Here is a 288,358-nt window from a genome sequence, read left to right as displayed (position 1 = left end):
CTTGCACCTCTTCTCCTTCTTCAATGCCCATGATTCTCAGGTTTGGTCTTTTGATGGAGTCACTGAGTTCTTGCACATTCCTTTCATAGCTCTTGTGTTGTTTAACTAAGAGTTCTTCTGGTTTTTTCTTTACTTTCTATTTTATCTTTGAGCTCTGAGATTCTGTCTTCTTCCACTTGTTTGATTAAAGGGACATTTTATTTCCAGGATTTCTGTTTGATTCTTTTTTCTGAGGTTTTCCATATCTTTGTTAAACTCCTCTTTTATATTTTGTGCTGTCTTCTTTAGTTCATATATCTTTTTTATAGTGTCCTTGATTTCACTTTGGTGTTTGTTGAAGTCCTCTCTGAGTTCATTTAGCTGTTTCTGTGTCTTCTCAAGTTCTTTTTTTGTGGTGTTTTGAAATTTCTTGAGTGCTTCTTGTCCTTTTCTGGTTAACCGTGCCTATTATCTTCTTCATGAGTTTCTCTGTGACCTCTTCCATAATGTCCTCTTTGAGTGCTGGTTTTTGTGGGTGTCACTGGGCTCCTTATAGACATTTATCATTGTTTTATTGTGGTCAGGGACTGGGTACCCATCTTTTAAATTTTCCCACTAAATCCTCCATTGAATTGTTTTAGTGAGGAGTATAGATTCCTTCCCTTCTTCTTTTCATCACTCCATTGGTGCTGTGCAACTATGTTCTTGACTGACTAGTTGGTGGTTTTATTGTCTGTTTTATTTCTCTTGATTTATTTTTTGTGTTGTGACTTAGTTGTTAGCTATGTCAATGTGCTATTTCTGTCCCTGGCCTCTAGGCATAAATTAGCAATACCAAATTCACAGGTTCAATGCCAGACCAGTTGTTTACCTATCATATATAAAACCCCTTGATGAAAATATCTGTATATAGTTGCGGGGGGGGGTGGTAATAGTTGTTTGGCTAGAGATAGAAACTTGGGTAATTGGTAAAGGTGGCACTAGAAGGGAGGGCAGAACAGGGGTTGGGGAAGAGTATGGAATGTAGCCCATTCTTTAAGGGAAATTCCCTGATTCTTTTTTTTTCTTAGTGGGAATAATCAAAATTTCTTTTGACAAATTTTTCCAAATTCCAAACATAAAACATGTGGAGTTCATCTTCATTTATCTCTGTTGTTAAATAGTTGGGATATTTGAGAGACATCCTTATAGCCTCTGGTTTATCTTCCTGAGTTATCTCCTGCTATAGGAACAGCTGTCAAGGGTGGGCATTCTGCTGGTGACTCCACTAATGTGCTCTGTAGAAAAATGACCAATGCCTCACAGGACTCCACAATCCTACAGAGGAACTGGGGAGATGGGAGGTTTGGGTAGCATCCACCCAAAGTGTGAATGGGTCACATAGCTTTATATAGTTTGCAAGGCAGCTTTTAGCATTTAAGTAATGTGTGTGTGTGTGTGTGTGTGTGTGTGTGAGAGAGAGAGAGAGAGAGAGAGAGAGAGAGAGAAAGAGAGAGAGAGAGAGAGAGAGAGAGAGAGAGAGAGAGAGAGAGAGACTTAAGTAAGCTATGGTGAAGGCAGCCTAAAGGTCAAAATTGTAATATTAAATAAATCTTACAAGATTTTATAAACCCTAATTTATTGTCTATGTGCAACTGACATTTTAGCTCTTGGTTTAATACCAGGCATTTCAAAGTATTCTTGTAGAAGAATGGTTGATAACCCTCTTACACAGTATAATTGGAATTCTGCATGTTAGAACATTTGGTTTCTGAAAGATTTTTGTAAATGTTAATAGCTGTCTTTTAAAATGGTGTAAGTGTGAAATGCTATGAAAAGCAAAGGTTTAAATGTCACTCTGTCTATAATTTTCATATTGTAAAAACTAAGTAAGTTTTTTAAAATGGAAAACCTAAAAGCCTGCTGCAAGTTTGAAGATACCAATTCATCCATTCTTCCTTTTTGAAATGGATATGACATTTAACTAAATGAGCCAAATTTAGAATTAAAGGTAATCTGTTTTTTCTAAACTTTACTATTGAACATTTAGCTTAAACTGAAAATCATTTATATTTACAGAGTTCCCATTTAGCTTAAACTGAAAAGCATTTATATTTACAGAGTTCCCTCTTTCTCCCCACATGGCATGAAATTGTGATTAAACTTCTAATTTTTGTTCTTTTCTCATTTTTGGTTATTTTGAAATAGGGTCTTGCTATGTAGTCCATGTGGGCTTCTTGTGCAAATATCTGTCTTTAAAACATAGACCTGATAAGCATGAGACCCTATCTGAAAAATAGCTAAAGTAAAAAGGTCTGAGGGCATGGTAGAGCACCCACCTATCAAATCCAAGGCTCTGAGTTCAAACCCTAGCACCTCAACAACAGCAACAACAACAAAGCACCTGTCAAGCCAGCAAGTTACCCATAATCATTGCTACCTGAGTTCTCATTCTTGGCTCTGTGCACTCGGGCAAGGCAGTGTTCAGGCTCTCAGTGTAGTGGTGGATCCAGTTCATTCCTTCCCAGAGTGGCTGAATGATTTGGCCATAATGAAAAGCAAAAATAGTTTTTTTTCTTCTTTTCCTTTCTCTCTCTCTTTTCTTCTCTTTGGTTATCTTTCTTTACTTTTTAAGTAATTACTCTATGAGGGATAAGTATGCAGTTTCTTCCCTTACTTTGACTTGGGCAGCTGAATTCTGTATCACCCTCTATACTTAGTGGCCAGGGTATGGAGGCCAAGAATGAATATCTTACAAAAATAAGTAAATAAATGGGCCTCACCCAGAGTAGGATCTTAATGTTACTACTCAAATCCCATTTCTGCCTTAATATATTTAATGGCCGAGGATAGCTCCAAACAGTGGTGTTGGCTATGGGGATGCTGCTAGATGTTTGTTTTTTATCAAGTACCAAAGGTTGCTGAGGAGCCCACTAATAAACATGCAAATAAGACAGTATTCAAGAGTTTTTCTATGATATTTACACTCATTAAACACACCAACATTTCAATGTTTTGCTTATTAAAAGAGAAAAGAGCCCAGTAACAGCTCAGACATCAGGAAGTACACACAACCATGGCATATCTTACCTCTGCTCCCATGAGCACGTGCTCAGCATGCTTTGCTCTGTGCAGCAGAAAAAAGAAAGTTAGATGAGCACTTGACTTAAGAGACTAAGGCTGTTTTCACAGAATCATTTGTAGCTTTCATTGATCTTCCTTTAGTCTTTAACTCCATGAATAAAAGCCAGTGTTAGGCTAAACTGGTATTAGAGGCAGAGTGGGGAGGTACAGAATTGGCCAAATCCAGTATTTTCCATTGGGATAAATTAAGGATGCATGTAACTTGATTCTCTTTCATTTCATGTTTTACCTTAATAATACAACCCAGTAGACTGGATACTCTTGCCTCCTCCTTCTCCAAAAAGAAGGAAAAATAAGCATCTTTCTTAACATAGGGTTCTGTTATTTCCTGCTGTGTACTTGTGTCACATGAGCAGTGGTTCTCAGACCTGAGCAAGCATCAGAATTGAGGCAGGGCTTGGTTGAATAGAGCTAGAGTGGGGATGAGTTTTTGCACTTCTGGCAAGTTCCCTGATGGTACCGATGCTGCTTTTTCTGTACTTAGGCAACTATTGAAAAAGTATGTTTTTCCAGCACCAAGGCCAACAATTAACAGGGATACAGCTAATAACCCAAAATAGCAAACTCACTAATTCACCAAGGGTATATTCCACACCCTCCTTTTTCCAGCTTACTAGGAAGACAAATTACACATACACAAATAATTACACAAAACTAAGATTCACCAGGTGATTTGCAAAGGTCATGGACTAGAGAAACTGTTTTAAAATTTTCCCAACTAAATTATTAAGGATGTACTCTATTTGGTGCTTTGATTAAATGTTCATTTCTTGGTTTTTTTTGTTCGTAAAAAACAAAAAGAAGAACTTCTGTTTGCTCATCTCTTCTTGCATTACTAGTTCCATACTGTGTGGTTCCCAACCATTTTCCTCATACCGTGAGATGAAGCTTTGTCATTCCTATCTGACAGATCTGAAGATGTGGTTAAGGGAGATTAAAAACACATTTGAAATACTGTTTTAGACACTGTACAAGTTAGCCAGGAATAAACCAGACTATCAGAGAGCCCATTGTCACTGGCTCACAGATTTCTTTCATTCCTCTATGCTTTGTCATAAAGCAATTAGCAACATTGACGCAAACTTGCTACTTATTTTCTGCTTTCCTGTAAGGATATAGTCAGGGACATTATTTACTTTGTTATAAAATGTCTTCTCAATGTTGGAGAAACTGCTGTCAGGTCTCAATGCCAAGAAGAGTAGTGTTTGTCCTGGACACTGGGTTTGAGTTTACAGAGAGGACAAATCATACACTTAGGCATGTCCTTTAGCAAGTAGACAGAATCTGGCTCCACTTTGTCTTCCAACATCTCCATAATAATATTTACTTTTTTGAATGTTCTCAACACTGAATATAGCTAAGATAATTTAAGGAAACCAATTATAAACTTCTTGTCATTTTAATTAAAAATGCTTCCTGCTTGAAGATACCACTGTTCCCACTGAAATGGAAAATAATAGAAGGAAGTAGAAATAACAGTGAGAGAAGAAATAATGATTTAGAAGGGGCAAACCCAAACTGATACGCACTTAATTTATTTGAAAAGACTATTCATTGTAATTACTATGCTTAGTATTTGTATGTTTTCTTCATTCTTATTTCATTCCTACCCCCTTTAATATTTACTTACATGATTGTCAAAGAATTATTTCTTGATTAATTTTTCAAAAAAACAATACATTTTTATTTTGTGGCCAATAAGTACATGAAGAAATGTTTAAAATTCTTAGTCATAAAAGAAATTCAAATCAAAATGGCATTGAGACTCCATCTGACCCCAGTCACAATGGCAAACATCAAGAAATCAAAGAACAACAAATGCTGGCAAGGATGCAGGGAAATGGACTTTATACCCTGCTAGTGGGAATGTAAATTGGTGCAACCACTATGGAAATCAGTATAGAGATGCCTCAAAAAACTAAAAATCAAACTACCACATGATCGTCCTCTACCACTTCTGGACACATGTCATACAGCATACATCAGAGATGCCTGCACACCCGTGTTTACTGCAGCACTAATGTAAACATGTTTACTACACATGTAAACAAGCGTAGCTGCCCATCAGCTGACAGATGGATAAAGAAAATGTGTATATACACGATGGAGTTTTACTCACAATGAAGAAAGATATTAACGTCATTTGTAGGAAAGTGGATGGAGCTGGAGATCATCATGCGAAGCAAGATCAGCCAGACCCAGAAATAAATACCACACGCTCTCTCTCCTATGCAGAATTTAGACCTAAAGAAAAAAAAAACATGAATGTAAAAGGGGAACTGCTTTTTTTTTTTTTTTTTTTTTGCAGGGTGGGGGAGAATGGTGGGAGGAAGGGAGAAAGGAGAGGGTGACGGGGAGATGAATATAATTAAGTGCTTTATGTGAATGTATGAAAATGGAATAATGAAACCCATTACAAATTTATAAGGGAGAGGGTTAAAAAGAAAGAATGATACAGTGAGTGAATTTGATAAAAGTACATTATGTGTGTGGAAATGTCACAATGTAACCCTCTGTACAAGTAATATATGGTCATAAAAAATAAAATAAGCTTAGATTTTGGATAGGATGACAGAAGGTCAAGGCTCTGCTTGATTTTGCACAGGTCTACAACATAGAATGTGGAAAAAGTAAAACTCTAATGTTGTTAGTCAAGATGTTTTCTCAACTATTTAAGAAATCTTGGGCTGGGATGTGGCTTAGTAGTAGAGCACGCTTCTAGCACACGCGAGGCTCTGGGTTCCATCCCCAGCACTTGGAAGGGACACAGGGAGGGAGGGAGGAAGAAGATAAATCTTATTTAGCCTCCCAGAACATGCTTATGTGCTTCTGGACAGCTTGCGGTTCAGCACACTGATCTCAGACCACAACAATTATAAAGAAGAGCACTGCCACCCCAACTTACTTATTAAATCTAAAGGAGAAAACAGCAGTTAACAGTGGAAAACTCTTGTGTATACCACCTTCCCCAACTTAACACACCAACAGTGGGAGGGCCAGGCACCACGTGCCTCCTAGTGTGATACAGTGACAAGGACACAGGCGCTACTTACTTTGTGTTTCTGAGGAGAAAAGAATAGTCTGACTCCAATTAGAATGAGACATGCTAGACTGAAGAATAGTTTATAGAATAAATCACCTATACTGTTGAAAGGGATATACCAACAAAGGATAAGGTTAGCCCCTGGTCTCTGTAAGGAAATACAAAAAGTCATAAAAATTAAACATAATGCAAAATCCTTGTTTGGATTCTGAGCCAGGGAAAAATGATCACAAAGGACACTATTGGGATCATTGCAAAATTTGAATAAAGGTTTGTCATGTAAATGCTGATTTGTATTAATTTCTACTTCCTCCTTTCTGCACTGTACCATTGTTGTTAGGACACAGACACTAAACTAATTAGGAACTGGAAAGGAATTGTTGCCTACATTTTACTCTCAAATGGTTCCACAAAAACACAATCATAATCACATTACATAGATGGATAGGAATATACATATAGATGTATGTTTATTCCATGTTCACTGAGCAGCAGAGTAAATACTGACAGGATAGATGGACAGATTACAGATAGAGAATAGAATATTAAAGCAAATGAGTCAAAATGTTAAAAACTGGTGAATCTGGGTGAAAGTTATATAGTAATTCTTCGGACAATCATTGCAAAATTTTCTGTATGTCTGAAATTATCATAACATTTTGTTTTTTTTGAATGGAAATAGACACAGAGTGTTCCTTTCCTAAGCAACAGTAGATGAAATGCTATTTGTGATGTGGTAAAACACAGAGCTACAAAATAAGGTCATTCACATACCAGGCACAGTCATCTTTTAAGCATGATGCCTCGTGAAAACCACTTCCTTTCATGCACAGACTTGGCTAAATCTTTTTTAAAAAAATAAAACTTAAGCACCAGCATTTATTATTCACACCACAGAATTTGCACATGGTAGCAATGTCATACATGCCACGTTTAAACCTCTTCCCTCTGTCTTCTAGAAATACATCAGAACATACCAGAGCATAGAAGTTACCAGGTGGAGGCATAGATTCTGTTTTCTCTGACAAGGGGTAGCACCATTATAATCTAGTAGGCCCATGTGAATGTGTGGCAGACATTAGCACTGATTTTTATTGTGGAGCATGGCAGAAAAGAGCATTTGTTCCTTTTCATTCTTGAGTCTTTTCATGGTAATATTTCTCAATCTGAGTGTGTGTGTGTGTGTGTGTGTGTGTGTGTGTGTGTGTGTGTTACTGCTTTATTTTCCCTCAAAGAGATCATCCAATGACCTTGAAATCTGCACTGGCATTTTGTTGGCAGGAAGGGAAGCTCTCTCTTCTCATTTGCAAAATGAATAACAGTTTGATCATCCTTAAACTTCTAAAAGGTTAATTATGCTCTCTCCATGAGTACCGAATGAAAACCTGTTTTATCTCTGCCCAAATGAAGCCCATAGGGCTCACCCTCCCTCTGACTCTGCCAGGAGACCAGGTTCTTCCGGCTGTCAATTAACCACTATCAACTCTAGATCTCTGTGAGCTACCGTATATTTTCTCATCCCCAAACTATGACAGCCCTCATTTGCTAGAGCTGTGTGGTGATTTTAAAATGTTCTCAGCAGGAAAGTGTTATCTATCTGGCTTTGGGTGTGAGGGAAAGAAAAGAGAAGTAAGTGGAGTGAGCTAGAGAGAAAGAAAAGAAAAGATTAAATGGTGTTGGATTACTGAAACTTCATTTCACTTCAAAGATTTCTACCCAGAAACAAGAATAACACACAAAACAAAAATGCAAGGGTAAAGATACTAAAATCATCACCATAAAAATTAAAAGAAAATTTAAAGTATTTAAGCCCTCCTATATTCGGAAGCATTAGATCTTTGCTGATCTGCCAGTTTTCAAAGAAGTTACATGTCTGTACACTCAAAGATAATAGTTCCTGTGGCTTGGCACTTATGAAGGAGGTGTCAAACCTTGTAGGAAACATCTACCCTTCCTCCCTTTAAAATATCTAAGTTTCTACTATTTTGTGGCCATAAACAGCCTCTTTAGTCATAAGCCAGAAATCCTATCTCAAAAAGCAAGTCTAAGAGAGTTACATTTCATTTTTATTACAAGAAAATCTCATTTTTCAAAGGAAAGCAATGGCAAAGAAAGCAGCTAGGGTGTGTGTGGGGGGGATTCTTTTTTCTCCCTCATATTCATGGCTCCTTGTTTTAATAACTTGTACAATTTCACAAAAGCCAACAAAACTTTATTATATGTGAAACAGAAGCAGGAGAAAAATTGGAATGAGCAATATATTTTTCTCTAAAGGTAACACATTACTATATACAACAGTTCGGCTATTTTAACAGTGACATAGTTATTAAGGCACTGTGCAAAGGTCTGATCTTTGGACTGAACTGAAACATGGGACTGTGTGTGCATGAAAGGCCTCTGTGCAACTTAACCTCTTGACTCTGTGCGGCAGGGTAAACGCCGCTGGGGATGGAACAGCAGGTCTCTTATTTCCACAGCAGCACCTCTGTAAGAAGAGCCAGTGGTTTCATGAAAACTGAAATAATTTCCACCTAGAAGCACTATTGCAAAGTCTAGTTTTTGTTGTTCTTCCTGAATTTGAGTGTGCATGTGTGTGTGCGTGTGTGTGTGTGTGAGGTTGTTAAAATCTGTACAACGAAAGTGTACCACTTTAACCATTTTCAAGTGTAGCCTTTAGTGATATTAAGTACATTCATGATGTAAGAATGCTCAACCATCACCACTTGTCCATCGTTCTTGTATCCATTAAACAATAATTCCCATGAGCCCTTCCCCATAGTGCCTGGTCTTCTCTAGTCTCCTCTGTCTCTACAAATCTGCTCTCCTAATGCCTCATATAAATAAAATCATACAATGTTTGACTTTTTGCATCTGCCTTATTTAACTTAACATAATGTTTTCAAGTGTCAGTCATGTGACAGCATGTATCAGAACTGCAATAAATTTTTAAGGCTGAGTATTATCTCATTGGATGTACATGCCACATTTTGTTTATTCATTCATCCATTGACGGATATTTGAGTTATTTCCACCTTTTGGCTATGATGAAGAATGCTGCTGTGGCCATTGTCATTCAAGTATCTATGTGAGCCTCTACTTCCATTTCTTTGGTACATAAAACCAGAAGTGGAATTATCAAGAATATAGTTTGTATATGCAATAATTGTGCTAGACTGGTCAACATCCATGTGTTATTATATGCAAGGTAAAAAAACACAAAAGACATTTTATTTAGCAAATATTGGATATTAGTATGCTTGGATTCAATTCTAGGAATTTTTTTTGTTGTTATTGTTATTGAATGCTTATAGGAAGATTTTGAAATTTTAGAAAATTGGGAAAGAAACTGAATCTATCCTCTTTAAAATTTTCCTCTAGTGAAAACACAGAGTTTGTATCCAAACTAAAGAACTAACTGAGTAATTACTACCTTCCTCTGAATGACTGAGCAAGAATTTTATATATCTTAAGAATTATCACTTGGAGGTCCAGCTGTAAGGGTTCCACCTCCAGCTCCTGTATGTCCCTTTTCTCCCTGTTCTGGACATGTTTTCACTACCTATCCACAGTGTCACTTAACAAACTTGCAGACCAGGAGGGTCTATCTATTGCCTGGCTAGTTAACCTGTGGCCCAATTCAGGTTTTGGATTTAAAACATGAGCAGAACTGACTGGGAAATGAGAATCATGGAAGCAGAATGAATAACATCCTCACTGAAGCAAAGCACAAAGATTGTACTAAGAATGTCACGAGGCACAGTCAGTTTCAGAGGGAATATCATAAGCCGAAGTCACACATAAGCAAGTCAGAAGCTTGATGGAATGGATTAGGTACATAGACAAGGATAGGTCATACAAGATCATACAGCCCACTGTGCACTGTTGCAAGAGATACCTTGGTTCTTAAGCCATTTCAAAGTCTCTCTGTGAGTTTCTTTACCCATAAACCTCTTGGTCGAGTTTCCTGAAGTAGATCTGTTTCCTTGGGTTATCTGAAGTAGGTCTGTTTCCTGAAGTTCATCACATTTGATTGGAACGCTCTTTTCTGAAGGCTTTTCTCCTGTATCTACCTCTATTCAATAGCTCTTACTAGCTTTCTGAGTTCCTTTCTCTCCTTTATCCTCTTTTCCCATAAGCCTTAGGCATTCTATTAGAGCCCATCCCTATTAAAGACCCTAAAAAGTCAAAGAGAAATAATATAGCATTGGCTCTTTCAATAGTAGTTTTATTAAGATAAAATTAACATACCATAACATTTAGTATTTTAAAGTGCACGCCAATAGTTTAGTCACAGAATGACACTATGTTTAGAAGACTTTCATTATTGCAAAAAGAAATCTCATACCCATTAACAGTCATTCCCTAGTTCCTTCTCTCACACACTGGCAACCCATGCCTCTATTTTCTGTCTCTACAGAGCTGCCTTTTCTGGATATTTCATATGTATGTAAATATACTTATTTGTATATATTACAAAATACAATAAAAACAGTATGGACTGGCTTCTTTCACTTGGCGTGATGTTTTCTGGATCCACACCTGTAATTGATGCATGACTACTTCACTCCATCTTATCCTTGAATAACATTGTATGGGCAGACCACATTTTGTCAATCATTTATCAGTTGTTGAGTGTTTGGGATGTGTTCAGGTTTTGGTTATTATGAATAATGCTGCCGTGAACACCTGTAAGCTGGTTCTTGTGTGGATGTTCCCAGCTCCCTTTGTGTACACCATGTGGTATACGGTCATGCATGGAGTTGGATTCGTTTTGTTCCCTTTCTTTTCTGACTTATATCAACACCTCTGCAGGCTTTGCTGGTATCACCCTAGTTTTCTTCATATTTTCTTAGTGTGTAACTGCTTTCAGTACAACTTTTCATTTTTCTCTTCTCCTCACGTTTGCTTTTATCTTACTGAAATCATTTTTTAAGTCACCCATAAATCGCTTTCCCCTGTGGGTTTTATTATACTCCCTTTCTTTTATCTTCCTTCCCTCTCCTTATCTCTGATAATGCCAAGTAAGATCTGCTTCCTGTACAGGAAAGTGAGGCTCATGTGGAGTACAATCACACGAAGTAGTTCTACAGAGCAAGAACTTCAGGTACAGAAGAACATGTTCAAGTGTGCATAGAGGTAAGATTATTATAGCTGAGATTTAAATGACTAGTGTGGCTAAAGTCTAAGCAAACAACCTACTGTTGATCTGCACACTCTTCTGTCCATCCGTCCAAACAAACTGCAAATATAACGTGACTCTCAGGTAATTGCTGCAGCTGCAGCTGTAGGCTATATGACCGTCAGCAGCATGAACCCTTTGCCTCGGGCACCATATGGGCAGTGACAGGCACATTGGCCTGATGAGATGAAGAACTGTAAGTGGATTGAGGAGGCCTTTGACTTGTTCCAGCCCCACTGCTTCTCAGTCATGTGGCCTCTGTCTCATTCCTTCTATATACTCAAGTCTGAAACTGAGAATCACCAATTTTGCTCAGGGAGATGATTCAGAATTTCCCAAGTTTTGACAGCTGACCAATTAAAACTCAGATGACACCATTAACAAGCTCTAAATAAGCCAGGATTTAGAGCCACAGAAAGCACCAAGGCACCTACTATCCCACCATGCGCAGTGTGAGTTGGAGAGAAATTCAAAGGTAATTACAGTGATGAGGGTGATGCTGATGACCTCAGGGACACTGGGCAGGATTCAAGTCATTAACTGGGAGGCAGCAAATTCTGTTCCTTAAACATATTCCAGTGAGCCTCCTATGTACTCTCCTTCAATATTTCTTTGTCTTTAAACTCTGAGATTTTATCCAATTCCAGTTAATGATATGAATCTTACCCAATGTCCCTAAAGTCATCATCATCAACTTTATCATCGTAATTACCAATGAGTGTTTCTCACAGTCACACAGAGCACTGCCCTGTTAGGGAAGGTAATGGGGCAGATTTCACATGTAATGTGAAAAGCATAGTTTTATCAGTTTTAAGTCAAATCATTGAAAAGCTAGCATTACTAAGACATTTGTCACCAAGACTTTGTTAAGCTTTTCTGTCTGTGAATGGCCATGCTGGGATATGTTTCAAAGGAGAGAGCCACACAAACACATGTCTTCAAATTCATTATAGTTACCATTTTGAAAAAGCCATTGGAGATGTCTCAGGATGAAGAGTGACATAAAGATGCCTTATTGTCTTTGCCTGATACCAAATTGGTTGTCATTGCTCTTGACTTACAATTCTGATCAATATTCAGCGTGTCAAGCGACTGGGCTTTTGTGGGTACCATGGTTGTCAACAGTAAGGGGGGTTGTTTTTACTTGTATTTTGTGCTCTTTATTAGCCAGTATACCAAATCCCTTCCCAAAGAAAGAGCAGGGGCCGTGATCAATCAGGGACTTTTGAACTGTGAGTGTGTCTTTTCTGCACATGAGACATCTCTAAGTCGATCTGTGCTGGAGGCTGCTGGACTTTAGAATGGAGTTGCTGTGAAAAGTGTGCAGCAGAGAAGTTTTGGATAGCACAGCCTGATGCAAATTGCTTCCACACGCATCACTTACGGAACCATGTCGATCTCAGCAGAGGTGGCAGGAATGACATCACCAACACTGTGACTTGAGCTACCCTCAGGAAAACATAGCCTATGGATCAGCAATGCTGGTTGATACACACAGAGACCCAGCACTACACACCATGAGACCAATCAAGAAGCAGTTGCAGAGGTTCTCAGTTTCATTTCTCAGATTTTTATAGCTAGCCCACATAAAAAATTTACAAGAGAAACTTGGGACGTTTTGAGGCAATGAAGGGAAGTGACATTGTGAGCAACATTTTATTTTGTTCTTATCAGGTAAGAAATCATCAGAAATGAAAGCTTTCAAGTATCTGTGTTAATAGCAAAGTGACCCATACAATAACAGTTCAAGGGCTGTTCAATCAATTTCTTTGGCATAGCCAAAGAACCTTTCATTAACACTCCTGCTCTCTTCCCTGGGAGCCTGTAGTGTTGAAATTAGGGAAGGCCCCCAGGGTTGCACCCTGCCAGAATGCTGGAACAGACCCTGTCTAAATGATGCCAGACACTGGGAATTTCCATCACAAACTGGCATTTTTACAACCTGTGGAAAATTATAAAAACTTCTTCTGATTTATTTCAAACTGTCATTTGAATTTGGGGCCGTGTGTAAGTATAACATTCACCAGGAGCCAGTCACTACAGTTGGGGTCCTCAGTGGATGCAGCGGGGTCTCACCCTCTCCTTTTTCTAAATCCAGTGGTTTACTGACACCTACTCCCTTCATATGTAGAATCAACTCCCGTGTGACACCAGTTTGACTCTGTTTCCTGTCATTCCCAAATATTTATTAAATGCTTCCCATGTACCAGGTACTGGCTAGATGATGGGGATAAAGTGATTACCAATGTAAACATGATCCTTGCCCTCATGTTATTAATGTTTACTTGTAGAGAAAGAGTAAGAAACATGTCACTTAAAAATGTAAGGTAAAAAATAAGTAAACTTCATCATTTATATCCTCATCTCCCCCCACCTCCCACCATTAGTTTATCTCTACACAGTACCAGAGGGAGCTTCTTAAAACACAGAGCAGGAATTCCCCTCCCCAGCTCCAAACTTTTTAGTAAAAGGCCAAAGGCTTTTCATGTCTTCTGAGGCCCTAGAAGTCCTGTCCCCATCCTCTGTCGGCCCTCATCACTTCTAGTATGTTCCAGCCACACCCGCCTCCTGACTGTTCATCAAAAGATCAAAGCCAACCCTCCCTTAGGGCTTCGCAATTTTTGTTCTTCCTCCTGGAAAGTTCTTCCCCCAGATGCCTGTCCCCTCTTTTGATGCAGTCTTTACTCAAGTGCCACTTTATCTCTTCCACCCTTCCTGCCAATCTTTATAAACCTGCAAGTTCCTCATATATGGAAATTAGATCAAAAAGATGAATGCATACATAGTTACATATGTGCTCAGTTGTAATAGTGGGGACTAGGGAGAGATGGGAGAGGAAAAGAGAATGATAGAAAGTAAATAATATCAAAATACACTGTGTCTGTGAATGATATGCTAGTGAAATGCTCTGGAAGCTGAATAACAGGGGAGCAGGGTAATAGAGAAAGAGTGAGTAATAGAGGAGATTTATATAATTAGCAATATATACATGTGTGAAATATCACAGCCAAACCACCTTCAACAATCAATACACACTTAAAAGGTTAAAGGACAGGAAAGCAAAACAGGTCCTGTCTAGGATGTGGGTACCATTTACCCACAGGGGTAGGGTAAATGGAGAAGGTGAGGGAGTGTGAATATGGTCTGTGTACTTTGTGTATACATGTATGAAAACAGAACAATGAAATCTGTTGGAAAAACAAAAACAAAAACAAACCAGGGAATTAGTTTGGCTGACACCCTAAGGAAAAGCCAAGAGGAGGGAATCACAGTTGAGAAGTCCCGAGACAGGACAGACCCTGGTGTGCTGAGCAGTAGACATTAAGACTTGGGAACTATTACTGATATCCCTAGGTAAATATCACCTAAAATGGAAGCAGAATCAAACCTAAAAAATTTTTATTGCTTCCAAGGCTTGAGGAAGCATCAAAAAAGTGGAAAATAGAGGGAAATCTCTTTCAGGTGGAAGAAGCAGGAAGCAAAGCCCTGGAGACACCAGAGAGCAAAAGTCCCAGTGGAAGCTGAAGTAGAAAAGTCCTTCATTCAATGAGGTACATCAATGGCAAGCCCTTGAAAAGTTGTAATGCTAAAAACCAAAATAAGAAATCATCCCCAAAATGTACTTACCTACACTCATCTGCATTTTTTTTTTTTTAGGTAGCTAAGACTGTTCTTTTCTGGGCTGTGGCAGAGATTGAACCCAGGACCTCACACATGCTGGGCAAGTGCTCTGCAAATGAGCAACACCCCGTACCTGGCACACTGGTTTTCTTACATAAACCACACCCAAAATACACCACCATTTTTTTTCTGTAGGAGAAATTTAAGCACATTTCTGAAGCCATCTGAAAGCAAAGTGCTTTGAGATTTCCCTTTTAGTGGTGATATTGTGTCCATGTGTCCCTCATCAATATTTGCTCTATAGCAACTCCCTAGTGTCAGGCATTCTGAAACTTGACTGAGTTTTCATTGAAATAACTTGATATTTTACTGGTGCCCATAAATTTTAATGAAATTGTATAATTATAATAGTAATTACAATTTGCATAAACAAGTCCAGGAGAAATAAAGGAACCAGCTGTGTGAAGCATACAACTTAACCAGTGGAAGAGGGAAGGTACTGGCCACATAGGAACTAGAAATCAGCTCTACATTAACCTTGCACTCTGTGGCACCTCTTCTGGACAGTTAGCATCTAAGAGTCAGGAACATGGTGGCACTCGTGTGACAAGAATGTAAGCAAGGCCACATCCTTTCTTCCATCCCAGTCAGTCCATCACCTGTATTTAATATCTATCATATGCAAGTTTCACAACAGATATAGAGGACAAATTAAATAAATGAAAGGGGAAAAAGACATTACTGATCTTAAAAGATCTCTACTGCTATCATACAAATAATTACCAACCTCACTGCTATTAGGGGACACACACTGACTACCTCCTTTGCTCACAGCATTATGCAAAACACTTTGCAATCATTATCTCAATTTAGCATCACATTTTTTTTGTGGTAGACACAAACATCAACCCTATCTTACAGATAAATCAACTGAGGCTGAGCAAGCAGCTGGCAATGCTGCAGTATAACTGGATGAAAGCTGTTGCCACTTTGCTTGCTTGGTCAACAATCATATCAGTCTTTCAGCTGTTGCACTCTGATGTTTTCTTAAGTCACTGTGTCTACCTGAAATTATCACCAGAACACATAAGACTGAAAACTTATGATGCCTGTGAGGGATGCACTGAGAATGTAGCATTTTGCTCCAACTTCAAACAGCGAATGAGGATCAGACACCACAATTTCAGTGGTCTTGACTGACCAACTGTTCCATGGTACAATGAAAGAACATTTTGTCCTGAAGCCACAGTGGTTGTAACTCTTTCCCCATTTGAAAACGGAACCCAATTTTTATTACATGCATTATGCTTATTTTAATAGGGATTTTTTTCTCATTTTTTAAAGAAAATTTAGTAGAATAAAGAGAAAAAAATGGACAAGGCAAAAAAGCATTAAGAAGTGGTCATGAGCAACTTGTAAGACATCACTGATTTAATGCCTGGTTTTATAATAGATAAACAATACACATCCATTGTAACAATTTCAATACAGAAAAGCATAAGAGATTAAATAAAAGCACTGAAATCCCCTTACTCACTGACAATTACTATTTGGTTGTATATAATATTCTGCATTCATAAAGTTTTGATATCATACTAACTTACCTCTCTGTTAACAACTATCTCCTCAGATTTTCACATCAGTGAAGAAGTATGACGTACCAATATCAGCCATCAGACTTTCTCCCTGAGGGTAGTTCAGGGACTCCTTGCCACAAATCCAATTATAAGTAAAGCAAATGCTATGATGCAGATGTCCTAGAACAAACATCTCACTATTTAGAATAGCCTATATCAGATTTTTCTCTCCTATGCATTCATATGTGGTCCCTAAATAAAAAATTTCCTTCTTTTATGCCTCCTCCATAGAGTTGATCAGTGTTTAATTGAATTGAATTCCTTTGATTCATTGCAGTAAAGTGAATTGAATTGAATTAAAGAGAGATGTTGAGCAGCTGTTAAAGCACCTCTCCATTATTCTGGCAGTGTGGTGCCTTTAGTCTCATGGACTTAACAATAAAATAGAAAGACTTATAATCCTTTGAGATAGCAAAATCTCCAAAAGTCTCAGTGAACAATGTACTGTTTGATCTAAATGTCCAAAAGAAATAAATTACACCACCATGGCTCGCTCAGTAGTTGAACGAATTAGAGAAAAAGAATTCCTTTTTGATATTCTTGGTAGGACTTTATATATATATATATATATATATATAATATATATAATATATAATCTTTATTTTGAGAATTACCACTTTCTCGTAACTTAATCTATGCCTGAAGTCCTATCCCTTCTGAGAAAACAACTAGTACTAACAATATTTTAAAAACCAAAACCTACTGTTAGGAGAACTCAGGAAATTTGGAATAAAATTCTGTAACAGTTAAGCCAACTATGACTTCTCATTGAAGGGTCACTGGGGACCAGTGGACAGGAAAATGCCTTAGGATTCTTGCTCTTTGGGAGAGAATCAAAAGGATGGTACGAATCTCTTTGAAACAAGAAGGTCTCCTGTGCCTCGTAAATGCAACTAAGAACCCTAAGGAGGCATTCTTTATAAAAAACAGGAGATTTTAAAACATTTTTTTATGACTTTTCTTGGTATGGGATTTTTTTTATTCCATTTGCAAATAGAAACCAGAGCTCTTTAATACATAGCATGATAAGGTGACTGAAATGTGTCCTACAATAGGATTCACACTTGATACTCTTTAGAAATAAGCAGGTATCCAATATAGCAAGAGGAGAGGTATATCCTACCTGAAATGCAATTCCACTAAATAGAATGAAGCCTGGAAGCAAAGAAAGATAAATCAGAGTCCTTTCATTTATAGAATCAGACAAATAAAAGTAGTGGAGAAAATGTAAAACCCTATAGCTACCATCTGGCTTCCATAAAACCCTGAGAAGTGGAGAAAGCACTTCAGGTGTTAAATGAGACAAAGATTATAGCCCATATGTTGAAACCAGTGCATTCACAAATAGCCACACCCTCAATTACACATTATTTGCAAATGGCAACATGTAATTTCTTCCAGGTCCTCACTTTTCCCTTACCTGGTAGCAGAATACTGACTTTATTCATTTGGAGATATCCATGAACCCAATAATAGAATTATATTTTTCAGCTCCCCTTGACCACCTAAAAAAGCTCTGGCTAATGACATAAACCAAAGTGTTTTATAGTGTTTACTGGAAGTTGCCTTAAAAGGCAGGAAGTATGCCCTCTTTTTGATCTTATCTTGAATATGAAAATATAGACCTTCCTAGGAAAGGCAGATCAGAAAACTAGAAAGAGCTATATAAAGAGTATTTAATGTACCCTCTGAATTTAGTTTACTTAAAAGAGAACTAAATTTTGTTATTTTTAAACCATGGTTATTTGAGGATTCGCTGCTGTTTGCAACTGAAGCTAATCCCAACTACTAGAGATCAGAAAGAAATTCAGGTTTATATAATGTCCGTGGTAGATGGGCAGTGCAGAGGAGTCAGCCAAGGTTTACACAGACAAATGGAAATGGATACCTATCATAAGTGGCCAAGTCAGCAAAAGAATAAGACAAGGAAGAAGGTGGTTGGACAAGGAATGCCAAGTCTGAAGGCTAGGCAGATAATCACTATACTCGATGCCCACTGGGTCATAAAATTTCTCAATTCAGTGATAATTCAGGTCACCACTACCAATTCTTTGGACCAGGCATAAGCTGAGTCTTAGGAAGTTTCTAGGGAAATGTTTTACAAGTCTTACTGCACACTACTTTGGGTAAATGCAAAAAGCTCCAAGCCCTCACCCTGAGATAATGATATATATCCCTGAAGGGCTGGTACCCAGCCTCCCCGCCTATGTGCACTGAGAATAAGCAGTTCAGAGCTGCTTGGGTGCTGCTCAAGGTACTCATTAACGGGTTTTGTTCTTTGTGTATAAAGCAGTCATCAACTTTTTTTCCTGCTTCAAGAAACAGAACAGATGATATTCACAATGTGAAACACCCATGGGCATGCCAACAATGAGAAGAAATTCCCAGCCTGCTAACCGTAACGCCATCGTTTTCTGTCCCACTCAAGAAATCACATAGGAATTAGAGTGAGAATGACATTATTATAAATGCTATAATGATGTGACAACTCTGAATCTACTTTATTATATAAAGATATTAAAGGATATCAAACATTCATAAATAAATAGACTTACTTAAAGATTATTTGTCACAACCCTCGTGAAAATAGCTTCAACATGCTGCAACAGCTCAGAGAAAGCCACTCATTTACAAAGACTTTCCTCTGTGATTTCCAAGCCAAGAGAGGCTCCCAGTACAGAAAGCCATTCACCAGGTAAATAGCCGAGAAAGCTTCCTCATGCAAATGAGTTCTGAATAAAAATCTCTTTAATGATAATAATGAGGATGCTGATCAGAGCCAATTATTTCAAGCTTCATAATTTGTATATTAACTAAACATCCTCATAATTAAGCAGGTTAGCCTAGGGAAATACCATTCATTAAAGGCTCTAGGGTTTTTTTGCTTCTGAATTTTCTACTCTAAAATATTCCTGTGATTAGGAAGTGAACTTGTCTGTCAGTAACAGGAAGTTGAAAAGGAGAAACATAAACAATTTGGAGGTATTATTAATCGTCTGGAGGTAACCTGTTTAGAGGTAATAATACGGGTTCAAGAAATGAGTAGGGAATCCAGCCATTTTGTATTTCTGCTCAGGATGTCCTCAGGGTGAGCTCATCTAGTTAGGATTCCCAGATGGCTGTCCCACTCCATGATCCCATGTGGTGGGTGGAATATGAGATGTCCCCCACAGGCTCCTGTGTTGAATGCTTGATCCCCAGTGGGTGGTGCTATTTTGGGAAGTAGTAGAAACTTTGAGAGGTAAGGTCCAGCTGGAGTAGGTCACTCCAGTGGGTCTCTGGAGGCATGCCTTTGAAGGTTTTGTCTAATCCCCAATCCCTTCTTCTGTCTCTGCTTCCTGCTCACCATGAAATGAACAACTTCTTCCCGTGTACTAGCCCACCACCTTGACATTTTTGCGGGCCCAGGAACAATGGAGCCAGCATGATGTCCTGAGACATCAGTGAAACTAAAAGTAAAAGTAAATGAAATAATTTGGCAGGGGAAATTTCAAGGCAGCATAGCATTCAGGCTGTGGCACAGTCATTGCTAACTACTTTTAGCTAGATTTACAGTGAAAAATCAGGAGGAAAAAAAAAACACAATGGAAACACATTTCAAAAAAATGTGCAGTTTGGCTAGGAAAAGAATAAAGTTCCACACAGGAAAGTGCAGTTGTTAAAGAGACTGGCATCATTAAGAAGAAATCAAATATTTTGTACTGCGATAAAAGGAAAGACGCACTGGGGGTCTCTCAGGAATGGGCCAGAACCCACCCATCATAGGACCAATGGTGTAAAGTTTTAGCTCATGTGGAAGAGTCTGCTTTGAGAAGCAAGCTTTAGGTGCTGTACCCCATTCATACAGGCTGTCTAGGAAGTGTTCTTCCCAGGTTCAGCCACCTAGGCACTCAGAGACTACTACAGCCATAGTCCAAGGGTGCTGTACTCAAGCTAGTGCTGACCTTGGCTTTGTCCACATGATGCTGGTTTTGCAAGCATGCAGAATGCAAGAATTACTGAGTCACGAAGGCTTCCACCCATGTTTCAAAGAAAGGCCTGGGATACAAAGCAATTGTGGCCCAGGGTCAGGATTCTTGTAGTCAGCACATGAAAGGGCGATGAGTGAAAGTGTGAGGGTGAAGCTTAAGCTTCTGTAGAGACCCCAGGAAGCTGGAGATGCCAGGAATACTGAATAACTATTGAGGAAAGCTGCAGTGAGCAGAAGCAGCCCAAGAGAGAGACCATGTGGACTGCAAAATGCAAGACCACAAGGGTGGGTCTGGCTGACACATCTGGCATCTGGATACCATGCCTGGAGCGACAGGATTTAATGCTTGCCTTGCTGGGTTTTGGTTTTACTTTGGTCCTCCTGCTCCTTTCTGTGCTCAAATTCCTCCCTTTTGCAACAAGTACTCTGTGGAATCATACCTTAGAAATATGTAATATTCTTTTTGTTGTTGTTTTTTACAGTATGGGGTTTGAACTCAGGGCTTCACACTTGTGGGATAGGCACTCTACCATTTGAGCCGTGCTTCCAGCCCTTTCACATCCTTTTAGACTTTATAGGGGCTCACGGCTCAGGATTTGTCTTGCGTCTCAGAAGAGACTTAGACTTTTGAGTGATGTTGGAACTATTCAGACTTGGGAACTCTTAGAGATGGACTAAATGCAGTTTACGTTATGACCAAGCTAAGGCCATGAGCTTTCAGGGGCCAGGAGTGGAATGTTATTGTTTGACTAGGAACATATATTAAATTCCTGGTCACCTGGTCACCAGCTGGTAGTACTATTTGGGGAAGGTGTAGGAACTTTAGGAGGTGGGGCCTAGCTAGAGGAAACAGGTCCTTGGTGTGTGGGGGGGGGAGGCGGGTGCCTTGAAGGTTATACCTGATCCACAGTCCCTTCAGCTCTTTCTACTTTCTGTCCTCCATGAAGTAAAAAACTCCACCACACACTCTTACCGCCCTGGAGCCAAGCAACCATGGATTGAACTCTGAGAAACCATGAATCAAAATAAATAATTTCCCTCTTTGAGTTAATTTTCTCAGGCATTTGGTCACAGTGATGATAAAACTGACTAACATACCCCATTTCAAGAAGGAAGAAAGGGAAAGCAAAGGGCAGAGGGACCCAGAAGTTGAATTTGTTTCCTTTCCAAGGAGTCTGCCTAAAAGCTCTACCTTGGAAACTTACACATCAGTGACCCCAAGGGTCCTATGGCCACTTCTAGCTGCTGAGTGTGTTGGGGAGTGATGAGTACTGAGAGCTATGAGAGCATGGGAGGATGGAAAGGAAAAGGGTGACCACAAACAGATTTTTGGCAGGGCATATTTCTTTCCTAAGTAAAATCACGGTATATGGGGAGGAAGGTAGAGAAAATTGATATTGGGTTAGCAACCAGCATTGTTTCTTTTATCTCCTCATACTTGGAGGGGTAAAGGAAGGTTTAAATCAAGGAATTCTAGGAGCCTCTTTAAAGAAATATCTATGTTCAAGTTCTCAAAACCATGTTTGTCCCACTGTGGACCCAAGGCAGAGTGAGAATCCACATCTGTATGGAAGCATCCCCACCTGGCACAGATGGACCTGATAGTCAAGTTCCCTTTAGCAGTCTACTAAGTAGGGGATAGTGTTTTTCTTTCCATAAAACATGAAAGAAGGCTGAAATGTAATTCTTCCTATATTAAACCTTTCTTTATTTTTTGTTTATCCCTAAGGCATCCTTATTGTTTTTATTTAAACTTCTGTTTTCTCCAATTCTTCTTTGTCATTAAAAAAAATTGGAAAAGCATACCCTAATCATATTTTTCCTACATTTTTTCTTGACCTATAGAATTCTGGCTAGTTGGGGCCTTTTTTCTAAGTCAAATTGTGCAGATTTTTATGTCAGTGATGAAAACCCGGGTTGACATCTGACAATCAAACTCAGTTCCTCCTACTTTCCACATGAACAACTGGAACAATTCTGGAATTAGCACTTTGCTGTCAGTTTTGTTAATGATGTTTGAGACAAAGAGTAACACAACCTACTCTTCTGGGATTATGATAAATTGACTCTACAGAACTGATAATAGCAAAATGTTGGTTTAATGCCAACTTTGCCTTTCAGCTATGTCATATGTTCTAAACATTTAAGAAAAGAATTAATAGAACTTAAATTTATATTACCACATTGTGAAGAGCTGGATTTAAACATTGACTTAATAAGAGGTCTAAAAAATAATTATTAATCATTAGAAAATTTCCATTTTAGGTGGCAGTCAGAAACAAACACCAGAAAAACTTATTCCTACATAGTATTTTGTCATCCAAAATAAAAATTATAGTTCACTAATACTTACAGTGACAGAGATGAGCCAATTTTATTAATAAATTGACATAGAATAGTTGAAAATGGCCAATGAACGTCATATACTTTTGGGCAGTTGGAATGACTCAAGTTGTAGAGTACCTGGCTGTCAAGTGCAAGGCTCTGAGTTCAAACTCCAGCACCACCAATAAGGAGAAGGAAGAGAAGAAGAACTTAAGACTATAGCTTTCTTGTTAGAATTTCTAACTGCTGATTTTTCTGTGGAACCACTCAGGATACACCATGTTTTTTCTTGAGTCTTTGTTCACAAGCATGCTGAATATGTTTGTCCAACATGCACAAATGCACTTAGAGAAAAAAATCCAGCTCTAAAAAGAGCTTATGTTCTTAAACGTTTATGCCATCTGTCCATTGAAATAATATACTCCTGACCTTTTTCCTTTTATCAAAGAGTTGATAAATCTAAAATGCAAGCTACTTAGAGGATCAAGTAGTCAAACTTTGCTTGCACATAAGTTTCATACACCAAAAACATCATTTTTATGAAAATATATTAGAAAGAATAATTAGCAAAGTTGTTTTAAAGACAACTCTAAAAACAAGGGTACAATCATAAGGAATTAGACACCTTCCACCTGGACAAAGATAGCTTTCTCACATGCATTTTTTTTAAAATACAAAATTGTGGTAAAGTACACGTAACACGAAGCTTACCATCATAACCATTTTTTTTTAATTTGTTATAAGGTGGGTGCAGTTTTATTTCTGTCTCTTTTTTTTTTCATTTTTCTTTTATTATTCATATGTGCATACAAGGCTTGGTTCATTTCTCCCCCCTGCCCCCACCCCCTCCCTTACCACCCACTCCGCCCCCTCCCTCTCCCCCCCCAATACCCAGCAGAAACTATTTTGCCCTTATCTCTAATTTTGTTGTAGAGAGAGTATAAGCAATAATAGGAAGGAACAAGGGTTTTTGCTGGTTGAGATAAGGATAGCTATACAGGGCATTGACTCACATTGATTTCCTCTGCGTGGGTGTTACCTTCTAGGTTAATTCTTTTTGATCTACCCTTTTCTCTAGTTCCTGGTCCCCTTTTCCTATTGGCCTCAGTTGCATCATAACCATTTTTAAGTGTACAGCTACATGGCATTTAAAACACTTTCATTACTGTGCAACCATCACCACCATCTGTCTACAGAATCCCAGAACTTTTTATCTTCCCCAACTGAAGTCTTCCCTGCAAGCAATGACTTCATTGTCTCCTTTTTCTCTGGCCCTGGCAACCACCATTATACCTCCTCCCTCTGAATTATGACTGTGGAATCATATGGCTACTATTTATCTGTTTGTGATTGTTTTACTGTACTTAACATGATACCCTCAAGGTTCATCTATTGTAGTGTTAGGATTTCCTTCCTTCTTAAGGCTGAATGACATGCCATTGAATGAATGTACTACAGTTTAAACAAAGTGCATATACACTTAGAGACACTTGAGTTGCTTCCACCCTTTGATTGCTGACAATTATGTTGCAAATATCTCTGAGTGTGCAAATACCTCTGAAGTCTTTGTTTCCAATTCTTTTGTTTCCTGTGTATTTTAAGTAGTAAGACTAGTACTTGTGTTCATTTCATATGTGAGGAAAAAAAGAAAACACTTCAGAAATAGTTGGGAAATTTTTCAATACTGCTAGGTAGCTGAGCAAGAGCACAAGACAGTAAAGAATAGATCCATCTCAGCGACTTCACAGCTTTGTAAGAGTCAATTTTGCTCTAATTTCCTCATCGTAAAATAAGTTCTAATTATGTGATTATTAAGTCTCCATTCCAGTTCTCAAATTCCACAGCTTAATGACTCTAATCAGCTCAGGACCTCAACTTGCAAAGATTGTATGAGTTTCTTGATGCTCCTGAGTCAGATCCAGGGTAGGAGGGATTCTTTTTAAGTTAACTCTTCTACTCCTAAACTTCCTTTATTTGGTTGTAAGGAAGGAGAAATTAACAAGATTCACCTGAAAAGAAACTGCGTTTTTCAAAAGACATGGTTAATAGGAAAATGAGTGCACTGAACTATATTCCTTGATAGCTACATTCTTTCTAAAAAGAGAAGCATATTCCCCTGTAATTGCACTGTAAGTTGAGTGTTGGCAATGTGTTACAAAGTGCTATTCCTCAAAATTGTTCATTGTCTTGTTCTTCGTAAAATACGGTGTAATTAAAAGAATCTCAATTATGTTATTAAAGTGAAGTTTTTCAAATTGTATTTTACTCAAGTAAGATTTTCTGTGTGTGTGAGTGTGTGAGAGAGAGGTAGGGGAAAGACAAGACAGAGGGACAAAAGGAGAGGTAAACACTTCTAAATTGTGCAGCACACATCTTCAGCTCTTCCTCACTGTTATTGGTTCATGTCTGAGCTTTGAATTACCCAGTTTGATGACTACTTGGTTCAAATAAACTACATAATTGCAAACTTTCCACTTCGTTTTCTGTCGAGTAAACAAAGTTTGTGGAAGTCTGTGGTTTTGTAATACCACCAAGCCCACCCTCCAGTCTCGGCAGAGGCCAAGATCCCCTGCCTCCATGGTCTGGCAGAGCAGCAGGGCAGCAGAGTCAGCCTGGAGTGGTAAAACCACATTCCTCCAGCTGCTTTTCTCAGGGTTGGGGGATGTAGCCAATTTTTCTACTGCAAAGCCTTACCGCATTCTGTGATTGGGTAGCATCCTCACAGAAACATGGAAGAAGCATTCTGATTGGACCACACAGTTACCTATATGCTGGGCACTTTATTTCCGATCTAAATGCATAATTGTACCTCACCTTATCACTTCCCTTCCTGCACAATGCCTATAGCTAACCTGCAGGCTGAGCCACTGCCTGGTGGTGGGAACCTCTTCGTACTTCAGTTTTTTTGTTCTGTAGAAGAGGGATTATGATGGTACTGCCCCAAAGCATTTTGTAAGATTGAGTGAATTAATATAGCCAGGGCACTGGCTCTGAACCCAGCACTTTGGGAGCTCGTGGGATGATGGTTATTTCCTTACCGTACCCTCCTGGCCCCAACTGTCTTCCGAGCTTGTCCTAGTGCCTTTGATGTTAGCTGGAACTCACACGTGTGCTCTGATGCTGGCCCTCATCTCTGCCTTCAGGCCCTTGAAGCTTGCCTAACGCTGGGGCCATTGATTCCAGTCTGACCACCTTCCACCTACGTTTCTTATCACACTCTTCCAGGCCTCCACCCTGCTTCCATGACCAGCTGCCCTGCGCTGTTCCAACACTAACAGTATTCAAGGGTTGGTCTTGAAAAACTCTCATTTGACAGCCTGACCTGAGGGGAGACTGGCAGTAGTGCATGTGGTTTGGATGCTGTCTGCTGGATAACCTTCCTAATCTTATGAAAAAATGCTGGAACCCTGAACCAATCCTCTCCCCTTCCTCCTCCCCCCACCACAGGCCCAGTGTTTTAACCAGTACAGGGCTGAAGCCATGTCTCTTGCTCAGAATCATACAGGATGTCAGTCACAGAGCCAGAAACTGGGGCCAGCTCTCAACTTTCCCATGGTTATGTTCTGCCCACTTAACTATAATGCCAAAAAAAGAAAAAAAAAAAAAAAAAAAAAGACACCACAGACATTTCATCAACCTGTCTCTTCCATCAAATTGCATTATTCTAAAATTGTGTAAGCCTTATGTAAACAATATCTCTTAGCACATAGGAGGTTCCATAAGTGCATTTGCTGTGTGTTTCTCACACAGCAGGTTTTCTATGGATGGGTATATAAAAAGTGCCAAGATTTCAGACTTAAGAAAACATTTCAAGGGCAGCCACCAGCAGCATTATGGTCGGTTTAAGCCCCGGGGCACGGGAGGTGAGTTCTTCGCAGCTGGACTGTCTAGGTGATGCCAAGTAACATCCCTTACCTGCCCAGCTGATTCACAGAGTATCAATGGCTGACAGATTGGAACAACTTCTGAGGCATATTTAGACTTTCTTGCTGCATTTTCCTGCTTCTTTCTTTTAGTATTCTGTTCTCTCACTCTGTCATTCACTCTTCAGAGTAAGCCTTGTCTGTTCTCTCTGTCCCTTCTCTTCACCACCTCCCTTCTCATAATCCCTCCTACCTCAAGTTCTTACATGTTTACTTGAAATTATTTTATCTGCAGAAGACAATTTTTTTAGTGTCCTAAAAACATCCAAACTCATTACATAAAACTAGTCCTCTTATCTATCCGATGTGTATTATAAGGTTGCTGGATATTTGTTGTATTTTCTGCGAAAGATGGAGTTTGTGCCTATTAGTTACTACCTAAGAGTCATTAAATTAGCTTTCGCTATAATAAAATGAAAGCATTAAACTTGATTGTTAAATAATTTAAAGCAGGCTCACTAAGGTATATTGCCACAATTTAATATGTTGTATCATAAAATGAAGATGCTAAGACCCTGGTAGGGAACAGCTTTGGAGTTCAGCAGCAGGTATAATAATTTCTACATGCTATGCCGATTAAGACATTATGTTAAAAAAATACTTTCCTGCCTCCAGTCTCTTCCCTATGCAATCTAACTAACCCACGGTCGCCGCCTTAATCTTCTGGAAACATCACTTTACATTCCTTTCGGAAATCTGTGGCTTACTCTAATTGAGAGCATTGGTTCTCCAGCGAGCATCACCTTCATCCAGAGGGCTTATTAAGAAAGACTGCTGGGCCACCCCAGGTCTCAGATCCCAGGGCAGGGATGGGTCCTGATAATTTATATATCTAACAGATTACCAGGTGAGGCTGATGTGACTGGCTAGAGACCACACTTTGAGAAACAATGACATTGAAACCTAGAGTTTCAGTTTGATTCTCAAGGCTTTTCTTTTAGTAATATGGTCTTCATCCACTTCTCCAAATAGAAATTCTCTTCCTAAAAAAACCTAATATCATTGTAAATTCTTCCATTCTGTCTTCCCAGAATGGATGCTGCCACCTGTCTTGAAACGGTTTCTGCATATTAAAATTGCTCTTCCTATAAAACTCAGTGTCACTACTTCCATGAAATCTTCTCCAGTCCTCACAGGAGTTCAGGATTTCTTCCATTCCTGATCATAGCATTGCTTGTTCTCTATTGTTGCTTGTCCATGGTGTCAGCTACCTTATATTAACACTTATCTACCCATAGATGTGAACAAAGTGGTTTGCAAAGTAATACAACTAATAAATTTGAGGATATTCACATAGGTTTATTTAACAAAAAATTAACTGCTTTAAATTTTTTTTGATTTATTCTATTTTATTGTTTTTTGTGGTACTGGGGATTTAATTCAGCACCTCACCCTTGTTAGGCAAGCACTCTACCATTTGGTCTGCATCCCTACCTAGTCTTACTGCTTTTAGTTTGTTTGTCATAGGATTCCTTGCTAACTTTTGCCCAAGCTGGCCTTGAACTGCTTTCCGCTTGTCTCCACCTTCCAAGTAGCTGGGATTACAGGGATGAGCCACTATGCCTGGCCCAATATTGTTTTTTTAATACCCATGACCATGGTTGATCACCTTTGTAGTCTACAGATTGTATCAGTCATCCTCCAGATAGAGTCAAAGTGGCCATGGATGACTCCACAACATACTCTTCCATGAGATTAGCCAAGTTCTTTCATTGATACAGCAATATGAATATGATTTTTCCCCAGGGTTTTTTTTCTCCCTAATATGACTTATTTCCATAGGCCATATACATATCAATCACATTGTGTTTTGAAGGGTAAATACTACAACTTCATTTTCCAGTTTTTCGATGTATATAAATTCAGCGGAGGATTTATTAAAAAGGTAAATCATGAAAATTAATCTGCAATTTCATCACTTATATCGTGGAATAGGTTCTTTCTATGGCCCAATGGAGAGCCCAGATACTGAGTTCACATGATCATCTATTTTTGTAAATTTTTTTAAAATAAAATATTTTTAAAACATTTTTCTTAAAATTGCATTAGCATCAAACCCTATGTGACTTGGATGTGGCTTTAGATGGTCCACGTTTTGAGGTCTAAACTGAGTTAGGTGACCACACTGAAGCAGAAAAACAGTCTCAGAAGTAAATGATCACCCTTCCATGGTTCTCTGCTTTTCTTTCATCCATAAATGTAATTCTAGAACTACCTAATCAAAGGAAGACACATGCCTTGCTATTCGAAAGTTGGCAACCATCTTATTTGTGAAAATGGACAATATTAATTTGTATCCTCATTGATTTTACATACTTATATTATAAATAATGTTACTTGAAACTCAGACAATTACAGTTTTAACAGCAGCTACCTTTGTAAATCAATGTAGATCTTGTTTGAGAAAAAGGTCTTCATTTATTTTAAGAATCATAGTAAAACTCTACAGATGACCTACAAAAAATATTTGGACAATTCTGCATCTTTGACAGGAGGAATCAAGGGAAGAAAACCTCATTTTTATGACCAATTTGAAGCATAAAGTACTCCACAAAGCACTGCATATTTGCATAGGAAGGAGAGGTGAAGGAGTGATGGTTTCATCAAATGATAACACTGTACCCAGCTCTTTGTTATCACAAACATAAAATGTTCAGAAAGACCTAAAAGGCACAAACTAAGACAACTTAGTCTCTCCTCTTGAGTTTATAGTAAGAGAATATGATTTACACATACCAGAATATGTCTAGTACTTACACAAATTTGTTTCAAAAACAAAAAGTAGCATTTTCTTTCAAAGCAATTCATTGTGAGCAACTTGTCATCACAAAGAGCTCTGGCAGGTGACCAATTCATTCACAAACTGGCTTTAAAACAATGACCATTAAAACCTTACAATGTCACCATAGAAAATTCTTACTATGATTCATTCTTAATACACAATTTGCTTAAATTACTGTATTTATGGAGAGAGATGGCCAAACGTCATTTCATACACAGTTATTCTGGTGGGCAGTAAATCTCAATTTAAATTTCTTTTCCTTTCATCGGGTGTATTTTTGTTTTCCCATGTGTAAATTCCTAATTTTTTTTTCGAGTAGTAAGTAACTTTTAAGAACCAAGATTTTCATTTTTAATCTTCATTCCTTAAAGAAAGGGTGGGAATGAAGTGAAATTTACATTATTTGGTCCATTTAAAATAGGCTTCCATTTTTAAAGACAAGAAACACAAAACGTTAAAGGTAGACCTCATGAAAAGTATTTAGTGAAGTTCACTGAAGTTTAAACTAAGGGCACACTATTGAATAGTGTGCTTGATCCTTAGCAGAGATAAATCACTCTATAGATGCTATATGAATGAACGACAAATGGATATGCAAATTACTAAAGACAAAATAAGAAATTTTTCAGATGTTGGCCATATTAATACAACTGAAAAGACTCTAATATTAATAATAATTAGAAGATGGCCATTCACAATTCACAATGCATTTAAATTTTTCTAATGATACCATTTGTAGAAAATATATCTCTCATATTCATATGTACGTGTGCTAGACATAAATATAAAACTGAACAGATACAGATATAGAATAAAGGCCAGAGATACTGGTGATATAGCTTAGTGGCCAATTGCTTACCTAGCATCCACAGGACCCTGAGTTTAATCCTTAGCACTGAAAAACAAACAAACAAATAAAACCTGGAAAACAAAAGCCAAAATGTGTTAAGTGATTTTTAAATGAAACAAAATATTAACAAAACTCTTTGTAATTTAATCATCAATGTCAAATAATCCCCAGTTGTACAGACCAAGTGTGGGTGATCACATCTAAGTTTAAGATGTTAGATGTGTTAAATGTAAGAGGAAATTTTTGGAAAGTTTCCTGTATATGATCATGGTTCTTTTCAAAGTGTTAGCTGCATGCATGTAAGGGCTGATGTGTTATTACACCCAGGACAGCTATTCTCTGAAAGGGTTTAAAGGTTCAAAAAAGAGAAATCTCTGAATTAAGGTAGGAATGGCCAAAGGCAATCCCCATCCAGAGATGGAGCCAAGAAATGGCCACAAAGAGAATTCCCATGGCTGAATTGCAGAAAATACAGCATGGGGACTGTGTATGTGGGAATCTGCAGTATATTCTGATTTAGAATGTTTTGTCCTATTTTTCCCTTTAAGGGTATAAACACTAAACACGCTCTTTTCTTTCCAAAGGAGTCTACGTAGTACTTGGCTCTGTTGAGATTAGTGTTTGCTTGAATTTAAAATGGGCTTGGGCAGGCAAAGATCCCATTTGTCTAAGGTTCTGTAGAAATGAAAGAGATAACACAGGCAAGGCTGCATGGACCGTGAAAGTAAATACCAGCAAAAGAGAACCACGGCATGGACAGCATTCTGAGTCCACTTGTTGAGCCGTGGCTCTTAACCCGTGCTAGGAAACAAGGTCTAATACATGACACCTGGGACCTGCAGTCAACTCAGCTGCATTCATGTTCAGATGCTGTAGGGTAAGGCTCAAAAGCTTCCCGGATGTGGTATCACCTGGGAGCTTGCTAGAAATCCACAATGTCAGGCCCCCTGTCCAGACCTGCTGAACCGAACCTTGCATTTTAGTAGCACCCCTAGGTGGTCTGTGTGCATGATGAAGAGTGAGAAACATTGCTGAGGGTGATCAAATGCTACCCCCAAATGCTGCGTTAGCAGAAGGGTTATTTTTAGCTGATAGCAATTGAGAAACAGTAGAAAGAGGAAGTGCTCTCTGGCCTCCCTCTCTCTGCCTAAAAGCAGAGCATAAATTTACCTTTGTAAAGGTGTTTCCCTCTCCTTATCAGGAAGAGAAGGACTCTGGAGACTGCCGTTATCACCAGAGACAACTTGACTGCTCAAACAACTCTACTGAACAACCCTTATCTACCACATATTTCCTCGTCACTTTACCACAATTTACTGCCTCTAGGAGCCCAAAGCACCATTTCTTTTGTCTTGTCATTTCTCCACAATATATCAGCCTTTTTTAGGGTGATATATAAGTCCCCAAGTCTAACCACCTCTCTGAGTTTTCACTTCTCTTTTGTGAAACCTCCGTGCATGTAAAAATGTCAATAAAATTTGTGTCCTTGTTCTTGTGAAGTTGTCTTTTATCAGTTAATTTGCAGATCTCAGACAAATAACCTAAGAGAATACAGTTTTGCCTCTCCTACACAGCTTTTGAAATGAGCTTGTGGCTTACAAAACAGCTAATGACAGTGAACACCTTTAGGTACTATTTATTTAATACGTCAAATCCATGTCAATTAGGAGACCCAAAAATGTTTGCTTCTGATCCACTATAAAATTATTTGCTATTTACTGTGAAATTTCCCCCACACTGGAGTAATTGAGGACTTGAGCTGAATGTTTGTTCTCAGCATTTCAATAGGGTTGATTCAGGTCCAGGAACCAGCAAAAAATGATTGGTCCTTCATATCTGCAGTTTGACATCCACAGATTCAACCGAGCACAGACAGAAAAACAGAAAAATCTGCATCTGTATTGAACAAGTTCAGAGTTTTTTCTTGTCATTGCTTCCTAAACAATGCAGTGGATAACTATTTACAAAGCATTTACATTGTATTAGGTATGGTAAGTAATCTAAAGATGATTTAAAGTGTACAGGAGGATAGATGTGCACAGATTATATGCAAATACTATGCCATATATAAGGGACTTGCCATCAACAGATTTTGGTCTGGAGGAGGTTCCTGGAACCCATCTCCGAGGATACTGAAGAACGACTGTAGTTGAATAGAGATCATCTCTGAATTTATAACAGAGGCTGCTGTCTTCCTACTCTTCTAGACTTCCTGCTGGCTAAGAGCATCCCTTTGCCTGGAAGTATTGATTATAGCCAGAAATAAATCAGAAACTTCTGTGCCTGCTTGAGTTAAGAGAAATCAGACTTCACACTCTTGACAGCTCTGCCTGGGCTGAGCGCTGCACCCAGCCAACACGAATCACTTATAAACAGAAATGAGAGGGCACTCTCCCAGCACAGCCACCATCACTGACAGCATTAAGTGAAAGCAGAGGCTCAGTCCCCAAATTAGTGACACCAGCATCACTTCTCCACATCCAGACTTATTTAATCAGAAACACAGGTGCAGTGGGGCTCAGTAATCAGCGTTTTAACCATCCTTCCAGGTGATTCTAATGGAGTTGACCAATGAGGTAACAAAGATCTTCCAATGTTTATTTAGCTGTTTCCATGTACCAGGCACATTCCTCTCCCTGTGAACCCATTTAGTCTTCACACTGATCCTACAGGGTAGTAGATGCTATTTTTACCCCACTTTGCAGATAAAGAAAGTGAGGATCAAAGTCTGATGTGGTGGCACATGCCAATAAGACCAGCACTTGAGAGGCTGAGGAAGGAGCATCAAGAGTTCCAGGCCAGCCTAGGCTACATAGCAAGACCCTGTCTCAAAAAAACAGAATAACGTGCTGGGAATATGGCTCAAATTGCAATGTACTTGTCTAGCGAGTACAAGACTCTGAGTTCAAACCCCAGCATAATAATAATGATGATGATGATAATAATAATAAAATAGAAAAAAGTGAGCATCTGAGCACATCATTTAATACAGCTGAAATGAGTTAAGTGCTTGGCGCCGTGCTGGACTAGGCTCTTGAACGCCATGGTGGGCAACACTCACATGACGTCTACTCTGGTGGTGCCTAGATGGAGCAAAGAAGTATGATGCAAATTTTGTGATGTCACAAGAGATCTGTACCACAAAGTGGTGCCAGGGTAGCTCTCTCAGGTGGACAGCTGGCTGGTAGAAGGCCTCTGTTCCTCTTCACATGAGTCTACCCACAAGGCAAGTGCTCTGAGAGAATGTGGAAGCCAAAATGCCCTTAGTAGGTTTGCCAGATTTATTAAGTAAAAATACAAGCATGTCTACTAAAATCTGAATTGCTAATGAGCAATAAATAGATTTTCAGTATAAGTATGGCATATGCAATGTTTGAGACATACTTAAAATGTTTTCTTTGATTAGCTAAATTCAAATTAACTGGGTCTGCTGTATTGTGTTTGGCAAATCAACTTTCATGATCTCAGTTCAGAAGTCACATCATACGCCTGGTTTTTTTGGTGGGGGGAGAAGGGTTGTTAGCCCCAAACTGGCCTTGAACTCATAATCCTCCTGCCTCAGCCTCCCAAGTGCTGGGATTACAGGCCTGTTCCGCCATTCCCAGCCTTAATATTACTTCTTTATTAGCACTCTGAGAGACCGTGATTCCCTATGAACGGAGACCACGCTCGGGTGAATATCAAGTGGTAAAGATGGCTGGAGGCTGACACTCCAGATCTTGTCACCAAAGTTTTTCTCCAATCAGTTTTCTCACATTTTCCCAAGAGGAGGAGTGATCTTTCACAATATTATATTATCAATTATCAGAATAGCATAGCATCAGAAATAAAATAAGAATCAGAAGAGTCATTCCCCTGAAGGGAGGGGAAGATGAGCGTGGTAAGCCTTTCTGAAACCACTTCTGCATCAGGGAGATGGATGTTGTGTTTGCGTCTGACTTTGTATCGCTTCAGCATTATGTCTTCATCTACAATGCGAAAGGCTTTCGAATAACAGCGGAGTTCTTATTCCCTTTGTGGTTTATTGATGATTGATATGAACTTTGTCCTCGTCTACAACATTCTGTTGCTTCCCATTTCAAGATCTGGGTCTTGATGAACTAATGACACTGTCAGGTGGAAGACTCTATTATTTTCATAGCCTGAATATGATGCCCAATGTACAGTATTTTATCAACCATGGAGACTTTGGGAAGAACTGAAGAGAAGTAAAATATGAATTAGGACTTCTTCAGTGCTAATTAATGTTTGGAAACTTTTAAGTCTCACTGAAAACTCACAATGCAGGTATTTTAATTTGTTTTCTGTTTTCCCATTAAACTTTAAAAAATTTATTAGCATCTGTTAAATGTGCAAAGGGGTTTGGTTGTGATAGTTCCACACGTGTGTATAGTGTATTCTGATCAAATTCACTCCCTCTGTTATTCTTTCTTATTGCTCTTTTTAAAAAATTTTAATGAGTTTCACTATTCTGTTTTCATATATACACATAAAGTACTTTAATATACTCACCCTCATCATCCTCTCCTTTCTCCCTCCCCCTTCCTCCTGGTGCCCCAAAAAGCAGTCTATCCTTTACATTTATGTCACTTTTTGTCCTTTAAGTGTAGATTCCACATAAGACAGAAAATATGCAATATTTGTTTTTCTCAGTCTGAATTACTTTGCTTAACTTGATGATCTTCAGCTCCATCTATTTTCTGCTATGTGCACAATTTTCATTCTTTATAGCTAAATAATACTCCAGTATGTGTATGTGTGTGTGTGTGTGTGTGTGTGTGTGTGTGTTATTTTCTTTATACAGTCTTCAGTTGATGGGTACCTAGGCTTGGCTACTGTGAATAGTACTGCAACAAAGACGGGTGTGCAGCTATTTCTATTATATCCTGACTCACTTTCCCTTAGCTATATACCCTGGAGTGGTATAACAGGATAATATGGCACTTCTATTTTTAGTCTTTAAGGATCCTCCATACTGATTTCCACGTGGTTACACTAATTTTCATTTCCACCAGCAGCATATACAGGTTCCTCCTCCCCATTTCCTCATCAGTATTTGCTGTTGTTTGCCATTGTGACTGGGGTGAGATGGAATCTCAGTGTTGTTTTGATTTGCATTTCTTTACAGCTAGGGATATTGAGCATTTCTTCATGTAGTTATCTATTCATTTGTACTTCTTTTGAGAACTGTCTGCTCAATTCATTTGCCCATTTATTAGTTGGGTTATTTGTTCTTTTGATGATAAATTTTTGAGTTCTTTACATATTCTGGATATTAATCCTTTGTCTGATGAATAGCTGGCAAAGATTTTCTCTCATTCTGTAGGTTTTCTTTTCATTCTGGTAATTGAATTTTATCTCACTTTATACAACTTGAACACATCATGTTATTGAATGTTCCCAGAGAATAGGATTTAAATACTTGTTTCAGTCTACCCAGGTATAGGCATTTAAAAAGATCAGGCCTTGAGCCAATCTGAGCAGAGGTGGAAAATGGTCACTTGGTTTTCCTAGGAGTTTGACAGTGGGGTAAGCATAATACGTATCTTGATAGGTCAAAATCAAAGGCTGCCTCTTCCATCAAATCACTTAAAACTTCTTAGTAGAATTTGGGAATTGGCATCCCAACTTTGACAATTTTATTCTGTATTTATAATGGATTTCATCTGACATAATAATAATAAAATCTTATTAGTTGTATATAATCCTAACATTCACTACAACACTAACAAATCGGCTTCCTTTTTCTCATTTCACATATGGGAAAATTAGAGTGCAGAGATGCAAACTACCCTGTTTCTAAAGCCATTAACCTTCACAATTATAGCACAGCCCCTGGCAGAGGGGATCCAAAGACAGGACTTTTGGTCACCCAACCTAGGTGGGTTCTGATGCCACACCATCTGAATCCAAAGCACAAGTTCTTTCAATTGCTCAGGATTTCTTTGTTGGGTTCACGTAGTCTATTTACCTCCGTCACAGCAATGCTTATCACTGGGTTTGTGTGCAACAGTAAGTGAATATGTATTGAATAAATGAAGGTGTGTTTGTTTTTTCATCTCTGTGACAAATATCTGAGAAAAACAACTTAAGGGAAGAAGAATTTTCTTTGGCTCATGGTTTCAGCCCACAGTCAGCTGGCTGCACGGTTTCCAGGCCAGTGGTGAGGCAGAACATCATGGCGGAAGGGCATGGTAGAACAGAACTAGTCACATCACTGCAGCCAGGAAGCAGACAGCGTAGTGAGAGAGATAAAGGGATAGGGCGGGGACAAGGTATATTCTTTAAAGGCATGCCCCCAGTAACCTACCTTCTCTAACCAGGCCATACCTTCTTACATTTTCACCATGTCCCAATAAGGCCATCAAATTATGAATCTGTCAATGGGTTAATCTACTGATAAAACCAGTCACTTACAAAAGCCCAAACTCTGATACTGCTTTCATTGAGGACCAAGTCTTTAAGACATGAATTCTGGAGAAGGGGAGGGAGACTTCCAAACCAAACTGTAACAGAAGGATTGGATGGGTAATTTCAATATTTTGGGATTTAATTTTCTTCAATTAGAAAGGTGTTAAATATGCTGGGAAATGCTTGTCTTTGGGGACAGTGAATGATGGGTGATTAGGGGATTGTTGCTGATGCTCTATGACAGCAAATTCCAAGCTACCAAGGCAATGTCACTGACATGGAGTTGGGAAGAGATGAAATAACATGCCATTTTATTAAATTTTCTATCATTAAATAGATGTAAATAATCTCAAGAGTATAGGGAATATGGAACAATTAGAAAACTTTAAGCTTTGATATATTGTCTTTGTTTTAAGAAGATTTACTTAATTATAAATTTCCATAATTTAATTTTGAGGAAAATAACAGTCTAACTCCCAGCTCACCAAAATTCTAAAAAATGTAACAATTAGCTCTTCAGAACAAGTCATTGACTGGTTGGAATTTTCCTGGCCTGGCCCTGGCCCGGCCTGTGTGGTAGCCCTTTAGACTTCTTCCTCTAGAGAAATTATCAGTGACTGAGCTGGTTCAGGCCAACCTCATCACTATACCTGGATATGAGAGAGAGATACCAGAACAGATACGTCTCTGCTACAGAAAAAAGATCATAAGTACCAAAATCGTCAAAGAGTTTGGAAATTTGGTGGGCAGTTACTGTTTATGAAAACATTTCTAAGGTTGACTAAATTTCACGGAAGACAGCAGTATTCTCTCATACTCGTACATAGTTTAATTGTCTGATAAAAACAGACTTCAGCCAATTCCCTGGAGAAATGTGATGATGTAGCTTAGCCTACCTATGGTTGTGGTATAAGGATTTAGTTATACTGTTAAAATTACATATTGCAATATAAAGAACTGAAGAAATCCATTGTGTCTGTGATATTCTGTTAGTTCTGCACAACTATTTCTTTAAGTAAATTTCACATGATAAAATAAATTCATAATTAATACTAGAAGTAATTAGGAAAGAGACATTGTAAATACTTCTATAGTTCAAAGGAGATTTTTATTTGTAGTCAGTTCTCAGTATCTAAGAGTTCCACATCTGTGGTGTCAATGAACTGCAGATAGAAAATATTAAAAAACAAAAACCTGCATCTGTACTAAACATGTGCAGATTTGATCCCCTGTCCAATACAAGATATTTACACAGCATTGACATCGGATTTTGTTTTATTAGCACCCTAGAGATGACTTGAAGTACACAGGAGGCTGTGAGTAGGTTGTACGCGAATACTAGGCCATTTTAGATAAGGGTCTTGAGCACCTGTCAAATTCTGTATCCTTGGGTTGGGGGAGGGGAGTCCTGGAACCTATCTCTATGGTCATTGAGGGAGCACCATACCACTTTGTCAAGCAGTGGTTTCAAGTATGCCAAGATTATTCTTTTAATTGTTTTTGAGTCTGCTTATTTTGCAAAATAATTAACCCTAAAATTATCTATTCAAGTAAAACAAAAATGAATCTCCAAAGTGATTATCCATCTCTAAACCAAAGGAATAAGAATGAAACAAATACACTTTTCCAAGTGCAGCAACTTTACTCCTCACTTTTTGCAGGTAGAAATGTTCTTGTGTGGCTTGGGCATGGTAGAACATGTCTATAATCCTAGCTAATCAGGAGGTGGAAACAGGAGGATCAGGTTTTGAGGCCAGTCCTGGCAAAATTAGCACAAAACCTTATCTGAAAAACTAGAAACAGAAGGAGTCCTGCTGTGGCTCGGACGGGCACCAGGATTTTACATTAAGTAAGCCAGACGTAGTTCTTTCACTCGTTACAGTCCAGGGAGCCAATCAGACCTGCCCTGGCCTTAAATCACACATCAGCTTCCAGCAACATCTTCAAATAAGGTTATATCATCACAAGAATACATTGACAAGATGGCAATCTTTTTTTTAAAAGTCAGGTTTACTGAGATGTGACTTGTATCAAAAACTTCATCCTTTTTTAGTGTAAAATGGGATGAATTCTGACAAATGCATACAGTTGTAGGGATCCTATCATCACAGTACCTTAAGCTTGCTTCAAATTTATGGACCATATCAGTTGTCCTGCACTAAGAATGAATGTTTTAATTCTTGTAAGTAGAACTGGAGGAGTGGCTCAAGCGATAGCACTCCTGCTTAGCAAGCATGAAGCTCTGAGTTCAAATCCCACTACCAAAAAAAAAAGACTGTGGTAAAAGCACTAATCATTGTAATTAGGAGAGAGAGGTTACATTTAATATCTTCCATGTAAAAGCATTAATTTTATTCAATGTAAAACTCTAAAAATATTTAAATATTTCCATGCCTGTCTTAGCCATTCTTTATTTTCAAAATCATACCAGGCCTATCAGAAGTGCCAGAGAGTCTTACTCTTCCATGCTGAGTTTACCATAATTAATTATGTGGTAGTTTTTCTTGATTGTTAAAACAAACAAAAGAACAAAAAACTGTCAAAAATGAAGAGTGTGGGTGCCAGGAGTGGTGGCTCAAGCCTGTAATACTAGCTACTTTGGAGGAGAGATCAGGAGGATTGCAATTCAACATTAGCCCAGGCAAAAAAAAAGTTCACCAGACCCCATCTTAATCAATGGCTGGATGTGGTGGTCATTGCAGCTATGCAGGGAGATACTCAGGGAGGATCACAGTCCAGACTGGCCCAAGGATAAAATAAGACCCTATCTCAAAAATAACCAACACAAAAAAAGGCTGATGGTGTAGCTCAAGTTGTAGCAAGTGGAATGCTCTGAGTTCAAGATCCATTATGTCAGTAAATAAACACTATGGAACAGGAGCTGTAGGGCAGTGGTAGAACATTTGCCTAGCATGTGCAAGGCTTTGGGTTTAATCCTCATCATTGCAGAAAGAAAAAAGAAAGAGAGGGAAGGGAGGGAGGGAGGGAGGGAGGGAGGAAGAATGAAAACGCAGTCGACAACTCTTTTATGGAACATTGTATTGGATTTCTCTTGCAGTACCCCAGCCACACTCAATTTCTTTATCACCATCCCCAAGTAGAACTGTGGCAAGGAGTTAAGGTATAGAAAGTAATATTTGAAAGCTAGTATGTCCGTCCATACATTCTAAACATATAAGACACTGCTGATGGCTCATCAGTTCCTCCTCCCTGCCCTATTCCCTGTTACCCTCCTGAAAACAGAGAGGCTGAATTTACTGCACATTCTTGAGGTTTTAAAGCCCAGCAGATATTCATATTATAGAATATTCTGCCTCAAAGGAATTGAGGTCCCAGCACGGAAGAGGGAAAGAATTCATCACTTGACCAAAGAGCCAGACAAGAGTTGTGCGAAAGTATTTGATAAAGAGTTAAGAGCATGGATAGGAGTGGGAAGACCTACCTGTGAAAGTTCCCCAATAGGATACTCAGTAACATCTCTAAATGAACGGGAAGACATACCTTGCAGATGTGCTCATCTGTAAGACGTACGTAGCTCATGGGGATTGCTGGGAGAACTCAAGGAGGATAACCTGTTTACCAAGCAGAGTCCCTAGTCCCTAGAAAATGCTCGGTCATTTTCTTTCTTTCCTCTCTTTTTAAAAAATAGTTTCAAATTCCATTTGAAATATTCGACACTATTTGTAGACATCAAAATCCACCTTTAAGTTAAATGAGTTAGGTAAGAGGATGGTCAACAATGTTGACCCTCAGAGAAAGTATCAGACTCTTGTGAAAGTACAAAACCCCTTTCAGTGGGTGTTATGTCTCATCGCTTCTTATTTCAAGTAAACAAGAGCCTTTTGCAGTAATCTCTCCCACATGAGCAATGGGAATAGATTGTCTTCAATCTAAAGCAAACCAGAAATTGCTTAAGTAAAGGTAGTGACTGCATGAATCATAAACCACTTTCTCAGATAACAGCCGTTATGTAAGTCTGTGTACACATTTGACAATTTTTATTTCATTACCTTTGACAGCCATTTAGAAAGGCTTAAGAGAACAAGATCTGACTACAGCTTTCAAAAATTCATCGCTGAGTATTTGTTAACCTTGCTCCCTGTGATAGCTGAAGTACTAAGATAATGCCCCTCAAATGGAGATAAATTACAATCTTTCAAAAGATTATCATGGTCTTAATCGAGTTTGCTCCAGCAGCTGAACAGCTAGTGACCTTGTTAGTTACACAACAAACATCTCTGTTCTTTTGTGTCTTTGTAGGTAGCAGGGTAGACTCTTTAATCTACCCTGCTACCTACAGATAGCAGATATGGACAGATAGAAATGCTCTAGTTAATGTTTCTGTAGATAAAACAGAAAATTCACTTTATTTCATTTTATTTTATTTTTGTGGAGCTATCAATTGACCCCAGAGCTCTGTGAATACTAAGCACACACTCTACCACTAAGCTGCATCCCCACCTCTTAGCTTACGTCAAAAAGCGTCTTTCCAGCTAGTTCAGATATGTAGCACATTTTGAAAAGAATTTTTGTAGTGACATAATTTCAGAATTATAGAGAAGTTAAGGAAATAATACAAAGACTATCAGAATACCTCTTACTTAGATGTAGCAAATGTTAACACTTTATGTAGTGTGATTTGGAGGAACGGGAAGATAATTTCAGGTTCAGAAACATTTATTGTATTTATCACAATACTATGATATTATATATATGATAAAGGAACAGGGATTTCATCATTTAAATTATTCAGGAGAATATTAAAGAATCAAGACTCTTAATTTCTTTAAAGAAATTAATATCTATCTTTCATATTTAAGTATAACTAACCTCAGGTACAAGAACAGAGTCTAACATATGTTCCAGTTTTTGAAAGCTACAGTTACTAATCTTGGGAAATTAAAGTCCTTTTATCCTGAATATAATGCTACAATCACATGGAAATCAGCACAGGGGGTGTCCCGAATGTCAGCACATCAGTGGTTATGCCACAGTGCCAACTTTCAACAGAAGGGAGGGAGAGTTTGAATGGTATTAATTATTAAATGGTAACATTTAATCCTAGATCCTTATTATCTGTGCCAAGAGAAAACATCTGTGGCTGCTAAGGATAGGCAGCTTTGGTGCATGTGTCCTGATTCTCACTGGGTTTTGCTTATGCCTCCCAGGAACAAGGAGATTTGAGGAGCTAGGTATTTATTCTTCCACTCGCATAAACATCTCTGGAGATGGGTGAAGCTGTGTTGAGGAGAAAGACTTTTTGACTTACCCCATGAAGCAGAGAAAAAAGGAGGGGACTGCCTTTCCACTTGTGCCTTGTCAGGCTATCAGAAGTGAGTCAATGTCAATGAAAGAAAACTGGAAAACCGCACCACCATTCTAGCAACGGCCGCCATCTGTGCGACAATATCCATTCATTCTGTTCCCTGACACCCTGGCCTCTCTGTTGTAGTGTTCTTTTGTAAGTGTTCCCGACATTTTGTTTATCTTCCTTTTAAACATTCTGCCAAGATTATGTCTGGAAATGAGAAAAACTCTCCATTTTTCACTTGCTAAATCTGTTGCAAGGAAATATTTCAGTGCTATTCTCAAAACACTAAGAACTTCAAGATACTGAAAATTCTCCAGTAAGGTGCTGGACAAAATCAAAGCTGAAGTGGACATATGCAAGGGACAAAATAAACTCTCAACCATGATGATCTTTAGAGAAAATGAAACTTTCCATGGGTATATTATTCTCTCCTTTGGCAGGCACATTTTCTCTTGCTTACGAGTAGACATTTATATAAATTCCTAACATGAATGAAAGAGAGGCCTCTTTGAGATATCCGGACACCTTTTTTGGAAAATTATGTATGCATTTATGATGTACAACATGGTGGGATTAGGTGAGCAGTGTTTGTGAGACAGTCTCACTATGTAGTCCAGGCTGGTCTGGATCTCGTGATTCTGGTTCAGCCCCCAGAGTGCTGGGTTTACTGGTGTGAGCCACCATATCCAATTCAATACGATGTTTTCATATATGTGTACAATGTGCATAATTAAACAAGGTAATTAACATATCCATCTTCTCAATTAAAATATCATTTCTTTTGGCAACACATTTGGTGATCATATATTGTATATGGTTTAGTCAGTGCTGCTGTTGCAATAGACCCCAAAACCTGTTCCTCTGGTCTATCTCAAACTTCATACCCTTTGGTCAATAATTCTCCATTTCCTCCCTCCCTCGAACTGGTTACCTCTGGTAACAATTGTTCCCTTTATCAACTTCTACGAAATCAACTTTTTTAGATTCCACTTATAAGTGTGGTCATGCAGTATGTGTCTTTCTACGCTTACTTCACCTAACATAATGATCTCCAGTTCCTCTCATGGTGCAGATGGCAAGCTTTCATCCTTTTTGTGCTCAGTAGTATTCCATTGTGTATCTACACCACATTCTCTTTATCCACTTGTCAGTGGATGGATACCTCCGTGGACCCCGAGTCTTTGGTATCATGGATATGCTGCATTGAACATGAGGTGCAGCTCTCCCTTCAATATATTGATTCCACTTCCTTCGGCTGTTGGATCATATGGCGGCTCTATTTTAGGTTTTTCTGTGGTCTCTGGAGGACTTTTTTGATAAGGTGTTTTTATGACTTCACAAATCAGATCCAGGATTTTCTAATCATGATTTAATCAATTACAAACATCTCATGAGGAAATCTTTCCTTTTTCCTCTCGGGAGCACCCTGAAGATTCCTGGAGAATTAAAATTCTGCAGTACTACCACATGGTCATTTTGTTAGACTGAAAGACTTGCTCAGTAATGGATGCCCCAAATGTATGGCCATACTGTAGTGAAAAACTGCTGCTTGTGAACAGAAGGAAGTCAAAGAAAAACATGTTTCACAGAGAGGCTACAGTCTGCTTTTGAATTTTAGACTTAATCTACCATTGTAAATCTGATTTCCATGTTCTCAGATTTCTAGTTGGTGCTTTTCATTAGCTAGATTTGTTGGAGGCCCTCTCCCTTCCCCCATCGCTGACCTTTCTTAGATCCTTTCTTCTTCTACTATTTGAATAGTGACTTTTTTTCCCCCTGATTTGGGTACTGTTTAGAAAAAAAGATGGAAAACTTTCAGCAAAGTAGCTAGAAATTTCTATTGTTCTTTATAATTTGTAATATTTATAAATTCATGACCAAAACTTCAACAAGTTTTGCAGACATATCTCAACTAAAAAAGTAAACCAAAATAGTAATTCCTAGTCTTTATTGATGTCCTTCTCAATTGCTTAGAACATTCAAGAATGTAGTGTTCCTTAACTCACTTAAAATCCTCAACTCTGTGTGGCACTGATGGCTCATACCTATAACCCTAGTGACTTGGGGTGTTGAAATCCAGAATATTTCAGTTCATGGCCAACCCGGAAAAACAGTATAAGGCATTGAATCTCCAAAATAACCAGACCAAAATGGGCTGGAGGTGTGGCTCAAGCAGTAGAGTACCAATTTTGCAAGTACCTGCTTTGCAAGCATAGGGCCCTGAGTTCAAACCCAAGTCCTACCAATAAATAAATAAATAAATAAATAGAGTAAAATAAAATAAAATTTTCAACTCATCTTTCTTTTCCTAAGCCTATGAATTCTTGGAACCCTCTTACTTCATGGCTCCAATATTAAGCTGTCATCACAGTATCTTGTTACTGCCCCCATACACTAACCCTTTCCTCAAGAGTCCCCTAACACATGTTTTCCTGTTTTAGTTTACCCACTAAAAATATTCATGTGGCTTTATCATTTCTACCTTCCATACCTGTCTTGGGAACTCCAAATGGAGTCACATTCATCGTAACAAACGGTTTTTCTAACTCTCCTTTCCATCTGCTATTACAAGTCCAAGAGCCCACCACTGAATGCTGAATCCTTAAGGGATGGCTCTGAAATTGTTATAAACAAGACTTGGTATCAAATAAACATTGGCTCTAATTAGACCTTCAGCTCACATAGCTGTATGATGTTAAGCAATTTCCTAAACTCCGCAGTGGATTGAGTAGTGTCCTCCAAAAATTCATGTCCGTCCTGAACCTGGGAATGTTACCTAATTTGAAAAAGAGTCTTTACAGTTATAATTAAGGAACTTATCAGCATGAGATCATACTGGATTAGATTGGCCTTAATTCAACAAAAGTATCCTTAAAAAGACAGAGCTAGACATACAGAGGCATAGAGAAAAGGCTACATGAGGACAGAGGCTGAGTTCAGACTCATGCTATCACAAGCCAAGGAACCCTAGCAGATTCGTAATCTGGGCTACCCAAGCTAGGATTCTTCCCTACAGTCTTTGAAGGGAACCTGGCCCTGTTGACAACTTGGTTTTAACCTTCTGCCCTCCAGAACTATGAGAGAATGGTACTTTTTTTAATGTTGTATAGATTAAAAGAGGTAATGCTTATGAAGGGCCTTGTACAAGACCAGGTTCAAGTCTCTACTTAGTCACTCACTAGAAAGAGTAAAGAGCATCGCTTAACCTCCCTAAGCCTCTGTCATCACAACTGTGAATTGCAGGGAAAATAACTTCATCGGCCTTCAATGAAGAGTTTGTGTGATGAAAAGTAAAGTCATAAACATTAAAATTCCTGGCGTATAAAAATTATCCAAGAAATATGGAAATCTAGGCTCTTTCTCGTCCTTTCTCTCAGCCTATTGGGGATAGTAAAGTGGGGAGAGAACCAAGAGCCAGGGTACAATTATTTCAAAAAGAAGAATGACCAAAGAAGAATTCTAGTTGTATTTTTGGGTTGATCTTCTGCATCTTAAGTTGTTATCCTTTAAATATAATTATCAGAAGCATTGATGTTGACATCACTAAGTCAAAACAATCTCTACATACATAGAACAAGCAAAAGTCTTATTGGTAGTTCTAGAAGTTCAGTTGGTCCAGATCTTCCGCCGTCTCTCTCCCTTCTTTTCTTTCCTTCTCACCAACATTTCTTCACATCCATTTCCTCTCTGTGTCATTACAGTGCTGTGATGGGGTCATTGGAATGATTTTGAAAAGGAGCAACCACAGTCTACTCAAGGTGACTCATCTTATCCTAAGCTTGACATTTCAGAGAGTACAGCAAATCTGAGTTTCTGAGCAATGTGTCAGTTTCCACTAAGAATTGGGACAGATTACTGAAGAGAAAATATGCAGCACATAAACAGGTTTAGTGGGTAATTATGAACAATTCAATAAAATGCAATGATGCATAAGAAGAAGTTGGCAGCTACAAGCAGGATTATAATTTCACATGTGGGGATCACAAGAGTACCAGAGTGCAGCAGAGAAATCAAATCAGGAAAATAAATATGTGAGAGGAACCAGGCATTTAATCAGTGACCTTGAGTTCACCACAGTCACTTAGGAGAAAAGCAGCCTAGCATTTTCACTGGCCACCAAGGGACTGAGGAGAAGTACAGGCACTACTGAGAGATGCAGCCTGAAGCCAGAGGCTGCTCTGGTGATGCTGACCACTTCCTCATCAGAGAGACCATCTGAGAGGATTGCAAAAGTCCAAAAGAGTTCCAAGGAATAGACAAGGGATAACCAATGTTTAAGTTGTAGAGAATGTGTGCGTTGGAGGCATACAGTCCTTGGTGTGAATGTGACTCTGACACACACTGAATGGCCTTGAGGAAATTATTTCTTTAAGCTTCGGTTGTCCCAAATGTAATATGGAGATAAAGATAACCTATCTTGCAGGCTTGTTGTAAGACTTAACTGAAGTTATGAATGAAAGCACCCTGAGACATTGGACTAGAAAAAAAATTGATTCTTTCTGTCCTTCCTTTCCTGAGTTCCTATAAAATCAATTTCCCAAGCTAAAGAAGGAAGAACTTTTATATTCCATTTGAAACAATCTACTTCTTGTTCCAGTAGCGTCAAGATTCAAATGGTCCTTTACTTAGCAAAAACCAGAAAGGGGACCCTGGTAATGTCATACAGGCACCACTGAAGTGACCATCACTCCACTGGGTGCTGAGTAAACATCCCCTGACTGTGAACAGAGACAGGGTACGTGTGTTATATGTACACTTTGATGCTTCTAAAAGCCAATTTGTGATGACTCAAGAGTGGACAGAAAAGATACAATAAAAATGGGAAGTTAATAGTCACTAAACTATCTCAGGGTCATAAAGTTGAAAAAATAAAATAATGAAAGACAAGGTAAATGGCAAAGAAGCAAATGAGAGACACCTGAAAGCAGGGGATGAATTAAGATTTTGAATGAGGGATTTAGAGCTAAACAAGATGGATTATTGAGATGGATTTAAGCTTCAAGTAACAGAAAATTCAGCTCGGGATTGCTTAAGCAATAGATTTACTGGCTCATGTATCAGGAAGCCCAGACATAATGAAGGTTTCAGCACTGTCGGATGCAGTGGTTCAACAAATTGACACAGGTCCAAGTTTTTAGTTTCCACTCTGCCATCAGTGTCGGTTCCAGTGCTGAGGCTCATTCCACATTAATCACAAGGTGGTCACAGTAGCCACCACAGCCGCAGCTGCTTTTTTGTTCACATTGGATGGGAGGGAGAAACCGGATTCTTATAGTTCAGAAACTTCTTGCAAATCTGTCAGCACCTTATATTAACTGGAATTGGGTCACATATCCATTTCTGAAGAGAGAATACCTCATCTCACCACAAGGCAGGCTCACCCAGTGGTAGTGTGGTAGTCAGCTTCCCTTGAAGCTTTCAGCCTGTTGGTGACTGTGCTATCTGAACAAAACAAGGTTTTATCAAGAACAAAAAAGTATGAACGGATCCAGAGTAATCCCTTGACCTTTTTTATACTACAGAATACTAAAAAGGTGAATAATACACATTTTATTCTGTTCAATCCCCTAATTTTTCAAATGGGGAGAACATTATCAAACAGTGAAGTACTGACAGGTAAAGTTAGATCTAGACATTTTTCTTAAATCCCTGGTTATAAGTTTGTTTTGTTGTGGTCGAGCTGTTGTACCTTAACCATACTACTCTGTTTCTTGATTACAAATGTTCCGTGATCTGTACAATTGGGTTACATCCCAATAAAACTGTAATAAGCTGGAAATACCATACACTGAAGATGTGTTTAACTTACTGAGCATCATAGCTTAGCCTACCCTACTTCACAGGTGCTCAGAACACTTATGATTCCCTCTGACTAGGCAAAAATTATCCAACATAAAGCCTACATTAAATGAATTACTGAATATCTCTTACAATCAATCTGTTGAACACTGTACACTGTAGACTACAGTGCCCAGCCTCCCAAGAGAGCATTGCATCAAGTATTACTGGCCCAGGAAAGGATCAAAATTCAAAATGGAAGAATACGGGCTGGGATGTAGCTTGGGGGTAGAGCATTTGCCCAGCATCATACAAGGACCTGAGTTTGACCACCACCGTCCAAAAACAAACAAAAAAAAGTTTCTGAATAGACTATAGAGTCTTGAATATGCCCCATTCATTGAAATGAAGAAATATAGATGTCCAGAGTGATTTGTTTGGTTGGTTTTTTGTTTTTTTGGTGCTGAAAATTGAACTCAGGGCCTCATATATGCTAAGTAGGTGTTCTGCCACTGAGTTATAGCCCCAGTCTTGACCAAAGTGTTTTGTTGACAAAGAAAAGGAGAATTCCACAGAAAGTATCCAGATGCTTTTGAGAGAAGAAGAAGGGACACTTTTGTAACTGGAGTAAATGCCATGCTGTGTGTCATCAGCCCATATATGTCAGTGACAGAAACCAGAGTAGGACTGTGCTATTTATTTTAAAATGTCTTTGTAGGTGTACTGAAGTCTGTTCTAATTGGTTAGAGGCCTTGCTCCTTTTTGAATTACAGCTCTAAGAAAGAGGAATCATGAACTGGACGTTTTAAGACCCATTTTACTATCAATTTAAAGAGATCCTGTGGTTGGTAGAGAAAGGCATACTTAGAGATCATTGAAGTGGTAGATGTTGGGCCAGGCACAGTGGCTCACACCTGTAATCCCAGCTCTCAGGAGGAGATTGGGAGGATTATTGTTCATGCCAGCCTGGGCAAAATTTAGTGAGACCCTATCTCAAGAAACAAGTCAAGGGAACAAAAACAGAAGAGTCCAGGCCAGATGTGCTGGTGCATATCTGTAATCCCAGCTATGTGGGAAGTGGGGATAGAGGATCTCAGCCTAAGGCTATCCCTGGCAAAAGTGTGAGACCCTATCTGACCAACAATGAAAGCAAGAAGGGCTGGGGTGGGGGGTCATAGCTCAAGTGATAGAGCACTTACCTAGCAAGTACAATCACCAGTACTACCAAAAAAATGAGGGAGAGAGAGAGAGAATGAAAGGTAGACTTTGTTTTCAGAAAGGAGTATCCCTTGTTGTGCTTGGATGGAAATCAACCCTAGAAATTCAGTATAGCTTAATGTTTAGCTCACAAAAATAGACGAGACCACTGTGGACATAGTAATTTTATTGTTATATATATATATATTATATATATATATATATATATATATATATATATATATATTTCAGTGCTGGGAATTGAACTCAGGGCCCTGAGTTTGTTAGGCAGCCACTCTTACCACTTCAGTCACTCTGCCAGCCTTTTTTTTATGATGCATTTTATTGAGATAAGGTCTCAAAAACTATTTGCCTAGGGCAGGCTTCAAACCACGATCCTCTTGATCTCTGCCTCCTAAGTAGCAGATTATAGGCATGAGCCACTGGCACCCAGATATATAGGGTATTTTTTAACATGCATGTAACTTGTCTAACAAATCTGTATGTCTATACATACGGGAAATCCCCCCCTCTCATCGCTGCCACCAAGCCCAAAGTCACAGCTTATCTTTAAGTGACTGTGCTACTATGATACATATTTTTTGCTTTTGGCCACAGTTCTTGCCTTATACTCCTTCCCCAAGGCAGGCCATAGAGATTAGAATTTCTTTTCTTGAAGGCAGTTCCTAGAAACACTATCCTTTCCCCCCTTTCTGTCTTAGCATTCCTATCTTTTTTGGAGGTGGCCATAAATTCTCTGATGAGAAAACCCTATTTCAAAAGGGGTCCTGTGCATGCCTACAAGGAAGGAAGGGTGCAGAGAGGCCAGGAAGAATCTGGACAGACAGGTCTCGCTGAGTTCCCAACTCAGTCTGTTAGCATTAGAGCACACCATTTGTCCAATTTCATTTCAACACAGTCATCCGTGCTTCAATCATGCCTATGAAATGAAGTCTCCATAAGCAATACAAAATACACAATTTGGAGAGCTTCCAGGTATCTGAGCACATGGAGGTTCCTGCAGGATGGGGTGCTAAGAAAGAGAGAAGCACATCAGCACCCCTTCTGCCAGACCTCACCCTGTATATCTCTTCATATGTGTCCTTCACATCCCTAAGTTCCGTGAGCTGCTCAAGCCAATGAATGAAACAAAAACAGGTTATGAGAACTCTGATTTCTGTGTAGTCAGTCAGGAGCCCAGGTAAAAAGAAGCTGGGCAGAGGGGAGGGGATGAGGCTATCCCCATGTACAAAGTTTCAGAACAGAATTGAGTTGGATGATCTCAGATGGTGTCTGCTGCTGTAGAACTGATCACCTGCTTGCTGGTAGAAAGAGATCCCCACACCTTTTGATAGCACGGAAGTAATATGTGAGCTGGCCACAGTGGTGCACACCTGTAATCTCAGCTACTTGAGAAACTGAGGCAAGAAGATCAAAGTTCAAGTAAACCTGAGCAACATAGCAAGATCCTGTCTAAGAAAGAAAGGAAGGGAAGGAAGGGAGGGAGGGAGGAAAGGAGGAAGGAAGGAAAGAAGGAAGGAAGGGAAGAAACGAGAAAAAATATGTGATTTGTGTTGTGAATGTATAATAGGAGAAACTGAGTCCAATTTGAGTTGGTTTTTCTTCCTGTGTCTTCAGAAGAATCAAAATCCTTTTAGCTGCAAATTGTCCCCTCACCTCTATGCAGTTGGATACTCATTCACATATGCAACCAAACTTGGATCAAATATTATGAAAAAAAGTGACATTGTAACTGATGTGTACTATATAGTTAGACCTCTGTGCTGAACAAGTATACTTTTTTCCCTTGTCATTGTTCCCTATGTACATAGGACTGACATTGTATTGGATATTATAAGTACTCTGGAGATGATTTAAAGAATAATCTAAGAGGATATGCACCACCATTTTATAGAGGGATTTACACATCAGTGGATTTCAGTATCTGTGGGGGTCCTGGAACCAATCACCCCATGAATACCGGGGATAACTGTATATCTACACTGTACTTTCTTCCATGAGGACTTCCTATCCTTATGCACAGGGATAGATGTTTCTTAGAAGACTTGATTTCAGAGGAAAATAGCTGTCTGTTGTAAGATGCTTGTTCTAGGTGACACACCAATGGAAGTTGAACCTGTGGAATTTATACAGCATAACTGAGTGACTGTGTCAGAGGAAACAGTGATCTGAGCCTACTGCTCAGATTTCCTACTGCTGACTCAAAGTAGCCCAGCCTTGACCTGGGCCAAAGGCTTGGGAGTTCATCCAAGATGGGCAAAAGACTCAGATTAGTTTCAGGTACTGATAAGGTAAAAAGAGACCAGCATTTTCCTAAGACCATTTCCCCCACAAAGCTTCAATAGGAAAGAAGCCAAATTTTCTGGACCCCAGGTTTTTTGTTTTGTTTTCCCTATCCATCCACCTGGGCCTTAAACTTCTAAAAATACCAAATATGATCATTCTTAAGAGCAGGCTAAGTTCTACAGAATATATAATTTTGTTAGGTAAAAATTGGTATTTAATATTCTTCACTGCCATAAGAATTAAAGACCTTTTCTTTACTTGAAAGAAGAAAATTAATATGTATTGGGTTCCTACTAAGACTATTAATTCCCATAGAGTGTCTACTGTATACCTTCTTAGTTTTGGGGACTCTTGCATGGGCTAGTGTTGTGTTATTCCACCAGGAACCAGGCCTGGCAGGGAAGAGATCAAACGAATGACTAGTTACAATACAAACAGAAAGGTATCATAGTAGATGGATGAACAGAAGGCTGAGGGAACAGGAATTTTAAGACTTAAATTTCTTTAATGTGCACACCAATTGAAATGGTAGGCTCACTTTAAAGCCTACCATTATTATGAATGGACTCCAAGATTTTGATACAATCAACTTACAACAATCAACTAGCAATATAAACTCTTCATCTTTGTGTTTGCCTGTTTGTTTTTTTCTCTGAACAAATTTTAAAGGAAATTCTGAATCTCTCTCTTTTCTAATAAGATGACTTAAACTGTTTTAAGAAGACTCCTCTTACTGTATCATATTCTTACACTATTTTAAAATTAGATACAGTAGCACAAGGTAAATAAAAACACTCCACAGTAAAATGGTTCTATCTGTCCATTTCTGCTGAATATGTATTTCCTGTTCCCCACAGAAAAGTATCGCCTTGTTCCTGGTTTCAGTTCTTTGTCTGAAGTCACTATGGCTACACTGGCCACCACTCGTTTCCTGTGGGACTGCCCAAAATGACCCGCCTGGGGTCTGTGTCGCCTCTTCCACAATCACAATTAGGTCTACTTAGGCAAGAAGTTCTGTTCCAAGCCAATCTGTTTATCAGAGAGTGATTAGGCCACAACAGGATATTCCCTCTGAAATTTATGGTCTCTTGGCACACACAGGAATGCCTCCCAAGGAAGCATGTGATTCTCAAGAACGCCATGGTGTCATCCATCACAGTTGCTGAAGGGAACAGGCAGGGCATCCGCTCACTGGCACTTCCTGGTTGAAGTACAACGAGCAGTGCCTTTTTCTCGTGTGTGCAAGCTTTTGGGTTATTAATTTCAGGGTGGGAAATCATTAGTATTTCTAATTTGAAGAGGAAATCTTTGGACAACAGTCTGTAGCTATAAATCAATAATAAAGATTTACTCTGACGTATGATGTTTTTACCTGACTCTGAAATTGGATTTTTTTTTTCCTTTTTGTTTTTGAGCTTTTGTATTTGACTTAGCCTAGTGACTCTGTCAGGTTCCTGTGGCGAATTGATAATGATATTAGGAGAGACAGGATCCATTGACTTAGAAGACCTGTGCCATTAGTTAAGTCTTCCCTCTGTTTCTGCAACTGGCTTGACACCCACTTAGTCACCTTGGCTTTGGCACTTCCTTCTGACACACACATGAGAGGGCAGAGCTCGGAATGGAGATGAGGACGCAGCATGGTAAACAGGCACCATCAAAAAAAGAAGCAGAGGTGAAAAATCAATGTTTCCATTAGCATCTAAAAGCAGACTTTTCAAAGGACATTTATTTGTTTAGCTGACAGTAATGTACCGAGAAGACTAGTTCCTTTAAGGATCACAAATTATGTGACTATCAGTATGGTGTTATTTCTTTTTCTCCCCATTTTGTTCAGAAATTTCATGCCTAGAATTTAAAGGTAAAAATAGACAAAAAAAAAAAAAATTCTGCCTAGCAAAAATATTCAAATGAAGGGTACATTTTTTAAGAAAGAAGATATGACAAGAATCTGGTGGTATACATCAAAATTATTAGTAATGTAAATACAACAAAATAGCTATTCTCCTGAAGCTTGCTGTAACAGGCATTGATTTGTATGTATATCTTATTTATAAGGTCATTACTTTTGTAATGCACGTAAGTAAAATGCCTGTATTGCACTGAATTTTATATTTTGTCTCATTTTTATTATCCTAACTCTCATGCTGAAACCTAGGCTTAATGCCTGATTCTATTACTTTGAGAAGCCAACTTAATATAAAGTTCAGTTTTCCTCACGTCTGACAATAAATGTTGGGTATGTGAAAGTGCCTAGCACAGTGCCTGGCACACAATAGAGCCTCACTAGATAGTCCCTCACCTCCCCAACCTGCTTTTCCTTGTTTCTCATTTTTCCCATGTTAGTTTCCTTGCCTTCTCTCCTATTCTACTCCATCAAAGGAAAACCTCTGGGCACAGGAGACCACAGAAGAGGAATGGCATTCAATCGTGGGATAAGAGATTGACCTGGTAGCCTTCACTCCAATCTACTGAGACTGGGTACCACTCCTGAGGCTGCCACCAGTCTTGCTCTCCTGGCGTTCCCTGTTAGTACCTGTGCACAAGAGCCAAAGCTTGGTGCGACCACCCCCCACCAGTAAGCAGTGTAGGATTTGGGACCACTTTCACCTTTAAGAATAGAGATTCTGGAGCAAATAAAAGATGTAGTCTTTCAGCTTGGACTTTAGAAGAACAGTTACTCTGAACGTGATTCTGATCTTCAGGAAGTAACAGATTTAGAACAAAGAAATGTCGAGAACTTGGAGATAAAGTGAGAGTTTCATAAAATTCAAACAGGCAAAAGACACGAGTGATGAGCTGTGGCTGATGTGCAAAAGCAAATTTCAAAAGTTCAAAGAGAATATGCTGAGTTCCAGGGCCAGAGGATTTTCTGAAAGAATAGAGATTAGCCCAGAAGGAGGAGAAAATTAAATCCCAACTATATAATAAAAATTAACCAGATATGGAAGAAAGACTAAAGAAATCAATGTGGTTGCTTAGAGAATTCTGTTTTGAGTTCTGATTTTTAAAAGCATGTTTGAAAGATCAAGGAACTTGCAGCCAAGAACAAAAACAATGCACAAACCTAGAAAAATGGTGCCATAAGGACTAAAGTAAAAGAAAAAAATCTCTGTTTGCTGGGGAGGGCAAGGAAGAATATATTAAAAATTATTTTTCCCAATGTGTATAGAGAAAGAACAAGAAGTCACATTTCTAAGAAATTAGGATGGAATATTAACAAGACAAAGAGAAAATAGAGTTTCTTAACTCCTGTTTTGCTTCTGTCTTCTCCACCAAAAGAATGACCTTCAGAATGACAGTATAAAGATGCCTGGAAGGTATGCCTGGTGACTGCAGGCAAAACGTGTCTTCTGCCAGGCAGGGAGCCCAGAGAGCCCTTGAATGGTTTCCATAGGGAGATGCAAAGCTGTGATGACTCATAGATGGGAGCCTGGCAACTAGAAACTGGGCATCGACTAATGAGAGAGGCAGGACAGAGAGGACAGAGCAACAGGACAGAGTGGTGAGGGGCTGAGAAGGCAGAATTGACAGAATGACCCGTGAATGTGCTGTTTGAGGGGAGCACAGAGAATGGAAGAATTCCATGGATCTTTTATGGACGCAGAAAACAAACAGGAGAGTGTGAGGGCAGCACAAACACATAAGCCCAGTCGTGAACACAGAAAGTTGGGGTCGGCTTTTCTGATATTTGGGGCTTTGTTTTGTTTTGCTTTGGGGTTTTATTATGATTATTAACTCATACTAATTGTACAAACGAATAGGTTTCACTGTGATATTTCCACATATGTACATATATATCAGACAATGATCATGTCTACCCTCCGTTCTCCTCTCTCTTGCCCTTGCTTTCTAGGTTGGGATATGTTTTAGACAGAGAGAATCCAGTCTATCCAGGGAAATAGCTGGATATAAAGGGGGTGATGGAAGAGGGGATAAAGGCTGGGTCCAGAGAGTTTGCAACCTGCTATAAAGTCTAGAATGAGGGCTCCACTCCTGGGGAGGATCTTGATATGAATTTTGTGGTTGTTTCTGTTGTTTGAAACAGGCTCTTCCTATGTATACCACCTTGGCCTGGAATTCACCATGTAGCCCAGGCTGAGCTCAAACTCATGATCCCCCTGCCTCAGCCTCCCAATCTGGGATTACCAGGCCTATGTCACCACATACAGAGAGAAACTTGTTTTTTAAGTAAGAGCCATTATGTACCTCTTGTTCTGTCGATAACATGTACAGTTGCCCTTCCCCACTCGTCCACAGTTTTACTTTTGGCAATTTACTTATCTGTGGTTCGCTATGATCTGAAAATATGAAATGGGAAACTATAGTAATAAATAATTAGATAGTATTAAATAACATTTCTTGCACTACGTTGTTATAATTGTTCTATTTTGGTGTTGTGTTGTTAATCTCTCATGGTTATAAATTAAAATTTAGCAAAGGAATGTGAGTGTAAGAAAACTCAGGGTATATTCATGGTTTTAGGTATCCATGGAGTGAAGGGGCGTGTCTTGGAACATAACCTCCATGGACAAGGGGAAGACTAATCTAATTGGAATGCAGAGCTCAAATCGGAAGGAATTACAGTTATGTCAATTTCTTTCAGACTTTATGGGATTACCTAGCTAATAGTGAACCTGTTGAGAATGGATAGAGCCACCCTGCCCCATTCCTTATTAAAGATGAGCTATTTGGGTTACTAATTGTTTAATTACAAGGTGTTGAAACTAGTTTTCTTTTTAAGTTTTGGAGTACGACTAGTGTATGCAATGGGCTTCCACAGGTAGACTTGGGTAAGGAGGGTTTCCCCAAGGAAGTACGTATGGGCTGAGAACTTAAAGATGAGTAGAATTGAGCCTGAACAAAGTGTGTACATGTCTTTTTTGGTTTTGTTTGTTTTTCAGCACTGGGACTTGAATTCTGTTAGCTAGGCAAGTGTTCTACTGCTTGAGCCACTCGCTAGCCCTTTTTTTCAGCTGAGTATTTTTGAGATGGAGTCTCAAGAACTATTTGCCCAGGCTGGCCTTAAATGGTGATCCTTCTGTTCTCTGCCTCTCAAGTAGCTAGGATCATAGGCGTGAGCCACGGATGCCCGGTGAAACAGGGCACACGTTTTGAGCACTGAGATGTCATTCAGGTCCAGGTATCTTACTTTAAAAGAGAAATGTTGCCAAACTGAAACCCTGTCATATGAGAAACCAGAGACAGCTAGCTAGGAGTTACTGACATAGCAGAAAAGCCACTTCACATGTTCTGTGCAGCCTTAACAGAGGAATTCATCCAATTTTAAGGTAATCTAGCACCAAAGACAAACCCAGTGGCTCCACACCCAAATACCAGGGTTAGAATCCTAGTCCTGCCAAGAATTACACTACATCCCAACTATAATCACATTTGTAAAAAATCATGCATATCACATAGGATTGTTGGAAGGATTAAGTGAATAAATACATGTCAAGTGCTTACAACAGTGCCTGCAACGCAGCAACCACTTAACACAGGTTGGCTTTTATTATTATCCAGTGAATAACAGTTCTAATAAAACAGATAGCTATGTTGTTGAATAAAGCAATCTGAGTTACATTTTAAAACTACCTGCAGTGTTTAACCAGAGGTTAGATGGTTAGAAACAAGGAGGTACTTCCTTCTTGCTCTGAGTAAGCAAATGAAATAGATAAATCTGGTGTTCCTGAATTTTGGAGTCTGTAATTTTATGTATAAAAATGGGGCTCTAAAAAAAATGAGAATGTTAATTAAACCTTCTGGTTAGGTGACGTTAAAAAAAAAAAGAATGGGCAGTCTAAGTGTACCTCATTTCAACTAGTAGGTGTGTTCCTAGTAGTCAATTACTTATTAAATGTCCTGTGGAACTTTCCTTGTCAGGAGAAAATATCTGTTTTATGGATTCACAGGACCATAGGTCTATAGTTAGAACACCACAGTGCATTTCACTATGTGTTCAACCTATTAAGTGCAAATAAGAACACAAAGTTTTTAATAGGCCTTCATTCCAAAATGTGCAATGAAGGAGTTTTAACATACTATTAAACCTGCCACAACCATTTCTTTAACATTTCTTTGTCGTTAGTGAACTAATTTTACTCTAATCCTGTCCACAATGAGCAATAAGAATCATTAGGAAATGCAGATCCTCCCTCACTCCATCCCCTTTCAAGGGCTTTCCTCAAAATTCACAGTCTCACTGAGAATATCTGGGCTCTCAAAATGCTGAAAATAATCAAAGATATTTTGAAGGGAGCACTGGCCCATTTGACTAAGAATTCAGCCTTGCTGATGTGCTCAATGGTTGAAGAATAACAGCAACTACATCAACCAGAATGGTCAGTGCAATTAATGCAATTAAAGTAATTAGTCCTGGCAGCTGTAAGGTCAAATAGAGGTAGCTGTGTAACAGCAATCTGCCACTGCAAAATTACTGACATTTCCAACTAAATTATATTCTCTAAATTGTTGCCTTAATGCTAAATAAATAAAGTTATGCTAATGTAGGGACTGATTACAGATTGAAATTAGCACAATTGCTTGTTATACAGTCTGCTAGGGTTAACATTTTTTAAAAACATAATTAATGGCCTTTGCTTACTGTCTCTGGTTATAGATCCTGCAGCTCATTTGCATTCTTTTGTAACATGCTGACAACGCTAAACGTCTAAGAAAAAAGATCTCATCTGCAGGCGGAAAATATGTTTCTCACGTCATCCAGCTGAAACTTGTTATGGTTTCAGGGCAGTGTTAATAACAAAGATGACCAGAAAGGGAATGGATAAGAATGAGGCTAGAATCCGTTTTTCTTTTCAGTCTTGTGATCCAAGCCTTTTCTGGAGTCAATGTGAAATGTAATTGCTCTTTTAACCTCCATCTTCTCTCTCCCCAGGTCTGAGGAAGAGCTACACTGGTTGATTATTGCAGGAATGAAAGACACTCTGACCTTGTCGACCGAAAGCCTTGCTGCTTTCAGTGTTGCCCATTATACCAAAGGCAGGCAACTCCTGGAGAGAGGCGGAATCTACTCCCTGGGCAGCCTGCCAGGAAAAGCTTCATCAGCAACAGCCGAGACATGACCACACAGCTCAGGCAGCAAAGGAAACAGCTGGGGGGAAGAAACAGAGTATATCAAAATATTGTTAGCACACAATCTAAAGAGCCCTCATGCATCTATGACATACAGCGCCTCACTAATGCTGCCCGGCATCATCCTCCTGAACTGAAGGTGGACCTGGGAATATTTACTGAGGAAAGAAGCAGTGACCAAAGGAAGTACAGCCATTGATTGACTAACACAGGCACTTGTTCATTCAAAGGGCTTTGGGATAATAGTCCAATGTAAATTGGAATGTAGAGTGATTTTTCTGTTAGAAAGTAGGTCAGGATATTTAGTTACAACAATTGTTCTAGATTCTAAATTATTCACTACACACCCACTTAGACTATTTTTAGATCTGGTTGATGTAAGGGTTAGAGTACAACTCACCATGAAAACATTCTCTCTTCTTTCAGCTCTACAGGTCAGAGGACTTTGTTTCAAATCAGCTGGGGTTCCTTTGCATAACTGCTAATTCTGCTCCAATCAATTCTAGTCAAAAAATGTTATCAGGTGTTTACTATGTGCTTAAGTATTGTGAACAGAGAGACGTGTAAAGTGTGCCTATGGATTATGGGGACGGGCCAAACTGACTCACAGGTGGCCTATTAGGACAGAGGCACGGTGCAAGTTTCGTTAGATCTGGATTTTCATTTAAGTCTGATAATTTTCAGGCTGACATGATTAACCCCATTTTCTGAAGAGTAAATTTATGGCGGTAATCTAGATTTCAGAATCTGGAATTAGTCAGACTTAGGTTCATGCCTGTCTTAATCTGTTTTCAATTGCTATAGCAGAATAGTTGAGACTGAGTAGTTTGTGAAGAAAATAGACTTATTTTGCTCACAGTTCATGATGCTGAAAGTTCAAGATGCTGTGACCCCATATGCTCACCTTCTGGTGAAGGCCTCTTGCAGAAGGACAAGAAGGCCCGTGCTGGAGAGAGAAAAAGGGGTCAAACTCCCATGGTAAGAAACCCATTCCCATGAGAAAAGCCTCAGCTTATTCATTGGAGCTCCGCTCCCTTGACCTAAAGCTTCTTAAAGACCCTATCACCTGTCAATACTGTTGCATTGGCAATTACATTGTCACATGAATTTTGGCAGGGATGAGCCATATTTAACCAGAGCAATACCTAACTCTGTTGCTGCTCAATATCTGCCCTGTCCTGAAAAACTCGCCATTTCTCTTGTCTTTGGTTGACCTAGTTCTTACAATGGAGGAGGCTAGATGAACTTAAGGCCTTTTCCATCTTCACTGTTCTGTAAGAAATGTTTTACACCCACACATTCCAGGTATTCTGAGATACTTCAACTCCGCGGCGGCAGCCCATCAGACCTATAAAACTCGTTATGAACATGAGCACCCTATCTAAAAACATAAAGAGCTCTCAGAAGTAGGGAAAAATGATGACTAAAGGATGGGAAGAATGGTGCAAAGAGATCGTTGTTTTTTTTTTTTTACAAAAAAAAAAAGGTAAAATCATGACCTTCATACAGACATAAAAAAATGAGCATATGTTAAAGAGTTTATCTTAGTCATTGATCAAAGGATGCAATAGCCAGTCCAAGAGAATCTGAAGAGATATATTTAAAGACCAGGAATATTGAAACGGTATGCAAATAGAACAAAATTGGATTTTTCAGGGATGGAGGAAGGAAGTCAATTGAATTCCTACCAGACAGGGCAGAATTTGCTTGTCTGTCAGTTACCTACCACATGCAGAGTTGTAGAGCAGTTCAGAATCACTGAAAGAGTGTGCTGTTCCCATCCGTGCGTGATTTCTCATGAAACACGTTGTTTGTTCTGCGACGGAAATAACTTTGATGGTGAGCCTACCACTTAAAGCTTGGCACCACGGCATGCAGAGTATTTTAAGCTGAAAGAATTTCATAAAGCAGCAGAAACAGGAAGGTCTCTCTGACCTCCTCCCCTGAGACAGGTCATAAAACCTAGAAAGGTTTTCTGGTCTTTCTCTAAACCAGGCCATAAGATCCTCCTGTGACAGGTGACTGAGGAAAGGGACATCCTTATCTCTGAAGATCCCAGGTCTGATAAGAGAATCTAAATACACATTAGGCCTTGCTAATTTCCCCGATTCATCATTAGAGGATGTCCTTTCACCCTCCAATCCTATTTCTTCACCACTGTCCACTCTTCTTCAAACCTAAGATAGAAATACACAAGTTCACCTCTTCCTTTGGGTCTCCATTTCCTTATGAAGTCTCCTGTGACACATAAAACTTACACCAAATAAACTTGTAAGCTTTTCTCTTGCTAATATGTCTTTTGTTACAGGAGCCTCAGCTATTTACCTAGTGATGGATAAGAAAAAGATATTTCTTTTGCCCTACAGAAGCAACTCTCATACTCGAACACATCAGCTCAAACTGAGAGGCAATATTATCTTGACTAAATCTTTTGGGAACAGAAAAGGAAGGCAGGCTGCATACTTTTTCTATATGACATAGCACAGCTGGCCAGCAAACTCCCTGTGGGCCTTGAATTAACTGTGTTTGGACAAGTCAAGTGAGGTTAAACCAACTAACATCATGAAACAAATGAAAGAATGCTACTTGGGCCTGTGTTAAGTCAACGTTTCAGATAAGTCATTTGGTCCTACAAAATAGTTGCTTTCCTTAACCTAAGGTATAAAGAAAATAAATGTCAGATTTTTTTTTTTTTTGAAACCAGTTCTCACTGCATAGCCCAGGCTGACCTCAAACTCACTGTGTAGTACAGACTGACCTTGAACTCTCAATCCTCCTTCCTCAGCCTCTACAGTGCTGGGATTACAGGCATGTGCTATCACGTCTGGCAATGTCATATTTACAAAAAAAAAGTTCAGGTAGCTTGACACAATATATAATAAATGTAATATAATATAACATAATAATATAATATTATACGTAAAGACAATCACTTGAAGAAGAGACAGCCAATAAAACTTACAGAACCTTCCAATAGTACACAAATGGGATTCAGAACACAATACCATAAATATGACACCTTGGCATATTGAATATTTGAAGTTAGAGTGCTTTTCTCCAGAAGCAGGTCATAAAACCTAGAAAGGATGTTCTGACCTTTTACTGAAGCAGGGCAAAAGATCCTCCTGTGAGAGGCGCCCTCCATAAGGAGGAAAGGAGCATCCTTGTCTCTGAAGGCATGGACATAGAACAGAATCTGAACAAACAGGTTTTCCTGAGTGCCCCTAGTTTGTTACCATTAGATTGTAGCCTTTGTCCAATCACAGTTCTCCACAACTACCCTCATCTTCAACAAACCTAATATAAAAATATTCAGGTTTGCCTGTCTCTTGAATCTTCATTTCCTTATAAAATTTTATATGAATTCCATTCATATAAAACTTATTTCTTCATTCAAATAAATGTGTATGTTTTTCTCTTTCTTTGTCTTTTATTATAAGTCATGAACTTTGCAATGGATAAGGAAGACATTTGCCTACACCTAAACACATTGCTTATAAGGGAACCTTAGAGGTGGTATATCTTTTCTAATCCTCCCCAAAAGCTATGAGGTGTACAGAACGTACCAACATTGCATCAATTCCCAATGTTATGTTTTAAATAGTACAATACACATACCTTCCAAGTTTTCAAAAGTCCAGTGTTTTAAAGAAAGGAAAGTTAGCAGGAATGGACAAAGAATACTCTACTAAACATAGCAACATAATTACTGTCACTTACATTATCTGCTATATGCAGTGTTAGAACAGTGACATAAAAGGTCTGTTGACACAGTTGGAACGGCTAGAAGAGGTGGAACTGACTCAGAACATTCATGACTTCTCCATCCACAGGCATGGAGAAGCACTCTTTAATCTCATTTGCATATGGGAGTTTCCGTGGTGCATTCATTTGCTAGTGATATCAGATGTCCCTGCACGGTGAGATAAGAGAGTAAAATTACTACTAATGATGAAAGCAGGAAGCTCTTCCTTTCTCACCTAATCTGGAAGGATCTGAATTTCAAACAGCTCAATTGTTTTGTTTTGTTTTTCCTCATATAGTGATGGTGGGGCCATATTCCAACTTCACATTAAGACATTGCAAACTGAGTTCTACAAGTACCATTCAAAGAAGGAATGTGATGCCATGGTGCTGATTGGCCATTCTGTTCTACCTACTTATATGTATGTGTCAGTTAAAAAAATTGAGGTCAGTGAATTTAACTATCACTCTGTAAGCACCAACTGTTACTCATGTACTGTGGAAATAATAAACAGCAGACGTCTTGTCCCTTAAAAAAAAATAAAATCTGAATAGAAAGTCAGAAAAAGCTGGGATTCAAAGAAATGTTTGAATCCCACAAACATTAGGAATTAGGGGTGACTTGATAGCAGAATGATAAGAACACAGATAGAAATAAAGAATGACATTAGGAGAAGAGGTGAGCTCCTGTCTTGTTCTGTCTTTCAGTAAATGTAGGGATTGACTCGGAGCCCTCAATGGACAGCGATTTAATATTCCCTAGCACAGATCAAAGATTGGAAGCCAATACCGGCCACTGGAGTGGGAAGCAGAATGGGAAGATTATCATGAGCTCAGGGATATGGTGGCAAAAGAGCCTTCTCTTTCTCCACTGGAGGTTGAATAATTGAGTCTGCTCTAATAAACTGACAATAGTCAGATTGACTGGAAAAAAGGCATGCCAATTTACTATATGCATGGTGGTATCACAAGAATGAAAAGTGGCAACCTAGTGAAATCTAAAAGCTTTTTAAACCTCTTCATGAGGTAGAGGAACTGGAGTTGTGTGCTATTTTTAAGGAAGAGTATTTGGTTTTTAGGGGAGATAAATGGGCCTGAAGAACAGATAGTACAGCCTGGAAAAAAATTCTCTGGGCTGTGGATGTAGCATGAATTCTGCTGTTCCATGTTGAGATATACATCAGTTTCTCCCCTCACCCTCTCTACCCCTCCTTATTAAAGAGACACCTGGGGAAGGGAGTCACAACAATTGAATATCTTCTGGAGGATGTGGCCTGTATGGTAGATAAGGGGACTTCAGAGAAACTCTTCCCCTCTGCTTTCTGCTCCCTTTGAAGTTTAAACAGGTAGAGTTTAGGGTGCCTTTTTCTGAGCTCCAACAGAGACCAGTAGCATGCAAACTAGACTGTTGACTTGGCCCTCTTTTCCTTTTACTGCAAGCTTCCAAAGTCTCCAGAGGAAGGAAAATGGAGAAAACAACAAACATGACCAGCCTTCCACGGCATGGCTCATGTAGACATCAAGAACAAACGTTCTCACAGAATGAAAGGAACATAGGAACACGAAATGAGGAAAAAACTATTTTCCTCAAACTGTGCTGGGAAACTTTCAAAGGTAGCATGGGAGCATGAAGCATTCAATTGGCTAAACTGAGCAGAGAAGGCTTCGTGCCCTTTCATCAACTGCCTGCTGCCTTTGGGGTCAAGCACTTCCATAGGACGACAGAGAATGAGCTCTAGGGTGACCAGCAACATCCCAAACATGAAGTCGGTCTGCTCTGAGTCACCCAAAACACCATCACTCTGAGATGACTGTTCGCATAGCAGCTTCCTAGGGCCAGTTCATGGTGGGCAAGCTGAGTTTGTGAAATCTCTCAGACTGAGAAAGGACACTCTTGGCCTCTGCTACACAAAGCAAAAGGAACTATGAAATAGTCACGATCTCAAAAAGAAAATGGTAGGGGTTTGAGTGTGTGTGTGTGTGTGTGTGTGTGTGTGTATAAAACACTGGCAACTACTAAGTACATCCTTGCAAAAGAAATGTAAGTCCTACAACTCCCAGGGCTATTTGTCCAAGGATGAGAGTACACTAGCAACGTAAAAATCAGAAGGCAATTAGGAAAGAACTACTCACACACTCCTCTTTCTAAATATGTCTTTCACCAAACCATCAGATAATATTCTAAATAAGACAGCAAACAAAGCCAGTGTCATACCAGCATCTGCACTGCCAGTTTTCAATCCAAAACGCCCATCCCACGGAGCCCAGACTGGATGGGAGGTAGCAAAGGAGATGAAGAGAAGTAAATGGAGGAAAAACTCACAATGATGTGTTGGACTCGGGCATGTAGAGTTTACAGGACAAGGGCACTGGCTGAGATTTGAAAAATAGAGTACATTGTGCACATCTATGGAATTATCACAATGAAACTCCCTTGTACCATTAACGTATGCTAATTAAAAAAAAAAAAAAGAATGTGACAATAAGAGAGAGAGAGCCAGCCATGGTGATATGCAATCTGTAACCCCAACACTCAAGAGGCCAGTGTGAGGCAAGCCTGGACTACATAGCAAGACACTGTATCAAAAAAAAATAAAATAAAATAAAGAGTAAGATGAAGATGATGGCTACATATGAGAGTATCCGTTGTGGAAGGAGAAAGGAAAATGACTAGAGAGAAAATGAGTAAGAAGAATACCAATAGGAATGAGTATTGAAAGCACAAGTCAATGTCTTAATGTTTTTAGACAAACTGAATACCATGTCGACATAAACCAAGGACTTAGAATGGAAGAAAATTGCTTTTATTGTAGAATGGTTATTTTCTTGAAAAGCTAAGCTGAAAAAGATAGTCAAGAGCACAGAAGTAGCTAGCAAGTTTCTGAATCACTGCATGAAAGGATGGAGGGTCCCTTCTCAGGTCAATAGGTTAAATACAAGTCTGTGTCACCATAGTTCAGATATCCTGCAGTATTCCTAAGGGTTTAATTCTACAAATTAGCAGTACTAGGAAATAGGATTGTTGCACACTCTGAGGTCTCTTAATATGTGTTTTGTGAATCTCTGCGAGGTACCAGGCAAGTGAATGAACACAGAGAAACAAAATTTCCTGGAAATAGTACATATGCTGGCAGTTAGCTACAACAAACACTCTTTTAACGTCCAATTAAAACATAGACTGATTCAATTAGCAAACATTTACTAAGCATGCCTTGATGGGAAGCACAGCTATAGACACTGGGGGGGGTACATCCTTGGCAATCATAATTACAGTGATGTCAGCAATGGGGGCTAGCCTTCACGGAAGGCTTATTATGTATGCACCAATGCTGTTCTAAGCCCCTGTGTACCTCCATCTCAGTAAGTGCTTACAACAAACTTCAAAGGTAGATGTAAATCCAAGAGTACAGATATGGAAACAGAGGCATGATGGTCACTCCTGGTCACTCTGGTCACTCAGGGCAGAGAAAGTCAAAGCTTTGAGGAAGGGTGACCTGTCTCTTCTCACTGTGAAAGTGTTAGTAGGGAAAGAGGGCTCAGAAATCATCAGAGAAATGAAGTAGACTCTTGTGAAAGTCGAGAAAATGGACCAACTGCACAATATCATATTAAATTACATCAGATTATTTTGATTGTCATAAAAAATACATTTAGAAGTGTCATAAACAGCCTGGGGTGAGTTGTCTTGCAATTGTTGACTATATTGGTTAATAGGTAACTGCTGAAACTCCTGGAAGAAGCTAAATACAGCATAATCATTATTTCTTTAAACCTTAAAATGTCTCTAAAGAGTGCTTCTGCTGAGAACATGAGAGTGAATTTGTAAAAAAGTGTGTGGTAATTCACATTTTATTTGAGTCTATGGAAGGAAGGAAGGAAGGAAGGAGGGAAAGAAGGAAATCATGTCTATTAAGAAAAACTGTGTATTTATATCCTACGAGCATTTAGGAGCTTCCCTACTTACCAAGACTTTAAAGACTTATTTCCATATTGGAACCATTCCTTCATTAAAATGTCTGGCTATCATTCTATATCATTGCTGACACTGGATTTATCTTAACCCGATCAAAAACATGTCAGCTACCGCTTGCAGCCTCAAGAGAGTATACACATTTGTTATACCATCTTTAGAAAAAAGCTCATAAAATTTTAAAGTGTTTATGCTTAGTTTATTAACATTATTTAAGTAGTAACGCAACTGGTGTTGACTTGCGGCTGCTACCTTGGAAATATTTAAACATTATAACTTAGCTCCACATTCCAGTTTTATCTCTAAAATTAATGCTTTTAGGCTCAATTTATGCCTGTCAACAAGTAATGATCATGGATGTGTGCTGGCTCATAATCCAGGGGTGCTAGGTTACAATGTGTTACCATGGAAACTGTGTTTTATTGCACTTTCTCTTCTTGATTTAAGGCATTTGACAATCATAGCAACTGTTTGCCAGTCTTTGCACATCATAAAAAATTCAAAAATATAAATAACCAATAAAAAAAAGAAAAGAAAAGGGGGCAAATCCTCCACTTGGACCTTACTATAAAAATAAAAAAGAAATGACAGCCTTATATTTAACATGGACCTTTTGTGAACAGTTTATCTCTGCAAAAGTCCAGGAGTGTTGGAAAATTCAATCAGTGGTTAGTCATTGAATGGACCTGTCTGCCATCATATATCTTTTATGATCACTGGGACTTTAGCCTGAAACAGCATTTTCTTTAACAAGGGCTGTGTTTCCTTTAACATTGTTTATTGCACCTTAAACATTATTCTTTGAAATCATGGTACATTTTCCATTGAGCAAAGGTCTGCAACTGAATCTTGCATGAATGTGTTTATTGAGGATCTAGAGGTTTTTTTTTTTAAAGTCCTCATCCAGTTCATGTAACATTAATCATTTTGCCAATGTTCAGCTGAGGTCATTGCCACATTCCTAGCAGTATTAAGACAAGTCAAGATTAATCACATACATTAAACCTTGGAAGGAGAGCACGTGAAAAGGATCTCAAATTAGACATTTCTTAAAAGACAGAAAGAGATTCCTGAAATGGGTTTAGCTTGCTGCAGTTTATCTTGGACACTACTTACTTGTGGTCAAACAGCACTCTGAATCTGTAGGCCTCCTTTTTTTGCTATTTCTGGAAGTTCATATGTCAAATTTAAGATCTTTCTGAGCATTCAAAATGAAGTCTTCTTCACCAAACATTTTTTCAGTATATGCCAACACCAGGCACAAGCTAGGAACTGTCCATACAAAGATGAAAGTGCACAGCCTTCCTTCTCCCCACCTCCTCCGAGAAGTGCAGGATGCACACACAAAGGCCCATCTCAGGTGTTTGAAGTGGTTACAGGAGATGGCGAGAGTACAGAAAGAATGATTGAGTGTGATGGGAAAGCAGAAAATACCTTACTGAAGCCAACTTTAGAGGTCGGGGGTGGGGAGAAAAACAATTAGGCCCAGGGAATAACAAAAAGCTTAGTGAGTGTGTACAGACTGAATGATCCTATAGATTGGAGCAAAAGCTTTTGTGGAAGAGAAGAAGGGAGAAGTTGGAGATGAGATTGTACAATAAATTGGAGCCCAATTTCAAAAGTCTCTAAACATGTACTTCATTTGGAAAAGCAAGTTTGTGAAGAATTTTAAATGAGAAAATTAGAATAACTATTTAGTATTAGAAAGTGATTATCAGTTGAGGCAAGGGCAATTAGATGGCACATTAGGAGATAAGAAACTAGAATCACTGTCTTCTAAACAGAAGAGAATACACTTATCCAGAAAGTTAAAAATGGACAGATTGAAGGACCAGATGTGACAGGACTACTCACTTTGGTTCCTGAAGGGAGCCAGAGGGTGAGTGATGGAGAAAAATCGATTGAAGTGGACGCCAAAGGATCTGGCTAGGTTAAATATCTAAATATGTCATTGATCAAGGCATGTGAGATCATGAAAATATGTAAGTAGTAGTGACTTCTTTTTTTTTTTTTTTTGGTGTTCCCAGGTTTATTGTTCACATTACATTGCAGCAGAAAGATTTAAATGGCTCCACATGGTGTTTTGAAATTCATCCCAATTGTAGGCTGAGTGATCTGCAGGTTGGAGAGTCTGCCAAAGTCCAAAAGCTTCAGCATTTCCTTAGTGTCAGGGTCAACTTCAATGATCTCTGATCAGGACTGAGACCTCAGGAATATAATTATCTCTCCTTTCTCTCTTCCTCCTGCAGCTTGATGCAGATACCTCTCACGGGTCTTCTCTGGATCCGCTTCATGAGGTGCATGACATAATCCACTCCAAGATGCGTGATCTTTGGAGTTTCTTGCCAGGAATGATGGCCATTTCCCCACACACGTGCTTCCTGGTATGGAAGGGGCATGTAGTACTTCTCCATGATTCAGACCACCTTCTTTATGGCTTTGTTGAAAACATGGCCCATGTTGGCAGACCCTGGCCAGAGTAGTGATTTCTATGAGGATGCTGGTATAAGGTTATGGTACCAATGAACGACTCTAGGGATACATTGACATATTTGATTATTTAAGGCACAGAGGAGCATGAGATTGTTAAAGGCAAGAAAGTAGAAATAAAGGAAAGAATCTAGAGATGAACTTATGGGAGAGAAACTAGCTTGCATTTAGGTGATAGTTTCTACATTAAGACAAAAAAGTTAGAGATGAGAGATTTTTATGTTTGTATCTACAATAAAAAGTAAATTGAGCACACAGGATAATTTCTAAAGGACAGAAAAATTCAAGAATAAATATTAGATTAAAATATTTTATAGCAGTTGCTCTTACATACAATGCAATCTGTATTTAAGATACGAGTGGATTCATATTTAGAGAGTAATGTTTCAAATAAGAAACTCAACATTGTTTTGAGCCATTGCAGCCTTAAATGTTCATAATATGCATATTTAAATATGCACTTGTATAGTATATGACAGATTTACACACTTCCCATGTCAACCGTCATACACTTCCATTAAAGATTTATGTATTTTTAAAAACACATTTTATACTCTCATAAAAAGAGGAAATTGAATCTTAAAAATGCACACAAAGTTAGTGTTTACAGCTTAGCTACAACTCACATAAGAACTCTCAGAGTCAGTAGCTGTCTCTTTCTTGTGGAGCGTGGGGGGAAGGTCCAGATAAGAGCTTTCTTTCTGCCCCTGGACTTCTGCATTCTGATGGCTGAATTTCCCTTCAAACCTAGCCATGACAAGTGTGAGCCCCCAAAATGTCACTTTCTGATAGAGCAGAAGACTGAAATCGTATTTGTGTATGCTTGGCCTCACTTCCATTAATAATGACAACTTAAGAGTTGGTTATCATTCATTAGCAAGAAGCTATTAGAAAATCAGTGCTATACATTAAACTCAGATGGGAGGTGAGTGCATTCTAATGAATTTCCTGGGCACATATACAATAATTCCTTCACTCAATAAGTAATGTGACAGACCCTGTGAGCAGATAGATACAGCATGGTGATACAGCTCTTGTACTTAAAGAGTTAATACTCTTGGCAAGGGATGGCATAAATCCTCAGGTTGTTATTGTCATTGGCTGTATTAGCTGTGCTCTGTACAACTCCAGGTGCAGGCATTCACCTGGAGACTATAGACTACAATTCTCATCCTGCCTTAAGCCAATTGGCTCATCCATCTTCTTGACCACAGTGAAGAGCTCAGAGATGGGCATGTGACCAGGCAGTACCAATGAGATTTGAAGACATGTTTGCTGTGACTACTAAGACAATGTTCCCTCTCTTCCTAAGAACTACCAAGAGAAGCACATATCCTTCTGGATAATGTGGTATGAGGACATGGAATTCCCAAGAATTGCCAGCACAAGCTGTGAGGCTGGAATTGAGGTCATCATGTGGAGCCTGAAGAGGAAGGCACAAAATGAGGCCGGCAGAATGGAGGTGATATCATGGGAGCAGTGGATCTACCCACCTGTAAAGTCAGTTCTATCTCATTTGCATGAATCCATAGATTTAACATGGTTGTACAAGACTCCTGCCATGGTCCCCAACATTAATATCTCCGTTATATTTAGTTTGTGTGCCTATTCAGGTGCCTACTGGCCCATGTTCCTCCAGATGTGTCTCAGCTTAGAAAAAAATGGATTCCCAGTGGAGTGAAGGAAAGAATGGATATGTCCATCCTCTTTGAGAACTTGACCTAAAGTGTACAGGAGGAGCCAACTGCTTCCTAATAAATCAGTTCTCATTCAACCTGATGTGGAGATGAAGGTAGAACATGGATGCTAAGCAGAACAGAAGTGTTCGGGAGCTTGACATTCTCTCCCTGAAATTGGAGACTTTTTGTTTTTCATATCCTCAGTAGCACATAGGAAGAGGCTCATACTGTGCCACTTACTAAAGATTTGCTTTAAAAACTTTTTTCATTGTTATAAGGTATGTACAACATAAAATTTACTGTATGAACCATTTAAAGTGTCCTATTCAGTGGCGTTAAATACATCATTATGTTGCACAACCATCTATCATATTCCAGAACTTTTTCACCACTCCAATGTACCCATTAAATAAGAAGCAGCAACTTCCCTCTATTCTACTGTCAGTTTCTATAAGCTTGCCTATTCTAAGTACCTCATATAAGCAGACTCTGACAATATTTGTCCTTCTGTGTCTTATTTCATTTAGCATATGTTTTCAGGTTTCACCCATGTTGTAGCACAGAGATTCACCTTAAGTGTATCTTCCTTCTCTCTCCCCAAAATATTTCATTTCTGCTGTTCCAAAAGTAACAGGCAGGCATATGCCTTTAATCTTAGTCCCTCAAGAAGCTGGGTGGGAGAATTGTGAGTTTGAGACCAGCCTGGATTAAATAACAAGACCTTTGTCACAAATAATATAAAATTAAATAAAAATAGCATGGGGACTGGTGGTCTAGCTCAGTAGTAAGGAGCTTACCTGGCATGCACAAAGCTTGGGTGGAATCCCCAGCCTCACGAGAAAAAGTAAATACTAGATCGTAATTTTTTACCAGAACACGTTCAGGAATTGACACATATTTAGGACACACAAGGGACTAGCAGTGTACTAAGCTGTTCACAGACATTACATTTTTTAATACGCATAATCCCAACAGTTATGCTACTTTCAAAGATCACATGATATTGTAACTAGGATACCATCCCAATTCTCTCTGACAGAGAGCCCGTACTTTTCCATTTCTCCACATTGCAGTGATTCAGACAATGGTTTAACAAGCCTACATGTAATTTTCGATTTACCCTTCTAGCTAGGTTTTGTTTATACTAATATAAAAACTAGTTCACACTACCTCGGTCTATTTCATTCTTTGGCCAGGGGTTACTCTTGAGAGACCTACTGAATGATAAATATGTTATCATTAGCTTTTCAGAAAATACCTAAAGGGTCTAGGTTCCCTCAGAAATGAGTGCTAATGAACTTCCAAGACCACCCTTCACCAACCCATAGGAAAGGAGGAAATTTTAGGAAAAGGATGGTCTGTCTTTCCTACTATCTCTAATCCCTTTTCTTATCCTATTAAAAGACAATTGAAGCAAAACTACCTGTGATATTCAGGGTGCTTATCATCATGTCAGAGCTCATAGTTCTTCTTGCCATTGTGTGCAATGATTCTAATGACTCAAGAACAACTTTCTAGTAGCCCTATGAGCAAAAGGATAGACCACCCCCCAGCTCAGTGATTGTTTAGGTGATTGTTTGGAGCCTTCTCCTCCACCCCTACAAAAAAAAAAAAAAAAAAAAAAGAATAGCTAAAGACTGCTGACAAAGGTGTTTTGTTTTTGTTCTCTAGAGGCAGAGAAAAGTTTGTCCAAGGGCTTCTTTCTAAATATAGGGCAAACACCTTATTTTTGGTTGAGGACTTTGAAAGTCATTGTTCAATTTAATAAGAAAATAGCATAACCACCTATCCAATTCTTCTAAGAACTATTTCTTTAAGTTTGGGTCTTCATTAAATATGTGATCATGCCTTCTTCACTCACATATAGTCTAAACTCATGGGTAGCTTTTTGGTAAAAATAGGTATGTCCTGGCAAGAGAATGAATAATGCAGTCAACAAACCTATGTTGGAATCTCAGCTCCAGCACTTCCCGTGAGATTTGGAGCAACTCACCACCACTCTCTAACAATGATTTATGTACTGTTGTGGAACAAAGCAGCTCCAAATTTAGTAGATTTAAAATAATGAGCTAGCGATTGTGTGTGTCTAGTGTGGACTACACTCTTTGAAGCACTTCTGAACTCTCTTGGGATCAAACATAAGGACAGAATGATATGGAGGCTCAGTTGGAGCTGCCTGATCCAAACATTTCACTCACATTCCTGTCTGGGCAATCAGGAGGAGCTGTCCTCCCCATAAGCAGCAAGCTAGCTTGGGCTTGTTCACACCATGGTCTCAGGGTTGAAACCATAAACAAAAGAGTGCAATTACCATTATTCACAACAGCCAAGCTATGGAAACAGCCAAGATGCCCCACTACTGGTGAATGGTTTAAGAAAATGTGGTATTTATATACAATGGAATTTTATTCAGCCATAAAGAAGAATGAAATTTTGTCATTTGCCACTGGAGAGCGTCATGTTACGTGAAGTTATCCAAGTTCAGAAAGCCAAAGGTTGCATGTTTTCTCTCATATGTGACATATAGGTTCAATACAAATACAAGCAATATTATATATACGTAAAAATACATATAGAACATGTATCCAAAAGTGGGACTGGTAGAGGTGACCGAGGGGTGAGGAAAAGAAGGAAAGAAAGATAGTAAATAATAATGAAAAATATCCAAAATATCACATCTGTATAGGAACAACACACAAGGAAACACACTGACAACTGTTAAACAACAGAGTAGGGAGAAAAGGGCAAGGAAGTACAGTGGAGGGGGGTTACATTGTGTTAAGTACAATTCATGTACACATACAATAATATAAAGGCAAAAACCCCAGTGAACTATGAACACACACCCTAAAAACAAAGGGCAAGAATGAAAAACAGGTCACATGAAGGGGAGGTCACCAACAGGAGAGGGAGGGTAAAACAATGAAGTAAAGAAGATGAATATGGTTGATGTACTTTCTACACAAGAATAAATACAGGATTTTTAAACCTGCTAAAATCATCATAAGGAGGAGACAGGTAGAAAGGAGAAAAATGAAAATGTCTCTATTTATACATCGCACTGTCATAATGAAACTCTCTGTGTAGCTATCTTAAACAAACAATGTCTTTTCAAAAATGGAGGACAGGAAGGTAAAACAGGTCCTGCCACCAGTGGAAGTGGGGGAAGGACATAAGGAAAGGTTGTAGGAGGGTGAATATTGTGGCAATATTTATTCATGTATGAAAGTGGAAAATGAGATCTATTAAAACTATTCAAGGAATGAGGGGGGAGAATGATGGAGGAGGTGAATTTAACTAAGATACATTGTAAGCACCTTTGTAAATGCCACCTTGTACAAACCCACAGCAACAATAATGTGATAATAAAATAACAGAGAGCAAGCCCATATACACTTTTTAAGTTTGTGCTTTTATCACATTGCTAAAGTCCTATTGGCCAAAGCAAGTCTCAGGGTCAAGACCAGGTTCAAAAGGTGGAGAAAGAAATTGTGCCCCTGAAAAGAGGAAAGGCAAACACACTGCAAAAACGGGAGTGTGGGAATAGGATGTCAGTACTGCAAACAAGCTCCCTTTTTCCTCTGTGAAATGGAGATAATGATATATGGAATATAATTTAGTGATCATTAAACTCTAGCCCCCCCCCGCACTCATGTTGTCAAGATCACTGGGAAATGGGAAGAATGCAAGATGCAGGCGATTGGAATCCTATGAAGAAAGGTTCTCAATGGCCAGCTGAGGCATTGGGTCTTATCTTTGTTGGCAATGGGACTTAATAAAACCACATGAGCACACTGAATGACATGATCTGAATTTGTTTAGGGAGATATTCCTACAATCATATATATAGAAAATTCAGAGACTAGGAGGGAGTGGGGTAGATCAAGGAGACTAGAAAATTCAGACACTAGGAGGGAGTGGGGTAGATCAAGGAAGAAAATGGGAAGGGGTAATGGGAAGAATAAGGCCAAAAGTAGGTGAAAAAAAGACTAAAGATGCAATGTGTAGGTGAGGGAAAGAAGGGATTCAGAGGTAGTCCTCTGTGCCTAGGAGGTAGTAGTTACATATGCTGGAGAATGAGACATGATCTAGAGGTCCCTATAAGGTCCCAAAACCTCAAAGAAGCAAAGTGCTAAATTGACATTGAGAAGATTTAGATTAAATTTCAAGTTTCACATTCTGTATTTGATTGATGTCTTTCAAGAGCTGTAATGTTTTATCATGCAGAATCTTTTTTAAGAGAGCTGACTCTTATTTATATTTATTGTGTGAAATTTGTTTTTTTCCCACACAGATTTAAGGGTTTTTTTGTTATCCTGGAAGGCATATGTAAAATCTGCTCACCCTTGTGCTTTTTGACCTGAAATCAGTTCCCTTCCTTTTCCTTCAACCAACAGCATCTCCTATGATTATAGCTATTGTAGGATTTTCAGGGTTGGCTGGTAAGTGGCTGGAAACTGCCCAACACACAGTCTAGTGTATTATTGTCCTTCCAGGTCCATACTGGCTCCACCATAATCCGGGCCACCATCAATCCCCTCTTGAGTTGTTTGTTGCTCTGATCTCCTGCCCTGTCCTCAAGCCATCTTGTCTTCCATCTCTTCAATAACACATTCCCTAGATAAAATCCCAACTGATGTTTTAAGAACATAACTCATATCTTAACCTTTCCCACTTAGTACTTTCCAAAGGTTTCTCTTTTCGCTTAGAATGAAATCTAAACTCCCAAACCTGGCCTAGAACAGGCTACCTTAATCTCATTCCTGTCCACATTCTGACGGCTTTGCACCCCTCACTCACTGTACTTTAATTCTCTTTCTTTTCCATCAGAACACCAGACTCATTCCTGCCTCGTGGCCTTTGGATATGTTATTCTTTCTGCAAAGAATGCTTTGTTTCCAATTGCAAAGTATTGCCTTCTAGCTATCACAGTTTTAGCTTCAATGCTCCATCCTTACACAGATGTTCTTTGGCCTCTCTTGCAAATGCTCCTGCACTAATCCCTCTCTGTTTCTCCCTTGTTGTCTGTCTTCATTTTCTTCACAGTAATGATCACTATTTATAAATATCTGCTTGCTTGTTCTTTCTTTCTTTTTTGTTTGCATGACAAAAAAGATACATGATATAAGATATATGCTTATATATCTTCATGAGATTCACCCCATATCCCCTTTCCCCCAGAACAATTTCAACATGTTTTGTTGTTCTATTTTCATACATAAATTCACAGCACTTCCATCACATTCACCCTCTCTGTTTACCCTTCCCCCTCCTACCGGTACTCACCCCTAGATAAGACCTGTTTTACTTTCTTGCTCTTCATTTTGTTTAAGTGTATATTGATTGATCAAGGGGGGTTTGTCCTGTTATTTCACACATGTGTATAATCAGATTAACCCCTTCTATTACTTACTCTTTATCACCCTGCTCCCATTATTCAAGTTTACAGTGCATTGGTGCATTATGTTACATGACCTTCTTACACAGATGGGTTGCACTTTAGTATATGCCTTCTTGGCAATCTCAAGGTCCTGAGTTCAAACCCCTGTACCACCAAAAAAAGGACACAGTTCAAGTGGTAGAATGTCTGCTTTATTTATTTATTTTCATGTTAATGAACTAATGTCATCCACTTAATTTTAAGTACCATGAGACAGAACAACGACTTAGGGTTTCTGCTCTGTCCATAGCACAAAGAGCTACTATGTCTGGCTCAAGAACTATTTGTTGTGTGACTGAATGAGTTCCAAGTCATGAGTTTCCTCTTATGATATGCCTTCCAGACCTTTCGCCACACTTGTCTACGGCTCAATGCGTAATGTCCTCTCAGCCTCAACATCCTACAGGACTGCACACAACCTGCCTAGTAGCTTAGATGACAATTAGAAAAGGACAGGGATATCTCCTGATTGGACTACTTCACTTTCACTCATCCAGGCTAAGACTGAACTTCTCCTTCACAGGGAACTTGTAGGCAGTTTCCAAATCCAAATCTTAATCTTATTCAAAACTCTCACTAAATACCATAAAATGCATACACTTTGTCCTTGTTCAGTTTTCTCCTTAGTTTCAGGCTCCTCATTCCAATTTGTCAAGAATTATCTGAATCACATTATGTCAGCAAACATGTGTGCTTGCCTTCCCAATTGTGCGCCAAATTCAATTTGATAAGCACATTTCTTCTGTCTTCAGCAAGGTAGATGACAAAATGTTAGCAGGGAAGTCCTGATACGGACACCTGCCACTGTTTTACCATGAGAAATCTCTCAGATTTAATCAGCCACATACCACCTCAACTTCCTGCTCTCCAGTTTTTATATCCCAATCCTTTCTGAGCATGCCATTGACAATTTGTCTTAGGTCTTCTTAAAATTAACATATCAAATATTTAAAGCATTCCTTTCTCTCTCGCATCAGTCCTATGTTAAAAAATGAAAACAGGGCTAGGAAGTAGCTCAGTGGTTGACCACACGCTTAGCATGCATGGGGCCCTAGATTCAATCCTTAGCATGGGGGAGAAGGGAAGAGCAGACATTAGTTTATTTGACTGATATGCAACTTTACCTCTTTTTCCCAGGGAAAATGTCCTCAATTCAGTCAGTGTCCCATTCTTCCTCTATTGTCTCCTTGTGGCAGACATAGGCATCTCCTCTATTCTGTAAGATCAGTCCCTCGTCTTCATTCCATCAAGGCCATTGCTACTGCAGCATTAGTTCTCAAACCTGATGTGGTTTCCAAATTTCCCAAAGGCCTCCTCAATTCTGCATCTCATTCCTAGAGTAATCAATAAGAATGCGGGTGAAAGTCAGCAATGTGCATTTCTAATAAGTTCCCAGCTGATATGAATGGTGCTGGTCTGAGAGCCACACTTTGAGAACTACCAATCCTGTTTATTCCAGTTTTCAAAAAGTAAACAAAAAATACACTAAGGGCTAGAGATGTGATTCAAGTGGTAGAGCACCTGCCTAACATGTGTAAGGCCCTGAGTTCAAACCCCAGTACCACACACACACACACACACACACACACACAAACACACACTCACAAATCAATTATCCAAAGCACACCAAATTCTCCTCTGATTTTATAAACATCCTCCCCCAAAAGGTGCTTAATTTCCTCCTTCCTCTTCCTCTTTATGGCCAGACCTCCTCAGAATACTGTCTAATATCCCTTTTCCATTTCCTCATACTCACTCTGCCACCACTGAAACATCTTTTAGGAAGTTCAGTGGCTTTCTTGTTGCCAAATTTAAAGGTCACTTCTCTGAACTGCTCTTATTCCAATTCTCCACCATATTACATTTTCCTTTCTTCAAATGCTTTTCAAGATACCATTTTGTTTTTGTTTTTTATCCTTTGCATCCTAATTCACTGGCTTCCTCTTGTTTTCTTTTGCTAGCTCCACCTACTCTACCTAATCTCTAAACGCTGGAGGGCTGTAGATAAGGCTTGTTCATGGACTGTCTGCCCTTTCTTGTTCTGTAAGTGATCTTGTCCAATACCATGACTTAAAATACCATGACTTGAGCCAGGTGTGGTGGCACACAGTTTTAATCCCAGAACTCTGGAGGCTGAGTCAGGAGCATTGCAAGTTTGAGGTCAAGATAGGCAACATAGTGAAACCCTTTATGGTATGTATGTATTGATATAAATATAATCGTAATCACAAGGATTCACATGTAATCACAAGGATTCTTAAAAGTAGAAGAGCTTCCTCTTCTACAGAAGAGAGAAGATGCGATCATGGAAAATAGAAGGAAAGACATGCCAGTGTGGTTATCCAGGTAGGTCCAATCTAATCCTTAGACGCAAAGAAACTTTCCCAGCTGTGGTCAAAGGACACGTGATAATGAAAGGAAGCTCAAAGAGATTAGATTTGACAGTCTCTTTTGCTGGCACTGAGATGGGGACCGGAGGCATAAACTAAAAATTGCTGTAGTCTTCACAAACTGGGATTAGCAAGCAAACACTTTCCTCCCTGGAGCCTCCACAAACGCACATAGTCCTGCCTGCACTTGCATCTCAGGCCTGTGAGATCCGTGTCAGACTTCTGACCTACAGAAGATAATGAATGTGCATTGTTTTAAGATGCTAGATTTCTGATAATTTGCCACAGCAGCAACAAAGAGTTAATAGAACCCCACCTCTGGGTGACACCAATATCTGTGCAGGTGACTAGGCCAACACTTTCTTGTAGCTCCTAATGCTTCCCTTTAATCCATTTCCTACCTACCCAGCCTGTCAACAGATCCTGGCAGCTCTCCCTCCAGAATAGATCTTACACCTGTCTGTTTCTCTCCATATCCACCCCAACTCTCTAGTCATGGCTGTCATTATTCTGCATCACGACCACTGTTCCAGCCTGATAAATGGTCTGTTTCTACTCTGTCCCCTTCCAACTGATTCTTCTGATGTGACAATGATCTTTTGAAAGGTGCACATCACTTCTCTGCTTCAAACTTCAATAGCTTCCCATCACAGTCAGAGTAACATCCAGGTTCTGAATGTGGCCTGCATGGGGCCCGCACGGCCTGGCTCCAGCTTATTTCTCCAACTTCTCCTTACACATTCACCTCAACTTATTTTGTCTACCACATTGGACTCCTTTCTTTTCCTGTGATATGACAAACTCGTAACTTTGTATTTGCATGCTCTCCTCCAGTAACTTTCTTCCTGTGCATGCCTTTCCTCCCTGGCTCTGTCCCCCACCCAGTACTGGGGATCAAATCCAGGGCCTTGCATGTGCTAGGCAACCACTGTACCACTTGAGGTACAACCCCACCTGTCTAGTTTTCATTTTTGTTTATGTGACAAGGTCTTGCTACTTTTTTGTCAGAGTCTTCTGCTTCCACCTCCCAAGTAGCTGGGATTACAGGCGTGCCTCACCATGCTTTGTTCAATGCATGGCTTCTGATTTTTCATGTTTGAGCTTAAATATCACCTCCTTATAAAGGCCTTCATTGACCTCTCCAGCTAAAGCACCCCAGGTTTACCAGGTTTGTTTGTTTGTTGTATCACTTCCCCAACTAGAATGTAAACTCCATGAGGTTCATTAAGTGTTTCAACATTGTGTACCAGGTGCTCACCACAGTGCCTGACACATGGTTGATGGAAAGAGTGCTCCCAGTAGTCATGAATGAGTGAGTGAATGAGTGAGTGATTACATCACAGTCTTTCTCACGGAGGTGAAATGTGCAGAGCATACAATTAACAATTTTACAATCAAAAGAGTGCATTGTACTGAATATATTTACAATACTGTTCAACCACAACCTCTAGTTTCAGAATGTTTTCATTCTGCAAAAAATAAAACCCACTGGGCGCTGGTGGCTCACACCTGTAATCCTAGCTACTTGGGAGGTTGAGATCAGGAGGATGGAGTTTTGAGGCCAGCCCAGGCAATTAGTGTGAGAGGTTCCCCCCATCTCCAAAATAAACATCGCAAAATGGGTTGGAGGTGTGGCTCAAGTGATAGAGTGCCTGCTTTGCAAGTGTGAAACCCTGAGTTTTAACCCTAGTCCACCAAATGTATACATACATACATACATACATTCATTTATTCATACATGAAACCCTATGTTTATTGAGTGGTTACATCTGTCCTCTCCTCTTCTCATTCTGCGTTCTATGTGTCTGGATTTCTCAATTCTGGCTTATTTCATGTAAATGGAAGAATATAAAATATGACTTTCCCTGTCTGGCTTCTTGTATGTGGCATAATATTGTCAAGATTCACCTACATTATAGCAAGTATCAGCCCCTTATTACAGCCAAACAATATTTCATTATGTGTATATTCTGTCATTTGTTTAACTGTTCATCTGTTGATGCACATTTGGGTTGGTTCCACCTTTGAGGTGTTGTGAAAAATGCAGCTATAAACACCATCCATGTTTCCTTTTAACAGGTCACAAACTCCATTTTGGAATTTGGGGTGTAGGCAGTGGTATCTGGAGTCTGAGTTCATTCAGTGCCTGCCTGGGTCTGATTTTCTAGCCTGTCTTTTGTGCTCCTGGTTCTGCATAATCATTACAGAATCCTTAATTAACTTGCTTACTGTATGGATTCAGGCGACTGGCCCTCAACTCAGTAGAGATGGAGACAGAATTGGGAGTAGGCGTGAAGAGAGGAAGGGGAAGAGTGGGGAGGTAGTTAAAATGACAACTTTTAAAAAATATGCCCATTACAAGATAATCAATTGACTCATCCAGTGATGAACTTTGTTTCACACAGAAATGTTAGTAAGTGCCAATGGCTTCTGAATTAAGCTCTCAGAGTCCCTTGGTGTTATGTTCAATGCCATCTCCAGTGTTAGAAAGTTTTAATCTGCAATTAGATATATATTAAGTCATTAAAATATCATTGCATTTTAATGATTTGAATCTATGAAAATATGTAAATTAGTAATGGCTTATTAAACTTTACAGTTTTGGGTTATTGTAAAAAAAGATCTGTACATATAAAATGTTCGAGGGAAAAGCCTTTTGTGTATTTTATTACATCATTCTTCAGTGAGGCTGACAAGAATGAAAACGTTCCTGCAATTAATAATTTAAAGAAATAAGTATACTAGCTATTGAGAGCAGGAACTGTTTTCCATGAAAGCTGAATGCAAACAGTTGTTTTGGTCTAAGCACTTCATCTCCATCCCTGGCACTGGGTGTGCTTTGGAAAACTCTACTTGATTCAGAACATAAATTTAGAAAAGGTCCCTCCCCAAAAGCCTGTAGTTAGTGTGGTTACTTAAATATTATTTCCATAGCTACACTGGCTTGCAGCCACAGCTGAAATGCATATCAACAAGCCTGGTGTGAAAATGGGAAGGGAGGGAAACAAAAAAGGAGGAGACAGAGGACACTCATTTTCCCTCTTCGGAGTAGGAGGTATAATGTCTTTATAAAGTAATAATTAAAAGAAAAACAATTACTGGAACCTTATCTGGACTGTACAGCTGCACTTCCTCCTTTTGCTTTAGCAGTGTTTCTAAGGTTATGACAAACCATGAAAATTGCATCTTTAGAGGAGTTTTATTCCTTTCCCTATGATTTGATTGAAACAGACAGCTACATTTTGTGTATATATAATTAGGCAGTAAAATAGGCTTTGAAGGCAGGTTTCCACTTAGTATGTGAGTCACACACACAACAGCCTTTCATTCAGCAGCCAAAGACTGATCTTTTTAAGGCCTCAACTCGCTCAACATGTTTTCTGAATGCTACATCTTGCACTGGGGGAAAAAAGAAAAGGGGGAAAAAAAAATCAGCTTTTAGCTCTTTTTTTTTTTCTTTTCTTTTCTTTCATTTTTTTTCACCCTAGCGTCTTTCCAAAGGAAAAACAATCTGCAATCTCAATCTAGTAGGTCTTTGGTGATCTAACGCTCTGACAAACTGATTTTTCTCATCTTCTTTCCAGATTGTCGTAGGGGCACCGATGAAGGCTGCACGGTGCTTGGCGTGTCTAATCCCTCTCAAAAAAGGGCATTGTGTCAGTAAAACTGAGACCAATGGCCTTTCATTCTCTACCTCTCAGCTCTCCAAAGTAATGGCACTGGGTCTCCAAATCGTGTTTTTCCTTTCAGATGCAGTTTCTCTCTTTAACAAGGTTTTAAAAAAGAGAGAGGGAGGAATGGGGGCGGGTGACACAATCCCATTTCCTCAATGCTGTCCCCATATGTGGTACTAAGTGAATTTTTTTCCCCTGAACTGAAATTAGGAAGAGCGTTAGCATGGTTCTGTTATTTCAGATGCAGCCTGTTTTTATGAAAGAGATTTTCCTCTGAGATTTTGTGAGTGCAAGAACAACCCTGGGTGTATTTTTTTTTCCCCTTGTAATAGGAATCAGGCCTATTGACTGTGCATCATCAAGCTTATCTGATTAAAAAGCAGTCGCCTATTAATCTCCAGGCTTTCATCTCACTGTACACCATTTGCTGCCTCCTATCCCTTTCTGGCAAGCCCAAAGATGGAGAGAAATAATATCAAGCTACTTGGTTGATTAATGCAAGCGATAGTTTGTGTGTGTAGAATGTCTTTCATCTGAAGACCTCAAAGGGCCTTCGAAACATTATCACATAGACAGGGCTCAGCTCCAACATAAAGGGCAGAGAAGGGCCATAGTCACGAAAATCTAAATTTCTAGAGTGATTAGTACCCTGGTAACCAGGACACATGAACTAGGTTCTCATTTTTGAAGTGAAATTCGATGCCCATGCAAGAATTTCAATTTTCAATTCAGACCTATCACTGAGTAAACCTCTCAGTATTCAATTTACTTCCTGGCATGTCCCCCTGGGGAGTCTGCTCCCCAAGATGAAGGTCTTTACATAACAGGCAGGTGTATATATTTCCTCAATTGGCCTAATCTAATGACGCAGACATGATTTATATGTGCAAAATGTTGCCGTGTTAAATAATTCACAATGAAACTGCCTTTTCTAGTTGCACTACAAATGGATGTCAATCTGCATTTGATGGTGCCTGTGTCCCACAGGGCTTTTGGATGAACTGAAAGCAAAGACATTCCTTGCACTGGACCTGAGGGAGAACACAAGGGATTTCTCTCCTAACTGAAGCCCATGGATTTTGGCTTAAAGCAAGTGAGACTTTCAAAGTAGACCATCCTCGCTGGCTGTTTTTATGAGAGGAGCAGCTTCCATTAGAAGAATGTAGTATCCATCCAGAATTCTATGTAAATCGGATGCAAAATCTTGCTCACTGTAAGAGAGATACATGGATATGGCCTCATATTGAGAGAACCTGGGTCACCTCCAAGCTCCCTGGATCGTGACATTCCCACACCTGCTCTTACTTCTCCCATTCTCCCTCACATCTCTTTCCTCATTCCCTATTGGTTTCTGCTTCACTGTGGATTGTTAAGGACTTTTTGTTTACAAAAGCATTACCATTTTTTTTCTCTTTGAGACAGGATCTAGCTAAGGCTGTCCTCTAACTCACAATCCTCATGCCTCAGCCTCCTAAATGCTGGGATTACAAATATGCACACCATGCCCAGCAAAAGCAATCTTTTATCGTGTCATAAGGTTTTCATTCATTACTTCCACAGTAACCATACAGACACAATAGGATTTGTCATTTTGCACAAATAAGATGTTCATACTTTGTGTCTGAACTTCAGTGATGGTTTGCTTTTATTTTATTTATTTATTTTGCAGTACTGAGGTTTGAACTCAGGGCCTTGCACTTGCTGAGCAAGTGCTCCATTTCTAGAACCATGCTTTTGTTATTTTTCAGATAGGGACTTACATGTTTGCCTGGGTCCAGCCTCAGACTGTGATCCTCCCTACCTATGCCTCTCTTGAAGCTGGGATTGCAGATGTAAACACTGTGCCTGGCTTATTTGTTGAGATTGGGTCTCATGAAATTTTTGCCCAGGCAGACCTCAAACCACAATCCTCCTGATCTCCACATCTTGAGTAGCTAGGATTACACCTGGCCTGATTGTTTGTATTTATATGCACAACAGGCCATATTTCCCAAATGGAGATTCTTTGCTTATGAAAATTAAATGAAAAAGTTATGAAGCTATCTGCCCAATATTGAGAATTTCTTGATAATAAATTTGAAGTGCTAGTTCATATTATCAACTGGTTAGCTTAATTTTATGGTGGGATATGATAAAGCAAGGAAAATCTATGTCCTGGGCTTCTGTTGGTGAACAAACAGACGTGAGCGGCCCGTTATTTCACCAACCTCTAACAGTCCAGTGGGATCCCAGGGTTTGTTGCTGAAAGACACAGCAACAAAGGGCAGTAGTGGAGTGGAAAGTGCCTGGTGAGCTCCGTTCCTGTGAATCCTTAGTCACGTGGAGCCCAGGCATGGTTTTTCTGAGGGCTGCCCACGGGCAATGCTTAGTTAATACTCTCCTTAATGGAAGCATGCTTTTGTTGTTTATTTTTTTGTATTTATTTTGGTGGTCCTGGGGTTTGAACTCAGGGCTCACACTTGCTCAGCAGGCACTCTACCACTTGAGTCATTTCACCAGCCCTTGAAGCTTATTTTAAAGCCAGTTCTGAGGAATAGTCCACAGTGAAAAAGAAGACCCTCATAGATGTTTTAACAAAAGGGGAGGAGTTACAGAGTTAAAATTCTTCCTGTTCTCATTGTGTTCCCGCATATCATCCTTTTCTATTTTCTTCATAGCATTCGTTACTTCTGAGATTACCACATTTAATACGTGTTTACTTATTATATCTCAACCTCACTAGAATAGCTCCATTGCAAATCGGAACTTCAGTATCTCTGATGCCTACATTGGAGCCTAGCATACAACATATGCTCAATAAGTATTTGTTGAAAGAATTAATTATATCAGTATTTTAAACAGATTTGTATCATTTGATAGATTTTTGATTCTATAATTCTATAAACGTTTATTATTCGAATGACTTGATGACTTTGATTTTTGTTTGCTATAAACATTAACTCACTGAATTAATTGCAAACCAAATGCCAATGACTCTCTACTGCCACTTTATTACATCTATACTACAATGAAAAATCAGATGCATAGGAATAACCCAGAATCGATGCAAGGTACTAACGAGGAGATAAATTAGCCAGGTACAGTGGCTAATGCTTTTAATCCCAGTTACTCAGAAGGAAGAGATTGGGAGGTGGAGATCTAGAGGATGGAGGTTTGAGGCCAACCAGGCAAAAATTTAGCGAGACCTCCATCTCAACCAATAGGTGGGCATGATAGTGGAGGACTGTCATCCCAGCACGTTAGGAGGTGTAAACAGGAGACGGGTCTGGGCCCACCTGGGCAAAACCGAGAGAACCTATTTGAAAAATAGATAAAGTATAAAGCTCTCTGGGACTGTTTCAAGTGACAAAATGCCTGTCTAGCAAGCCTGAGGCCCTGAGCTCAATCCCAGATACCACAAATAGAGAGTTATTTAGAATTTCAAAACAAAGCTTACATATAGGTTCTCGGTAATCTATCACACTCAAATTTGTTGATCGTTTGTACAACCTCACACTGCACTCTACCAAAAAGTTCCCGGAGCTTGGATTCCTAAAACTAGCATGTCTTCTTTCTCTTCCTCACCACTCCAGAAGTCATCGACCACGGGGCTGGAGTTTGGATTCTAAGGGTCAGGCTCCAATTCCCCATAAGGCCTCCATTTTCTTCTCCCCCACCAAATGGGGTAATAGCTCCTATTTCATTTTTTTCTTTTTGAGATTTTAAGATGAGAATAACATAAAACATTTAAGTCTCATTAGAAGCAGTATCATTATTGCTGTCATTCTCAAGCCTATTTTAGCTAACCAGTCTTAGCTTTGGGATTTTCTCCTTGTGCCTGCACTGCCTCCATTCAAGCTCTCCCTCAAGTAGCCTGGAAGGCTTCCTGTTAGGATTTGTTTGGCCTATGTCTGCTGTGCTATTGGAACACCACCTTGTCTTTTACCCTGGCTGTCCGTGAGCTTGTTCTAGCTCTTAACTCAGGCATGCCAGCATTGTTCATCTGGAGCCCCAGATTCTAAATCTCACTACCACCTTGACTCAGTCTCTCCCTTTGGACTTGAAAAATGTTCCCAAAGTTATTGCGAGTAGCCAGAATGTTAGAATAATCTTGCTATGATCTTAGATGGGTGGCTTTGGACAAACCACATGCAAACTGAATTTCAATATTTTCGTGTATAAAATTAAAAGAGCTGGGTTAAAATGGTCTCTACAGTAGGGGCCATGGGTGTAGTTCAGGGGTAGAGTATTTGTCTAGCATGGCTTGAATTTGATCCCCAGCACCACAAAAGAAGATGAGGAAGGAGGAGGAGAAGAGAATCCTTTCATGTTGTTTCTCCTAAAAATGTTTGACGCTAATGATGCAAATTTTTTTACTTTCATATCTTTTCAGAATAAATTTTCAAAGAATTCCTATGATAGCAGTGCATATTATTTTATCAAATGTTAGCGTGATCTGTATTACACACGTGCTGTTATGTTTTTATCTGAACATCTGTCATGGCTATCGGTTTCCCATATATCACTTTCTAACACATACTTAGGTTCCTTCTGAGTACAACTGTTTGACTCCTCTATTAATTCACACTAGAAGTACAATTTCAGTTTTTAATATCAGCAAATGTATTATGCCTGTTCTGTATATGCCACAACAGTCAAGATAGAATGTCATCTAATGATATGTTTATTTGATAGTTTCACTAGATAACATATTAAAGTAAAAAAAAAAGTTGCATTTGTGGATGGCTTTGTTGGGACTCAGAGAAAAATATCCCAAAATGAAGCCTCAGAATTAAAGTTTCCTAGAATCTCTTACTCTCCGCCTCAGCATTCTTACCCCTCATTCTGCCCTGAAGCACATCAGAGGATCTAGAACCTTTTTACCTCAAATCCAGCCGTAAAACTTAAAAATGTAATTCTAACCTTCCCCCAGCTTTCTGTGTAAGTGCTGGCCATTCTTGTTTGCTAATAGGTGGCAAGCCCCATTCCACAAAGAAACTGCCCCATACCCAGGAGGAAGAAACTCTACAACAGAGAGGCTAAGCAGAACCTAGGCAGGCAGCCCATGCTACAAATCCTCAGTCTGTTATTATCAGGCCAAATCCTTTCTGTCCAATCACAGTTCTACAGTCTGTCCCTGCTTCACCCAACCTACGAGTAATAGAGACAACGTCTCCCATGTCTTCATTCTGAAAACGTCCATGTCACGTGAAGCTATGATTAAATAAAAGTATTACGCTTTTCTCTTATTAACCTCTATTTTATTATTAGGTTGTCAACCAGGACCCTTAAGATGGAGAAAAAATGGATCTACCCTTTCTTCCTCTACGGTGTTATGTGTACATTTGCACATATTAACTTCTATGACCCCCACAACAAAATATAAGGTAAGTAGGGCAAGCCTTATCGTCCCAATTTATGCAAGAAAAACTAGGGCACAGCAGCAAACTGAAGTGGCTTGCCCTAGGCACCACAGGTGATTAGTGATAACTAGGACAGGAACCTGGGGTTCTGACTCTGAAGCCAGAGGTTATTTCTAGGGTGCTGCTCCCAATTCCGGCAGCTTACTCACACCATAAAGTGTCCATCATCAAATCTTTCATCTATCCTGCCCACTCACCACATGGCTTTCTTTAGGCAGAACTGAAGAAAGAATTAGTTATATAAAAATGGAAACGTATGTAGGTACATGCACACATGCCTATGAGAAGCAAAACGATATGCTCTGCAGTTTACAGTTGTGGATGTAATATGTACCTGGAGATAAAAATCAATAGTGATGTTTGATCTTAGTGCCCTAAGGCTGTCTCCAACAGGTACCCTGGTGTGGAAACCATCTAATCATTAGTTAAAAATAATAAATTCTAGGATCCTCATGAAGAGTGGATAGCATTGCTGTTTATGGGAAGTAGTAAAGTAAAAAAAAAACAGGGTCAGCATTTGAACTATGAGTTCTTTCTATTCACAATCCTGAATGAACCATTAGGTCAGATGTTCATCCACAGTGACTTACACTCACCTTCTTATTTTTATTTCTGTCATATCAAAGGCATTTTCGTTAATATTTTTCACAAAAAGCCTAGGAGTTTTAAACTTTTGTCCCTTTTTCATTCTTGTATCTCAGATCTCTTTCTAGTGACCATCTAGGGTAGTAGTTGCCTTTCCATTTCTTTTGATTTGCAAACGTGGTAAAATCAGATTTCATTTGTATATTGTTCAATCTACTGTATGTCTAGCCACAACTTAAGCCCTCTGAAAGAAACATAAATGAAGTAAAAAGTACCATCTGTCCACTTGGAGTCTTGAATGACAAGGACATATAAGAAGGTATTTGTTATGCATTGAATATATGCGTCCCCCTCCAAAAACAATGAATATGTTGAGGCCCTGAGTGTGGAGATGGAGATGGAGACTCTAAGGGAGTAAGTAAACTAAGGTTAAGTGAGATCGCAAGTGTGTGGCCCTGATCAGATAGGAGCAGTATCTTGTACAAAGAGACAGCAGACATTCCTGCTGTTCTCTTACTCTCACCACTACGTGAGGATGCAGAAAGGAGGCAGCCATCTACAAATCAGGAAGAGAGAGAGAGAGCCCTCACTAGAAAGCAAATAAGGTGAGGAAGTCTCCCAAACTGTGAAAGAATTCATTTCCATTGTTTCTCAGGTTGTTATGGTATCCCAAGCCAATTAATACAGAAATGAGAGGAAAAAATTACATGACAGCTTATGGAAAACTAACCCATACACTACACAGTACAAAGGAGTCACTTAAAATTAAGAAGTACTGTGCTACTACTTCTCAGTACAAAAACCACTCTTTTTAACCTTGAAAGAATTGTGTGATTCAAGTTGCAGAAACTAGTAAAAGGAATGGTGAATTAGCTGAGGATATAGCAGAGTGATAGATCACTTTCTTAGCATTCTCGTGTCCTGGGTTCGATGCCCAGCTCCATAAAATAAAAAAGGAATAATGAATTAGAGGTATAATCATATGACCTTAGTTTTAAGACGATAACACAAAGCCTTAAAGAACAAAAAAGATAGCTTGGGTTCAAATCCAAGTTCCTTGTCTTTCTAGCCTACAAGCTTATTTTGTGCCAAATACTCTTTTTACATCCATGACTTCATTTGATCCTCTAAGCAACATTGTACATGGTAAGTATGCAATAAATTTCCTGTTGAAAGATGAAATACTAGAATATAGTCCCTAAGGAAACCGAGGCTCAGAGACTGTTACATTATTTGCACCTGCCACATGGCTAACAAAAAATGAGCTGGAATTTGAACAAAATCTGTGCAATTTTTAAAACTGGTACAATGCTTTTCTCTAAGTCAATGTATGAGTTAAACAAAATACTCTTAACTGAAGGTCCAGTATAATGCCTGGCACACAGAAAGTACTTAAATAAATATCAGCACAAACTGTCTCACAAAGGTAAACTCATATGGGATTAATGAGGAATAATAAGGAAACTAGTAGCACAACTATTTTTAGATTTTCAACAGTTTAAGGCAACGTGTTCAGAGTTGATAGAACTTCAAATGACCCATGCAAAGCAAATATTTGATGTGATGCTTGCTTTCATGCTCAGCTATGGCCACTGTTCCTTAGTTTTTTCCCAATAATTTTAATCCTAAGTATTCCTGGAATAGTCCCCATTTCTATTATTCAATACTGGTCTAATAGTGTTTATTATAATATAATATTAATTGATACCTGTGATTATCCAATACTTTGATAACTCTTTGCAGGGTTGAATTATATCATAAACTGTTTGGAACTTCAACTTAGGGTAGAACCTTGACAGGTGTCTCTTATGACATGATCATTGGAGGCAGCACCCACGTATCTACAAACACTAAGAGGAGCAGCCACAGACAAAGGAGGGGTACCCCCTCCCATGCTTTATACCCAAGTGGTAGGGTATCACCAATAACTTCAAGAAATCAACACCTTGAAAAACGAACTCAAAACTTAGGAAGCAAAACTAAGCCCTGAGTGAAGAATCATGGATTTAAACCAAGGAAAATTAATATTGTAAAAGATTTGAGAAAATATGATATATCTTGATATGGCTGATAAGAAAATAAAACAAGGATTTTTGTAATAAAAATTGCGATTATTGAAATAGCAGTCCTCAATATATAAGAGAAATAGCATAATGGATATGCTTAATCGATGAGCAGGAAAATTGATCCCAGTGACCTGCTAGAATAGGACCACATGAAGGGCTGAAATGGTGCCCCCTGGTCTCATATGGTGAAGCCCCTATTACCTCAATACACGAATGAATATAAGAACTAGGGTCATTGATGAAGCAATTAGAGTTATATGAGGTCATATGAGAGAGACCCTAACCCAATTGGCCCAGATTGGACCTACTGTAATCTGACTCGTGTTCTTAAAGCAATGGGAAATTTGGACACACAAAAACACATGCTAGAGAGGAAAGTCTCTGACAGCAAGAAGGTAGCCATCTACAGTCCAATAACAGTGATCTCAGGAGAACTCATATCTACTGACATCTTGATTTGGACTTCCAGTCTCCAGAAAACTGCTGTTGTTTAAGCCATGCAGTCTATAGTATTTTGGTATTTTGGTTTTAGCAAAATAATATAGACAATAATCATGGGAAGTATGAGAAATAGTTAAGAGACACAGAACCTAAACCCAAAACTTTTAACATTTATTTAATAAGACGCAGAAAGATGGAACAGAGATAATGGAAGAAAGAATATAACCAAGAAAAACAGAAGGCAAAAAAATCTCCAGAACTCAAGATAAAAAGTCTACTGGATAAATTTCATGGTGCTAAGAAGATGCACTTTAAAAGACCTAGGGATTGGCTAGGGATGGAACTTAGTGGTAGAGTTCTTGCCTAGTATGCATGAAGCCCTGGGTTCTATCCACAGCACTGCAAAGACAAACAAAAAGACACTGTAGAATTTAATAAATAATTCAGAAAAGGTGAAATGAGGTCCTTTTAATATTATAATCTATTTTTTACCTACCCATGCCGTGAATTGTATGCAGCCTGGCAATAGTTCTGGATGGTTTTTTGTTTCCCATTGATGGAATCAAAAGTTAATGCTGATCAAAGTTTAGAGCTTGCTTACTACAATCTCTTATTTGTTTGAAGTGAGGAAATTGAGGCTCAGACAGACTAAATGGCTGGGGGCTTTCCATAAAACACACTTCCAAATTCTTTGACACTCTCCCAAAACCCCTCATACTTGGGATCTAAGTTCCCTCCCCTTGAATCTGGGTGGGTCTGTGGCTGTTTCAACTGATACGTTCAGCAGTAGGGTGACCAGTTGTCTGGGTTTGCAAGGACAGACTTTGTTTTAGCAGTATAAGTCTCCCTGGAGTCTCCTTGGAACTGGGCAAATCAGGATGGTTAGTCACCAGAAAAGTGACCTATGTGATTTCCAAGGCTGGATCACACAGGTCCTGCAGCTAATACATTATGTCTTTGCTGAAACTCTCCCCCTTGGAACCTGAACATGCCACATGAGCCTGACTATCCTGAGGTTATCATACTAGAATGGCCATGCGTGGGCCATCTCCCCATGGTGTCAGCCCCATGAGTGAAATTGTCCTGGACCTTCTAAACTATCCTGGGCTCCAACTGAATACCACCGAGTGACCTTAGAAAGATCCATCAGCAAGACCTGCCCTTGTTACTGATCCTCAAAGTCATGAAATACATAAATCAGTTGTTACTGATTTTGTAACAGTTGTAAGTTTGGGAGTTTCTTGTTGGATAGCCATACATAAATGAAACAGTAGCTGAAATTTTAAGATTCTCAGGACACTTCAGTCCTACTTCTGTATTTGCTCCATAACCCAAGCCCAAGCTTGTGATTTTTTCCCTTCCAAATCCATCCATCTTTCCTTCCTTCCTTCCTTCCTTCCTTCCTTGCTTCCTTCCTCCCTCTCTCCCTCCCTCCTTCCCCTTCCTCTTTTTGTGGTACTGGGATTAAACTGAAGACCTTGCATTTGTTAGGCAGACACTCTACCACTTGAGCTGTGCCTTCAGTCATTTTGCTTTTTTATGAATAGGGTCTTCTGTTGACTTTTTAATTAGGTTGGCCCCAAACCATGATCCTCCTGCCACTGACTCCTGAGCAGCTGAGATTACAGGTGTGCTCCACCACACCTTGCTCCGATTCCCTTTCTAAATTGAACTATAGCTTCTAGATATTAGATACAAGTATTGGCCTATGTATAGTAAAGTGCCTTTTGATAAGGAAATGGATACAAAGATTTTTTAAAGGAAGATATTTCTTGCTCAAAGTATGTTTTTATAACAATCTGGGTATAATCAGGAGAGTGGAATCAAACAGTAATTTGAATAGGAAATGTTTCAAGTAAAGAATGAATTGGAGCTTTTGTTCCCATTTCCTGTGTGGGGAACAGGAAATGTTTCTCTCTCTTTTTCTCCACCCCCTACCTTATCTATACTTTATCCTGTTATACTAAAATAAATCCTTGCTAAAACTTAAAAAAAAAAAAAAAAAGAATGAACCATAAAAAGGGATGGTGGTGACAAGAGAATAGCTAGTAAGAAAGAAAGACAGCAAGAGGCCCTGGGTTCAATCCCTAGCTTCACAGTGGCAGGGAAAGGTTTTGAAAGGGCTCAGATGCACTTTCTCAGAGCAGGCAAAAAGGGTCAAGTCAGAACTGAGAGGCCAGGAAAAGGAAATTGGCCGAATTATTATGAATTATGTGTCAGGATTTCTCTTTATCATAGTTTGAATTCATATCAAGTTGCGTGAAGTAATACCCAAATGTTTTCAAGAGGTAAATATTTTAGTTAGTGATGGACATGTGTCATAATCAAATTCATTATTTTCTAATCATAACTTTCATGTGAATACTATTTTTATTTATTTATTTATTTTGTGGTACTGGGGTAATCAAGGATCCACACCTTGAGCCACTCCACCAATTTTGGGGTTTTTTTTTTGTTGTTTTTTTGTTTTTGTGCAGCTTTTTTTTGAGATAGGCTCTCTCGAAACTGTTTACCTAGGCTGGCTTCGAACCGAGATCCTCCTGATCAGCTAGGATTACAGGCATGAGCCACCAGTGCCCAACTGTGAATACTATTTTTTAGAGTACCAAATCAGTAAAGGTAGTTCACAAAATTACCATTCAAACTCCCATCTTTGACTATAAATAGACATGCAGTTTCTTTTCAGGGAAATGGGAATATTCCAAAGTTAGATGGTGCAGAGGGCCACAAAACTGTAAATGTACACTTAAAATTAGTACATCTATGACACATAAATTATATCTCAATAAAGCCTTTTGAAGCAGATGCTATGTGACAAATGTTCAAGTGGAAAAATAGGCCCTAACTTGCATTTTAATATCAATAACCTGCTTTCCATGGCTAGTTCATTTAATGGTGTCAGCACTATTGTCAGGTGTTACTTGCATATTCAGTCTACATTTTTTCCTTTGTAGAATATTTTTCCAAAGCTATATTTCTTGACTTCCATAAATCTTTTCTAAAATTCTGATGCATTTTGGGAATGATACTCCACTCTCTGAATTTTTCCCTTTGAGCATCTTTGACTGTTTTGGGAAAGAATTTTAGAATATTTGACTAATCATCTTTAGTAAACATCTTGGTTGTACTGGCAGCAAAAGGCTAATTGTCCTCCGGGGGCCTCCTTGATATTTGCTTATTCTACTAAATTGAAGTAAATCTTCTGAAGTAGCCACTGAGGTGGGAGCTTATTTTGGTTTCCTTTTCTTCTTGATACACTCTCATCTTGGAAGTTTTATGTGTGACCTGGTATCACCTGAGGTTTTGGCAATTTTGGTCTTGGGACTGACATCTTGGGATCTATTTTTTGATACTGACCTATGCCTCCACTAAGGGTTCAGAGAGTTCACTAATCAGTTTCATCTTTCTGGACCGCAAAGGTCAATGACTTTGTAGAATTATTTTATTCCTAAATTATCTTCTAACTTTTAAAAAGCATATTCTAAAAATATTAAAATGGGGCTCTTCCAAGAATTAACCAATATAGTTCCTTGTACTGTCAAGCCTAACCCAGTACTTGGAACAGACTAGGTATTCAAAGAATGATATGTAAGTGAATATACAAACTGCATAAATTAGTGAGATTTTGCTTTTATTTGTTGTTGTTGATGGTGGTTGTTGGTGATGTTTTATTTTGTTTGTTTGTTTTGAAACAGGTTCTGGCTGTGTAGCCCAGGCTGGTCTTGGACTCGTGATCCTCCTACCTCAGCCTTCCAAGTCCTGGGATTACAAGCATGTGCCACCATGCCCAGCATTAGCAGGTCCACTTTGCACTCAGGCAAGTGATCAATGACATATGTAGCTCAATGACATATTCATCTTAAACACAGCCTATATAAAGTAGGTTTATTATATAGCTATCTGGGTAAATGTAGATGCCATTTACCTTAGACAAATGGGTGCAGTGGGATGTCAGGTTGGAATATAAAGAAAAGTCCTAAACTTCCTACTTATCTTTGTCAAATCTAACCCCTATTAAGAAATGGAGAAACTGCCAGCCACCTGTGACTCACACCTGTAATCCTAGTTACCAGGGAGGTGGAGAGAAGGAGGATTGTGGTTTGAGGTCAGTCTGGGCAAATTGTTCATGAGATCCAATCTCCAAAATAACCAGAGCAGAATGGACTGGAGGTGTGGCTCAAGGGGTTGAGTGCTTGCTTTGCCAGCACAAAGCCCTGAGTTCAAACCCCAGTCCCACCAAAACAAAGAAAAGAAATGGGGAGACTAAATACTAATTTAGTATATACTAACTAATGTTTGTATTCTCAGACAAGGTGAATCTGTTCTAATAGTCCAAGTTAAGTTTCTTTCGCCTGAAAGCATAAAAGTCTCAGAAAGTTACTGGAGATACTGAGTCATTAGAACTTTAGGTGTCCAAATAAATTTCTAGTCATCTAGCCTCTCTTTGTATGAGCCGTGCGTACCTCACTCCTACTGCGTGCTCAGCCTGTTGGAGTTCCACTCATCTCCTGGTGCATCTGTACTGCTGTGCTGTGCAAAGGTAATCACCTGCCAAGCAGCTTTCTGGGTCTCCACTTGTGCCCTCCACTTGGGGTTTCCTATGCTAAGATCACACGGACACGCTTTGACAGCCTGACTACAGACACAACTGCATGCTCTTGTACCCTTTTTCTCCTTTTCCAGCTGGGGTCTTTGATCATCAGTAAACCTCAAAAACTCCAATGACTCTTTCCACTGACTCCTTCTTCTCAAAATGTAAGTCTGGCCAGGCATGGATTGCATACCTGTAATCCCAGTACTTGAGGGAGAATGAGGCAGGAGGATTGTGAATTTGGGGCTATCTTGTGCTATGTTGTAAGACTATGTCCCAGAAAAAAAAGTATGTCGAAGGCTGTTTCATACTGGGAACAACAAAAGATTCTTCTCACACTCTTTTCAAAGGACCCTTCTCTCTTTCCTTTCCACCCAAGCTCCTAGAACAGTAGGCTTCATTTCATCATCTCATTTTTCCTTCTGTTGTGTCCTAAACCCACTGCAGTCAGTGAGTGCTTACTGCCATTCCACAAACACTAGCCCTTCTAAGGCCACCATCAACTTCCCCCAAGTAAAAACCAATGGAGGTATTTTGATCTGAAACTTACTTAAATCCTCCCCCCACTTTTTAAATTTTAAATTTGGTTTTATCTCTCTGTTCACTCATTCAAGCCCTTATATTTTTTTTGCCTTACACTTAGATGTTGGTGTTCCCCAAGGATCCCAAATTGACCCTATGTTGCATTTGTTGACATTAACTGTAGCTTCAGTCAACATGCTTTCATTCATAAGGACCTGTCATCTCTCAGCAGGTTTTCATTCATGAGATCCTCTCCTTGCTCTGGTTAGTTTATTTAATTTGGCTATAGAACATTCTTGTAGAATTAGCACCTTCTAATTTAAGAGTTTCTAAATTCAGGGTTGTCTTATTCCATGTTTGTTATCTTTTGTCCACTGGATACACTCATTGACTTGAACTCATCTCAATACACTGAGCTGTTCGCTGTTCACTACTCCACTCTTCGAGGGGAATCTAGTCTCTACTATGGAAGCTGTATGTAAGTCCATTAATTTAATAATTATTTTTCAGCATTACAGCTATAGATATAATTCATTTCCTACCTCTTGACCTTTCAATCTACCTTTATATCTATGTGTGTGTGTAAAAGGCTACAAATGATAAGAGACTGAAGAGGTTTCTATTGTTGCTAAGGGTAGGCTGTTGCCCTGTGATAAACTCAAACTTCTCTTTGTAGGGATACAGATGGTGTGCAGTCCTGTCCAGCTGCAAGCACACATTGGGAAGCCATGTGACAAAAGGCCTCCTTCCTCAGGATGACACAGTACAGAGCCCTTGCACTCAGCCTGCTGAGCACAACTGGCCTGATGTCATCTTCCATTGTTCCCTCAGTGGAACTTGCACCGGTTCACAGTGGCCATATCTCCAATAGGACTTCAGTGTGTTACCTGGATGTCATTTCTTCTTCTTCATGACCCTGAGGATCTGTCCAAGCTGGGCTAACACTGCTTTCATTCCTTTTTGCTTCCACCTCTCTGCTTACTGTCTCTGCTCAACAAGACTTTTCCTCCTTCTGCATTCTGCCATAGCACTCAATTTAACCCTCCTTATCCCTAGAGCCTCTATGATTCCTTAGATAAAGTTAGCGTTTCCTCTTCCTCAAAGTAATTCTTTTTGTACTAATTATCATAAATCAATTCCTTTTCAGATGGTGGCAAGTGTTTTACCTTGAAAACTTGAATTATCTCAAGGGCAGAGATAATGTCTTATTCCTTTTCATGTCTTCTGTGAACCTTATAGATCACAATAGAGGTTTGCTACATTACTAAATGAATGAATATCTCAATCACAAAAGATAGGTTAGTATGTACAAAATGCTTAGCACTGTGCCTTGCACAGAGTGTAAGTGTTACACAGATGTTTGTTAAATAAAATGAAAGGTAGATAGGACATATGTTTGGATTTAGGGGGACAATTATTATTATAATTAATGAAAACTGTCTATAATTTACTAATATACTCAGGTACTTTCCACTTTATCACAATATTTCCACTATTGTGGAATCATGGATAGAAACATTGCTTTCTTTTTATATTTTGTTCCTTTTTCTAATTATATATTATTCTCTCACAGTGATAGTTAAATCTCATTATATTTAATGATTTATCCATTTTCTGCTACAACAGTTTTATCAGTGACTCCTTGTATTATAATCTCATTATTTCACAAAATTATATCCTATTTGTTAAGAATAGTAACTGTTACTATGATTTTATCTTCAATGTTCTTTTCAATGTCAATGTCTTAGCCCTTTTGTGAAAAGATTAAACATTTTTTCTCTTTCTTTAGTCTAATTCTGTTCACTGTTGCTTACATAAGTGTGTTTCACTGTATATTGCTATTTTATTTAAATAATTTAATTCTGTGCCTGAAATGTGTCTGTTTCATTTCTACAGTTTCATTTCTTGGAATCAGACAGAAAGCATGATCTGAAGAAATCAAAATTACCAGATTTTTTTCTTTATTCTAAAGTACAGTATATCTATAGTGAAATACGGACTCTATTCCTTCATTTCTATTGAACATGTTTCCTTATGGGTTTGGTTTTTTAATTTCTTGATTGAAATGTAATTTAAGCAGGGAAGTTATAAAGTGGTCAATTGAGTCTCTTAGGTGCATGTTGGAAGTATAAATAGTACATAACAGATTTTTACCATATATGGCCTTGCAAGTACATTTGGCTTAAACAAATAAAAACCTGTGTAAATAAAGGGTAGGGTGCAGATGGATTCTGCTGTTTGTACATATTACAATGTTATCTGAGACACATTTACCCTATTGGGTTAAAAAAATGTTGCAAAGCCAAGCATTAAATTGTGTTTCACAATAACTTTCCTTTCCTATGACATGGCAGCTTTTCCCCACCCCCCCTCTCAATTTTTAATATAGAAATGTTCAAACATATATGTGTGTGTGTTACATAAAAAATAATATCTCAATATACACATTACGAGTCACAATAATGGCTAGTCTTATGTCATTTTTAACTTCACCCTGCAACCCAATAACATTTTATCAGTTCTCTCACATGAGATAATTGTACTTAGTTCACGGGGCTGCTGTGAAGGTTAAACAGGTTAACACGTGAAGTATTAAGAAGGGTTTCTGGAATGTGGGAAGTCACATATGTATTTCCTTTCATTATTCACTTGAATTGCAAGCCTATGTTAAACTTGAGAGAGTTGTGTGTCCTCAAAATACTCGTAGGTCTTTGCAAACAACTAAATTCTTTAAATACCTTAAAAATTATAAGTCAAATGCAAGATTCTAAGTATGAAGATACATTGTGTCCTTTGCCTTAATTATCATCAGATGAGGAAACGGAAATGCAGAAAGGTTAAGTAACTTGCCCAAGTGTTGCGGCCTAATCAAATCTAGACTTCACAAATCCGCAATACGATCATTGTTGTATAGGTGTGTAAAGAAAAAAAATACAAGGTGCATTCCCACCTGAAGGAGAAGGAGGAGGAGGATGAAGCGAAGTGATTAAATTATTTTGAGAAGAGAGTCCACCCAGCACGCTGGCATGTTTGTGTGTTAAGCTGTAGAAACCTGAACATCCTGGCCCAGGAGTCAGCCAATCAGGAGGCCGGGAACTACATTTCCATAATGATGATTGGCTGGTGGACTGGAGGCTCCTCTGAGCTGCAAGAGGATGGAAGGAAATGCTCTGCTGAGAAAATAGCAAAACAACTTTCTGGCTTTCTGTTGTTTATTGCATATTCTCCAAATGGTTGTAGTGATTCATCCTTTAGGAAAGCTTGTTTGGAAAACAAAAGAGGCACAGTTGTTCACAACAAAAGTGATATTCAGCAGCCAAAGGAACTGAGTATAATGGGACTCTTGTATTTTTCTTTAAAATAAACTTTAGTTTTCTGGACGCTTCTAACCAGATAAGATAAAACCTCTTAGGAGATGCATCAGGGTCATAAATTATAAATTAGAATTTACCATTCATGATAAGCATCATTGCTTTATTAATCATCTGTCAGCCTTATTAAATGTGCAGAGTATAATTCACAAAGTATAAAATCTTTAAATTCTAGTGCCAAAATTATACTGAATTCCACAATTAAGGGGATTTTAAAACCCTCCAAAATGAAGGTATCTTTGCTTTTTTTCCCCTTCAGTCATATATGTATGAAAGATAGAGATATATTTATCAATGTATTCGATATTGCTCTCACAATTTTTTATGCATATATAAAAATTCGCTCTCAGTAAGTCAGTGTTTTTTGTTTGTTTGTTTGTTTTTTTGTTTTAGATAGAAAGGGCAGCAGAGGAAGGGAGGCAAGTGACAAAGATGGAGTGGACCTGGGGGTGTGGCTCAGTGGTAGAGCTCAAGTGAGTGGCCTTGGATTTAATTCCCAACACCACTAAAAAGCAAAAACAAAAAACAAAACCCAGGATGGAGTGGAACATGATGGCTGCTTTCTGTTTTTTGACATCCCCTACTTGGTAGTATTGCGTTTTGTCCTAGTTGTTTTAAGTTCAAATAGAGCAGCGACAACGTTTCACCTACAAGTTCTTAAATTTTGTTTTACACAAACATTGTTTCCATGGGTCTTTCTGGGAATGAGAAAAGCTCTGTAAGGCAAATTAAGCAGCAGCATTTCACAGTCTTTCCCAGTGACCATTCCTTGGCTAGCTAACAGACCAGCCATTCAGAAGCAATTTTCTTCAGGCTGAGATTATGTGCTGACCGTAGCAGATCACTTCCCCCACCCAACACTAAATACAATCTGTCTCCTACTCACTGTAATAACGTGCAAATGACTGTAATTTTGCAGACAAGAAACAGCCCAAAGTGAAACGTGTCTAAACAGAGGTCGATTTGAAAAATCAGGGCTATTACCTAAATCTGTAAAACACATATTGTAATAAAACCAGCTATAGCAATCTCCAATAAGTAGTTTTAAAAAATGTAGCATTTTTTTTTTTTATCTTCTTTATGTACCCAGCCTCCATGGGCACAAAAGAAAAATCATTTTCTAGAAATGGTTTCATTACATGAGATGTAAATGGTCTTACTTTGTTACCCGATCTGTGGACCTTGGTAGGGTACCCACCCGCTCAGATGGAGTACACAGACCACACCTCAAGAGCCTGGGCCAAGCAGAGGTACACTTTCACACACTTAACACTGACCTACATTGCAGTTCTCTCACGGCAAGCAGTAGATAAATGTTTTCCTTTAAAAGAATGTGCTGTTTTGCAATATTTTGCTAGGTTCTACAGAACTGAAAGGTGTGAAAGGAACAGTTGTCTGCCTTTTCTTTTTGACTATTTACAGGGTAGGATTGGGAGAAGGAATGGAGAATTACATATATGGACATATAGGGAGAAGCACTACCTTCTTCAACTTTATATTTCTTTCTTTTCTGTGATTCTAGGGATCAAACCCATGCTAGACAAGGACTCTACCACAGTCTGTTTCTTTACTATTAAAATCCATTGTGATATTAATTCAATTTATCCAATAGCTGTATTTTATCATCTCTACTTGGCAAAGCTGAACTGTATTAGAAAGATCTGTTAAGACAGTGCTTATTCCCTCTCCCTTGGACGTAGAGCACCCTTGTCATACTCTAAGGAATTTAAATTGAAGGTGAGTTAGGGCATAAAAATGACCTAAAAAGCTCATAAAGCAGTGATAAACAATGCCTATAAGTACACATATTTGCAAAATGTAGATCAGAAATGTCCAAGTTTTTCATGGCATACCATTCATGTCTTTCTTTCCTAACCCCTTCACGCCCCAACAATGACCTGTAATGTGTGCACAGTCCTCACTCCCCAGGAGACCTGCTTCTCCGTGCTTTATCTTGCTCTAGTAGTATCTCAGGAAAAGGCAAAACCTTGGGCATTTCAGGGTCTCTAGAACTGAAATGCATGAAAAGGACAGTGGGCTGAGTTTTCCTTCTTTAATTAAAGGTGTAGGGTTGGGAGAAGGAATGAGGGCTTACACGAACAGACAGGGAAAAGCACTGCCCACTACCTTCTTTATTTATTTATACTACTTTATATTTCTTTCATTCTTTTTAGACGTTCAGATTTTCTTTTTTGTGGTGTTAGGGATCAGTATTATTCTTTTAAGAACAATGCTCACCTCTTTTTGATCAGTTATCCAGAGGTAGATATTGTTAAAAGTACTGCACAGAAACTAGAATTGGATTTAGTATGCAGGTGTAAAAACGCAGAGAAAGTTTTTCTAGGAGCTCTTAACTAGGAGTTAAGATATTGCCTATAGGCAAAAAGAGTAAAGAACTTCTAGAGTTTGTGTGGGTGTTTAATAAATCACCAAGTCTACATTCCCTAGAAACCAGGCAGGTCACCTGCCCACTGCCTTCAGACAGTAGTAGTTTCCCATTATATCTAAATTAAGATCCTTTTCCTATAAATTAATCTCATTTTCACAAAGGATTTATTTTCTATAATTTTATTTCTACTTTTTCCTTTGGTCTTGAGTAGATCCCAAGTGTCAATACTGGGATAGATTTAAAAAAGCTACACCCAGGTATGGACTTGCTTCCAAATAAGCAAAAACTCAAGAAATAGTTTCTTCCCTGTGTGTGTGTGTGTGTGTGTGTGGTGGTAGGCAGTAAGGGGGGGTGCATTCCTGTAAATTCCAGGTCTCCAGTTTGGGGCCAGTCTAGGGTACATAGTGAAATCAAGGCCAGCCAGGGTAAAGTTCCCAAGACGCTATTTCAAAAACAAAATACAAAAAACAAAACAAAACAAAAGGCTGGGAGCATGTCTCAAGTGGGAGGCACTTGCCAAGTGCAAGGCTTTGGGTTCAATACTCAGTACCAAGGGAAAGAAAAGAAGTACACATGTTGGCTGGGCAAAGTGGCTCACACCTGTAATCCTAGCTATTTGGGAGGCTGAGATGGGTAGGATTGTAGTTCGAGGCTGGCCCAGGCAAATTGTTCTTGAGATCCCATCTCCAAAATAACCAGAGAGAAATGGATTGGAGGTGTGGTTCAAGTGAGCACCTGTTTTGCAAGCATGAAGCCCTAAGTTCAAACCCAGTCGCATGAAAAAAAAAAAAAAAAAGAAAGAAAAAGAAGTACACATATTAAAAAATAGTGTACTGGAATTATCAAGTATATGTGTGTAGATGTTAGTATAGAAACAAGTATGTTCCCTGTTGTCTTGATAAGAAATAAAATTTCCATCTCTATAAATAGAGTTGAACTCCCAATTTTGTGAGGGGAGTAATTCTGATTTTCAAAGCTCCTAGTTAATTATCTTACTTTCAGTCATCAATTAGCTGAGAGTCCTCTGATGCCTCTTGATTGGCCCCCTTGTCAAACAAAACAAAACAAACAAGAAAAGCCAGCATAACAACACTGGTTTATTCAGACATTTCCTGGAAGAATTTAGGAGGCAGGAGATGGGGGTGGGGTGTAAATGAAGTGTGGAAATGGTAGAATGGAAGGAAACGCTTTAATTTACCAAAATGGTTTGATTTAAGGTAGAAAGTTGGGCATAAATCTTTGGCCAGTGGTGTTTATCATAAAGGTTGACCATTTCGGATTAGGTGCTGAAGTTAGGGCTGGTTCAGATTATTTCAGTGTTAGGAAGCTTAAACTTTCAGTTACATGGAATCTATGCCGCAGATCCTGTTTCTCACTTTTACTGAAGTAGTGTATTGGAGTTCTACCATTTTTCCAGGGTCAACCGGGTCTTAGTTTTTAAAATGTCCTTTGAAGCCCTGTTGTCCTAAGACCTAACCATTGATTTTTTTTTTCCCCAAACTAACACGTGAAGTAACCTTAGGCTTCCAAAATGGAGAGGACACCCCAGGAACACATGAAGTGCTCAGGAGTGACCTGCTTCTTTGAGGGACCATTTTCCTAAAAGAAGAAAAGTTAAGAATCACCACAGGGGGCTGCATTATTGTCAGTGATTCATACACAAATGTAAAATATGTACATTCAAAAATAGAAAATAAACATCAAAGCTAAAGCAAAGAATAGATGGATATTATGTATCTAATTTGTCCCAGTTTGTTAACTACTGCTTCAATTTGAGTACAAATGGATTTGCAGAACTCTGAGGACTATTATAGATGCAGTCCTCTGCTTTACACTCCCCAGTAAAGGTGGAAACTACTGTTTATTACTATTTGCAACATCGTATCTAGTTCATGTATGGGAGCAAAACAACTAATTAGCAATTTTTAACGGACTTGATATATTAAAAGCCCAAACATGAGTCAATAGCCATTACTTAAAACATGTGACATAAATATTTTCATTGATCCACACAGTCATCACTGAATATTTACATCAGATGCTATCTTATAGTAGCTCTAATTTACTTTATGTGCCTATTTGACTCAGTTAAGGCACACTCTTAAATTACAATTGTCATGTGTAAATTACAATCCCAGTAGTAACTGGATCCTTAAAACTTGGGATGTTTTCGATTAAATTCATAGCACCCTTGGCTTTAAAATCTTCACATTATAACTCCTGAAAATAATAGAATCTAACAATGAAAAAGTTTAAAACGTGCTCTAAAGGCTTAATATATGTAAATACATTCGCTTAAATATATTAGCAACTTACTTTATATTAACCTCTTATCTTAAAAAACGAGTTCCATTAACTCAGTTGCATTTATCCTACAATAAATTCTAAAATACTTTCTGTATTTGTGGATTGCAGATGTGGCATTTAGAGGAGTTAGACACACCTCCCCCTACCCCCGGGGTTAAAGATTTGCGGAAGAGGAATTCTGACAATCCAGACGATTTAAAATTGAGGACTGGGTCTGTTTAAGGGGTTAATCTTCCTGGTATACTTTATCTTCCACAAATCGATCAAATGAGGCTGGCCCGAGGTGTTAATATGATTGGCGGTGGCCTTACTTTATTTTATTTTTGGGGGGAGGAGGAGTAAAACCAGGTGGAAAGATTTCGTACTAATCTAAGGGAAGAACCGTTCCAGCGGCTTTGGGTTAATGGTTGCCAGTGTTCACACTTCAGTGGTTGCAGACCGGGGACTGGAAACAAAAGGGTTACTTGTTTCCCCACCACCGCCTTTACCCCCAGATCGATTTTTCTTATTTAATCAGCGAGCAAAAAAAGAGATACGGGGCGGGGGAGGGGAGGACAGGGGATGCAGGAAGGGCAAACTGGTGGGGGAGGACTGAAAGCCCGAAGCTGCAACCCGGAAAGTGGCTGTTGGGAGTCGGGCAGCCGAGTCCTTGCCACAAGGCAGGGGAGCCAGCAAAACGCTCCCAGTCATTTCCACACAGCCAGCCTCCCTTTTCTGCTCGCCACACGCTCGTGGCTCCTTTGGCTTCCCTCTGCCACCGAGTGATCACAGACATTATTTCCCCCAAGATAACACAATCAAACTTGTATTTACCGACATCCTCTCTTCGCAGCCTGTTTGAGATTTATTTTAATAAATAAGTGTTCTATGTGAATGATGTAGTAATTGAAACGGGCGCACCATTTTTTTTTCCCCCCTTCTTACTGCGGGAGGTTCCTCAACTCCAATCTGGTTGGAAAATAAAACGCTTTGTCTCCACAACCACCCCCCACCGCACCCCCACCCGCGCTCAGTGTGTGTTTTATACGTGTGTATATCTCAACCCCCTACAGTAGCCAAGAGAAAGCAGCTAGCCAATGAGAGAGCCCAGTTTCATAAAAGCTGCTCTCTGATTGGCCCGATGCGAAAGGGCATTGGGAACAAAGAAAAGTCCCTTTCAGGTATAGAGGCTGAGAGCTCCTTTTGCTCCACTCCCCCTGTGAGTGTGTGTTGTGTTTCAGTTCTGATTTCAGTGTTGCAGAACAAGCTTGTTGTGTGTGTGCACCAGGGGGATTTTTGTTTTGCTTTTCTTAATTTTAATTTTTGTTTTTTTTTTTTTATAAAAATACACAGGAAGGTCTGTGACATTTGATGGTCCATCTTCTTTAATAAAAAAAAATTGAAGAGCTTATAATTTCCAAAATAAAGCGGCTGCAACCAAACACATTCAATGCAGTTAGAAGGAAAAGGTCAACTCGATCCAATACAGACCGTAAGTACGGTTGCGTGGTGTGTCTGTATAGCACTTAGCGGGGACTTCATGCAGGGGAATGTGCGAGTTTTATGCATTGAAATGAGGAACTAGTTACAGGGTTTGGCTTTTGCATTTAGAACAACCCAAGAAGGGTGAATTTTATTCAGTGGAGGGTGAAGCATTTGTAACTTCTTCACACAAATTAAGCTTGACTGGGCACTCGGTTAACTTAGAGTAAATTACCTTTTGGGCTCTAACCCAAAGGAATAAAAGTGACACAGTTACATACCCTGGTCCGCAGTGTCAGTTCTCCAGCGCACCTTACCCCCTCTCCTATCCTAGCTGGACCCCCTCCCCAGCCAAGCCAGGAAAATGGGGGCAAGGACAGGACAAACCGATTTCTGTCTCCTGTCACATCCTCGTGCCCATTAATTTAATATTAAACAAGGGAATATTCATCCATTACATGTAATGGCTATAATTATCATTTCCCACCTTCTTAAAAAAGCCAGCAGCAAAAACACCATGGGGGGGGAGCCCCACCCAACCCAAATAAACCCACAAATAGTAACAATGGTGTGCTTATTACAGGACCTAGCTTGGGAACTAGCAAAATGTTTTTCTTTGTCTAATACATGAAGGGTCCCTAAAATCCCAGTGGTTCGGAGGTACCCACCCCCTCCCCGAGACTTCCGCGTCCCTAGCCCCCTGGGAAAGCCAACGAATTGGAGATAAGTTGAGGAAAGGTTTATAAGGTGTTTCTATAAAACATCTGCTTTGCTCTTGTGCTCGTTACATTTCACTCCTTGCGAACTTCCGAGATCCTCGATCTCAGAGAAATGTTTCACATTCATAACTTGTAGCTTCGCCCACTGCAAGGGGGGCGGCGGGGGGGAGCGTGTGCAGGGGGAGGGGAGAGACCTTCAGCGTTTTTTTAAAGACCAGATCAGTATTTTCTTGATACGCTTGTCACCATTTTTGTTCTCACGACAACCAATTGAGCCCTTGATCCTCACGTGATGTGAAAGGCTTGCACTGTAACAAAATCGCTCCTTTTAGATGGTTGGTTGTTGCTAACTCGCCCATCCCCCTCTCCCAGCCCCGACATTTCCAGCAAAGCGACTCTCCACTTCCAATCCATCAACAATTCATTACTGCTTTTAGCTTCCAAACGCCAGCTAATTAAAAATACTAAGCCAAGCTCTGAGGCCATCTGACTAAGCCCAGGAGGGGGTGGGGAGCGAGGAGGAGGAGAGAGAAAAAAATAAATAGAAAGGAGACGCACCGTTTGCTTCGAGTGTAGAGGGGAAAAAAATTGTCCTGAAAAAGATCGCCTTAAAAAAAATTTTTTTTGACTAATTATCAAATTACCACATGACAGACTGGCTTGCGCGACAGAGGATTTTAACCCCAACCCCAGGGACTGTACTAAGAACTCCTTCCCTTTTCTTAAACCAACATAAAACAGGAAAACACCACATCCTTTAGATTTCGAAGACGGAGCCCATTTGAACGCCGTTATTTCCCCTCCAGCGCCCCCCGCCCCGAGCGAAGGCTGTTTTAACTGGTCCCCGGCTCGCCCGGCGCCCGCTTCCTCCTCTCGCACACCTTTCCTTGGCTCCTCCGGCCCAACTTCGCATCCCACCCTTTCTTCCTCCTCCTCCTCCTCCTTTCCCCATTCTTCTCCCCCCCTCCTTGTCTCTTAAGTTACTTGGAGAAATCAAATCTGTCAGGACGGGCGGAAAAATGCCACTTCCCGACTAACAGGCGGAATCCAGCCCAGATTTTCAGTCCTTTCTTCTTATTCTTTCTTCCCTTTCACTAATTTATCCCGATGTTAGCACATTCTGTCTTGTTACTGGCGGACGCCTGTAGGTTTGCTACATGGATCATTACTTACTGATCACGGTGACTCTCAAGTCTGGAACGGAAGGCGGAATGAGAAGTTGGGAAAACTTTTTTCTCTAAACTCTCTCTCTCTTTTTTTAGACACCCTGTTATTCTCGATGCTTGTTAAGAGGAAAAAAAGCCTTTGGTGTTTCTGTTGTGAATGTGAAACATTATCTTCCAGCTGTACAGTGACACATTTTTTTAAGGAGAAAAGGACTCCTGATCCGTTTGCCAAAAGGGGGCTGGGGAGGTAGAAAATAATGCTATCGAGTGATTATTCTGGTGAGATGTGTTATTCGGTTTCTTCCTTCTTGATCATTTGGTGTTTAAGTAAAGTGAGGCACAGGCTTGATGGCCGAGTGGAGTGGGAAAAGCATTTTGATTTGCTGGCCTAATTAAAAAATGATAAAGGATTAAAGGTAAGCAATCTCTCTCTGTATGTATATATGTGTATATATGTGTATATTTATTTTTTTCTTGACAATCAACTGTTAAAAAGGGGCTGATCCCTTTAAAAACCGTTTTAACTGCTCTATGTCAAACACACACTCATTTGCGGTCATTGAGGCCACCTTGGCGCAGATCACTTAAAGTGTATGTCTTAATCACTTTTCCCCTACAGTCAGCACCATATTTAACAGTCTGAGCAGTTCTGTGACCTAGGGGTTTGGTAGAATTGTTTAGATGTTTGCTTTTTCCTCAAAAGATATTTAACCTTTATATATAACACTGTCTTTTCATAGAGAGAAATGCTCTTAAAGACATGTGTGCATATTTCAAAAAATTGTGTAAGCTTTTGGGGGAAGAGAGAATAAGAGGGAGGTATGTATGTGTGTGTATGGGATTATTGTTTTTTCTTTTTATTTTTTTTTCCTGTTCCTTACTAGGAACAAAAACCAGATTGTCCAGACAATTTGTTAAAAGAAATGCTAAAATTAGAATTTAGTAACATCATTCTGAAAACTAGTCACAGAGAACTTCCAGGTTCTGGTCTTTTAAACTGCAGAGGACATGGTTAGAGATGTGTAATGCTGTTTTCCTCTTGTCTGAGTGTTCAGGCTGTATTCCTGGGGTTGAGCTAATCCATGTGCCAGATAAAAATCCTAAACTTAACAAAAAAAAGAAAACCACAAAAACCTTTCTGGACTTGAATCAGATCCTTAAAGATATTTAATGCTTTAAAAAAAGTGATTATCCTTGTGGTGTTGATAAAAAGGATTTTCTCTTTAGCCACTGTAAGATGCTTACTGTCATGGGTATTTTTTCAAGTTTGGTTATTTTCCTTTAAGCCTGATATTGGATTGTGGTTTCAATACATGAGCCACTTTACACTACCCTTCCCTGTACCCCTTATTGACTCCCCAGTGTTAATCGTTTTTTATTCTGGTAACACCCAGACAAGAAATATTCGACTTTTCCCCCCTTCACAGGAAAAGGTGGACCTGGACTGAAGGGTGTAAAATCCCTGGACACATTCGTGGGGCAGGATAAAGAAGAGGAAGATTGGAAGATTTTTTTTTTTTTTCCCCTTAAGAGAAAGCCCAACGGAGTTAAACGAATGTCCCCTCATCTCCAAAGGAAAGTTCATCGGATTTTTATTCTAGAGAGCTCATCTTCAGGATGTCAGTGAACGTTTCTACTGCAGGAAAAGGTGTGGATCCAAATACAGTTGATACTTATGACAGTGGCGATGATTGGGAAATCGGGGTTGGAAATTTAATAATTGATTTGGACGCTGATTTGGAGAAAGACAGACAGAAATTTGAGATGAATAATTCCACCAGCACCACTAGCAGCAGCAACTCTAAGGACTGTGGAGGTCCAGCCTCCAGTGGGGCCAGTGCTACCGCAGCCTTAGCTGATGGCCTAAAATTTGCTTCTGTTCAGCCCTCTGCTCCCCAGGGGAATTCACACAAAGAGACCAGCAAATCAAAAGTGAAAAGGAGTAAAACTTCTAAGGATGCTAATAAGTCTCTGCCTTCTGCTGCCTTGTATGGGATTCCCGAGATCAGCAGCACTGGCAAGAGGCAGGAAGGGCGCCCTGGAGAGGCAACTGGCATGAATTCAGCGCTGGGTCAAAGTGTGAGTGGCGGTGGCGGCGGCAACGCGCACAGCAACGGTACCAGCACCAGCACCTCCGCTGCCACCGCGGGGCCGGGCTCCTGTGGGAAAAGCAAAGAGGAGAAGCCAGGTAAAAGCCAGAGCAGCCGAGGCACCAAGCGGGATAAGGATGCGGGGAAATCCAGGAAGGACAAGCACGACCTGCTGCAGGGCCACCAGAATGGCAGTGGCGCCCAGGCCCCTTCCGGGGGGCACCTCTATGGCTTTGGGGCCAAGAGCAATGGAGGTGGCGCGAGCCCCTTCCACTGCGGGGGCACTGGGAGTGGCAGCGTCGCCGCTGCCGGGGATGTTAGCAAAAGTGCTCCGGATTCAGGGCTCATGGGAAACTGTGTGTTGGTAAAGAAGGAAGAGGAGGAGGAGGAGAGCCACAGGCGAATCAAGAAACTGAAAACTGAGAAGGTAGGACAAAGTCGCCTTCCTAGATGTCCCACTCTCCTGTGTGCATCTGTGTGGGTGTGTGTGGGTGTGCCTCTGTGTGCCTTCCCCTATGTGCTTTCTGGTTCTTTGTGAGGTTTCCGTGATATCCGTCCTGTCTGTTAAAATTGGATCTAGGGCTGCTTTCTTGGGTGCAGTGTTTGGCTCTTGCTTCTGCCGTTGCTGCTGCTACTGCTGCTGCTTGTGGTGCTAGTGTTTGGGTCCCCGAGTGAGAGGGTCTGAGAGTTCTAACTGCCTTTTACCCTACTGATGGACCCCTGGCCAGTCAGCAAGTTGTCGTATACTTTTAATAGAAAACCTGCTTATTCCCGCACTTGACTCTGGTCCTGGTTTCTCCCCTAAGGAGAACTGTCTTCTGTTTTAATTTACCCGGGCTTTGTTACTGCTACTAAGGTGTCCTTAGATACGGAGTTCAGGTTCACTCTGGGGAAACTGTTGGAGGGGATTCTAATTTACAGTCCACCCTCAACTCATTTTTTGTGTTCTTACTGTCTCCAAAGTATTTCTCTCAAAGGATATCCCTCGGATGAGTTCCTGTAATTGGTCCTGAATTAAACTCCTGGCTTGGTGTGTTAGGTCATTGGTTTCATAACTGTGCAGGAAAACTGGGATGGTTTTGGTGCTGCTAGGACTCTACCTTGTTCCCTCACTCAGTTCTTAGCCAGAGATTTAAGGATGTTATGGCTCGGGTTTGGAACTTCTCTAGGGAGCCATTGGTAAGAATAAAATGGACCTGGTGGATGGGAAGGCACGGCCAAAGTCAAGGTGGGCAGTGAGAGTGAAGGGGAATCCTAGAATTGTGTGGTGCTCTTGAACAATAAGGATAGTTGATTTAGTCCATTGGGACTCTTTCTCCCATCTTCATCATTGTCTTAAAGCCTTGGACAACTGCCTCCAGTGTTGGGCTGCTTAGGACAGAGGCCTGTGTCTTGGTGGGCTGGGAAAGGATGACTTTGCATTGAGTAAGTCTGGGGACTAAAGGTGCTGTGTCCATAGGCTGGTTGGGAACGAGCTGGGGGTGTGAGTGATCTTTCTATAAGATTTATCTTTAGATTAATTCTACAAGTTGTGTCTTGCAGAAGCAAGATTTCTATCATGTGGTTTGTGGTATGGTTGTTTGAAAATATGCTTATTAAGTGATTTGAGTTTTGTTCTTTCTGACTTGGTCAGAACTGTAAGTGATGGTAATAAGTTTTTGGGTAATAACACCTGTGTGAAATTATTCAGTTCTCTATTTAAAACCTTTGCAACTTTGTGTTTAAGATTTAAATTGGGTATAGTAAGAAAGTTTTGATTTAGAAGTTGACAGAGGTATGTGAAGGAGTAAATAAAAATGCCAAACTTGCAAAACGCCTCTGAACACTTTTTAAATCCATACCGATTTAGTAGACAGCATTTTACATTGACGCATTTAAATGAACTTCCAAAAACAAATCCCAGGTTTTGGTTCTTAGACTAAATGTGTAGTTTCACACAATTTCTACTAAAAGGCATTTTGAAATCTTATTACTTAGTACAGTAGGGCATTTACTTTTGTTGCCAATAGTCTTCAAATTGCAGTTCTAATCTGCTTTAACTATCTAGATGAATTGCCCTAATCCAGTGCGCACAATGGCTGTGGTTAAGGAGTCAGAGCCATTTGGATTCACTGGCTGCGTGGAATGTGGGAGGTTCTGCCCTTTTGCATTCCCCTTCGCCTTTTAATCTTCCAGCCAAATGTTCACATTCAACAATTTTGTTTAGCTGGCAATCGGAACATTTCAGGCTCTCAAAGGCTGCTGTCATGGCAACTGAGATTAGAGTGTGGTGTCGGTTCTCCAGTGTTTGTGTTCTTTTCACTTTCCAGCCACAGAGGAAACTGGATGAAGACGGCGAAAATTAAATTATTCATGTACCGTGCTACTCATCCTCAGTGCCAGCAGGTCTAAATGTGATCATGTGAATTACATAAGTGAGCAGCAGACAAGCCCTGGTGGGGCTGGGGTGGAGGAGGGGAGAGACCACATGGCTTTTAGATTTACCCTGACCTTGTGTTGAGAGGAAAACTGCACTGCCAACCTTCGCCACTGGAGTTGGCACAGCGGTGCCCCTGGGATGGTTTCAAGGGGCTCAGACCCTACAGTGTTGACCATTTTTGTTGAGCTAAGGTGTTGGCTCAGGATCTCAAACAGTCTTTAAGCCTTTCCTCCCCACCCCCAATCCACCCTATTCCTGGAGGACTTAAAAGTGCTTTATCCTTGGCACACAGAGATGGCACTCCCTGGCATCCATGTCACCTAGGGAAGTAACTAATTCTTCCAACTAGTACTTGTGTCAAATTAGGCTTCAATTTAGAAAATGCTTGCTAATGAGATGAGGATACCTAGTTAGAGAGTAAAGATTCAGTAGGACAAGCTTCACCTGACCAAATGTTTCATATCTGAGACATCTTTGAGGAAGACTTTTCTTTTTTTGACATTTTGTGCAGTGTTTTAATTTCAGCCTTGCCTGATTATCTAGGTTTGTGAAGAGTAAATGCCTTAAGAGTAAAGATGATTAATTTTATGTAGTCAGATGTGTCTCATGAGGGGCCACATGCAAAACCCAAAGGGGTGTGTGTATATGTGTGTGCATTTTTTTCGCGTTCCAACCAGTTAATTTTCACAGCATGCTTAAATGTCTATTTTTGGTCTGTTTATTCTGTTTCTCCACTACACGGAGTCATGTAAAACATGATAAAGTGGACCTTATGAAACCTAATTAAATCAATGAGTGTTCTCCTCCTTTATGTAGAAACCACAAGTAGGCTGTAAAAGTCGCCACTCCCTTAATACGTGAACAAAATCAAAACATGCTATAATTCTAAGATGTTTGAGCTATATTTCTATAGCCCATTTTGTGGTTAAGCCACTAGTGACATGTCTGAATAAGTAGGTTTGACGGGTTGGCTTTTGGTTGTTAAAACCTGCCTCTCCACCTTCCCCCTCCTTTCTTTTGAAGCCTAATAAATAGTCTTGTATGGAAGCTCCCTTCTTGTATTCTTTCTTGGCCACCTTACAGTTTAGACTTATCAGAGAAGGAGATATTCAGCTGAGTTAAACGAAGAGTTACATTGAGTTACATTGTGTATGGGTTTATTTGATCACTGGAAAATTTGAAAGTACATAGAAAAATTCCTCACAACAGCTGGAGGAGGAGGTCACATAATTGCATCCTAGAGTTCTTTTCAGGACATAGTCCTAGAAGAGGGTTATTTCTGTAATATCATAATTGTTCTCATTAAGATAGTCCTTGCCATCCTAAAAGTGTTGTCTATAAATGGGCCTGTCTATAAAGGATATCATCCTTTTTTTTTTTTTTTTTTCCTCGTGTAGAAGCCTTTTTACACTTCACTAGGGAATTCTGGCACATTTTCTAAGTGAGCGTGAGCAGTTTAAGCACATACTTTGATTAATGAGTTTTGTGGGTGATATGCTTTTTTTCTTTTTGCAAATATAGTGTTCCTTATGAATTTTGCTTAGCGTGCAGTTTATCTACTGTGAAATAAAAGGGTAGGAAGGTCACTTGCTATAATTGAAGAACAAAGTCCATTGTTGTTAGACAGTGCACTGTTTTGAAAGCTACATGAGGGATTTAGCTGTTAGAAACATTGGGAACTAAGGGTGATTTCCGGCCATCATCGCTCCAGCTCCTCTCTCTTCAGGAGGCGTCCTCAGAGGGGCCAGGGCTTTTGGAGGTGGGAATGCAAAGAGGCTGTTCTTTCCCAAGGAAGGTTTCTGTGAGAACCGTTGTAGCATGGAGGGTTTGTGCCATCAGGCCCATCACTGGATTCTGAGTTTAGCATTTGAAATCTGTTAGGTTTGCTGGAGAGATTTAAAAATACGCACAAGTGCTCAACATTGAGCTAAAGAAGGTAATGTTTTGTAACTTTAATAACTTTGCAAGTAATCTGCGGAACAAAAAAGGAGGGGGGGAGGAACTGATTGTGTAAATGCCATAAGGTTAAGAATGCTCTTCAAGTGGAATTGCTCGGCTGCAAGATGGTTTTAATTAGAGTGTTATAAAGACTTATTTTTCCTAAGCAGCATTTTATAGTTAGTAAATGAAATGTATGCCGAAAGTGCAAAGCTGAAATCTCCCTAACCACAGAGGTGTTCAATAACCAGACTCAAACAACATGGAAAGTACCATCTGTTCTTCGTTTCCAGCATGAAAAACAGGGATTGAATGACGGAGATTTGCTCCAATTTTGACGGTGTCTGTGTGCGTTTTTTTTTTTAATTTAAAAAAGTTCACCTGGTACTTCATAGAAACTCGAAATTGCAGTAATATGAGCAACACTGTGAAAACACATGTTCCTACATTTATTTTAACCAGTTCCACTTTTGTTTAAAAGATTTCCAGAAGCTCAGCCATTGACCACCTTCTAATGGTTATCCAGTTCCTACAGGCAGTCACAATGAGGAGGTCAGTTCTTCAAAGATTGGACTATTTAGTCAGTATCTGAATTATTCTGTCAATTTTCTTCCTAGAGGCCAGGCAGGGGGAAAGGCTCCCCTGGGCTAACCTTGGTCATCATTCATCATTAATCTAATTGTGTGTGATAGTGCTGTGGACTGGTGTTCACTCTATAAACCATGCTCTGTTCAGAGCTGTAGTCTAGGGTTGTTGATCTTTTAAGGATAACTTTTGAGTCCTTGACTTTTTAGGCACTAAGATGTTTGGTTCTGGGTTTAGTAAGAGCCCTGGCTAAAACATTATCCGGTCTTTGTTTGAGGTCTTTTATTGAAGCTAATGACTGGGCTTGTGCCTCCCTGAGATAAATGACATTATCTCTGAGTGGGCTGACAGGAAACAGACATGTTAATGGTGAAGCTGCAGGGAGGATCTGCTCGGGTTCTGACTAAAGAGTGGAGAAGGGACCCCTGGTTGTGGTCATTAACACATAATGCATTCTTGCTCCTCCTAAGAGGCCCTTGAAAATTAGAAAGCTATTTTAGCCACAAGCACTTAAATCATAAATCTAATACTCCTAGTTCCTTTGCATTCCTAAAAGTAGTAATGAGTTTTTGTTAGCAAGTATGTGATGTGGGTTTTTAATGTGGTAGCTGTCCAAGGCTGCCTGGTAGTGACATTTGGGAGAGCTGCAGGTTGAACTGTTTTTTATCAGGTGAGCTTCCTCTTTGTCTTTCAGCATCGCTCACTCATCCTTCAGTTTTAATAAGTCGAGAAAGTAGTTCCAGAGCTTAAGATAAGTCATTTTTATACTTGAAGATGTCTCGTGGGAGGGGGATAAAAATCTCTTTTTTATAAGCTGGGAAAAAGATTTTGCTCAGTGATTTGAATGTGAGGAAACCTGCCTTTTGAAGTGTATGTATTTTTTTTTGAAGTCCTGGGTATAATTGAGTCTCAGTGCAGTTTAAACTCTGCTTCTTGAACGATGGTAATTGCCATGTTGCACACACTCTTGAGGTGTAAGAGAGGTAGAAAGGGTCATGCTTTTCTATTCTTTACTGTTAGGCACTGGAGTTTTTCATAGTAATTACCATAGTGCAGCACAGCTTTGGTTGCCAGCACTCTCAACTTGCCAGAGCTGAGCATCAAGGGTTTTGCTTGAATACTAAATAGTTTATTTCTAAGTTACCTGTATAGGGTTCTTGTGTGATTGTGGAAACCAGAGATAAGAAAATACTGGTCTCTCCTTTTAGCAGCATCGTAGTGGAAAAAGTCCCATTTCCCTTAGGATTGTTGTTAATAAATGGTAAAACCACCAAATCTCTATGTCATGTAATATTACAAGGAAACAGGGCAGGTGGAATCTTTGCTCAGTAATGACTTAGGTCATCAGTACAGGGTAATAAAACAGCATATTGATGCCCTTCAACTAGTATTTCATAGATGTATGCATATAAATGGTGAAATTGCATAGATAGATGTTGGATTGGGAGAATTGGGTCTTATGGCCTTTATAAAAAAAAAAAAATCACCTTGATTTTTTGTTCCACTCTGCTGCAGAGTAAATGGGCCCCTCCTTCTGTGTGCAGCTCTGTCCCCCAGCTGAAGTTCCTGTAGTGACTACTTGGCTTTCTGTTGCAAGTCCTTTGTAATTTAAGCTAAAGGTTTTGGCAACTGGAACAGAGCCTTTGCCACTGAATGAAAGGTTGTTAAACTACTCATAGTTGGCTGTTTGTAATGTTATTTTGAGAGCACAGGATATTTGAGATGGTGACACTCGCACTCTGTTCCTAAAGCTGATGTTTGCTAAATTTTGCTTAGAAACACGTTTGGGGATGTAGTAAAAGAGATTATGAGTTTTGCCTGAAGAGCCGAAATGAGCAAAGCAAATACTTGTATTTTGGCTGGTCAGAGGGCCTTTTACTACAGGGATCTCATCTGATGTTCAGAAGAATCTTTTTTTACTCCCAGCAAAGGGAAATGAAAATTTAAAAGTATATATTAGAGCTGTAATGGAGAACTCAAAGGGAGGGATATTTCAGTTAGAACAAGTGGGATTTGAAATGATGAGCAAATCGTACTGCTGTTTTTCAAAGCCACTCTGCCTTCTCATCCTCCACCCCCACTCAGCTTGATGATTATTCACTGTGACTGACTATTCCTGGTCAACCACTGAGCTTTCTGCCCTCTGGGAATCCTCATTGTCAGCTAGCACCTTAGGAAAAATGTGCCTACAGGGACACTTAAGCATATTCCAATAATGCCACATGAATGCAGCTTACAGTTTCAGAGTAAATAAAAAGATATTGATTTTATTTTGTGTTGTACATAATGATTTTAGAAAGCAGATATTTAGATTGTGGAATGGGCTTATTATGTTAACCAGAGAGCAGATGGCACCATGCCACAGACATATAATTTTACTTAAAGGGACTTTTAAGGTTTTGATGTGTTTTCTTTTCCTCTTATTTCCCTGATGGCTTCTTTTTATTGAAGGGTAACTTAAGGAGACCTGGTAGCAATTTTACTGCCTTCCCTTGACAGTCTGAAATAATAGCTTGGTCTTTGGTTGTACTGATCTTCTACCAGTCAGCTCGATTCTGGTTTTTGTCATGTGGCAGTGAATTAAAAAAAAAAGTGTTTGTAGTATGTTTTAAAAAAATGGACTCTTTTATATGCTTCAATTAGCAATAGACTACAGAGTTCCAGTTGGTCACACTTTCATGAACTTCTGGAAGTCACTGTTCGTCCTTTTGATTAAAGAAAAAATCCTGGTTTGATTTCTTAAGAAAGCACATCTGGGGTCTTTAGCTGCTTTCTCCTACATCTTTTTTGCTCTGCACATTAGTCACTGAAAGTTCAAAGGTCATGTCTAAGTTGTTCCTAGTTAGGTTAGCAACCTGTGCTGGAGGGCTGTTACACCACCGCTATGGACATTTGACTTCAGTTGGCACAAAGTACCATTTGTTTTCCTGCAGAGATTTTTACAGTTTAACTCATTCTTCACCTAAAATATCATCAAAGTGCATCTCTTAACATTTCTTCCTCTTCTTCTTCTTCTTTTTTTTTTCAAAACGTGCATAACCAAACCAGATGACATTTGTATTTCCTGTCACTTCCTTGGCTGATTTTATGGATGGCTCATGTTAAAAACAACAATAATGTTTGAATTGGAAGGATGGAAACCTCGGGTTTTCATTCTTCACGGAGAACTGTTTATTTGTGTGGTTCGCCGCAGACATGGATAACGCTGGGCTTTTTTATAGGCCCTGACTAGCTCAGCAGCACTTGGGTATGTGTTCCTGCATTTGAGTTTTAAGAACTGAATCTTTTCAGCAAAGGAGAAAAAAGGCACAGCCAGTTGAAACTGCCCCCTGACCTAGTTCAAGAGTCAGCAGTGCTGATTAAAAAACGTGAAATTTCAAGGAAGCGAAATTCCAAATAAAAAAATGAAATTCCAACGAGTAGTTCATTTGAACTTTTGTGAAGATACAAGGAAGCTGAGCTGAATGCTTTGACAAACGGAAGCCGCCCCCAGCAGCTTGGCTTTCTCCCTTAGTACTGTTTGATGTCTTCAATAACTGATCGAAAAGCGATTTCACATTCCCCGATCTTTCAGGCGCTCTGAAGGCGGAATCTGAGTCAGGTCGCCTCTGCTTCCCAAAGGAAGCAGCCTGATTTTAAGAGCGAGCAATTGAGCTTTGCGCGCATGCAACTCCCTTGGAGCAGTTGTCTCCATCTCCATTCCTTGCCCAAATCCTGCACCAGCCTTTCCCGGGATGCCGACAGATGCCACCCGCCGAAGGAGAAAGCGAGCAGCTGTTGGCATCACCGCCCCGCCCGCCACGTGAAGCGCTCCCGGGCGGGGGTGGCGGCCCCCTCGGCCCCCTCGGCTTTGTGGGCCGCAGCTTTGCGTACCCGGGGCGGCGGGATCTCTGCGCAGCACGGCGCATTGTTCGCGGACCCCGCGGACCTGGGCCCGGGCGGGGGCGTGGCCGCGGGCGGCGGGGACGCGCGCGCGCTTCCGCGGGGGCGGCGGGGACGCGCCCTCCTTCCCGCCCGGGACCCGTTTATGGCCCTGAGCGCTGTAAATCTGTCAGCTCTTCCCGACGCCTTCACCTCTTTCTTCATTTGCTCCAGCTTCTAGTTTGACAACGTTCCCCTGAGGCGGAATTCTAATCTGCTTCCAATTAGTTGCAAAATGTGACTGAAATTTCCACATTAGGACTGCTGTTTTACTTGCACGCACACATCTAGAAACAAATTAATGCTCTTGAATATTTATTTTTTTGAGCCCTTGAATTTACTTGAAGGGAAGAGTTTCCGACTGTTAGGATGACTTCCAGGACTGGCCCCCCACCCCAAGCCTCATATACTAGATACATTAAAATACAGCAGAGCGACCGTGTAAGGTTGGGGTCCCCTCTCATCCATCCACGAGCCTCTGCCGTCTTCTCCAAATCTCCCCAAATGTATTGCATGTGTTTAAGTCTTGCAAATCAATTTTGTAGTGTTCCTAACATAAAACAAGGACCTTTGGTTAAGGAGGGGCCCTTGGCACAGTGTTTTTAGAGAACACAAATAAACTTCTAAATATAGTTCAAGCCATAGTTGGCCAAAACACAGAAACTTTTGTTCAACACGTTTAAATTCTTTCATTTGATGTTCAAGAGCTGTAAACCCAAACACACTAGTTGGGTGATAACTTGGCTTGACAAATGCAAGGGCGCCACTGGCTGTGTCCGTGTGAGCACCCACGGGTACCCGAAGTTTGTGTAGAGAGCCGCCCTCCCGCTGGGCCAGCTCCTGTGCTGCGGTCAGCTGGTTCTGTGACATAGGTCCCCCTCCGCCCATCATCCACTGTAAGGAGAACGCACTGGCTCTGGGTTGAGGGGTGGTTGCACTTTGAGGGGAGAGCATTCTACTCCAAGCCTCATTACTCCCTCTCTAGTTCCTCCTTTGCAGTGAATTGATATCTAGCCACTTTCAATACCTGTCTTGAAAAGCACTTGCTGAAGTCCCATTCTGGAGAATGTGAGTCCCAGTGCAGAGTTAGGGTGCATCGTTGGGTCAGTATTTGTAGAAAAGAGGTACTCTTAAGTTGAAGATGTAAACAGTGAAATTTATTGGTGCGTTTTATAGTGGAACTCAGTCCTCACACATCTTGGCAGATTGATATCAACAGTAATAATGGGCTTTAAAGAGGTGTGAAGGATTTTATTGATGGTAAAATGGTTATGTTGATCACATCACTACTGTTGGATTCTAAGTAACACTTGCACATGTAAATGGATGCATCCACTGTTTCCCCAACATCATTGTCACGTATAATAATAAAACCCAATATCTATTGATTTTTACTATCCTTTTTATGTGGTGTTTTCAATGTCTAATCAAGAAGTGCTGATTTATTTCACTGTTTACGCAGAACTTATTTTACATTATTCATTATATACAGAATACAAATTACTTAAATGAGTTTTTAAAAAAAAAAAAACTTTAGTTTTAGCTATGCCAGAATTCCACAAAAGAAGTAGGAGTGCTTTTTATATTGCTTCCTTTCTTCTTACTCAATGACTGGTTATAGAAAGAAAAATAGCCAGATTGAAATCCTTAAAAATTTAAAACATGAGTCTTTCAGATTACAGAGACCTCCTGGGTTAAAAAAAAAAAAAAAGTAGCCCTGTAGTGAAAGGCTCACAATAGGCATGATTGTGGTAGCCCCTCAAGTCCTGGGGTTCACTAATTACCCTTTAATGAGGTCAGTCTGCCCTGGCTTTTTCCCTACCTTGGGAGGAAAAGCACACAAGACAGTTGGAGTTCAAGTGGATCTTGCTGTATTTGCAACTTAGCATAGCTGCTTTGAAGGCCCCCAGGGCGTTTAATTGGGGCCCGGCATTTTTGTTTTGGGGGGGAGAGTACACACAACTCCTCATTGTGTGTGTAGAAGCCACTGTGCACCTTAGAAGCATTACACGCTTTTGTTGATGGTACATAGTTTTATAAACTCTAAATGAGCTTATTGCCTTTTAACCATTGGGAGAGCTAAATAATAGAAGAACCTAGAAGTTTCTGGGTTGGGCAGCTGCCAAGGGGTTTCTTTTTTTTTTTTTAAAGAAGAAGAATGAATGGTTTAATTGTAGAGCAAACCATGTGTTTACAGATTAAGACTTACTCGGTCACTAAGTCCTATGGACCAGGAGGTGAAAGAATGGGGCTATAAGGTACAGAAATTGAATTGAATGCCCAGTGTTACGCTTTCTGACCATGCAGAGCTGTTTTTACCCTCACCCCCTTTCTCTCTGCCTGCCCTCCCTCCCTATCCTACCCAAAGGAGGCAAAAAAAAGAATGAATTGTTTACTTGTGAGGACTGCCTGGCCAAGTGCACTTTTTAAGCTGTAAAGAACCAGGGGAGGAGGGAGTGGCAGGTTGTTATTTCCTTGCTGCTTGGTCTAGAAGCTAAAACCCTAAGATTCTTCTCAGAGAAGGACTAGATGATTGTTGCTGAATTTTACTGTTTGTTAGATTGAGGAGCAATGGAGGGGGGTGGAGGAGGAGGGAGGAAGGAGTAGAAGGAAGGTATGTGGGAAACAGGGTGGGTGGTTGAGGGCCTCTGTGGCCCTGGCCCTAGACAATGCATTCTCATGAATAATTGGGACCCTTTGCAGAATTCCCCCCTATTTCATTAGGTGGTGACATGTTTCTGAATAGAAAGGGACTCTCCAGCAAAGGCAGTGAAGTGGTATAGCATTTGAGGGGGGGAGGAACTGTTGCCTGGCAGCCTGAATTTCATTCAGTATGTCTTAAAAAAAAACCCAAAACACACACACACACACACACACATACACACACACACACACACACACAAACCCCACCAACTTTCTCTTTTTTAGACTAGATTCTATTTAACAGTAGAAGACCAGAAATCATGGCTGTTTGTTCCCACAAGGAGTTGAAATTTGTCCTTCTAATCTTCTTATGAATAATTAGGCTTATGGAAATCTCTAGCAAAATGTTGTTTTCTAGATGTGTCATTCTAAACACTCCCTGTTCACTATTTTTATTTTTACATTAATCTTGGAAGCGAAACCATTTATCTCAAACTGCTCTTTTGTGTATAAACTGACATCCTTTCTGATAACTCAGGATTACAAGTATTGTTTTTACATTGAGTCTTCGTGTTCTGTTTGGCCATTATCAAAACCATTCCTTCTGTGATATTAAGATCATTTGTGCATTACTTGTTACATATTTGACAAATTGAACTTTTACTATTTCAGTTAACTTAAAGTGATCTTATTTTGTCTTCCTGCTTTAAATTTTGGTACTGTGATTTTGGTAGCCTTATCCTTTTGAAATGTCATGATTTCTTGATTTCCAAATAATGGCCGGTAGCATTATTTTATAGGTCTTTCTCTTTTGGGTTGTGGTGAGCAAAAGGAATGTGGGAATTGGAGAGCAAAGAGGGTGTAAAAGATTAAGTCTGGATGACTTCAGTCTTGTCAAATTAGTGGTGACTTTTAATTGGGCTTATTGTTTATATTTGATGTTTTTCTATTAATATTTTCTATATGAGTGAGGAAAGGGACTTCTTTGAGCATCCAACAGAATTTTTTGAAACTCTAGACTTTTAAAACAGCATGTCATAGTAAGTAGACTACATTTGTGGAAATACATTTTTAAGAAAATCATGCACACACACAAAAAAATGTGTTACCAAAGTGGTAAAACCCTGCAAATGCTCACCTAAATTTGATCTCTTTGGTGTGCTGCATGTTAACGTGTGTTCAATCTAGTTTTACTTAGCAAAAATGAAAACCATGGCTCCAGTACTATATATGACAGCCTAGCAAGCTTGAAATCTCTCACGGTTTTAGTACTTCTTGGAAAGAAACTTTTTACCAGATTGCCAGTGCCATATTAATGCTTCCTAAGATTTAAAAACTCACCACCTATATATACTTTTTATTTCAGTAAGTTTAGCATGCGTCATATAAAGAATGGAGAGAAGGTAATGATTTTTCTGCCCCTCAGAACTTAATATTTACAAGAATTCCTCTGTTTCTTGCTCACCCTCTTTACCCTGTTCTTCTGTATACTACTTAAGTGAACCCTTTTTATTGTCCACACAACATGTGAAAAAAAACCCCACTAACCTAAGATGCTCAGAAAATGAGTTTTTAAACCTGCTTACACCAAAGTAATGCTTTCTACCTTAACTCATATTAAAGGCTTAAGGTCTCCTTTGAAAGGCTAGCCTGTGACTCCATAAGCCTGTTATAGATTCATGTACAATATTTCCTTGTAAAAACCAGTATTTTCCATTTACCTGGAGTGACCACAGCTGTGGAGTTACTTCCAGCTGATAATCCTGTCTGGTTGTAGATCGATGGAAGTTCGTAATATCTACAGTTACATACCAGCAATTGGATGACAGCACACAACCACTTGCCTTGTTAGATTTCAGCTCTCTGAGTATATTAAATCTTAAACACGTTGAATATTTCTTTTCTGACACTTGTAAGTAAACTCTGAAGAGGTTGGGAGACTTTTTTGTTTTGGTGATACTGGGGTTTGAACTCAGAACCTCACGCTTGCTAGGCAGGTGCTCTACCACTTGAGCCACTCCTCCAGCCCCAGGTCAGGTTGGGAGACTACCTGAAAAATCTAGAATATGCCCAGTGTATTTACATCACATTTTTTACCAGTGTTCAACACATAAATACAGATCTCTTTAAATTACTTTTTAATTTAGTGAGCAGCTTGCCAGCACACACCAGTAGTAGGAGGAAGTTAAATGATAGTGAAGAAATAGGCAGGGTTTTATCTTTTGTATGTAAAATAAATTCTGAAAGGTGTTAGAAGAATCGCATTTTGGATTTGTTGCAACTCACTTTGGGATCAAAAAAATAATTTCAACAGGACAAGTAATTGTGTGCAGAGGGGTACACTTGCCTCCACGTTATTTGAGCCTGACTGTGCGTGCATAATGGGGAGATTATTGGAGAGAGACTGTTTTGCTGTGGTAGATGTGGTTTAAATCCTAGCGCAGGGCATAGCATTTAGTTTCTCAGCTTACCCACAAAATCTGTGACTAATTTAGTGAATGTGAAGATTTGTGTCCAGATGGTTAGGTTTAATTGTGAAAACTGGAAGGATTTCAAAGTACCCTTTGGGGGAGTGCAAGGAAACAAGTAAACAACAAAAAAGAATTAAAAGTAACCATAAATCACTAAATATAGCATATATATATTATATTTATAAACACATATAGTCATATATTCATAAACATACACATACACATATAATACGGGCAAGGAAAAGCTTAAAGAATTGATTACAACAGCATAAAGGAATAGCAGCAGAAGAGAAGTGATTGGCCTACTTGAGGACTTCCCACGTTCTTTTCCTAAGCGTTTCCTAATTTGTGTGTGTGTGTCTGTTTGGCTTTTCCTAGGCCCAGGACAGGCTTCCCCTCAAGGGTGTTAAGGTATCACTTTCTGGTCGCTGTCTGTTTTTGGTTAGCTGTATTGGTAGCTACCCACCACCTCAGGGCTAATCCTACTCTTGTCCTGGACTTGGTTGGCTGGCATTCTCTGTACCTGAGGCCCTCGGAGGCCTGAGCCAGCTTGCTCTTCCCACAATGCTGCTGCAGAGCCCAAAGAGGTAGAAAACTTGTCAAAAGGGGCAGGTTGATGACAGTTATTCCTCCATTCTGACAAGCTTCCTTTCAAGCATCCCTTTCTTCATACTTCGTGCATTTGATGGGCATGCCAGCAGATACTTAAAGCAACTCAAGACCTCCTCCTTCTTCCAGTTGCTTCCAATGCACACCGGAGCTTAAAGGACAGAAATTGGTCCTTTTGGCTTTTGTAATGGGGACACTGCTGACCTAAATCTTAAGCCTATAAATTATCCTGGAAGTTGGTAGGCTATTTAGTAGGGTTCTATAGTGAGCTTTCTTTGTGTTCCCTGGAAACAACGGTGAGGTTACAGGACCATTGATAAAGTTGCTTTGCTTGAGAAGATGGGGGTTATGACAAACAGTCTACAGGGCTATGGGGACATTTCTTGAATGGGAATGGACAGGTACCCAGATAGTTATAAACAAATGTATTTCATGATCTTCAGAAAGTATGGTGAAGTGAACTAAGTTCATGTGTTATATTCAGTTGCTTTAATTTTCAGCTGTAGAATCTAAAATGGCCCAAGCAATGAACTCGAGGTTGTCTTGCATGGTAAGGAAGGTAAGCAGAAGGCAGCCATACTGGATTTTCAGACTGTAGGAAACCTGGGTAAGATGGGCCAAAGAAACTGGATGGCAAATCCTGAAACACTTTTTTTGCATTCTCGTGGGGTCCAATCTGCTTAGAGCTCAATTTCTTTCTCTCCATTTATTGAGAGTTTTGTTCTCTCCCCCACCCCCCCATAACAATCCACTGAATGACCCCTAAGGTGATTATAATAAGGTGGTACCATTGTTTACCTCCAGTGACTGATGAAGGCCAAAGGTATACAGCAACAGTGTAGGGACTGTGTGGTTGGGGAAAAGTGGGAGAACTTTTTTTTTTCATTCATTTATTCATATATGCATACAATGTTTGGGCCATCTTCCCCCTTGCCCTCCACCCCTTCCCTCTCCCTCTACCCACCTTGCTTCCAGGCAGAACCTGTTCTGCCCTCTTCTCCAGTTTTGTTGAAGACAAAACAAGAGGTAATAAGAAAGACACAGCATTTTTGCTAGCTTGAGATAAAGATAGCTATACACAGAGATTCCTAGCATTGCTTCCATGCACATGTGTATTGCAACCCACATTGATTGGTTCATCTCTACCACACCTCTTCTCTATTTCCTGGTCCCCTTCCCATAGTGGCCTCTGCCAATTTAAGATTACTTTATTCGCTCCTCTCAGTGAGCACATCAACCACATTCAAGTTTTAGATTTCCTTCCCTTTCCCTATTCCTCCTGTGCATGTTCTCCCCTTAGTGTGCGACCCATGTCCAATAATATTACTGCATTTGTTTTAGGTCTATAATCTGCATATGAGGGAGAACATAGATTGTTGGCTTTCTGATCCTAGCTAACTTCACTTAAGATGATGTTGGAGAACTTTCTTTTTGTCTTAAATTATACCTCTTGGGCAGTCTTCTTTTCTGCCTATTTGTAAAGCTGGTTTTGTTGTGGAGACATCCTCTTCTGTAGGAGTTTCTTTTAGTTTCTTTCCATACCATCATTAAATTGTGATTTGAGACAGACTTGAGAGTGGCATAATGTTATATATTTCTATGTTCTGTTTGGTAATACATTTTCACATACAGGTCCATCTATGTTATGTTATGCTATCTGGAAATTTTTGCAAATTTCTGATGACATTAATTCAAAGTATAGAATAGGGATAATGTGCATAACTGCAGAAGATGCTGTTCAAGGTTAGCCACACAGGTCGCAATGAGAGTGGTTATGATAAACTCAAAACGATTTGTGCAAGCAGTGGTACTTCTTAATTCCCCCGAAGCTTTGATTTGGGGAAAGGAGGAGGTTTCAGAGTTGACAAAATAAATGGTTGTGTTTTTCTGTTAGAAACTCTGGGGAAGAGGGTCACTGGAAAAGAGATGCAGGAGATTTGCCTATTGGTGAATGTCTTCTGTTGTTTCTGTAAGACTTCTGATGATAGGAACTGCAAGGAAGGGGTGAGGCTGAAGTGCAGAGGCTGATGGAGTTATGCTTTGGAAGCTCTATTCCTGGGTAGAGCTGGGTCAAGTACAAGTTTGAGGTGAGAGAGAAAGAACAGATTCAGCAACTGATGCTCAGTGGAGAGGGGTACCAGAGCCTGGAATCCTGATTGATTGGACGTTTGCGCTTTTTTCTGGACGTGCGTCCTAGTCTTTTTCCTGGCTGGCTGTGCATGCTGTTCAATTCATTCAGATAATACAGATGGAATGTGTTTTGCACAGACCGTGGCTATATTGGATTGGGAGTTGGGCACAGGTCTGGTCATGCAGGGCCTTGTAGGCCATGATAAGGAGTTTAGATTCTAGTTTGAATATGATGAGAAAGCTTTTCCAGATTTTGAGTAAAGGAATGGCATGATTTAATTTTTATTTTAAACCTCAGTTCTGACTGCTGTGTGGAGAACTGACTACAGAGAGGCAGGAAGAGGAATCAGGAAGTGAAGTTACAACACTTTTAGTAGTTTCCTGAGAGATAGTAGACTTCCTTGGTACTTGTAGAGGTGGTAGGAAGTGGTCACACTGTTATAAGGCAAAGTAGGATGGGACTTGGATATCCTGAAATAATGAGAATTAGGGATCACAGCTGAGTTTGGGGCGTGGGTGGAATCAAGAGTTATAACTCACTTTTAATACAGCCTATGGCCAAGTGGTGTTCATTCTGGTGGACGGCCAGGGCTGGAAGCACAGATGAGGGAGAGCCAGGCACCTACAGGTTGGCTTTAAGCTTGTTAGGCTAGAAGGTCACCTGGGATGAAAATCCTTGGTGAAAGTGAGGGCCCCTGGCCCACGCATGGAACATTAGAAGGAGCCAGCATGGCATCCTTTGAAGAAGAAGAAATCCCAGCCCATCTGGTGTTTTTGGAAAGCAAGTGAAGAAATTCTAGCCACGAGGCTGTGACCAGATGTGCCAAATGCTACCAAGAAGTTAGGTTAAGATGAGGTTCAAAATTCACTGTTGTTCACCTTAATGCAGATGGTCCTGGAGTGTGGAAATTAAAATCTGATTGGAGGATGTGGATTTTTGAGGGTAGTGAGATGAAACAGTGTGATGAAATCTATTGCTTCTTCTTGTAAGAGGCAACATGAGGTCGGGGACTATTTATTTAAATATCTTTTATTGTTCGTGATGTGGGGAACTCTAATAGCTAGTTTGTATGCTGATGGGTAGAGAAAAGCTGGGATAATGTCCTAGAATAGGTGTGGGGGTCAGAATGGAGGGGATTGGGTAGAGGGTACTGCAGTGAGCCTCTGGAGCTGGGACAGGTCCTCTATTTGACAAGAGAAAGTCAGAGCATGTGCACATTTAGGGGGTTGACAGGATTTGTGGTTAAAACAACAACCGCCACCAAAACTCAAGCAAGTTTTTGTTTTTGTTTATTTACTTACTTGTTTTGGTGCTGGGGATTGAACTCAAAAGAGGCTTGCCCATGACAGTGTGTGCATTCTACAATCTGAGCTACATTCCTAAGCAGTACATTTTTGTCATTTATGCAGAGCGGTTGTAGAGGGCAGTTTTATGTTCACTCACTGCCTCCTGCTTCCGTGGTTTAGAAAGCCTTGAATGTCTGTGTTCAGATAGCAGAAATACTAGAAAGGGCAAGGTGTCCAAACAAGTGTCTGCCTACTTTCCCCTTCACTCCTTTGTCCATTCCTTCTTTCATAAGTAGTTTTGACTGCCTGTTGTCACATATAGTCTGGGTCCCAGAGGTACAATAGTGAACAAGCCACGTTTCGGCTCTCAGGAAGTTTAGATTCTAGTTTATTCTCTGTAAACAAATTTTTTTGGTTGGTGTTGTTGTGCTGTAAGGGAGAAACAAGCAGGGGAAGGTGGAAGAGTGAAAAGGAGGGAAAGGAGAGTTTACATTTGCTTATGTTTGATTAGGGACCTGAGCACAGTGAGGAGGAACCATTTGACCTCCTGTGGCAGGAACATTCTAGACCCTGAGAACAGCTCCTGTAATCCTTGAGGCAGGCAGTCATGTGGTGTGCATAAGGAGGCACTTGCTTCAGAGTGGCTTGAAGCTGGGTGAGAGGAGTGTGTCAGGAGGTGAATTTCAACATGGAGTAAGAGGCCAGGCTCAGTCACGTAAGACTCTGGAAGGTGGGAGGGACAGCTATGAGCTCCATGTGTGTTGGGAGTTGGGGGGTACTTCATTTCTGGTTCCATGCCTTAGATAGGTCTTTTGATTTCATTCTCATTTCTAAGTGGTTAAGGGAGATGGAGGTGTTATCTTGTGTTCTATCAACTGATCACACATACAAGTTTATAAATAGTGAAGTCTTTTTAAGAGTAGACAAAATAGTACCTTCCTCAGAAGACATTAATTGAAAGCGATTATTACTGTTCGAGGAAGCGAAATGTTTTCCTGGTGTCTCTAGTTACACACACACACACACACACCACTCTTGCTACTACATTAATGTAATTATTATTAAATTTATAAACAATAGAAATTAAAAACGATGAGGTAATAATATGACTTAAAAAGGTCAATCTTTTTTTATATGGCACTCCATTGGATTGTTTGCATATTTCCTTAGGGTTTATCATTACGTCTGATGGGGCATGGTGGTTCACATGTGTAATCCCAGCATTCAGGAGGCTGAGGCAAGAGGATCTTGAGTTTAAGGCAAGCATGACTAACATACCAAGACTCTGACTCTGTCTCAGGAAAAAAACGAAACAAAACAAAAACCCACCAACCAACCAAACAAAAAATATGTCTCCTACTTTGGAAACTAGCCTGAAAAACTGTTTTATTAAAAGTAATTATTTTTTTTGAGATAGAGTCTCCCTATAGCCCTGGTTGGTCTCCAACTCTAGGTCATCCTGCCTCAGCCTTAAGATATTTTAATTGAATTATTTTTTAAAATTTAAAGAGTACTGCATCAATCTGTAGAAGTTTAAAATGTGAAAGAATGGAAAGTAGGCTTTATTTCTTCCCCTCCCCGCTAGAGCCAGTTACTTTTAAGTTTTGTATACGCTGCTTGAAATGGTCTCCACCTGCTCACACATGGACCTTTGTATTTCTCATCTCCTCATACAAATTAGAACACATTAAAGAAATTGATGTGTGCTTGCTCTTTTCACTTTACTGTCTGTTTTGGGGTACCATATGTTCCTTTTCTGCTTTTGACTCCGTAATTTAACTCTTTGACAGCATTTAGTTGTTAAAAAAAAAAGTTTACAAAAAAATGTTCTAGTGAACCTCTGTACGCATGCATTTCAGAACGTCCTTTGACTTGTTGCATTAGCCACTAACATTAGAACAAGAAATGTGTGTTTCTATAACTTAGCACTGCTTATAATTTTCTGGCTTTAATGTTAATCTGGTAACAATCCAGTAGTCTAATTTGTAGTTTTCATGTATACAAACCATTGTAACTCCTTATTTTCCTACGTATTGATAATTTATAACCTTTGATTACTTCTATAGAAATGGCTGTTGGCCATTTCTTGTAGACTTGAAAGTATTCCAGTGTATATTAATTAAATACACTATTTGTCACGTTTTGCAAATATTTTTCGTGTGCTTTGCGAATGTTTTCTCCATGTCTTCACTCTTCTTTTGATTCTGTTTGTGCTAGTCTGCCCCCCCCACCCCCGTGCAAATACTTTAAATTGTGTGATCAGGTTTATAATTCATTTCCTCTTATGGCTACTGGGTTTCGTATCAGTTTAGGAAGATGTTTCTTACTCCAAGATTATTAACTTTCTTTTTCTTCTCTGTTTTTATAGTTCTTGAGCTGTCTTTAAGGTCTTCTAACTGGAAGGTGTGATTTCACTTTTATTGGCTTTGAGGGTCATATTTCTACGTAAATTTTTTTTTTGAAAGTAACAGTAAAGTTTATTAGCAGAGGAACAGTGGGGAGAAAAGGGAGAAACATTTCCTGTTCCCCATGCAGGAAATGGGAGCAAAGACTCCTCTAAGTAAATTTTTGATCCATTATCCTAAATTCTTGAACCCTTAATACAAATACTATTTTTTATAAGAACTACGCATAACAATCAACTGAGGACTGCTTAATTTTTTTCCTTTTCCCAAGTATCTAGGCAAGCTCTTTACCACTTGAGCCACATCCCCAGCCTTCCTTTTCCCAAATAATCTAGTACCAGGTTCCTGGCCCTTATTTTCCTTCTCTTGCTCTCCATTAAAGAAACACTTATGCCCTCTCATCTGAAGATTTTCCCACCTGCTTCCTCTCTCCATCTCTCAAAGGACATTCATTAGGCATGGTTATTAGAATTTTTTTAAAAGGTAGTTCTTTATAGAAAAATCACTGTAGTATTGCTTTAAATATGACTTCATTAAAGTGTTTTACAGGTGGTTAATTAGTGCACTTGGTCAGCTGGGAAGCAGAGCAGGAAGGACTAATGGCTTGCAGCCCTGGCCCTGGGAGTAGTTACAGCCAGTAAACACGCGTCTTCGTGTTTCCCAGAATCCTAGAGCAGAAACATCCCTGCCCAAATGAACTGCTTAAGTGGTAAAGGTGAGGCGGGGCTTTGCTTGGCCAGCTTTTGGTTTAGTAGCTTGCAGATAATTGCAGTGGAGGCCTGAGGGGAAGTGTTTTGAGAGTGTGTGAAGCCAGCAGTTGGATATGATCTGTGGAGGGCTTCTCTTCTGGTCAGCTGGGCTCTGACCTCTTTTATGATCCTGGGCAAAAGCCAGTGGTTTTTTTGCATTAGACTTCGTTTTCTGAGTGTTCTTCCAGTTCTAAACGGGATGCAGTTTTCCCCCATTCCAACTTGCTGCACTGCAAACGAAAGCCTTTTATCTTGCTCATTTTGTTCTGAGCCACGAGGATGCATGTTTCGCCTGCCAGCCAGAGACCACTGAGGACATGGGTACTTATTTTTATTTCAGTTGGTATTGGTTGAATTAGATTCTGTTTTAGTAGGATTACATAGTCCAGGAGAGTCTTCAGGCTGGCTCCACTGGGTCCACATCTTCTGTCTTTCATACAAGTAGAGATCATGGGCAAAACCCCTGCTGGGTATTACCTGGATGTTCTTCTGTCTTGTATTCATGTGGCATTTTTAATTTGTTAGAAGCACCATCTTCTGAGTAATCGGTTACACTGCACCTGCTTTCCAAATCTGGTGGAGCATGTTTGTTGAATTCTAAAGAATAAAGGATAAAGATGATTTACCCAGAAGGGTGACACTGCAGCAGAGTGACAGATTGCAATGGTACCCTGTTTGTTGGCAGGTTCTTGTCTGACTGTCTGATGAGTTCTTTGTTACCCACAAAACCCAAGAGATTTTTTTAAAAAGTCATTTAACTGAAAGAAAGAGTAGGAACATTTACACCAAGTCCAACAATCTAATTTGCAAATAAAAAATTTAAGAAGCCAGCCCAGGTGTTTGGAGTGTGATGCGATCTTAGGAACTCAGGCATGCATTTGTCCTCTTTCCCTCTGCTGATACTTGTATAAGAACTTGAAGCTGAGGACTTTCATATAGAATCAGGGGCTATCCTCATATGTCATCGATAACCGTAACTGTTGTTAATAAGAATGATGGTTTGGTTTGGTTCCTTGAAGTTGCCCATAAATTCAACACGTTATCAAAGTATATTTTTCTAAAACAACATGCATTCAGTAGATTGAAGCTATGCATGTTTATTGTGAAAATCTGTTTTACCTGAATAAATTCTGATGCTGCTGGGTTGTGTGGCTGTGGATCTTGTACGGCCTGTAATAAGTCTTGAGTCTTTCCTAACATGAAGACAGTTTTTGCTGGAGAAGTGGTAGCGAAAAGAACCCTCAGTCAATCACACTGTAAAGGATGATGATGGCCGTTAATGAGAAATCTTCACATCTTTTTGAGTGAGCTTCTAATATAGGATCAGGAAAGCCTGGGGGTAGCTTTTCTTTTTGAGACCTCCCCCCACCTCCTTCACTCCCTAAGTTCTCAGGATAAATTATTTACTTAGAAGGCTATTTCTTTTCTAATATCAAAAACAATCAATAATTTTTAATCTTGGTACAATGCCTAGCGTCTAGCTACTCCAAGAATGTTGGTTGAAACTCAATAGCAGCTTGGCTTATGTTTAAGTACTCACAGAGCGATATACTGTTGGTTTTTATGACAACCTTCAAAGGTCATAAGGCATTATTATTGCTGTGGTTTACAGGCAAAGAAACTGAGGTTCAGAACGAATGTTAGTGCCTTTGAGTCTAGCAGATGCTTTTCGAATATGTACTAGAATGGAAAAGGGGTATGGTTCTTGCCCTTAAATTTACCACTGGGCCAGTACTTATTTCTGCGCATTTGTGGACCCTCTCTCCAGGAAATTTCAAAACATGAAGAAGAGGAAGAATAGTAATAGGAAGAAAGAAAAAAAATGAACAAACATACAAACCTTTGCTCCTATAATTACAGGGTTTCTCAGACTCCACAGTCTTTGAACCACAGGTAGAGAATCTTTGATTTAAAATTGCTTGTCAACAAGTCCTTGAATTAAGTGACTGGCTCACAGGCCAAACAGCCTAACTACTGAGAATCAACAGGAACCCCAGGCTTCTTTTTCCTCCCCTAATGTTTTTCCCACTACTCCATGCTGATTTTGAAATGATGAACAACAAATGAAATAATAGGAAAACACTTTGTAAATACAGTGTTTTACAAATATAAACGCAAACAAATCTGTAAGTGGCAGGGAAACCCAGGCCACACATTTTGGAGTGGCTTATGTTCATATATTAGGGAGCCTGCTGGAACCCCACTAAATGGTTAGTTACTTGCCAGCTGTTTGCTTTAATCTGATCATTTACTAAAATATAGCAATCCTCACTGGTATATTTGTTAAATACTGATATAAGTGAAATGAATTCTGTGCCTGTGGCATATATTTAAGCAAATGCTTTCCATCTACATGGGTTGTGAGAACCCGTTTAATTCTAATTGCAGAAATAACAGTGGGATTTGTATTTGTCTCCCCAAGATTGTAGGAAAGAAGACATTTAAGTACTTAGCACTTACTTTGCTTTTTGTTCCACAATGGAAAGAACCCATGATAATTTGAAGAAACTCATTAAAGTCTAGGTTAGTATTGGCACTTTCTCTTAATTAAATTTTGGTGGATGGCAGAAGTTCTAGAAATAGAATACATGTGAGATTTTACAAAATTTCTGATTTTTGAGAGTAGAGAAAAAGCCAGCAGTTCTATCTTCTGTGCATGCTAATTTAAACATAATTCAGTAATGACTTCATTTGTGTCATTCCGTCATTAAAAAAGGGACATGGAGAAGGCTTGCCTGTCTTTATTCACCGAATAGCAGTTTTATAGACCCTTACAAGTTCCCATATGTTAGTGAAAAACATTTTCAAGAAATTGGCAGCGTTACGCTTTGTAGCTGGTGCCAGCTTCTTCCTTGGGCCAATTCAACAGAGAAGAGAGAGAGAGAGAGAGAGAGAGAGAGAGAGAGAGAGAGAGGGAAAAAAAAATGCCTTGTTTTAGTGGCTGAATTACTCTGACAAGCTTTCACATTGCCCCTCCTCTTATTAATATTCTTTTTGATGTGAGCTTGTAAAACAGAGGATTGGCTGTTAATCTCCAAGGTCTCAAGGGCTTTTGGCAGTGGTCCATAATTGATGTGTTCACATGGCTGTTGTCTGACTACTAATGATTAGACAGCAGTGTTATCTACCAGCTAAATCAGTGTTGCTTATAAATCACACTTGATAAACTGCAGTTTCATTTCTTCAAAGAGTCCTTACACGTCTACATACTTTGATAGAGCTGCCAGAGGTATTTCATGATTCGATGACAGCTTACATTAGGTTTATTTTTCATTTCTGTTTGACAAAATATTAGACTCTGAAATGCGTGTGAGAGAGAATTTGTTTTGTTCCCCTAACAAGGCATTTGGAGAATGATAAGTAGAGAAAGATTACCTGTTCGTAGGAGAAGGATGTACAGGTTGGGACGGTAGGTTGTGTGTTGTCTTTTGTTATTTACTCCAAGGTGAATGGAGTGGGCCTGAGGTATTTGGGGCCAAGCCACTCTGAAAGAAGAGCAGAGGCCTCCAGGGAGGAAGTTCTCAGAATGTGGGCTTATGCTCAGATTGTGACATGGCTGGAGTAGGCCATCTAGAACTGTGAGATTGCACCAACTGCTCAGTCATAATAGGTGCTGAGCTCATGCAACAAGGTAGGACTTCCTTTTATAGAAGGGAAAGAGAAAGCAAGAAGGTTTTACAAGAAGAGGTAACAGCCACAGAAATGGTACCTCTTGTCCTCCTTCACTGCCCGCATGGGGATACTTGGCTGGCCACAGGCTTACCCAGAGTCCCCCATCTGTGCACTACAGAGATAAAACCCTGTTGCAGGTTGTGTATACATGGTAGGCTTTGACTGGAACTTCTGCTAAGAATTAGGTCTTTATTGGGCACAAATTCCTGTGGCCTTGAGCTAACTTTCAGTATTGGTAAAGGTAAAAAAACAGAAGGACTAAATTTCTAAGGTCATTTTGCTGTTTTTCTATACATTTTGCAACATTGGGCTGTGTTCTTAGTTAATCTTCCCTTAATTTTTGAGATAAAACATTTTAGATTTCAAAGAAATTGTCAAATCAGAATTGTAGTTTGAAGAAACATTTTTAAATGAGTTTTTAAAATTACATTTATTTAAAGAAAAGTTTATATGAATTACACATTTTTAAGGTCTGTCAGGTTAAATGTTTTGTTAAACATTTTACTCAGTAAAATTGTGATCTGTGGCAAAAATCAGAAGTAGGGGTTTTGTGAATTGTTAAAAAGAGTTTTTAGAACTCTTCGATAGAAGAATAAAGAAGAATGCTCTAATACCAAAGCTGAGTTTTTAGGCCCTTAATTCTAGGTGCCAGGTTTATTCCTTAACTGCCTAAGACTGGCTTGACATGAACATACCTTTTTTCCTAGTAAATTTTAGTGTTGTAATTAAAATTAGCACTACCATCAAGGAATGAGTGTTTACTGATGAGTATTAACATTGATTAATAAAGGTATTTAGCTAAGCTGCTTATTTACAATGATTTGTGGCTGAAGATACCTTTTTTTAATTAAACACAATTTAAATATAAGTTGTTTTGGTTAAGGTTATCAGATTTAAATATACTGGGAAATACCCGTGATTAATTGAAGAAGGTATTTCTTCAGTTACTTAAGTAGACGCTTCATTTAGTTTTGATACATAAAGCAACTATATTAGAGTTTGTAATATGACTGAAAAATATTAAAAAAGTATGGAGTACGGATTTCACTATAAAATATGTATGTGTATGTAAGGGTTGGATGGTGATATTAAAAATAAAAATGGGTATGTTTTAAAAGATTTTTATACTGTCTAATGTTTTCTTTTGAAAAGAAACATGTACATACATCTGAATTTTATGAAATGGATTTTCTGTTATGGCAAAAATAAGAATGCATTCTCTAATTTTTAAAGATATTGGTTCTTCTTGACTGATGATTTAAATCATGATTCAAATCAACTTGATTTAAATTTAGCTTAGTCTAATGCTAAAACTGTTTGCAGGTGTTTATCTACTGGCTGGAAATTACTGTGACATTAAGGGAAAGTATAATGTAGGTACGGTAAGTTCTGTTGCCTACCGAGTCCACTATCGTTTGCTATTAGTGTATAGAATTTGTTCCTATCACCTGCTTTTTTGGGGACTGCGTTAAATAAAACATCTTGTTCTTTGGGTAAGAAATCTTGCAGTTTATAGCATCCACTATAAAAGTTGTGGCCACATTTCATTTTGTAGCTCATCTGTCATACTTCTTTGTGACCAAGATCTAGAGCAGGCATTATTTGTTAGGTATGAGATTAGGTGAATTGGCCCCCAAATTAGTCCTGATAATTTCTTGTAGCTATCTAAACGCTGTATTTCAATAGGACACATGTGAAAACAAATAAGCCTTATGGAAATGAGGATGGTAGGAGAATGTGATCCTGTTAATATCCCTCCCCACTTTTACTACTTTGTGGTTCTATAAATAAGATGAATTAGGAACTGTGCAAGTATAAATGGATAGTGAACATTATTTTAATTTGCATTTGTGCATTCTTTTGAGTCCATTTTCAGAGTTCATTTCATTTGAGTCTGGAGGTGCCCCAATAAAATGGCTGGGGCAAGCATTCTTGGTGCTTTTCTATAGATCGTGACACTGGAAGAATTTGATGTCGGTCTTAGGCTAGGACTCCTTCCAGGACAACACCTCCTGAAACAGGAAAAACACTGTTCTCTCCTAAATAAAACCCTAGCATGTACCTGATTGTAAATAACTGTAAATTTTTCATTACAGTGCCGTTCCTAGGTATTTTGAAGTTTTTAATTTTTCATCTCAGTCGTCATCAATCAAAAACATCCTGGTTTTCAGAGACTATAGTAGCATGTTTTTGATGTTGGTTTAGCCATGTGACAAATTAAACAAGCCTCATAAAGGTGCTATTGGAGTGCCTTGAGTATCACCAGGAGAGGGACATGGCACTTGGGGGTGGGGCCTAGTTTCTCAAAGTCATGAGTCGCCTGATGGAAAAAAGGGTGCAGGTATTAGTCATATTTTTTAACCTGCACTGAGATAGAGGGCTCCCAGTTGGTGGAGGGAGCCTCACTGTGGGAGTGTCAATGACCGTTAGAATGAAATGAAGGGAATATAGCTTTGCTATTCTGGTAGGGTGGCACTCTCTCCTCTTGACTTCTCCATGGTGGTGGTGTGACCTGACCTCTCAGACTGCTGTTTGTTGGTTTTGGGCCATCCACTCTCTGTGATTACTGGGACCTCACCAGTCCCCTGGCTCCTTTTCCTCTCTTTCTCCATCCCCGCTGGTGTCTGCTCCTTCCTGAACCACCTCATCATGTTCTCTGTGCCAATGATTCCTCTAGTCCAAATCATTCCCTTGAGTTTTAGACTGTTTTATTTCTCTCTGGTACACATGCCCCACAGCTCCTCTACCCAGGGAGTGACACTATCCTAACTGAAATGGACACCTGGGTTTCACCTTTGAGTTTGTTCTCTTGCCCCACCTTCTCAAGTTCAACCTGTCCTCCCCATCCCCACCATGACTGCCATCTCTTCCTTGGAATTTTGTCATGGTTTTCTAACTGTCTTTCTCCAGTTCTGTCCTCTCTCATCTGTTTTCCCATAGGTTCTTGTGTGCTTTTTACCAGATGAATAATCTTTCTTCATCAGAACAATCTTTTCTATTTTTTTAACCAGATGAACACTGCTACTACTTAAAATCCTCCATGTTCTCTTCTTGCCTCAGAATAAACTCCCATATGCTTAGCCTGGCGTGGGCTCTTTGTCAGCTGATTCTTCAGCCTCAGCTATCCCTGTTCTTCCTGGCTCCCTAAACTACCAGCTCCTTAACTGAATTGACATCCAGACCTAAACTACCAGCTCCTTAACTGAATTGACATCCAGACTGGTTCAGCTCGGCCCAAGCCTCCTATCTCTTCATCAGCCAAGTACCACACATCCTTATAATCCATCTTGGCATACTCCCCGCCCCACCCCCTTGGCGTTCCCACAATGCCCTGGGCTTAACTGACCATCTCAATCCTGACCACACTCTCTGAAGCCCCCATTCATCTCCCACACCACCTTGAGCTCCCAACGGTTCCTGGAGCAATGCTTGGCATGCAGTGGTACCAGGCAAAAAGCTATTGGATGAGAGAATGACTTCCCCAACAGTGAGGTTTTAAGGGGTAACCCTTGTAAAGGGGAGGGCATGGGGTCAATACATGGCTCTTCCTGTCACACAAACTGGGTTCTTAGACTGCCTTTGACTCACTTTTTCATATTTCAGTACTTCTGCATGAGGAGTTGAAATAATAATCTTCTATTAACTGCCTTCTTCCTTAGCCTTGACTTTTATTCACTTTCACTCTAATGTAGAATGGCTTAGTATTTTTTTTCTATTAAAACTGTTTTTTTAAATGATAGAAGTACTACATGTTCATGTCACATTCAGGTAACACAGGAAGCTGTAGCTAGAAAGTGGTTCCCTCCCCTTCTGTACATTATCACATGGGTATAATTTCTGAAAGGACACGCAAAGAATATTAGAAGGGAGCTTTTTATTTTTTATTATATTATTGTTGTACTGGGGGTGCACTGTGACATGACAAAGTTCTTACAATACACCATAGTTGAAGTCACTCCCTCCATCATTTTCCTTTATCCTCCCTCTTCCCTCCATTATTGGCTTTTAAAATGTGCTCTGTTCTCAGGAAGAAAAACAATTCTGTTCCTTTGTGCAGCATTTTTTTGTGTAGCATTTTTCTTCTCTGTGAGAAGAAACTTTGAAAAGTTTGGTTTCTGGTATGGGGAAGCATGGTGGACCGCACTGGGATAGTCCACGGCTCCTTGCTTTTGCTCTTGACTCTGGGAGGTACCTGAGTTCACCAAACCAGATAGGAAAAACCACCTCTGCCTTTCTGTAGAGCTGTAGTAAGAGTGAAGGTATCAGCCAACCACCGGAGGCTCACGCCTATAATCCTAGCTACTCGGGAGGCAGAGATCAGGATTGTGAAGTAGGCCTGGAGCAAATAGTTTGCCAGACCCTATCTCGAAAATACCCAACACAAAAAAGGGCTGATGGAGTGGCTCAAGTGGTAACAGTGGCTGCTTAGCAAGCATGAGGTTCTGAGTTCAAACCCCCAGTGTCACCAAAAAAAAAAAAAAAAAAAAGAAAGAATGTGTCTTAATGTGTCCTTGGAAATAGGCATATGGATAAGTATTATGCATGTATGAAAATTTTGTAGGGCTGGAGATGTATGTAGGTCAGTGATAGAACACTTTTCTAGCGTTGAGGATCTGGATTCGGTTTTCGTCATGGGGGATATATAGATATGTAGAATACATATGTGTGTGGGTATGTCTGAAAAATATGTATGTAGGAGCCCTCTGATTTTATGTGTCTTTCACCATTCCATCTCTGTGCTCAGCTATGGAGAGCTTTACCAAGTTGTATTCAGTAATTAGAATTCCAAACTCTTGCTTCATTTATTGGAATGGTTTGGCCTTTTGCATCAGCCTTTGGGAGATAGGAAGGAAGAAGGACCGCACATACGTGCTGAGCCTTTTAGACATGTGTTGAAGTTTGTGAGCAGGGTTAAGATTTTGCAGCGGAAAGGGAGTGATAGCAAGAGAGTATCCTGGGCAGCAAGGGAGACCTGTCCCTTCTGGCCTGGTATGGTATTGCATGCCTGTAATACCAACACTTTGGGAAGCTGAGGCAGGAGGGTTGCAAGTTTGAGGCCATCCTGGGCTACAAAGAGCATTCAAGGTCAGCCTGGGCATGGATAATGAGACTGTCTCTCAAAAAGTTTCCCCCTTCTCCCTGCCCCCCCCCCAAAAAAAGTCCCTTTGGTGATTGACCCACAACAGTTTAAGAAAGCAAGTTTTGAATGGCCTTAGCTCTTACATAGTGTGACTCAGGCATCCACACTCATTTAATTTGCTGTGAGCAGCATGTGTTGTGTTGGTACTTCAAATGTCTAAAACTTTAGCTCAAAATACTCCTTGTGGGTGACTGACTGCAAGTGAGATTCCTAAAGATAAAGATGAGAACTGCTGTAAGTCAAGAGGAGTAGGAGTAAGGTGTTTTTCCCAAACAGGCCTTTCTTAAAATCATGCCTGCACCTAGAAAGGTGCAGTAAGACTCTGCCAAACTTTCCCTGATTTCAGGGAGAAATTAGCAGCCCTGCAAAGACAGGCAGTGTATTCAGCAGCGGTCAGTATTGCCTAAGACTTGTGTGGTTCACGTGATTTGGAATTGATCTCATAGCTACCTTACACCACTCCTGCTAAGCACAATCCAGAGTCTACCACTGTTATTTTATTTTATTTGATTTAAAGCCTTGCCCTTAAGGAACACAGTCTAATTGGTAAATTGGAATTTGTATAGAACTGGTTAGGAATTAGGTTTTCTACAAAGGACTTGTGAAATGGTTTAATCGAAGAACACAGACTCTACGTGGACTTCTTTCTTTGTGGTTTATATTTGCGTTTTAAGTGTCTTGGAAATTGGATGAGAGGAAATCGGAGAACCCTTCTGAACCAGATCTGAAAACACTGATCATTTATGGCTACTATTTAAAGCACACCCAGCTCTCAGAGCAGTGAAAGATGTCAGCGGCACTTGTAGAACAGATTGAGTATCTGAGGCTCAGAGGTGGGAAGGGATTCTTTCCGAGAGCACAAATGGGGCTAAGTATGTGACAACTGATGTGGTCTGGTGGGAGAGTCCTTGAAGCCAGGTCTCTGTCCTCTGCACCTCTGACAGTGTCATTTGGCTGTGGAAGGGAGATTTAGTTTGGCTTCAAAACAAAAAATTTAAGGCACTGAGTTGAGTAGCTTAATTATACTCTGTCTGTACATGCTCATTACCTTCTGCAGTGCTTTGAAAACTGCCAAGGCTAGAGAATGAAGCTAAAAATAGTTGCTGTTGTTTAAAGCATAGTTTACACAGGTGGCTGGCCGTATGTGCCTCTGCTTTGGGACCTGCACATAGGGCCACTTCTGGGGTGATCACTAACAGTGATACAGTTCTTCCAACCGCCAGGCAGCACCATGGATGTCCTGGGTTGCTGGCATTCTGTGATCCTGGCATGGGTAGGGTCCTGGCTGGAATTGGAAGCAGCCATCTTGGCCCTGTGGAACCAGAGCCAGCTTAACTGCTGGTTTTTTGTTTTGTTTTGTTTTGTTTTGTTTTTAATTGGGGGCAGTGTTTGTCTTCACACTTGGGAAGGAGAAAATGGAAATAGTGTATAATTCCTACTAAATGTATATAGTTATAGCTTTTAGAATTTGGATGGTTCGTAAACAACAGCAGCAACAACAAAACCAAGCCTGAGGTTGGTTTTCAGTGGGGTCTTTTACATTTATTTACTATTTATTATTATTATTATTATTATCATTATCATTGTGGTGCTGAGGATGGAACCTAGAGCCTCATGCACACTAGACAAGTGGTCTGCCACCGAACTACCTCAGCCCTCTCCGTGGGGTTTTAAGGGAGGCTCTGGAGGGATTGCCTAACGTTTCCCAAATTTCTTTTTCCTCATCTGTAAAATGCTTCTCTCCATAATCCTGTGAAGATCCAATGTGAGAATGCTCCTTGTAATCCCACCTTTGTAAATACATGTTGGGCCGGGCACCGGCAGCTCACCCCTATAATCCTAGCTACTCAGGAGGCAGTGACCAAGGATCAAAGTTCGAAGCCAGCTCAGGCAAAGAGTTTGAGAGACCCTATCACAAAATTGGTCTAGTGGAGTGGCTCAAGGTGACGGCCCCCCTGAGTTCAAGCCCCAGAACCGCAAAAAAAAGAAAATTCCTGTCGAAAGTGTTCAAATCCCACCATGTCATGTGCTATGTAGTAGCTGCTCCTGTTTGTTACTATTTTCATGAGAAAGTCTGTGGACCATAAAGTCAAAGAGCTTTGGCCTTGACTCTCAGTTCCTTAGATAAGTGGCCCCTCATCTGAGAGCTTGTTCCTGCCTCTGTGAAGTGGGGATGATGGAGAGTTAGGGACAGAAGAGGGCTGATGTCTTAGTGAGCAAGTTGCCTAGCAAGCTAGGAAGCATAAATTGCTTTCATCATGGTTCTGAAATGTCTTATGATGTTTAGGAGCTGCAGAACTAGGAATGGCCAAAGCTGCTCCAGTTTGTCAGTCATGAGTGGAAATTCAAACTTGATTAATTTTGGAGGAAGCATCAGAGACTAGTTTAAGGAAAGTGTTTTTAAGCCTCTCCTGCTTTGCTGATGAAGGGGATGCTGAGTGGGTGTGGGGTCATGGTCACCTCTGAAGAGCTGGGATTTCCCCTTGGTAGTGGATTTCTCTGTCTAGTGCTTCGTCAATGAAGAGGTGGCTGTGGGCACTGCCTAAAACAGCTGACCAAATAACAGAATATGGAGAAAATGTGAGCATTATGGAACCATGCCCTGGCACGCTCAAAGAATGTAAAAATAATGACTGAGCAAAATAAAACACCATTCCCCCTCTGGTTGTTGGCAATCTGAGAATCCCAGGATTGATGGGTTGATCACAGGATGGGTGTGGAGATTTGTGGCAACAGATGGAAGAAACCCAGAGCAAGCTCCCCTGTCAGGGTTCACCTCTGAGCCTGGCCTGTCTGCAGCCCAGGGTGTCCTCTACCTCTGCCCAGCAAGCCAAACTGACTCCTGCAGCAGAGCCATCTGAATGTCTCTTTTTCGCATTCCTGGTGGAACACAAGTACCCACTAAAGTGTCCCCAGCCTTGCTCTGAGACCCTTCTGCATTTGCTGTCGGTTTCCTGGGACCGAAACCACCCCTGGCTGACCCAGTCAAATGCTGAAGTGATGAAAAGCTGCTACCTCCAACACTCCAGTCTCAGAGCCTTCCTTGCTCATCAGCACTCAGGAAGCCCTTGAAATAAGGTGAACAGAGAAAATATTGGCAGGACCTCTGCAGGCTCCCCCCGCCCCAGCCCTCTGATTATACACACTAAGTGCCGCTATCTGTGTAAATAACCTTCTCTTCCCTGCCTCCCTCCGCCATCCCTGCCCTGCTCCCCTGCTCTTAGGCTCTCTGGCGTGATAAATAGCCAGGCTACTGCTGAGCGTGCACCAACACCTGGGAATAATCATGCAGAAATAACGGTGAGAGACTGCCGCGCGTCTGTTCTTGACATTAACTTTCCTCAGTTTGACAGGCTGCCACCACCAGCTGTTAGACTTATGGGGCTGTTTTTTGTTTTTTTTTTTTTCACTGAGATGGCTGCTTTCCTCTTTTGGGTTCTATCAGTGTCCCACCAAGATGACAGAAAAAAGCTTTGACAAAAGAACCCTCGCTAAAACTGGCCAGTTCTTTATTCTGATCTTTTATTCTAGTTATTAGTACGGTTAGACTGATAATTCCCCACTGATTTTTTAATGATGAATATCTGATTAGACTATACTAGGATTTCTCCCCCCAAAAAGGTATTTATTACTGCCTTTCTCGAATTGCTTTTGAATGTAGCAAATCCTGACATTTGGCCCTATAAGAGCACACCACCTATTGGTTTCTTTTTAGTTCAGATCTCCAGTATATTTGAGATAATATCGGCAATAGCACAAGCTTTTCTTTATTGAGTGCAACTCTGTACTAGGCCCTGAGCTAAGGTTAGCTATAGAACGATCTCACATAGTAAGTCACATTAGCTAGACATAATTTCCATTTTATAGATAAAGACAGAGTGGCAGAGAGATCAAGTGGCTTGCCTGAGGTTCCGTAGTTAATGGCCAAGCTGGGTTACCAACTCCAAAGATGGATACCTGCACCACACTGTCTTCTACAATTGCACTCAGGCCGCCATCAACACAGTCCCTTGGATGGGGTTCTACAATTGTCTATTTGTAATTTTGCTCCGCTTTGGCAATTATTTGGTGAGTGTCACAGTCTTGCCTACTAAGCAGTCAGTCCACGAGGACAGGGACCAGGTTGCACAGGGCCTGGCACACAGCAGGTTGTGCAATAATTATGTATTGAGTGGTTATGTGATTGAGGTTAGGGGAGCAGGAGTAGATTTTTGGGGCTATAGTGCATAAAAACAAGGTGCAACTAGAGATTAGAAGGAGATTTTATATGGTTAGGACTCATCAGGACCTCTGTGGCATGCCCACCGTTGCCATAAAGCTATAAGATGGGCGGATTAAGCCAGCGAGTACTACCAGATGCCAGCGTAGAAGAAGCAGCATTTCCCCAGGCTGAGCTTCTCTGGGTTAAGCCCCTTTTTCTTACACTTCTAACACACTTTAACCGCACTTAACCATGCATTTGGAGGGGATTATAGATTTATGTTAAATATAGTAGGGTATAAAAAGGAGCTTTGTAAGGTTGTGTGTGGGGTTAGGGAACTGTAATATCAGACCAGGGGCTTTTTTTTTTCTTTTTCTTTTTTTTTTTAAGCCATTGTTTACTGAGCTGTGCAGAACACTGAGCATTCACTTTGCATGAATTATCTCCTTGAGTCTTCAGTGCAGATGTGATGGGGTGATTGTTGTTATGACTCCCATTTCTTAGTTGCAGACACCAAGCCTTAGAGAAGCCCAGTACCTTGTTCAGGGTCCCGTACAGGCAGTACCCATAGGACTGGGACTGGCCTGCCTGTTAACAGAACCCAAGTTCACTCGTTGGAATGTTGCACCTTCGAGAAGGTACTGGTATGGCCCTCTGCCTTTAACAAGCTTCATTGGTTGAAAAAAATTATGGTTCAGTGTGTGGATCAGTGACCTGAGAAATCAGAGGGCATTGGAGTTGATCTTTTGTATAAGACAAAAATAACTACTGAGCCAGGCATGGTGGTATACTGCTGTAATCCCATCACTCTGGAGACTGAAGCAGGAGGATGGAGAGAGAGTTTGAGACCAGCCTGGGGTATGTAGCAAGTCCCTGTCTGAAAAATAAATAAACTACTGAATTTCCTTTAAAATCCTGCTTTACATAAGGTATATGTGGCTGTGTGTGTGACATCCTGAGATAGATACACAAGAGAACTGAAACTTTTTGGGAGAACATCTTGCCCTGGGGGCATTACCTGGCAGAAAGAATTGGCCACACTCTTTGAATTATTTCCTTTCCTCCCCTCTTTTGTCCCCAGTACAGGTTGAACTCTTGTAAAATTTCCACTCACATGTAGTATGATGCTGTTGTCTGCTCATCCGGGCCCCACTAGCCATGGCTTACTATTTGCACAAATATGGGCCACAATTTTCTCTAGCATGAGTAGGTTGGGCTACTGAAATTGGGGCCTTCTGGCTGGAGGGTTCTGTGATTAGCTTAGGAAAGGCTGGAAGCACAAACTCAAGCTGAAATGAACTTCAGTTCCATGCTGACTACTGAGAAATGTGGGCTGTGCCCGCAGTATCCCACTATTATTTTAAGAGCTAATGGAAATTCAGAGATGTCTGTAAGTCATTGGAATGTTTTTTAAAAGTAGTGAACCTGCCAAATAATCCCCTACTCCCAAATCCTCTTTCCATGTGGTGACCTCCAGGAAAGAGGGGCCTTCTGTAGACCACATGGGTGGTCTTTGTGCTCCACTCTTTCCCCTGAAATCTCACAGGAAGGGGGAGCTGTTGCAGGCAGAAGGCCTCACTCTCACTGGTAGTACTGATCCAGTACCTATGGACACTGATTTTGAGCTATCATGAGGAAAGTCAGTACAGTAGGTAAACTAAGAAATTCACGTGTGTAAATCAAAGATTTGAACATTTAAGAGTATATTACCTATCAGGTTTAAGGGGTTTAGATTAGTCTAGATGCTTTAGAAATTTGAACTTTGTGCTGGAGGTATAACTCCAGCGCCATAAAAAGTTTAAAAAAAAAAGGAAATTTGATTTTTGGAATTACATAAATATCACAATAGTAGGGGAGATGTGTTTGTATGCAAATATATGTCGGTGGAATTTTATTGAAATAGAGATCTAATGTAAAACTTGTTGTGATAGACTTAAAGAATACATTTTTCCAGTTGAGGAAAGTGGGCCTAGGAGACGTTTAGTGTCGCTTCAAAGTCTCAAGCTAATTAGTGTCAGGATTGGAGTCAAAATCCTAGTGTCATCATGTCTGCCCCATGACTCCTGTCACAATCATTGCCCACTGTACCCTCATCTCCAAAATCCAAGGTCGATACTTTGATGACACCTTCCTTACCTCTTTAATTTCATTCCATTTTCTTAGGCAGCCAATAAAGTTCTGTTTGTTCTCTTGCTACTACTGTGGGTTGTTGATCAGGCCACACAAAGCGTATTCTCAGAAGATTGTTCTTTTGGTTTGTATGTACAGCATCAGTTCATGGGCAGATCATTCCTAACTATACAAATTAAGAAATTGTTGGGAGCATGCAAAAAAACAAAAAGTGCTTCTCGTCTCACACAGCTTCTTAGCTGTAATAAAAACTATAAGGTAGCGTTGGGCTTTTTTTTTCCCTGCATAAATTTCCTCCCTTAGAACGCCTTTCCCCATTTGTCAGCCCTGTTTTAAAATAGGAACTATCAGTGTGAACTTTGATCCACATTAAGCTGTATTTACACAAAAGCATAAATGACCGTATCTGGGCTCTAGGGCTGCTAAATGCTTTTCTTTCTTGGATTCTGTGATCAAGGGCTCAGAACAAGAAAAAGCACAGAGCAAAAGAAGTTTTATAGCAGCTTTGAGAGCAGGAAATTAAGTTTCTTTAACATACAGATGGGTGGGAGGCAGTTCTGTGGCATCTTGAATCACTCAGGCAAGCCAACATCAGTTTATCATGGTCGTGGAATGCAAACTGGAGAAGTAGTTCCTACCATCACTGGAATCAAGAGCCCACACAGACCACTGGTTCAGCTGTTCATCTAGGGGTACACTTCTCATCTGACTCTCTTGAAATACCCTTTTTGTATTATTACTTTTTTTTAAGCAACAAAGACTATCTACTATTACTTCTGTTCCCAAGTAACTACAAAAGATGACAAAGACTTATGAACAGCAGAAAAGATGGCATTTTACCAGAATGACCTTCTATGGGCCCTTTTTCATAATGTTTACAATTTTTTAGCTCTCTCATTTACCTTGTTTGGCATGCAACTGATAATGCATGCAAAGTGTCATCCCTTCTATGCGGTCCATGTCTGTGTGTGATACGAGTGCATAGGGAATCTGGAGTCCTAGTACAGAGTGCGTTGTGGGGCTTTTAAACAACCGATGACCTGTCAGCAGAACCCAAGCTCTTCTGTGGCAGTCCTAACAGTTATTTAGTGACCCAGTGAATGAATAGGTCGTTTGGTGATCTGCCTGTTTAGTTCGTGTGTAGGCTTTGGTTTCATCAAACTGGGATGAACTCTTTTGCTGCCCTCCTGGGGGTGCGGGCAAAGGAGATATCACTGCACCACAAGGTCTTGAACTTGGCTGTCATTTCTATTTCCTGGATTTTGAGAGAGGGCTGCTGAGCCTCGGTCAAACTCATTAGTGCTCTTGAAAAGTTGAATCACTAAAAGATTTGTGCACTGGAGAAAACCCATGTTCTGTTGATGCTGGGCACATGCATTTATTTCTCCTCTTTATGAATTCTGCCAGACTTTGCAAGAGAACATTTAATTAGGAGTTGATGCTTAATACATGCTAATAATATCCAGTTTATGTGTTTCAGTGTGTAATCAAGTTTATGTATTTTATATATTCAGCAGAGTAAGTTAATATGTTTTAGTAGTGATTTAATTCATTATGGTTTATAAAGTACTTTGAAAACAATTTTAGTCCATCTCCTTTACTTAAATGCCCAATAATGCAGATATTATTATTTATTGGTATTTATTGGAGTTTCTCCTTTGGAAAACATTATAATTTTGAAAATAAGATTTCAGTACAAGTGGGAAAGAGTCTTAATTTTGCAGAGTATTTTTCATTCACATCTATTGAGATGAAGAGGTTGTCCACTGGTGAATTTGGAACATCGAAGGCCTGCCTGTAATTCAGGAAGCTAGCTCTCTCACTTACCTTGTTTGGCATGCAAAAACAAAATGCTCATTTCTATTCTACTTTATATTTTGGCACCATTAAAACCCTCAGAGCATATTAGAATTGCAAATGGCATTTGGAATGATCTATTCTAGAAGGATGTGAACAGATTGCAGCACCACTGCAGTAAGCCTGTCTGTCTTTCAGGTTGACCCCCTGTTTACAGTGCCAGCACCACCACCACCGATTTCCAGCAGTCTCGCGCCTCAGATTCTACCCTCCTACTTTTCCCCATCTTCATCCAATATTGCAGCACCGGTCGAACAGCTTTTGGTTCGAACTCGTTCCGTGGGTGTCAATACCTGTGAAGTTGGAGTAGTGACAGAGCCAGAGTGTCTTGGGCCCTGTGAACCTGGGACCAGTGTGAATTTGGAGGGGATCGTGTGGCATGAAACAGAAGAAGGTAAATACAATTTATTTTTATTTATTTCCCTATGCTCTCTTCCCTATGGTGTATTTCTGTCCATCTGTGAGGGCAGTTTGTCTTGCGGCATTCAGGAGGGAAGAACAGTGCTTGTTAGGCTCTGAATTCTATTTGAACTGTGCTTGTCTTCATGTCCATTGCTGTTTTTACATTAAGGTTTTGGTGAAACCCAGAAAAGTGGTTCTCCGCTTTCAGAGCTACCCTGGAAGATCTGGGAGAAGCAGGGAGATAGATCTCAAGTTCATTTTATTCTTGGTGTGTCAACCAGTTTGTCTGTCCTGACATGACTGTTTTTGTGTTGTGGAGGTTTTGTTTACCTTTTGAATCAAGCAAGGTTTGCACCTAGCAAGGACCACTGTCATGGCGTGGTGGTGGCTGGTTGGTGCTCAAAGCTAATGAAGCCAAGGTCAAAGGCAGAAACCCTAGTGGAGCCAGTCATCTCTTCTATAGCCAGAGACAGAACCTTTCCTGCCCCTTAAGGCAGCAAGCCATCTGGCAAGCGCCATCCATTAGTCACAAGGGAAACAGGGTAGAAGAGAAATGGATCAATCTGTCATTGCTATTGGAAATATAAATCAGAGCATGCACCATGCTGGTAGCGAATCCAAATCAGCCATGTCTCATAGCACGTGGTCACCAGGCACAGGGTGTTTCAGACGGCCTTTGTCGTTAACACACCAACAAATATTGAACACCAACTACCAGGATTCCAGAGCTGCCCTTGGGTGTTCAAAAGGAAGAGAGCAAATGCGCTTAAGGGAGAGGCATGCCCCAGGGAGAACCAAAGAACACCTGAGGAACGCTTTCTTCTCCCCCTTGAAGCCAGATTGGTCAAAGGTAAAGCAGAGCCAGTTGTGAACATTTGTGAGAGAAGAAGATGATGGTGAGAGTAACAAGAGGGGACCGAGACTCAAACATTAGTTAGGCTCCTCTGAATCCAGGGGACTAAACCGAGGAACTCAAAGGGAGGAAGCAAAGTACCTGCAAAAAAGAGGCCCAGTGGGTGGGAAAGGGGATCCTGGGGGAGGGGAGTTATTACTGGACCAGAGCTACCAGCTGCTTCAAGATGGATAATAAAGATTCTTAGAGAAACCTTTAAATTCTACTTACAGTGTTATGTATACTGTATATGCTCATATTTTTTATAATTCGCTAAAAACAAAATTTGTAGACAATGGCAGGAAGGAAGAAAAAAGACTTAGTTTCAGAAGAAAAGGGAATGAAAATAGTAGCTACGGTGTGCCCACTTGTTTGTGTAGATGGAAGTGATAGTTAAATTTTACTTTGGGCTAGAAATATTTGAATTTTGCATTTTCTTCTCCTTCTCTGTACTTTTAATTTGGGTGTTTCAGACATTCTTGGGAGTCATTTAAAACAATTCCCTGAGGCCAATGTGGTGGTACACATCTGCAATCCCAGCCATTTACAGACCTAAAAAGCAAAGACAGGAGGATTGCAAGTTCCAGGCCAGCCCGGGGATATGTAGTGAGATCCTGTCTCAAAAACCAAAACCAAAACCAAAGCAGTAACACCAAAACGATATTATGAAACCACCTTGGGAAGAATCGATGTAAGAAGAGCTGGAGTTAAATTTCTCTTCTCTTGTCTATTTGAGATCCCTCTCCCTGCCCTCCCCACCAAGTGCAAGGGCAAGCCTCTTATTCCTTTACCTGTCATTCCTTAGGGCACAACTGGTGGGGAAGGGGTTCAGACTGATACCTCTGTGTGAAAAGTGCAGAAAAGGAATCAAGGCATTAAGAAGGTCACAGTTAATTTGTTTAGGTACAAATTTTCAGGAACACAAAAATGATTTGGAAAGAATAGGGTTAACTTCCTTGAACTTGACAGATTTCTTGGACTCGGAATATTTCCTCTTCAGGGTGAATTGCTGTCTTCCCATTTCATAGTGGTGAGTTAGCACCTGTCAGTTTATGGCTCATGATTTTATTTATTTAAGTGTAGAGTAGCTACACTTAAATACTACACTGTAGGGAACTGAGTTTCCTCAGTGTGGCCTCACTGGATGGTGGATGTTGTAAAATTCCCCTCAAACTTTCTGGGACAGCTTAGGTTATTTTTCAGTTGGCCAGCTCAGTTTGACTTTTCACCTTAGCTTCTAATAAGAGATCGGATTATTTAGAACAAAATCCAGGAGTTGAAGTAGAATTCTGATACTCTGGTCATATATTTAAAGAGCTTTTAAGATAGTACTGTTTTGATAATATATATAAAGGCTCACCAGTTCTGCCTATCTTGTGATCTGTGAAGATGGTGTTAGCACTCTGAGGTCCCTGCTGTGGATGCTGCCATGCAGCTGTGGATGCTGTGTGTGCGTTCACACAGCCACCTCATAACTTTAGAACAAGGCTGCCTTTTCTGCACCAACTCTCATTTTCCAGGAGTTGGAATGTGCGGATGTTCATTGCGGTGACAAGGAGAAGCTGGAGCTGTTAATAGAGTCATTTGTGCTGAGTAAACTAAACTTGTGACCTCCATAAGATGTAAGAACTCATCTTTGTAAAGGTTTCACTCCTCAGATGTGTTCGATGTGCATTGAGCTTGCATTTTGTTGTTGTACGAATTTAAAAATAAAACCCACTTGATCATTAATTTTTCCCTTTCAGGAAAAACAGAGAGACAGAGCAAACACATTTGGATCCACTTATTTGGCAGAGCTAAAAAAGATGGTTGTGGGGGAAAGGGAGGGGCAGTAAGATACAGTAGTTTGTCCGGGTGAGATGTCACTGAACAAAGACTTCCCCTGGAGCATTTAGGAAACGGTTAGGTGCCTTTTATTTAGGTCCTATGGATTGAACTGACTAAAATCCCTTCCCTGGTGTTTTTATTTTGAGGGTGTTACGTAACTGTAGTGTTTTTTTCACCAGCCTAATTTGTTACTTGTCTTCACGTGTTTGTGAAAGTTGTATATGCCTGTGTTTCAAGATCCTAAAATTTTATGAATTCATATTGGCAGTCTTTGGGGGAATGTTGAGTATTCTTGTGATTTCTTTGGATGGTGATGAGGATCAGCAAAACCAGAATGTGAAATCCTGATTTAATACTTAATTGTTTCTTGTGCTTGGAATTCTCCATTGGAGGAGGGTTCTTTCAGTCATGGGCTTTTCTCCCAGTGTTAACTGCTAGTACACAAAGTCCTGGTTGTCTAAGAAACAAGTTGTGCTTAGGAATAAATTGTGACTATGAAGTTCTCTCTGGAAAAAATTAGTGGGTTTCAGATCATGCTTAATAGGAGAGAAAAACTATTACTGCATTTGGATGTTTGGTTATTTGACTCTGACCTTTCTTCTTTAAGGTGAATGCATAGGACCAATGATGCATGGTAGAAAATTACTCACAGATGTTGGGAAGAATTTCTTTAGCATTTCATTCCTGACATTTGGAACACACATGCCTGTGTATAGTGATTTGTTTGAAAATTTGCTCTTTTGGGGGAAAAAAAAATCAATGGAAAAAATATGGTATACAGCAATGTGTGTAAATACATATGTGTTGAACTTGGCTTTTTAGCCCTCTTGAATGTAGTTTCCTTCTGCATTTTCTTGAATCATGTTTTTTATTGGACTGGTTTTTTTTCCCATACTGAAGAATAGACTTGGTTCAGCTATGCCTGTCATCCGTTGTCATGACTGTCATTTCCTGCTGCTCTAATACTCTGTCTGTCATTCTTTATCTCTCTATTTTCCCATTGGTTGAGCAAAGCCACTGCAGAAAAAAAAAGTGAGACAAAGCCAACAATGGCCTTCCAAACAGTCGCAAGTCATAGGGCAGTGGTTCTCGATGCCAGACCTTTGAATCACCTGGGGGGGCTTTTAAAACATGCAGACAGATGACCAAGGGCTATCCCAGGGACTGAGTTGATCTGGCTTGGCAGTTGGGTTTGGTTTGGTGACCTGGTGTCAGTGTTTTATCCAAGCTCCTAAGTTTGCAAATGGCAGACAAGGTTTGAGAACCACTGTCTCAAGGGAGAGAGTGATGTCCCAGCCTTTTCTGAGTTCCTCCACCTTTTCCCTTTAAGGGATCACATATATTATTGCCTTATGTTCCCCAGGATAAAATGAACAGGATTACCTGTCTTGTTTGCATCCCAGTGATAGTGCCCATCAAGATGCTGAAGTGTGGCAGGTGAGCGTAGTTGTCTAATCACTAATGAGAGAGAGTCGAGCCTTGATCCTGGAAGGGAGCTACAGAGGATTTGAGGGACTTTGTGAACAATTGGTGCCATGCTTCATAATTTGTCATAGGGTAGGGATGGGCTTTCCTGTTGATTTCTCACATGAGCCTGATGCAATAGTTTCATTTTTGGGTATCTCTGCTGAGTTATTTTTGAAATAGTTCAAAAAACCCATAGTAATGAGTAAAGTGGTTAATGTAGCAAATGAAAAATTGTACTTGGATAATCAGAGGGGACCATGGAAATACAAGTGATGACCAAGGACAGGGAGAATGGCTTTCGTGAGAACACTCAGCACTGGAGGTTCTTCACTTGATGTTCTGTGCTTCACTTGATTTCCAAGGAAAAAAAGTGATTTGGGGAATTCATGTTTTGAGGTAATTAACTGGAGAAATAAACGAATCTTTTAAAAACCACTAGAGATGTTCTGAAATTCTTCTGCTTCTCTTATATCTCCACGGTCATAAATGCAGTGGAGGAGGTTTCAGCCTAATTTGTTAAAAGGCAGAGGACCCTGCATAATCGAGGAGAGTCTAACATATGCTGTTATCATTCCTATTTGGCAGCATTTGCTTCCCAGTCTTACTACTTCCATTTGGAGAACATTTCATTTTAAGAACCTATCTCTTAAAATCGTGATTCATTTGAGAAGAGAGTAAACATTAATCCAGGCGTAGTAACTGAGCATGGCGTTCTTGCAATTCTGTACTGAGTGAGACAGAATTTATTGAGGTATAGCTCTCTGGTTTTATAAATTCGAGTTTGATTCACTTTCAACTTGGGTATTTCATTACCCGATTTTAACAGTGCCATCCCGGGGGAACTTCAAGATGGCTGGTAGGTGGTGCTCCCCATCAGTGCTCGATGAACGTCCTAAATCAACGTGTGTCTGTCATGTGAGCACACCTGTTTGCTTACTGTGGTTGATCCCCAGCAGAACCCCACAGAGGTACTGAGAGGCTGAAAGAGCCACTAGGGAGTGTCCGTGTGTATTGGTGATGACCTCTTCCCTCCCCTTCCTGGGCCGTTTGGCAGTGGGGATTTCCAGTGAGAGAATGGCTGGTTCTTTGAGCTCCTTGGCCATTGGTGGCTCACACATGGCTGTGAACTTCCACAGTGCTCACATGGAAAGAGAAACCCAGGTTGAAAATCCAATCTGTGTATTTGCTGGAGCGCACACATTGTCATAGTTACCTCTGCTTGTTCTGAGCACACTAGTGAACTTTTTTTATTTTTTATTTATTTTTATTTGGCAGTACTAGGGTTTGAACACAGGGCCTCTCACTTACTAGGCAGGTGCTCTGCCACTGTTACACTTTCATCCTTCTTTGCTTTACTTATTTTTCAGATAGAGTCTTGAGTATTTGTCTGGGTCAGTCTTAGACCTGGATCCTCCTTGTCTTCACCTGCTTAGTAGCTGGGACTACAGACATAACTACCATACTCCCAGTGGTGAATTTTTTTCCTTTTTTTTGGTGGGACCTGGGGGTTTGAACTCAGAATTTCACACACCTCCAGTCCATTTTGCTCTGGCTATTTTAGAGATGGGGCCTTGAAAACTATTTGCCTGGGATGGCCTTGAATCTCGATTCTTCTGATCTTGACCTTCCAGGTAGCTAGGATTGCAGGTGTGAGCCACTAGGAGATGGCACTCTTGTTATGTTGCCTAGGCTAGCCTCCAACTACAGAGCTCAAGTGATCCTCCTTGCTTCAGCCTCCTGACTAATTAGGATTGTAGGTACCCATCACTGTGCCCAGCAAAAGAATTGTTTTAAAGAAAAATAAAATTGGTGGAAGAATATATAGTAAACAACAACAAAATTCTTTGAAGTATTTTCCTTTTAGGATTAATGAAACTAATGCTTTGCCAGTTTCACAACAGTAAAAATGGAGTATAGATCTTCCCACAGGCAAACAGTAAAGCATATTGAATAAAGACAATGAAGAATTATTGGATGGAAAGGCAAGAGCAGGACAGCAGTTTTGTGGGTTCTAAACTATTTTTCTGGACTTTGCTTTACCTACTTGTTTATTCTTTTCTGATGAGGACATGATTTGGATGCCATGGGTAACTGTTTTGTTGGAAGCCAGCATCAACAGTGCCTTTACCTCTTGCCAGTATGAAAAATAAGCTGCTATCAAGGAAAATTCAGCACAGTGTTTTTAGGTCGAACACTTAGTTTTTAATTCATTTGTATGTTTATATTTTCATAGTGATGTTAGGTGTTCAGTAATGGAGCAGTCAAGTCTTAACTCACCACTTAAAGGCATTTCGTTACCCTTTTCTTGTTGGTTTATATGGTAGCTAAACTTATTCCTGTATTTGAATAGAGAACTTAAAATATTTAAAAGTAAGCTTTTCTTAGGACCTGGGTATAGTAAATGATTAGAGCTGTCTTGTAAGGTGTGTGTGTACTCGGGATTGTCCTACTTGCCTGTTTTTTTCTCTGTAAAGAAGAAATTGTAAGGAAATCTTGAAAGAGCCTTACTACTATAGTGACTGTGAACTGAAGACAGATTTCCAGTCACAAAAAGGAAATTGTCTCATGGTTACAAAGCTGTTGGCCCATCTCAGCATATTGATTAAAGAATTCTATTGATTTTTACACGTTTTTTATAGCAGCTTTATTGAGGTATAACTCACATAACTTACAGCCACCCATTGCAAATGTGCGAGTCATTGGTTTTTAGTGCATTCCAAGTTATACAACCATCATTACAATTAATTTCAGAACATTTTCATCACCCCAAACCCTGTTCCCTACCACTTCCTTCCTTTCTCCTTTTCATTGATGTTTACATCTCTGTCCTTGATTCTTTGCTGTATTTATGTGTCAACATGTATATTTTATGAATAAGACAAATGATGACTCTGCTATGCATTTACTCTCTGTTACGGTTGTTTGCCTTTAACACTCAGAACAATGTCCAAAGCAAGCTCACTGTTGTCATCTGTATTCTAATAAAGACGATTTAGATAGGGATTCACACTGGGAGTCAGTGGCTCACACCTGTAATCCCAGCTTCTTGGGAGGCTGAGATTAGGAGGATCATGGTCTGAGGCCACTATGGGTAAATAGTTCTTGAGATCCCATCTCCAAAATAACCAGAGCAAAAAACATGGACTGGAGATGTGGCTCAAGTTGTAGAACACCTACTTTTCAAGTGCAAAGCCCCAAGTTCAAACCCAGTATCACCAAAAAAAAAAAAAAAAAAAAAAGGGTTTCACCTATGCCAGGCAGCAGAGGTGGTGAGTGGGAACTTGAACTCACTGGAGTTGGGACTATCAGAGCCCTCGCTCTGAAACCCGGTTATTCCTGGGTTCTGGATTTTGTCTTCCACCACCAAACGTTCTTGTGTACTTCACAAAGTGTACTGTGGGAAGAAGCAGGGACCATGTCATGTAATAACTGGAGTTTTTATTTTGAGCATGGAATGATGGGAATTAAGAGTTCACGCATCCCATTTTGGCAGTTGTACTTGAATTGGCTTCAGCTGGGTTGATGTGTACAAACCATCCCTTTCAGCCCCACTATGCTGTGAGCTTCTGAAGTGCACAAATCCCATCTGTTTTGTTCACTGTTGTTCCCAGCGCCTGGCACGGAGGAAGTGAGCTGTACATATTTGTTGACTGTTGAATAAAATCATGGCACAGAGTGAGACAATCTCTCCATACCTGTTTAAAGTTGAGAGCTGTTGCCTTCTAGTCAGGAGTTTGTTGCTTTTAAATCATGTTTGGTCTAGACAATTGAAAGTTGTTCCAGAAATCTATTTTGTCACTGACTTTTTTTTTTTTTGGTATGGTGGCGATACTGGGACATGAACTTAGGTTTTACACTGCTAGGCTTTACTTGAACTAGGTCCCAGACCCTATCATTGATTTAAAAAAAAAATAAAAATAAGATCAGATCACATCTTATTATATTTCAATTTCTGCCTTGCTATTTTTGACTAATCACAACAAAAAGAGGGAAACCAAAATATTTGGCATGCCTGCTTTTTTCTGTTAGATCATTCATATCTTCAAAATGGTTTTTATCTCTTTGATCATAAGCATGGCCATGGATGCCATCCGTGACCATTTTAGGACATTTGGGGAAGAAAAGTAAACAATGTAGATGGGGGAAAAAAAAAATCAAACTCGAATCTTAATGATCGGGTGACTACTTCATATGCTAATTAACTTTCTTAACTTAAAAATAGCTTGTTAACTATAGGTGCAGCACATCTGACTCCATCTAGCATAATACCGTCAATGTTCATTCAGAGTGTCATAGTTGACAGGATTTACTTCTTTTTTTAAAGCTGAGTAATATTTCACTGCACGCAGACATCATTGTCTCTATCCATCCATCAAGGGACACTTGGGCTGCTTCCACACATTGTCTGCTGCAGTGAACAGGGAACTTAGGTACTGCTCTGACTTTTTGATTTCAGTGCTTCGGGGAAAGTACCCACGAGTAGGATTGCCGGCTGTTGGCTTTTTGATCGTGGAGTGACACCCATTGTGACTTTGACGGGCGTTTCTCTGATGGTGCCTGACGTTGAGCATTTTTTCACAGGCCTATGGGCCATTTGTGTCCTCGTCCCCACAAATGTCTAAAGTCTTCTGCCCATGCGGCAGAAAGTTGAGCTATTTGGTTTTTTGCTACTTACCTGAAGGAGATCCTTGTAAGTTTTTCAATCGAGGCTTTGCAGACGGTCTCTCCTATCCCTGAAGCTGGCTTTTCTTCTGGCTAATGATCTTTTACTGCCCAGAAGCTTTCTAATTTGATGTAGTTCCACTTATTTTTGCTTTTGTTGTCTGTGACTTAGCTTTTTAAATATGCATTTAAAAAACAGTTGAACTCATTCAGTGAATCCTCTTTTTAAAAAAGCCTTTATGTTTTAGAGCAATTTTAGGTTCTTAACAAAATTGAAAGGAAATGACACAGAAATTTCCTGTAGAACCCCACCCCCTGCACATGCTAGCCTCCCAACTTGTGAATTATTCAACTCTGTTGTGTCACATTTGATGAGCCTGAATCTGAAGTTCATAGTTTGTGTGAACATGAGTTTTCAGCACCATTGGGAGAATACCAGAGAGTAAAATTGCTGGATCACACAATAAAGTTCTGGCCTTGTAACAGACTATCAGTACTGGTTATAGTGGTGCAAGCCTGTAATCCCAGCACTTGGGAGGCTGAAGCAGGAGGATCATGAGTTCAAGGCCATATGGAGTACCTAAGGATTGCATAGTATATCTTTGTGCATCTTTTGTCTGTCTTATGGATTTGGAATTGTTACATTAGTATCTATTTTCAAGAGGCAAAATTGCTGAGTCAGTGGAAACAGACATTTTGAATGTACTGAAACACTCTTTGCTTAACTGCTTTTGTAAAGGGTTGTACCAGTGCTTGTTTCATTGTCTGTCCAGCTCTGAATCCAGTGACATTCTGATGACAGAGGACGCAGGTCTGTCACACGCATAGCTTGTCCGTCATAGAAAGGGAGCGAACTTTCTCCTTGGAGGAAAATTGACGGTTGTGCGCAGGCGTGCAGGCGGGCTGTGCCTCAGTGGAGGACTTTGCTCTGGGCCATAGAAGGTTTAGATTTCACTTCTGCTTGTGCCTAGAATGGCATGTGACAGCTCCTCCCCCCAGTGAAGGAAGTTAAAAGAAACTTTTAACTACAAGGAATTCAAACACCCAAGGGAGAATATTAGTCTGTCAACCATCTATTAGGAACTGGAGAAATCTGAGCCACCTGTGATTCTGTCTGTGCAAATGTCTTTCTTTTGAGTTCTTTCTGCCCCTTCTGACTAAGGAAGGATGAAGGACAGGATTGTTTGCATCTCATAGCTTGCTTATAGTACATAATTTTTTTTTTAAAACAATAACATCTACCAAAGCATTCCCATATTCTATCCTCCGGCCTTTGTTCTCAAGTAAGTTCGGCTTATATTTCCCTGGCAAAAAGAGATTAGGCTGGACTATGGGCGAAGGCTTGTCATAGGTTTCAAAAAGCTGTTCTCAGCAAAGCAAGTTGGGGGAATTGGGCTCCTGGGCACTGTTGTAGAATATCTAGCAGGGTCTGACACAACCCAGTCAGGAGACCCAAGAGGGTGACAAATGAATAATGCTGTGAGATAGGAGAGCTCCTTATTGCTCATTTGAAAATTTCTTGTAACTGAATGGTAAATTGAGTCCTAATACACACACAGCACATCCGTATATATTCATTTCGCAGTGAAGCCTCTGATTCAGCACGTACTTGAGGCACAAATTTTGGTCCCCGAACATAAGAAATGTCACTGCTTCCTTTGTGTGACACATGACATCCTTGGCATGTCTGGGGAACTTTCCAAGGTGCTCTGTGAGCACCATCTAATTAGCATTGTCTCATTTATGTGGGATGCTCCCATTATTAACCCTTTTATTCTTATGGAAAAACTGAGGTACAATCTAATAAAGTGACTACAGGGACTGTGTTTTTTTCCAAATTTCTAATTTCTATTTAAAACAATTTGCTTTTCCCAGCTTAGAGTCTGTGTGTGTTTGAATAGAGTTATTTCAAAAATGAGCTTAAAAAGCAAATAAGTATTTGCATGTCAAAAGTTTTGACTGAAATGTGGGAACTTAATTCAGCTTATAGAGTGAAGTATTTTTTTAAATTTAATATTCCCCCTTTTTTTTCTTTTTTTGTGGTGCTGGGGTTTGAACTCAGGGCCTTCACCTTGAGTCACTCCACCAGCCCTATTTCTGTGAAGGATTTTTTTGAGATAGGGTCTTGCAAACTATTTTTGTCAAGGCTGGCTTTGAACTGCGATCCTCCTGATCTCTGCCTCCTGAGTAGCTAGGATTACAGGCGTGAGCCACCGACGCCCGGCTCCCCAAATATTTTACAAAAATATTTGAAACATAGTTTTCAGATATGGATTTCATAACAAGAACAAAAAATAACCAAATACTTTCTGTGCCTCAGTGAGGCATGTGTTCTCTGGCCAGCCCCTCGGGGACTCACAGGTACATCTACAGGGTTTGTATGCTGTCATGTAGATGTGTTCTTGAAATCCACACGGACAGACAACTCCTGAAGTAACTCAAGTCAAAAGCGCTGACTTGGGAGTATTTCATGTATCTTCTTGAAGCAGCAGACAGGCCAGTTGCCTGGAAAGCCCAACAAAGGCAGCCTTGTGTCAGAATGTGAGCAGCCGGCCACTTCCAGACAGTGGCCTCTCCTGTACACCTGCACATGACTCTTGTCCAAACCAACCTGTGGGGTGGGGACCCCAACCTGGCCAGAACCAGAAGTGGAGTTGGGAGCATTGGCTTGAAGCAATCTGAACCTGCAACCCATGTGACTGCATAAGGCAAGCATGTGACAGAGATTGGGGGAAAGGGTCAGTAAGTCTTTGACTTCTTAGGTGCAGACAAGTTAGGAGGCCAGAGGCCAGGAACTGGGGTAATCGCTACTGGAAAGCATGGGAGCATTTTAGACCCTTCCCTGACAGGGTGGCTGAAAGGCAGTTATCACATTGACCAGGATTTTTATTTTTAAAGTTAAGAATGATTTGATAGTGGGATAGAAAACCTAATGGGATTCAGGGAACAAAAAGGTCACTTTTCTAGAAGCAGAATGCTGTGTGATAGTGAGTGCACGTTAATCTTTGGTGATTCAGGAGGCCAGTGTCACCTCAGCTCCCCAGTCAGTTACTGGAGAGTCCCTGAAGTATACACCTTGGAGAATAGCTCACTTTATAGCTGGCTTTTGAATTAAATGTCTTCTTAAAATAAATCTTGTCAGCTGTTCCAGCCCCCTGAGCTTGCAGTTTCTTGCAAGTAACACATTTCTAAGTACAGAATTTCAACAAAGCACGTCATATGTTGACTGTGACTGTTAAGCGTTGGTGGCTGTGATTTAACATCACCGTCTTTATTTTCTCATACTGAGGACAAGAGGGATGGGCAATTTATGAGTTGTGCAGCAATCAAGACAGGGTCCAAAGGAGAATTAAAAACCACTAAGTTCCACAGCCTTGGACATGGCTGGGAGCACTGGCTTTGGCTGGCCGTGTACTCCCACCCCGAATGTACAGGACAGGCAGGACTGGGCCAGACTGGGCTCTTCCTCTGAAGAATCTGGCCTGGACCTGGGAGTCCAGGTTCGGTGGTTGGTAAGTTGCATTTTTCTCTATAGAGCTTGACTCTTCTGATGAAGCTGATCTGATTCACCCCGGGAGGTGTGAATATGCTACGGGGGGACAACCCCTTCGTACGCACTCAGGGTACATTGTGGCCGGGAATATTAGGGGACTGTCAGGGGGGCTAACTTCGTGCTCTTTTGCTGTGTGAATTCTGGCCGCCCACCTTGTTATGGATCAATGTGCAGCGTCAGTTCTGTTTAGTTCATTCTGATCATGAATGAAAAGGGACAAAAGGAGGGCAGGAGTGCCAGGCCACTTGGTAAGCAGAATAAGATTGATCTCAACCCAAAATGAAAACATTGAGCTCATTTGAAGGCACGTGAACTTTTTCTTTTCTTTTGATGCATGAATGGTCAATGAGAAGTGTATGGACTGCCAGTCCGTGCCTGCAAGAGCGTGAGAAGTTATGCGTCTTTATAATCCCCTGTGATAACTAAGCAAAAGGAGCACTTTGTATTTATACTAAATACTGTGTTTCTTAAGACCTTCTAAGAGGGAACAATTCCATAAATCAGGAAGAGCCTGTAATTTTGTGATTAAAACTTCTTAGATTTTTTAGCTGGAATATTCTAATATCTTCATTTAGCAGATTTCAGAATAAACGTTTTGTTGCAGAACCCTCAAGAGTTCCTGGTATTGTTGTCATAACTACCCATAGAGAAACGGATTTTTGAGAAAAAACTTGTAGCTAAACCACAAGAAAAGCCAAACTAAAACAAAGTGTCACAGTTGCTTTAACGCTGAGGTCACCGTACATACTGGTTTTAAAAGAAAAAGAGAGTAGTTAAAAGGAGAGGAAAACCCTGTGGCCATTAGGTTTCTGTTGGGACCTCTCGCTTCCCACTGTCCCCATTTGTTGTAAAAATACGCGTATGTATGGTGACCCAGTGAAGTTCTTGCAAAGTCTTGTAATGTCCTGTGCTTTTTCCAAGGTGATTCTGTCCACCGTGAAAGCTAATGTGTCTCACGTAACCTGGATAGGATGCCTCGGGACTTGTGAGGAAGCTTGTGAGGATCCTGTACAGGGTGAAGAAGAGCTCTGAAAATAGTGCTGGGCAAAGTATCGGGAGAATGGGCTGCTGCTGGGTGCCGTGGTGCATTTCTGTAATCCCAGCACTTGAGAGGCTAAGGCAGGAGGAACGTGAGTTCAAAGCCAGCCTGGGCTACATAGTAAGAACCTGGAGAGAGAGGGAGAGAGAGAGAGAGAGAGAGAGAGAAAGAGAGAGAGGGGTGGGGGTGGGGGGGTGAGGACGGGGGAGGGAGAGAGAGAGAGAGAGAGAAAGAGAGAAAGAGAGCCAGGCTGTAGTCTGTAGTCTGATTTCTCACCCATCTGTTTCCTTGGCCCTGGGCCTTCCTTTCATCGTGTGTAAAATGGAGGAGGAGGTTGGAAAACATAATGTCTTGGAGACCTCTGAAGTTTCGGTAGCAAAGGAGTGTTGCGGTCCTAAGGTATTCGTCAAGCCAGAATCATTTCAGACTGGGAACAAGACACTTAGTAAATAGCCGCAATGTCATCCTCTTAAATAATGGATTAGCTTGACATGTGTTAGGCCAAGTCCTGTTGAGCAAGTAGGCATGACTTGAGCCTCCAAAAAGAACATTGATTTCTAGATCCCTTGATTTACTGAGATCATTTGTTGAACTATTAGCTCTCTTGCAGGTGACAGGTCTGAGAAGATCAAGGCTTTCTGTGAGCTCAGACTCCCTGCAGAGGCCTTTTAAAGACTAAGATTCCTAAGGTGCAGATCACTGCAGCTTCATGGGCAGGGCTTGGCATCCCTGTCCAGCGCACCTCCTCGGGCTGCTCACACACACTGTGTCCTCACCCCTTGCAAAGCTGCTGTGAAAGAGAGATGCTACAGGATGCCCAAGAGCTAACACCTAAGTTCAGCTAGATGTTCTTCTTATGTCTGTAGCTCACGTTACACATGGATGAGTTTTTAAAGGCCCCAGACTTCTACAAGACCCATAATGAAAAAGAACAGTTTCATATTCCACCTTTCCCTTCATTCAGTTCCTACTCCCCAGAAGCAACTAACCTTTAAACTGTTTTAGCTGGCATTTTCTCTGTATTTTAAAACATTTATTAATATGACTATTTCTTGATTTTTTTTTTCCAGTTTAGGTATTCTGTAGAGTTTCTTATTTTGAAGATAATCATTTAACTCTCTTACCTCTCCCAGTACAAATATATCTTCCCCCCTCAACCCCCCCCCATACTCCCAGTGTAGTTAAGAGTTAGGAACTCTGTTGCTATGTGACGTATTATTCTAAAACGTAGCCAACCCTCAAAACTAAAAGCATGCATAAGGTCACAGCCTCCCTGGGTCAGGAACCTAGGATCAACTTTGCTGGGTTCTTCTGGCCTAAATTGTTTCATGCAAACTTGTAGGTAGATCCTTTTGTCAGCAGAAGACTTGACTGGAGCCAAAGTGGCCACTTGTAAGGTCACTCACGTGGTTGTCCTTCATTGGCTGCTGGACTGAGGGTCTTGACTCCTTGCTAGGCCATGTAGGCCTCCCCACTTAACTGCTCACAACATGGTATCTTGCTCTTCTAGTGGAATACAAGAGAGAGAGAGGAGCCTAAAACCCATCATTTTTGTATAATTTAAAGTTAGAAAAGATAGCCCATTAGCTGTGCTCATTACAAGTGAAGGCCACGCTCGAGGGGAAGACATCAGACAGGGTATGATACCAAGGGCCAGTCATGTTAGAGGCACATTTTCCTTAGGGCAAGATTGGGTGTTCACTGTGGTGACTACGAATGTATATTTGGAGCTCAGCCCTGTACTGTGATTATCTTCCATTTTTTTCTTCCATTTTTCCTCCTAGAGTTAACATCTGATTTGTTTTCCTTGTGTTTCTATACCCATCACCAGTAAAACGTGACCTACCATGGCAGAATTACAAAGTTCTCCTCAGTATGTTGAAACACATCGACTATCCTCTACGTTTGACCAGTTTCTCCCAGTCTTCTGACCTGCTTCAATCTGGACTGATAGCTTAGGCCTCCTTTGTAGCTATAAAAACCTGGGCTTCTTAAAGCTTTCTGAAGACACCATCACCTCTTATGTCGGCTGCCCTTTTTTCCTGATTCTCAGTGTGATGCTCTCTTGTTCTGTCCCTTCATTTTTGTGAGGCATGTCTTCAAATAGCTTCTTAAGAAAAGGTTCATGAGAAGTACAAATTTTGCAATCTCGAATGCCTGAAAATGTTTTCTTTCTACCCTTACACTGTGGTTAGATGAGGAATTGGTTGAAAGTCGTTTTCCCTTGGGCCTTCGAAGGTGGCAACCCATGGCCTTGACCCCACAGTGTTACCTTGAAGAGTCCAAAGCCATCCCCCATTTGAGGTCTCTCTTTTTTGTTTTTGGTGGTGTTGGTGCTAAACTCAGGGCTTCAGTGTTTGTGAGTCAAGTGCCCTACTGCTTGAGCTACACCTATGGCCCTTGTTACACTGATTATTTTGGAGCCAGGGTCTCCTGGCTGGACTGGACCTCTACCCTCTTATTTTATACTTCCTGCTCTAGCTGGGGTGATAGGCCAGCACCACTACGCTCAGTTTCTTTTTCCATTGAGACGGGATCTCATGAACTTTTTTGCCTGGGCTGGCCTGGAACCTCAGCCCTCCCAATCTCAGTCTTACAAGTAGCTAGGGTGACAGGTGTGAGCCTTCTCACCCAGATCCCTTTGGAGATCTTATGTTTTGTCCTTATTACCTGTCCCTGAAGCCTGTCTCTTTTGTCTCTAGCATTTTGACATATCTCAGTGACATTCTGTGGCATGAGTCTTTTTAAATATCTTAATTTTGTTTGGATTTGAACTCAGGACCTTATGCTTGCTAGGGAGGTACTCTACCACTTGAGCCACACCTCCAGCTCTCTTTTAACTCTGTTGTGTTGAGCTGGGTCCTCTTCTTGGAGCCTGAGGTCCTGTGGTTTGTGTATTTTATAGACCAATTTCTTTGGAGAGGATGTAATTTACATCCCATTTTCTCTTTTTAGAATACCTTTTACTTAGAACTTTCTGTGCCAATCTTCTGATCTTTTCTGTCTTTTTACAAAATTCTGGTTTGTAGGTATTTTTATATTTTCTGATTTCAGGAGAGGTATTTGCAGCTTTTATTGTTTTTCATTGACAAATCTGTTGTCATATTTTTCATTTGTGAATGCATTTCTCTTTGTTCATGAGAGCTATTCTCTTTAGAAGCCTCTTATTGTGGTTATATGAATGCAGTCTCGATTCTCTAAGGATATTAATTGCCTTTTTTCTCTCTTCTTTTTTCCTCCCAGGATTATTTCTCATTCCTCTTAAGTTTTTTCTATGTTTGATTTGGCCTCCCTATTTCCTGTTGGCAACTTTGCTCCAAGGCCTGACAAGCCGAGCAGAGGCTGGCTGTCTCTAACAGTGGTGTGCTAAGAAGCTGGCTGAAATTCCCTGTGGATCAGTGTGCTTGTTGATAACATCAGAAGTGTTGGGTGCATCATTTCTCTATAGTTTTGGGTGGGAATTTCCATACACCTTTTGTCTTTTTTCTTTTGGTGGCACAGGGGTTTGAACCTCAGGGCCTTGCACTTGTTAAGCAAGGTGCTCTGTCACTTAAGCCATGTCCACAACCAGTTTTTGCTTTAGTTGTACTTCACATAGGGTTTCAGATTTTTGCCTAGGGTTGGCCTTGGACCATGATCCTCCTGCCTATGCCCCCGAGATAGCTTAGATGATAAGCATGCCCCACCACAAGTGGCTTGTTTGTTGAGATGGGGGTCTCACTAAGTTCTTTCCCTGGGCTAACTTTGAACCACAATCCTCCTGGTCTCTACCTTTCAGCTAGCTGGGATTATAGATGTGTGCTATCATGCCCAGCCACCATTTGTCTAGCTTTTATCAATTTCCTCAGAAAAGGTTTCTCTGATTTCCTGACTACTATCTTTCTTGGTGACTATTTTAGGAAAAAAAAAAAAACAAAGTTTTTATTCTCCATTATGCAAACTTTTGCTAAACCTCCCTTTTGGTGATTATAATATCACCCTCGTTCTACAGATGAGAAAAGCTCTTATGTAGCCCTAAGTTCCTTTGTTGAGATTTCCTGGTGGCCACCGTACATATCGTGACCTGGAATTGAAATAATTCTGTGTTGTGCCATCATAATTGTGATTTTTCTTCTGTAGAGAGATCAAGTCGTTCCAGTCAGTGTTGTCACGGCTCATTGATCTGTTTTTCGTTTCTCCCAAATATGACTCCCGTTATGCTTGATTTTCAGACAGGAGTGTAAAACAGCAACACACAGTGAAACTTCTAGTGTCATCAAACTGCCCATTCTGATTGATTATTGGTTATATAAATTCAACACAGTGGGTGACTCTTGGGATGGACACACTGTCTTCTAGCCCTGGCCCCACCTGCCTTGCCAGGCCATCACTTGAGACTTGAGCTGTTTCTTTCATTTTTACTTAGCAACAAGAATTGTCCACACAGCTGATGACTTTTTTCCCCCAAATGTTTGTAGTAAAGTGCTCACTTCTGTCTTCAGTGACCAACCCTTGACTACCTAGACTTGTAAAAAGCTGAAGTTGTGACCAGTCTCAGATGCATTTACCTTCTGTAAGGGGGAACCTCACTGAAATCAAGATACAGCCAGGCCCTGGGCAGGATGTGCTCACCAAGCCACAGCACTGTGCTTTCAAGTTTGTCCTTGGCCTGCAAAGGCGCTGTTTCCATTAGTCACCTACTTTAGAATAATAAAAGGTGCCTGCCTGCCTTCCTGGAGTCCAGCATCACTGATGGCTTCAGAGGCAGACATTTTTGCCTGTTTCCTTCACCTCAGGGTAGGGAATGTGGGCAGCAACCAGGAAATGCAGTGATCTAAATGGATGAATGAAGAGAAAGGAGGCCAAGTCAACCCATGACTTTGTCCTTCAATCTGGAAAGTGGTGATTCAAGCCACCCATTTCTCTGTTCCTCTCCCTCAGATCGTTTAAGGCCCCGTTGGCCCTGTTGGAGAGGTGCTTATGTGGGGTCCTCGCTGCTCTGTCAGTCCAGTCAATAAGGTGACAGGCAGTAAGCTGAAGGAAATGTTTTTATATCCTGAGAAGTGTTACCTTGAGGAGTGAAAGGAAGGAAGCCTTCTTTCAGATGGCCAGCAGTATAGGCAAAGCTGCTAATTTGTTTTCAGCTTCAAGGAAATTTAGAGCCAGAGCCTCCCTGGCAGGGGCTCATGGTGCAATTGTTTTCTTCCGACTTCATCTAAGCCTGTCACCCAGCGACAGAAAAGCTTGGGCTGTGGACCACAGGGGCAGGAACAAATTCTTTTTCTGTGGACAGATGTGCAGATTTGCGCTGGGGACTTTTCTCACTGTATGGTACCCTGGGAAAATACACCCATCCTTTCATGTCTGAGGGCAACCCCAGCTCTACCACAGGAAGGGGAACTAGAGACCAGTCACCTCCCTGCCAGGAAGGGATGCATCAGAGGGGGTGTCCTTGGCCCTCTAACCTGGGCAGATCTGGCAACCCTGCTGGAAGTAGTCAGCAAAGAAAACACACACATTGCTAATGTGCACGCTCAGAAAATGCTAGTCTGCTCAAACCTTCGGCAAGTCATTAGCAGAGCTCCTGGCCAGTCTAGATGTGCATGAGAACTGAGGGGAATGGCAGTCCAAGCTGTTCTTTCCTGGCCACCAGTGAAATCCAAGGCCTTTTGCATTACACTTACCTGTCAGTGGTACTACAAAAGGGAAAATGGGAAAAAAAATAACTCTACCTGGGTGCCTGTGGCTCATGCTTGTCATCCGAACTACTTGGGAGGCTGAAATCAGGAGGCTTGCTGTTCAAGGCCAGCCCAGGCAAAAAGTTCGCAAGACCCCATCTAAACCAATGGCAGGGTGTGGTGAGTGCCTGTTACATCAGCTATGGCAGGAAGCATAAATAGGAGGGTAGCCAGCCAGGTTGACCTGGGGAAAAGTGAGACTGTCTTCAGAATAACCAAGCAAAAGGGCTGGAGATGTGACTCAAATGATACAGTGTGTGCCTTACAAATGTGCAGCCCTGATTTCGGACCCCAGGGCCACCTCCCTAAAAAAAAAAATAATAAAACAAAAAGAAAAAGTAACTCTGGCAGGTGGCTCAGGCCTGTGTTCTCTCGGTCAGAGCTTTCATCATTATCTTCCTCTCCATAGTTAACTAGACTAATTTCAGTCCATCACAGTTCACTAGGATTTTACCCCCAAAGCACAGGCCTTTGGGAGTGAGGCATGAAGTTTTAACATTTCTTGGTAATACTTGGATCGACATTCTAGGAATTGCCTCATTGCCAGCTTTCCTGTTTTGGTGATGGGAAATGCAGGAAGGATGCCTTCTTTGAAGGTTTAAGGCACACAATAAGCTGAGAACTCTCTAATTGAACTTTACAAGCTAAGGGGCTGACTTCTAAGCAGCACGGGAACAAACTTCCAAGACCCATAATTTAGTAAGGGTTGGCGGCCAAAAGCCACGGATGGCTTTATTTGATCCATTTATGAATTAAGAGCCTGCAGTAAATTAATTACCACATATTGAGGCTAATAAAAACTAGCAGGAAGAGAATGCCTTGGGTTCATCTGCAGAGAGGAATGAGGACAGAGCTGCTTCCCTCTATCTGAGTGTCTCCTGGCCCCGGGGTCCTCCTGCAGTGCTGGGCAAGGATGGTGTCTGTGTTCCTGTCCACTGAAGAGGCATGTGACCAAGCTTCTGGCTCCACAGTGCTGGAAGGCTTTGCTTTATTGATCATAATAAGCTGTTCTGTCTTATTAAAGTTGCATCATGGAGTCTGGTTTTAGGAGCCCTATTGAGAATTAGTTGCAGAAGAAACGATTTGCTTGTATTTTCTGACAGTTAACAGGCCAAGCAGATGGGACAGCAGACCTGAAATAGTTGGATTGGCTGCTTGCCACTGTTCTATGAATTTTGATTTGCACAGATATGTAATAGTTTTATTTTTCCCTTTTGTGGAAAGCACTTACTTGCCTGTGAGCCTTGGAAAAATTAATCCTGGTTTCCAGTAAAAAGCACCCTTGTAAGGGAGGGTTGCTGAGGTATCCTTATCTACTAGGTGCTGGGCCATTGCCAATTAGCTGAGGATGCCATGAGGCGCTGTCAAAGGGGGAAGGCGCGCTTCAGTTTCTTATGGCTCTCAGGCGCGCTTCAGTTTCTTATGGCTCTTTGGGGGAAACTGGCTTCCTTCACAATTCACTTTGCATTTTAGGGCCCTTTCCCTATCAGAGGCTGGAATTCCTTTTCCTTTTCTTCAGGTTTCTTTCACTAAAATATTGAAGAAATGCAAGACAGGATGTTACAGAAAGGAATCTAAGTAGAAATGAGAAATACATGGCATTAGGCAAAGATTAGAATTCCTCCAGAACCAGTTAAAAATTTTGTTTTGGTAAACATCAAATACATGCAGGATAATATTTTAGAATATACATATATATTATATACATATGTAAAGAATATAGGCAACATGAAAATAAACATGTATTTTCCATCACTTAAAAAGTAGAATATTAGGCTGGAGGTGTGGCTCAAGCTGTACAGCACCTGCTTTGCAAGCCCAAAGCCCTGAGTTCATACCAAACAAAAAAAAAAGTAGAAAATCACAGTTTTAGAACCCTTGAAATCTCTCTGTGACCCTCAATTCTGTTCTGCTTCTTGCTGTCATGAATTTTTGCCTGTGTTTCATACCCATGTTTTATCAAAAACCTTTGAAGTCCTAAATAAGGTAACGCTTAATTTTGCCTAACTGGAATCACAGACAGTGTCTTTTCTCAACTGGCTTTTTTACTCAACGTTAAATTGAACCCCAGCATAACAATAAAAAAAAAATTTAAGTTGAAGTTCATTGTTACTGCTACAGCAGATTGTTTGGATCTACCATAATCATTATCCACTCTTGTGCCCATGGCATTTTTGGGCTCTGGCCAGTTCCTTCGCTATTTCAAATGTTGTCTCCTGGTATCCAAGCCAGCTTTTAAACAAACCAAATCTGCTTTAAACAGTGTGCTGGTATTTTTTTCTTACGGTTCGTTTGGCCAAGAGGGCATGTCACAAAGTATTTCAGGTATTATAGATTATAAAACGACCGTTTATTACCCACATCAAAGAAAGGCCCACATTTACACAGCAGTCTAAAGGAACAGTAGCTCTGTATTTCTCCTCTTAACAGCGGTCCAGATAAAAGTCATCGCTGCTGTGAAATGCATTTCATTAATATTTGTTAAAATACAGCTTGAGGAGTCAAGTGGAATTTTAAGATCAAAAAGATAAACAGAATAAAGAGAAAACCTCCGGGAAGAAAAGCCTGCCTTGTTTCCATGAGCTGCTTTCACCTGCCTCTGAGTTTATAGAACATGTATTGTTTGCTTTTGCCTCAACGACAGCTCTGGGTTCTGGTTACCTCCCTCCAGGGCGTTCACCAAAGGCATTGGATGGCATCTCAGGTTTTGTACAAAGTTGAGAACACAGTAGGTTCTCCATAAACCTGTGCCACCCTTCAGGCACATCTTCCAAGACGTGCATGTTGACTATGTAGGATGCTATACCTCTGCTTCCATAGCTTCATCTCCTTGCTGCCGCAGGGCCGTTGCACTGCCCACCTTCTCCTGTCTTTTGGCCCTTAGGCTCAAATTTTACTCCCCCCTTACCCCTCCCCCACACACAATCATTTCTTGACTCCTGTCACTTCCCAAACCCTTATTCTGATTTATTTTCTTCAAAGACTTAGTATGTAAAATTATAGCTGCCTTCCTTGATTATTATCTGTCTTGCTCGATATGTCTTTACTGAACTGCCAAAACCCTCAGGGATGCAGAGCAGAAAAATGGGTTCAGGAAATTAATTCTACTCAAATAACAGATAGAGTAAGGATATTGCTACTTAAATCATAATTGAAGTCTCATGGAATGAATTTTGGTAGAAACCAGAGACTTCTAAGCAAGTCATCAAACTTCCCTCCCCCTTTTTTTTGATGACACTGGGGTTTGAACTCAAGGCTTCAAGCTTGCTAGGTGCTCTGACACTTGAGCCAGTCCCCCAGCCCTCTTTTTTTAAGTTATTTTCAGCTAGGGTCTTGTGCTTTTGGCCAGGGTGAGCCAATCTCCACCTCCCAAGTAGCTGGGATTACAGGCATCTACAGCTATGTCCACTAAATTTCTTAGGTCTTACTTTTCTCACCTGTAAGATGGGGTTAAGGATGTGACAAGTATAAAACATTAATAGTTTGAGAAAATGGGAAAGTTGTTGCATTACTGGCACATAAACTGCCCCTGGCTGTACGAGCCTTACAGGTTGTTTGAAGGGCACTTGGATTGACCAAGTTTTAGAATTTTCCTGCAGGCAAACAACAGCGTTTAAAATTAAGGCAGTGGTCAGGTTGGATGGCTCCACTGGACTTTCTCTTTCTTTTAAACCCTTGACTCCAAGTCAGCTTCTGGAACTTTCCCTGAGAATCTTCACACTTTGGCGTGATTTGTAGTCTTAGCCACCATGACTTGGAAACTTAAGGATGCTTTGATTTTCTTCTGAACCCTGAAGGTATTCAGAATTCTGTACATGTTCCCCTCTGCCAGTACAGTGCTGTGTGATATTTTGTTCTTTCATCCAAGTCTTACTTATCTGAGCAGATGACTTCCAGTCTTCTTCAAACGAGACACTGTCTTGGTTTTTGTTGTTTTGCAAGTGTATTCCTGTAAAGCTTATTAAGTTGTTTAAAATACATTTTATTAACCTCAGAAGCCACTAGACCCATTTTTCTCAATCCAGACCGCACATGAAAATCGTTTTAGGAACTTAGGAAAAATGCCAGGGTTCAGACTTCAGAGCCAAATATTCTAATTCATTTGGTTTAGGATGGAGTCTAGGCATTTAAAAAATATAATTACTAGTCCATAACTTGGTGCATGTTACTTAGATGAACAGCTACGGTTTGAGAACCACAAAGGCCAAACAGGCCATTGGTTCATAAACGTTGCTGTCCACTAGCACCTGTGAGCAAAGGTAATGTGTACTGATGCTTGGGTCCCACTCAGGCTCTGATGGGTGCTGGGATATTACAAAGACCATCCAGGTGAACCTAATGTGTAGCAGTCGTGGGTTTCCCGAACCCCGTGCCAGACACACACAGGCTAACCCTTTCCTGACTCGACCTGCCGAGACAGTTCACCTGTAGTGAACTGGGCACACCTCTCTCCTCATCCACGGGCCCCAAAGGTTTATTTTTTGTTTGTTTTTTTGGTAACTCGAGTTTGAAGAAGATAACCCAGTAAATACAATACAGTTCTCACTGTATTGTGGTTATGAGAAAATGTTTTGCATAATTTACCTGGTTGCCCTTGAGCACAGAAACCTGCTTTTCAGGCACTCGCTATCTTTTCAATAATTAAAACAAAAGACTTTGATATTTAGGGAAAACATATAAAAGCAGCAAAAGGTGTCAATTATGCTGTTTGAGAGAACAATTATAATTGCTTTCTTTCTGTAGTTAAATGATCATAAACTACATGCTGTGTAAATCCTGAAATAAACAGCCTGTTTGGAGATAAGCATTTGATCATAGAACGACGGCAAATTCTTAACTGTTAAAAGAATAAGGATATCACAGGTAATTAAAAGCCAGAACTGATGAAAAGACTACTTATACTTGAGGGTTCTCCCTCCTCCCTATCCCTCTCTTTCTGTTGAGTCTTTTTAAAAAAAAATTTGTACTTGTCATCTGGTTTGTGTTTCTCCCTAGTTCATTTTCATGATCTTTGGTTTGTGAAGATATTCAAATAGAGCATTACATTAAAAAAAGAAGAGAAACAAAGGTGAAAGCCAAGAGCATTCAGTAGGATTTATTGAGTTTAAGTATGTGCCTAGCAGTGTGTGAACTACTGGGAAAGAAATATATCAGACAGTCTCTTGTGGTTCAAGGATAAATAAAAATGTTTTACAGTGTCTGCCCAGTCCACTGAGTGCTTAATTAATTGCGCAGAAACTAAGAATTGTATCTGTGATCTCTCTGTCTACACGGGTTGTACTGTCTAGTGTTTCTGACCATTTCTAGAAAGATTTCCAATCATTTGCAAAGATCCCCTGGTGAGAGTTAAGACATTGAGTTTAGTAATAAGAATTGCCAGCTTTGTGTCCAATCCGTTTGAAAGGCTGCACAGGCCCATCTTGATGGTGGGGGTTAGGGTCCCCTTCACGGAATGGAGGAGGCTCCAGAAATTTATTAATTGCTGGTGCCCATTCTCAGATTCTGTTCTTTCTGCAGAATAGCTTTTCCATTGCCTTCCCTCTTTCTTCCTATTTTTTTTTTCTTCTTAGAGAGTCGCCTTAGTTTAGTAGAATCTTATTGTTGTCACCATGTACTGACTATAAGCCTATGATAAATGACTGGGGTTCATACTTCTTCCTGATGAAAGAAGTTTTAAGAGACATATTTGTTTTCTTCAGACTTCTCTGAACATTGTTAAGATCTGAGATTTTTGCCTTTTCACATTTGAGACCTAACATCAAAAGGCTGTGCCTTCAAAGAACTTCATGTAGCTATTTAAATGGTAATTACTTTTCCCCTGGTTTAGCTCTGGGCTTGGTACATTTAATAGGCACGGTATTTTTATTTTATATGTTGGTGCTGTGAGATCTGTGTGTGACTCAGAAGCACCTAAATTTGGATTCAGAAGACAAACACTTAGACTGAAGAGCTCTTCCAGTGTACCTTGGGCAGCATCTTAAATGTTTAAGTCCCAGTGAAAATAAGAACACAATGCTTTTTCTTTTTGTGTATGCTAATTATACACCAATTTTTCATGTAGTGTCTGGGACCGTCTTCCTAGTCAAAATGGCCTGCTGATAGAATTGAGCACAAAGTTAGCTAGCTAGCTCTAGAGACCCCAGCAATCCCTGGGGGAAGAACCTTTGGCCAGTGGTTTTCAACTCTGGCTACAGTGTCTTTTAAAAATTAGCCCAGAGGCCTAGATCAACCGAATCACAATATTTAGGGGCCAGACCATGGCATGGTTTTGGTTTTTCTTTAATTCCCCATAATTACAGTATACAGCCAAATTGTGAACCACTGACACCGACAACGCAATTCTGCATTTTATTCAGCCAGGAAAGAGTGAAATCAAGTTTATTTAATTAGGTGCCTATGAATATTTTATGTTGTATTTCTCAGTTGGGCTTTTTAGGGAGAGAATGAGGCTTGGTTTTTTAATGATTTTGCTGGTTAATTTCTTGATTCATTATTTGATCCTTCCTCTGTAGACTCGGGTTTCTATGAGAACCATTTGCTCTTCTGTGCACTTCATGATAAATAAAGAAATAAATAACCCACAGACAGTGTGATGTACCTATTTCCTAACCACAAAAATAAACTCAATTTCTGGCTGGTTGTAAAATATTGTTGGTTAAGACGCATTTGACTTTCCAGGTAGTGTGCATGGAGGCATTCAGAAGAGAGCTTTGGAAATGAATCTGGCCTGATCACTATGTGCTATGTAGTTATTAGAACCGGAATGTGGACTGATTTGGTTTTGTGGTTTCAAATGACCCTTTGGATATGGCAAGTTCTTTCAAACCCCAGGTAATGTGAGTCTTGGCACATTACATATCTTGGAATTAGGCTGGCTACATTACAAACAGAAAAGACCTTTCCGGGCTTTTCTTTAGGTACGAATCTGTTTCCTGGCCATTTTGCTGGAGCTTCCTTTGAATATTTTATTATCTACTTGGTTTATAATCAAGACCACCCACCTGATTTTTGCCTGCTGACTTTTTTTCCTGCCTTTTTATTCCCTTCAGCCCACAGTGCATGTGTATTCATGTTTTTGCTTTCCATTCACGGAGCTCTCCAGCTGGGAAAATATAGTGTGTACAATACTCTCTGCCTTCAACTGACATTGCTCATAAATTGCAACAGAAACATTGCTATCAGCAGCTTAATAGCAGGTAGAATACAGCTCTACATATCAACTCCCAGCAGGAGACAGAAACTATGGTTACCAAATTTCCAAAGGAGAAGGAGAGGGAGTAGAAAGTTTTCTATCTGAGAATAACTGAAACAACATTGAAAATTGATTCACTGAAAGCAGCTTTTTGAAAAGGACTTGTAAGAGCTGACTCGGTGGTTGCTCTGCTGTCACTTTTGGCTAAATTGTTACTTTTGAAGACCTCACAAGAGGTTTTTTGTAGTAGAACAGGGTGGAAAAGGCAAGCTTGCTCGCTTCTCTTCCTCCCTCTTTCTCTCTCTTCCATCCTTTTAAAGGAAAAGGAAAAAAGAAAGACCTTTGCTGAACTTAATGAAAAGGCCACTGCTTAACAGATTCTAAGGGATGGTGATTAGGTGGAGTCAGAAGTGCCCACCCCAAGGGACTGGCCACACTGACCTCCACACACAACATCCAGAAGAGGAGTCAAGCCTAGGACAGCATAGAAGCTACTTTTTATCCTCCCTGGGCACTATTTTCTTTATCTCACTGTGGCCTCTCCTGTTATAGGACTTCTGGCAAACAATAATAAAAAACCACACAACTGTATAGCATATTAAGATGTTAATATTTTAGGCTGTGATATGAAAACAGACATGCTATAGATCCTTCCATTAAAAAAAGAAAAAGAAAAAGAATAGATAGCTGCTTTAGTGAGAATTTCCGGTACTTTAGTGCATCGTTTTATCTTGATAAGTGAGATTATATTAATATTTTGAAAAGTTCCAAATTCCCCTCCAAGAAGAATGGATCGCTGGACTCTGTCGTCTTCTGGTGAGCAGGCAGAGTGTAGATGGTAGAATAATTCTTATTTTAAACCAAGTAAAGCTGTATATTAATACTCCTGTCTAAGGGACTCAGGTAGATAAAAAGTTCTCAGCCTCATCCCGGGCTCCTCAGTGGCTTTTTTCAAAGTAATAGCAAAGTGCATCTTCCCCTCACCTGCAGCCGTGACCCCCACAATGTCAGAAAGTAATTCATCAGAATCCCAGTCTCTAGTGCTTTTCTGGAAAAAGTCAACACAGCCTATGCATGTCTTACTTTGTCTGGTGTACATTTTTTCTTTAAAATCTGTTAGCCTAGTGAAACTGATAAGAATCACCTTTGATCCTTGGGGTATAGCTAGCAATTAGTACTTTTAGCAAGCACTGGGGATTTTTATCATCCAGTAGTAGGTTTGGGGAAAACATTACAGTCTAATGAGCCTGGATTTGAACCCCAAATGTACCATTCTCCAGGGGTGTCGTGTTTGGGAGGAGTGATTCATTTACATTCCCTGTAGTCTGCCCAGGGCTACAGGCTTGGAAACCTACATTAGAAAAAGCCAGAACCTAGCTGCCTGTAGAGTTCATTTGTGCTGACACTCTGCTTAGTTTGGGCCTTGTGTCCTTCCCTGTCCCTCTAAGCCGCTCGGCCCTGGGGCATCTCCATCAGAGCAAAGAACACCTCCACTTCCATGTTGGAAGGCACACACAGTGGATGCTGGAGGATGCTTCTCCCCACTTTCAGCCTTAAGTGACTACTTTCTGAACCTTGTGATAAAGCAAGTCAGAGCAAGAGACTCAGCAGTGTAAGTTTAGATGAACTCAGTTTTGTAATGTGATTTCTTGGGGTGGAGTTGTGAATCACCTAACCTGTTACTGTCTGACCAGGTGTGGTCCTGAGAGAGCTGTAGTCATATCACTAGAGGCAGTTCTGTCCGTCAGTACTGCTGTATCTGACTTCTTGGTTTGTTACTCAGTGTGGTGATTGTGGCACAAAATGGGCTGAAGTGAGTAGTATGCCCTGTAACATCGTCTTCTGGGTTCATTCTTTTCGACTTTTTTTATGTACCATCTATTTGAGACATTGATGTTTAGCTTCCTTGCTAACTGGGCCAAGTTTGGATTGACTAACTGAAGAGTCCTGTTTTCCTGTGTTACCTACCTCAGGACTTTGGGTACTTCTTTGCTTAGACTTCAGGAAGCCTTTTATTCATTCTCCTATTCTTTCAAGCAATTTTTAGCCACTTAGCTGTGTGTTAGTCTCACTAGGACAAACTTTCTGAATGGCTCCTGGCTCTGGATCAGACCTCCCAGCTGTGTGATAGGCTTTACAGGAAGCTTATGCTCACGGGAGAAGCACCCAGAGCTCCTCCACAGGTGTCTTCATTGCACTCAGTCCCAGTGCTGCTATGTGGGGACAAAGGACCATTGGAAGAGGTGAAAGTTTGAGATACAAGCATGGTTTTGGCCCCTGTTTTGATGCTGTTCTTATTAGTCTTGGGACCTAAAACCAACTATTACTTCTGTGAGCCTTCAGTGACTTTCTTCTCATTAAAGAGAGCAAGTTCAGGATAAGTAATCACCAAGATTTTTTGTGAGTGTGTGCTCAAAAACTACATGTTTGCTTGTGGGGGCCTCTTTGTTCCGTTTATCTTGTGGGAGTCTGGACACAATCTGGTGAAGCTCCTTGTGTGAATCCGTTACCTTGCTGTGGATAGGTGGCACCCTGCCAAACTAGGGGCAGGGGGCCAGTCACTTGAGTTGAGAGCCAGGAGTGTTGTTTCTCCTCTGCACCAGGGTCTCCTACATGAAAATACTGAGCAATTGTAAGACACTTCAAATAGTGCGGAGTCAGCACTTCGTGTCTTTGTTAAACATAAGCACATCTCCCCTGTTGGAGTATTGGTTCTGGACAGGACCACGGGCACGAGTGCTTTTCATTAGCCAGCTAGCATGTTGTCTATAATTTGGACTATCACCATAGAAGACCCTCAGCCTGATAGGTCATATTCAGTGTTTAGCTAAGGTATTAATGCTCCCTGTTTGTCCTTCGCACAAAGGTGATGAGATATGGGAAGTGTGGTCGGGGATGAATGTAGTGCCAGACACGCAAGAAGTGAGCATGGCTCCCCAGAGCCCAGTTTCACTAATTACCTACTGCAGCTTTCCTCTAGGGTCAGGTGCGACATAAACTACCAGAAAATGTGTAATTGGGAACAGTGCTTTATGTGTAATTGCTTTGTAAAAAAGTACTTATTGCTCCTTCCATCCCTCCTGCTGCCTCAACTGCCAAAGCCTTGCCAATAAATTTCTTTCTTCCATATAATAACTTTGGTTGTGAATACAGTGTAAGTTGATGTTATCTTGAAGGATTGACCCTAAATGCCTCATGCACTCAGAGATCAGGCAGCTCATTTTTACTTGGACTTGGATTGCTAATTTATACTAAGGAAATGGAATTTCCACCTCTGTAATCTCCTGCTCCAAAGTAGATGGAGATGCCGAGCAAGGGCACTGATCCTGTTTAACTCCTGCCTTGATTACTGGCATTTACATTGCTGTCTTCATGACCACAATGGTTTTTTTTAGAATGACAATTTTCAGAAGTATTTTTTGTTCTATTTTCTATGTCATGTGCCTGCATACTGGGATTTCTACATTTTGATAATATAACTCCATATAAAATTAGACTAATTTAATTAACTAGGATTAAGTATTAGAGGCCATAATTTGTTAAACAGATTAAATATACACACTCATACATAGACACAGAGCAAACCTAATTTGTATTTTGATCATTTGCGTGGTGAAGAGACTAATTCTGGAAAAAAAATATGCCCTTTCTGTATATCATAAAGGCAAGAATAGAAAGTTAATCTCCTTTCCATGTCCTCTCCTATCTTAGGAGCCAGATCAGGATTCTACACCTTTACAACCTTAATGACCTGACACGTAAAAAGAAACTACCCTATTTGTATTATGTATGGGAAGAGCACAACATATCCAAAAGCATATTGGGAAAGAAAACTATCATACTGTATTTCTATTGGCACCAAGAAATTGCCTATTTAGAAGTCATGGGCCACTTGTTGAGGACACTTCTAGTGGGAGCACAGGATTCCTATGTGCCAGCAAGGGTCACAACAGGAAAGCATCCTGAGTTTCCCACTGTGGACAGTCATGAAAGTGTGACCTGGGATTTCCATTGTCAAGCAGTAACTGAAATAATTTTATATCTCCTTGAAATCAATTTCTGGTGATCACACATGCAGATTGAAAACCACAGCTTTAAGATTTACATTTAGCAGATAAAATTTACGTTCCCTGAAAGGCAAAGAAGGCTGTCATTTCATGCTTCCTAACCTTCATTGTCTGTTTCCCTTTGGTACACACTGCAGCCTTGTACGCACAAATGTACGTGCCCATTATGGAGCTATGGCTTTCTGCTCTGTCAACTTTGTTTTATAAAAGCTCTGTTTTCTTTATTACCTTTATCTATTACATCTGTAAAATTTATTTAGGCAATGACAAATCTCTCTTTGGGGCCCGGAGTCTAGGAGAATAACCACTGGCAGGCTATTGGGGGGAGATTTGTTGGATATGACTGTCCATTAAATAGCAAGGAGTAGTAGGAGAGGCCAACAGTCCGGATCTGCTGTGCCTGGGCAGGTTATGGTCTGTGTTTAGAGCTTCTGCATCAGGTGAGCAACAAATGTACCTCATCAATTGCTTTTGTAATAGGTCAGTAAAAGTGGATGGCTTTTGAAATCCCAAGGGAAGGCTCCTTTTCTTTAACTTGTCAAATTACTTATTCCACAAAAATTTCTATTAAAACAACACGAAGGAGGACAAGACATAGGGAGGGAGTGAAGGAGGAGGGAGAGAGGATACAGAAAGCCATATTTGTTTAGATCTATACTGTTACCAGATTTTTTTTTTTTTTGACAGTACTATGGTTTGAGCTCAGGGCCTTGTGCTTGTTAGACAGGCGGCTACCACTTGAGCCATGCCACAAGCTCGTTTTGCTTTATTATTTTTTAGAATAGGATCTCACTTTTTGCCTAGGCCAGTGTGGACCTCAATCCTCTTATTTGTGCTGAGGTGACAGGCATGAGTCACCACACTAAGCCCTTCCCCAACCCTCCCAACCCCCACTGCCTGCTCCCAAGTAGCTGGGTTGATGGGTGTGGGCCACTGCTGCTCCCATTAACAGCAGTGAGAATCACGTGAGATGGGCTCCTTCACTCTGGAGAAACCAATCAGGTGAGCAATTTTTAGCCTAGCACTTTTTGCTTTTATATTTTGATCTGTGTACATAATTATACCACAGGAGGTCTTTTGTACTTTCATATTAATATTTCATTTTCCTTTAAAAAATTTGTTAAGCCCCTATTCTTCACCAGACATTTAAGAGGCTCAGGAAGGAGGGACTGGCAGATGTAAATCAGGCACTCTGAATCTCATGGTGAGCGCTTTGCTAGCTATCCACAGGGGCAATCAGACACTCTTAGGGCTTCTTGCTGAAGTCCAGTGCACCAGAATTTGAACTCAGAAGATTAAGCCAGTCAGGGCAGACCTTCATTTTGCAAGTGTGAAATAATTCACTGTGTCCCAGGGGAATTGAAAGGCTTGAGTAAGTGGTAACCATAGAGACTTAACCAAAGCCTGACTTTGGACCATGGGGTGGGTAAGGTCAGGAGTTACAGGGAAGTCTGGATGGGCATGACTTGATGATCAATGAGATGTGAACACTGAAGCAGATGGAAAACCCTGGGATTGTGAATTGTGACTCCTTTGAAACAACAGCCTAAATCAGAAGTTAGAACTGTAGTCCACACCGAGTTCTAGAATCATATCCATCAGTTTTCTGTTACCTTCTAAGCAGTTAAGCATACACATGGAAGGGTTTCAACAGACTGGTGCTTTTTCCAGATACAATTTTGTGTGACCAAGTACCTTGTGTGAGAGAAGAATGGCAGTTGGACAAATTAACGTTCTAGCCATTGTGCTGGTAACAGTTGATGACGGCAGCTGCAGAGAGAAAGCCCTCAGCTGTTGCGTTTGCTGTTTTCTTTGCTGTATATGTCACCACTAGTCAATTTTAAGCTGCCAGTGCCATGCTCCTGAACCTGAAGTTGGGAAGAGATGTGAGCACCTGCAGCACCCGTCTCAGGCGCACTGCTGGGCTGTACAGAGATAGCCTTTCTTAATCCTGCCTGCGCCTGTGCAGCTCCCTCATAAAACTATGTCACTCATAAACTGATGTTTACTTCAGCTTACATAATGCTTATAGGAGTAAAGTAACAGAAGTTAGACTACCTGGGTTCAAATCTCTGACTTTCCACCGGGCGCCAGTGGCTCACACTTGTAATCCTAACTACTCAGAAGGCAGAGATCAGGAGGATTGCTGCTTGAGGCCAGCCCCAGCAAATAGTTCTCAAGACCATATCTCAAAAAACCCATTACAAAAAAAGGGCTGGCAGAGTAACTCTAGTGGTAGAGCGCCTGCCTAGCAAGCATGAAGGCCCTGAGTTCAAATTCCAGTTCTACCAAAAAGAAGGGTGAAGGGAGAGAAAACACCTGACTTTCTCTTCTAGGGCAAGTCAGTTAAGCATTCTGAGTTAATTTGCTTATACATAAATTATTGGTAATTGAAGAACCTAACACATAGGCTCTGAGGAACAATGTGACAATCTGTATAAAAACACTAGTTTTTGTGACCTATGCACAGTAGCAAAACAATCCCTGTGTGTTCCATGTATTTCCCATCTTTACCCCCAGGGGACAGTAACATAAGTGTTAACTGTCTGGTGTGTAAAATAATGCTATTTTATTAATTTTATATTGCTATCTTGATGCTTCAGGGGAGGCCCCAAATTCAACTCTATCAAGATTCAGTAAGCAAATACTGAGTTCAATTTGTCCACAGACTTAAAAAGTTTAGCAGGGTCTATTTTGTCTCTGTCAGCTGTTCTATGTTGCTATCATAAACTACCTGAGATCAGGTAATTTATAATGAACAGAAATTTGTTTTCTCTCAGTTCTGGATGCTGGAAAGTCTAAGATCAGGGCTGGCTTTGTCCCTGACAAGGTGGAAAGAGGAAGGACATGAAAGGGAATGTACTCCCTCCATCAAGCCTTGTTACAAGGGCAGCTAATCTCACTCATGAGAGAGGTGTCCCCATGGCCTAATAAGCTCTTAAAGTCCCCATTCCTTAATATTATCACATTGCAACACTTGAACTTTGGAGGGGGCATTCAAATTACAGCATTCACCTTGCGAGTAGTAAGTCAAGACTTCTGTACTTGGTCCTCTAGATTGTGGGTTCAAGATCCTTGAATACAACCAACGGCTGATCAAAAATATTGAAAAATAGTCTGTATGAACAAGTATAAACTTTTTTCTCTTGTCATTATTCCCTAAACAATATGATACAACAACTGTATTTTCATAGCATTTATGTCGTATTAGGTATTTTAAGAAAAGGAGAGGACGTGCATGGGTGTTTTGCAAATACTGTGCCCCTTTATGTAAGGCACTCGAGCATCCACAGCTTCTGGTGTCTGTGTGTTCAGAGGCGGCGGGGGTGGCGGGGGGAGTCCTGTCCTGGAACCGTCTCCCATGGATACCAAGGGACAACTGGCGTCATTGTGTATTGCAGCTACTTGAATATTTTAGTTGATTTTCCCTGATTCATTTCCTAACTTATTTCTGAGCTATAAAAAAATAGGACTTCTCAATAAAGTCTTTTACAGGAGAACAGGCTTCATGTCAGTTTTGTTTTGAATACTTCACAAAATATTTTTATCTTTGAAGCCCACTGTGTTTGTGCATTTAATGTTCTATGACCATGTATAGTTGTTGGCTTAAAAATTAAGGATTTTAAAAACAAATTTAAGCTACAGATCTAAAACTGCCTTAAAGGGAAAAGATGCATTGCAAAATCTAGTTTTTCTTTTTTTCCTGCCTCCTATAATGAGAACAGTTTAGTCTTTCTTGATCTCAGTCTCTCTAGTATTCAAGTTGAATTGGACTCAGTGGCACCAGAAAATGTAATCCGCCACACCGAGGGACTTTATCAGCATAGAAAGCACTGTTCTCTTAACCAATACCTTTTCAGAAGGCTTATCAAATTTAGGATTACTGTCACTTATCAATACATTATCAGCACACAGGTGGAGCAGAATTTACAATGGCAAGAGGAAAAAGGCTTTCTACTCACTTGTTTGGAAGAGTGTGCACGAATTCATATGTACTAATTCCTGCACTGGGCTGGACTACATGAAGTAATACAATCCCTTGCCTAAATGTCAAAGGCTGTGTGGCGTGTGGCAGGCCTAGTTGGGCCTGGTGCTGTGGGAAGCAGTACTGGGCTGGGCAGGCCCTCTGCTGCCTACCATACACTCAGCCTAGAGCTTTCCCCACTCTCTCCACTGAGATGCCTGCTTGGGTAAGGAGAGAGAATGGTTGCCCTGTTTCTTTCAAAGAAAGCCAAGAAGCCTTTGGACTCATTAATTCTGCAACCCATGTAGAGTGCTGGATTCTTCAAAGCAGCCTGAGTGGAATCCTGTACCTTTACCCTGAGGCCATTCAGTCTGCTGCTGAATGCTCCCAACACAGTGACCAGTTTCCATGAGAAGGAAGTAATAGGTTTATACCTCATTTCTCTGTCTGGTGTTTAACTGCCCTGTGTACTAATCCCCACAGCTATTTGCCATGAAGAAAACTTATTTCTTTCTTGCTTCGTGTGTCAACTCGCAAGCATAAGCATCATTCAACCACACACACTCTATGTTTGCATTGGTGTTAGATTTAGGACAATTCAGGTGTTAAGTTTAGACAATTCAGGAACTGTCATGGATATAAATCAGATTTTTGTCGTGTGTGTGTGTGTGTGTTTGAACTCTTGACAAAAGTACAAGGCAACCTGGAAAGATGTTGAAATGTTTAGTCAGGTCTTCCTTCAGTGAAAAGAAGTGTATAAAACACACCCTGATGATGAAAAGCAATTAACAGTGCATTACTTTCTGGAAAAGACTTGAAGTCGGCTGCCCTGCAGGTCAGAGTCAATAAAGACTGAGTTACTAACAATAGCCTTTCTCTCTGGCTGAAGCCTTGGACTTAACCCTAACTTCATCAGACCAGAGAAGAAGAGAAGAATGTGAACAATAGGAGTGGTGGAGGTTGACTTGGGCCTGATGTGAGGAGGCCATAAAAGCTGTCAAGGAGCTTGATTGATCGGCTCACACGCCTTAGTCCCCAGTGCAGAGCACTAATGTTTCTGCCTCTTCTGAGAGGGCTGATGGGCCACCTGGGGTCAGAACTTATCAGCCTGTGGGGCTAATGTTTCAGGCCAAAGTGCAGTCAATAATTTATACGGAAATTTGTGCTTAGCTTCACAAAGAAAACAAGTTTTGACTTGCATTCCTCTGCTTGTCCAAAAAAGAAGTCCAAGCAAACTAAAGATCACATCATTGAGGAAGAGAATGAGAATCATCCTGGGATATTTGTTTAGCAGCTAACATCTGGAGCCAAATTTCAAGAGTTTCAGAATTAATCATGAAATGAGTGAAAGAAACGTCAGCAATTCTGAATTAACTAAAAACCCCAAATCGCTTTGGAATGTAATAACCAGTGCAGGTGATAGCTGAGTGACTTGGAAACAATTACTAAGTGTCCCCTGGGGAGCGTTGGTTTACAGGCTCTGGAAGTGAGGTTCATAGTACTGACAAGATGGAGAGAAATGTTAGGTAATATCAAGGCCTGGGAGAGATAGAAATGGCAGAGAGGAATTAGATTGCTTAGAGGCCTCAAATATGCCATCTGATTTGCAGAGAAACAGAAGCAAAAGTTACTCAGAAGGCTGTGAGTACTTGTGTGCAGAACACCTCCGTGTTTCTAGAAACACGGGTTTACACTCACAGTGCGTGGAAATAGACAGTAAAGCACGCCACCGAGCAGGCCTGGTCAATCAATAACCACTAAGTTTTGTTCTGCTCCAGCAAAATGCCCACTGTGCTTCCATAACCGCTAACAAAGAGCCTTTCCCTTCCCTGAGTTCCAGGAGAACACTATTAGTCACACTTCATTAGGCTTGTTTACAGAAAAGAGCCTCTCTCTAAGCACGTTATTGAAATACTTGTAACTCTGTGGGCTTTTTTCTTCCCCGAAAGATAAGAAGTTTGGAATGTGGAAGGGGGAGGTAGGACATGGCCTGTGACCATTGTCAAGAAAACTGGTTTGTTCAGATGGGAATTGGAGAGAGTTCGTGTTTAACCTGCTGGATCTGGCTGAGTCCCCAGAGCTTACTGCAGGCTTCCTTTCTGTTGTCACTGAATTGGGGAACCTTTTTATAATCTAGAAAAATGTCAGGTGTTCCCAAAAACTTGAAGTTACCCTATCCTTTTTCCCTTTTTTATTAGCGTATATTAATTGTACAAAGGAGTTTTTTTTTGTGATATTATTTCCATATATATATATAAATGTACTTTGATCAAATTCACCTCCTCTAATTTTTTTTTGGCGGGAGGAGGGGTGGCGGGACACTGGTGTTTGGACTCTGAGTCCTATGCTTGCTGGGCAAGTGCTCTACAACTGAGCCACCACCACAGAACCTCCTTGCCCTTAAAAATAATCCAAAGAGGTGAACTCATTTCACAATTCACTTTACCAGTCTGTGGTCAGGTGAGAAAACAGTTGCTTTAAGCAATGGAAGTGTTTGATCGACCTTAATGGTGAGAATAGACGTCCCCAAGGTTGGAATTTGCAGCCCTTAAGAGTGGAGAAGCCTCCAGGCTGGTCACCAGGAACATAGGCCAGTTAGTACAGACGCCCACATCTGCAGGTGCTTCACCTGGAATGTCCACAGAAGACTCACTGCTAACTGCATTTCTGACTGTGGAAGTCCTCGTATTTTGGCATCTCCCTCATTCTTCAGCTCAGGGCCTGAGCTTCAGGAGAGTTTGAGACCTGCAGGAGCCAAAGTGCCTTTGCTGAAGACTTTCTGCAGGTGTTAAAATGCTTCTCATGAATCACATGCTATTTAATCATTAATAGAGGGTGGAACCGAGGCTCAGCATGGATTATGACGTCAGCCTGAGATGACGTCAGCCTCAAAATTAGTGGTAGACCAGGAGGGTCTGCCTGCAAAGCCATCCTTGCAGAACTCGGGGTGCTCTGCTCTGTTTGATCACCACTGTTATGCTGTCTTCCTTCCCAGTTTTCAGAGTTGACTGCAGACTAAACATGACTAGAGTTAGTTCCCTGAGCTTTCTCCATTTACTTTCTGAACCTAGTGGATTTCCTTACCGAAGTTTACAAACCCTCCCCATGCTGCCTGCAGGGCTTAGCCACTCCAGGTGAGAACCAGGAAGGGTAACCTAGGCCAAACGCAACTCATCATATTTTCCTAAACAGGGAGGAGTATTGAGTGCAGCTTCTCTGACAACTCTTTCCTTTCTAGATTGGCCAAGATGGTGGCTTTTTTGGTGACACACAAAATGTACTTCTTTGTGTGCCATGTGCGTACAGATCCCTCCTGTTCTCTCTTCCCTCTCTCTCTAGAGAGAGAGAGAGAGAGAGAGTTAAGAGAAGCAGTTCCCTCATTCAGCTGTCACCGTAAATTGCTATTTTAAATTTCAGCGAGTGGAATAATAGCAGAGTGATCATCTCCAGTAAATGTTGTTGGCCTTTGTAAAGAGTGGCTCCTTCAGAGGTTTTATGATTTACAGAGGACACAGCTGGTGGCCAGCAGAGCTGTAGGAATGTGCGCTCTCCTGGGCCCGGTGAGCTTCAGATGAAAAGGGCCTAGAGCTGGCACAAAAGCAAATAAGCGCTCTGACTTTAAATAAAGCATCATAATTTATAGGAAGCTGCTTCCTCAGTCCCAGTGAGATATGTGGATCAGTAGCAGCTTTCTGATGTGAAGCATAATTGTCAATTGGTTCCCACTGTCTTCTTATAGCTCAAGGACTGGGGATGGTAAAAGAAAAAATATATATTTTCAAACACGTCCTATCATCTATAGTTGTGTTGCAGAGGGTGGGTTCAGAGAAAAACCAGGTGATTACAAGTGTCAGGAAGGCCACTATCTCTGTCTTCCTTTTTCATTGCCTCCCCCTCCCCCAAAGCATATGCGGTTCTTCATTCTTATATTTTCTTTCCTTTGCATCTTTCAGTTTCATTCATCTCGGTAATTGCTTCTGCCTGCTGCAGAAAGTGGGGCAGTGGTGGGTGTCTGCTATGGCTTCAGGCTCATCACATTTTACACCCTTTCTCCCTTTTAGCCCTGGAGTGCTCTCCTTTAGGGCAGAGACATATTTGTCTGTGTTGCTGCTCTCTTCACCTGTTCTTCTGGTTGAAGTAATGTCATTGTGGAAAGCCAATCCCTTACTTAATATGAAGTACAGGAAATGACAAGTGATGAATGGATGCATTCTTTCAGTTGCTTGTCCTTGGTGACTTGGGAGTCTGACAGTGGGCTGGGGGGCAGGGAGGCTGTTTCCTTCTCACTCTGGGACACCCTGACATGTGCTGTGTGCCCAGGGGCACTTCACACTCTTAAGGAGTGACTATTGGGAGGTGACACAATAAGAATAGAATCGATATTGTGGTTCATAAATACCTTTCTCAAACTTTTGAATGCTGTTACTTAAAGAAAGAAAAATGTCACCTAAGGAGCTAATACAAGCTTGTGGGAGGGCTGAGGTAGTCCATTTTGTTAACAGTTTGCACTGAATTCCTGTCTTCCCGTGAAGAAAGGAGGGGGAACGGAAAAGAAGTGAGGACATTGTGCTGTAAGAAAGGAGAGGGTGTGAGGAACATGGCAGTGTGATAAGTCATCTAAACTCATCAGATTTCCTAGAAATCAGGTGGTGTCTAGGAGTCAGGTTTAGAATGGGCATCAGAAAGCAGATTAGTAGAGCCTGATGGCACAGGAATAATCTCAGCTACTGCAGAGGATTGTGGTAAGACTCTATCCAAAAAGTAACTAAAGCAAAAATGGGCTTGGGGCTTGACTCAAGTGGTACTGCATCTGCCTGGCAAGTGAAAGGCCCGAAGTTCAAACTTCAGAAACTGCAAAAAAAGAAAAGAAAGCTGTAAGTCAGAGTGGTATGGTGGATTATCTCATGCTGCCAAGCTCCCTGTCTAGGAAGGCACCGCTTACTGGAAAGGAACCTCTGGACCAGTGCTGCAGACTCTCCATCGCCATTGTCCCAGTTCGGTTTATGTACTTAGTTGCTCCAAGTGGATATCTCAGAAGAGGGTATTTTTCTGCATCTGTCTCCTCTGTCCCTCTTTGTCCTTCCTATCCCTCTGTGCACCCTAATGGACTACTGCCTACAAACCATCCTTTGGGGGACAGGGGGTGGTTTTTGGTGCTGCTCAGTGGAGTGTCTCTGGTTTGCTGCCCTTGTAGAAACAAGCTCAGGACACTGTCCTCTACCCCTTCCAACACCATCACCTCCAACCTGTTCTGCCTGTCCCCGATTAGGGACTCTGAACACCTTAGCAGACCTGTCCAAGCAAGAAGGGGTACATACTGCGATGTGAATGGTGCTATATATGGAGAGTGTATCTGTATATACACATAACTATATCTATATACATAGATATAGACAGATATACATATAGATAGATGTGTCTCTCTCTCTATATGTACACCTATATATCTATATTATATATCTAATTATATATATGATCCTAAAGCCATCGAGGTCTTTAGGGTATGCATGTCCACCTAATTTGAAAGCAGATGTTTTTGTTAACTGATCATGTTTAAAATTTCTTTTTAAAGACCTCCATGTGATTTATTTTTTCATGATGCTCTTGGTTACATAAAATGTCTTTAATGACACTATGACATTTTGTGACTAGGAAATTTGCTTGCTGTAACAAGTTCTGATTGTTTGAAAGAAGAAAAGCATCTCTTCCTGCAGTCAACACTAATTGATCTCTAATGATCTGTCTTGATCTGTTGTTTTTTTTTTTTAATGGTATGTCTTGGGCAATCACAGTTTTCATTAGTGTGTACGCTAGCATAATATTTAACCAGTGAAGATTTGTCCCCATCATTTTATGTGGTGCAGGCTCCCATGCAAATGTATGGGACAGTGTTTCAGAGTTCCCAGTGGCGCCTAACAAAGGCCTTATTTCTGCTCCCTGTCTTACCCACTAGACTTCTTAACAGGCTTTTGTGTTTTGTAAAAGTGGGATAGGATAATGTTACTAGGGAAGCAAGAAAAAGAAAAGCAGCAAGAGCTTCTTTTAGCTGACCAGTCAACTGGATATTGACCACCTGTCTTCATGGGAAAGAAATAGATAGCAGTGAATAAGTGAGAGTCTAGTTTTCCAAAAGCTCAATGATTTTCCCAAATCAATACAGCTCATCAGGCCTCAGAACAAAGGCTGCGGGGGAGGTGACAGTGATGGAAGTGGCTCTGTGTTCTTTTGTGTATTAAACCATAAGGCCCATGGGGAAACAAGATTTCTTTAGCCATTTTTTTTAAGGGCTTATTCAGTATATTGAGGAGAAGGGGTCCTTTCAGATTTTTTTAAAATCTCCATAGATTATATACACCAGTGCTCAAATGTACTTTTTAAAAAAATAAGCACAGTTGAGAAAGAAAATCATCCTTTAAGATGTAGATTAGGACAGCATTTTGCCAGTGGCTGTTTGGTATTGGTTATGGTTTCAGTGCGGTTTCAGTGTTTTTTCTTGCTAATTATGGATGATGTTTAGATGAGCCAAAAAGAAGGTCTCGAGGTACAGATTAATTTCTGGCCAACAAAAAGTCCAAACTACTTTCCTATCAACGAATCCTGTTCCTACTGTCCTGAGCGAAGTACCCAACCCTATGGGAATGCTGAACCATCATCCGATAGGTTATAATTAACACAGATAGAGCGATGCCATCATAGTCCAGCCGCTGACAGAGAAGATCTGTCCAAACCAGCAATTTTTAGTCCTTCAGTGCTTTCATCTTTAAGCTCACTGTGCTTTCATAAGGTAATACATTAACACCAGAGCAGCATGTCTCTCTGGTTTATGGCTGGGTGGCAGCACACTAGGACAGAAAGTGTGTCATTACACTTCCTTTTGTTAGGACTACCCCATCTCCCAAGCTCCACTGCCATCCACTATTTGTTCAGATAAAACCCAATGTTCGGGGTGACTAATCGCAGTGCTGTGTTCCAGATGGTTTGATTACAGGATGTGGTTAAAGTGACTCTTCATTCAGCCCAGCAGTAGAGCTCTTCTTTTAAAAACAACAACAACAAAAAAACCCCCACTGCACTTTATGGTCATGTGACCACACTTACTTTCCTTGTCTAGTGCTTCAGATACACTTGGTGTAAGTAATAGGAAAGTCCCTGTTCTCTTTGGCTACCACTTACTTACTTAATGGGCAAACTTGGTTGTAACTTTTTAAATTTCCTGAATAATTATAAATCTAGCTTTGTCTTTTGAAGAAGGATCTATCTGAAGGTGAAGAACTCTGAAGCCAGAATGATGGTAAGGCTTCTGTGTACTTTGAAGAAAATACCAGTCTTGAATACAGCTGAATAAAAACAACAAAGTATTAGGGGAGGGAGTTCTGATAATTATTCTGTACTCCTGAAAACAGCATATTGGGGCATTTTTATTATAATAGATGTTTCACTAGAATGAATATATAAAAGGAAAGGGATATGTAAACTTTGAGAAACAAGGGTTATGGCATAAATGGGTTACCTTTGGGGGAGTTTAGAATGAGGTTTTTGTTTTCTGCCTGAGTGCACACCAAGTCCATCCAGATGTGGTAGTCTGAGTAAAAAGATAAGAAAATCTTCTGTCTGATTCCAAATTCAGCATTTGCAATATTTGGCAAGGATTTCTGTCCCAAGGATGTGGCACCTTAAAGACTCTGAGACAGTCTTAAAACTGTAATATAAACAGGGTTATGCAGACCCACTGGGAAATCAACATTTGCCCAATTCTTGAGGAAATAGTCTCACAAATACCACAAATAATATCTCATAAGCCACATTTATGACCTCTTCTGAAGAAAATCTCTCCACAGAGTGTGTCCCCATCTATAAGCCAGTGAGGGATTATGCTTATTGAAAAAGTACGGTTATGATGAAAAGTTGAGTAACAGCAAAGTAGTAGGAGTCCATAAGTGTTAGCAGTTTCTAAGTGTTCAGTGAGTTCACAGTGAGCTAGGTACTGAGCTCCCCAGGGAGCTATGGGTACAGACACTGGCCCATTCTTCCAACTAGTGTCAGCTAGTTGTAAAAGAGAGGCTCACTGTGTGTATGAGAGGTGTGAAATGCTAAAGGGACTGTACTGGGGAAGGACACATAGCCTCAAACCATCTTCAAATGCTGAGAGTTTGTTGCTCATCTAATTTCCGCTCCTAGTGAGTAGAAAGTCTCATCATTCAGGGTCCCTGATGAAGGACACTCTGCCACTTCAACCTTGTGGCCTTCAAGGAGGTAACTGTCCATGTCAGCCCTTTCCACGTCAGCCAGAAAACAGAGGGTACAAGAAGAACATGCTGGGAAGTTCTCATGGGCCAGACCTGGAAGTGGTCTGCACCTCTTCACTCACTTTCCTTTAGTAGAGCTCAGTGGCACACCACTGATGGGGAGGCCGAAAGAGTCCAACTATGCACTCTGAAAAGGGAGGGAATCGTGGACTCTGGTGAGTACCCATTACTGGGAGAACTGAGCCTGACATCCAGTTTGGGACCCAGGGGAGAATGGGCATTGATGGAAGAACACACATGGTACACATGTGCTCAGGAGAAGATTCACCAAAGAGACCACACTGGGACTGGGCTCTGTTTGGTCTTATTAGGCATTGTCCCTAGGGATTTGGAATAAGGCATCTTATTTAAGATTCCTTTCAAAGGATTTTAAAGTGTAACATGAAGAACAGTTAAACTTGGGTAGGCTAGAGGGACAAAAAGAAAGGGTGACTTGGAAGTGAGACAGTCGTTTTGCCCTTGCCTGGACAGATAAAAGGCTGTCAGGTGGAGGATGCATGAAATTCTTCTGCAGGGTATAGAAGGCACTGCCAGGACCACAGGATTCAAAGGCAAGTTTTGATTTAACATAATTAATAACTTTACCAAGATGACTGGAAAAATAGCTAGGCAGTTCTGGGTGGGTGCTAGTGAAATTCTCTTGTCAGTGATGAGGACTGAGAAAAAAGGAATATACACACCACACCATACCCGATACCACACACACAATGCACCACACAAACACAGCTCCCACATGCCACGTACACATACATATACAACACTCACAGATATATACACCACACGTGCACACTTACATATATATACACACACCAAACACACACTACACACGACACACAAGTGTAGAGGGCTTGCACCAGCAGTTGGCTGCTGCATCCTTGGGGCTTTGGCCCATCATCCATCCTCTTAGCCTCTTAGTTACCTTCTGACCTTCATCTACTCTTAGTACCACCTTTCCAGAATTTCCATATTACTGATTCAAATTCCCATTATAGGTCTCTGTTTGGTTGCCTCTGTTTCAGGTGTCCAGCACCGATCTAGTTTGATATAGCCAGGGCTGGGACTACTGGTCTGAGAGCCAGGTCACCCAAGGCTACCTTCTGAGCAGGGACTGAGGACAAGGTAGGCATCAGGATGTAACATCTAGGGTCTTGTCTAATATGATGGAAGAAAAGGTTTACTCGATAAATGCAGTAATGGAAAGCTATACCTATATTTCTGGATTACAGTGTATGCCCATGTTAGTTTTAAGATGGCAGACTCTTGAATACAGAATTTGGACAGAGTTCCAGCTGAAATGTGGTTGATTTCATAGCACCAAAAGGGGATAGCAAATGCTCAGTGGGCCTGACTAGACACTGGAATCCTCATGAGGCCTCGGGGTTTTTTTTTTTTTGGCTTGTAAGAGATAGGAGCTCAGGTTGCACAGTAAACACTGTGATTGTATGAAATGTCTACAGGCAGTATGCCTTTCGAGCAGCATCTTAGATTTTGTCCCCACATCTGAGGCAAGGTGTCAACAATACAAAAGCATGTGTGGTAAGCCACTTTCATGCCATCTGTTATACCCTTCTGCTGTATTTTTACTTTACTAGAAATAAGCTCAGGTATTTTTCAGATATGAAAGGGTACAGACGTTAGCTCTTTGAGAAAGACCATACCCATCCAAGTCCATGGTGGAAAGGGAGGGGTAAGAACCCTGATGAAATACTTGAGTCTACAAGGTTAAAAAGCCAGAATTGACTAACTTGCTTCTTGAGCATTTATACCTTTAGTGAGTATAGTCTCCTTTATATGGCCATGGGTTCCAAAATGTTCATGATTTTTCATGAAAACGATAAGCCATTTAAACCATCAACTTTATACTTGGCCTTCATAATGGGATGTTGTCTAAACATAGACCTTCTTACAAAGAAACCATACACTGTGTAGTTTATGACATTCCTTAAGCCCTCATGTCAACTGGGCAGCAGATTTGGCTGTGTAAACGTGTGTGTGTGTGTGTGTGTGTGTGTGTGTGTGTAAGTGAATTCGAGGCAGATTTAAATACTCCGTAGCATTGTAAAGCCTTGTACATGGAAAGAAAGACAGACAGGCTCACTAATAGGCACTGTTTGATGGGGAGTGTTCAGAATGTCCCTGGGAGTGGAGCATTTGTTTGGGACATTTTAAATACAGGGCTTGTAGAACAATAAGGGTGGATTATTTAGGCCCTTTGAAGTTAAAAATGGGCTTGGCTTAACAGGATTTTATTCCCACCAAGGACAAACAACAGTCACAGTATGGCTTGTACCTAGACCGGAAGTGGGTTTGCGTGCAGTTTCACAGTGTGGAAGTTGCGACTGCAGTCCCGCCTCTGTGCCTGAAGGATTGCTTGCTCTGGGTTCCTTCCCCTCCCCTCCCCCCCCCCCCCCCCCCGGCCATCCGCTTTGGCAAATTCGGTTCCGAGGGTATCTCAAGGGACGGGCCTTGTTAGTGCAGACCAGGCTGCTGGGCCCGAGGTAGACGAAGGGCACAGAGGGCTCCACGCCGGCCCACCGAGGGACAGCATCCTCTCCCCCTCCCGCATCCTTTCCCCCGCTGCCTCCTGAGCTCCGGCGGCCGCCCTGGGCCCAGCCAATCAGACGCGAGCATTTGCAGCTGGCGCTGGCCAATCACGGGCCAGCGTCTGCTGGAAAGGCGAACCCCTCAGGGGGAAAGCAATAACAAAAGCCTTTCACTGCAGACAAATGTTAAGTGTCTGTGCAGACTTTTCCTGTTTTTAATTTTATTACTGCAAGAATGGAGGGTTTGTTGTTTCTTTCATGTTTCCTTTCAAGCAATTTTAATTATACATTTGTGCTACATCGGGGACTCTGGAACGCAGTGATTTCAGCCTATTGCCTCTCAAGCTAAAATGCATTAACCTTCTGGCAATACAGATATATTCCTGTACCGTAAATATAGCTGACATGCTAAAAATTTTAAGCAGCTGCAAAGGTCTTTGACACTACACACAGTGCCCCAGAGAGTAGATGATGAGAAAACCAGCTCAGTCTTCCCTTTGGCCTCCTCTCCTACCCCCTCCCCTTTCCTGAAGGGATGTGCTCATAAAGAATCCTTTCCTTCAATTGTTCTGTCTTGTGCAATTTTTGACCAAATGCCTAATTACCATTGATTCTCATCGCAATAAGAATTTCTATACTAAACGGTGAAAAATTTTTCCTGAGGGAATTGCAAAGGAATCAGTCATGATTTTCAGAAATGCTTGCTTTGCTTCCCCTAGCTCAACTATTGCTACAATAGGCTGAATTTACTCACTGTAAATTCAGCTGTCACATAAGTAATAGCAACATAGACCATATGGGAAACAGTTTTAAAATCTCCTTTTGAGAGTTTTGAAAGAAAATCTTCTTTCCCCACTGCTTGAGCCTCAGCCATTCACATATTTTACCTGCTGTTAAAAGGTTCCCAAGGAAATGAGTCTTACCTTGTGAGACTTTCCTTTGCCATACAGGAGCTCTGTTCAAGTTTTTTGTAAAATTCAAAATGGCTGCGGTAGGGCAAGTGAGCAAACTAGCCAGAAACCGACTTTGAGCCCTGTCTTTTGGTCTTTACAAGAAAGAATGGGTGATGCAGGTGGGGGAGGGGGAATAGGCACCGTAAAGAAAACAAAGGTCATTAAATATTTCATTTATTTTCCCTAATAGGTTAAGTATGTTTCAATATCTAGGTCCTTTAAAATATGCTTTAAAGAGTGATTTTTTTTTAAATGGCATTTGTCCTCAGGAGAAAGAAAGAGGATGCTATATTTTGTTTCCTTGTAACATTTGGTATACTAAGTGCACTTAAGTTTAGTAATTCACAGATGCACTGCTAAATTAAATTGTCTGTCTGCAAAGCAGAATGGCTTGCAAGAAACAAGTGTGTTGGTTTTGAGATTTCTTTTCTAATCCTCTGTGGCAAATGCTTACCAAAGTTGATTCTAAAGATAACCCCAAAGTCAATTTATTGTGCACATTTATTTTCTCAAGAGGGCTATTTTCGGAGTCCTTTAATATGAAGCAAGACCAAACAGTGAAACAGAGACCATACCAAGGCTGAGTATTGTCTCACAACGTCCAAGTGGGAGGACTAGGAAGGAGAAATACTAGCTGATTGCACTCTCCTTTCCTCTCTGCACCTATTTTTATGCACTTGCATAATTTTTTGGTAATAAAAATCACCATTATTTTATATTGTTGAATTGGAAACAAAGCCAGTTCCTTTCAGTCATCTTCTGGTTTAAGCACTGGTAACTGGCGCTTAGTTTATGTTGGCTGCTTGCCAAACGAAAGCAATTATGTGTAATAATAGAAAAATTAAGAGGTGAGTGTTGCTGTTTTACAGCAGGACATGGCAAAAACCATTTCCTTCTGTCAGCAGCATCTTGATTACACTCTCACACACAGTCTCATGCTTCCGTACCAAGTGCACATGCGCACAAGTACACACACACATACACACACACACACACACACACACATGTCCTGTGGGTTTTAACTTGAGGTCACTGAAACCAGAAAGAGGAAGCATGCAAACCACAGCTTTTGAAAGCATATGAGAATAGATCTTTGCTGGTAAAAATAATAACAATAAATGAAGTGGAAATAAAGTAATCAGCGTTAAATGTGGTCCCTTTTCATCCCCTCCCCCACAGGTGTCCTAGTGGTCAATGTCACATGGAGGAACAAAACTTATGTTGGAACTCTACTGGACTGCACTAAGCATGACTGGGCCCCTCCCAGGTATGCAGCTTTTATTTGTCTCCTTCCCCCATCCTCTCTTTGCAAGAAAACTATAGAAAAAGATTAATAATACATAAAAGTCTTCCTGTAATTGAAACCAGGCAAAAGAGAAATGAGCAATTCAGGCCTGAACACAGTAAAATGAAGATACTGGCTTTCTTTTCTACCAGAAACTCTCCACTCCCCGCCCCTTCTGTCTCCTTTGTTCTCTTCTAGTCTACAAATGGGAATTTGCACTTACTGAAAGCTAGCTACCCGAGCTGTTTTTGGTTTTCCGAGGTACCCTATTCTTTGGTGGGCATTGAGACCTTCACTGCTAGAATGGGGTGTCCTTCCCTTGACCGGGCTCAGCCCTTAAGCTGCAAAAAAGTGTTGACTCCCCTTTACTGCATTGTGTGCCTTGTGATTTCACCTGGCTCTTTTGGAGGTGCTCATTTTAACATCTGTTATTGCTTCCCTAGGTTTTGTGAGTCACCAACAAGTGACCTGGAGATGAGAGGCGGCCGGGGCAGAGGAAAAAGAGCAAGGTCTGCTGCCGCTGCCCCGGGCACCGAGGCCAGCTTCACAGAATCCAGAGGGCTGCAGAGCAAAAACAGGGGGGGGGCCAATGGGAAAGGAAGGCGGGGCAGCCTCAACGCCAGCGGACGAAGGACCCCCCCAAATTGTGCCGCTGAGGACATCAAAGCCAGTCCTTCCTCCACTAATAAAAGGAAAAACAAGCCTCCCATGGAACTAGACCTGAACTCCAGCTCCGAGGACAGTAAGCCTGGGAAGCGCGTCCGCACAAATTCCAGAAGCACTCCTACCACCCCTCAAGGGAAACCAGAGACTACTTTTTTGGACCAAGGCTGCTCCTCTCCAGTGTTAATCGATTGTCCTCACCCCAACTGCAACAAAAAGTACAAGCACATTAACGGCCTGAGGTATCACCAGGCTCATGCACACTTAGACCCCGAAAACAAGCTGGAGTTCGAGCCTGACAGTGAGGACAAGATCTCAGACTGCGAGGAGCCCTTGGGTAATGTGACTCTCGAATGCAGTGAGCCAAGCACAAGTGTGTCTGCCTATGACCAGGTGAAGGCACCCGTATCCCCTGGGGCTGGGAACCCCCCTGGGACCCCCAAGGGAAAGAGAGAGCTGCTGAGCAATGGCCCAGGTTCTATTATGGGTTCGAAAGCTGGGAAGAATTCTGGCAAAAAGAAGGGCCTCAACAATGAACTGAACAACCTTCCGGTCATCTCCAACATGACGGCCACATTAGACGGTTGTTCAGTAGCAGACGGCAGTTTAGCAACCGAAATGCCCAAACTGGAAGCAGAGGGATTGATTGACAAGAAAAGTTTGGGAGAGAAAGAAAAGGGCAAAAAAGCTAACAACTGCAAAATGGACAAAAATCTCTCTAAACTGAAAAGTGCCCGGCCCATCGCCCCTGCCCCAGCCCCTACTCCCCCACAACTAATTGCTATACCCACGGCAGCCTTTACGACCACCACCACGGGGACCATCCCCGGACTGCCCTCCCTCACCACCACGGTGGTCCAGGCCACACCAAAGAGTCCTCCATTAAAACCCATCCAACCAAAGCCCACCATTATGGGAGAACCCATGACCGTGAACCCAGCTCTGGTGTCGCTCAAAGACAAAAGGAAAAAGGAGAAGCGAAAGCTAAAGGACAAAGAAGGGAAGGAGATGGGAAGCCCGAAAATGGATGCAAAGCTGGGGAAACTAGAGGACTCCAAGGCGGCTGGCAAAGACCTATCCGGACATTTTTTAAAGGACCATCTCAATAAGAACGAAGGGCTGGCCAATGGGCTGTCGGAGTCTCAGGAGAGCCGCATGGCCAGCATCAAAGCTGAGGCCGACAAGGTTTACACGTTCACTGACAACGCCCCCAGCCCTTCCATCGGGAGCGCCTCGAGGATGGAGTGTAGCACTCTGGTGAACGGGCAGGCTCCCATGGCCCCACTACATGTGTTGACCCAGAATGGGGCCGAGAGTTCAGCTGCAAAGACCAGTAGCCCAGCCTATTCAGACATATCTGATGCTGCTGATGACGGTGGTTCTGACAGCAGGTCAGAGGGCATGAGGTCAAAGGCCAGTTCCCCATCAGATATCATTTCGAGTAAGGATGGTGTAGTCAAAGGACATTCAGCTGCAGCACAATCGTCTCAACTGAAAGAGTCCCATTCTCCCTATTACCATGGCTATGATCCTTATTATTCTCCAAGTTACATGCATCCCGGCCAGGTGGGTGCCCCCACGGCTGCGAACAGCGGGAGCACACAGGGAATGAAGATCAAGAAGGAGTCTGAGGAAGACACAGAGAAGAAAGACAAGGCAGAGCAGTTAGACTCTAAGAAAGTGGACCACAATTCTGTCTCCCTCCAGCCGCAGCACCAGTCAGTGATCACACAAAGACACCCTGCTCTGGCTCAGTCACTTTACTACGGCCAGTATGCCTATGGGCTGTACATGGACCAGAAGTCTCTGATGGCCACCAGCCCTGCCTATAGACAGCAATATGAAAAGTACTATGAGGACCAGAGGCTGGCAGAGCAGAAAATGGCACAGACTGGGAGAGGAGACTGTGAAAGGAAGACCGAGCTTCCTTTGAAAGAACTGGGCAAGGAAGACAGTAAGCAGAAAAACATGCCATCGGCCACAATCTCAAAAGCTCCCTCTACTCCAGAGCCTAACAAAAACCATTCTAAACTAGGGCCATCAGTGCCTAATAAAACTGAGGAGACAGGTAAATCGCAGCTTCTCTCCAGTCACCAGCAGCAGCTTCAGGCCGACAGCTTCAAAGCTAAGCAGATGGAAAACCACCAGCTAATTAAGGAGGCTGTAGAAATGAAATCTGTCATGGACTCTATGAAGCAGACAGGTGTAGACCCAACCTCGAGATTTAAACAAGTAAGAGTGTGGAACGCGGTCCCCACAGAGAGACAGCAGTCTGAGAGACATGCACACGTCTGGGCTTGATCTGGTTAGACCTCTTGTACAGGAAGAATCCAGCATCAGGGTTGTTCTGTCTTCTGAAAAAATATCTGAAATGATTCTTGGGAGTTACTGTATAGCTCTCCTCTGTGCATTGCTCACTGTTTTCTTGACATAGTGTGTAGTAAAAGGAATTCTGAACATGTGCTCTTGCAGACATGTACTCCACGCCATCATTGAATTCTGTGTGTCTGACAAGATCCCTAAATTTCTTACCGAGGTCAAGGTGAAGGCATTCCACTACCAGGCTGCCGAATCTCTCAAACTCTGAGATTCAGAGACCAATCTCTAAAAGTTTTAGCATCCAAATTTCTGTTAGCATCTCCTAAGAATATTAACAGTTGGGTCCCACTCATCTCTTTCATGTGGCTTTCCCATGGGGTGTAAGATGCCTGGCTTTCTCTTCACACTTGGTATTAAGTATCCAAAGCCAAGTTCAGTGCTGGGCATTCGTTCAGTGAGAAGGGCCAGGAGGTGTGGGTGATGGGCCTCAGCAGTTGTCCCGGAGCCTCACGGTCAACCAGTCTGAGAACACCCGAAAATCAGTCACCATAAAGCCACACCTGTGCTAGCACTTCTGTCATGGTTCAGACGTCCTGGCTCACTGCAGTCCTGTGAGCATTAATTCTGCTATTTCCCAGCACCGCCCCCATGCTTAGTCCCTGGTGAATCAGAACAAGAAGCCTTTCTTCATGTACTTTTCTGCCCAAAGTTGGGCCTTAAGCCAGACCTTGAGTGCTCACTCAGGACCTAAATACCTCGTGGGTTTGCACCATTAATGGGATGGGGGTTGTAAAGCCCATTCGGGATTCTCAGTTCCCTCTTTTCCAGAGCCTACATCAGACTGCATTTAGAACAATGCAGTTTGGGTGGCGGGATATAGATTGCTTTATTTTCTAATAGAGAAGCTGTCATGTGTGCTATTTGAAATTTTGTTTTGATTAGGATGTTAGCACGTAATGAACAGTGAGCCAGTATATTAAGCTTCAGCTGTAGCTTTTGAAGGAAATGTAGTAGGAGACCCAAGAACTGTCCTCCTAAGTGATGTGAACATCGTTTAATTTCTTAAATTTGAAACTGTTAGCTTGTTGGAGTTTTTAAAATCCTTTTTACCTATGTGAGATATTAAAAGGAAGATGAGGATTGGATTCAATATGTCCGAGGATGTTATTTAATGTTGAGAAAAACATTAAGGGCCCAACTCAGTTGGCACCACAACCAGGCAGCCATGAGGTCTTGATGTTGCTTGGACTTTAAAAGCTTTTGGTTTGTCTTTTGTAAAAGGACCAATAATAATGCCTAAATCAGACTTTATTACTTTATGAGAAGAGGAATAACACCTGCCTAGGACATAAATTAATGGTAACTTAGTGTGAGAAGGAATAGTGGAAGTGTTGCCATGATGATTAATGGGTTTCCTTTCAAAATTGAAATTTTAAGGCACATCTGTTTTTTTTGTTTGTTTGTTTTGTTTTGTTTTGTTTTTAAATCAGGATCCAGATTCAAGGACATGGCATCATTATGTATACCAACCCAAATATCTGGAGCAGCAGAAGTCAGAGGACCTTGATAGAGAGAAAAAATTGAAAGAGGATAGTCCAAGGAAAACTCCTAATAAAGAGAGTGGTACACCCAGCCTTCCTGTGTCATTAACAAGCATTAAGGAGGAGCCCAAAGAGGCCAAGCGTCCTGATTCTCAATCAATGGAAGAGAGCAAGCTGAAAAATGATGACCGAAAGACTCCTGTGAACTGGAAGGACTCTCGGGGGACAAGAGTGGCTGTGTCCTCACCCCTGAGTCAGCATCAGTCATACATACAGTACTTGCATGCTTATCCTTACCCACAGATGTATGACCCCAGCCACCCTGCATACCGGGCTGTTTCTCCAGTCCTAATGCACAGTTACCCTGGTACGTGTCATGGGTTCTAACTACATTGGAGGGAAGAGGCTATGTTCAAATATTAGTGATAAAAAACTCAAGATAAATTAGGGACTTCAAGAATGATGTTTGTTTTGCTTGTTTTTATGCTGCTCAAAATCCCAAAGATGAAACTGATTTAATGTAAGACTTTTTTGAAATGAAATGTCAAGAGTCCTCAGCTGTAGCTTCCATAGTCTCTGATGGTCTGCTGTAAACATTAGACTGACAGATACTTTATTGCCTGTGAAAATATTCTAAGTACTTACTGTCATAATCATTATAGTTACTATTCCTTTCACTTAAGCGAACACATAAATGTGTGAACTGTCTGTAAGCTCAATCCTGTTTATAACCTCTGTTCATCAGGATGAATTAACTGGAGAAGAAAACCAGAGAACCTACACACAGTTTAACAATGAGTAGCCCTCTCTTAATGTAACCCCTTCTTTTAAGATGTCTGACTCTTATCCCAAAGTCATGTAACCCAGATTTTTTTTTTTTTTAAGATGTAGCCTGTAACTTGATGTGGCATTTGTTGTTTATCTGCAGGGGCCTATCTGTCTCCAGGATTTCATTATTCTGTTTATGGGAAGATGTCAGGGAGAGAAGAGGCAGAGAAAGTCAATACCAGCCCCAGCATCAGCACGAAAACAACCACTGAATCCAAAGCACTGGACTTGCTCCAGCAGCATGCCAACCAGTACCGCAGCAAGTCTCCCGCTGTAAGCCCCCTTCCTTGTTAGTTAGGACTGTGTTTGGGGGTTGGGGAAGCATGGGCAAGCTAGAGAACAGACTTGAAATACAAATGGTTTGGGCACCCAGCATGACTTCAGGGTGCTGGTTTATCCTAATGCATATAGGATGAAGTATCAAAAAGTAAGATGCTTTCAAACTGGAGGGAGAACTTTGTTCAAGTGTGTATGGTGGCCTGGAGCTTTTCTGTGACAAAATGTGGCTTACCTTCCTTGCCCGGGAGGAGGCTTGTGAGGTAGAAATTTTAATTTAGAGAAAGTGACTCTCTGGTGCAAAATATTATTGATAAAACATTGAGAAGTTAAGTACCAGAAGACTATTCTATAACATCCTTATAACTAGTTCAGAGGGTACAAACCAACCATTCACAAACTGGGCTTTTAAAAAATGTTATCTTTGAGGACAACCTTCAAATTTCAAATATCAGAGTTTTCTTATACAAATTAAGATGCTCTCTTTGATTTAAGACAATAGCAATCTGGTCCAAAATCACATAGCAGTAATTGATGGGAGAAGCTGCCTGCGTCCCAGTCCCTGCCTGTGTCAATGTGTATATAAATAAAATCCACTCAGCCTGCATCATTTATCTCTGTTGTTAACCTGACCTCCATAAAGACTTGAGTTTTTGAATTCTTCTGCTGGCCTGTGGTATTTTTGTGGTCATTATCCATGGTTGGAGGCTGTCACATCCATGATACGTGCTAACTGTTAATTTTATTCGGACACAAATTTGAATCTTGCTCAGTGTCAGGCTGACATGCAAGCGTGAGTCGCTTGACTAAAGGAGCGTGGGCTGCATCTGCTGGGTTTTTGCCTTGACTCATTGTCCTGTTCCTGTATCTGCACTGAAATAATGCAAATGTATGTCTTTGTGAAAGTGGCTCTCCCCCACAAAAAGGCAAATACTAGACCAAGAGGCTGTTTAAAGAGTGACTAAAGAAAGATGATGGTTCCTGGCTAGAAAAGAGAAGTTCAAAATAATTGATTCCTGCATGTGAAGGACTCTACCAGACACTCTGTAGAGAAACTAAAGAAGGTGATCTATGAGTCCTTTTCTGAGTGTTCAGATATGGAGAGAGACTAGGACAAGGACAGAACAATGATTTCCTGTGAGTGTCCCTTGTGGCAGAGGATTGGTTCCAGGGCCCCTCAGGGGTAGCAAGTCCACAGATGCTCCCTTCCCTAATGTCAAATCATGGCATAATATTTGCACAGAACCTACATATGCCCTCCCTTGTACTCTAAACCATCTCTGGATTACTTGTAATATCTAATACAATGCAAGGCTCTAAATAGTTGTTTTGCTATATTGTTTAAGAAATAATGACAAGAAAAAATGTCTATATGTATTTAGTTTGGCAATTTTCTTTCTAATATTTTTTGACCCAAGGTTGGTTGAATCACGGGATGTGGAACTAACTCAGGATACAGAAGGCAAATTGTATTGTATGTTGGTATATGTGCTTTCAGTGAAACACTGAAAATGAGATAGGTTCCCCCACACAATTTATAAATAAAAGTATAATTAGAAAACTTGACCTTAAAAAATATTTCCCAAACTGCTCCTGTATTTTTAATCCACATGTAAAAGTTGTTTTTGGAAGATACTAGGTTGATCACAAACCTATAATTATGAGTGAAAATAGTGTTTCTCTTTAATCATGTGAGGAATATTGATACCAGTTGGCTTACTTTGGGTGGAACAGTCCTTTATTTTTGGCTTAATTGCAGTGGAAACTAATGCATGTTTTTTGAGATTCTCTTAACTAATACAGCATTTTAAGTGTCCATAGATGTACTTGTGATTCCTGAACACAGCCTTGCTGAAGGGTCAGAGGTGGTTCCATACTTTTGACTAGCTGTATTTTGGAATTTAAGGGGGAAAATTTCTCTTTTCTTTTGCAGCCTGTGGAAAAGGCTACAGCTGAGCGGGAACGGGAGGCGGAAAGAGAGAGGGATCGCCACTCCCCCTTCAGCCAGCGGCACCTGCATACACATCACCACACCCATGTTGGCATGGGTTACCCTCTAATCCCTGGTCAATACGATCCTTTTCAAGGTCAGTGGCTCCATCATGATTGTGTCTTTTTTCATTCTGCTTTGGGAAACAGCTGCTAAAACTGCCTGTCACTGTTTTAAAATCAAAATATTGAATTAACATTAGCTCTTGGGAGAATTTTTAACACTTAGTATCTAGTATTTCCTAGTGACACAGCTAAGGCTAGTCCCACATCTTTGTATTCTATTGAGACATGAAATGGCTACCACTTAATAATTGTCACTGGTTGATGTTATCTGAGGCTTACTATTATCTCTGAGACTGAGGGTGGCTGCCACTGTCTGGGGCACTGAATTTAACAATCAGAAGATCAGATATCTACTTCAGGGAAATTGTAGAGAAAAGGGAGGGAGAGAAGGAGGCTTTGCTGAAATTATTTGTCCTGACATCTCCAGGCTTTTTAAGTTGTTCTTTTGCCATGATCAGGTTTAACACTTTATAACCTAAGACTCTTCCCAGCCCTTCACTGCTCTGACTCTTGCTAAAGAGGACAGTCTGGAAAAAGAAACCTTAAAAAGCCATGGAACTGAATGAATGAGCATTGTTAGTTGATGGGGATTAGTTGAGCATGTATTATTTGTCCCGGCTCTGTAACCTCATAAGGGGTAAGTGGTAGCCAAGTCTTTACCAACAGATCCCCTTGCCTAGGACCTTGTTGTCTTTGTCTGCCATTGCTGCTGTCATAACCAAATATCACAGATTTAAACAACAGACAGACATTTATCTCATCACCATTCTGGAGGCTGAGAGTTAGGGATGCCAGCTGTGCTGGTCAGTTTCTGATGAGGGCTCCCTTGCTGGCTTGTAGGTGAGCACCTGCTGTGTGCTCACATAGCCTTTACTCATTTGTCATCACATAGTAAATGAGAGCGTATCTGTGTCCTAAACAACTCGTATTGAATGAGAGAACTTGGAAGAGAGAGGGGTTTGGTTTCTAACACATTACAGCTATATTAGTGTTTATGAGAACAGAAAGTATATTACATCATTTTTTATATGTTGTCATTGTACTGTCTTAAATTATCTGTGGGAAAAAATACACCCAAATAAAGGACATAGAAGGAAAGAGAAATCTTCTGTAGATTTCCTTTGTTTACTCTATTTTTCCCAAGACTGTTTTCTACAGAAAAATGTAAAGTTCTGTCACACAAGCTCGGTGCCATTTGGGGCCATTGCATTCTCTGTTCCTTTTGTCTGAGTTTGTGTTAGACTTAGAAAAGTTTAGACTTTGCAAATTTGATTTCCTGACTCCATGTTCTTCACGAGAAGCATTGTGTTTAAAGCACTGGAGAAAAAAAGAGTGACAAAAGTTATTATAAAAGTATTCTAAGCAAATAGCATGTTGCTTCTGTAATTCACTGTACCTTGTGACTCCTGTTGTTAGCTGGCATCTATTATTTCTCCAGCTCCCTGTTCAGGAATGCATGCAAACCATTTAGCACCATGCCGAGCCAGAGAAATGGAATGCCGTACCCTCTTTGAATAACTATTAAGAAAACCACAGAGTGGTCAATAACGTGATAGATATTGGCTTGATCAGATGGTTTGTAGCCTGTCTTTGCTGTATGAAAATTTCATGTTTAGGAAAGGACAAATTGCTGCTGCTGGTTCACCATTGGGCCTGTGTCTACTCTTTATCTTTCCACGGGCCATGGCAACCCTGTGTTTCTTTCCCTCATTAGGCTTGACCTCTGCTGCCCTCGTTGCCTCTCAGCAGGTGGCTGCCCAGGCATCTGCATCAGGGATGTTTCCTGCACAAAGAAGGTAAATACCCTCTACACTTGGAATTTGTTGTGAAGAAGCAAATATAGGGTTTGTTAGATGAAAACCCTGGTTCGCAGTGCTTTTATAGCACTTAATGAATGTATTTATTACGCTGGTATGCTTGACATGGGACAGAGATTTCACGAACATCGTTCTGTAAACATAGATTGGTAATGGACCAATTGGTTTTTAAGACAGTTGAAAATTCTTTAGGTTATCCTCATAGCGTTCTTACAATTCACGGGGCTGAGGAGGTAGCTCAGTGGTAGATCGCTTGCCTAGCACGGCAAAAAACTAAAATAAATTCAATATAATAAATTTTGTTTTATTATATTTAAAAAGTGCTGTAAATGGAGACATTTATTTTTGTGATGCTAGAGGTAGTGTTTGTTCTATGACGTTTTAAATTACCCCTCAAGTTGTTTTAAGTAGGAAAATAATTTAAAGGAATTAACCTATTAATATAAAGTTAACATTCTTCCCAAAATGTATATCATTGCCTTGTGTTTCTTTACTATCTCTGGAATCAAATTCCATGAATGGAACAGAAGTACAATAAGCCTCTTGGTCAGCACAGTTTTCAGGTCAGAGGCTGACAGAACCCCATGGTAAAAATAAGCTGTGCTTTTCTTTTGCAGGGAGTAACAGGATCGAAGTGTACGGTGTCATGTGACCGGATCACATGAGGAAGCGCTTTATACAGACATCAGTTCCATGGTGTTAATTTGAAATGCCTTAATGGCAGGCAAAAACCAGTCATTTCATTTTTGTAAATTACAGATTTTATCACAGAGTAACAAATGTTGCTGTAATTAAACTTCTGTTTTATATATATATACGTATACATATCTGTATATATACATATATATATATCTATATATATTCTTTACTTTTTGTATCAGTAACCAGGCTCGCACACAGGGTCTGCTGCCAAGTTACAAACCACTCAGTAAAGGAAATTTAAAAAAATGTATTTGTCATGTTGAAAAGTGTTAGCCACAAAAGGCTGCTTACTTTCTTTTCCTTTTAAATTGTAAATAAATAATGTTATGTATCAGTGTGCCTGAACTTTGCATCTCCTTCATCTATTTCCCATAAGCCCCTCAGAAAGGCGAGCTATGATGATAACACTTGGTACAATTTAGATGTCTAATTGGTGGCTCCTGTTACAGATGCATCAGTGTAAAATGTTCCTGTAGTCACTGTTTGTACTTGTGTATTGTGGAAATAAATACTTTTGGAAGGCATGGGGTTGCCAGTACCACAAAAACTGTGTTGTATATAATGTAAAGATTAAAAATGGGGAAATAATGAGCATCTGTGAATAATGAGGTGTCATTTTTTTGGTAATCTTGAATGGCAAATAACCCAATAGCCTGCATACCAGAGACATCTGTGATTCTTCTATTACTTGAATAGTCCTTAAGTCCTTTTTTTTTTTTTTTTAATGTTTACAATTACCCAGTTTTAGAAAAGAGAGACTTTAACGCCATTGCCTGGTTACTTGTTTTATGCTGTAATCTAGTTTATTTTATGTAAAATGTATATTGAATGCTTTCCTTTTTTATACCTGCCTTAAATAATTTGGCAATCAGAATTAAAAAGTTTTTTTTTTTTTTACTAATGGCTTCCTGTCTGTCTCATGTTATTTCTAGTTGACTGGTAGTGATTCTAACTTTCAAAAAAGGAATTGTTAATACTGTGAGTACATAAGATACATTACAGAAATACTAACTTTTTTATTTGATACACAGATACAAAGACCACTATATTAATTCTGGGAATGTATACATATAAGGTATTTGTTTTGTGGTATATATCACCACAAATTAATAGATTCAGGATTCTGTGCCATGGAATGACATTCCAAAGATGTCAATCTGCGACCTGTGGACAGTAGATAAAAACATGTAAAAAGGCAGTCAGCTAGCTGTCAGTAGAGTGTGTGCTAGAATATTTTACGCAAAATTTTAACTACTTCCTCCCTTTGTCCCTCCCTTCCTTTCTTCCACCCAACAAATACCTACTGTAGATACTGCTCTATCCTAGGCACTGTACAGGCTCTGGGATGCAATGAACAAAAGCAGACAAAAATTCCTGCACTCAGAGAGCTTGGATTTTCTAGCAACTGGGAGAAATATAAAGGTTAATAAATGCTATGATGAAAAGTGAAGGGTGAGAGGCTGGTGGTAAATACTGCTAAGTAAAACAGTCTAGGAAGACGTCACTAAAGAGATGAGGAAGGAGGTCCATGCACACTTCTTGGGCAAAGCGTTGCTGTGAGATGGAAAAGAAAGTGTAGAAGTCCTCAAGTGAGAGTATGTTCTGTGTTTGGACAGGTTGGTTTTGGTAGGGGGAGGGGGCACCAGGTAGGGTGCTGGGGAGACGAACCCAGGGCCTCATGCATTCCAGGCAGGCAGTCTACCAGTGAGGCTGGCTACATCCCTAGGCAGCGGATTGGTTGGTTTCATTGGGTCCTTCCAACTGTCTGTTTTTTGTTTGTTTTTTTAATCACTTTACATTATAGGATTGCCAAGAAATGTTTCCTCTGCTTCTGAAAGGCTTGCCTTTGCCTTTTGCCTCACAAGCCTTAATTCGTGTTCAATAGGAGAGTATTTATCTCCTAATTCACACATTTTTCTTTAGAAATTTCATCATGTCATTAATAAGAACATTTTCTGATGTTCATTCTTGTAAGAATGCTTCACTTGTTTTTCATCATGTTTTTAGGTACTTTATTTTTCATCATTTTTTTTAGCCATCAAATTTTTTCAATCCTTTTTCTTGTTACTTTGCAGTTCTGGGATTTGAACTCAGGGCCTTGCACTTGCTAGGCAGGCCCTCTATCACTTGAGCCATGCCCTCTGCCCCAATTTTTTTCAGTTCTTAAACAATATCTTGATAGACCCTTGAAGACTTGTCATCATTGTCTTACACAGTTACGCAAGTAAGTTGCCTACGTTCATAGGATTTCTGGTGTGTCTGTTGGTGGCTTTCATGCTGCTCTAGCTTCTGGCCAACCCTTAACTGTCAGAACCAAGGTCAGCTTACATCTTTACCAGCTGACTGACCCTGTTCCTGTTGGGAGCTGGGTGATACTGTGATTTCTGAGAATTTCCTAGCTTTTAGCATTACATATTTTTAAAATCATACATATAAAAGCCAGTCTTATCTTTCAGCTGCAAAATGACTAGATGTATGTTTATTGCATGCCAGGTGTTTAATCACATCTAGTTAGGTGGTTAAATATGCAGGATTATTATAAATACTTGCATTAGACCATGCTTACCTCTACTACTATAATAAACGAGAATGCTGATGGATACAGAGAGATACATAACCAAAAGCACAATGTGACTTGAATAGTTTCCCCCCCCACCCAGGCTTTTACTGGAACATAATTCATAACTGGTTTACATTAATCACTAAATTTAGTTTTGTTTCTTCTCCTTACTGTTTCAGTGCTGCCTTTGCTGGTGACACCATGAATTGCCAAAGGCCAGAGTTTGTGTACATTATGTGTGCCATTTCTCTGGCTGAGTATATATTCAGTACCGAATGGTAAATTAAAGATTCCCAAAAGACAAGCCTACTTGGCTCCATTATATTACTATGATGAACCTGCCATTAATATGCTTCTAATTGTTTTACTTTTATAGACATAAAATCAGTCCCCTTAGTGACTAATAATAGAGTTTATTGATTTTACTAAACATTAGTCATTCCAGGCCTGCTCATATCAGCTTGTCCCGAGCATATGCAGAAAGCCTGCAGTGCTGACACGGTGCAAATGAACCTGGTAGAGAAATTAAAATGAAGAGTTGTTTACAGCTGTGGTCCCATTGAATACAGAATATCAAAATCAGGGTAATAGGCTCCATATAGAACCATTTATTCCTGGATTAGGGTCTCAGATGGCTTTTTCATGGAAACTTGCCATTGATGTTCAGCCCAGGTCATTAACACACACAGAGTAAAAGGCTGTCCTTATCCATTCACACTGGCTGTGACCCTGATTTAGTGTGGCTTCAACCCCAGGTCTGTGAGTAACCGGAATGAATAGCTCTGATTGATACAGGATGGAACAGCAGTTTAAATGATAATTGCTGGTCAGTTCATTCCCTCTCGAACTCTGAAAAAGAGGCAAGACAGGCAAAGCCATTTATGATTGTTTTTGTCACTAACCACAGTCATCTATTCCTTACTTCCCGTAGGAGTCTGAGTCATAAATGCTGCTTACTTTCTGTTAACCATAGGAAAGAAAACAAAGGAAAGGCCCCAGTCCAACTATTAGCAGGGCCTCAGTCATGGATTCTTCTTTATTTTTCTTAACAAATCTTTCTTTAAAGCAGCAGATTGTTCTCAGCCTCAGCTGTACTGACATTTACAAGAGACAGTTATTTGGGGGAGGGGAGACGCCCTGGGCCCTGTGTTGTAGGATGTTTTAACAGTACCCTTGGCCTCTACTGCAGAGAGAACAGCAGCAACCTCCCACAAATTGTGACAACCAACTGGTCATGGGATATTTAGAACGCCTGCCTAGTTCCTGCCTCTTAGGTAGACTCCTGAGTCCTCTTGTTCTCTGTTGCTGTGGGAGGCATGAAAGCCATTATTGGCTCCCGGTAACCCTAGAATAGTGAGGATGTTCAGTTCACCAGCCTGGATAAACTCCTTGCCTGAGTTTTTAACAGACGTGGCTAATTGCAGCACTTGCTATCCAGGTGGCTGTGGGTGCGACCTCACGATCTCCCTCAGCACGGCTCTCTAGGCAGCCCCTGGGAGTAGACAGAAGTTGACTGCCGCCTCTGTCAGAAACTGAGTTCTTGAGAGATGGAATCACGACCCTACAGCTTTCAAGGACAATGACCCTCTCTCCCCAACTTTCCAAGCCGAGAGACTTTAAGCATTTTAAGGCAATCATTATTTTTCTAGTCAGAAAATTCTAGGAACCAGAATCATTATTTATCGACCCACCTTTCTGCTGACTGATGGAGGTATTTTCTTTTGTCTTATTCAGTCTACCTGCCCCCCTTTACTAAGGATCCTTGATTAGATTGGGTCTACCAAGATAATCTGGGGTAATCTCCCCTCTCGAGGTCACATGAGTAGTTAGCATGTAATCTAACATATTCATAGAGTCTGAGGATTAGGATGTGAACATCCTTTAGGGACCATTATTCTGTCTAACACTACACTGAACACAATTTTCTTTTCGTCTAGGAAATGACACAATAATAGTGCGATATTACTGCCATACTTTATAAAATATCTTAATTGGTACATCACCACTGATGCTGTTCTAAGCATTTCATATATAACTATTCATTTAATTCTCACAATCTAGTTACTGTTTCTGTTTTAGAGTTGAGAAAACTGAAACACAGAGTGTTTTTGGTCTATTTTGTGCTGCTGTGACAGAATACCACAGACTGGTAATTTCTAAACAATTTAGAAGTTTACTTGTTTATTTTTATGGTACTGAGCTTGGAACTCAGGTCTTGCACTTGTTAGGCAGGCGCTCGGCGCTCTACCACTTAAGCCACTCCACCAGCCTAACAACAGAGGTTTCTCTGGCTTATGGTTCTGGGCAGTTCACGCCTGAGGGGCTGTATCTGGTGAAGGACTTCTTGCTGCATCTTAACATAGCAGAAGGCATCGCATGGAGGAGACAGAGAAAGGAAGTGGGCCGGGCCCATCCTGATGTCTGAAACCACTCCTGATATAACTCACTCCATGACAACAGCACTAAACTATTCATAAGGGCAGAGCCCTTGCGATCGAATTACCTCATACAGGTCTTGCCTCTCAACAGTGTTGCACTGGAGAATAAACTTGCAACACCTGAAGTTTAGGGGGCACATTCAAACCACAGCACAGAAGGAATTGGCCCAAATTCATGCTTACATGACAGGAGCAGAATTCATAACGACTCTGCTATGCTGTGTTGAAAAAAGGATCATGAACTCCCTACATATTTAACAAGACCTCAGTCTCAGAGAGTCAAGTCAGGGAAATAAAGCCTGTGACTCCAGTCATCAGGGAGAGAAAGCAGCCTGTGCCTCAACCCTTGAGATGCTCCACCTGCAGGATTCCAGGACCCTGGAGGACCTCAGCACATTGCTGCAGTGGTTGCTGGAAGGTTTACCTTTTTTCCTCATAGTCATGGTGGCCCTTGCTTTCTTTAATACTCTACTGTATCCATCTGATAAGTAGAAGCTCAAAATACAAGTGTAGAGCTTGGTGGGAACATGCTTGGGTATCAGAGGCCAATGGGGAAAGCTGGTGGTTGGGTTGGTGATTCTGGCACCAGCAAAGGGTCATCGCTATCTTCTGACAAAGGGACTCAAATTTAGACTTTTAATTATCTCCAAATGATGTCACACTTCTTATCCCAGAAGGCTTTCAAACAGAATAAAGAAGGTGTTCAAAATACAACTTAACTCATTCCCCATAACCAGACCCTCCAGTGCATTTCATGTACACTGAGGGAAAAGAGTAATATGTGAAAGATTTATTTGCAAAAGGTAAACATTTCAATTCCAATTTCTTTAACTTTGAATTGGAGTAGATTTTTTTAAATTTTAATATGTCAGTAGCTTCAAAAAGTAACTGGCCTAGATTTTCTTGGCCTCTGAGAGAGCTTGGTTCCAAATGGTATTTGCTGGGGGGCACAATATGCTAATTGACTTTAAAATTCTTCTTAATAAGGGTGGCAGGGGGCAGTGGCTCAAGGCTTCTTGTCCCCATTCAATCACTAAAGAACTATAGGTCAGGAGGACAAGATGGTCCCATCTCCTCTTTCTCCAGAAAAGGTGGTTCAACCACCCCCCTCATCCTCCTGTATATCAGATCAGAATTTCCAGGATCCACTTCTAGAGTAGTGCTTGGCAGGTGAGGAGGTGGGTGTCTAGGCTAACAGATGCCCTTTCAGCTCGATGATCATGAAGGGATGCCTTGCATGTCTAGACAATGGCTATACAGCTGGATGCTCTCAACTGCATAGAACAGAAACTGTGACTCCATCTGCCTTCACCCGCAAGGACATGGGTTCTTTCCTGCTGCACAAGGCCAGGAGCACAGTGAGCTCTAGATGATGTCTTTGGTGTTACTGGCTCTGCATCTCTGCTTGGTTCTTCTTGCCTTTCCCCCATGTTTATGACTGTAGCAGTTCCCAAAAACATCCAGAGACATCAATGTCCACAGGAAAGGACTCTGTCTGTCTCTTTCTCTCTCTCTCTCTGTTGCTTTTTTTGTTTGTTTGTTTGTTTGTTTGTTTTTTGAGGCAGGGTCTTGCTATGGAACTCAGACTGGCCTTGAACTCTCTATGTGGCCCCTGGTTGGCTTCCAACTTTCAAATCTTCTGCCTGTACTTCCCAAGTGTTGTTATAAGTGAGTGCCACCATACCTGGAAACCCTTGGGATGGCATACATTCCTTCAAAAGAAGGAATTTTGAAAGTGGGTGACATGAGACAATTCACTCAGGAAATTTTTCCTGAGTACCTATTGAGGGCCAGATGTTTCCTAGGGATAAAGAGTTCTCTCACCTCATAGATGGCATCAGACAGTCCTCTCCTCTGTGGGAAGCCAGATGTCTGGACCCTTCAGTGAAAGCTCATACATCTCTGGAGCCACTTACATGCAGCCTCAAAAACCTCCAGGTGCCTATGTGGCTTCTGCCCCCAAATCCACTCCATCCCCTCAGTGATAAGCCACACAGACATGTTCAATAAAAGATTTTATGACAACAGATTTTATGACTGTCCTCCAGTCAGGCTGCCTCCAAACTGAGGGCTAAAGCAGAATGAGTCATGGCCTAGGGAGGCCTTTGACCTGGTAATGCCATGAGATTGGTTGTACCTGGCCACTGTGGAGTGGCAGAGGTGCCCAGAGGTAGGAAAACAAGTGACTCACACCCACCCCTTGCCTGGAGTCTGTCAGAGTCCTTGTCCTCTTCTGAATGAGCCAAAGAGAGAGTCAAAGTGGAGTCACAGCTATGCTCTTCCCAGTTCCTGTTGGTAGCCAGCCAGGTGGTTGCTAACTTAACTCTACACGCTGTGCAGGGAAGCTTCTGGAAACTTTTAGGACCCAGGGACATTATTCTGACTGATTCTGGCAGGTTGACATAAGGTGACCAAGCTACTTGCCAAGGTCAGCTAGAGGGACATCCTTTGCACCATCAGCCTGTAGTGGAAATTGATGTGTGTGTGTGCTGAATACGAATGTGATACTGGCTTGGAAGTCCAAGCATCTCTAATCTTGTCCCACTTTATATAAACATTAGCATGGGCTCTGCAGCTCTCTTTTGGCAGGACTCTCCTATGTACTTCCTGCTTACCAGTGCCACCATGCCTCTGTCAAGGCCTTTCCAGTTCTAAGTAACAAAGGGCTATTAAACAAACTTGAAGGAAATTGATAGATTTAACAAATGGCAGAGGGGTCCTTAGGGGAGCTGCTTGTGATCTCTTTAGGCACCTCTTGTGAACATTTAGGCACATCAGGCAGTCTCTCTCTCTCCCTCTCTCCCCTCCCCACCGTTGCATCCTCTTTTGTGTGCTCACTCTCTTCTCTTTGCACTTTGCACGTGGACTCTCTGATTCTCCAAACATGATGGCAGGCATTCTCCCCTGATGGCATCTTAGTGCAAATTGGCAGACTTCCAGGAGTGAAGAGGGAAGTGACCCTGATTGGGTCCAATGAGACTGGACGGTCCAGCAGGATGTAATGAACTCACTTGGCTGAGGGAGTAGAGGCTAAGAGATGGCAACAAGTTGCTCAGCTGGCTCCTAGTTTTGGCTTCTTTTGACCAGCCCTGTACCACTGCCATGTAAGCCCTTTGTCCAAAGGACATTTCTGGCCAGAAGCAGAAGCCTATTCAAACCAGCTGAGCTACAAAGAGGCTTGTGGAAGGCTCATAGAATGTGGCTTATAAAATCTGAGGATAGGAAGGGAATTGGCAAGTCTCACTCATGGTGTCTGAACACTTGCCTCTGGAGTCTCACACAGTCTCTTACAGCTGCTTCTCTTGGTGTAACTATCTTCTTTTTCTGTTGGTAGACTATTTTGACATCCTCATGGCTCCTTGCTCTTGTGATTGAGCGTGCCGGGTTTGCTACAGAGGTCACTTTGGCCCCCTCTTCACCCTCACTTACCTGACCTAGCCTTTCTGCTCACACTCCAGTTTCCTGTGCAAAGTGCAGTGGATTTCGGTTCCTGGAATAACCAAATGTGGCTGGACCAGACTTGGGAAAGGTGGGACAGAATTGCATAAAACCCAGGATGGTCAGCACTCCTTTGATCTAAGAAATTCCAAGAGTTTCAGGAAATCTGAGCCAAGAATGAGCACCATTCCATTCCTATAGCAGCATATAAGGGTGAAGACAAAAACACATGTTTTTATTACAGAACAAGAATAGAATTTTCCCTCTTCTCCCTAGGTTCTTTCTGTCCTCCTTGTGCTCATGTACTATTCTTTGCATCATGTAGCATCACCTGACATGCTGTGTTTGTTTCTATATTTGTTTATGGTTTTCTTTCCTCCCATTAGTATATAAACTTAGAAAGGGCAGGGACTTAATTTTTACTCTTCTTAACTCCAGCACCAAGAACAGAGCTGAGGCTGTAACAAGCCCACCATAGATGTGGTCAGAAGAATGAGGGAGTGAACAGCATATTAGAATTAGATAGAGGCCACTGGCTCACCTCCTTTTTAAGAATCTGCCTCACTCACAACCTTTAAAAGGCTTCATCATTCATAACAAACCCTTTCAAACAGACCTGGATTTATGCTAATGAGGTGACTCTTGGAAGGTCCCAGATAACTTCAAGTTGGGGACTGGTCACCAGAGAGAACTATCTACATGATTAAAGGGCTGGGACTTTTGGACATGCCAATGATCTAAGCAGGTAGGCCTAAGTAATGCAATTTTGATAAAACTTTTAATAACAAATTTCAAGTAGCTTCTGGGTTAGTGAATACATCAGTGTGTGGAGAGGTAGCATGCCTGGAGAGGGCCTGGAGTTTCTACCCATCCCTGTTCCCCCAGAACCACTTCCACTTGGCTGTTCCTGGGTTTTTTTAATAATAAATAAAACTTAATTGTAAGTCTCTTTCCTGAGTCATTGTAGCAAAGTATTAAAATAGAAGCAGAGGCAAGAGTGAAGAGCGTTGGGAAACCCCAGATGTGTAGTCCGTCAGGTACAGGAGTCCCATTTGTGACTGGTGTCTGCAGGTGGTGCTGTCTGGTGGGCCTGAACCCTTAGTTTGTGGGGTCTGCATTAGCTAGTTAGAGTGTCAGAATGGGATTGCAGGCACCTAGATGGTGCTGACTATTGGAGAATTATTGTTGGAAAGCGATGTAATTTTATACAGGAGAGCAAGGAAGAGATACTTGAAGGAAATGAGAGGACAAGTCTTATAAACGTTGGAGGACGTATGTCAGGCAGAAGGAAGAGAATGTGTTTGCAGTGTTTAAGGCAAAGGAAGAACAGTGTGGTTAGACTCCAAGTGGGAGGTGGTTGAGATGCTGTGTGACACAACTTTGAGTCAATGGTGGCTTCCAACTCTACAGACAGTCCATATTTCCCATAAAGATGGACAGATAGCTCACAGATTTAAGATGCATGGACCATACATCACTGAAGCAATTTAAACTAAAGTGTACAGTAATAAGCAAGTGCAAAGAAATGGAGGGAATTGACACACTTAGGCTGGGCTATAAGCAAATGGAAACACTCTCCTGCTCCACCCCAGTTCTGTAGTACTCAGTACCACATGTATGACAGTGTGGTCCGTGGTGGCTCTCTCTTGTGTTGCATTAGCCTGTCCAGCTGATAGTGTGATTACCAGGGGCAGAGTGGAGGGTGAGAAAGTGGAGGGTGCTTGGAGTCTCCACCTACTTGGGCCACTGGAGGGCTTGGTCATGAGCTTGCTGTGTTCGTCAGATGAGCAGTTGGGGTTTTATTTACATCTCCAGGCAGCACGCAGGCAGAGCTGTGCCTAGCTGTCACCAATGGATGGTTAAAGTAAGTCTGGATACTGAGTGCTTTACATCCTCATGTATATTTAGGGCATGATGAATATTCAGTGCTTCATGTGTCTCATGTATATTTAGTGTATCATGAATATTTAGTGTTTACTTGGTTTTTTGATTCCTTTCTATCTAGGTTCACTCATATATGCTCTACTTACTTTATTTGTCTGACGTATCTCCCAGGTAAATAATTATCTCTGCTAACATAGTCTAATAACTTACATCAATCAACCTCTTTAATTTTATTGTCTTCTAAAGCAGAATTGAATATTCTGTGCTCAAAAAAATGCTTACTGCCTAAAGTCCAAGAGTTGGGGAGAGAGGTGAAGAGTGGTATATTAACTAGTATCTTGTAAACTCTTGAAGAACTTTATTTTTACACTGAAGGATGGAGGAGCTACCTGTCTCATGAGTCTTTTTCACACATGTGGAAGATTTTAGGAAAGGCAGGATGTGGGGAAAATTATGAGAAGTAGGTGACAGCAGGTTCTTTGTCATGTAAAAAGTATTGGGCATGTGGGTGAGGAAGTGTGGATAACGAGTATGAATTTCACTTGTTTGCCTACCAGCCATTTCAATTCAGTCATGCTGGTAAGAGGGCAAGACAGTATGGGATAAAGCAGCCATCCTAGGATGCTAATGAGGGAGATTCTGGGCACAGAGTGGACAAGGGTCAGCCTTGAGCACACACTCAGCCAGCTTTGGGAAGAATTTTAATGGGGAAAGTTTGCAGTGTAGGAGGAGATAAATTAGTACCTTTAAAATCCAGGGGCACTGTTGCTTTAATTTAATTACTGTTTGCAATAAACTTGACTTACCATCCCCCTCAAGATGTCCTATTGTAGTTATTCTTTTTTGTATTTCCCTTAGCTCATTTGGGTAGATTTGGGGGATGTGGTGTTATATACTTTAATTGCAGCATTTCTACCATTTTATTTAACAGACAGAATATTAACGTGTTGTCCACACGTTAATAAGAATATTTCAGTCTTGCTCATGAAGCAAGAGGACACAGCAATTTTAACTGGTACATAATCTTGAAAGACAATTTCAGCTTCTGAAAAAGTCATTTTGTTTCTTCTTAGTTTGCAGAATATAGTTCTTGAAGAAACACATCACAAAATTTAGGAAATAGAGTGTACATTAATATTTCTGAAGGGTGAAACTGATGCTTGAAAACATAAAAGTAACTTTATCTTTATTTGTAATAAAACATTACTTGTCAAATGTAGTATGTGATGACCTTAAATATACCTTGATACACTGGGTAGCCATATGGAAATAAACTAGTCTGGGATCCTACATAATTCTTTACAACAGAACAAAGTCCAGCTGGATCAAACTTGTCATGAAATTTTCAGAGTAAGAGAACAACATGTACATGAATTTGCTCACATTCTTGGAGTTAGAATGGTGCTCCTGTACCGAGCATGAGATTCAGAAGCCACAAAGGCAAAAAATAGATAATTTGATAACATAAAAAATTAAGTTGTATTTGGGGAATTACTTATTCATCATAAGTAAAATCAAATAGCAAACAGGAAACTAGGGAAAATATTTGCAAAAATATATGTCAGGCAAAAGAAAAAGTTTTATACTCAAATTATTTTAAAAGCATTGAACCAGAAGCCACAGAAAATATAGGCAAGGGGTATAAACCACTAGTTAGGAGACAAGGATCTTCAATGACTGGAAGAAATGTAAAGATGATCAGATAGGGAACTAAAAAGACAACAGGTTATTTTTCAAACAGCAGTATGCCAAGGTCAACTCTTGGTGAGTGTGTGAGTCAAAATTCTTACATAGTCAGTGAGAAATCTGTTAGACACAAATTTGGCACTGTTTGCTAAAAATATAAATGTGCAAGGCAATTTCTGTTTTGGATATTGCCTACAGCCCTTCTCACCCAATTGCACAAAGACAACATACAAAAATATTCATTGTCTCATTTTGAACTTCTGGTCACTAAAATGTTATCAGCGTGGTCTGGCAATGACTCAGCCACAGTATGCTGCCTTGAAAAGGATGAAAGGGTCTTCTTGTTTTCACATTGTTATGGTCACAAAATAATGACAGAGGAATTTGCTGGATGACATGAGAAAGGCACAGGAGTGAGCACCCACACATAGGAGCATGTGTCATGCATTTGCATGTACATGTGCATATGTGTGTGGGTACAGTACATTTGTATTTGGATAGAAGAACCTGGAAGGTGAGTGGGGAAACCATGGCTAACAGCTTGAGTATAATTGTGAATTATTTGGTTCTTTGACAATTATGGACATGAATTGTAAATGTCAGTTTAGAAATAAGCTGGCATTTCTCTCCACAATAACACGTGGTAAAATGTGTCTTCATCTCTCTCGCTATCGTGGCCTCTACTTAATTCATCTTTATTTAATTAACTCAATGTATGCTAAATGAAGGGAGATTGTTTACTAGTTAGTTATAAAGTCTTTCACAATCATGTCAACTGATTTAAAATACATCACAAAAAGTTTGTCCTTGACTGTGAGTGGGTGATATTTTAGGAAAACACATGCATTATCTTGCAAGCTAATGAGGAAAGTACTCAAATCAAAATATTCCTGTGTTTGAGGAGAAGTAAACAAATACAGTCTTTACTAATAACAGGTTAAGCACCCCCATGGGTTACTTAATATCTCAAATTAAAAATGGAACGTATCAATTGTGAAGAAATCTATGTAAATATCTTTAATAGATGTCTTATTAGAGATTCTCTCTCTACTATTGTCATTTCAGGAAGCCCAATTGTGACGAGCAGTTAGGAGTAAGTCTTAGACCCATGCACATGGTGGGCTGCGATGTGCAAGGGTAATTTAGAGCCCTGGAGACAGGGACACGAAGTGGCTCGGTGAGTTAAGGTTAGATAATGTGCAGAGGAACAGGAGGCTTGTTTTCCCTCCCTCCTGCTCAGCCCCTCAGCGCCCACAGAACTTGATGGAAGCAGATCTGAGAGCAAAGCGGTTGCACTGCGTATCTGTCTCACACACACATGCATATGTCTACGTCAGCAGAAGCAACACCACATTTTCAGTGTCCTGTGTTGGCCTGGAAGATCTTTGCTCATCTTCTTCCCTTCGAGTTTTCAGAATCATTTGTTTTAGCTGTGTCTCTTGCATGCAGGGCAGAGATGAGTTTCTTAGAATTCCTATCTAAATATCTCTTTCTTTTGATAAAGTTTACACGATTTTTATTGTTGCCTCTGAAAGATAGTGTGTTTTTATTCTATCTCATTTTCTGTGTTATGTTTTCACTTGTTTTAACATTGTAATTCTTCTGGCATTTGGGAGAATTTATATTTTTGTACAAATATTTTATATTTTTATACAACTCTTATTTATTAGTTCAACATATAATTACCTTAAGCAAAGTTTATGTTATACAAAGGCTACTTTAAATAAAGGCAACCTTTATATAATAATTCTAGTCTTCTTTGTTCCTGACTCTTATCAATCATAAAACCAGCTTGTGTTCTCTTCCTTCTCTGTGTATTGTCCTTTCCTCCGGATTCGGTATTATTGTTTTTATTGTCACCTTAATAGCTCCAATTATATTTTCACTTCCACTTGATTTGCCAAAATTAAATAACATTCTTTTGTACTCATGTATTTTCTGCCTTCTCACTTCTCCTCTCAATTTTCTAAGTCATATTTTAAGACATATTATAAAAACATTTTCCTTACTTGAAAGAAAACAAAAATCCCATTGTAAATGACTTGATCATTTTGCCTCACTGTCCAGAGTATTATTTCTTTATCTTAAAATTTCTATAACTTTATTAACTTCTGTCTCAGGATTGGCTGCTCTGATTTAATTTCTCTGACCACTGATGTGCCTTTTGAAACGTAGACTTTGTCTATTTCAGGGACGTGTATGTTGATCATTCACAAACACTTGCTCTGTTTTGTTTTCTCCCACCTTTGAGAATTCTGATCTTGTAAATGCTCCTTTGACTTCTGTATCTATTAAAAGTTTTCCTTTTTAAAACAATTATTTTCTATATAATTCTTTAGTTATTTTCTTCCTCTCTCTCTCTTTTCTTTTTGTGGTGCTGGGAATCAAACCTGGGGCCTCACATATGCTAGGCAAGTGCTCTTCCACCAAGCTACATCCCAGCCCTCTAGTTCATTCTGTTAGCTTATTGCACTTCTATCTTCAATGTCCTTTTTAAATTTCTGAGGTCTTTTCTTTCATTAAAAATGGTAATTTCTCTAATTTTTTCTTATATTTATTTCTAGATCTGCCAGCAATATTTTATACTCCTTCAGGTAGTGACTCTTCTTCTGTTTTAATTTTGCAGTTTTCCTTTATAGAGGTCATTGTTTTATTATTATTTTTAAGTCATAGAAAATTTTGTGACTACAAATTTCATTCTATGGCAGTATTTTTCTGATGTGTGTGGGTGTGAGCATGCCTGTGTTTTTTAATATTTTGATAAATTCTGATTGTTTAAATTAAAAAAAACCATTGTGGTAATTACATCATGCATTATTGACTGAGTTAGATTTTTCCTGGACCACTTATTTAGAGGATGTTTTGTTATGCGGAGGAAGTAGGGCTAGATAAAATTCTAGGCTTTGTAACCCAGGGTTGTTTCCTGGGCTGTCTTAGCGGCATTTCTCTCCAGTGCGGTATCTCTGGGCTGTGTAGTCCACTTCCTTTTCCTCTCTGAGCCCAACGGCATGATCTTCACCCTTGCTTCCTCCCAGCCCGCTCACCACAACCCTCTTTGCAGTCTTACCCTTCACTTCCTGGCTCCCTTTCATTGCAAGTGCATTTATGCCAGCTCATTCCCTCCAACTCCTCCCAGCTGCTCCCTGCTTTCACAATATCTTTTGGGGAGCTCTGCATGATATAGCTTTGTGGAGCAGAATTAATAATTTTGTATAGTAGTCTTGGTATCCAAGATTTATGAAAAAATTTCTTTGATAGTCTTGGTGTGATCAGTAGAATTTCTAGGAAGAGAAGGAATAAGGAATACTCTGAACCAAAATATCATTTGTTACCAGAAATTTTTATTCTCCTACTTTAAGCATTTTTGTTTCTGTCCTGTGATTTTCTCATTGCACTAGTTGTATATAACTAAAAGAGAATTGAAGAAATGAGAACCTCTCTTATTCTTCCCCTCATTTTTCATTGAAAATATGCAATCACAATAAAATGTTTCATAAAATGTATGAAATCATATATTTTTTAATCCGTTTTTTTTTTTTTTTTTTTTTGGCAGCACTAGGGTCTGAACTGAGGACCTCACACCTGGCTAGGGAGGCACTCTACCATTTGAGCCACTCTACCAGCCCTATTTTTTGTGAAGGGTTTTTCGAGATAGGGTCTCATGAACTATTTGCCTGAGGCTGACTTCGAAAGTCAATCCTCCTGATCTCTGCCTGCAGAGTACGTAGGATTACAGGCATGAACCATCTGTGCCACCTGGGAGTTCATGCTTTTAATCCTGTCTTTTATTAATACCCAGGTTTCTTTTTTGGTTTTTTTTTTTTTCTTTTCTTCTTTCTTTCTTCCCTTTTTTGTTTTGGCTTGTCTTTTTAGTTTTAGTTTTTTTCAGATATTGTCTAGCATGTAGTCCACACTGGCCTGGAACTCACTTTGTAACCCAGGCTGGCCTCAAATTTGAAATTCTTCTGCCTTAGCCTCCCAAGTGCTGGTATTACAGGTATGAATCACCATATCCAGCTCTTTTCTGCTTTCAGGTCCCTATCTCATCCTACCGATAACTTCACTCTTATTCTATAACTGCAAAACATGTTGTAAGGAGTGTTGCTCTTGAAATACAGCGATTCCTTCTATCTTTAAGGAGAAAACGTTCAGAACACTGAGCATTATGATTGTGGGGATTTTCTCATTTCTTTCCTCCAAGTTTTCATTTAAACCCTTCTCTTTTCCAAAATCTGAAAGCACTGAAGTCACTCTCTTCCCTCATACTCTCTCTTCTTTATTTCTAGTCAATTACAATTTCCTTTCTTACAAACATGAGACAAGACCCCTTTCTGTGAAAATTTTTCTACAACAAAACTGTTTCTTTGTCTTTTTGGGAAAAGTATTTTTTTATCTCTCTATGCAGTTATTTTTTTTATTTATGAGAATATTTAAGTATTCAAAATAACATTCCCAAGGTACATATTTGAAATATTTTATCTTTAGTAACTTTAAACAATGTCATCTTCTGATCCTAACCCAAAGAAGTTACCTTATTATGCATCAGTTTTCCTTCTTAGTGACAACATATAGACCTGTACAAAGAAGATCAAAGTTATTTTTGATAGACTATGTCTTCATACCGAGTCCCAAAATTAGACTCACTGCACAGTCAATACCTCACAGCACTCATTTTCTTATCCACATGAAGAACACATATCACTCTCATGAACTCTATGTAAGTCAAAAAGTTGGTTCTTGACAATTTAGGCAAAATAGTCATTTAGCACAGTTTGGATTTTCAGAGTTTAGTCATACCCAGTAAGAATAAAAAGTAGATACATAAGAGGAATTCTTCATAATTAGTATTACTTAGGGGAAACAACCCCAAGAGGATGGAAAGAAAAGAAAATCTAAAATGTTGCACTTAGACAGGAGATGGATCATTTTACCTCAGACAGATTTTCTACTTTGCATGTTATTGGTTGAGGTCTAGGATGCAGGAACCCTTCTGACATAACAGGTGACATTTTTCATGACCTGGTCACACAGACATTTCTCTGGAGGAAAAAGATCTTTAGTTTTAATTGGCTCTTGAGAATGTCAATGAATGAAAAAAGATTAGGACATGTTGCTAAAGATACAGATAGTTTACTGCACTTTTTTTTAAGTGTCATGCTTATTTGTTGTTGTCTCTGCCTAGCATCCATTTCTCCTCATTTTAATAACTACTGCAGCATTTCTGGGGGCAGAAGGAGCAGGGCTCAGGTGCTGTCAATAAGCAGCACCTAGTCTCCTGGCCTCTGCCACCCACTCAGGAGTGGTCAAGTAACTCAGCACAAGTCTGTGATAGTTAGGTCTGAGAATTTGCTAGAAATATTAGCGGGGTGGGGGGCAGTGCCTTTTTTTCATTGGAGTTGTTGAACAGATACATCATAACTTAACTGCGTGTCTGACAGGGGCCACCATAAGATGAGGGTTTTTCTGGAAGTAAAGCTAACAAGTAAAATCAAGCCAAGACATAGAAAGAGTCAGGCATAACACCTTAGAGCTCTTGAATCCAATAGCACCTAACACAGCCTCCTACTGCAGTTTCTCGTTATCTGAACCATAAACAGCCCCTTCCCGCTCCTTTGTTTGTTTAAATGAATGCGAATTGGGATTTTTGGCACTTGAGCAATGAAGAGTCCTGGCTGATATCTCTACTCTGTGTGTAAATATGGTTTTCAAGAATGTATGGGAATAGCCTCTGTATATTTTGGTGTGCTTTGCAATATACCAAAACTTGTTGGAGGGATGTAATTTATCATTTTGCATGTTTAAGTCTGTTGACATAAAATACTTTTTAAGAGCAAAGAACACAGATACCTCTTTGTTTTGCTAACTTGTAATTACAGCTTCTGTTTTGTTCTTGGCCTACCAGTTTTGCTCCTTGAAAAAAAAATTCTCTTCTGCCAAAAATGACTTTCATAGTCACTGATGTTCATCTGGTATTTTAAGTAGACTGTGTGGATGTCCCATGTTATCCTGCAACCCATAGAAGACAGTAAGAAGAAACTATGGGCCTCAGGATTTTTTTTTTAATTTCTTTCATGTGCAGTAACTAAGAACAACTGCTTGTTCTACAACCCAATGAAGTTAGGTGAGGGAGCAAAGAATTATTTTGAAAAATCTGCTTTAGTTCTAACAAAGTAGGTTCTTATCTGAAGTTCACTTACAGCACAGATGGGAAAATTCTCATATGTGCCTAGGTACTTTTTCAGTTTTTGAAAAGATCAATACTACAGGCACACTAATGTTTGCTTGTATAAAATATCGACTGTACACAGGACCCCTTCAGTTCGTATATAAAAGTGCCCATCTTAATCATCAGTTAGCTTCTAATTCCTTCCTCCCCCTTACGGAAAGAGTAATGAAAGGACAGCTGAAAGCAGAACTATATAGTTATTTTATAACTGGCACTAACAAATTTCACCAATTACAGAGTCCATTCTGTAAGCAATGAGTGTGTAGTTCCCAATTAATCTAGCGCACCTCCAGGCAAGGTCTAAATCAGCTGGATACAGCTAAAGCAATTTGCACACAGCTAAAAGCAAATTGGAAAATAAGTGTTCCACGCTGCTGCCTATCTTTGCTAGCCAAAGACACAATCAGCATTCTGGCAGCAGCCCTCTGTCATGTTATTTGCAGCTATCAATTTTAATTATAACAATTATTGATTAGTTAGGAAAGTGAATAATCTGAAGCTCAAATGAATGACTGTGCTGCTTCGGGTCTCCTTGCTGACTCTTCTGTGGGTCGTTGTGAGTCCTATTTAGGGATTCCCCCTGGGTGTCTGGATTATTCTGTCCTTATTTCTCCCTGCTGGTCCCCAACATGTGAGTAGTTTAAGGTTTGCAACTTGGCTTTAAGGCTGCTCCAAGCTCAAATTAAGCTTGGTAAGCATTTGATTTCTAATTGGAGAATTTAGAAATAATTAATGAAAAGGTAGCTTGACTTTGAGAATTGGGAGTGATGAATCTCTTGATGTTCAGGTGGATGTAGAAGTGAGAAAAGAAATTCAGTATGAAGGAAGGAAAAGAAGAAAAATGCTCACTACATTGCTAGCTGGAAGACCCATAACAATGTGGTTTAGTGGGTGAGGAGAGAGTGGCTTTGGAGTTGGAAGGCATAAAAGCATCTTGCCTTAAGATTATTGCTACATTTATTAGCTTTGTGATCTTGGGGAAATCAAATAACATTGCTAAACCTTTATCTTGCAATCTGCAAAACAAGAGCAAGGCTAACAATGAGAATAATGCTATCATCATCAGCTAGCTTTACTTTTTAGATGGAGGGGTTAGGAGAGTGGAGGCAAGGACACCATAGGCTCTCTATGGAAGTGCTCTGCGAGATGGTTATAAATGTTGTGTTGCAGCCTCCCAAACAAAGTCTATCATATTTGTTGAATTAACCACATTTTCCTCTGAGTCAATTTTCTCCTGTCAAATTCTGCATGAAGGAAGCCCCAGAGAGGTAAGCACATATAGAGATGATAGATATGAACATAAATAAATTCATCTCTCACTTTATGAAATAGATGCATGCTAGCAAATTTGGCTATAAAGTGAATTTCTGCAAAGCAAATCCCATTTCCCTGTTGATGTCTATTATAAAATCAGATATACATCCATGGAAAAGAATTTCCCAAGATACTCAGTCAAAAATTATTGCAGGACAGGAGCGATTACTTTGAAGTGTGTTAAGAATTGTGAAGTATTAGGCACAATTTTTCCCAACTCTGGGGTTCATCTGGAACCTCTCTTTGCAGGAAAGGTTGGTGAATGCCTAAGAAGAACCAACAGCTCTTAGACTAAGCTCAGCTTGTTTGGAGGATAGGCATTTACAAAGTCTATGGAAAGTAGATGCGTTTTGTGCCTTATCACTTGCTTGATCTAGCATTTTTACTGGAGAGAGCTGGGCTACATTAGGTGATTCAGGCTGAAGGTCACAACTATTGTCCAAGGGGTTAATGGCTTTCTGTTGGGTTCCAGAACAGGGTATAATCCAAAAACTAAAGCAAGATCACAGCCTTGTTATTCTTAGCAGTTCAAATTGAAGAACTTTTTTATTTATTTATTTTTTATTTATTTTTTGCAGCACTGGAGTTTGAACTCAGGGCCTTGCACTTGCCAGGCAAGTGCTCTTACCACTTGAGCCATTCTACCAGCCCTTTTTTTGTGATGAGTTTTTTCAAGATAGGGTCTCATGAACTGTTTGCCCAGACTGGCTTCAAACCACAATCCTCTTGATCTCTGTATCTTAAATAGCTATGATTACAGGCATGAGCCACTGGCGTCCAGCTAAAGAACTTTTCAAACCTTAAATAGTCAATGCTTAATCTCCACGTGTTTCGTCATGTAGAAATAATCATACATTTGGAGAGGCATGCTTGTATGACTCAAACCTCATGGAGAAAACAACCAACTGATTCTTGAGAGTCAGTTTTTTCTATATTCTACTTAGAACTGATTTCATGTTCTACGGGGGTAAAATCTACCGTTTTTCTTTCACTCTAATTTAAGGAAAAGCAGGACCTACTTTGTTAGTTTGCTTTGTATCAGAGAACAGATTTTTTAAAATGTGATTGTATAATTGCTAGCAAGTCTGTCATATTTCAAGGGAATCTACTAATTACTTTAGTAAACATTTAAATTACACACCAGAATAAATAAATATTTGCAATGGTGACATGAACAGGAATTTTGAGCAATTCCAGAGTCATTTCTTTTCAAATGTTCTATCTGCAATATTAATCATACTGAAAATATTCTAGAGTGCAATTATCTCTTCTAAAGGTCTTCACTGCAGTTTTGCTCTTGAATCTTTGCTTTGACTTATAAAACAAACAACTGTATTTTATTATCGAATACTTAAAATTTGCTAATGACTTACCACATTTCAATCAGTTGAAATTCTTGCTATGAAGAGTAGGCATTAAAAACTTCCTTATTTGACAAAAGGTACTTAGCAGGGGCTCTACTTGGGTCAGGAATGTCCTTAGATTATAGCTGTATTTAAAACTTCTATGACTTTCACCATTGAGTGTGGAGTGATTTGGTGCCTATTTCATAATTCAAAGTATGATACAGGACATAATCCATCGCAGAAGCAGAGTGAGGTTTGGTATAAAAAAACCCATCTGGTTACCCTCTGAATCTGTGCCCTCTGATTCTGTGCCCCTGGACAATTTATTTAACTCCAACGAGATCCATACTCTCATCTGTAAAGTGTGGAGAACCAATAAACCAGGGATTGAAGAGAAATAAATAATGAATTTTAAAGAATATAAGAGTTGTTCAATAAATATTTACTTTTCCATTCCCTCTCCTACCTCAAAATAGTATCAAGAGGTACAAGAGGAAGCCAGCATCCGTCAACTGATAAGTAGAATATATTTATGTAGTTCTGATTTCTCTTTGCTTACAATCAGTCAAGAAATAAATAAGAAATTGAGCCAGGATAATTTCATTATCTTAAGCTTAGGCCCATATACTTTCAGCAATATTTTACAGCATCACAGATTCTCAATGTCAGAAGAGATTTTAAGTATCATCTTGGTCTAACTGCCCACCTGGTGTTCTTTTCCTCTTTGTCTTTCAACTGGGTGTTACCAAAAGAGAGAACAGATCACTGATGAGGGGCTCACTAGACTGAATTTCATCTGTGGCTCAGTCTGGTAGGCTGTAAGCCAGGTGGTCTTATTAAATGCTCCTTCTGGAATGGGCCCAGTCCTCCCTTGGCCTTTGTGATCGCTTCTCTACCTGCTTCTGGGAAGCAGGCTGGCCCTCCAGACCCTCCACCTTGGAGTGCTCATCGTCTAGGCCTGTTCTCCTCTTTGGTCAAAACCATTTGCCACCTTTGCCTTTTCTGTCCTTAATTGCTCTCAATCTGAATATCCTCAGCTAATAGGCTAATTTGATATCATTATGAAATGTTAGCAATAATCTCCTCTCTTGGGCTTTTCTCATCTTAAAGGTGACTCATAAAGCTACAATGGCTTCATGAGCAAGAATGAAATAAGACAACGTGGGACTTGGGCAACATCATAAAAGAGATATCTTGGGAAAGCCAGGCATTGGGGGTACCCTCCCCCATCCTGCTTCAGATCCACAACCTGTTTTCCTTCAACTGTCTATAAGACCAGTGTGGGTAAGGGTTCATGTCCGCTGGAGACACAATGTCTCTTTCATCTTGCCTGATTACTCAGTGTAATTGAAATGCTTTAGCATAAGATTAAAATAACCAGGAAAAGTTGAGTCCTATGACATTCATCTAAACGCCTCAGCTGCTCAGGGCTCCCAAAAAGAAAAAGTTTATCCAACTGCTTCACGTTTAAATTTGCCTTCCTTTTAAGTGGCTGAGAATGGGTACGGAAGACCTGCTGGGTGACCCTGTCTGGCAGGCGGAGCTGGAAATCGTTATCCTTATCAAGATTAGGCTTTGCTTTTCACAAAACAAACACCCAAGTAGCTTGGTGAGGACTTATTGAGAAATACCAGCCATAGCTATGAACAATTAGTACCCAGAGGAGCTCAAAGAGATGCTGTAAGAATTAGAAGGATAAATGATTCAACAAAATGGGTTCCTAAAACAATGAGGCTGTTACTCATACCACCCCCTGCCGACATGTTTGTCCCCATGAAAAGTAGGTCTCTGAGTGACTGTGCTACACAACTAAACAGGAGAGCCTGATGAGAGAGTTTGAATTTCATCTTCCTAGTCCTACCAGTAATTACAATTCTCTGTGTAATATTTAACCAGATTGAAAAAAAAAAACAATAATAAATATTTTATTGTATTTTAAATGACATCGAGTGCTTATTTCATTGGATGTACTAATCGGTTGTCCATTTGGTAAGTATGCCTCATGCCATGCATCAGTTCAGTCCCCAACCGTGTATCAGAGTTCACAGGTGACACTAAACATTATTGATTTCACCTTTGTGTGAGAAGACATAGTAATAAAAGGAGGCCAGATGACATGGACACTTCAGTTCTCTCTTTCCTCACTCTTGCCTTTAAGAAAGGAGTGCTGTACTCATGTTTATAGCAGCACTGTTCACGATAATCAAGCTGGGGAATCAGTCTAGGTGCCCAACAACTGAAGAATGGATAAAGAAAATGTGGCATGTATGCACAATGGAATATTATTTGGCCATAAAAAAGAATGAAATCATATCATTTGCAGGAAAATGGATGGAACTGGAGGTCATGTTAAGGGAGATAAGCCAAGCTCAAAAAGCCAAATATCACATGATTTTGTCCTCATATGGAATTTAGATCTAAAATGATGATAGTGGTGGTAGAGATGACAACAGTAAGGCTTGATTGTAAAAGGGAGACTTACCATTGGGGAGGATGATCGTGAAGAGGGAATGGGGAAAGGAGAAAGGAGGGTGAAGACAATTGAAGTATGTTTTATATATATATATATATATATATATATATAGAGAGAGAGAGAGAGAGAGAGAGAGAGAGAGAGAAAGAGAGAGAGAACATGGTGAAAGAAAGGAGGTGCTGTAGTTTGGATCAGGAATAGTTCGTCAAGACCCAAGTGTCAAAGGCTTGTCCTCAACACATGATACTATTGGGAGCTGGTAGAACCTTTAAGAGGTGGGGCCTAGTGAGAGGAAAGGAAGGGAGGCCATTGGAAGTGAGCCCTTGGAAGGGATATTAGTACTCCAACCTCTTCCTATCTCTTTCCCACCTGCTACAAGGGAAGCAGTTTCCTTCACATGCTCCCTGCTACAACGTTCTGCCTCACCACAGGACCCAAACAATGGGTCAGTGATGGTGGACCGAAACTTCCGAAACTGTGAGCTGAAATGTCTTTTTCATAAATGTTGTCACAGAGATGGGAAGCTCCCTTTTTTGCCAAGTTGTCCTATTTGAACTCTCTTGCTTCTCTCCCTTCTACTTCCTTGGGGTTCTTGCCAAAAAAAGCAAGGACTCTCTCTCGCCAACTCTGCCTTTAATGCTTGCTTCCTTTCTCAGCTTAGGCCCTCATTATCTTCACAATCCTAACCCCTCAACTGTTCCACTCCCAAAGGCGTAGTGCTGCTCCCTTCTCTTCACAGCAAACGTCTTGAGCTTTCTTGCTATTGCCCTTGCTTCTTCTTCCTTACCCAATACTCACCCCTTAGCATTTGGAAATGCTAAGAACCGTGTAGATGAGATGCATAGCTCCTTAGCATCTGGAACTCTGGTGTATTGTTTCTTCTCTCTACTGAGAGTACTTTGTTGACTGGAGCTTGGTGACTGACAGATTAAATGACACTTTCTGGAAGTCTATGTCCCTGTCCATCTGCTGCTTCCCCAACTCTCTGCTCCCTTGGCTTCAGAAATCTGGTCCAATTGTGATTCTCCTCTCTTCTTTTTGAACGCTTCCAAATCCTTGTGTCTCTTCTTAAATGTTTTTTTTTTTTCCCTCAACACAGATTTTTTTTTTCCCTCCTTAGGCCACTTCAGGTTTCTTCCACTCTCAGGACTTCTACTGCTATTGCCTGTGATAGCTCTTCCAAACTGGTATTTCTAGAATTGAACTCTCCCCCAAATTTCAGGCCTGTATTTCTAAGTGCTTCCTAACTTCATCAGGGTATCTCTACTTAGATGTCTTTGTCAATCTAAAGTTAATAAACCAAACATCCATCCCCTTTCCTCTGTGAAATTAGCTTTATCTCCTGGCTGCCTTATCTCTGCAAGGTACTTTCCCCACCTACACTCAGATCTTGGGGTCTTGTTAACTCCCTCTTTTGAGCATTCAGGAATTTGTCATTTCTGCTCTGCAGATTTTCCTACCTGTACCTCTGTCCTACCGTCTTGTCGTAACTGTGTTTTGGGTTCTCACTCTTGCTTTGAATGAAATAATAGCATGTGTCTGTTTCCTAGCTCTTTGACTCCGAGGCAATCTTCATACTGAGGTGAAAATCCTCCTTTTCAAAATCATCAGGATCTGTAGAGTGTGGGTTACCAAAAAGAAAGTGATTTACAATAAAATCATGAGTGATGGCACACACATATCTTAAATATTTTTTTTAACTTAAAACATATAAATGTACACTAATCTATCCCACTGGTTTGCTTTCTACATCTCTTTTTACATGAGTATCTCAACTACAGGGTTCTTTGGTTTTTTTGTGTGTTTTGTTTGGGGTTTGAACTCAGGGCCTCATGCTTGCTAGACAGGTGCTCTATGACTTGAGCCACATCTCCAGCCCTTTCTTGCTTTAGTTACTTTTCAGATAGGGTCTTGTGGTTTTTGCCCAGGTTGGCCTTAAACCATGATCCTAGTACAAGCGCATGCTACCATGCCTGGCTTATTCATTGAGATGGGGGGGGGTCTCACTAACTTTTTTGTCTGAGTAGACTTTGATCTGTAGTTCTCTCGAATTTCTCCTGCTGATTTTGATCTCTTTTAAGTGCAGTGGAAATCTCAAACAAACAAACTTTTGAAGCAATGTGAGAAAAAAAAATCCTCTTAAATGTATATGGTACTCCATCGATCATTTATAATATTCTCACTAACACCTAGTTTCATGACATTAGGAAAACTCTTTTAGAGAAAATACAAATCTTCTTCACTTTTATCTGTTCATGTTAAATATGAAATAGATTACATAATCATAACAACAATGACAATTGGTGTAAGCAGGTTTGGTGAGTCTATAATGCAACTGAGGAGAGAGCCGATGTGCTCCATGTTCTATGTAGAGAGGAACCTATCAGCAACGCCACGAACCATCTGTGTGTGGTCGCCAAAATCAGAGAATCCTGGCTGAGAAAATGTCTACTAGTGGTGATTTGGCAATTTGGGGTTCTGTTAACAGAATATCTATTGTATTGTCAAATTATCTGGAGGGAGATGTCTTTGTTTCTAGAACCTTAAAGAATACCGCTTTGTCATCATGGGAACCTTACTTTGAGGTGGGAGGATAGGGAGCATGTTGGAATAATACTATATCGCTCCACCAGTAAGTTTGGCCTTGGCAGAGATAGTTAAAAAAATGCTATGTTTTTTTCAACTTTTTATTTTGTACAGAAGCTTTAAAACTTCATGGTCATAGCTAGGCACTGGTAGGGCATGCTTGTAAATCCTAGCTTCTTGGGAGACAGAGATCAGGAGGATCGAAACCAGCCCAGGTAAATAGTTTGCTAGCCTCTGTCTCAAAAATACCCAACACAAAAAAGGGCTGGTGGTATCTACATGTAAATATAATATAATGCATTGTATCGTAAGCTGTATTAGGGGAGCATGGTGATAGTGAGTAAATAGTGGGAAGGGAGGTCAATTTGATTAAAGCACGATATATATATAGGACTGAAGTACCAAGGCAAAACCCCCTTGGACCAACAATGCACACTTAAAAAAAAAAAAAAGGCAGGAGGATAATATAGGTCTTTTCTAGGGGTAGGCATAAGGAAAGGATGAATGAGGGTGAATATGGTGAATGTATTTTGTATTCATACATGAAAATAGAAGAATGAAACATGTTGAAGTTGTTCTAAGAAGTGGGGGGAAAGGGAGAACTAGGATATATTATAAGCACATATGTAAATATCACAATGCATCCCCTATACAACTATTATATGCAAACAGAATTTTTAAAAAAGAAAATAAATACATATAAAGTAAAAAAAAAAAAAAATGAAAGAACTGGAGGTTTGGCTCAAGTGGTAGAGCACCAATCTAGCAAGATTGAGGCCCTGAGTTCAAACCCTAATACCTCCAATTTTTTGTACCCATCGCCCAAAAAAATCAAAATGAAGGCATCTGTACACAACTTATATTCATGTAGAAATTTCATAGCAACATATGACTTATTGTTTAATGTTCAGTAACTTAGAGGGCAATTTTGTTTTTGAATGTTTGTTTATACAAACCTTGTTCTTATATAAAATATTGTAGCTCAGGCCTTTCAATCTCCTGTGAATTAAGACCTACTTTGGAAATGGATGTCATATTCCTTAACTAGAATCACTCTAGAGAGCAAAAATAAATTCTGAAGAAAATCATAAAAGAACTGGAGTGTGCTAATCCATGGATTAAAATATAATTTCAGAAACTCTTTTTGACTACAGTTCATCTGTAAAATGACTTTACTGGGTCTTGTTCTCTATGAATTCAGGCACTGCCAAAATCCAGAATCACTCTCATTATCATTTAAAAACTTATCATTAAGCTCAAACCAACTCAACACCGTCTTGATTCTCGAAGAAACAGCTCTTCAAAAATCTCGCCTAGTCATCAACCACACATTTTTAGAAGCTCATTAACTGTTGTGAAATCAGGGGTATCCGTTTCATTGGCGTGCAGAAAGTTGGCCCTGTGAATTCTCACAGAGCTCTGAGGCCAGGCCTAGAAAATCCTGCTTGGGCCTGTCGCTTGGACCTGTGTCAGTGTGCTGTCACCAGGAGTTCGGAAACATTTTACAATGTGGCCCTGAACTCTGGTGCACGGATGACTTGTTTTTCCGAAAGGAAAGAAGGCTAGCATTACTATGTAAGCAGGGGAAGTTGACATGATCTCATTTATAGGCCTTTCTTCCATTTGTGTCAGGGGAATCGGCCTCTGCAGAATAGCAAGGCTTTCTTTCAGCCACACATGGTCGTCTGCCTAATTTTCCTCATTCTTAACCTTTTCCTCCTCCTTGGAATGAAATGTGAAATACTGCCAGGACTTCCATTCTTTCTGTATGTCTTCCTCACAATAGTCAGGAAAGGCACGATTAAAGATGTTTGCACACCCAGCGAATAACTCTAGGACCAGGTCTGAGCCACCAACTACCAGCAGGAAGAAGTTTCATAAAAAAGTGGGTCAGAGAAGAACATTTGTTTTAGCCTTAAATAACATACGTGATAGCAGACCGGTTCAATGTCTAATTTAAATTAAAGGTAAAAATATTGTGTAACTAATAAAAGTCCCAAAAGCAAAAACTTTCTTTTAATAGTACTAATTGCTTTGTATCAGACTTACTTTAAAACTTGAGGTACAAACAGAACACTAGTAATTGAATAATATTTAAATCTTTGAGAAATAACAATTTAGTTTGCTAAATTTTATATGGAGATGATTAATTTTCTTATTCTTTTTAGTTAATGTACATATTGAGGAATTATGAATAATTTTATAGACAAGATTGTTACTATTATGGCAATGCTGAGGCTTGAACTCAGAGCCTTGTGCTTGCAAGGCAGGCACTCTACTACTTGAGCTATGACCCCAGCCCTGTTTGCTCTGGTTATTTTTGAGACAGGGTCTCACTTTTTGCTTGGCCAACCTGGATCTTGATCCCCTTATTTATGCTTCCTGCAGTAGGTAGGATGACAGGTGTGTGCCACCACACACAGATTTTTCTGTTGAGATGGGTCTCACCAACTTTTGCCCATGTGGCCTGGAAATACAGTCCTCCCAATTTCAGCCTGCCACATAGCAAGATTATTCTTAGAAATGTAGGGGTAATACTTTGACTATTTGTAAGCGATAATTTACTCACGAGACATCTAAGAAGGCCTTCATCGTTATCTCAGTTGATCATCTGATTGATCAGAAAACATTTTATTTTCACTGGTTTAATCAAAAAGAGAATAAAATAGCTCTGTGTCTAAACCTGTGGTGTATCAGCTAGTTACTGATTTTATAGCTTGTACTCTGTTACCGATGTCTTCTTTCTTTGGGAAAGAGGAAATCCTACTCTACCTAGACACCGAAGAATAGGCTTTGGAGGACAGACTTTAATAATCCATGTGCTAGAAATACAACTCAATGACGTCATACACACATCCTTTCTCCCCTTCACTGTCCTCTCCTGAGTGCACTGTCATACAGAACCAAAGAGGACATTATTTTGAAGCTCATCTTTCATTCTCTGCTATGTGGCCTTGGCAGCTTACTATTATTTTGACAGTACTGGGGTTTAAACTCAGGGCATTGTGCTTGCTAGGCAGGTGCTCTACCATTTGAGCCATGCCACCAGCCCTTTTTGCTTTAGTCATTTTGGGGAGAGGGTCTCTCTTTTATTCCTGATCTGGCATGGACCACCATCCTCCTGTTTACACTTCCTGAGTACCTGGGATGACAGGTTTGCACCACTTATACCCAGCTTTTTTTTTTAATTGACTGAGATGGGATTCTCACTAACTGTTTGCCTGGGCTGGCGTTGAACCATGATCCTCAGACCTCTACCTTCTAAGTAACTAGGATTACAGGCGTGAGCCACCATGCTTAGCTGTTATAACTGTTGGTTAATATTGTCTCATTATATGAATTTATATTTGCGTAGTTTGTAATCAGTGGTGAGTTTTTTCTATGCTTAATCCAGACACATTGCTGTATTGCCAGTCTCCACAATTATTAGAAGTAATAATTTCATAGAACTGAATGAAATAAATGGCCTATGATTTATTTGAGAATTCTAATATTTGAATTATATTAATTCAGATCACTTTCCCCTAATTTTCAAAAATGTCCTGAGGCAAGACATCCAGAAGTTAACATACTGGGTCAATGGGTGTGAACATTTCATATCTATTAATACACATGTCAATTTGCTCTCCATAAAGACCACACCAATTTATGTGACAGGAATTATGGATGGAAATTGTGGCTTCAGCTCAGTCCAGCTCAGACTCTCTTTGTTTCAACTCTGTGCTGCCATCAGGGGAAGAACTAGGTGAACAGTACTGGTCTGTTCCACACTCTTTAAAGGAGGGAATGTTGGTTGCAGGAACCAAATTCAAGTAATTATTAGAGGAGACAATTCGCATCTCTCTCTGACAAGACAAAGTGGATAACACATATGCCTAGATGTTATACTATACTTACTTAGTCTTTATTGAGTTTCTCTGCTTATTCATATTTTATACGATTCATTGTTTTATTCATAAAGATATTTTGATAAGGTCATATTTTTATAGAAAAGTTACTCAAGTGTGGAAGCATGTGTCAGACTCCAGCTCAGCTGATTATATCATTCCCTGCTCAAAACCCTCACTAGACTCCATTACCTACTAAATAAATTCTCAATTCTTTATTTTGCCACTTCAAGTTCTTTCTTCCCTGGCCCCAAATGTCCTTCCATCTTTCTCTCTCACTACCAGTTGTCTATATGCCAGCCAATCGGTGACACTCACTGTTCCATAAATAGTGTCCCCTGTTCTTGCTCAATCTCCCCCTTGCTCCCAGCCACAGTCTTACCTTTCCCAGGGAAATTCCACTTGTGTTTCTAGATGTTTGGAGTCATGCCCTCTCCTGATCTTCCCTGATTCCTGGAGTGCTTCTTTTCCAAGTGCCAGCAATTTCTTCCTCCTCTGAATCACAATGAGAGTTCTCGTTTTCTCCTAAAGCATTTATCATACTCTACTCTCATATTACTTGTGAATTTTTCAAATCCCATTAAGTTGTAATTTTTATTTAGGGCTTGGAAACTCTTACTCATTTTTTAATTGTTCAGAATATTTAGCAACGTGCCTTACATACACTAGTTTACGAATAAACATTTATTTGAAGTCTGTAGGTTGAACCCATGAGACCCTGACTACTGTCATCATTCTCCCTTTGGCAACAGCTATCAGAATCCAGACACAAAATTTCAGGAAGAAGTAGCTCATGCTTGCACAGGAGCTGATGTGAATAATTCTGACCTCCAAATGTTTTGAGATTTTAAGTACCTCTGAATCATCAAACATAAAATGCTGTTGACTCTTTCAGGCCACAAAACAGCCAGTACGTATCAGGCTGTTTTGACAAGGTACGTAATGTGGGTTTTCATAAGGAAATAAAGCATGATTAGAATCTCACTGCGCAGGTCTTGCCTCTGGACAACCAAAACTTTTTGCTTTTGGTGGCCTGGTTTTCATGTCCCCCTAGCACAGGCCTCTTACTCCCAACTCCAGGACTTTGGCATTATGGGAATTCAGCTCCTCCTGGTCTTTGCTGGCACTGCTCTTATCAACCTTGGCTTTGTCATTCAAGGGGAAGAGGTGATGGGCCAGCCCCAATCTACTGCTGCCCTCCAGTCATGAGGTCACAGTTTACAAGGAGGCCAAATGACAGAACTCACAGTCTGGGGTCCTACCTGTGTTCGATGGTGGCCCAGCTGGTTATATTTCATTAACTATGAAAACTGTACAAACTTTGGCTATTTTTTCTATAAGGAATTTTACATGTGACTGACACTCAGAGCATTATATCTCTGAAAAAGGCTAAATTAATTTCAAATTGCATTAAAGCTGGCAATCCATATGTTATATATAGACTCTATTAACCTAAGTTTTATGTTAGTCAGAATGTTGTCCAATCATGATAGGTGCCAATGGATATCCTCCTTAATAAGCACTAATTTTATAAAGCTCTTACCAGTGCAGATACATCTTTAATAGTCAGAAGAACTTTCTAAGAGATTTTTATCCATTGTCACAGAGAAAGAAACTGAGGCTCAGAGAGGTTTATTGAATGGTATAAAGTCACATGATTAAGTCATAGAACCAGGATGTGACTCCCAAATTGGTTAGCTGTGCTTGAAACATGTTCACACACAGACAATGTAGAGTTTGGAATATTTAACAATATTTAGCAAGTTTCTCTAAGGAAACTTGCTCTGCGTTTAAATAGCTTTCCTGGGAACGGCCTCTGCCCAAGCTCTACTGTGGCCTTTATAAATACATAAAACAACTGGAACACATGAACTTGAGCTTCTAAAGCTTAAAACTTTTGGCAGGAGAAAAATAAAACATAATCAGGTTTTTTCTTTTACTTTTTTTATTAAAAGCTCAACTGGGTTCACTATTGCATTCTAATTCAACTATAGTTTAAAAACCCACTATATTTTCTGCCACAATGTTATATTCCTTTTATCTGGAATTTCAGGTTTCTCTCTTCTGTTTCCTGGGATTTGCAAAGTAGCAAAGCCAGCCAGTTTACATTTAAGATGTTTTGATTCTTTTCTCAGGCTCTTGCCAGTGTACTTAACACAGAATGATTAAAAGCTGTGTGTTCTGTTAGAACTGTTGCAGTGTTTGAACAAGGAAGTCTGTGTTTGTTTAAGAGAATGGGGAAATGGTTATCTTGACAGATTAGACTGAAAAAACAGGACAACCACATTCTAGCACAGATGTCCACATTTGCCACTTGGCTGGCTTTCTGAGGTATTCTAAACAAAACTTGCTTGTGTGCCCCTGCCTGTGTTCTGCTTGACACCTGACTGAGGAATGTGATTAAGAGCTACTGCCCAGGCCAGTGCGCCTCTGTGGGCAAATGTTCCCAAGGTTTGAAATTTCTCAGAGCCTGTTTAGCTCTGTCATAATTAAACTAATGGAACACAAGAGGAGTTTCTGCAACTGGCTTAAAGACCCATTCAAATGTAATTTCATCTCCCGTTACCTGCAGTTCCTGTGGCTTCACTGCCAAGTAGAGATGAAGCCAAGCAGAAGTTGTGGATATACTACATTCATCGATCTCTTTAGAATGTGGTCTTAAAAACTGGATGAAACTTCAGTGGCAGCTGTGGTTCAATGGAATAACTGCCACAGCTAGCTGGTCCATGTTGGTCAAGCCCTCTTGTAACTCTTCTAGGATAATGAAGCTCTTGTTGATGATACAGGTGCACCTATCATTGAGCCCCATACTCTGGGCCAGGCTTCATAAGCAGTACCTCATCTTATTTAGAGCCCTATAGGTGGGTACAGTTACCTTCGCTGTTTCTTATGGAGCCTCAGAGAAGCTAAGAACACAGGCCCAAGTCATGAGTCTAGTACACAGTATAAGAGTTAGGATGTTTGAACTAGTCCCGACTATTATACCTTATCAAATCCTCACCTTCTGAGACAACAGGATCGTCAGTGCAACTTCCAGTTGTGAAATTCATTTTGAAATGTGAGCCCATCAACATCACTTTAAATGTGTCTATAAAAAAATGAAAAAGACAAACACTTCTCTTTGGTTGGTTATAGATGTCTATGTCTGTTGCTTAGTTGGTTGTGTAGTTTACCATAAATATTAACATACTATTCTTTTATCAAAAACTTTATGAAAATACAGAATACCTCACTGGGTGATATCTGCTTCCTCAGATCATATGAGCTTGAACATCTGGCATGTGTGACTATGACTTTTTACAGAGGAAGAACTTCAAAAACATATATAATTTAGGACTTTGGGGTATGCTTGTTATATCATATAAGAAATTGCCAATGTCACTCTATCTACTTTATTTATTACTACTAATTTGTACTTTATAATGTGGGTGATATTTGAGAGCAATCAGTCTGAATTCAGAACTCATTCTAGAAAGGCACCTTTATTGGTAACAAAGAAAGATTTCCATTGTCATATTTTAAGCACTAAAATAAAAATTTATCCCTAGCATATTCATGTCTGGCAGAAACTTATGAATGCACAGTTTTTGTCAAAGCAGCTAGGAACAATCTACTTTTGCCCTGGCTGCTCTGTAAGTGTTGGGGGTGTTGCCCAGGTCTTTGGCAGACCAGACGGAATTACAACTGTGTACTCTGCTCCCACTGTTCTCAGAGACTAGCTAGAGTCTTCCATTAATGCAAAGCCCAAGTGACTGGTTTTAAGAATTAAGCTCATGCCAATTTTGATACATCTGTACATATTTATTTATTAAATAAAATATATTTAGAAACTTTTTGAGTAATTATTTAAATGCTTTATGGCAGTGTCTAAACTCCTAAAATCTTGACGTGAAGACAACCAACCCGGACAGCTTCATTCCTAGCCTTCTTGCCATACCCTCTTCATTTACTTCTTTTGGACCTAACCCTGTTCCTGGTGGATCTCTTCCAGGGAAAACTTGCAACAACCTTCTACTCTACCTCTGCTATTTTTCTCTCTTATCAATTCTACTTAAAATAAATCCCTTGAGATTCTAACCTCAGCCATTATCCTTTCCTGGTTCCTTATTAGATGATAGCAGGGTTACACAATACCAATTTTGTTGACCATACACACAGGAAAACCAACAAATAAACAAAAAAACCCCAGCCTACTTCTTCCCAAAAAAGGAACTATTGTTTTGTCTTATCTCTTTTAGAATGTAAGAACTGAAAGGTCAGGGTCACTTCCTTATTCCCATACTGAGAGAGGTCTGACAATTGATACTAATAGACAGCAAGGCGTTTCCGCACAATTATCTCGAATTCATTCTTGGCAATGCTTCATGTAATATCTCTGGTTCTGTGTTCCTAGGAATTCCTAAGGCTAGAAATTTAGATTAACTTCTGATTGCATTTAACATCACCAAACTGGGGCTGTGATCTCCATTTTACATACACAGAAGTAATGAGCTTGGATATGTTGAGTCAGGTTTAAGAAGAGTGAGGACCAAGTCTTCAGATGCTGCTGGATCTAAAATGAGTCATATGGCTTGTCCCTTCCACAGCAAGCATGTTTTCTTGGGGGAAATCAGGATGAATAAGGATCTGTGACAGGCCACAGAGAGTGATCTGTGAGGCAAGGCTGTGCAAGGCTTTCCTGGGTTTTAGAAGTGATTTAGGGAGGACTTACCTGAGTGTTTGTGAAACTCAGGTCTCTTCCTCAGCCTCACCATCCAGTGTCCCTCCTTCCTGCTCTCCTCTCTCCTCCAGAACCAGTGCTAACTTGCCCATTAATGATCTGTTGACTGCATGCAAAACTCTGGGCAAAGAGTGAGCGAGGCTCAGGGATAAAAACATTTTAGCAAGAGTCTCTTTTAAACAGTGCTTCCCAGACTTAGTTATTTGTGAACCCACCTTTCTGAAATCTACTAAATTAAAAAAAAGTTGACTGAATTTAAATTAAATAAATGTATTATAGAAAGAAAAGGATATCACATACTATAAATAGAAGACAACACAAAAACTGTGAAGACAGAACATGTTTTTAGACACTAAAGGCTAAAAAGGATCTGAGCTTGAGGACTGTTTTCTCTTTTGTCTGAAAAAGGAGATTTAGTGTTAGGGAGGTGGTATGGGTATACTGGTGCTGAACTAAAAATTTCTTCTTGATTTATTCAGAAAGATTGAGAGAAGACTGAAAGTAGAATAATGTTCTCACTGTGTGGATAAGCATTATGTAGTACATGCTGGTGAAATATTTCATTTCACACACTTTCAACAGCATGAGTCTCACATGATAAGAAACATTTTTAGCTATTGTCTGGACTCAATAGTAGCTGGCATTAGATTCAAAAGGTCAACATGGGTTTATCGAAAGCCTGTCATTTGTTCATCTGTGCAAGATATTATGGAAATATAATTAAACCAATTAACCTGAATTGGTATTAGAAAACATATGTAATATGAACGAGTGTGTATGTGTGTGATTATACTTGAGATTGGAGACTAAACTGACATATGAAGAGCTGTGATGTGTGTGATATAGCTGGTGAGCACCACGTTATTTTAAAGACAGGAAATCTCTTTCTGACATGTGGCTGCCTTGGAAGAGCTTCATGAGAATTTCTGTGGTGTTTGGAGAATATATGTATTTTGGATTGTTGGCAAATGAATCAAAGACTTTCTCAAAGATGTGGCATATAGACAAAGCTTTACTATGGGGTTAAGTACCACAGAGCACAGGGCAGGCTTGGGGTCATGGAGGTGGCATGGGCTTGATTAAGAGAAAGAGGATATAAAGCTGGACTGGGATTGGATGTCGCTGACAGAAGGGAAAGACTTCTGGTCCTTGGGGTGGTGTAGGTCTGAGTCAGGGTGTGAGGAGGATGTACTTGATTAGTCCATACAGGAAACAGGTAGTGTGGAAAGAAACATGGAACCCTCAAGAGCAAAAGGTGATCACAAAGAGGTGAAGAGACCTAAGTTAATAGTCAAGAGATACAAAGATTAGTCCACAGAGCCTACAAAAACCTCAGGGCTTGGGGTGGCACAAAGGAAAGAGAGACGTGAAACAAAATGTCACATTTTGAAGCTTGGGGAAAAAGAGACTCTGTAAAACAAGATGATTAGGATGGGGGAGATTTTCATGTTCTTGGTTAAGTGTGGGTTTGAAAAGTTATGCTCATTTTTAGCCAAAGGCAGATAAATTTAGCTTTGATTCTAATATGAAAATCCAAACCAGGTACGTGATTCTCCATTCTGTGTAAGAATTACTACTGGAGAAGGGACCTTTCACTCCTTTGATATATGGGGTAGAAAAGGAAGAGAAAAAGAACAGCATTGATCAAAATGTGTCTTGTGTTTGTACTATGTGGCAAGCTCTACAGACATTCTAATTTTTAATTCTCCTTTGAATTCAGAGAAAAAGGTGGAATAAGCCCATTTTGCAAATAATAAAACCAAGATTCAGAAGTCTTAGGGGATGTTTATAATTAGGATAAAGGAGAATAAAGGACATAAAAAAATCCAGAAGAGAATCAGGAAGATGGGAACTTTACAGATGCTATCAAGGAGACACTTTTCTCCTGTGGTTGCTGTCTTATTCATACATAGTCATTTCTTTTTCAGCACAAATTGTTTTGAAAATCAGACATTATGCTGATTGGAATAATGAGGCAGTTGTCATCTCACGAATTGGACTTGATCTTTGACAGTTACATAATAATAGATTTGGACACAGGACCACACTAGTGTTTTGCTTTTTCTCTATCTAAGACTAGCATTTCATGAGAAAATGTTGCATTTCGTTTGGAACTTCAAAGTGTTCTGGGTCAAATCCACATGAGTGAAGGGGAGCCAAGTGGCCCACAGCCCAAGAGTGGCCCATTGACTGTTTCAACTTGTTTCAGGAAAGTTCCTGGCCAAACTTGGCCACAATGTTAGTCTTCCAAATGGAATGTAGATGCCAAATCAGACTTCAAACTAGGTGAACTTTGTAAAGAACAGTTCTTTGATATGAAGCTTGAGAGGAAGGACTTCAATCACAGAATCTGGTAGCTTTCATCTGTTTTAATGAGGGTACAGGATACACACATGCGTTTCAGAGGCACTGGAGATGAGGCTATTTAGGACTGTGTGGATGCTGAGGATGTGAAGGAGAGAAAAGGATGTGGAGCTTCTTGCCCATCCGGAGTGTGGGACAGCAGACAGCTTGTAGATGCAGCTTGCCCCTCACCCTCAAGTGAAAAGACCATTTGGCTAATCTAGCAATCGAGCTTCTCATTGTATCCAGATTTGCTCTTTCTGTATTCTGTCCAGGACCTCTAGACTGCAATATTGTACTGAGTACTTAAAACTCACCTTAACCTGTCCTTTGGGACAGGGATGTGTGTGTGTGCATGTGTGTGTGTGAGAGAGAGAGAGAGAAAGAAAGAATGGTTACTTTTGTTTTTCTAAAGGCTTGACTTTGATTTAACTCTGCCTGAGGTATCTATTTGTCTGTTGAGAATATAAACAGGAAACTTAGGTAATGTTTAATTTTTTACATTCAAAAGGATGATTTTACAGTAAATCAATAATCTTGAAAACCAGGATATTGCTTTGAAAAAATAATTTCTGAATTCCTTTGTCTCCTTACTTTAGCATATCAAAATCTATACTTAAGGAACCAGACCGTACTCAATTTCCTAATGGAGGGCCAGTCAGGAAGAGGATAACTCTCTTCTAACCCCTGGGAGTTTCAGGGAAGAAGGAAGGAGAAATAAGAAAGAAAAGCCATCAGATGTTGGACCTGAGTGAGCTAGAAAAGTGAGATCAACCACATAAGGTCTTCCCCCTTGCCCCTTCTGATGCCTGTTTGCGGAGAGGCAGGAGGAGGCCAGGCTGGTGACCTATATCCAGCAGAATTGAAGGCACAGTAGAGTAAAAGTGATGGTACAGCACAGGCCTCTTTGGAGCTGTCCTTGGTTCTGGTGCCGATCAGAATTCTGAAAGACACAATCCTGATTGTCATAATCCCCAAAGCTCAAAATTCCTAAAGTCTAAAATACTGAAAATCACAACCCCAAAAGATTAAAATCCTGAATCTTAAAATCCCAAAAGCCCCAATTCTAAAAGCCACAATTCCTCTTTCGAAAAGGTGGGCAGGGTGAGGCTACATAAGAGAGGTAGAAAGTCAAGTTCTAGAGAAAGAATTGGCCACAAGATATGGCAACAATGAAAAGTTCAATTTAAAAATATGTCATTTGTCTCCATTGACACTCTGGCACTCCTTCCAGCTGATCAAATTCCAGGAGATGTTAACGAATAAAGGTCCCATTGGCCTGAAGAAGCCAATGAAGTTACTGTTTTAAAATTGATTACGTTCACGGTAGGATAAGATACTAAGGCGGTGGTATTACTGCTTGATCTCCAGGACTGCTTCTGCCAGGTGTATGTCCGTATGTGTATGTGGGGTGAGTTTTCAAGAGCCCAAAATGATGCAGAAGCCTGACAACAGAAGACAGGAAGGTTTAACAGGGATGCTCACGTTGGTATCATCATGGCACAGAGGCCTTCACAAGGAGCAGCCTCCTGTAGAAAATGAGGGTGGAAGAGCTGTCCATCTCCAGGGACATCCATGATCTGAAAAGGAAAAAACTTCACCGCCATGTGCAACTTCAAATTATAATTAATGACTGAAATCCACCAGCTCTTACGGACTGTCCCTAAAATACACTTTTTCACATGTCTATTTTTCTTTTTAGGTTTTTTGTTCTCTAAATTTTTGACAGTACTGGGGTACCACTTGAGCCACACCTATAGCCTTCTTTTTAGTTTTTTTCCTCTCTGTTTTAAACTTTTTTTCACAAATTGTTACACTATGTATTTTAACTTTGCATCATTTTTAACACTGGAGGTATAATTTGTGTGAACACTTAGAGCATTCTAATTCATTTTGATTCCTTGAAAGTGCATTATCACGATGTCGACTGTGTGTGAGCACTGTGTGTGAGCACTGTGTGGATGTCAAAAATGCTGATACTTCTTCAATAAATGAAGAGATGTCTTTTTGTATGTCTGTTTCTATGAAAGGTACAATTTCTCTAGATTTTGGCTTTTTGGGCAATTGCATTTGAGGCAACCCATTGTGTTCTCTGATTGATCAAGACTTAGGTTGTCTGTCATGGTACTCTAGCCGACTGCTGTCGTAAAGATAGTTACATACAACAGCAAAGTTTAGATCTTGAATGCCCCCCAAAGACCTATAGTTTGAAGACTTGGTGCCCTGCCAATGGTGTCATTGGGAGGTGGTGGAACCTTTAGGAGGTAGGACCTAGTGGTAGGAAGTTAGGTTATTGGTGGGTATGCCCTTAAAAGGTGATATTGGGACCATGGTCGCTTTCCATCCCTCACTTCTGCTAACCAGCTGCCAAGAGGAGAGCAGTTTGCTCCACCATATGCTCTCATTGAGATGGATGGTGCCACAGTAGGTTCAAAGCAACAGAGGATGCAATTACAGACTGCACTATGAACCAAAGTAAACCTTTCTCCTAATTAAATTGAATAGCTCAGGTGTTTTGTCATAGTGACAGAAAGCTGACTGGCTATAGTACTATTTGTTTATATTTTTACTGTTTGTTCTATTTCTTTATGAGTATAATTCACCTGCTCACAACTCTGACACCATGTGAATATTTACACTTGAAAAAATATGTATGGTAATATGTTATCAATGCCAATTTTATTGAATAAAGTAGAGTATGAAGTTTTCTGTCATAATTTAATATTTCTCAAATAAATCCTCTTTGAAAAATGTAAACAAGTATCTTTTAAAGAATTTTTAAAGTTATTTTTTCCAGAATTATATTTTGGAATTTTAGATTTCAGAATTTTGACCTTTTCGATTTTCATCATTCAGGGTTGTATACGGCATTTGGGGTTATATACTTTGGGGTTATGTTGGTTCCTATATGGCAAAGCAAGACCCAGAGTAGTTTAGTGTGATTGTGAGATGGTCAGGTAGAGCTCCTGGAGTGGAGGCAGGGTACCTGGTGGCTCCAGCCTGGACTCAGTGGGGACTGTATTACCTCAGAGGGACATAGGACACCAGGCTTGTCCAAGCTGAGAGGCCAGGTGACGAGCTCTACCAGTTACAGGCACATGCCACTGGGGCAGGTCACCTCTAGAGAGTGAGATCACTTTGCTCCAGAGGCAAAGGAGGCCAAAAACTGGAAGAATGAGACTCATCTCTTCAACCCAGAGGTCAGGAAGCCTTCCACCATCCCTTGCACTTTCAACCAGCCCCTCGTTCTGCAGAGGAGGAGAAGGAGATTGTCTAGAGATTGGCACTTCTAGCCAGTATTAAAGGAGCAGTGTAGCTTATAAAATCAGATTAAATATTAAATGACAGATCACTTAGAAAATGTTTTCCTAATCAAGAACATCTGTGTGCTAGAGAAGGATACATCATTTATAGACAGAAGAAATTATACTTTTTCTCCATCTACCTGAGTATAATATTTAAAATCACACACATACACCCACACACCTGTTAGGAAAAATGCTGCTCACAAAGAAAGCTCATGAGAAAAGTCTCACGTCCATAGAACAAAGTGTAATGGCAGGCCCAAACTGCCAGGCTGGCCGGGGAGAAGATGGCACAGCAGCGAACCTGGGCCAGGCGTGGCTTTTATAGAAGGGGGAGGTAAAGGAAGTTAGTGCATACGTGATAGTCTTTGGTAGGGGTGGGGCTGTTTTAGAGATCAGGGATTTTCTGTTTAAGGGCGGGGCTGTTCTTGGAAATTTCTCAAGTGAGGTATGAGGATAAAAAGGCCAGTGATTTATAAATGGCAACATTGTTGCTCTATCAACACCCACATCCACACTCATTCAAATACAGCATGTGTAAGAGAGTTACTCCTGTCAAAAGTCCTTTGCTTGCAATGATCAGAAGTTACCTAAGGCTAACTCAGCTAGCAGGGATAATTTAATAACAATCCCACAAGGCTATCTCAGGGATGTACACAAACACGAGGGAGAGAAAAGACAGGCCTCAGGGGAAGTTGAATGGGAAATTCAAGACCCAAATTGCACTTACCACTTCTCAAAGGTCACATCTCTTCTCTCGTTTCTGCTTCTCTTTGCTTATTAAACTTGTACAATATGGCAGCACCTCCAAATCACTCAGGGTCGTTCACTTTGAAGTTTGCCATCATCGATTAACAAGTTCATTATGGACCTCTCAGTTCAAATTCCAACTAGATTCTTTTTACATGAATTCAATGGGTCATAGATTTAAAGATAAAATAATGGCTTTGCAAAAGGCAAAGAATCCTTAGGATACCAAAAGTACAACCTATAAAAGAGAAAAATGATAAATTAGGACTTCATTAATGTTTTTGTTCTGCAGAAGATACTATTAAGAGAATGAAAACATAAGTCACACACTGGGAGACTACAGCTGCAAAGGCTTGTACCTAGAATACTTAAAAAAATTCCTAACTCAAAAATGATCATAATAAAACCTTAACTAAAACATGGGCAAAAGTTGAGGACAATTTATCAAACAATATGTATAGATGGCAAATAATCCATGGGAAAAATGAGTAAAACAAAACTGCAATGAGTAGAATTACACACTTACCTGAATGTTTTTAGTTGGCGAAGATGCAGAGAAACTGGAATTTTCATACATTGTCAAGGGTAATAGTTAGTTGGTTTCTTATGAAGTTAAATATACATTTCACATGTGATGTCAAGCTTCCATTTCTACCTCTTTCCCCAAAAGAAATGATTGAAGAAAAATTTATACAAATATTCACAGCAGCTTTATTCATAATTTCCCTAAACTAGAAAAAATGTCTTTCAGTTAGGAATTGAGAAATACCTGTGGCATATCCAATGCAATGGGATACTGCTTAGTAATAAAAAGGAATGAACTTTTGATACATGTCACAATAATAAATAATAATAAATGAATAAATAAATCTAAATGCTAAGTAAAACAAACCAAATTCAAAGGTGACATACTAATTGGGCACAGTGGTGCATGCTCATAATCCCAGCTCCTGGGGAGGCCAGCCCTGGCAATCACTAACCTGAGCATAGTGGTGTGCCCCGGTGATCCCAGCTGTGCCTGAAGCAGGGATAGGAAGATTGCAGTCCAGGCTGACATGGGCAAAGAATACAAGACCCTGCCTGAAAAATACCTGGAGAAAAAAGGGCTGGATGCACAGCTCAAGTGGCACAGTGCCTGCCTAGTGAGTGTGTGGCTCTGGGTTCAATCCGCACTACTGCCAAACAAATACTGAATCATGGCATTTATATGGTGCTCTCAGAAAAGCAAGACTGTGAGTGGAGGACAGGTGAGGACACTGTAGAAAAGGGTAGAAAAAGGAAATTGTACAAGGGGATGTGACCATGTAGTGTAGCTCCATTGTGGCAATAGTGATATGGCTTGATGTACTTGCTAAAATTAACACAATTATACATGAAAAAATTTTATCGTGTGTAAATTTAAAAATAAGAAAAAATTTAAAGGATCTTTATGTGGAAAAAGAATTTCACTGGAGAACATATAATTGACAACTTTGAGGCCACACTCCAAACAGTCCACTCACGGTGGAACCCTCAGCAAGGGGAGGACTAAGCAGCAACTGTGGGATTTGAGTGGGACACTCCCAGGGCATGGAAAACTGCCCACGCTTTGCAAATGGACAGCCTTGTCCAGGAGAAAGTTTTACACCTTGGTATCACCGATGAACATTATTTAATGATCGTTTTCCCCAGTCATTAAAATTGGCTCATCTGTGTCTTGAAAATGTTGCTAGTGACTCATGCACATGTATCTGCAGTTTTCAAGATTCTGAAAATAACTAGATGAGGAAGATAAGGAAGGAAGGCAAAGGAAGCAGGTAAAGATTGAAATGCCCATATGAATAAAATAAAAATAAAAATTAAAAAAATAAATTAAAAAAAATTGAAATGCCAGCTGGTCTCTAAAAGCTCAGAATTGATGCCCACTCAGTCAAGAACTTCTATGGAGAACCTATTTTTAAATAACATTGGTATAAATAATTTGTGTGGCAAAAATACATATTAAAGTTCAAAGTCCAAGATGCTAAGTGTTCTCTGGTTTGAAGCAATACTAATGCATGAGAAAAGATAGAGGCTTTTCTGTTTCCTGTTTATTATGTTACCTATAGTCCCCTTCAATGACTGGGAATGTTATATTACATTAAGTATTTTCTTTTTAAATTCCTTATTGAAAGAATAAAGCTTTGAAGTATCTCGATCTATACATTTTCTTTGAAATATGCAAACATGCCTCGGTACTCTCTACCTTGTTGGTACAAGGCCGGGATTTACATTTTATTATTATTTATAGTTTTGGAGCAGCTTCCCTGATTTTTATAATCAAGTATCTTTGTGCGATTGCTGAGCATCTTGAAAACACTTCAAAATCAACATAACGATATATCCGGTGCAAGCGTCAAAGTAGCAGCAATTAAGGCAAAGCTGGATGGTATTTAAGAACAGCAGGCACAGCTTTCACAGTGGGAAGTGACCCAGGCTTTGGTTCAATGCACAGAAATGGGTGAATCCGTGTTCTATCAGGAAACACAGAGAACAGGCTTTCTGGCCACCCCTCCTGCGCAAAGAGCCACGTAACTAATGCCACTAGGCTTAAATGTCTTCCTCCTAGAATTGTGACTTCTCAGTTAAAGACTGAGGCCTGGGGCAAAATGTGTGTGTGTGTGTTTGTGTGTGTGTGTGTATGCAGTGGTCATTGGGTGGAACATAGTCCAATCCCTTTCTCAGAGACCCCGGTAGTGGCAAATATTAGAGGATTCTTCTACTTCATTTTCTGATGAGCAAATACAGTAATCAATCAGGAAGCTCTTTAGAAGAAAAATAAGGAGATTTCGGTAATCTCCTCTTGTCAGAACTTGCATAACATAAATGTATCAGAGGAAGATTAAGGGCCAATTCATGAAAATAAAATAGAATCTTCAGGTGATTCAGGGAGAACATACAGCCATTGTTTGTAAATGAAGGTTAATGATATCATTGTGCTAGCTGCAATTTTGTAGCATGATGAATTATGCCAAGGCTACATCATAATTTGTGACCTATATACAAAAGGGTTAAAGTGGAGTTGTTATCTGGATTTTATTTTAAGCAAAAGATGTTTTTCCCTGATTAGAACTCTCTCCTCAGTATCCCTAGGCTCTATATATAAATGGGTAAGCTCTATAACATACCTTCAGAGCAGGGTCCCCTGGAGAGACTATTTCAACACTGGCCACAAATGATTAAAGACAAAGAGACATCTAGTTAGTTACCTACAAATGCTAACAGGGACACAAGGGTAGGCTTTTAAAAATTCAATTTAGATTTATTTACATTAACAACGGCTTATAAAAGTTTTTGCCTCACCTCCAAAGACTGTACCTTATCACTGCTGGCAGTACAGTTACCTGAAGACTGACTTTATGCCAACAAATACACCATTCAGATTGTCAGCAAAACTAAAATGAAGGCATTGAGCACAATTCAAATGGATCCTTGGCATATCATCAATCAATTAAGCTCTCCCTGGCACTCTTAGGTTGACATCAAAGAGTTCAATTCAACACCATCCATTTTATTTAGCATTCTTTGTGTGCAGTCTCATAAAACATTCTATATGGTTTTCCTTATTGTCCCTTCCAGACTAGAGTGTCTCTAGCAGTGACAAAGCAAAAGCTGAGGGGAATAGGATGAGGGTTGCTCCCATTATTTCCCCATGAGAACTGGAAGGTCCTTCTGAAAAAACATGGTGGTCTCCACTTAACTCACGGGAGAAACTTTCTAAGAACTTCAGGCAGGGGTCTTGAAGTAGCCAGTGGTGCTGAATCCTATATGTACTGTAGTTTTTACTGTACATACATATCTATACAAAGATCAATTTGTAAATTAGGCACAGCCAGAGATTAATAATTAATAACAAAGCAGAATAAACACTATGCTATAATGAAAGTTATGTGATGTATCTCTCAAAATATCTTACTGCACTGCACTTCTTGTGATAATGTGAGATGTGAAGGACTTCATGGCTTCTCTCTGGCACATCATTGCTATGGTGCTTTGGGGCTATCTTTAAGTAAAATAAGGGTTCTATGAACACAAACACTGGGTCTGATAACTGAAAAGGCTACTAAGTAACAGGAGGGTAACATATATAGAGTGGATACACTGGCTGTATAAATGGTTTGGATTCATACCCAAGCAAGGTAGAATAGCATGAGAGCTCATTGCACCACGCAGAAAGGTACATGATTTAAAACTTAAGAATTGCTTATTTCTGGATTTTTTCATTTATTATTTTTGGACCTCAGTACTATAAGCAAAAGCACAGACAAGGAAGGACTTAAAATTCCCAAAGATATTCTTATTTATCTCTGATTTGATTTCTTTCAATTTTGTTTACATATACAAAATGCAAATTTCATTCAAAACGAAAACCAGTCTCATTACTGAAATTGCAGAAATAGCCATTCTTGCCATGCCTGAGTCTATTTGGCAGTAAACAACCATGTCCCAGTAGGGTAAAAACCTTTGTTTCAGGGAGAAGCCAGAAAGCACAGCAGAAGAATGGTGACCAAGAACTGCTTTCTGGTGTGACTTGTGACTGGAGCAAAGTGAGAGGGACAACTAAAACTTAATAAATTTCTTATTTAAAAGATCTTAAAGGTGAATCTTCTACGGCTGCTATTCCTACTCTTTGAGACACATACCCCTGGGATGGGAGCATAGGTTCTTGCAAAGAGGAGTCAAAATCCTTACAACTCCTAAGTGTCAGCAAAAAGACAGTGTCATTGTATGTATGAAGAAAAACTCCAGTAAAGGTTTTCTTTTAGCATTATGTACATTTTGTACTTGATCTTAGCCAAAAGGCCAAGAAGTGATGCTTTTTAAATCAACAGCTATGACAACATAGAGGCATTCATTAACATTGGCACCTTTTGATATTAAAAAGTTTACCGTGTTGCTGTTTCATCTCAGCCATTCAAATGCTGGTATGGCTGGCATGTACCACCATTCCTGGCCCTAAAAATGGGTCTTTGGACGTACAAGTTATCTGCAGTTTCCCCAAATGGAAGCAATTCGAATGTCTCTTAACAGAAAAATGGATAAAAAGAATTAGAATACAGTCATATAATGGAATTTTGCAGAGGAATAAAAAGGGGTAAACTTCTGATACAGACAACAACATCATCTCACAGACATGACGTTGCGTCTAGGGGCATACACGAAAGAGTATATACTATTAGCAAAGCTCGATGTAGAAGTCAGTGTACACATTAAAACTGCAGAGCAATAAGGTAAAACAGGCCCCGTGTGAGGGTGGACCCGTGTGTGTGTGGGGGGGGGAGGTAAAGGAGGACTGCAAATAAGGTGGATGTACTTTGTATTTGTGTAAGAAACTAGAGCAGTGAAATCTGTTGAAATTGTTCTTAGAGGGGGAAAAGAGAATGAGAACGATGGAGGTGGTGAATCTAATTTAGATATATTGAAAGCACACATGTAAATGTCACTGTGAAACCCCCCTGTACAACTAATAGATGCTAATAAAAATGTAAGGAAAAAAGAACACGTAGTATGATTTAGTTTAAATGGTGTTAAGAACAGGCAAAAGTGATTGATGGTTATAGACATCAGAACAATTGTTGCTCCTTCAGGGGACCATGGGTATTGACTGAGAAGGGACACAAGCAAAACTTTTAGGATATTGAGGAACAATCTATATGAACGGGCACAAATTTATATATATATATATATATATATATAGGTAGATACATATATACATTATTCTGCTAATGCTTTTAATTTATAAGTACATACTTTGTATATTTTATTATGACTTTTTTCCTCACTTTTTTGTCCTGGGGCTTGAACCTAGGCTATCTGGCATTCTAGCCAAGAACTCAATCACTCAGCTACATCCCCAGCTTCTTCTGCCTCAGCTTCCCAAGTATCTGGGATTACAGGCATAAAACACTGCCTGGCTACTATGGCTATTTTAAAAGGTGTCAGCAGATTCTTTGACTCTGCTCCATCAAGAGGTGGAATCTTTATCCCTCCCCTTTGAATTTGCATTAGACTTCTGGCTCATTTGCATGAAATAGAATGCATTGAAAGTAAAGTTCTGTGGTTTCTTTCTTCCTTGTTTGTTTTTTTTTGAGGTACCAGGGTTTGAAATCAGGGCCTACACCTTGAGCCACTCCACCAGCCCTTTTTTTTTTTTTTAAATTTTTATTGTTTTATTATTCATATGTGCATACAATGCTTGGGTAATTTCTCCCCCCTGCCCCCACCCCCTCCCTCTTCCCCACTACCGCCTCCATACCCGGTAGAAACTATTTTGCCCTTATCTCTAATTTTGTTGAAGAGAGAGTATAAGCAATAATAGGAAGGAACAACGGTTTTTGCTGGTTGAGATAAGGATAGCTATACAGGGAGTTGACTCACATTGATTTCCTGTACATGTGTGTTACCTTCTAGGTTAATTCTTTTTGATCTAACCTTTTCTCTAGTTCCTGGTCCCCTTCTCCTATTGGCCTCAGTTGCTTTTAAGGTATCTGCTTTAGTTTCTCTGCGTTGAGGGCAACAAATGCTAGCTAATTTTTTAGGTGTCTTACCTATCTTCATATCTCCCTTGTGTGCACTAGCTTTTATCTTATGATCAAAGTTCAATCCCCTTGATCTAATGTCCACATATGAGGGAGAACATACAATTTTTGGTCTTTTGGGCCAGGCTAACCTCACTCAGAAGGATGTTCTCCAATTTCATCCATTTACCAGCGAATGATAACATTTTGTTCTTCTTCATGGCTGCATAAAATTCCATTGTGTATTGATACCACATTTTCTTGATCTATTTGTCAGTAGTGGGGCATCTTGGCTGTTTCCATAACTTGGCTATTATGAATAGAGCTGCAATAAACATGGGTGTGCAGGTGCCTCTGGAGTAACCTGTGTCACAGTCTTTTGGGTATATCCCCAAGAGTGGTATTGCTGGATCAAATGGTATATTAATGTCTAGCTTTTTAAGTAGCCTCCAAATTTTTTTCCAGAGTGGTTGTACTAGTTTACATTCCCACCAACAGTGTAAGAGGGTTCCTTTTTCCCTGCATCCTCGCCAACACCTGCTGTTGGTGGTGTTGCTAATGATGGCTATTCTAACAGGGGTGAGGTGGAATCTTAGTGTGGTTTTAATTTGCATTTCCTTTATTGCTAGAGATGGTGAGCATTTTTTCATGTGTTTTTTGGCCATTTGAATTTCTTCTTTTGAGAAAGTTCTGTTTAGTTCACTTGCCCATTTCTTTATTGGTTCATTAATTTTGGGAGAATTTAGTTTTTTAAGTTCCCTACATATTCTGGTTATCAGTCCTTTGATGTGTAGCTGGCAAATATTTTCTCCCACTCTGTGGGTGTTCTGTTCAGTTTAGAGACCATTTCTTTTGTTTAGCAGAAGCTTTTTAGTTTTATGAAGTTCCATTTATCTATGCTAGCTCTTAGTTGCTGTACTGCTGGGGTTTTGTTGAGAAAGTTCTTACCTATACCTACTAACTCCAGAGTATTTCCTACTCTTTCCTGTATCAACTTTAGAGTTTGTGGTCTGATATTAAGATCCTTGATCCATTTTGAGTTAATATTGATATAGGGAGATATACATGGATCTAGTTTCAGTTTTTTGCAGACTGCTAACCAGTTTTCCCAGCAGTTTTTGTTGAAGAGGCTGCTTTTTCTCCATTGTATATTTTTAGCACCTTTGTCAAAGACAAGTTGGTTACAGTTGTGTGGCTTCATATCTGGGTCCTCTATTCTGTTCCACTGGTCTTCATGTCTGTTTTTGTGCCAGTACCATGCTGTTTTTATTGTTATTGCTTTGTAATAGAGTTTGAAGTTGGGTATCGTAATATCTCCAGCATTGTTCTTTTGACTGAGTATTGCCTTGGCTATACATGGCCTCTTGTGTTTCCATATAAATTTAATGGTAGACTTTTCAATCTCTTTAATGAATGTCATTGGAATTTTGATGGGAATTGCACTAAACATGTAGATTACTTTAGGGAGTATAGACATTTTTACTATGTTGATTCTACCAATCCATGAGCATGGGCTATCTCTCCACTTTCTATAGTCTTCCTCAATCTCTTTCTTCAGAAGTTTATAGTTTTCCTTGTAGAGGTCATTCACATCTTTTGTTAGGTTTCCACCTAGGTATTTGATTTTTTTTTGAGGCTATTGTAAATGGAATTGTTTTCATACATTCTTTTTCAGTTTGCTCATTGTTAGTGTATAGAAATGCTAATGATTTTTCTATGTTGATTTTATATCCTGCTATGTTGCTGTAAGCTATTGATGGTGTCCAGGAGCTTCTGAGTAGAGGTTTTTGGGTCTTTAAGGAATAGGATCATGTTGTCTGCAAATAGGGATATTTTGATAGTTTCTTTACCTATTTGTATTCCTTTTATTCCTTCTTCTTGTCTAATTGCTCAGCTAGGAATTCCAGTACTATGTTGAATAGGAATGGAGATAGTGGGCATCCTTGTGTAGTTCCTGATTTTAGAGGGAACGGTTTCAGTTTTTCTCCATTAAGTGTAATGCTGGCTGTAGGTTTATCATATATAGCTTTTATAATGTTGAGGTACTTTCCTTCTATTCCTAGTTTTTTTAGAGCTTTTATCATGAAATGGTGTTGGATCTTATCAAAGGCTTTTTCTGCATCTATTGAGATGATCAAGTGGTTTTTGTCTTTGCTTCTGTTAATGTGGTTTATTACGTTTATTGATTTTCATATGTTGAACCACCCCTGCATTCCTGGGATGAAGCCTACTTGGTCATGGTGAATAATCTTTTTGATGTGTTGTTGAATTCGGTTTGCCATTATTTTGTTGAGGATTTTTGCATCAGTGTTCATTAAGGAGATTGGCCTATAGTTCTCCTTTTTGGAGGTGTCTTTGCCTGGTTTTGGGATAAGTGTAATACTGGCTTCATAAAATGTGTTAGACAGTATTCCTTCCCTTTCTATTTCGTGGAACAGTTTAAGGAGGGTTGGTATCAGTTCTTCTTTAAAGGTCTCATAGAATTCAGCAGAGAATCTATCAGGTCCTGGACTTTTCTTTTTGGGGAGACTCTTGATTGCTGCTTCAATTTCATTTTGTGTTATAGATCTATTCAGGTGACTAATTTCCTCTTGGTTCAGTTTTGGATGATCATATGTATCTAGAAATCTGTCCATTTCATTAAGATTTTCAAATTTATTTGAATATAGGTTCTCGAAGTAGTCTCTGATGATTTCCTGAACTTCTATGGTGTTTGTTGTTATCTCCCCTTTTGCATTCCTGATTCTACTAATTTGGGTTTTTTCTCTCCTCATTTTAGTCAGGTTTGCCAGGGGTCTGTTGATCTTGTTTATTTTTTCAAAGAACCAACTTTTTGTTTCATTAATTCTTTGTGTGGTTTTTTCGGTTTCTATTTCATTGATTTCAGCTCTCATTTTTATTATTTCTCTCCTTCTATTTCTTTTGGGATTTGCTTGTTCTTGTTTTTCTACGAGTTTGAGATGTATCATTAGGTCATTGATTTGGGATCTTTCAGTCTTTTTAATATATGCACTCATGGCTATAAACTTTCCTCTCAGGACTGCCTTTGCTGTGTCCCATAGTTTCTGGTAGGTTGTGTTTTCATTTTCATTGACTTCCAGGAACTTTTTAATTTCTCCTTTTATTTCATCAATGATCCATTGTTCATTAAGTGATGAGTTATTCAGTTTCCAGCTGTTTGCATGTTTTTTGTCTTTACTTTTGTTGTTGAGTTCTAGTTTTGTTGCATTCTGATCAGATAGTATGCATGGTATAATTTCTATTTTCTTATATTTGCTGAGGCTTGCTTTGTGCCCTAGGATATGATCTATTTTGGAGAAAGTTCCATGGGCTGCTGAGAAGAATGTATATTGTGTAGAAGTTGGATGAAATGTTCTGTAGACATCAAGTACGTCCATTTGATCTATTGTATATTTTAGATTTTGGATTTCTTTATTGATTTTTTGTTTGGATGACCTATCTATTGATGATAATGGGATGTTAAAGTCTCTTACAACCACTGTGTTGGAGTTAATATATGCCTTTACATCTCACGGGGTATGTTTGATGAAATTGGGTGCGTTGACATTGGGTGCATATTGGTTGATAATTATTATTTCCTTTTGGTCTATTTCCCCTTTTATTAGTATGGAATGTCCTTCTTTATCTCGTTTGATCAATGTAGGTTTGACGTCTACTTTGTCAGAGATAAGTACTGCTACTCCTGCCTGGTTTTGGGGGCCATTGGCTTGGTAAATCTTCTTCCAGCCTTTCATCCTAAGTCTATGCTTATTTCTGTCGGTGAAATGGGTCTCCTATAAGCAACAAATTGTTGGATCTTCCTTTTTAATCCATTTTGTCAAATGGTGCCTTTTGATGGGTGAATTAAGTCTGTTAACATTAAGTGTTAATACTGATAGGTATGTGGTGATTCCTGTCATTTAGTTGTCTTAGTTGTTTGAAGGTTTGATTGTGTGTACCTAATTTGAATTTACTCTTTACTTTCTTGCTTTTTCTTTTCCTGTAGTTTGGTGCTGCCTGTCTTTTCATGGTTATGTTGAGTTTCACTTTCTGTGTGCAGAATCCCTTGAAGAATCTTTTGTAGTGTCCACCAGCCCTTTTTTGATGGATCCTTTCAGGATAGGGTCTCATGGATTATTTATCCAGACTGACTTTGAACTGCGATCCTCCTGATCTCTGCTTCCTGAGTAGCCAGGATTACAAGTGTGAGCCACTGGTGCTCTGTGGCTGTTCTGTGGTTTCTGAGACCAAGTTATAGAAGGCAACCAGATTCTGTTTTGTTAATTGAGACCTTTGATTTGGAGTCCTGAGACTTTCCTGAAGAGTTTTGACTATTCAAAGACTGCCATGCTGTGAGGAAGCCCAGGTTGTGTGAAAAGTCATAAGTAGTTCCATAGATGGGCTGAACTAAGCCCAGGTTGTGTGAAAAGTCATAAGTACTTCCATAGATGGGCTGAACTAAGCTTCTGAGTTGTCCAAGTTCAATCATGAGACACGTAAGAGAAGATACCTCCCTAGTTATTGAGTGACTGCCCTCTGTCCACCATCAGGTGTTGGAGTCTTCTGAACCAAGGTCTTGGACATTTTAGAGCAGGGAGAACCCATTCTTGTTGTGCCCTGACCCAGAGAATATTAAAGTGGTTGTTTTATACTATTAGATTTTGAAGTGACTTTTAATATAGTAATATTAATACAAACAGGATTTTATTCCAGCATTTTTTTAAGTCATTAAAGATGGACCACCAAACTCAAGAAGTTTGGGAACCTGTGTCGGTCAGAGTTCTTTGGTTGAAAGCAAAGAGAATTTACTGGCAGGGCAGGGCAGAAGACTGGAAGATTGTAAAGGAATTAAGAATAATTCTGCTCCTGAAGGCCCTCTGGAGTCTTGGAAGCAGTAATTGATAAAAGAGTCACTCAATACTAATGACTGCTGTGAATGTTCTCTGACCATAAGCAATTGTGTCACTCTGATGAGGATTCTAATTTTAGTCAGTCTCTGGGGGCTCATGCCTGTAATCCTAGCTACTTGGGAGGCAGAGATCAGGAGGATTAAGGTTTAAGGCCAGTCCAGGCAAATAGTTTGTGAAGCCCATTTCCAAAATATACAGAGCAAAATGGACTGGAAGTGTGGCTCAAGTGGTACAGCACCTGCTTTGCCAGCACAAAGCCCTGAGTTCAAACCCCAGTCCCCAGTCTTACAAAAAAAAAAAAAAGAAATTCAAGGAAAGCAACCCATCAACTCCACATGCCTATCCCTTGTCCAGCAGAAGAGTCACAGCAATTTGCAGCATTAGCAAGACCAGTGTGCAGTAGGAAAGGAGTAAATACCCCCAGGGAAATCAGGTGCCTTATTTACAAAAACAGAACTAGATACTGGGCTTCCAGCAATACTAATGAGATTCTTTGGCTTACTCCATAGGGTGGCGACTTCATGCTCTAAACCAGCTTTATTTCACTGTCAGTATTATAAAAATGTAACCAAGGTGGATTAGGTTTCTGTTGGTCATTCAGGACTAGAGTGAAGGTGAAGGTCTTTCCTTTTTTGCTTCCTATTTGCACACCCGATGTCGGGAGGTGAGTACATCTCCAACTGGTCCATAGTAAAAAAGTGGGCCTGTATGTTTCTGAAGCTGACTTTATACATTGGTAGAAGTAATACTCACCTAGAACTTTCTGAGTGCCTTAGTGTTGCTGTAAGAAAACTTTACAGAGTAGGAGTAATTTGTTTTTTGTTTGTTTTTGCTGCACTGGGATTTGAACTCAAGGCCTCATGCTTGCTAGGGTGCTCTTACTGCTTGAGCCACTCCCCCATTCTTAGACTGGGTAATTTGTAAAGAAAAGAAATTTAATTCTTACAGTTCTGAAGGCCAGGAAGCCCCCACTCAGGGGCCAGCCCACAATGAGGAGCTTTTTGCTTCATCATTCATGGTGGAAGGTGAGAGAATAAGAGGGGAGGTGGAGCAAGAGATCCAATTTGCAGCCTCTATCCTTTAGAACTGGCATTCATTCAGCCATGAGGGTGAGCCTCCCACTGGGCTCCACCTTCTAACATTGTTGCTTTGGGGATTAAATTACATGCTTTTGTGGGGACACGTTCAAACCATAGCCACACCCCCACCCCAAAACTACTGTGTCTAGTGACTGACAAGTTGCTAGTCTCCCCTTCTCCAGAGTGCTGCATGGCTTATCTGAAGAAAGTTTGGCCTTTTGCCTCAAGGTTAGAGACAACTGTTCTGTGGTCTGTGCCTCAGAACCCTCTACCTGAGCCCATGTGTTATTCTACTCTTACCCTTTCTTTATCTTGATCCACCCCCTCTCTAACAGGTTTTTTTGGAGAACACAACCTTAATCACTTTTTAAAAGGAGAATCCCCACGTGAGGCTCTGTTGCTAGGCAACTTAGAACATCAGTCTAGTCAGTGATCCTCAAACTTTTACACACATCAAAATCACTTGGAGGGTTGGATGAATCACAGGAGGGTTGGATGAACGAGAAGAGTTGGAGTGGGGCCTGAGAACATGTGTTTCTAGCAAATTCTCAGGTGATCCTTAAATAGTTGTCTGGGCAGCACCTGTGGAGAACCATTGTTTTTGCTCTTGCTAAGATGGTGTGATTTCAAGGGCTGGGGAGGCTCTTCCATACCCCATCTTGATGATAAACATTTTTTTTGCCTGCCATAGTACCTGAAATTTTGTACTTACCTCTTTTCAGTTAGGTCTAAAGTATAAATGCAAATGCTATCCAGAAATCATGAACACCTTGTCATCCCTTTCCTAGTGAGCCAGGGGAACAGAGAAGTACCGTCTGGTCAAGAGGGGGTTGAGACTAACCAGATAAAATCTCATAGAAATCCACCTAAGACATGTCCCCTTTAGGAGACATCTGGTTGGGAATGTCCTTGGAACCCCTTTTATGTGGCACATCATGATAAAAGTGGGTGTTCATGCAGAAGGGAAAGTCCTGGAGAGAGCACATGCACTGAGGGCTGGGGAACCTGGCCTCAGATGATTTTTTGAGACACACACACACACTTAAAACTGTATACATGTGGATTGCATCTCATACATGTAATTATAGCAATGCATTATGGGTATAAGCATGCACAGTCTAAAGTTATATAACATTCTCCTGCCAGTCAAAGCTGTCAATCATAAGAGGGACTTCCCTTTCAGCTTCTGCATCAACCCCAACTTCAGCCTTAAATTACAGCCCTGGCAGAGAACTGGGGCCTTGAGTTTCTTTGGTTGGGTCTGCTCCCATGTGTGGGAGTGTATTTCCACTTTTAATAAATCTATGCTTTGCTGGGTAATTCTGCCCAAATCTTTGTTCAAGAAACTGAAACACTGGAACACTCACATTCAAGAGTTCAGATACCCCCCTCCCCAGTAGTATCAGGAGGAGCTCTATTATAGTGTAGTTTACTTATTCAGTTATCTAGAACATTTCTGAGAAAAAAGGCATTAAGAACAAGTGTCACAGTCCACTTTCAGTTGCTATAACTCAATACCACAAATTGGATAATTTATGCAGAATAGAAGTTTATTTAGCTCACAGTTCTGTAGGCTGGCAAGCCCAAAAGTATAGTGCTAGTACCTGGTAAGGGCCTCTGCAGCACCCTAATATGGCAGAAGCAGAGGCAGCCTGTTATCTCACAAAGTCCCTAATAGCATCATGAGGGTCCCATCGTCCTGACTTCAAAGTCCCACCTCCAAACATTAACATATGAATTTGGGTATTAACTTTCACTATACTTGAAACTTTGGAGGACATGTTCAAACTGTAACAATAGGAAAGATTTATTTTTATTGCTGTTTTTGAGTCTGGGTCTCTCTCTGTAGCCCAGGCTGGCCTTGAGCTCAGGAAAGTTTTAGTAAGGTCAAAAACAAAAAAACCAAACAAATAAAAAGAATGCACAGTCACGGTATTCCCAACTTATTTTAGTCACAGAATTCTGTCTTCAAATAAAAACGACAGAGGCATCCCAACACAGGCAGCAAAGTAGAAAGGGTCTGAAGAAATCGTCAGGACTGAAGTGGAGAAAACCTTGCCTGTATATTGGCTGGGTTGTCTGGTCCAAAGAAGTGCAGAATATTTAGCTATTTCTCAGTTTGATCCAGGCTTGGCCTGGGGCTGGTTCCATATGGCATGTTTACTTTGAGGAAACAGACCAACCATATGATTTCACTAGGAAACCAGAGCCCCATATTGTATTTCAAGTTCCGCAGCACTACTGCTGAGAAAACATGCATTATGAAAGAAAACAGGATTTGGCTCCATTGTTTATATAAATGATGTTTAGTAAAATCCTCGTTAGAGGAATACCAATGTCATGGACCATGTACAAACTTTTTGATGTTTTCCCGTTTGTATATTTCATGGTCTTGCTTTTTATTCCAGAGAAAGGCAAGGGCATATGAAAATGCTTAAGTAACTCACACTGCAGCCCGTGATAGCTTGGTTTTGATGGATGATGTAGGACTACACAGCTCATTGCAAAGTAATGCTTTTAACTTAAATCAGTCTTAAGTGAGTATGTTTTACACATTTAGGCTCCAGAGTTGGAAAAAGCTGTTTTCCTAGAAAACAGCACGTTTTGAGACACTCCCACCGATGGGGGCGGGGGAGAGGGATGCCTCCCTGGCCCAGACGCTGAGAGTGGTTCCTTGCTTTGTCTTCAAACTGCTACAAGTTTAGGGTCCACAGGGCCGCAGTCTTCTTAATGAAGCAGTTAATGACGTGTGAATTATAGATCCTGACAACCCCTTTAATAAAAACAACAGGACTGCACCCACAGTATAGCGTGGCTGCTAAATAATGACAGACTGCCTGCTCAACAGAACGGGCTGTCTTTAAGGGAAGCGCCATTCTTGTGTGGTGGCACTGAAAACCCCTAGTCAACACAAAAGAAAAATGCAGTCACCAAGAACACACAGAGGAACAGGACACTGCCATGGAGTGTAGGGGCCAGGATGGCTTTAGAGACGTCATAGGACCTTGAACAAGAGGTTCTTCCTATTCCTTGCTTTGCCTTGCCTTGCATTGCCTGGGAGATGCCCACTCTAGCAGAGGGCTGAGTGACGGATGTTTTAATAGCTTAAAAGTTGTCCTCTTCTCCCTCCCTCTTCTTTCTCCCCAGTGGAGCAAGAAATGCTGGCTTTCCAGTGGATTTCAAAGAACCAAAAGTCTCTTCTGAATGCTGGATAGTGTGCGGGCCTTCACACAGGCAGAAAGCAGGCTGGATGCCCAGCTGTGGAGGGAGGTACTCTATTCACTGACCTGCACAGAGTGCACGAAAACCAGGCTTGGGCAGGGCTGGAAAACAAACCCAGACCTAAACAAAGCCTTTTCTCCATTTCATTTGGTGGCCGCTTTTAAGGAATAGTGAATTCTCTTTCAATCCCTTAATAGGCCCTGGATTTGGACTCACAGGCCAAAGAACATTCTCTTTATCATTGTCCCCAGGATGAGAAAATCCAAGTCAGCCTGTTTGGGCATGGCTAGTTCTCCTTTAACAGATCAAGGAACTGTTTGTCTAACCCTCAGCATTCCAGGTGACAGACAGCACAGCAAAGCAAAGAGAATGGCACTCATTCACAGCAAACACCATCCTTTGCGCTTGTCCCCAGGGTCCCAGGAGCAGCCCAGTCATGGAATCACTGCCTTTGAATGGTCATTGACCTGCAAATGAGGCACTGGGCACCCTGCACAGCTTGAGAAAGGGCAGCCTGGGTGGAGTCCAGTCAGACTCCACCCAGGCTGCCCTATGCAGCTCTCTGGCCTGAGAAAGCTCTTGAAGGGCCAGGTTTAGCCCAGGTAAAGCTGGCTTTTTTGGGTGGGGAGGGGATGAGAGGTGGGTATTGATTAGTGGGCAAGTCATCAGTTACAAGGTGATCAATTGTCTGGGTTTTTCAGACACTGAGAGGTGTCCTGAGATGTGGGATGAGTCCATCACCCCAGTTTGGAATGACCTGCTGCTCTCTTTAGGGAAGTAGAGTCATGGAGTCATCGTCCATCTTGAAAATGGTGAAATTCACTAACTTTGGACTCTCTTTATGACCTGCTATTTCTTAGTCCTCCTGCATTTCCTTCCAGGTCTTTTCTGTAGGTCACTATACACAGCAAGATCAACTAGTAAGATTTGTGTCCTGTTTTCCAGTCTCCAAGTGCCACCCACGCAGAGAAGGTTAGCAAATGAAGGCACTGTGTGTGTGTTGCAGGTCGGGGGGAGTCAGAGGAGGGGCATCCATCATGATTACTGGGACCCTGAGTTATTGCTTCGTGTCTACTGAGTCCTGAGCGCCATCACTAGTCCTGTGAAGTGAGTGATATTTCGCCTGTTTTGCACATGATGAAGTAAGGAGCAGATAGGTTTGCTTTTCACAAGTTTATGCAAGAGTGGATTTGAAATGAAACTTGATTTCTCCAATCCAGATCCCATGGTGTTCCTCTGTGTACCACATTGCCTTCGAAAAGGTTGTAGGCCATGTTAGGTAGCAGTTAGCCACGAGTGATGGGTGAGGCAGGCTAGACAGATGAGGAGACAGGGAAATTATATTATTTTAATAAATATTAAAAGGACCAGACTCAGAAATTGGAACAAGAAAGTAAAAACTAATAAGCTAGAGCAGCTAGTGCCCTTCTACCTTCTTTTAGATGTTAAGTTATAGGAATAGGGAGACATAAGGGAGCTACCTGCGTCTGGGAGGCTCGAATGAGTGGAGGGACAAAAAAAAAAAAATAAAAGGCTTGTCTAGCCAAGGGAAGTTGTAAAGCACACCTATTGTCCCTGTGTTTCAGGAGAACCTAGACGACATGTCCCTGTTTTAGCACTACTTGAACCAACCAGATCCATTATCTTAATGACTACAGGTTGCTAGAAAAGACCGTATCTCCTCCCTTGCTGGGAAAGTATAAGACTGGAGATGAAAACTGCCATTTTGAGTCTCTACTCTCATTTCCTGCATGGGGAGCAAAAAATAGTTCTCTTTTTTCCTCATTTCTCTCTACTTTTATACTGTTTTATTAAATGCATTTCCTAATATCTTTACTATCATTTTCATTATATTTTTGCATCTTGCCTGAATTCTTCTCTTGTTGGATGCAAGAACCTAGGTAGATACCAGAACTAGACTTTCCGGTAACAGCCATGGGCTTGTGAACGAGACATTTATTGAACCAGGCACTATACACACTTAAAAATATGTTATTCATTGAATTCTACATAGTTTTGCATCATTATGATTCTAATTAATACATGAGTGTTATAAGAATCATTAATATCACAGTGAATGTAAAAATGGAAAAAAAATGTTTTCCTACTTAATTCTCCTTACCTCCCTACTCCCTAGGGCATTCCCTAGAGGCAGCCACAGCTATCATTTTTGTTTGTTGGCTTAACCTTTTAGCATACAGATAACTTTCCATGCTTTTTTTTTTTTTTTTGCTAAGCAGCTGGGCCATACCTTATTCAGAGGATGGAATTCTGATATTTGAATGTATCCCATGATTTAAACAGTTTTGTTTTAGGGACATTGTGTTAGTAAGCTTTCTGTTACTGTATCAAAATACCTGAGATGATCAATTTATAAGTAGGAAAGGCTTGTATTGGCTCATGGATTTCATAGTCAGCTGACCCCATTGCTTTGGGGCCTGTGACAAAGCAGTATATCTTGGCAGGAACACATAGCAGAGGAAACTACTCATCTCATGGCTGGTTGCAAAAAAGAAAAAGAGACCAGCATCCCATAATCCCCTTCAAGGGCACTCCATCAATGACATTAAAACTCCCATCAGACCTCACCTGTTAAAGATTTCTACCACCTTCCAGTAGGAGCTGAGGACCAAATCTTTAACACGTGGTATTGGAAGACATTCCAGATCCAAACTACAGCAGCCATTCTGGAAGTTTTCATTTTGCTTTCCATTACAAATAATATTTTAACAAATATTTTTGTCAATTTATATTTACATCCTTGTTAGATTTATTATTATATTTGAAGGATAAATTCTAGAACAGGAGTATATATTAAAATTTTTGGTTGCATATTGCTAAAAGGCCATTCAAAATTGTTCCAGTTTTGATGTACATCCACAAAGCATTAGAGTCCTTTTTCACTCCCAACCTAGATTATATTCAATGTTAGAAAATGTAATACTGGTCACTCTGGTAGCTAAAAAAATAAAATTTCATTGTTACTTTAATTTTCATTTATTTGTGTGAGCACTTGAGTATCTACATAGTTTTATGTGGCATGAGAGTTTGTATGCTTAGGCCAGGTACTGTGGGAGGTGTTGGGCACACAGAGATCAGTAAGTAAGACACCTGTCGTGAAAAAGCTCAGAGTCTATGGAGCACAAAGAAAAACTGCAGTGAAGCCTTATAGGAACCACAGAAGAAGTTCCTACAGAACACGGTGGGAGACCAAAGAACCTTGTAGCACTAAGTCTCTCAGGCTGGATCAAGGCTACAGGTCAAAGGGCATGGAGTAGCCGACCCTAGAGGGCAGCATAGAGGAAACATAAAGAGATCTGGAGACAGGCAGGCTGGAGTCCTGACTCATGACTTATGGTGCTATCTTGGACGATGTAGTTGACTTCCCCGAGCTTTAGTCTTACCACTTATGTAACAGAGATTATGCTTTCTAAGTCCCATTGTTAGGAGGGCTACATGAGAGAATGTGTAAGTAACTGTTTCATGTGAAGTTCATTGCTAAGGGAAAAAATCTTTCAGTTCAATAACGAGCTTTTGTAATCCCAGCAATTTGGAGACTGAGGTAGGATGATTGAGGCCAGCCTGGCTATCTAGCAAGACCTTGTCTCTAAAAACAAAACCCAAAACAATCCATTTCCCTAAACAATCACAACAAAAGTCCTGAATCAAAAACAAACAAAAAACTCCACCTTGCTTATTTCTGACTTAAGAGTATTTCCAAATTCTTCTAATTTTGAGTTTTCCATTACAGATCGGTAAGAATAGGGACTCTGGAGCTGCTTCCCGGTAATGTCCTTAAATGACATAAGTGTTTTTGTTACATAGGATAGCTGATACACATTCTCGCAGTCAAAGATAATAATTCCTGAAGGAAAAGGGGGGGAAGAATGCATTAACAATCGGAAGACAAGAGCAGACAGTCCCATACTGTGGGAGTTGATGCTGTGTGTTTGGTCTCTTGTGGGAATCTGGAGCCTTTAGTACCAGCAGTGGCCTGATGGTCTCCATCAAAGACCGAGAGTGATTTAGTATTTCTCTACACCAAGTTAAATGTTCAGACACTCTGAACACAGAACGCTCCAAATGCCACCACTCTTCTCATTTCTATTTAATTGGAAGCAGGTTCACTGAGCCGGTTACTGAGGTAATAGTCACCCCTAGGGAAAAACTCCAGTAAGATATTGGTCTCCAAGAACTTTGCTCATATGCTTTGGAAGACAGAAGTTTCAATTCTGGCTTGCAAAAACATTTGTTTATTCTGCTTTCCTTCAGAGCTTGATTGGCTTCAGACAATTTGAATGGCTCCCAGTGGGATTCAGTACTTAGAAGGTCTGCTTGGTCTTTTGCTGATACGTAAGCCTGTTTGCAAATGGACACTTTCTCCTTGGGGGCTGCCAAAACTATCTGTGGATAACAAAAAGCTAAAGTCAAGTCTCCTCGGAAGGTCGCATGTGGGAAGGTCTGTGTCACACTGACAACTTGGGTGCTCAAGTAGAGCGTGTAGTCCTGCCACTTTGTGGTTTGTCCTAAATAGAGCCAAGTTCTTCCTTACAATGTTCAAGAAGAGATTATAAGCTGCAGGGAATGCACATGCTTTTCTCAGAAGTCAGTCATCCAAAGTGATCCCCAAGAGTACAAGGAGGACTAGGAGTGCAGTTATCTACTTCGTGTTCACCTCCTTCCCATCAAAACCAAGGCCTTGAGAGGCCCAAAGTAACAACAAGATTATCATGGTCTACCCTATATGCAATCTGTTAGTCTTGAGTATATGTGGATGCATTAATACATCTAATATAACTTAGATATGGAATGCAAAAACATAAAACCCAAGCCTTGTAGTTTGAAATTAAAAGAGCTTCTTTTTAGATTTTCGGATTGTTGATTCTAGATAAATTCATCAAAGCTAAACTTCTCTCTCTCTCTCTTTCTGGGTGTGTTTATTTTCAGTGTCTTAAGGATCAAGTTTGTCTGTGTTTAATGAAGCCTTGCTTAAGAAGAGACAGAAGACTGTGTTCCCTGAGTGGTTCCAGAGGGCATGCACTTATACCCAAGTGGCCTCAAAGGAGGGAATCAGACTGATAAAAATCCCTGAAAATCTCTGCAGTGTGTTTGAGGTGTTCTTAGGTTCTGTTTATTGGAAGCTATAGAAGTTGTGACTCTGGGTTTGAAACAATCAATAAATCAAATGCAACATCTAAGGTAATTTCAGAGCATTCCCTGAGAAACTCAGCTCATCCAGTTCCTCCTCTGTCACTTAAAACGGAGTTCTTTGTCTTTGGGGTTGATGAGTAGGTATAAAAGCAATTCCAGAGCAAACTGTCAGATAAAGCAAACTCAATTCATGTCCTATAATGACAAGGTCGTGTACCACATAGAACCACTTTTAGATTGGCTTTGAGTAAACCCAGATGAAGAAAAGCTTTGTATCAAAAAGAGAGAAAGGGAGGGGGGAAGAAAATCCCCCACCTCACCTGAGAATACACAGGGATGAAAGGAGCCGAGGCCTGGTGGGGACACTCACAAATGGCTTCTCTTTCCATAATGACTTCTTTACATTATTGAATACAATGGGAACTTTAAGGGCCACTGCAATAACAGTTACTCATGAAAAATTAACAAAGAATTTATGGAAATGTAGGAAAAGTCCCAAAGCAATTAGCTTAGATTTCTCTAGAGTCTGAGAAAAGCCTGGCTAATTGCATGCAGAAACTGCATAAAGTGGCTATTTTCATTCTCGCTGGATACAGAAAGTCCATTTTCATCACAATGGGATATAATGATGTTACAGCGAACAGGGAGATGTGTTCAGAAAGGTCACAACACGGTTTACCAAATGGTTTGATTTACGTACTTTCGGAGATATACCCTTAAGATTACTGTTACAGGGACTGGAGAGGTTACCCTTGAAAGTTCCAAAGGCTTCTATACGATTGAAAAATATATTACAGCTTCTGAGAGCTAATTGTACATTACCACTAGGATGCACAAGAATGAATTTAATTTGTCTCAGAATCGAAAGCTGAATGGTACTACAAGCTGGCACACGAATATTCATTCTGACTCATCTCTCTTGTAAATTGGCTATTATGTATGTTTATAGGTACACTTGGGGTTGGGAGTTTCTCCCTAAAAGCCTTAGAAACTCTGAGTTCCTGGCACTCCAAGGAGGCAAAGGCAGCACTCTGAAAACCTGCAGTCTTCACTAAGCCTGAAAAGAGATTATACATCATTATTTAAATGTCATTATTTTCAGTCAAATCAAAATCAAATCAAATAGCCTCATCTTTTCTTCCAGTGTTCACACTGGTAGTTTAATGACTCTCCCCTGTCCAAGGGAGTCAGTTTCTCCTTTGACTATCTGTAAAGAAATGGGGAGAGAGACATAATACAGTGAGACTTTATCAACCCCCAGCGTCCTCTGCAATGTCTCTCTCTCTCTCTCTCTCACACACAGGAGAGAAGGAGAAAGGGAGAGATGAGGCAGATCTGGATATCCTTTTCTATCTATAAAAAGCTACAGTTAAAGCTGTGCCTAGGATTTGAATGACTTCTGAAGCCATTAAATAGATTCTTGCTCTGAAGCCCCCAGAATATTAATAACTTTTGTTAGCTGCAGTGTCAAAAGGATCATACAGTCTCAATCTTATTTGGTAAACATTCTCTGTTTAAAAAAAAAAAAGAAAGACAGAAACAAGAAAGAGATTATTTAAGTGTTTCCAACAAAAGCCTCAGCAGAGGTCCTACCCTGAATGGACACCGCTGCCTGGGGACAAATGTCAACACAGTTCCAGCTTTGTTGAAAGCACTGAAAAGATCTGCCAGCCTGAGCGCAGGCACACTTTTGGCCAGCATTAAGAAAATCAATCGAAAATAAAACACTGCATTCACATCCCAACCTGGCCAATATACTCCCAGCAGATGTGACAATCATATTTTGACAGTTCAGATAGCTGTTAACGGATGGCCAGAGAAATTTCTATCTGACATGGGACCTGAGTTTACACAATTACAGCTCTTCTGTTTGTCTGGGTCACATTAAGGATACAAAAAGCAGAAAGAGCTAACAGAGCCAGTTTCTTGGCATAATCGATGCAAAATGATACAAGCCCCATCTGTATAGCCTACTTCTAGTATTTCTTTGCTTCTGAGTTTAATAGTGACTCTAAGAAAAAAAAAATAAAACAAGGACCATGCTCCTTGGTTTCCAGCTTGCCATCTCAAACACTATTTTAAAAGCACATTATTCATCTAGCTAATGGAAGAAAAGAAGGAAGAATGAATAGAAAGCTTTGTTGTAAATGAAACTGGCACTTCACTCAAGCATTCTGAGCTGCTTTGACATTCAACACCCTTGTACCTGAAACTCCTGGACGTCTCCCATTTGAGGAGGTCAAATGAAGCTGATCCTTGGGGGATAGTTTAAAACTACTTGTAACATGTTTTGATTTACAGATTTTCAATTCTGCTGAGCAACAAAGAGACATATTTGGGAGTTGCATAAACAAATACATTCAACTGTGCTGTGGATTAACCTAAAGTGACACATTTATTTAAAAATCTGCCTACTACTTGTCCTCATTGATTAAATGCCCTTAAGAAAGTAAGTCTGATGAAATGAAAGCTGTTAAGATGCAGCACACCTCCTCGCTCCTTTTGATGGTTGACACATTCCCTAGAGTGGAAGATTGGATGGCTGATAAGCTAACACTGAATTATAAGCACTTTGTGGAATGTCACTAGCAAATGAAAGATCTACTGTTTTGCTTGCAAAGCAAGTGTATGCCTTACCAGCACAAAAATGGACACGATGCAGAATTATTTCGTCTTCTGTGCTCAGAATATAAATGAATGTGTACACCGTGTGTGCATTTTCACTGTAGACATCCAGGCAGAGCCAGCAAGCCTTGTTCCTGGCTATGGGACATTGATCACAAAAATAGAAGGACCTGACAAGGAGTTTGTCAATGTTGACAGGACTCCAACAAACACCCCGTCCGTCATTTTGCTGCTGCTTGTTACCTGAGCGTTCAGTCACTGGAATGTAGTGGTGGGGGTGGAGTGGGGGTGTGGAGGTATTAAATGGAAAACTCCTTTTTGGAATTAGAGTCAGAAACACCATTTGAGGTGTAGTGGAAGTGCCAAATGGAGAGTTCCAGCCATGTTTTTCCTTGCTAGCCGTGTAGCCTCCAGAAAGTCATGTGCTCAATCTCCAAGTTTTTCAGCCGAAAAATGGGGCTATTAATGTTTCTTATTGGATTGTGGTGAGATAGGTATAGCATAAAGTACAAGAACGTGCATTGTGAACTGCTCAACAACATACAAAGATCAGGGGTCACCACTGGCCACCATGAGCAAGTATGCCAGGTAACGTCCTTCCCCATGCCAGCCATGGAGACTGCTCCTCCCCATGAGCACTGGGTCCCCACATTGACCTCACTGCCATGCTTGGCTCTCCTGTCTGGTATTAGGCAGGGTAAGTGTGAATACCATTTACAGAACATTCCAGAACAAACAGAAATATCTAGGAAATCTGGAACACAGTTTAGACCTCAATGTAAATGGTGCAGTGGACGTTTGAGATGATTAGCAATCATACTGGCTAAAATAAAAAGAATGAAGATCCCTTCATTATTCTCTAAAGTACAGTGAAATATTAGTACATTGAAACTGAAAACAAAACAGTTAAAAGCTGGGTCCTGGTGGCTCATGTCTGTAATCCTAGCCACTGGGGAGGCAGAAATCAGGAAGATTGTGGTTCAAAGCCAGCCTGGGCAAATAGTTCGTGAGCCCCTATCTCGAAAAGCAGAAGAGGCTGGCAGAGTGGCTCAAAGTGGAGGCCCTGAGTTTAAACCCCAGTACTGCAAAGAGAAAAGAAAAGAAATACATTTTGGAATTACTTTGATACCAAATTGGAGATCAGACCTGGAGAATATTCAAATTACTTTTCTGTGTTGTTCTTCTTTGCAAGCAACTAAAAATTCTTTTAAAAAATCTTCAGTGGGAGGCCTTGGGGCATTGCTTAAATGGCAGAGCACCTGCCTAGCACATTTGAGGCTCTGAGTTCAAATCCCAATACCTCCCAAAACAAACCCAAAAATACTTCAGTGGGAAGTCTCTTTTAGGTTTATCCACATAAACATTAATTTTCCTTCAGATCTTTCTTTCCAGCCATGCCCACTGGGCACTGACTTTGTTTTTACAAACACTATTTTGATGACATTATTTGTGCTGACTCATCTGTGAGTTGGATCAGAGCACTTTCTGAGCTGAGTTGAGCAGATCCACTCCCATCTCTGCAGAGATCTCCTGAGGTTCATTCTAGAGAGGGTTCTTCTGCTACCCTCTTCCAATCTGAAATGCCATGGTGGATGATATGGACCATCCTGCTTCTATAAAGTGGTCTTGGCTCTGCTTTTTTGCTTAGCCAACTTCTGGCTTTAAAACCCAGGACTTATTCTAGGTTCTCTCATAATTATAACACTAATAATTGTCATAGGAGTAACAATGATGATAACTCTAATTACTGAGTGCTCCTCATGTGCCAAGCATTTTCAACAAGGACTAATCCATTGGAGCTAATATAATTCTCCTAAGAACCTGACAGAGTGAGTACTAGTATCAGCTCTGTGGTACAGGTTAAATCTATCACTCAAATTCCACATCTGGTAGATTTGAAAACAGGAACCATCTTGAATCCTAAACTACATCTGTCCTGCTCACCTCACTGGATTGTGGAGATTAAGTATGACCATGCTTGTGAAAACATTTTTTTTTTAATGATTTGCTTGTTTAAAAATTATGTGACCTAACGATTTCTCATGTAAAAATGAAAAACACATAAAGAAGTAAAAAGCACTCATCTTCCAATTTTTTTTTGATTTTTCCTTCCTTCCTCCCTCTCTTCTGTCTTTCCTTCTTTCCTTTTTTCCTTTCCTCCTCCTGTCCTCCCTCTCTACTTCCCTCCCTCCCTCCTTTCCTTCATTCCTCCCTTCCATGCAGACTTTCCATCCTCCTGCCTCAGTCTCCCAAGTGCTAGGATTGCAGGTGTTTACTACCACACCCCAGCTCCTATTGCTTTTAATAAAAATGCATAAAGTAAAGCAATACAAGTCCCTTCTCTGCCTCTCACCCATCCATCAGAGATAAACTATTGCTACAACAGTTTTATATGTACTTCCAGATGATTTTCTTGGTGAAAGTTCATTGAATAGTTCAAGATGCAAGTGTGAGTCCCATTTTCTTGCTATTGTTGCATAAAGCACACAGACAGATCTTGACCTTCCAAGATATGCATTTCAGGATGATTTGGGCTCCATGAGCTAGTGGCATGTCTACAAGACCCTCTGTGTACACTGGGAGACACTGAAGGGTGAGCAACCATCCATAGCTTGCCCAGGCTATGGGAACATGTGTGTAACCTGTCTAGAATTTTGATCTGAGATTATGTCCCTTTGTCTCCTTCTTTCTTTGCTCTCACTCTTCCTTTCCTGCTCTAGTTCTTGTCCTCCCTTTCTCCTTGACTATCCTTCATCTTGATTTCAGTGGAAAGTATTCTATAGTGAAAGTGATTGGTAGAGTCAGGAAAGAGTGGCAAGAAGAAGCGAGAGAGAGAGAGAGAGAGAGAGAGAGAGAGAGAGAGAGAGAGAGAGAGAGAGAGAATATTCCTTGCTATTTTTAAGCTGCTGTGACACCTTTTCCCTGATTTAGCTAAGTGCCTGGGGCAGAAGCAACTAGCACATTCAGTAGCTCCAGCAAAGGTTCTATTGCCTTCCCCCCAACCAGCCCCAGCGCCCGGCAAGGAACAGACCACATACATGGAACAGACCACATACATGCAAGAAGAGGGCCAGGAGCCATATTGAAATCTGCTGAGTGTGTGAGAGACTGAGCTCATGTTTGTTCTCCTAGTCCCCTGCTCAAGCTCAGGTCTCAGGTTCAGCTGTAGTCAAAAAACTCTGAGTGATGGTGGAGTACATAGTGACAAGGATGGCTTTCAAAATTCTCTTTTGCTGGCAGAACCACCAGCAGATATTTCTGCAGGTAGAGCCTTACACTGAAGGAAGGAAAGCCATTCGGCAGAATTCAGAGCAGCCAACGGGGTCCCTGAGCAACATCACCAAAACTCTGGTCCAGTTGTCCTCTGCCCACCTGGGGAAAACAGTTTCTCTTTCAGAATTAGAGTGTAACCAGTACTGCACAGAGAAAAGTTTAGCCTGAATACTTGGCATACCCATCCTGGCTGTTCCCTTCTCTTTTACTTTTGACTGGGCTTGTAAGTCTCACCTAGAACCTAGAAACTTCATTGACCCCAAGTGCCTCTGCATGCTTCTGTTACAACGTCTATCTTTTCCTCTTCATGATGGGCTACATGTAGTTTTAAGCGAATCTGGGGTTATCCAGTTGATTCAGTACAGTCTTCATGGTCTGTTTTTCACCCAGGCAGAAAAATGTAGAACTGATTCTATATAATAGTAATCAGGTAGAAATTCCAAAGAGAAATGTTAGTCACTCATGACATCAGAACCACGAGAGGGAGGCTTGAGAGGTTTATCAGTGTCAGAAGAAGCCAGAGACCGAATTACAAGTTAATATGCACAGTTGGGGATGTTTTATTATTTATCACAACTGCTTCATTTTTAACACTCCTTTGAATGCTAAATCAATCTGCTGATGTGTCCCCTGTGCTGATCACCTCCCTCGCCAGCCTCCATCATCTAAAATACTGTGGACTGCTCATGTCAGCCAGTCAGCTGTACTTGTGGTCAGGGATATATGCTTTGGCTTCAGCTTCCTTTTAAAAAAAACAAATCCAGGTTACATTAGAGTATTCTAAAAGCTTACAAATTGTAAACAGAGAGAAAAAAATCTATTTTTGTGTTATTGTATCAAAAATAGAATTTTTCCCACTTCGGGGGAGTAAACTGATTCATCTACTATCTGTGCCTAGCGTTGTGCTGGACCTTGGGAATACAGACATGGACAGACTAGACCAAGCTCTGCCCTCATGGAGCTTAGAGCTTATTTTTATGCCAGGGAAGACAAACAGTAAGCAAGATTGTTATGGATCGTAACTTATGTTATGACCCACTGAAAGTGCTAATGCAGTGTAATGGAGTAAGGGTGGTACCAGAACAGCTGATCTCCAGAGATGCTCTGAAAAGGAAAAGGCACTGCAGTTGATTGGTGCAGGTGTGTGGATCTCCAGCTCACTGGGATATGGTAGATCTCTAGCAGCTCCTCATTGCAATATTGACAATGAGACACAATAACAAAAAGTTCACAAGGAGAGTTTTCATGGGAGGTGTTTTAATTTGTGAGAGCTGACATGAAAAAGTACTCCAGAGTCGTTACATAAACATCAGACGTCTTCTCAGAGTTCTGGAGGCTGGAAAGTCTGATATCAACTTAGCAGCAGGGATGATTTCTAGTGAGGCCTGTTGGCTTGGCTTCTAGATAGTTATCTGCATGTTTCCTGTCTTCACAGCTTCCCTTTGTGTGTCTATGTTTGTGTCTAACCTTTTTGTTTTGAGGTGCTGGGGGTTAGGACTTCAACATATGAATTTTTGGATAATATAATTCTCAGGGCATACGGAAAGGAAGAGAAGACTATCTCACTGCTGAGTTCTGTGTGGATGCAATTTGGGTAACTCTATTTTATCCTCAGGGTGACTTGTGATTGTACCTTCAGCCTAAGGAAAATGACCTCGGGATGACACACTCAGGGACCTTTCTGCATTTTTCAGATAAACTGGGTACCAGTGGGTGAGTCCTGCCCTGTTTGAACTTCCTGGGACCCTTGGACTGGGTTAGAGATTCTTTTTGATGAAGTTTTACTACTTCAAAATTGGGAGCTGAATCCAACTTCCAATTCTGAAAAGGAGCTACCATATATTCCCTGTCTAATTTAATGTATATTTTGTAAAAATCATCCAGCTAAAACAATAGAAAAAGAGCACCTAATTTTTAAAAAATGTGTCCACACATTCATAATTTGCACCATGAAGGGAAGCAATTTATTGAAAGCAGTGTGCTCAGCCCTCTGCTCAGGGGAAACTCAAAGTCCAGTATTGAATTTATTCTTTCTTGCACTCAACAAATATTTATTGAGTCTTTACCATGGGTCATTTACTATGACCATTTTTGAAAACCTGGCTAAAGATAGTTCAAGTATGATCTGAGTTTATGCAGTTTTTCTCCATACTTTTTATTGTAGAAACCATCAGGAAGCCGCAGTGCTGGGCACCTATAGGGGAGAAGACCAAGAAGATCTGGGCAGCCACATGAGTCATGGGAGGCTTCATGGGAGATCAATCCTTCAGGAAGGAAGGAAGGGACATGTAGTCAGATTCTACACAGAGCAAAGCTGACGTGAGGATGGAGGAGCAGTAATGAATATCTGGAGGTGCTGGAAGGAGAAAGGAGATTCTGGAAAGGGATTCAGTTCCTGTGGAATTATTGGGCAAAACCTATGAGTTGAGTGTTTCTTTTAGTGGACCTGATCAATCATGTATGTAGGAAAGAGGGAAGAGATATGTCTGTATTTATACACACACTCACATGTCCAAATAGATATTGCACTGTATCTTGCACTTAGTTTTATCAGGTGCCAACTATCTTAATTATTTATTTGCATATCTACCACCATGTTCAGTCCCTGAATTGCTGGAGTACCAAAACTGAAGCCCATGGAGCACTTGCTGACTTGGAAGTACCTCAGGTTATTTGGAAGGCTTTTTCTCAAATATTATTTTCCTTCACAAGTTGTCGTAATGATATCCTTTTTCATCAGATGAAAACGTGTTGCTAATTCTGGCCCATGGTGACAGTGTCTACGCAGGGTTCTAATATATTTGGATACAAATGTGACAAAATTCCATCCATGGTAGAGGCTCAGGAAGATGTTTCTTATGTGTTGTCTAAATGGAACGTTCCTAAGCCCCGGGAGAGGAAAAGGGCAAAGGGGAACCATTCTTCTCATGCATAGAATTGAAATTAGGGTCTGAAAAAAACGCACATCTCAGCCAGGTTCAGCTAAAATCTTGCTTTCCCACTCCCTCTCATGCATGGTAATAGTGTCATGGAGACAAGTGGCTCAGACCTTGCAGAACTCAGAGTTCTGTGGAGTTTTACCGTTCTCAAGGCCAGAGTTCCTCGGTTCCTAATGCTTGTGGGGTCCTTGTGAGTGGTGGGACACACATGAAATAACAAAAGTTCCACGACAGTCAGGAAAATGTGGGAGATGAACCTCTGCTCTTGCAGACTTCAGTTTATTCTCAGAAATTTGGTCTAAGGATGACTGAGGCCAGTATCACCTGAAATGAGGATATGAGAATTGCTTAGCAATACAAAAATTGCTTTTGCAATGATTTATAACTAAATGAGCAGGGATGCCAATGATTATTTTGGTCTTTTTCTTTTTTTATGGTACTGGGGTTTGAACTCAGAGCCTTGAATACTTTTAGGCAGGCACTCTACCACTTGAGCCACGCCACCAGCTCTGTTTTGGTCTCAAAATGAATATTTTAAAGTAAAGTTGAAGAGTACAAAATATGTACAATTAAAGCTCGTTAAGTACAAAACTCTTAAAATGTCTTAAAACTTATGTTCAACAATATAGAATTAATTAAATCGTGATACATCTTCATGATTGATTACCTGGAAACCATTAAATAATATGTCTTAAAGTTTTTTTTTTAGGGCTACAGAAAACACCTATGACACAATAAGTTAAAAAAGTAGGTTCTAAAAGTATGTAAATATTAAAAACACTATTGTAAAAATAAATGTGCAGAGAAAAGATTGAAGACTTGCCTACCCAAACACTAATGCTAGCATGATAGTGTGATTGGAGGGTAGGAGGGCTCCTATAGCCCATGTTTCTTCTTTCTTATTGTTTTCCTGTATTTTCCATGTGTTTTATTTAAAATTTAGTTATGAAAATTTTAAAGAAACAGAAAAGTTCAGGAGGTCATGGGACTGACATGCATGTTCCCACCACAAAGATAAGGCAAATGCTAACATGTGCCGTAGCTGCCTCGGATCCCACCTTAAAACATACCAGAAAATCAACCTTACAGGCAAACGCTTCAGTCCTGTCCCATCCTCATCTCTCCCCACTCCCTCCTTTGCGGAAGTTAATCCCTGATTTTTAATTTGGATTGGAATAAACATTGCATTGCCATATGACTAAGTTCTGGCAGGAGTTATAAGTACAACATTCTGGAAGATCCCTTGCAGGAAAAGGGGCTGTGCCTCTTTCTCTTTTCTCTTTCTTGATGGCTGCAATGGGGCCACCAGGGAGGAGCTATATGTTAAGGATGGTGGAACTATGAGATAAGAAATTTTTATTTCATGCCTTTGTAGTTGACGTATCAACTCCAAAGTATATGTACTTTTATTTGACAGTTTAAATTCTAATGCATCTAAGCCACTATCATTGTAGATTTCTTGTGGCTGGCAGCCTAAATTAATCCTTTTAATATACTAGGTATCATTCTTGGGGATGTCTTGTGTTTTTTTCCTAACATGGATGTATTCTAAACAAGATGTATATTATATGTTAATATTATAACTAAATGGCATCAATTGTACACATCCTTTTGTAACTTGCTTTTTTAAAAACTGTAAAATGTCTTTGATGTTTATTCATTTTGATATCCACAGATATAGTTCACTAATTGTATAATACATACTTTATGACTATCCTTACTGAAGACTAGATTGTTTTTAACTCTTATATTATTTTAAAAAGTACCACACAAACATCTTTACACATTCTTTGTATAAAGTGGAGTGGTTGGGTTACAAAGTATATGCATTTTCAACTTCACTAGGTCTTGTCAAGGAGGTTGTTTCAAAATAAACTCCAGCAAGTGCATAAGGGTTTCTGTATCTCTGCATTGTGAACAACTACTGATGTTATTGGACTTCATTCTGCATACCTAATGAGTAAGAAAAGGTATTTTATTGTAATTTTCAACTTCTCCATTTTTCACAATGAAAATGTATTACCGTTATAATTAGGATAGATAAACATTAAAACATCTCCCAGCTTGAATCTCAGGATGTACACTAAATTGCTTCGGGGAGTCTAGACATGTCTCAAGGACCAGTGGGGAATCTTTTTCCTCCGTATGGCTCCCTCTTCAAACCTCACAGAAGAATCTAATCAATTATTCTTGAAATGCTGTGTACAATAATACAGGCCAATAAACCTTTTGTTCAACTTTAACACACTTTCTATGAGAGCGCCAAAATCACAGTGCCAAAGCCAGCTCAACTGCAGACCCATGACTTAGTTTTTTGAGGTTGTCCTGCCTTGCTACTTTTGTGCTATTGCCATTACAAACGAATAAGTAGTGGAGTTCATCGATTACCTTTCCAAAACATGGCTATTTAGTGAGACTGTGTCTCAAAAAACAAACAAGAAGAAAGAAATAATGAACATGGAGATAATTATATTTAGCTCGATTTAAACATTATATAATGTATATATGATCAAAACCCCATCTATTACCACTAATATGCAGTTTCTATGTATCAGTTAAAAACAAATTTAATTTCAAAGTTACATATTTTAAGAAACATTCTTATTTACCTTATATTTTCTTCCTTAGAGTTGTTCCAAAATTGAAATCATCATGACACTAAATCTATAGATTTTTGTTTCGGTTGTATTCTCACTCTGTTTATTTCCTTGTGTGTTTGGTGACTTTTGTTGTTGTTGTTACCATTTTGTGCTCCTCCTTGGTTCAGTTGAGTCTCTAGGAATCAGAGAGAACTTGGGCTTGCTTCTCTTTGGAGCTTGGTGTAAAGTGCTACTGACCCAAGGCCTCTCGCACTTCTTTGGAGAATCCATTCCAATCAATGTGTGTTTCCCAGATTCAGCTCTCCAGCTTGCATCAGTCACAACATTCAGCCACCCGGACTCTGCACTAACACTAGAACTCTCCCTCCTCCCCCTCCCGCCAAGGCTAGTGTTAGGGGTGCAGGGGACTGAACCCTGGGCCTTGCACATGGTAGGCATCCACTCTACCACTGAGTCACAGTCCCATTTCTATAATTCCAGGTTAACGCCACATTTTGTGTTCTTATTGTTCACTTCTCTGGCTTCAATTTCAGCCCACTCTTCCTTTTCTATGGTTTTTTTTTGTTTCCCTTTCAGATTTCTCTTACTTTCCCACATTCTCCATACTGCATTAAAACGTTGTAGTCTAGCCAGGATCAGCCAGAGCCGGTGTCTCTCAAGGTTTCTGTTCTCACACATACTTTTCGAGCACTTACTGTATGCCAAGCTCTGTGCCAGCCACAATTGTGGAATGATGCTCTTGCCCATGAGAGCTTGCAATCTGGTAGGGAAAATGGATATATACACCAGAAAGGAGCCTAGGAGACAGCCTGCGATGTGTCTAAACTGGAGCCACAAACACAGTGCCTGGCACAGATGAGGAGGGAAAGGAGAGGTTCTTCCCCCTGGGGAAAGCTAATTCTCTGGAGATGAAGCTCTCGAATTGAGTGTAAGCTTCCATTTCATAACAGTCCAAGGGCGTGCAGCTGGGCAGAATTAAATCAAGTCTCTTTCATGTTAAGGGTGAGATATGTGAAGGGCACAGCTTACTACAGGAATCTAAGGGAACATTCCAGACAGCTCCTGCCACTCTTCTATCACAGACCTCCGCTTGTACTAGGAAATTATTTAGAAGGTTCACAGCTGAGCAAAGGTGGAAGACATTGAGGTATTTCAAATATTTCCCAGGAAGAAATAGCTAATGCTTATCCTGCTATTAAAGGGAACTTCTAAAGCCACTGCTGTTTGTCTGCTGGTGTTTCCTATTATAAACCTATTTTAAGAGGGCTGGAACTTGACTGTAAAAATTCCCTCTGGGTGAAAACTTGGCATGCCTGAGAGCTCCCTTTGAATAACGCCTACCTGTTCTTTTTTTTTTCTTACAGATTTGTTTTACATTAGCCAAGGTCTTTGAAAGTCAGAAAACAACAAAGTTCTTAGTACTGGAATTGATTCTTTCTATAGATGTTTGCATTATATACGGCATGGAAGATAAAGAACAAAACCAAAAAAGAATAAAATCTATTTGTCAACTTAATGTACAAAAAAAAGCCCATTTTAGGTAAGTCTTCATACAGCATGCCAAAAATTACAGTACCAAAGTTCCATAATGTCTATTAAAGGAAAGAATGTTTTTATTTGTTCTGATAGCAGATGCAGTTGCAAGGTGCCAGCTGGCTAACATATAACCAAATAGTTGGAAGTAGCACCAAAGAAGACACAGTTTTCTATTTCTACTGATTTGGATGAGCTATGCCAAAATAGTGAATTGTATTGCAAACACTCCAATGATAATCAAATTAAGGTACATGATACTAAACAATAAACATTTTCCATTAAAGCTCAAAAAGGAGACATTGAGGGACAGAAAAGGATATTGACTCAATAGGCAATGAAACATGGCATATTTTGACACTTGGAATGGGAAACTGAAATGGTTTTGTCACCTTTGGTCTCACATGCTATTTTGTGTTCTTTTGTTCTCTTTTATTTTCTCCTTCCTTCCTTCCTTCCTTCTTTCCTCCTTTCCTTCTTTTGTTTTTTAGAGACAGAGTCTTCTATGCAACCCAGGTTTGCCTTGAACTCAAGACTTTCCTGGCTTAGCCTCCCCAGTATTGGGATTACAGGTGTGTGTCACCTCATATGCTTCTTTTCTCAAAGTGCTGAATGTAAGCCTAGCGATTAAAGATACATAATCTAGATATGAATACATGACTTCTGTAGAGGCCCAGATGGAGACAAAGCCATCTGGTCTACCACTGGAGAAATTGTGGCTATGCTGTATTATAGTGAGTTGGTGTGTGTATCTGTAAGTGGTTACTACTAAGAATTGATAAAGATAAATTTGATTATGTGCAATTAATTTTTACCTTCTTTACTATGTTCATAATCTAACTGTGTGGTAATATGTGACTCTCTGTGCAGTGTTTATAGCAATTATAGTACAAGAAAAATTTACTTTAATCCCTTAAAGTTAAGGAGGTGAGGAATAAATGACAGCAATGGAGTGGAGACCAGTGGCTGCTGGGGGCTAAGGAGGGGTGGGGGAAGGGAGGGAGGTGGTTTCGATGGAAATTCTTTGCATCTGTATCAATGCTATTTCGGTTGTAATACCATGTTACAATTTTGAAGACATTATCTTCAGGGGTAAAGGTTTCTCTGAATCATTTCTTATAGGTTCATATTAATCCACATTATATCAAAACAAGCAGTTTAATTAAAGGCATATTAGTTATACTTTAGCAATATTTACAATAAAAAGCAAGACCTGTGACAACATGTTATCTAATAGAATAAGGAAGTAAAAGATGACCCACAGCAAGTCTGGACCACTCCCTGTTTTTGTTAATAACATTGGAAGACTGCTGTACTCATTAATTTATCTATTTTCTATAGTTGTTTTTGGCCTTCAATGGCAAAACTGGGTATATAGTAACACTGCAGACTAATGACCCACAAAGCCTAAAATATTTACTATCTTAACCTTTGCAGAAAAAAACACACTAGCTTTTCCTCATTTTTCTTACCATGTTGCCTAGCGTATTGTGGGTGTGAAATAACAGTTTGCTGAATCACTGATGCAACATAGTAAAGAAATGTGAGTTTTTCTATGGGGAGAATGAGTGAAAGAATTCACAAATGTTATTTGTGTCATAATTACACATTTTCCAAAGCCCATAACACTGAAACTTGGAGATGCTTGCCTTTATTAGACTGGTAGAGGAAGAGGAGTGTAGGCCTCACATAAGCCCATAGAATCCACAGGAGACAAATGACATGGAACAAGGTTATAAAGGTATGCACTAACTGTGTATAGTGTCTAATATAATTCTGGTTTACCTTTATGTGTAATGTGCAATACATATGTATTACATGATAATATGTATCAATATTTCAGTCTTTGAGATAGGCTTATTGCTGAGTCACTAGAACTGCTGACTTTAATCAGAAGATTTGTATCTATTTATGGGAAAGGCTTCCTACTGTTTCACTAACCTGATATTTCACTTCATTCAAAAGAAGAATAATTAAAAACAGAGTAAAAATATTCAAAGTCCTGTGAAAGTTTTCATTACTCCAGTGAAAGTTTCAATTTAATGGACTCTTCAGCAAATATTCTATAAGGTGAAAAGTCTCCTGATATGTTATTCTTTATGTTAAAAAAAACTTCAAACTTTGCCTAAATTTTGATTTCCTCCATGGCAGGGATAACTTTATCATACTGTAGTCTCAGTACTCATTCTCAGGGAACAGGGTTGGTGTTGGGAAGATGAGATGAAGAAATAACGGAAGAAGAGTTTGGAGCCAGACAAAACTGGGTTTGCATCTCTGTGCCTGGAATAACTTAATTATCCACACTGTAACTCATTCATAGTGAAGAAAATGAAGTGCCCCTCCCCCACCCTATCCCAACACATGTACTTCTATTTCTGACATTCTGCCTCAACTCACACATGCAAACGGTTGCCTAATTTGTTTTACTAAGTTATATATTATTAAAATGTGTACTTACTAAGATATGTTTAAATTAAGATACATACTATATATATATATATATATATATATATGTATGTATGTTGTTGTATGTGATATATTTGTTGTTGTTACAAAGAATCTTTCCTGTAGCTGGAGCCCTTTTCTGTTATCAAGTTAAACACTAAACAATAAGATACAATGTTCTCCAAGAGGCAGTGTTTTATTCTTCCCAGCTCCCTGGATTTGACCTTGAGTGAGTTCCTGCAGCAACACTGCTGTTGCTGTTAGTTTAACAGACTGCCTGTCAATGACTGTGGCCATTTTACAAATTCAGCATGAAGCAAAATTATGATGAAGCACGTTTATCGTGGGTAGCAATTTATTATTATACTAAAACATATTTAAGGAGAGAATGTGACAAGAAGAAAGGTAGACAGAAGGTACTTTGACTATCTGGGAATTATTACCTTCCCTAAACCAGGGAGAAATAGAAAAGCAAGTTTGAGGCTGTAGACTGTCAGCTCTGGATAAATAGCTCACCTAAGAATGTGACTTTACCCTATGACAAAGCTACTTAACAGCTGCCAGGCAAGGGCAGTGTGGTGCATAGAGCAGCTTTGCATTTTGGGGAAATCTTTTTAAATTATTAAATGCTGTCAGTATTTTTTCCTGCCTTTTCTTCTGCAGCTCTATTTGTCATTTTTGCAATATCCAAGACCAAATGCCACATGATTAGGAAAATAATCCACCACAGAGCTCTTGTTTTCTCTTCCCCAAATGGCCATTAGTTTCACTCTGGATTATTTTATTCACTTTGCAAATGTTGAATATTATAGGAAGAAATAGAACGGAGGAATGGTGTACTTCCAGCTGGTATGTTAATTGGACACTGTTTATTCAACAGAAGCATTAAGAATATAAAAACCTCATCACTAGTCTTGTATGAAAAGCCTTAGCAAATAATAGCACTTATATAAAACTTAAGGCCTGAGTGTTTCTTGTTTATGAGTAACATAGTATTAGCATATTAAAGTCATTACTACCCAGAGCTGGAATATGTGTTGAGAAGCCTGTCAGAGTGCTAATGGTCGTAGGCTTGGAGACTCTACATCTGCCACAGGATTAATTACTCACATAAAACATTATCATCTCCCCACATCTCCTATGAGAAGGATTGGTTGGAAGACTGATTAATGGCTCTGAGTGATATACAAAGGAATAAATCAGAATGTTACCCAGTGGATTGAGAGATCTGTTCTTGCTTCATTTAGAACAAGTTGGAGGGCCTTGTGTTGTAGCAGTTATTTCTGGAGGCCCTTGGGCAATTAGAAAGAAACGTGTGGCACAAACTCTGGGAAACAGACTGAATGGCCAACACCGCTGTCCCCTAGAGGCCTTAATATAGGAGCAGACAAGTGTGGAGATAAAGTCAGGTCAGAGTGAGCCTGGCCACAGGGGTAGGGGAACTAGCTGTGGGGTGTTGATGTTTATTCCAGGTCCATCTACCCTGTATTTCTCAGTTACTGAAATTCAGCTCAGAGGTGACTTCCAAGTTCTGCCCTGGCTTTTCTCCATCTTACCACTGTACTTTTTGCTAGATATGAAGCTGAGACAGAGTCAGTTTTGAGGGGTTGGAGGCAAAGAAAATTGAAAGCATTTGAAAGACAATTTATTGTTTATAATTAAAACTAGGGGATTTTAGTCAAAGGTGAGAATGTAGTCTACAATTAAGGCTGGTGAGAAGACTAAACAAGCTATTATATGACAATTACCACAAATGAGAACAGGAGGTGATCTGTTGATTGCATTCTGAGTCCTCCTCTATGTTGTCTGTCCATCACCCCAGTCAAGCACTTCTCTTAACCCCTCCACCACCTCTGCCTCACAATGAGCTGGCCAGCCTGTTCTCATTTCTGTATTTTAGACAAGAGAGCAATAGATTTTCTAAATAAACCAATCACTGGGTTTAAAAATTTATTTCCCTACTTCTTCCTTCCCTTTATTTTCAAAAGGACTTTTTGTGGGGAACAGACTCCCAGGTTTGGGTCTTGGGAGGTAAAAGCTGTAGTAAGTACTAAAGAAACCAAGATAATTTCCAATGTCTTTTAGCTCATTATAATTAGAGACACAATTAGAATGAAGTTAGTGGTAATTGAAGCAGATTGGCTGGGTATCGGATGATGAGTTGCTTGGCACTGGCAAATCTAACAAATAGCTACTTGGTGAGCATACTTGCCTTTCAGTAAACTCAGACAAACCTAGCCACCTGGTTGGCCAAATTTATGAGCCCAAAAGCCTGTGGAAATACTACTCAAGCAGGTGACAGTGGGCTTTTCAGGGAGAATAACATTAGGGCTGCCTCCTATTGAGGTCCTCTTCCCTCTGCTGAATTTCTACTTCACTGAGAAGCATTTAAATACTATTCTTTCCAAAGATTATCCAAGGTGAACTTACTGGACCCTTAAGTTATGTTCTTACAGTGTCCTTATTATTTTTTTAATTAAAAAGTATTTTTTGCCATGCTGGAGGGGGACCCAGGGCCTTGTAGGTGAGCTATCTCCCAAGCTTGAGTGTCCCTATTGTATCTCAGTTGAGTGTTCCCTTTCTTTAGATAAATTCAGTACAACTCATTTATATTCTGATTTTCCAAGAACTTACATAAGCTGGAACAGCATTATCTCAGGCTGAAGGCATCACAAAGAGCATAAGTATGGTTGGGAAAATACAAATTCAACCTAAATGAAAGCTTGGGCTATTGTTGCTTGGTTCCAAAGAGTTGTGCTTGAAACTTTAATTGAGTGGTCAAACACTTGGTATTTTACAGCATTCAAAGGAACTATGGGGTTGAGTTTTCCAAAGAGAGGCTGGAATGTGGTTTGGGTTATAGCTTCGCCGGGTTTGCCAGGAATTGGAGAAAATGTTACTTTGACACAATTGTCCCTGCCTCATGACATCACTGATCTTTTCAGGCACTAACATTTGTCTCCTAGTTCTTTGATATGAGAAATTTGAATCTTGCCCTCTTTATGCTTTAAGGCTTACAAAGCAACAAGTCTAGTTACTTAACATAATTTCTCAAGCCTTGACAAAAATATTTTTAAAAGTAGGAAGAACTATAGCTCCTCTTTCACTCTATCATCTGTAATGCCTTGTGTAGGGCTTATTACAATAAGTAAAAATCCCCTGGATGTTACATCTTCTATCACATACTGCTTCAAAAGCCTTGTATGTATTTTCACCAGAAGTGCTAAACCTTTGAGAGAAACAAGTCTTCGACTCGGTGTCTGGCTAGAAATCATTTAGGATCGACGGTCGCTCAGCTCAAGATGGTATCGCTGAAATGACTTAGGAAGAAAAATCAATAATGCTCACACATTGTGCAGGCCTCTTAGAGGACCATCTGTTTTACCTTGCAAAAGCATTCCTCATTCCAGATTACTCTTTCGAAATAAAAGAAGAAAGAAGAGGCAACTTAAATCATAGTTTACTTTTCTTATGCTTGCGTAGTTATTTCAAGTTCCCTTTTTCTCATGGTGGGGGCAGGTCTCGTAGGAAAACAGAAACAGGTATAAGTAAGATGGAAGGTTAGTGTAGCATGCTTGTATTATCATTTCATTACTCAGATTTCCAACTGAGAAAAAAGTCCACCTGGTGTGTATTTAATAATCTCAATTTCAAAATTATTGGACAAAGGAGGAGTGGTTTTATTCAGTGAAATGGCTTTCATGAGTAAAGGACTGACTTGTACCAACATACACACACACACACACACACACACACACACAGAGTCACACACACAGGGCATGTGTGGGTCACTGTCACTTCCATTCTTTGTTGGACATTCACATTTTCATTGTTCCTCTAAATATAATATGTACACATCTGTACCTAGCCTGGATCTGGAACAAATTCTGAAACAGGGTTCTTTTCTTTTTTGTTTGTTCTTCCTTCCTTCTTTTTTTTTTTCTTTTTCTTTTTCTGGCAGTTCTGGGATTTTGAGCTCAGAGTCTTGCACTTGCCAGGCAGGCCCCTCTACCAGTTGAACTACACCCACAAGCCCTTCTTTTCTTCAGTTATTGTTCAGATAGGTTCTTGGGTTTTTGCCCAGGGTGCAGCCTTGAAGGAGCTGGCCTTAATCATGATCCTCCTCTCAGGTAGCTGCAAGGACAGGCGTGTACCATCATGTCTGGCTTGTTGGTTGAGATGGTGTCACACTAACTTTTTGCCCAGGCTGGCCTTTACCCACAATCCTCCCAAGTAGCTGTGATTACAGACATGAGCCACTGAGCCCAGCCCCCTGGAACAAGATTCTGATGCAGTGAGGAAGGGCCTGTTTGATAGAAAAGAAGCAACATAACATTGAACTGTGAAAGCCAGCCAGATCATACACACACCAAAAGCTGGATGATGTAGTTGCATGGACCCTATTTCCCTGTGTTGCTCAAAAGGAAAGCACAGAATGGCCTAACCTTGCAGTTGGCTTGGAGCTCTCCTTGGTGCTGAGATAGCACCTGAGCCATACTAATGTAAGTGAGCCTCATCGGATGCACTGCACTGGTAATTCTCATCGTGGGTTGTGTGCCACAGAGGAATAGGAGATGATTTTTCAAGGACAAGGACCAGTGTTGCATAAGTTTGAGTCCATGGCAGGAATGTTATTCTTTATAAAGGTCCTCATCTCAAGTGGTGAATGGTGACTCACCACTTGACTGGCAGAATCCAGATGATCCCATCTCCTTCCTCCTCCTTCCTCCTTGTTTTCTTTCTTTCTTTCAATAAACCAAAGCTCCAAGTATGATCATTCCTTTATCTGGATTTTAACTGCATCTCTGACTGCCAGCTTAGGAGAATTTCACTTCTAGTTTTCACTTGAGAGACTTTGCATGTCCTGATAGAAAGCACAAAAGGAATTGCTAGGAGACGTGGTGTGGGCCTGTAATCCTAGTACTTAGGAGGCTGATGCAGGAGGATCTTGGATTTGAAGTCAGCATATGCTACATGCTGCAGCCCTACACTCCAACCCGTCCTCCCCCTAAACCACAACAGGATGAATCTGTTTTTGTGTCTGGCTTTCATGCACATTTCTTTGGTTGAATTACCCGTCTCAGTAATACCAACTCAGCTCATAGAAGAGCTGGCTAGCTTTGATGTCCTTAAATGTACTTTTTGCTATTGCATCTACAATGTGTGGTTCCATTTCCAATAGAGCAGAAATCCAACATGCCAGTGAAAATGGTCTGTTCTACCAGCTTCTCTCTCTTAGAAACACAATTAAAGCCCTATAGCCTCTTCTGTTACATGTTTATTTAATGTGAATTAGCTGAAACACAATTCATAAATAGGGGATGATATCATTACAACGCAGAAGTCATGTTGATTTGTCCAGATTTTCCCTGGCACATAAATGTTCTGAAGTAATTAGAAGCAAGTTTTCTCATAATTAAAGAGAAACATTTGCTCATATATGAAGACCCTAAGAGGAAAGCTGAAACTGCTGTAGCAGTGCCTTTCTTTAGCGCTAGTAACGGCTAGTTTAGCGGCTTTAAGATGACTACATGTTTCAGTATGTAAAGCGATCTGAGGAAGCGGGAAGTACAGCTAAAGAAGATAAAAAGATACTTCCTCCTATATTAAAACAAAGAGCCTGGTTTTCAGTTTTGATGAAAGTGGTTTTCATCTAGAAGCACATGCCTTTCAGGAGTTGTGTCACTAAGAAAGAAGTAGAGACTTCTGGTTTATGACTGCAGATGATTGGCAGACTGTGGTATGGGATATGAATGTATATTTGTGAGAGTTGTTATTTGTTTATTTTCTTTTCTGCAGTGTTGGGGACTGAACCCAGGGTCTTGCACATGCTAGGG

The 288,358-nt window shown here is 40.2% G+C and overlaps 1 protein-coding gene and 1 long non-coding RNA gene across 8 annotated transcripts; one reads left to right on the top strand and one right to left on the bottom strand.

Moving 5' to 3' along the window:
• Window positions 1-56,907: 56,907 nt before the first annotated feature.
• On the bottom strand, window positions 56,908-107,046 carry LOC141424118 (uncharacterized). 3 transcript variants are annotated; one of them, XR_012448986.1, is made up of 5 exons: window positions 106,943-107,046; window positions 76,976-77,185; window positions 59,386-59,474; window positions 58,929-59,030; window positions 56,908-58,547 (listed from the first exon to the last, which is right to left on the bottom strand). It is a non-coding gene; the product is annotated as an uncharacterized lncRNA (long non-coding RNA). The 3 variants fall into 3 exon arrangements; XR_012448985.1 differs by having other exon boundaries at window positions 59,433-59,474; XR_012448987.1 differs by lacking the exons at window positions 56,908-58,547; window positions 58,929-59,030; window positions 59,386-59,474 and adding an exon at window positions 60,003-62,441.
• Window positions 104,788-206,153, top strand: Znf608 (zinc finger protein 608). Of its 5 annotated transcripts, none has more exons than XM_074076582.1 (10): window positions 104,788-105,060; window positions 108,363-109,452; window positions 147,321-147,576; window positions 194,946-195,033; window positions 195,495-197,946; window positions 199,524-199,941; window positions 200,503-200,675; window positions 202,612-202,765; window positions 204,448-204,529; window positions 205,168-206,153. In XM_074076582.1, the coding sequence occupies exons 2-10, from the start codon at window positions 108,553-108,555 to the stop codon at window positions 205,172-205,174; spliced, it is 4,530 nt and encodes a 1,509-aa protein (XP_073932683.1). In that variant the 5' UTR covers window positions 104,788-105,060; window positions 108,363-108,552; the 3' UTR covers window positions 205,175-206,153. The 5 variants fall into 5 exon arrangements, with proteins under 5 accessions (XP_073932683.1, XP_073932685.1, XP_073932686.1 ...); XM_074076583.1 differs by lacking the exon at window positions 104,788-105,060 and adding an exon at window positions 105,979-107,351; XM_074076584.1 differs by lacking the exon at window positions 205,168-206,153 and having other exon boundaries at window positions 204,448-204,533.
• Window positions 206,154-288,358: the final 82,205 nt, after the last annotated feature.

The sequence above is a fragment of the Castor canadensis genome, chromosome 6 (assembly GCF_047511655.1).
Source record: "Castor canadensis chromosome 6, mCasCan1.hap1v2, whole genome shotgun sequence".
NCBI classification, from domain to species: domain Eukaryota; kingdom Metazoa; phylum Chordata; class Mammalia; order Rodentia; family Castoridae; genus Castor; species Castor canadensis.
The sequence above is the reverse complement of the archived record's forward strand: the minus strand, read 5'-3'. Positions and strand labels throughout refer to the sequence as shown.

Bases quoted from the DNA above. Each gene is read 5' to 3' on its own strand.
- Znf608 (XM_074076582.1), top strand. From the start codon at position 108,553: ATGTCAGTGAACGTTTCTACTGCAGGAAAAGGTGTGGATCCAAATACA. The intron at 199,942-200,502 runs GTACGTGTCATG...GTTTATCTGCAG, and splicing joins CCTAATGCACAGTTACCCTG to GGGCCTATCTGTCTCCAGGA. The intron at 200,676-202,611 runs GTAAGCCCCCTT...TTTCTTTTGCAG, and splicing joins ACCGCAGCAAGTCTCCCGCT to CCTGTGGAAAAGGCTACAGC.